Source organism: Argentina silus (genome assembly GCF_951799395.1).
Source record: "Argentina silus genome assembly, chromosome: X".
In the NCBI taxonomy this organism is placed as follows: domain Eukaryota; kingdom Metazoa; phylum Chordata; class Actinopteri; order Argentiniformes; family Argentinidae; genus Argentina; species Argentina silus.
The window spans coordinates 22833129-23120260 of NC_139653.1; the positions used below are offsets into that span (position 1 = coordinate 22833129).

Sequence of the window (287132 nt, forward strand, 5' to 3'; positions counted from 1 at the left end):
TTTTTTTTACTCCAAAAACTCTCATCCAGTTAACCAACCAACTCTTCCACTCTCAACCAACCAATTCTCTACCCACTCCACTGAGCTACCCCAGGCTCATCCTATCTATCTATCTATCTATCTATCTATCTATCTATCTATCTATCCTTTTGTCATCTATCTATCTTTCCATCTATCTAACTCTCTCATCTTTATGAAGTCCATTATTCTGGGGCAATACTATTTCATCAGGATAATTAGGTAAGATAGATAATACTCTACCTATGATATGGTGATGATTGACTATATGTTTGTTAAGATAATTTGCATATTGTTTGTTTTTCTGGATCTGTATTTACTTTAGATTTAAATGGTAAACGGAGTTTAACTTGTGCGCTTTTATTTTGAAGAAATCCTAATTTACATAATTTACATTCACGGGAAGTAGGTGGGCAGGGTTCCACTTTTCGAGCTCATGGAACGCTAACAAGCATCATACAACTTGGCACACTCTGCATTAGGTAGTTATGTAAAAATGTAATAGCGTCATACTCAAATCATTACAAATATGGGTTGTATAGCTAAATCGTTTTGTTATCATACCCTGATGATTATTCTTCCTCTTGTAAGTGAAACTTGTGCTCTAACAAGGGTTTTGACATGTTGACGTACTCATGCAGAAGACCGCGCCTCCCACTGTTGAACGAAGCAACAGAACCGGGTTAGATGCGTTCCTCTTGCAAAAGTGAATGAGACCATTTACTGCAAGATCATCGTCCAACCAACTTTTGTCTGATGTCAAAACATCTTGTCTGATGTCTTTGATCTATAGTCACGTGTAGAGTTATATCATGAGTTGAAATTTGCTCCATACCGAAGGTGGAGAGAGACTCTCTTAATTAGTACAACATTTCCCATGGTGCAAATCTTCCAAATATTTGGGTAATTCCGGGTTACATGTGCTCAGTTTCCCCGCCTTTTCAATACTCGTAGAACGCTGCATACACAACACCCTTGATGTTTTGGCATAATTTACCTGCTTTGTGTGCGATCTAATGTATTCTTATTTGATTTATTTGAAAGGTAACAGGTAATTACAGTATTAGTTAACCGATCAAGCCATGCTGCTTCCATCTGACATAGCGCGGCTCGTTTTAGGTAAGTCGCCGAGTCAGTGTCTGAGTAGCGACGGTCTGATGCTACTGCTGCTGTATAATCATAAACTAGCCATCCAGTTTATCATGATGGCAACTACTACTGAACCAATAGAGAGAGAACAGTTCTCTCTCTCTCTCGTTCTCTGGTTTCAACAAGGTTTCACCACAGAATAGCTAGCTAGCCACAATTGAACATGATATGACAGCTGAGCTAACGTTGTTTAATTCTTGGTTCTTCTATTGGTGTGACAGCTAATTCTCTAATCTAATTTTGCACTACTGACATTGTTTGCAGGATATCTGCAACAAGAGGGACTGTCTTCCACAACTCAGGCATTCATTCTTGAGAGTCCCGATTTGAAGGAGTATGCAGAGCACAGTACAGAGGATGGAACTATTCCTGCGTGTCTGTTTGTAAGTAGTGACAGTCAGGTAATGTTTTGACGTTGTAATGACATTACTACTAATCACTGCACAGTCTATGCACAGGTAATTTTAGCTCAGACCTCCTGTCACCATGGTAGAAAACTCAACATGGCCAAACCAGAGGGTGATTGGCTAAACACCATCATTGTAAATGAAGAAGCAGAAATGCAATTGCAATCTGGAGTGCCATGTTTGGAGTTTTCCACTGTGGCTTTGTGTAATGACGGGTATAATGTTAATCTGTATGGATATTAAGCAGCCTTTTTGATATTTCGTGGGGCCAGAGAAAATCTCAGCTGATGGAAAGTACTCAAAACTGGCATAAGTGATGCCGAAACAGGTAACAGGTACGAAACACTCATGTTGAATTAATTCGCAAGTTCTGGCAAGCCAATACCACGACCTTGGGTATTTCTTGGGGCCAGAGAGTACGTGGAGAGTGATGGAGAGTACGTGGATATTTTCAAAGCTTGGATAAGTAATACCAAAACAGGAAAGGGCACTCATGTTGAATTAAGTCACAAGCTCCGTGAAATTATACGGAGCGTCGCATCAGAGCTAAGGTGAATGAAACAGCATTCTCCATTTTCTGGTCAGTTAAACGTTGTATTATTTTCAGTAGCTATGTAAAACAATGCATTGAAAATGTTGTGTACTAATCATGTGCACTCCTTTTGTAGTCTCTCTTTGGAAAAAACCTGACAACCATTTTGAATGAGTATGTTGCTGTCAAAGCTAAAGGTGAGTGTAGCGTCTGGTTGTTTCACTGAATGAAAACAGAACTTTTGTGTACAACTGTACTATACACTTTCCTCCTTTTCCTTTATAGAAACTCGTCAAGAGACTCCGATACCTGCCATGATGACATCATTATGGAAAAAGTTAGACTTCACACTCAATCAAATCAAGTAAGTTATTATTAACCCTAACGCTGATCTAAGAATGGAATGAAATGATCACATGCATGTATGCATGATGGGGCTGTTTGTTGACAGTCATAGAATGATGTTTTCATTATAACGTCTTTCCTCAGGTCCATGCAGAACTCCCCATCTGTTATCCATAATCAGAGAGGTAAGTTTCTCATTTCAGTGTTCTTATGAGAAGTAATTTTAAGTTCAGAATTGATCTCGTCTTGGATGTATACTCATTTGTTGTTAATGTTGTGGCCAGTTTTCTTTCCAGTTATCAGGCAGAACACAAAATTCCATTCCATGGTTTTCACAAACTAATGTAATTTGCAGTACGCACAAGGAATGGGACGTTGAACCTGAGGCGACAGAGGGCCTTGTCAACTACGCAGTCCCCCAGCTCTGGGTTTTTGTCTTTATCAGCCCCCATGTCAGGCCATGCCGTCATCAGTCCCCTCCAACCCCCCCCAGGCATTCTGGGACACTCCACCCCAGTCTGCTACACCTCCCAGCAGACCAGACCCTCCCCCATCTGCAGTACTGCAGTACAGACCCAGATCCAAGATGGAGGCCGACTGCTCATCAATCTGAGCAGTAAGTAAACACAAACAGAAAGTATTTTATGCATATGATATTGCTATCACAGTCCATTTTACTAGCTTTTTTTCAAGTTTGGGAGAGAATGCTTAACAGTAATACCAAGTTGAAGAAAACCCAACATGTTTTCTACTACAGGAGACTCACCTTTGCAAATAATGGTTCCAGACAATAGGTTAACCCCAGGCCCTTTGTCTCCAGGGCGTCGGAAATGGTAAGATTGTTGTATTCTGTTCACTTTTTAGCCACAGTAGAACAAGCTCAAATTGTTGATTAAATACTAATTTTCTCAGTGACTCCCCCAGGAGGAGGGGTGGGGGTCCCAGTGGATCCATTGGGACTGGAAGAACCAACATGGCCGCTAGTAGCCTTACAGCAGAGCCCCAGAGTGAAGAGACAGCAACAGAAAATTTTCCTGTGAGTACTGTATGAATCCTCTGTTTTAATATCATGCGGCATTTGAATCATCCCTTAGCCATTTTGTTGTTTTGAACATCTTTTTTTGTGTCATCAGCAAATGGTAATACAAAATGCAAGAGAGAAGATTCTAAGTGACAGGTCATTACAAGAGAAGCTTGCTGACAACATCAACAAAATCCTGGCAAGGTAACAAAAATGGATCTTGTTTTAATTCAACACTTCTGAATTGTATTGTTGACATTCGTCAGTTGGGTTTCTTATTTTGATCTTTGGTATTTTTTTCTTTACTTGCAGTGATAGCAGTCCCCAGGCATCAAAAGCATCTTGCAGTACTGTGGAGCAGGACCCATCCATAGATGAAATTCTAGGACTGCAGGTAATGTGATGTTTTGACAGACTGACTGTATCTCAGTCTCCATTTGAATTCTGGCAACATTGTCTATCAATTAGTCTTTGTTAATTGTGATTATGTGTATAGTTAGTTGTGTATATGTACCTGTGCAGGGAGAGATCCATATGTCAGACGATGCCATCCATGACATTTTGGAGCAGACAGAGTCTGACCCTGCCTTTCAGGCTCTCTTCGACCTCTTTGATTATGGTAAACTTTTCTGTTTTTCTGAATGTTTTTCCTGATTTACTGTCTGAAGGATTTTGTTGAACATTTAACAACAGTAAATAATGCTCTAATTATTCCTTTAATCTCTTGATTTTATGGATGAAGGTAAAAACAAAACCAGCGAAGATGCTGTTCAAGGAGATGGGAACATAAGCAACTCCGTACAGAGTGAAGTGACTGAGACTAGATTTGTAGACAGCTCCTCTGAGACTGCAGAACCAGGTATGGACAAAAGCTCTGAGAATCTTTCTAAGAATGCCTATTAAAGGATCATATGCTAGGAACTTTTCAGAACTATCTTTTCATGAAGTTAAATCTATCCTATTTCACAGGAACTGGAGAAGATATAGGACCAATATCTAGGATGGGGAGGACAAGGTCCGGACAGGAGCCCAAGAGTAAGAAAACAAGGAAATCTGCACCTCCTGTTCCTAGCTCTTCAAAGGCAACACCTGGACCTAGCACCAGAGGGGCGAGAAGGGGAACCAGCACAACCAGACTCTCAGCTGGTAATGACAAACACGCTGCAACTTCTTCCTCTACTGAACAGGACTTGGAAAGGTGCAACTCAGGCTCAATCTTTAATGAGGATGGAGCAGGCATGGATATCGATGAACCTCTGAATACTCTTCCCCCTGAAAGTACAGCTCCCCTGGATGTATTTGAGCCAGTCAGACAAGAAAGCACTCCAACCTCAACTAACACTCATGTCTTAGCATGCAATACAGCTGTGTCTAGAACGTCTGAAACTAGAACTGCCTCTTATGGGAACAATTCACTGGAGCATAAGAACTCACAGGGATCGAGTGATGCACAAGCTGAGAGTGAATCACAAACTCCTAGAAACCTCCCTTCCAATCTTAGCTCTCCACCCTCTCTGTTCATTTCCACACCAGTCCTGGACCAATCAAACAAGGCTTCCACACAGAATGTTAACCTTCCTCATGGAAATATTGCACCTCCCAACAGTAAAGGTATCTCACAGCCTCAACCAGTGGTCATACCCTCAGTGGCTGTCCCTACAGCAGTCACAACCACACCTGCTGGCCCAACCTTTTTACCCAGTCCTTCAGGCAAGGAGGTGGACCCCAGTAAGATTGTGGCTCTGAAAATCATCATCAGCGACGAGCAGGAAGAGCCCTCCAGCGACTCTGCTTTGACCCAGGCGGTCTCCAGCATCACTGGGGACAGGATCCCCACCATCTTCCTCTCCTCCCCTGCCAAGTCACCTGCGAAGGCTCCAGCCCTCACTGGTGCTCCCTTGGCGCTGGATGAGACTGTGCAGGCAGTGAGCAGCTTACAGAGGACTGAGGTCCTTCAGCCAGAGGAAGCTAATCCTCTTAGTGGGAAAGCCGAGGTGGTGGCTGCGGTGGCAGGGACGTCATATGCTCGTCCCGGTGACTTGGCACAGCCTACCTACTACATACAGCTCCCTTTTGATTCAGCCAACCCCACCTATGGAGCCCCCACAAGCAGCTTCTTCCTAGTGACAGATCCAGGTGCCACAGATCCCCAGGGCACTAAGGTGGTGTTGTCCAGTGGCATTTCACAGGGACAGACTGTGACCCCCACCTCATACGCTCTGGCCACGCCACCCCGCTCTCACACCTACTCCTCTGGTAAGGGAGCAATATGAGTTTATTTCTTTCAATCCTTGTTTCATTACTATTTTAGTCACTCCTCTCATGTGTCATGGTGTTCTGCATAAACATGCATGATCCTTATCATTTATATTCTCACAGGATCAACAGTCTTCATATCTTCACCAGTTCAGCCCATTCTGCAAAGCATGATGGTCCCTGTATCTGTTGTTGGGCAAAACAATGCAGGAATGTATCCAATGGTTCCTAATCAGGTAAATATAGATTGTATTGACATTTTTACAGTCATACACATTTGCATTAAATGCACTGTAAATCCCTTTTACATATCTCATGATTCTAACATTTTTCTCGCTTAGTTAATCACCATGCCTAACCCAGCTTCAGTAAAGCAGCCAGCACCGGTGAAATCACAAACTAAACTTGCACCTAAGGACACCACAGTTTCAGGTAAAGATTTGTTTTCGTCAAACGTTTGTTCCATGTCATGCTGTTATTCTGTTTGTTAATGTTAATATGTGTATTTCAGGCAAGACAGGAGCCTCTGGATCAAGTGCGATTATAAAGGTGTTCCACCAAGTATCCTCTGGAAGTAAAGGGCAGCAAAAGGCAACAGCAGCAGCAGCAGGCTCGAGCCCCAGTCATAGGAGGATGCTTTGCTTTGACGGCTCTGCTGATGAAACTACCACTCAGACCACAAAAACAGTCTCATCCCCTAAGGCTCCAGCAACAGGCACTCCTGTATCACCTCCTGTCAAGCATGTTGAGAAAGATAACCCTAAACAGGCTGTCGCAAAGCCTACTACTTTAAGTGCCAGCAGGCCAAAAAGGAGGATAGAGACAGTAAGGTGTACAGACAAAACCCAAACATCATGGACTGCAACAGAGACAGAAAATTCCTCCACTCCCCTACAGCAGAAAGAAGCTGCAAAAACTCACTCCAATAAGACCAACGATCAGACTGCCAGAGCTGACAGTGCAAGCACTAGTAAGGCAGATAGTTCACAGTCAGAGTCCTCAAGCAGGTCAGAGTCAAGGAGGAGATTGACATCAACAGAGAAGGGCAATGGTCTAGCGGGAAATAAGGATACCTCGAGCTCTAAGGCCTCCTCTTCAGATCACAGACTGAGATCAGGCAGCCGGAAGGACAAAGAGGACACAAGCAGACAAGAGCCTTCTGAGAATAGTCCTGCTAAGGTCCGTGAGGGACGGACAGAGAGGAAGAGTTCCTCTCAGGAGCCTCCTCATGTCACAGCCAATAAGGAGAATGAGCTGGAAGGGAGCAGACGAGAGCAGCAGCCTACCCTTCCAGCAGCACCAAGAGAGTTCAGCACAGCCCCTGTTACACCACCAACACCTGCCCCTCAGGTTAACACCAGCAAAATCCTCTCCAAGACCAGCCCGCTCACCAAGCAGGCAGCAGAGATGCTGCACGATATCCAGGGTTTCAATCCTCCCTCTACCCCTCCTAAGAAGCTGGGCATGGGCTGCCCAGAGTTGCCTCTGCCCAAGATGCCAGGGCCGAGCCGTCTCCAGGAGGAGTCTCTGGACTGTCCTAGAACCCCTGCACGTCAGAGACAGGGCAGAGATAGAGAAGGCACCCCTAGTAGGCACCTGGTGCCTCCCGCCACCCCGGACCTTCCCTCCTGCAGCCCAGCCAGTGAGGCGGGGAGCGAGAACAGCATCAACATGGCGGCTCACACACTGATGATTCTGTCCCGTGCTGCCATCGCCAGGACGGGTACCCCGTTGAAGGACAGCCTGCGCCAGGAGGGGGCAGGCACAGTGACACCTGCGGCGTCTAAAAGCAAGAAGCGCAAGCAGCCTGAACCTGTGACCAGCCCATCAGCAAAGAAAGAGCCCCAGCTCTCCAGTTCATCAGACAGTAAGAAGAAAGCTAAGGTGGGTGGAATGTAGAGACATTTCTATAGTCAGTGTGTACTAATGTCTTGAGAAAATCCAATAATACAATCCATAATTGAATGTATTAGATTATGTTTTGCAGTCAGTCAGGGCTGCGCAACGATTAGTCGACATAATAGATGATGTTGATTATGTAAATGTGTTTGCATATTTATAACCGATGGTTCCTCTAAAAAACTCAAGTGTCAAAAGTGTGGGAATACCTATAGCAGAAACTAAATAATAGGGTGTTTTGTTCACTATGCAAAGCCCAAATGGCATACCACAGCAGTACAAACTGTCATGCACAAACACTTGCTCTGACATGTTGAAAAGGCTGCATTCAATGACAGGGTATGATTGTGAAGTTTTTTAACTTTTTCAAGCCATTTTTTTCTCCCATGCATTTCTGCAATCTAGCTATGTAATGTAGCCACTGTAAGTTGGGAGGCCTTATGATACTGGTAAATAGTCAACAATAGCCATGTGTGCACAGTTTATCAAAATGCATCCTACATGTATCAAGTAATCTGTTCAATATCAATTTGATTCCTTTAGCATTTAGCTGGACATAGATACAATTACTGTCATGATAAATGCTTTGTCATATCAAAAAACGCAAAAGGTGGCAGCTGATGGGTGTTCTATTCTTATAAGACAATAAAGTACAATAAGTCAAATGGATAAAAAGAAGGAAGACATGGATAAGTGCGTGTACTCATCTTTCCCTGTATAATAATCATCCACACATTGCATGAATCAAGTTAATGTGTCATGAACTATGTCATGTTATCAATAGGTGAAATTTAAATATAACAAAGTTGTAGCCTCCATGTAAAATGATGGTTTATTTGTAAATTATTTGTTTAGACTAATCAATTAATCAATAAAATAATCTAAAGATGTATCGATAAGAAAATCGTTGTTAGTTGTAGCCTTACAGTCAGTAGATGTTTTGGCCTGCATTAAGTAAAAGGCCATGGCTGCTGTATGATGAGGCACTTTGAAGATATTTTTTTTTCTTCTCAGAAACAGAAGAAACAGCTGGATAACTTCCCTGATGACTTGGATGTGGACAAGTTCTTGTCCTCACTGCATTATGATGAGTGAAGGGTTTGGTTGTAATAACAGATGGACAATGAGACTGGGATCTCCAGAACACTATCTACCTACTCTCAAGGAATAGAACAAGCCATCTCTACTGTCACAGTGCCTATGATTAACCCATGATGCCTCACAGGAGTGAGGCATCTGTGGCCAAGTGGAGCAATGTCCTCAGCTCTTAGTTTTTAAATGTTCTGTCAGTGCTCATACATCCTTGGACCGAGCATTAATTATACATGTTTCATGCTGTATAGAAATGATTGCATTGCAAATTATTTAGACTAGAGCACGTTGAATCCATGCGAAGGACACTGATGTTAAGAAATGGTTCTCCATGCTCTGTTATCTTGTTGTATTGAATTTCTTCAATCTTTTCCTTGGTCAATGTTTGACTGTGTCTAAAGGATCCAGATAACACAATGTGATGTAGTTTTGTGTGTTATGCATTTGTTGTCTTTACTACTGATTTTAGATTAAACTAAAATGAAGAATCTCAGAATGTATAGGTAATCATGATTTTCTAATTCTAGAAAATCTGGTAAATATAATGGTTTCATGTTAATCTTAGTCTGTTTAATAACAATTATTTAATCCAGAAATGAGTGCATCAAGCAAGTGTATTGTTTGATAGTTCTTGCAGAAAACATCTGCCTGCTCAAAATCTGCTCACATGTTTTTGTTTGAGATCTCATAGTGTTTGACGTTCTGGTATCTAATTTAGTGTGTACAGAAATTCTTACAATAAAAATAATAGAACAATTAGATCTATAACTTCTGTATTAGTCAATGTAATCACGTCAGATCAGACGCTGTAAGAGCCCCCAGAAGGTTACAACCATAGAAATATAATGAGTAGAACGGACATGGTCCCTCAGACCATGGCAATGTGGCTAGTACACCAAAATATGGCTGACATGGAATTGGAATAGATAATTGCCATGGTAATCATAATTAATGCATGTGTATAACAGAGAAGAAAACATTCAGAGGTGGCGCCACAGCAACTAAGCATCATTTGACTGAATATTCCCATGCTGGTTGTTAAGATGTCAACTAAAACATCCAAATGGTATATTAAAAGATTCATTCAATGGTTGTTTTGAATGGGCATGTCCATTCTACCAAAAAGGATGAAACCAAGAGGTGGGGCTTTTAGCATTTTGGAGTAACGCTGCTAATGGCTAATATTAGAGTGTATTGTGTATGAGGAGATTAGGTTCTAAATAGAGGCCAAATTAATGAGAAATGCACTGCAAATGGTCCTCCAATTGACTTTTGTAAAGAAACAGCTTGACAACAACCTAATTTTCTTAATGATAACATATCATACTAACTAACATGACATACAGTGCGCTCCATAAGTATTGGAAAGAGGAAGCATGTTGTCTTCTCTTAGCTCTATATTCAAACAGTTTGGATTTGAAATAAAGCAATTACTATGAGGCCCAGTCAATCTTAAGATTTAAATCCAATTGAACATGCATTTCATTTCCTGATGATTTTAGGCAAAAAGACCTTAAAATAAACAACAACTATAGATGGCTGCAGTACAGGCCTGGCAGAGCATCACCAGAGAAGATACCCAGTGTCTGGTGGGGTCAGTGGGTCACAGACTTCAGGCAGTTATTGCATGCAAAGGATTGTGCACCAAATACTAAACATGAGTACTTTATTTGGACATTAAATTATTTTTTCCAATACTTTTGGAGCCCTGAAATAGGGGGAGTATGTTTAATAAATGTTGTACTTCCTAAATGGTGAACTCAATCTGAAAAAAAACATTGAATTAAACTTGAGAATCTCTACTTTGACACCATAGCAATTGTTTGATTTCAAATCCAAACTGTTGGAAGTATAAAGCTAAACGAAGACAAAATGCTTCCTTTTTCCAATACTTATGGAGGGCACAGTATATCAAGTTGTTTTAACCTTCTGTTGAGGAGAAATGTGAGTTTGAATGAATGGCGCACATGCCTACCAGTAGACAGTGAAGCAGCACGTAACGAATGGTCAAGGAGTGTAAAAACAGGGCTGCCAGTTAATAGGTTTTCATTAAAAACTTAATAGGGTGTGGAACGCTCAGATTTTCAGCTGGGGGGCAAGGACAGCCTTCTTTCATCCACAAACGTAAAACCTTCAATCAAACATCTTTCTATCATAATTTGCGACGTAATTTAATAGTTGTGTACCAGCCTGTGATAACTGACAAATCCACTATTGACAGTTGAAGTTAATTTTGTATACTTTTTGACCCGTCGTGTGTCAAACAGCAGAGATCGCTAAATCCACCAGAGGCGATGCTGTCGCGCAACATCGTATCGCCACCTTGTGGTTGATCATAGGTGGATGTGTGTGCTGCTGGAAGCATGTTAGTGCAATAAAGTTTGTTATGCAATCAAAGTTTTCATGTCTTTTTATCATGTAAATACATTGTTGATTTAATGTATTTGATCATGCATAATAGTAATTTATTTAAAAAATCAATAGCCCAGCCTATGTAGAAATGTACTACAAATAAAACAAAAATAGGGATGAAATGAGGCAGGCACGCAAATATATTACATTCTATCTCAATTGTCATTTGTAAGTAGTTATACAGAATTAACATTTATTATATATTATTTATATATAAAAATAATATATTATTATAATTATTATAAAATTAGTATGTTAATTACATATATATATATATATATATATATATATATATATATATATATATATATATATATATATATATATATATATATATATATATATATATATCATATATATCATATATATATATATATCATATATATTTTTATATATATATATATATATATATTTCATTTGAAATATCTACCAGATCAGTTTTTGATGCCACTAGGGGGCCGTGTCCACTGCACACGTTTTTCAATCCGCAGCACCTTTTTCCTGTTGTTTTCAATGGGAAGGATGCGTTTTGCGTGCTCCTCCACCAAAGCGGTTTCTGAAATTAATATACACTATTTTCGTAGGAAACAAACACTCTAAATGTAGTTGACCCTCCTCTTGCTAGCAGGCTACTCTGTTAGACTACCATATAAATGCCTCCGAATTTCGTGTTAGCATAATCGCTAATCATCGCTATCTACCATGTCAACTAAAGTACTGTATCGGGTAGCCTAGCAACAACAGTAAGGTATTTTTCCACTCCGCTGTGAAGGCCGCTGTTTCAGGTACAGAAGCGGCGCGCCTCGCTTTTTTGTAGGCAAATGCGCGTTTGGTGGACACGGTCCCTAAACCAGCTAACAGTCAGGGTTTGCAGTAAACATGAGGTAACGTTTCTCAGTATCTATAACTAGCCATTTATCGCTTGAAGCCTACCTACCAAGATGACATGGAAAGTGTATGAATTTCCCTACAGATCCACTGCATAAACGTTCAGCTCAATGGAATAGGTCGCTTTTTCAGCGCTGTGGAACCAGCTTTATTTTTTTTGCGCAGAGCTCCTGCACGCGCGGCCTTTTCAGTCGTGATGGCAGTGCGACACTGAAGCTTCGATACGTGCTTCAAACCCTGAACTACAATTCCATAGAACCACTGCTTCAAAGCTTGCTTTGCTGCGAAAAAAAATCACGTGACATATGACGTCCGAAGCAGCAACTGCTTCATTGCCTGAATGAATCACCTGACTGGTTCGCGGTCCAATCAGGTGATTCACTGGCACTGCCTCGTCTCGATTCTGACAGGTGACAGGTTGCGACAGTTTTGAATTTGACCGCCTCAACACTTTATAACCGCTCTAAACAATGCACAATTTGTGGGTTGTCGTAGTAGGTGCGTTGTTGATGTTGAGTTGTTGGTATTGCGTTTTGTATTCTCTGAATGTTCTTCTTGTAATCTTTGAGTGTTCCCCATCCCACATAATCACCCCCTGCCATAGTTACACAAGCACACCCAACCTATGCCATATTTTCCCCAGCACTCTCTCCTCAATAACACAATACACACATTCATCAATCTTTATTTGTAAATAGAATATGATATTCAGTCTTAGTGTGTGTGTGCATCAAAGAATTTTCAAAGCAAAGATACTTTAAATCCAAGGGTGATCAAAGCAAAGATGCTTCAGAACAATCTTTTCTACTAAAGTAAAGTAGTTTCTCCAACACTGCTCATTGAGGTGTGTGTGTGTGTGTGTGTGTGTGTGTGTGTGTGCGTGCGTGCATGTAATTAAAAGCCTCCTGTCCACCAACTAGCCTGCCTAATTTGACTGCAGCCTTGCACTTCGCCAGAGAGGTCACTGTAACTGAAGCTTCGAGTAATGAACCCATTTTCAAAACAATTGGCTCAAGTGCTTCACAAAAGCTTCATTTGCCCATCACTACTTTTCAGAGCTGAGCAGATTTGAAAAAGGTTAAACTTTTGATAAAAAGCTGCGTTCATCAATGTTACTTTTACACCAGCCGACCAATTAGGTTAAAAGAGGGGTGGGACAAATATACATTTCACAACAAGACGGTGGCTACTTAAGTTGAAAAAGTGTTCCACTACAGTTTCAGAAATAAATATACACTCTTTTTGTATGAAATACTCTCTAAATGTATTTTAGCCCCTCTTGCTAGCAAGCAACTATATTACTAGCATAGACATGCCTACAAGTTTGTGTTAGCATAATCGCTAGTCGTTGCTAGCTACCTTGCCTTACCTTGCTAAAGCAAGTGTTGGAGAAAAAGCTTGTGACATCCCATTTGATAGTCCACTCTCCGATTTCATCGGTGGGGGACAATAGTAATAATAGATTTTAATAATAATAATAATAAATTTATTTATAGAGCACCTTTCCGTACAGAGACTGCAGCTCAAAGTGCTGTACATAAAAATCAGAGAAACAATAGTACAATAGAAGAAAAGTAAAATAGGAAAACAATAAATAAACAGCAGTAGTCTATATATTAACATGATACAAGCAATGGTAATAGATAATTAAAGCACTATTCAAGTAATACCCAAGCAATACATATTTTATTAGTGCTTTTCATTTGATCGATATCAAAGTGCAAAGAACTGTGAAAATAAATAAACAGAAAAACAAACAATACACTGTAAACAACTTAGAAGACTACAGGAAGGCCTGTCTGAAGAGGTGAGTTTGTAGTCTGTTTTGAAGGAGGAAAGCGTTTGGGCTGTCTTGTGGTCGTCCAGAAGCTCATTCTAGAGGCGAGGGGAGGCATATACACTCACCGGCCACTTTATTAGGTACACCTGTTCAACTGTGAATGCAAATATCTAATCAGCCAATCACATGGCAGCAACTCAATGCATTTAGGCATGTAGACATGGTCAAGACGACCTGCTGAAGTTCAAACCGAGCATCAGAATGGGGAAGAAAGATGATTTAAGTGACTTTGAATGTGGCATGGTTGTTGGTGCCAGAGGGGCTGGTCTGAGTATTTCAGAAACTGCTGATCTACTGGGATTTTCACGCACAACCATCTCTAGGGTTTACAGAGAATGGTCAGAAAAAGAGAAAATATTCAGTGAGCGGCAGTTCTCTGGGCGAAAATGCCTTGTTGATGCCAGAAGTCAGAGGAGAATGGCCAGACTGGTTCGAGATGATAGAAAGGCAACAGTAACTCAAATAACCACTTGTTACAACCAAGGTATGCAGAAAACCAGCTCTGAACGCACAACACATCGAACCTTGCAGATGGGCTACAGCAGCAGAAGACCACACCGGGTGCCACTCCTGTCAGCTAAGAACAGGAAACTGAGGCTACAATTCGCACAGGCTCACCAAAATTGGACAATAGAAGATTGGAAAAACGTTGCCTGGTCTGATGAGTCTCGATTTCTGCTGCAACATTCAGATGGTAGGGTCAGAATTTGGCGTAAACAACATGAAAGCATGGATCCATGTCCGGTTCAGGCTGGTGGGGGTGGTGTAATGGTGTGGGGGATATTTTCTTGGCACACTTTGGGCCCCTTAATACCAATTGAGCATTGTTTAAACGCCACAGCCTACCTGAGTATTGTTGCTGACCATGTCCATCCCTTTATGACCACAGTGTACCCATCTTGATGGCTACTTTCAGCAGGATATGCGCCATATCACAAAGCTCACATCATCTCAAAATGGTTTCTTGAACATGACAAAGAGTACACTGTACTCCAATGGCCTCCACAGTCACCAGATCTCAATCCAATAGAGCACCTTTGGGATGTGGTGGAACAGGAGATTCGCATCATGGATGTGCAGCCAACAAATCAGCAGCAACTGCGTGATGCTATCATGTCAATATGGACCAAAATCTCTGAGGAATGTTTCCAGCACCTTGTTGAATCTATGCCACAAAGAATTAAGGCAGTTCTGAAGGCAAAAGGGGGTCCAACCCGGTACTAGCAAGGTGTACCTAATAAAGTGGCCGGTGAGTGTATATAGTTAATGTTAATGTCATTGTAGATAGTCGGTGATCAGCTTTCCAATATATGCATGGATTTACTGTTTAGGTTATAGCCTATGTGGAACTAGCCAGCTTTTGATAAGACTACAGACAATAACGGACTGTCCATCTGGACCGGTCGATCTGTGGGTTGCGGGACCGGTGAGCGACGCAGCCCAAGTAATCAGTCTTGCTTTTTACAGCTTTGAGTTGATTTCTCAAAATATTATTCCCATTAGCTGTATGCCTACTAGGGTGGTGTCCACCAAATGCGCTGATGTGTACAACAAAAAGCGAGGCGTGCCGCTTCTGTACATGAAACAGCGGCCTTCAAAGTGAAGTGGAAAATTATGTGACTGTTAGGCTACCTGATACAGTGCTTTAGTTGGCACGGTAACTAGCAACGATTACCAATTATGCTAACACAAACTTCGTAGCCATTTCTATGCTAGTAACAGAGTACAAAAAGAGTATATTTATTTCAGGAACTGTAGTGGAAAACTCCTCATTTTCCACTGAAGTAGCCACCATCTTTTTGTTTGTCATGCCCAGGGTTGACAGGTCTGGCTAAAATTCCAGCCCAATTGCCACTCAAAACCCATACGGCCTGTAAAGTAGACCTTTTTCTTCTTCTTCACAGTATGTGTCTATTAATGACAATATAAATGCAACTGTTCTCTGCATTTGTCCCTTTGTTATTTGTTCATCACACCAAATTATTTAATCTGAACTTCAGAAGTAATTGAAAGTGAGTAGTTAGGATGAAGGTTTTTTCATTGGTTATTTTTTATTGAAATGGTGTTACACGATGTTAAAGTTATCAGCCTAAACAGTTTGCTTTTTTTTTTTCATTCAAATAATTTAGGGACTGGGCGTGGTTAGGGAAGATTCAAGATTCAAGATTCAAAGTGTTTATTATCATATGCACAGTAGAAAACATGTTTCCCTGTACAATGAAATTCGTGCTTTGCTGTCCGCAGAATGCCAACCAATGTAAAATGTACAATACAAAAAAATATACAATATATACTAAACAAAATGTACAAGATAACAACATTTAAGGCAGCATGTGATAATAAAAAAGCAACAATAATAATAATAAAACAGTGCAAATGTAAGCAGTGCAATTATGCATGTGCAAACTGAAAATTTAACAGTCGGGTTCAGTTATATGAGGTAGTACAGTTATATGAGGTAGTCCATGATTATAATCTCCTATGCGTTGTTTAGGAGCCTGATGGCAGTGGGAAAGAAGGAGTTCTTTAGTCTGGTGGTCCTGCATTTAACACTTCTGTACCTCCGGCCTGAGGGTAGAAGTGTGAACAGTCCGTGCTGGGGGTGGGTGGGGTCCTAGAGGATGGAGGCGGCTCTCCTGTGGACTCTGCGGTGGTAGATGCTCTGCAGAGAGGGCAGTGGAGTCCTGGTGATTTTCTCAGCGGTCTTCACCACTCTCTGCAGGCGTCTGCGGTCCATAGCAGTAGTGCTGCCGTACCACACAGTGATACAGCTGGTTAGGATGCTCTCAACAATGCAGCTGCAGAAGTTGCTGAGGATCTTGGGCGACATGCCAAACTTCCTCAGCCTCCTCAGAAAGTACAGCCGCTGTTGGGCCTTCTTAACCAGCTGTGTGGTGTTAAGTGTCCAGGTGAGGTCCTCGCTGATGTGGACGCCCAGGTATTTGAAGCTGCTCACCCTCTCGACTTCGGGTTCCCGGATGTACAGTGGCCGATGAGGTCCCCTCTTCTTCCTCGTCCACTATCATCTCCTTTGTCTTGTCCGTATTGAGGGTGAGGTTGTTGTCCTCACACCATGGTACCAGACTGGCCACCTCCCTCCTGTAAGCCGCTTCGTCCCCGCCAGTGATGCATCCCATCACTGCGGTGTCGTCCGCAAACTTTAGGATGATGTTGTCCTTGTGGGAGGCGACACAGTCGTGGGTGAACAGGGTGTAGAGGATGGGGCTGAAGACGCATCCCTGTGGAGTGCCAACATTTGTAATAATGCTGGCTGAAGTCCTATTACCAATCCTGACAGACTGGGGCCTGCCAGTCAAAAAGTCTAGGAGCCAGTCACAGAGGGTGGGGTGCAGGCCAAGTGTGGACATTTTGTGGATGAGTCTGTGGGGGATGACTGTATTAAAAGCGGAGCTGTAGTCTACAAAGAGTGTCCTGATGTAGGAGTCTTTGTTTTCCAGGTGGGAGAGGGAATAATGGAGGACAGCAGCGATAGCGTCTGAGGTGGACCTGTTGGGCCGGTAGGCATACTGCAGGGGGTCTAGGGTGTCCGGTATGCTGCTCTTAATGTGTGCCAGTACCACTCTCTCAAAACACTTCATGATGATTGGAGTGAGTGCTACTGGCCTGTAATCATTCAGGCAGGCAGGTTGGCTCTTCTTGGGAAGGGGGACGATGGTTGTAGTCTTGAAGTAGGAGGGAACAGTGCTGTGACTGAGGGAAAGGTTGAAGATGGAGGTGAGAACATCAGCCAGCTCGTTGGCACATGCTCTGAGAGCCCGCCCAGGGATGTTGTCTGGTCCTGCTGCCTTGCGGGGTTGATCTTCCTCAGGGCTTTGTTTACCTAGCCTGATGAGATGGTTAGTGGAGGGGAGGGGGGTCGGGTGGTCCTGGTGTGTGTGTGCCTCCTCTCTGTGCTGTGGCTGGAGGTCTCAAAGCGGGTGTAGAAGATATTTAGGTCATCCGGCAGGCTGTCTGTGGAGCTGATGGTGTTGGTGGTGGTCCTGTAGTCTGTGATGTGCTGCAGGCCTTGCCACATCCGCCCGGAGTCAGCAGTAGAATAGAAGCCGTCCAGCTTCTCTCTGTACTGCCTCTTGGCCGCTGTAATGGCTTTTTTCAGTCCATACTTCGCAGCTTTGTAGTCTCATTGCCTGATCTAAATGCAAGAGAGCGAGCACGCAGCATGTGGCGTACCTGACTGTTTATCCAGGGCTTCTGGTTGGGAAACTTCCTGACTTGTATGGTGGGCACGATGTTGTCGACACAAGTGCTAATGTACCCAGTCACATACTCAGCATAGTCCTGTATGCTGACAGAAGAGTCCTCCAGCGTGGCTGCAGCTTTAAACACATCCCAGTCTGTCCGAGCAAAACAGTCCTGCAGGGTGCTCTCAGAACGAACGAGTCAAACAAGGAGGGAGAAGTTTGTAGCTAGTGCCGTAGTTTATTGTTCTTACTTGTGAGCTTCCCCCTCCACTCAGTCACTCATTCAGCAGCAGCCGGTCACAGAAAACGAGAAATTCCCTGGCGGCCGCTGTGCAATTTAGAAGTAGCCCAAAAAACCTGCACCCCGCGACCAATACATTTTCACCCGCAACCTTGTTTTCAAAGTAGCCCAATTTAGCGTGAAAACCGCGGACATGGCAACCCTGGTCCCGCCCCTCCGTCAATTTGATTAGTTTCTTGGTCCAAAGTGACATTGGCGCTCCATTACGAAAGTTGTACACAATTCAATATGAGAGCCCCCGCAGTGCTCTGCTAAAAACAGCTACCGTACCGCTTTAGTTGAGCGCACAAAACGCCTCCTTCCCCATTGAAAACAACTGCGAAAAGGCGCTGGCGGGTTGAAAAACACGTCCGTTGTGGCAAGACGCATCTTTCACGTCTCATCAAAATTGGGCCAATCTGTGTAATTTCGTAAATGTCCCATCTATATGGCAAGACCCATCACTCACCAAGGGGGCTTTGACCATTCAGTATTTGTTTTTCAATCCGCCACCGATTTCTTCCACTGACAAATAGAACGTTCGCAGAGCCTATTGTGACGCTTAATGATAATAACCTATAGCAACCTCTGCTAGCAGTTGGCGTAATATAATTCAGGATTTGAATATGAGGCCCAGTTCAAATTGGCCCCTATAATTAGCTAATTAGGTTAATTTTTCTTCCGCCACTCAACCCGTGAAGATAAAGAGAATAAAGTACGCACACTAATCGAACATAACTCAAAACTTACTGGGCATCGCGATACCTGTCTCATCTGTGATTTCACGCGCGCCTGTCTGGGCCACTATGTATCGGTCTCTTTTATGTCACAAAATGCTGTCCTTTCGCACACACACTTTATCTCCGACACCATTAGGACGAAATTTGGGTGAAGGACGCATCTTGCCATACAGATGAGGCGTTTACAAAATTACACTGACTGGCCCAATTTTGACGAAACTTGAGTGAATGATGCGTTTTGCCATAGAGATTGATTGAGTTTCGAGTTGACGTCGATTCATCTCGTGGCGGTGCGACTAAAGTGAATGTTCTTATCATTAAACAACGTTATAATAGGATGCAAAGAGGAGAGCACACCTTTTGGCCATTGACAAATAATACTATCAAATGCATGGGAATTAATCAAATAAGCACTCCGATAGCTCTTCAGCCTACCTTAAATCCATGGACTGCCATCAAATAAACGCAAAGCTGTGAGAAGCAATATTCAACATCATTTGTAGGAGACAACATGTTTACTGTAAACTTGTTTTCACATTGACTAGCTCGTCAAAACCCTTGAAAATTAGCACTTTATGTCTTGTGTTCATGCATTGTTTTATATCATAACAATCTACAGGGTTTACACTATCTAAATCATCAACAATGTCAGTTTAATTGTGGCTTTTTCCCCCAAAAACAAACGTCGGCGACATCCGACGGGTTTCTGTAGACCGCCACACGTGTATCACACACAAACACACATAATTTACGCCTATTACTTAGTGTAATATTAATTTCATAATTGTACGGATAAGAAGGCGTTGTCAGTACACCATTGTTATCTCATAGGAACTGAAGTTACTAGCGTATTGACACGTCAGCTGAAGCTATCGGACAAATTTCAAAGTTGCACACAGTTGCTTCCTCGTCCTCTGTCTGTGTTGCAAAAGCTCTCGATGTATCCAGGTGGAAGCAAAATAGGTAGCTATTACAGTGTTCTTTTCCTCCATTCTACACTCATGATTTTAAGTCAACGGAGGCTATTTAATTAACTGAACTGATTCATTAATCACTATGTGTCGTCTCATGACAACACAATGTTGGTAACATGCTAGCCATTTAGCATCCTCCTCTATGCAGTCCTGCTATGGACAGATAGTCGGAGACTTTGTCATGTATCGAATAAAAATGACCCCGCCAAGACACAGTTTGTAATAAAATCCTCCTTTCACTGACTCTAATGGTTCGTCGGGTGGTTGTACAGAGTGGTCAAATCTTTTAAAAATAGTTCTCTACAGTCTATTCTATGTGTCCTACACAGTGCAGATTGGGTACTTTGAGGTGTATGGCTGCAGTAAATAGCCAGAAACATTTGCAATCACATCACTCTAGATTCAAACTCACCTTATATGCATTCTGGAAGTGTTCCAGAGTAGAGTGGTACCAGAGCTGTATTGAAATCTTTGAAAAATATTTTTTGTATAGTCCATTATTCTGGGGCAATACCATTTCATAATAATAATTAGGATATAAGAACAATTACAAACCCTTCTGGGGCAATACTATACAAAATATTAAATTGTTATGAGTGATATATATTTATTAAGAAGATTAGCATATTTGTGGTTCCTTGACCCCTATTTACCATGTTTAAATGCAAAATAAAGTTTAACTTAGTGCTCTTATTTAGAAGAAATCCTTATTTACATAAATGTACATTGACCGGAGTTCCACTATTGGAGCTCAGAGAACACAGATAACCTCCCGACATACCATAAGAGTCAGTGAAAGAAGGAATTTTTATTACAATCTGTTTCTTGGCGGGGTCTTTTTTATTTTCATACATGACCAAGTCTCCTACTCTTATCTGTCCATAGAATAGGACTGCATAGATGTCTACATGGTGACCAAAAGGGTTAGGGTTAGGGCATTTTTTGGAACACTGCTGAATGTTTGTACACCTTTTAAGTGAAACACTCCAAACCAAGTTTAACATGTATAGACCAAATGATAAATCATGTAAAGCTTTCTAATAACTATTATACTTTTTAAACTATTCAAGTTTTTTTTAACTGCAAAAAGTCTCATTGGTTTTACATGGAGTTAAAAATGAAACTTAACTGAGATTGGAATTGGCCATTAAATCGCTTAGCAAACCAGGTGTAGATGAATAAATTCGTTTTATAAGCTTAATTACGCAAATGTTATTAAAATAACACTTGTTAACACTCAATACCTCATGATGCCTTTAGTCCTACAAATGCATTTTCAATTATTAAAACAGCCATATATGAAAGAAAGCTAATGTCACTATTGCTAGCGAAATATTAGCTAGCTCTGTCTTTCACAAATATAGTAACAAGATATGATGCCACCATTCAATTGAATCTAGAAATACAGCTAGTGTAACTAGCTAGACAGGAATACCAGCTACATTTTTGCAGTGGGACACTAAAAACACGCCATTTCAGCCATCTACGTTTTGCCCCGTGGCACTAAAAACACGTGATTTCGACCGATGCTGTAAAAATCTGCAATTTTCCGCCGATGCAGTCTAAACCGATTAGCTGGCCCGCACCTATTTTCGACCGGGGCTCTATTTCTGACCACTTTCGGAGGTGACGCACTTCCTTCACCTATGCCCGCGAAGATTTGAAGACCCCCCCCCCCCCAAAAAAAAAAAGTAAGTATATTATCTTTAAACATGTTAATGAGTCTAAATGCCACATTTTATGACCATACTTGCATGTTTAGGGTTATAAATACGGCCTCAATTCTTCATTGACCATTTTGACCAGGTCAAAATGTTCTACCTACATTAAAAAATGCTATATATATATATATATATATATATAGAAGCGATCTCAGACTGGCCGCATTGTACGTCAATCAAGTGGCGCACTCACACTGGCTCAATTGCCTCGTACCCTGCTGAAGCACAAATGTCCGTCGTAAAAAAAAATGTTTAATGTCACGCGATCGACCCGCACTACGCTCGCGATCGACCGGTCGATCGTAATCGACGTATTGGGCACCCCTGGCCTAGACACTACCACTTTCATCTTTTACGACGGTCACACCCAGAGCACTCTGTGCACACCAATTCAACAGTGCAATGTGTGGTCTTGCTCACTTTAAAATATTGTATTCAGCATTTTGATACTGCATACTTTTAACTATGAACATTCCATTGGGTTTAAATGAGCACTGTAAGCTTACTTTTCATTGTTCTTGGGAAGATATCTCAAAGGTTTCATGTATATATGTTAACATGTGCTGCACCTGCAAAAGGAGGAACAGCGCCCTCTTTCAACCGTAGTGGTCAGAAGGGGCCACTGCAGCCAGTGTCCCCCATAATGTCAGTCCTCTACGCCGTCTTTCCCCCAGAGGCACTCCGGTAGCAAAATCTATCATACCTCTTTACTGTTTTTCCCTATCTCTCACTTTCTTCAACAACTGAAGTATAGAAATTATATTTGCTGTTGCGTTAGGTAGCTATAACTTAAGGTTACTTAGTAGTTACTTATACAGTGGTAGATTGAAGACTCTACTCTCTCACTCCACTGAACTAACCCCAGGCTATTTGTAATTCTTAGAACCCCACTGCTCTTACACCATTGAACCTAGGAACACCAAACCAACTTCATAATATTCACAAAAGTCTTAATTAGGAAAGCTGAAAACATTTGATACTGTTCATATTGTACAACTCAACATGGGTTTCAGTGGTCACCAAAAGCTTATTTATCTTACTTAGAGATCTAAAAGATAGAACTGTCACTAAACTACCAATAATTTAAATAATATAAACTGATATTTCTTGTTATTATTTTATTCTATTCTCACTGCTACTCCTGCTACTCCATTACAGTTTTAATGCTAAAACATACCATTTCAACTTTATAATGTAAAGAAAGGTCTAATTGCAGTTGTTTGTATTCAGTTTTTTGATACTCATTATAATTAAAATATTACCACTTAAAAGTGTACATTTTAACAGAGTTCTATGGTGAACAAAAGTTGCAATATTTCGAACACTGCTGTTTGTACACCTTTTAAGCGACACTCCAAACCAACTTTAAAAAAATAAAATAAAAATAATATATATATATATATATACAGTGGGGGAAATAATTATTTGATCCCCTGCTGATTTTGTTAGTTTGCCCGATTACAAAGAAATGAGCGGTCTATAATTTTTATGGTACTTTTATTTTAACAAATAGAGACAGAATATCAACAAAGAAGTCCAGAAAAAACACATTATATAAAGTTATAAATTAATTTGCATTTGATCGAAGGAAATAAGTATTTGATCCCCTACAAACCAGCAAGAATTCTGGCTCATACAGACCGGTTATATGCCCATGAGGCACACAGATTAATCCTGTCACTTTAGGAAAAGTACTCCTAATCTCTGCTTGTTATGGGTATAAAAGACACCTGTCAATAGAATCAATCTCTTCCATTGCAACCTCTCCACCACCATGGGCAAGACCAAAGAACATTCAAAGGACATCAGGGTAAGAGTTGTAGACCTGCACAAGGCTGGAATGGGCTACAAGACCATCAGCAAGAAGCTTGGTGAGAAGGAGACAACTGTTGGTGCAATTATTAGAAAATGGAAGAAATACAAAATAACCATCAATCGCCCTCGGCCTGGAGCTCCATGCAAGATCTTGCCTCGTGGGGTAAGGATGATCATGAGAAGGGTGAGGGATCAGCCCAGAACTACACGGGAGGAGCTTGGTAATGATCTCAAGGCAGCTGGGACCACAGTCACCAAGAAAACCATTGGTAACACACTACACCGTAACGGATTGAAATCCTGCAGTGCCCGCAAGGTCCCCCTGCTCAAGAAGGCACATGTACAGGCCCATCTGAAGTTTGCCAATGAACACCTAAATGATTCAGAGAAGGCTTGGGAGAAGGTGATGTGGTCAGATAAGACCAAAATTAAACTCTTTGGCATAAATTCGACTCTTTGTGTTTGGAGGGAGAGAAATGCTGAATGCTACAATCCCAAGAACACCATCCCCACCGTCAAACACGGAGGTGGAAACATTATGCTTTGGGGTTGTTTCTCTGCTAAGGGTACAGGACGACTTCACTGCATTGAGGGGCCAATGGACGGGGCCATGTATCATAAGATATTGGACGAGAACCTCCTTCCCTCAGCCAGAGCACTGAGGATGGGTCGTGGATGGGTCTTCCAGCATGACAATGACCCAAAACATACAGCCAAGGCAACAAAGGAGTGGCTCAAGAAGAAGCACACTAAGGTCATGGAGTGGCCTAGCTAGTCTCCAGACCTTAATCCTATAGAAAATTTGTGGAGGGAGCTGAAGCTTCGAGTTGCCAAGCAAAAGCCGAACCCTAACCTTCAGGATTTGGAGAGGATCTGTAAAGAGGAGTGGACCAAAATCCCTCCTGAGATGTGTGCAAACCTGGTGACCAACTATAAGAAACGTCTGACTTCTGTGCTTGCCAGCAAGGGTTTCTCCACCAAGTACTAAGTCATGTTTTGCTTGGGGATCAAATACTTATTTCCTTCGATCAAATGCAAATGAATTTATAACTTTATATAATGTGTTTTTTCTGGACTTCTTTGTTGATATTCTGTCTCTATTTGTTAAAATAAAAGTACCATAAAAATTATAGACCGCTCATTTCTTTGTAATCGGGCAAACTAACAAAATCAGCAGGGGATCAAATAATTATTTCCCCCACTGTATATATATACACAGTGTGTGTGTGTGTGTGTGTGTGTGTGTGTACACATATATATATATATATATATATATATACACACACCTTGTAAAAAGCTGGCTGATACCTATTATACTTGTCCGATTGGTTTTACATGTAGTTAAAAGTAATAATAATATAACCCCAGATAGTCCCAGAAATGGACTTGCCGTGTCAGACATTAGCTGTTAGCTTGTATCCAGCCAACCAGCCAACCAACCATCCATCCGTCCAACCATCTGACCATCCATCCATCCATCCGTCCAACCATCTAACCATCCAACCAACCAAACCAGCTCACTTTCTTTCAACTACCCAGCAAATCTGTCTGTCGTCCAAACCATCTTTAAACTCTTTCCAAAATGAGACTTTGCAAGCCTGCAATGTTTTCTTTTTCTAGTTAGTGGGCTTGCTCCAGCAACTTTAAAGGTCTAACTCTCATTGCTATGACTTTTGGTTTTGATAGCTATTCAACTTTCTAAACTATACAAACTTGAAAGTGGTCTATGGAAACAAAAAAACCCACTGCTATTCACACCATTTTACCAACCACTCCAAATCATCAACCCTGATAAAAAAGCTTTCTGATACTTTATCTTTTTAACCTATTAAGTTTTTTGTAACGCCAAAACCCCTCAACCGGTTAACATGGTGGAATGTTGATTTAAGCCAACATTCTGAGAGTCACCATTGTTACTGCAACTGCTATGGAACTTTTAGAACGCTAGAATAAAAACAACAGGAGACCTGCAAAACACATTCTTAGATTGGTTACACAACAATGCACTCTCTTGGCTATCAGTTCTACCCGACTGAAATCACTCTCAACCACTTAACCAACCAACTCTACCACTCTCAACCACTCAATCATCCAACTTTCTACCCATTCATCCTATCTATCTATCTATCTATCTATGGCGTTCTAACATACAGTACTGTCTACAGTGCACTCCATATGTATTGGAAGGAGGAAGCATTTTTTTTCTCTATACACCAACAGTTTGGATTTGAAATCAAACAATTACTATGAGGTTAAAGAAGCTTTAATTAAATGTTTTATTTTTTCAGATTGGTTTCACCATTAAGAAATTACAACCCTTTTTACATCGGCAGACTATTTCAGGGAACCAGTAGTATTGGAAAATTGGCTTGACAGGTGCTTCTGCAGAAGACCAGCAAAACTACAGAGGCTACACTACAAGGTATAAACCACTAGTTAGCAACAGACATTGGATGCCCAGATTATAGTTTGCTAAATAGTACCTAAAAGAGCCAGTTCTGGAAAAAGGTGTTGTAGACAGATGAGACAAAGATTAACATGGCAAGTATAAAGTGATGGCAATAGTAAAGTGTGGTGAAAAAAAGGAACTGGCCAAAATCCCTGGCATACCACCTCTTCTGTGGAATATGGTGGAAGGGGAGTTATGGCTTGGGCGTGTATGGCTGCCATTGGAACTGGCTCAAATGTCTTTATTGATGATGTGGCTGCTGACAGAAGCAGAAGGATGAATTCTGAAGTGTACAGATCTTGTCTGCTGAAGTATGCGCAAATGCTTCCAATGACCCCAAACAAACTGCCATAGCAGTTTTTTCAGGGCCAAAAAGTTGAAAGTTCTAGAGTGGCCAAGTCAATCTCCAGATTTAAATCCAATTGTCATTTGCTGAAGATGCCCAGAGCATCACCAGAGAATATACCCAGAATCTGGTGGGGTCAATGGTCACAGACTTCAGGCAGTTCTTGCATGCAAAGGATTGTCAACCAAATACTAAACAAGAGTGCTTTATTTGGACATTATATGATTTTTTCCCCCAATACATTTGGAGCCCTGAAATAGGGGGAGTATGTTTAAAAAAATGTTAAATGGTGAAACCAATCAGAAAAACCCCCCATTGAATTCAAGCTGAGAATCTCTACTTTGTCCCCATAGTTTGTCCCCATTGTTTGATTCCAAATCCAAACTGTTGGAGTAAAGAGCTAAAAGAAGACAAAATTCTTCCTCTTTCCAATACTTATGGAGGGCACTGTATCTAACCTTCTATCTTTCCAACCTTATGTCTATCTAACCTTTCAACTACCTAGGAATCATCCGTTCTTCCTTTCACCAGTCACTACTGCTTCACCGACCGACAATCCATCCATCCATCCAACCAACCAACCAACCAACCAACCAAACCATCTTTAACGTTAACCGCTACCAAAATAAGACTCTCAATTTCTTTCAGCAAATCTATCTATCGTCCAAACTATCTTTAAACTTTTTTTTTCCTAACAAAATAAGACTTTCCAAGCCCACAAAGTTTCTTCTGGAACTTCTTTTTGTAGTTGTTAGTATTATTCTGCCTGCTACTCCTCCTACAGTTTTTATGTACACCAGTCCAACTTAACAACGTGCAGAGATGTCTAACTTGAGTTGTTTGTATTTAACTTTTTTAAACTCAACTTTTTAAAATATTCAGCTTTTTGCAACAAAAAAGCAGTGAGTTAGGCCAACATTCTGAGAGGCCCATAACTGCCATGAAACTTTCAGAACTCTTGAATAGAAACAGTCGGAGACCTACAGTACAGAACACATTCTTAGAATGATTACACTACAATACACTCTCTTGGCAAACAGTCCTACACCACTGACACCACTCTCAACCACTTCACCAACCAACTACCACTCTCAACCGCTTAACCAACCAACTCTCTACCCACTCCACTGAACTATCCATAGCTCATCCTATCTATCGATGTATCTGTCCATGCATGTGTCTGTGTAGACTGACTCAACTTAAAGAACTTCCATTCAGATGTTTGATACTATTTAACATTTTTGAGCTTTACTAAAATTTGCATGAAATCCTATTCATGCCTATACCGCTGCGTGCACAGCCTAAACCGCTTAAAGTATTATCTTCAAATCAACTTTTAAATGCCCAGACTTGTGTAACTCCAGTTGCTTGAACAAATGTTTTTCATGCCAATTATACTTTTTGAGCTGTACTCAAATTTGCCTGAAATCCTATTCGTTCCTATGGTCATTCGCTCTGAATTAGACATTTCAAAATGTATCCACGTTCATATTTTAAGCTTGACACATCAATTCAACTTCAAAATGTGTAGACTGACTCTACTTAAATAACTTCCGTTCTGAGTTTTGATACTATTTAGACTTTTTAAACATGCATGAATTAACATGGGATTATATGAGGACCATAGGGTCCATTTAGAATATTTTCTTTATCTATCTATCAGACTCAATAGTCCAAACCATCTTTTAACTTTATCAACTAACCTACAGTACCAAAATGAGACTTTGCAAGCCCACAATGTTTCTTCAGGAACTTCCTTTTCTAGTTCAGTATTGGTGCCTTTCCAGTACTTATTGGCCAAATAAACTATATTTTGACACATTGTTCTGGATCCCGGTTACTGGGAGAGGAAATGCTTGGCAGCCAAAAAAAATACTTTTTTTTTTAAAAGTATACAGGCACTGGCTTTAAAGAAGTGCCATCGCTCTATCCAACTGCCTTGGACAAATGTGATTGTTGTGAGTAGTGTACTGTTAGTAGACCCGATCTAAACATTATCGTTTTTTTTCTCATAGATTTTCTGAGGGCACAGCTGGTTTGAAGCCTGTTTCTCCACCATGGAGCTCTCTGACTCAGTCACACACAAGAACGGGCGGCAGAGGAAGCCTGCTGGCATGAGGGATGGAGAGAGGGCGTGCAACATGACCCCTGACATGGAGATGGAAGAGGAGCAGGAGAGGCTTCTCCTGGCAGACACGGAGGACAACGGACACCCAAAGGTGCGCCCTGGGATCAGAGGAGAACTAGGGAATGTTTCTCTGCTCCTCTTCCTCTATGTCCTCCAGGGAATCCCTTTAGGACTGGCTGGTAGCATCCCTCTGATTATGCAGAGTAAGAATGTGAGCTATAAAGACCAGGCCTTCTTTAGCTTCGTCTTCTGGCCCTTCAGTCTCAAGCTACTGTGGGCACCTTTGGTTGATGCACTCTACCTGAGCAGATTTGGTCGCAGGTAAGCAAATTATTTATCATATTTATCCACGTTGACTGATTAATGTTGCTCCTGTGTATTATGTTTAGTTTGATTAGCCTGGGGGTCCAGTCTGTTTCTGCTTAACTTCTTTGTGCCATTGCTTTGCTATGCCTTGGCTAGAGCAGAAAATTAGTTGGCCTACTACCACTTAACTGGCATACTACCCAGGGACTACTGTCTGAAGTTTTGGCTGATGTTGAATAAGCACTCTCCTCACTCCTCCTCCACCTCTCCTGTCCTCTCCTCTTCTTTAGGAAGTCGTGGCTGGTGCCCACCCAGTACTTGCTGGGCCTCTTCATGCTCTACCTCTCAGTTACTGTTGATACACTGTTGCTTAGTGAAGGGGGGCATGGCCCCGATGTGGTGACACTCACGGCAGTGTTCTTCATGCTGGCCTTTCTAGCGGCCACACAGGTAGATACATGGATGCACATGCACACACATACATACACACACTCTTTCCATGCTGGCCACACTGAGTTATGCTTTTAAAAAAATATATATATAATAATTCAAAGATATGACAGTACAAAACATCATTCCTCTTTTTTTCCCACCTCTGCACCCAGGACATTGCTGTGGACGGCTGGGCTCTAACGATGCTGTCACGGGAAAACGTGGGCTACGCGTCTACATGTAACTCTGTGGGCCAGACAGCAGGGTACTTCCTTGGCAATGTGCTTTTCCTGGCACTGGAGTCAGCTGACTTCTGCAACAAATACCTAAGGGTCGAGCATAAAGAGACAGGCATTGTCACGTTGTCAGGTATGGAGGGAGGGAGACCGATAAGACCCCTCTGATATGATTTATTTGTATTTTATTTAACCTTTATTTATACTGGGGAAACACACTGAGACCTTGACCTCTTTTGCAGGTGCACCCTGTCCACAATATTTACACAATAACAAAACTACACATAAAAAATACAACACAGTTCAATACAGAAATCAATACATCATATCAAACCACAATATATTAGGAGAAACAATCACATCTTTCACCAAGGAGGTCCTCAATTAACACCCTAAATTGCCCAAGCGGCACCAGAACATCCAACTGAATTTTTTTCTGTAGATTGTTCCAGCAGTTATGGCAGTGCACCGTAACTAAAAGCGGATTTACCCAATTCGGTGGAGACCCGGGGAACCTCAAGAGTTAACCAACTCTGAGAACGGGTTAGGTAATTTATGTTCTTGAATTTGAATAATTAGGTTAGGTAAGCCGGGAGTTTATGCAGTAGGGCTTTTTACACAAAATGAGAGCAACAGGATTTACGAGGTCGAGCCAGCCTTTTGATAAAGAATGCAATGATGACTATTAAAAATATCACCTATGATAAAGTGAAGGCCGCTATGGTAGATGACATCCAAAGGTTTAAGAGTAGTGGCTGCTGCACTTTGATAGATAATATCACCATAATCAAGCACTGGCATGAACGTTGATTGCACAATCAGCTTTCTGCTGTTCAGGAAAAGGCACAATCTATTCCTATAAAAGAAACCCACCTTAAATCTTAGCTTTTTAACAAGCTACTCTGTATGTTTTCTGAATACCAAGTCTTTGTCAAACCAAATGCCCAGGTATTTATAAGCGGGCACACGCTCAATGGGGGCACCACCCAAAGTACCTACAGTGCATTCAGAAAGTATTCAGACCCCTTCACTTTTTCCACATTTTGTTATGTTACAGCCGTATTCTAAAATGGATTAAATTATTTTTTTTCCTCTTCAGTCTACACACAATACCCCATAATGACGAAGCGAAAACACATTTTTAGAAATGTTTGCTAAGTTATTAAAAATAAAAAACTGATATCACATTTACGTAAGTATTCAGACCCTTTGCTATGACACTCGAAATTGAGCTCAGGTGCATCCTGTTTCCATTGATCATCCTTGAGATGTTTCTACGACTTGATTGGAGTCCACCTGTGGTAAATTGAATTGATTGGACATGATTTGGAACGGCACACACCTGTCTATATAAGGTCCCATGGTTGATGTCAGAGCAAAAACCAGGCCATGAAGTCGAAGGAATTGTCCGTAGACCTCCGAGACAGGATTGTGTCGAGGCACAGATCTGGGGAAGGGTACAAAAAAAATGTCTGCAGTATTGAAGGTCCCCAAGAACACAGTAGCCTCCATCATTCTTAAATGGAAGAAGTTTGGAACCACCAAGACTCTTCCTAGAGCTGGCCACCTAGCCAAACTGAGCTATAGGGGGAGAAGGGCCATCGTCAGGGAGGTGACCAAGAAACCAATGGTCACTCTGACAGAGCTCCGGAGTTCCTCTGTGGAGATGGAAGAACCTTCCAGAAGGACAACTATCTCTGCAGCACTCCACCAATCAGGCCTTTATGGTAGAGTGGCCAGATGGAAGCCACTCTTCAGTAAAAAGCACATGACAGCCCGCTTGGAGTTTGCCAAAAGGCACCTAAAGGACTCTCAGACCATGAGAAACAAGATTCTCTGGTCTGATGAAACCAAGATTGAACTCTTTGGCCTGAATGCCAAGGGTCACGTCTGGAGGAAACCAGGCACCGCTCATCACCTGGCCAATACCATCCCTACGGTGAAACATGGTGGTGGCAGCATCATGCTGTGGGGATGTTTTTCAGTGGCAGGGACTGGGAAACTAGTCAGAATCGAGGGAAAGCTGAACAGGGCAAAGTACAGAGAGATCCTTGATGAAAACCTGCTCCAGAGTGCTCATGACCTCAGGCTGGGGTGAAGGTTCACCTTCCAAAGGACACAGCCAAGACAACGCAGGAGTTGCTTCGGAAAAAGTCTCTGAATGTCCTTGAGTGGCCCAGCCAGAACCCGGACTTGAACCCGATCAAACATCTCTGGAGAGACCTGAAAATAGCTGTGCACCGACACTCCCCATCCAACCTGACAGAGCTTGAGAGGATCTACAGAGGAGAATGGGAGAAACTCCCCAAATACAGGTGTGCCAAGCTTGTAGCATCATACCCAAGAAGACTTGAGGCTGTAATCGCTGCCAAAGGTGCTTCAACAAAATACAGAGTAAAGGGTCTGAATACTTATGTAAATGTGATATTTCAGTTTTTTATTTTTAATAAATTAGCAAACATTTCTAAAAACCCGTTTTGGCTTTGTCATTATGGGTTATTGTGTGTAGATTGATGAGGGAAAACATTTATTTAATCCATTTTAGAATAAGTCTACAACATAACAAAATGTGGAAAAAGTGAAGGGGTCTCAATACTTTCCGAATGCACTATATGTATAAATCAGATGTGATTTGGTAAATAACATACAGTACCAGTCAAAAGTTTGGACACACCTTCTCATTCAATGGTTCTTCTTTATTTTCATTATTTTCTACATTGTAGATTAATATTGAAGACATCAAAACTATGAAGGAACACATATGGAATTATGTAGTAAACAAAAAAGTGTTAAACAGACAAGAATATGTTTTATATTTTGGATTCTTCAAAGTAGCCACCTTTTGCTTTGATGACAGCTTTGCACACTCTTGGCAAGGTGTGTCCAAACTTTTGACTGGTACTGTATATTTTGTCTTTCCAGCATTAAGCACCAAACTCAGCCCAACAAATGCTCTCTGCAGGACAGCGAATGCAGACTGTAGCTCAGAAAGAGCCTGGTCAATCGTGGGGGCAATAGCATATACAACAGTGTCATCGGCATATAGATGCAGGCTACAATTATTTACAGATAATCCAATATTGTTGATGTAAATGGTTGAAATGAAAATGAGTCGCAAGTAGTTGACTGTTGAAAAATGTTGTAGGATCACCAGCAGAATCCAAGATAGCACTTAGGATGTAGCTTGATTTAGCTTAATTGATGAGGTGTATCTATTTCTCAGTTGTCAATCTGCCAATCAGCTACAGAGTCCATTTTTCTAGCTTTGGTCCAGGCCTGGTTTCGCAACAAAAGATCTGAAAGTTCTGTGGAATATCAAGGATTAGATCTCTTCTTAATTCTAAGGCGTTTAAAGGGGGCATGTTTGTCTGCCAGAGATGTAAATATAGATGAGAAATGTTCTAGAGCCAAATCGGGGTCAGGTATGCAGCTGGAAATATTCAACCGATAAAGACATGTAAAAAAAAAAAAACCTTGCACACTAAAATGTTTAAAATATATTTTTGTAATGAAACGTAGAGCTTCTTACCAAAATTCTTCTTTATCCTTAAAAAAGTTTCTTTACCCTTTCATCTCTAATACAGGCTACCGGACAGTGATCGCTGATGTCATTAGCAAAAACACCAGTGGATATATATTTATAAGGCCTATTTGTTAGAATGATGTCTAGCAGGGTGGATTTTTCTGGATTCTTCAAATTAGGCCGTGTTGGTTTTGAGATTAACTGTGATAGGTGTAAACCATCGCACAGGTGTTTGATTTTATCAGAGGTTTAAGACAACCAGTCTAGATTAAAAATCACCTATTGTTACTACTTCAGAATGTAAATAGGAGGATAGAAGTACAACTAAGTTATCAAGGGTACTATGATGAGCTGATGGTGGGCGATACACTCACAGACAGTTTAGAGTTATTTCCAAAACACAAATTTAGGACTAAACATTCATATTGATTTGGTACAGTGGAGGACAGCAGAACAGATGCAGTAAAACCATTTTTGCCAAAAAAAAGCCTCCTCCTCTCCCTTCTCTGCCTGTCCTGAATATGGAATAGACATTTAAGGACACATCATTGTCAGGCGCTGACAAATTTATCCATGTTTCAGAGATCACAAAAATGTCTAGGTTTGCCTGTTGCGCCCATGTGTTGATGAAGTACATTTTATTTATTTCTACTTTTAAAATCGTCAGGTGTTTCTTGGGTGGGTAACTCCCCTAGCAAGGGTGCTGAGCTGTTGCTTAGGGGAGGGTGGGCAGGGAGAGAGGTGCTGACGAGACTAGCGTGGCTGGCCGGTCACTGGGCAGATGTGGGTGACTTTAGGGATGGGACAGTGGGTGATGAAACAGCTGTCGGCTGGATGGGAGGAGGGCTAGCCACTTCCGGGAGGACAGTGCAACTGGGGGACCGGGATGAAGCATCAGACTCACGAGTTGAGGATACTGCTGGGGCCAGGACTGCTGTTGTCTGGGTGGGAGAGGAATCTGGGGGGGCATCATGATAACTTGCTAACCATGTTTACATTGCTGTTGTCTCTGATTTTCTCCTGTGGTCCAGACTTCCTTTTATTCTGGGGCGTGGTGTTCCTTGTGTCCACTACGCTGGTGGCCATTATGAAGCGTGAGAACGGGCAAGGGCAGAGCAAGAGAAGAGTCCAGGAGGAAACTAAGGGCGTCATGGACACGTACAAACTGCTCTTCTCCATCATCAAGATGCCAACCGTGTTCACCTTCTGCAGCCTGTTGCTCACTGCTAAGGTACTTCATAGTTACTAAACCCACCCGTGTGTGTGTGTGTGTGTGTGTGTGTGTGTTTCCATGTTTAATGTGTGTCTGTGTGTGTGTGTAATCCAGATAGGTTTCTCTGCGGCGGATGCAGTAACGGGTCTGAAGTTGGTAGAGGCTGGTGTACCCAAGGAGCAGTTGGCACTGCTGGCAGTACCCATGGTTCCCCTACAGATTCTATTGCCACTTATCATCAGCAAATATACAGCAGGGCCAAGACCCCTAGACATTTTCTACAAGGCATTCCCCTTCAGGTACACACACACACACACGCATATCATATGCAATTTAAATCGGGTTGAAATGTGATACATTGTACCAGATCAGAAAATGCACATATGCATTTTGTTGCAGTTTGTAGTTTGTTGCATTAGAAGTGAAATTACATTTGTTGCAGATTTCAGATCAACGTGGGCGAGTTTGGTTGGCCTTTATCCATGTCTTAACCTCAACGTTTCAGCGCATATGTGCTGCACATTATGTTAATATGTCTATTGTGGTTCCAGGTTATTGATAGGTCTGGGGTATGCTCTGTTGGTGTGGTGGACCCCAAGTTTGAGACAAGAGGGGGGCTTCCCTGTTTACTACTATGCCATAGTACTGCTGAGCTATGCACTGCACCAGGTAAGACTGCTCTCTCTCCCTCTCACCATTTGTCTGTCCATGCTCACAACATTTTACTCAATATCATGTCTTTCCCCTCCTCACCCCACAGGTGACGCTGTACAGCATGTATGTGGCTTGTATGGCGTTCCATGCCAAGGTTAGTGACCCAGTGATCGGTGGCACCTACATGACCCTCCTAAACACAGTCACCAACCTGGGGGGCAACTGGCCATCAACACTGGCATTGTGGATGGTGGACCCACTGACATCCAAGGAGTGCCAGGGAGCTTCCCAGCAGAGCTGTGGATCATTGGAGGACGCAGTGGTGAGTAAGAGTGTGTGTGTGTGTGTGTGTGTGTGTGTGTGTGTGTGTGTGTGTGTGTGTGTGTGTGTGTGTTTGGAACGCCATACAGGCCAAGTACATGTGTGTGTGTGTGTGTGATGATGATGATTTACCTGAAAAGCTTTGCATGTTGTGATATACACTGCTTATATACACTTATATACACTGCTCAAAAAAATTAAGGGAACACTTAATCGTCACAGTGTAACACCAAGTCAGTTAAACTTCAGGGATATCAATCTGCCCATTTAGGAAGCACAAGTGTTTGTGAATCAATTTCACCTGCTTTGGTGCAAATGAAAGTGACAACAGGTGCACTGGAGAGGCAAAAGCAAGACAACCCCCAAAAAGATAATGGTTTTGCATTTGGTGGCCACAGACAATTGCTCTCTCCTTATCCTTCCTGACTGATTCTTTTCTAGTTGTGTGTTCTGCTAGTGTCCTTGTCACTACTGGTAGCATGAGGCGGTACCTGCAGCCCACTCAGGTTGCACAGGTAGTCCAGCTCCTCCAGGACGGCACATCCATACGTGCAGTCGCAAGAAGGTTTGCTGTGTCTCCCAGCACAGTCTCAAGAGCATGGAGGAGATACCAGGAGACCGGCCGTTACACGAGGAGAGCTGGACAGGGTTGTAGAAGGGCATCAACACCAACAGCAGGACCGGTATCTGCTCCTTTGTGCGAGAAGGAACAGGAGGAGCACTGCCAGAGCCCTACAAAATGACCTCCAGCAAGCTACTGGTGTGCATGTGTCTGACCAAACTGTCAGAAACAGACTCCATGAGGGCGGCATGAGGGCCCGACGTCCTCTAGTGGGACCTGTGCTCACTACCCAGCACCGTGCAGCTCGATTGGCATTCGCCATAGAACACCAGAATTGCCGTCCTGTTCTCTTCACACAAGAGCAGGTTCACACTGAGCACGTGACAGGCGTGAAAGAGTCTGGAGACGCCGTGGTGAATGTAATGCTGCCTGTAACATCATCCAGCATGACCGGTTTGGCGGTGGGTCAGTGATGGTCTGGGGAGGCATATCCTTGGAGGGTCGCACAGACCTCCATGTCATAGCCAACGGTACCCTGACTGCTGGTAGGTACCGGGATGAGATCCTCAGACCCATTGTCAGACCTTACGCTGGTGCAGTGGGCCCTGGGTTCCTCCTAGTGCAGGACAATGCCCGGCCTCATGTGGCCAGAGTGTGTAGGCAGTTCCTGGATGAAGAAGGCATTGATACCATTGAATGGCCCTCTCGTTCCCCTGACCTAAATGCAATTGAGCACCTATGGGACGTTATGTATCGGTGCATCTGACGCCACCAAGTACTGCCACAGACTGTCCAGGAGCTCACTGATGCCCTGATCCAGGTCTGGGAGGAGATCCCCCAGGACACCATCTGCCGACTAATCAGGAGCATGCCCAGACGTTGTCGGGAGTGCGTATAGGCATGCGGGGGCCATACACACTACTGAATCACATCATGAGTTGCCGTGATAAAATTCAAAAGTTGGATCAGCCTGTGATTTGAATTTTTTACTTTGATTTTCGGTGTGATTTTGAATCCATCCCTTAATGGGTTGATGATTTTGGTTTCCATTGACCGTTGTTACGTCATTTTGTTCTCAACAAATTATACAATGTACATCAGTAAAGATTTTCAACTTGAATAATTCGTTCATCAAGATCTGATGTGTCTCTTAAATGTTCCCGTAATTCTTTTGAGCAGTGTATTTATTGGAAAGTGGAAGCATGTTGTCTTCTTTTATCTTTATACTCCAACAGTTTGGATTTGAAATCAAACATTTACTATTGGGTCAAAGTAGAGATTCTCATTTTTAATTCAATCCTTTGCATGCAATAACTGCTTGAAGTCTGAGACCCACTGACCCCACCAGATGCTGGGTATATTCTCTGGTGATACTCTGCCAGGCCTGTACTGCAGCCATCTTCAGTTGTTATTTTTTAGGTCTGTCAAGAACTTTCCGCTTTTTGGTCCTGAAAAAAACCCTAGTTGCTATGGCAGTATGTTTGGGGTAATTGTCTTGAGAATGTATTTTGAAGTTTACAGAAACATTGTCTTCTGTTTCTGTACACTTCAGAATACATTCTGAACAAGTTAGCCAGTTCTTGTTGCAGTTATACATGTCCAAACCATAACACCCCCTCCACCATATTTCACATATGAGGTTGAAGGGTCAGGCAGAAGAGGTCAACTTGAGAGTTTGGTGGCCCCGCAGCCGTTGAATGTCAATAAAGGCCTAGACATAGAAGCGGGGTAATAGTGATTCTGAGCACTTGGCCCACAGTGATGGGTGAAGTCATGTGCAGATGTCCAGCATCAATTAGACAATAGTTTTACAACGATCTCTGTGCAACGCTAAATCTGATTTAACTTCTGAACCAGGTATAATTGTGAATGCACATGGGAATACTTTGAGAAATGATATCTGATATCTCTTCGTTATTGACCTCTTCAGAGAGTCCTTCAAGGTGGTATGCTGTAAATCTTGGGCAGATCCTTTTTTCTCCAAACTTTCCTTTTGCAATCACTCTGGTACATGATAATATTTGTCTTATCTGCCCACAAGACCATTTTCCAGACCTCTGAAAGGTGTAATGGTTCTATTGGTTTTTCGCAAACAGTAACCTGACCATCCTTTTTGAGGAAACTAGTGGTTTGCACCTTGCAGTGAAGCCTCTGTAGTTCGGTTGGTGATGTATTCTGCGGATGGTAGTTTCTGACACATTCACACATACCTTCTGGAGAGTGTTCTTGATCTGTCGGACAGTTATTTTGGGTTTTCTCTTAATTATGGTGAGCATTCTTCAGTCATCCATTGTAGAATCCTAAAGACCTCTTCACCCCCACTACCCCCCTGTACAAGTTTCTCTCCTATTAATAATAATTCTTCTAGCATTGTGACTGCCTATGGACCCTGGTCAGAGCATTGATTACTTTATCTTATGATGACTGATGGATAGATAATTCATTTACTCAAACAAATGTATTTGTTGTAAGTCGCTTTGGATAAAGGCGTCTGCTAAATGCCATAAATGTAAATAAATGTAGAAGTCTTCCATGGCCTATCAGCCCGTTTGCGATTGCTGAGCTCACCATTGCTTTCTTTCTTTTTAAGTGATGTTCCAAACTGTTGATTTTGGCTGTTTCTGATTGATCTTTCGGACATTTCAGCCTCATAATGGTCAGCTGGAGAGCTCTCTTATGCCTGCGCAAATCATGTGAAGGAACACACCTGACTAACCAAAAACACCTGTCAAGCCAATTTTCCAATACTTTTGGTGCCCTGAAATAGGACTATGTATAAAAAGGGTTGTAATTTCTAAATGGTGAAACCAATCTGAAAAAAGAGAACATTGAATTAAAGCTGAGAATCTCTGCTTTAACCTCAGTCATTGTTTGATTTCAAATCCAAACTGTTGAGAGTATAAAGCTAAAAGAAGACAAAATGCTTCCTCGTTCCAATACTTATGGAGCGCACTGTAAGTACATACAGTGCCATATTTGCCATATTTCTGCCCCTCCTCCTCTCTCTCCTCAGCACTGCTCTAAGGAGGGTGGTGTGTGCCTGACGTCATTGGATGGTTACTACGTGGAGTCAGTGGTTTGTGTGGTTATAGGCCTGGCCTGGTGGCTATTGTTAGGGAAGAGGATGAGACGACTACAAGACCAGAGCCCTGCAGCCTGGAGGTGCAGGATCAACCAATGACATCCCACAAAGTTCTCTGTATGTTTCACTCATCCCATTGTGCTCTGCCTTTGTGCAATGTATATCTCTGTTAGGCTCTTCCTTTGGGTTATTTTCTGTGGTCAGGCTACTACAGGACTATGGGCCTATAAAGGACTACTCCTCTTCCTTCTCTCTCTCTCTCTCTCTCTCTCGAAGGGTTAAATTCCTCATCCTCCCCTAAACAGCTGCATCTCAATACTGTAGTGGCTTCCTGTCCTCGTTTCCTTTATTTAATCTGCACTGAGGTGACAGAATTGGGTTGGTGGAGGAATATTTACAGTATTCAACATCCACCTTTTTTTTTTTTTTGTCGCCTATGCTATGTCTTTAGGTCGGTGGCGATGGAGTGGGAACAAGGAGAGGAAGACTCTTTAGTCTATTAAGATGCAGCCAACATCATCTCCTGACCGTGGCTTCTGTCTATCTAAAAGAGTCCCCTTTTAAACAAGAGAAAGAAACATTTTGCCTTGTTAAAATGTATACAGTAGACAATTATTCTAGAAAAAAGCTTCTCAAACATGCATTCTCTGCTACTGTACAATAACATGAAATATCTAATCAAGCTTTAGGTTTACTTTTACTTGTTATTTGTGCCTTTTTTCTGTTCAAAGGCTCTGACAATAAAGTTTTGTCAAGAAGGCATTCAACAACAGTCATAGAAAGCCAATTGCATGTACTTGTTACAGTGAAATCACAATACAGAGAATACATATTTTGACCATTGAACTGTAATGTGTAGGTTTGGTGGTCTAGATAACGTAGTCAGAAATCACAACTGTAATCTGATTCCATTGAGACTGTAGTGACTTATTTTCTGAATATAACAGTATTCCGGTTAACCAGCATTGAGAAGCCAGCGGTTCTGTTGAAGGGAAACGTGTCAAAATCTGAGACTAGTAACCCTAATGGTTTATGTTTTCATTGTGTGTTCTAAGGTCTTGATTTACTGTGTGTTTGTTGAAATTATGAGTTGTGCTTCAGCAAAAAACTGGACTGTTTTCTCTTTCTCGTTAATTTCTGCCCACCACAGGCCTGTTGTCAGGATGTGTTGCTCACTTCTTAATAGTTCAAGTAATTTAAGTCTGGGTTGGGGTATCATGAGCTGATGGTAAATCAGTGGTAATTTTGGAAAAGCCTTCATACTGTAACGGAAGCAGTTTGTGAGTATTGTTTATAATTAGTCATTGATTGATTTTATTTTTGTTTCACCTTACCATGTGTTTGACTTAACATGACCATATGACTTATACCTCTCCACCAGCAGTCACCAACAAATGGGTCTGTTTGTACATTTATGACCTGATTGATTTACCAAATTATTATTATTATTTTTTCTTAAATTATGTTTAGTACAGTATATGACTTCTTCAGCATGTACAGCAGTTTCCAAGATCACACATCAACTACAGTGGGGTTGTAGAGAACCTGTGCATTGCCCTGAAATCTGTTGCATTAAATTAAAATGTAACTATTCTTTTATGTGTCAGCCTTTAAGACATGGGGGTCATTTTTGGAAAAGCAAATGGCAAATAATTTTGCCTTTATGCTTACTTATGCACGCTTTAGCAATTGCATCATTATCCATAAACAATACATATGAATTCACTGCTGTTGTGATGTGGATAATACCTATTTCACACCTGTTTTAACAAGGATTGTGTTGGAATCCCAAATGAGGGGCCACATTGAACCATATGATAGGTCATAAATAGCCCCCTGGCTGCATGTTTAACATCCCTGATGATGATTCTAGTGCTACTAGACAACCTCAGACATTACAGGATGACTGCACTCTATGAGACTTGTAAATATGCTACGCTGATGTTCCGAGAATTTTTTTTATACAAATATTCCCAAGATGTAATGTTGAAGAGATTTAATACAAATCTTATATATGTAATAAAATGAATGTGCACAGATTGGTTTTAAACATGTCTTAGTGTTCTTGGGCCCATCTACATGCTGGTCATATACTTACTTTTTTTCTAGGAAGTAGACTGTCCTCAAAGCAGGAGTTCCACCAAGTGAAGCTTCATACATGAGCTTCAACAGCCTTGAGAACTGTCTTAAGGACTTGTGAGCTTTTACTCACAGTTGTAAATTATGGCAAGAACATGTTACATTCACTGACGTGGTAGAAGCTCTCACCCAGCACAATAGCAGCGTTGCAGTAATACAACTGAAGAACAAACAATTCATCCACCAGAAGTGATCACATTAACAAGCCAATCAATGAGTAATTCATGAGATTCAAAGTGAGCAAATGTAAAAAGTAAACATTTCTGGTTTTATTGAGGCTCTCATGTATTGATCCATCATTGATATAGTATCCCTTTAGTAAAATACTTAAGACATAAAGCTATGTTCAGAACTTATAGCTTCAGAGCTGTTTATTAAAGCTCTTCCTGATCATTTTAAAACAATTTTTAATTACAATAATTCCTATGGTTTCATTTGGAGCCAGGAAGCAATCTTCAAGAAATACTGGAAAATCTCCCAAGTCTTCAATGGAAGCCATTTTCTCACCAGCTTTCGATCATCTATCATGACACACTTTGGATGTTGTCTTATAGACTGAATTATGACTGGTCACATTTGATGCATTTTATATAATTTCCTTTTTTTCATGGTATGATGGTGTCATAAAAAAGGTCAACGATCCAAAGTGACGTTCAGTCCTGCTAGGAGTCAGGGTTCAGAGGTCAGGGGGACCTGAGGAAGTGGCCTAGTCTGTGGAGCTTTGAGCAGCGCACTGGAGTTGCAGCCTGATAGAGGCTGCAGGTAGTGAGTGATGGGTGTGTATGTGTGTTTGTAGATGTGAGATTAGTTTCATTGTCTCTAGCGTCCTTAAAAAGTAGAGAAATATCAACAAAGAAAGACAAAAAAAAAAAACTCCTCTAAGATAAGCGGCTGGTCATAGGTTCATACGTAGATGCTCGGGCCGTTTGGCCATGACCGGGTAAGCCTGCTGTTTGAACTGGGCCAGGTTGGCGCCCGCGGGCTGGCGTATTGGTAGGGGGGCAGAGGCCTCGCAGCTGGCCATCATGTCCATCTGTTCTGGGGTGGACACCTCCATGGCCTGCTCCTGGGGAGACTGGAGGGAGGCTCCGCCGGGCACCAGGGGGCCCCGGGGCCAGCAGTCACTAGCCGAGAACTTGATTGGGCTGGAGACGGGGGGAGAAATATAAGTAAAGGAGTGTGATAGAAGGGCAGATTTCTGGTTACAGTTTTAAGGGTAGAACATGGCAAGTGGTTGAAAACTTCTGAATACCTGACTGGTGTTCTTGGGCTCCCCAAAAACCGCCGAGGTGATCGGATTTTTGGCTCAAAAGCGAACCTTTCCTTGACGTTTTCCAGTACTGATGGAGCCACATATGTGAACCCCTACAGGAGCAATGGCAAAGGAGGACAAACACATCAAGGTCAATTCTGTCATGACAGTGTTCTTATAATGCACATATATGCATCTCTAATTTCTCACAAACTAGCAAGTGGTCTTACCAGGAAGGCTTGGTTAGCGCTTTCGCTGAGAGTAGAGTCATCTGGACTGTCTACTGGCGTCTGGCTCGTGAACTTCGAGTCAAACTGGCTCACGTCCTCAGCCGATTGCTATGGAGAGCAGAAATCAAGTATGTTATTATAAAACCCCTGTAAAGGGGATGTTTAAATGTGTTCTAAAAACAAGACAAGTGTCCCTCTGCTGCTTACCAGGAAAGGCTTGAATGGAGGCTCTACTTTCCTGGCCAGTAGGTCTTCCCAGTTAATGTGGCGGAAGAAGGGATGGGCCTATGGAAAGATAATGAGAAAACAATTACCAAAATGACAGTGCTTAAATTATTCCCTTCCACAATATTCTCTTTTTGAGCTGTTGTTTTATGATCATTGCATCTATAATCATCAAAGCTTCAAGTCACTATCTCTGTCTCACTCCCCCTACTGCTCTCACCTGCACCTCAGTGGCATCTCCTGCCACCGCTCCAAGTCGTGATGAGGCGTTCCTCTTCAGCAGCTGAAAAAAGAGGAGTCAGAGGAAAAGAGACATGTTGTCTGCAACAAGATAATCTTGGTCTAATGAAGCCACTGCCATAGTAGATGGAGGGAAGGTTGTAATCCTTATACTATGATGTACAAATGCAAATCCAAAAGACATTGACAAAGGAGAACAATGAACATGTACTAAATTAAAATGTTTTGTAGAAGAAGGCATGTGAGATTCAACAAGTGCAAAAGTGCAGAAATTAAGTCAATGTGATTTGGCTACATGCAGAACCAGTCAAAAACGCGCATTGCATAAAATAAAAGGTACAAACGTCAAAAACATAGGTACCCGTTTCAGGAGGTCTCTGGCTTCTTGTGTGAGGTAGGGTGGGAGGTTGAGCTTGCATTTTAAGATTTTGTCGATGGTCTTCTTTCTGTTCTCACCAGTGAAGGGTGGCTACATTAAGAGAAAGAACTCTCGTTACAAACATTTTCATCCATTCAATTTGTGTCATTACCACCTGTAATAAATTACTGTTATTAAGAGGCCATGAGAGGCTGCTTTCTGCACTGACCGCTCCTGTCAACATGTCATACATAAGTGCTCCCAGACTCCACCAGTCCACAGCTCTGTTATGGCCGCTTCTCATCAGGATCTCTGGAGCCCTGGCAAAACAACATCCAATATATTCAAAAGCATCATGTTTACATTTAACTGCTTTAAAGAGATGCTACGGGATCTTCACGGCTACATCTGTATTTTTTAAGCCTCCTGTTTTGGGCTCGATGTGTAGCTAGTCTGTATGTGTATAATACATTATATTCACCCATATATCATTCACCCATGCAACGCATAACTTTTCCTAAAGCAATTTCCTAAAGATATTTTCTCATGACAACTTTGAGGCATGGTAGAAACACCCATTTGAAACTCTTTAAAAAGCTTTTTTCCTTCCAGTGAAAATAAATACAATACTGTACTGCTTAGTATCTATTATATCTATTAGTAATTAGTTTCAATATTGTATGTGCACCTGGCATGTTTTACAGTGTGAGACTTACATGTACTCTATGGTACCACAGAAGGTATGGGTGACTGTACCATCATGGATAGATTCTTTACACAGCCCAAAGTCTGTCAGTTTTACATGACCTGGAAAAGACAACACACAATGATATTACTCAGCCAAACACATCACTTAATGTGAAACAACTGTTTGTGAATAACACTTTGGTGGCCACTTTCTTTCTTATGTCTGGGATACACCACATGTTTTGCCTGGTCTACGGGCTCTAAACATGGGAGAACCTCTCACACTTAACAATTCAGTCAAGCCAAATCGTACTAAACTGATAAACGATATGGTATGTACACCTAGCGACACTACCATGGTTGTATGACCATCACTGGTTGATTGGCTGTGGCAGCTACTTGGGGAAATATGCCTTGCATCTGGTCAAAGTACACTTGGCAAATTGACGCTGAATCTTATGTCAGAAAACTATCGGGACGCTGTAGAGCACAGAGGGAGCCTGTGAAAACTATAAATCGCAAACCGGGTATGTGCTTACACTTTGCGGGCTGCGGCGTTAAGTTTAACTCGAGTTTACTCCAATTTCCATCCCTTTGAAAAATCAGGAGTTCATCGGGAGCCTGTACATTGGGCAAAACAAATTTTGTGTCTGACTGGCTTTACATCGCTGATAATGGATCTAACATGAGGTTCACAAATGTTTACGTCGTTACATTTAAAAAAAATAGATCAGCCTCCATAAGAACACTGTCGCACTGTGATAATGCAAATAATTGCAATACTGTCACCAAAGCTCCAGCAGCATTACCATGGTTATTGAGCATGATGTTCTCAGGCTTGAGGTCTCTGTAGATGATGCCTTTCTGGTGCAGATGGCCCAGAGCCATGGAGATCTCTGCCAGGTAGAAGCTGTATATAAGAATGGTCAGTGTTATTGTCAACACTGAATATCAATGGGTTCTCTATGAATTTTGATGCATGCGTAAAATCATTTGTTCAGCCCCCAACTTTCTGGTCTGACTGCATTATAGTATTCCATTAACTTGACTCACCAGGCTGTGTCCTCCATAAAAATTCCCTCTCTTTCCAGCTGCATAAATAGTTCTCCACCTGCGAGTAATACACAATTGTGTTTTGCACAATACATCAGAGAAGACCCTCGCTCTGTATGGGTTAAAAAGTTCTAGTTGGTGGTTAAAACCGAGATGGGTGTTACTTGATGTGGGTGTTCCTTGATATCAGGAAATGCCCATTATGCTCGCCATTGGTCCGTCGTGGCCATTACTTTTCTTTTTTTTTTTTTACGAAGAAAGCAGTCAGAGTTGATTTTGACAATGCTTCCACTGAAGCACCCTCTATTACCTTTGATTTTTCTCAACACATTCAGTAAATGAACCACTTTTAGCAACCCAATTATTCATTTATTTGAAGTCGCTTTCATTGGATACATGTATGTGAGAGGCTGTTAGGTAATGTTGGATAGCTAATTGACAGTGACAGCTAACGTCACCGAAATACAAATAACAAGCTGATATGGCTAGCCTATAGCCGTACTGCTAGACAGGTTAAGGTGAGCCCGGGGTTGACAGTGTGTCAAAAGTGTTTGAGTATGTAGCAAACATTTCCCTATAATAATAGCTATACAGTATGTTTTGTACAAAATATGCCCGTTGTGACTTCACTCGCTCTCTCGTTCGTGCTGTCTCAATTCAATGGGCTTTATTGGCATGAACAAACAAATGTTTAAATTGTTTTTGATGCTTTGGCAATCATAAGATAAAGAGGTAAAAACAATCAGAAAGTAAAGTTAAGTGAATATAAAGTTAAAGCGAATATTAAAAGGCTAATAAGGGAAATAACACAAAACAAACATACACTGCAAAGTTTATGGTCCATAAGGGTGTGGCACAAAGTAAAAAATTTGGCTGCTAGATTTTTACATTTGGGTATTTCGCCCAATAGATAAGATTTTTCTGCATTTGTCTTTGAAAAATATATCTTATTTCATTATAATTTTGGCATGAGGTTAGGAAATGTGAGCATAGCCTGTCTTTGGGAAGCCAGTGTTGTCTACTACATGGCCAAAAGTATATGGACACCCAAACATCACACCCATATGTGCTTGTTGAACATCTCATTCCAAAACCATGGGCATTAATATGGAGTTGGTCTCCCCTATGCTGCTATAACAGCCTCCACTCTTCTGGAAAGGCTTTCCACTAGATTTTGGAACATGGCTGTGGGGATTCGCTCCCATTCAGCCACAAGAGCATTACTGAGGTCGGGCAATTATGTTGGGCAAGAAGGCCTGGCTCGTAGTCGGCGGTTCCAATTCATCCCAAAGGTGTTCGATGGAGTTGAGGTCAGGTCTCTGTGCAGGTCAGTCAAGTTATCATTGTGTATCATGTCATTATGGACCTCACTTTGTGCACGGGGGCACTGTCATGCTGAAACAGGAATGGGCCTTCCCCAAACTGTTGCCACAAAGTTGGCAGCATAGAATTCTCTAAAATGTGAATTTTATGCTGTAACATGAAGATTTCCCTTCACCGGGGGCCTAGCCCAAACCCTGAAAATCTGCCCCAGACCATTATTCCTCCTCTACCAAACTACAGTTGACACTATACATTCAGGCAGGTAGCGTTCTCCTGGCATCCGCCAAACCCAGATTCGTCCGTCAGACTGCCAGATAGTGAAGCGTGATTCATGACTCCAGAGAACGCGTTTCCACAAGTCTAATGGCGGTGTACTTTACACCACTCCAGCCGACGCTTGGCATTGCGCATGGTGATGTTAGGCTTGTGTGCAGCTGCTCAGCCATGGAAACCCATTTTATGAAGCTCCCGACAAACAGTTCTTGTGCTGATGTTGCTTCGAGAGGCAGTTTGGAATTCGGTAGCGAGTGTTGCAACTGAGGACAGTTTTTTTACACGCTTCGTGCTTCAGCACTCGGCGGTCCCGTTCTGTGAGCTTGTGTGGCCTACCACTTCGCGGCTGAGCTGTTGTTGCTCCTAGACGTTTCCACTTCACAATAACAGCACTTACAGTTGACCGGGGAAGCTCTAGCAGGACAGAAATTTTACAAACTGACTTGTTGGAAAGATGGCATCCTATGACAGTGCCATGTTGAAAGTTACTGAGCTCTTCAGTATGACCCATTCTACTGCCAATGTTTGTCGGTGGAGACTGCATGGCTGTATGCTTGATTTTATGCACCTGTTAGCAAAGGGTGTGGCTCAAAAGCCAAACCCACAAATCAGAAGGAGTGTCCACATACTTTTGGCTATGTAGTGTATGTTGAGTAGGACTAAGGCTGCAGCCCTGTCTCACCCCATGCCCCTGAAGGACAGAATCTGTTTGGTTGGTGCCCACTTACTGTTTGTATACATTGACTTTATAATATGTGTTTTCCTGAAGAACAAAGAAGACCTTTGTGTCAAATTGAGTCAAATGCTTTTTTGAAGTCAACAAAAACTGAAGTATCCAAAAGGTTCTGGTATTCTTTGACAGCTGATTCAAGGGATTGTAATCTCCTTCTCTCACTCTCTAGCTTTCTCTCTCACGGTCTCTCGCTAGCGCTTGCTCGCTCTCAAGTCACAGCTATGAATAACTTCCTCCTCTTTTCCTGATCTCTCTCTCTCTCTCTCTCTCTTCCTATTCCTCTTCCCTGCAGGTAAGCTTTCCATCAGAGTGTTTGATAGTAATCTGTTGGGGAAGAAATTATCATGAGGGGCTGTGGTAGCAGGCAAAAGTACACATTACTGAAGTGTCATCATGGTCTATTCAGGACAGCATTTCATTTGGGGGGGGGACAGCCGATTTGTAAATGGTGACGATGTATATATTGGAATCACTGAAACTGATTTTTTTCCATATTGTGTATGTTGTTAATATGCATGTTGTTTTTTGGGCTGTGTGGCTGGTAACAAGATCAAACCTCTTTCTTTCCCCCTCTCTTTCTCCCTCTCCAGGTAAGCCCCTCATTGCAGTGTCTGTCTGGCCTTCTGTTATCCTTCTGTTACCCACGCACTGCTGAGCATCACTGCCTGTCCTTCCATCATGAACGCTACTTCCCCAACCTAAGATGGACGAGACCTTAAATGAGAAAGCATTAACTAGAGTCTGGAGAACTCCCAAACACAACGTCTTTTACCATACAAGTGGTTTCCAATAATGATGGCTGTTGAGCACATGAATGTATTAACTTTGTTTTTCAGACAACATATGAGCCAAACATGCATGGTCAGAGGTGCAAGTCCTGGTCCCTGGAATCGTTCTAAAGTATGCACCAGACAGAGGCAGGGGTGGAGGACACCCATATTATAAATACATTTTATTTGACCTTGTAGCAATTATATTTATTTACTGCTGTGAGATAAATGTCTGTCTAACCCAAATTATATGCTGTTACTAAATAAATATTCAACCTGGATATTTTAGCTCTGAATGTATCTTTGTAGTTAACTCACCAATTGGCATCATAGCTAGATATTGTGATAAAGTGGTGTAAACTAGTAGACATGAGGATTGATTTATAGTGCACTTGCCATTTACCTGGAAATAGTCACACAGTCATATTATACCTTCAATACACTGAAACTAAGAACATAAGTAACATGTAGTTACTGTGACGTTTGTGGAAGTGTTTGCTGAAGCGAGGTAACCAGATTTCGTGCGAGTCGCGCAAATTGTTTGCGGTAAAACAGACATAAGTACATTGTTTTGTTTAATTGTGGGTGCCTGTTCAGGTCAGAAAGAATACAGCTATTTTCTGTACTTTGCAACCGCTGGCTGCAACAACAGGTGGCCAACCTGCACAGACTTTTAACCCAGGTGCGAAGATAGTGATACAAATGAGGGCAGCCCCTCTCACTCTCCAGTTTGAACCAAAGTCACTTGGATTCTGTGAAACTGCAGTGACCTAAATAATTATCATCCAAAACAAAGTATATGCTTTTCTCTAGAGCTTGCAAGACTGAGGCCATGAATTCAAAGATCTACACCTCAGATGGTTCCCAAATTGAGAGTCCCCTCATACAAATATCTTGGTATCTGGATTGATGATAAAATGTAGTTTAAAATACATATAGATGAATTAACAATAAAGCTGCTAGTTAAATTAGGCTTCTTCTATAGGAACAGGTCATGCTTTTCAATTGACAGTAGAAAGAAAATTATACAATCAACGTTCCTATCAGTCCTCGACTATGGAGACATTATTTATATGCATGTGACCTCCACATTTAAACAATTAGATTCAGTCTATCATTCAGCACTTAGTTTTATTACAGGTGATAAGTTTCATACTCATCACTCAATGTTTTCTTAAATTTCAGTAAATCTATAAAATACAGAAATACCTCATGTACATAAGTATTCAGACTCTTTGCAATGACACTCTTAAAATGAGCTAAAATGCAAAAATTTTATCAACAAATCACTCTTGAATTCAGTCCATCTTAATGCAAGGATAATAGTTCATGTAACTTTGGAATTAATATCTTTGTTTTTATAGGGTCTCTGATTTTCATAGGAATCCATTGCACACTGTGTAGATTAGGATGTCACTACCAACTCAGCAAATTTCATAATTTTCTCTTGATCCTGACAAACTCCCTAGTCACTGCCGGTGACAAACATACCCATAACTTGATGCAGCTACCACTATTCACACGAGAGATGGTGCAGAAACTGCATTGCATGTGCTGGATTTGCACCAAATTTAATGCTTTGTAGTAAAACCAAATAAAAACATTTCCAGCCATTCCTTTCTTTGCTGTATCACTTGAATTCATTGTTGCAAACACAATTATGGATATGAGGCTATAACACAACAAAAAAAAGGGGGAAAAAGTGAAGGGGTCTGAATACTTTCCGAAGGCACTGTATAAAGGAATTCTCCATAAACTCCCATACTATCCTTACATCCCTCATCACCTGGAGACCTAGCACTCATCAGACAAGAACTCAAGATTCGTTAGTCCTCCTCTGAATTGGGTAAAACTGCCTTTAGTCATTGTGCTCCCCGGGCATGGAATGACCTGCAGGATACTCTAAAACTAGCTGCTGTAGTATCATTGGGCCATTTTAGGAACCTGATTAAGGATTCCTCAGTGGAGAAGTGCTGTTGTTATTGTTTGTTGTCTGTAAAAAGAAATTTGTATTACTTGTGTAAATTACATCCTTTTAAAATCTTGATGTAAATAATAGTGGTGTATATATTTTGTAATCAGGGCACCCTTCAAAAAGAGACCTTAGTCTCAAAGGGACTAAGAGGGAATAAATCAATTTAAGGACATGGTAGGCACATGTGATTGTCACTCTTCTACATTTCCATGTATGTGTTGTGTTGAATATTCAAAACATAAAAAATACCTGGTTAGGGGACTGTAAAATTAAGGGTTACTGAAATGACATTAACTTAAAAACATATATTTTCCCAAGTGGTTGATGGGATTTTTTTCAAAGGTTGCCATTGCATAATCAAACTACATTACAATTTAAATGATGGTTCTAATAAATAGTTTTGCATCATAATCATCCATAAACAGCCAACCAAAAGACCATGTCTAAATCATTTCTTTAGCAAACAAATGTTTTATTTCGACATCGGAAATGTGGAAGTTTTGTCAATATAAACAGCTTGCTACAGTGCAGGAACTGACCAATGGCAGGCATCAATGGCCATCTCATGGTGTCAAGGAACGCCTATATAAAAAAAAACACCCTATTGGTAAAACCAATGAGTCCATATACACTGCTCAAAAAAATTAAGGGAACACTTAAGGGACACATCAGATCTTGATGAACGAATTATTCAAGTTGAAAATCTTTACTGATGTACATTGTATAATTTTTTGAGAACAAAATGATGTAACAACGGTCAATGGAAACCAAAATCATCAACCCATTGAGGGCTGGATTCAAAATCACACCGAAAATCAAAGTAAAAAATTCAAATCACAGGCTGATCCAACTTGTGTGAATTTTATCATGGCAACTCATGATGTGATTCAGTAGTGTGTATGGCCCCCGCGTGCCTGTACGCACTCCCGACAACGTCTGGGCATGCTCCTGATGAGTCGGCGGATGGTGTCCTGGGGGATCTCCTCCCAGACCTGGATCAGGGCATCAGTGAGCTCCTGGACAGTCTGTGGCGGTACTTGGTGGCGTCGGATGCACCGATACATAACGTCCCATAGGTGCTCAATTGGATTTAGGTCAGGGGAACGAGAGGGCCATTCAATGGTATCAATGCCTTCTTCATCCAGAAACTGCCTACACACTCTGGCCACATGAGGCCGGGCATTATCCTGCACTAGGAGGAACCCAGGGCCCACTGCACCAGCGTAAGGTCTGACAATGAGTCTGAGGATCTCATCCTGGTACCTAACAGCAGTCAGGGTACCGTTGGCTATGACATGGAGGTCTGTGCGACCCTCCAAGGATATGCCTCCCCAGACCATCACTGACCCACCGCCAAACCGGTCATGCTGGATGATGTTACAAGCAACATTACGTTCACCACGGTGTCTCCAGACTCTTTCACGCCTGTCACATGTGCTCAGTGTGAACCTGCTCTCATGTGTGAAGAGAACAGGACGCCAATTCTGGTGTTCTCTCGCGAATGCCAATCGAGCTGCACGGTGCTGGGCAGTGAGCACAGGTTAATTTAAACTTGCTCTATATTCTATTTTGGAGTGCCAACTACACTACCTTTTGCACAATTACATCAAATGGAAAACACTACACCAAAATGACACTTCCACCAATGTCTTCCTATATCTAACAACCTGGCAGAATGGTGCCAGGTCAACAACCTCTCACTCAACGTCAGTAAGACTAAAGAGTTGATTGTGGATATCAAGAAATTGGAGAAGGAACACCACCATTGACGGGGTTGAAGTGGAGAGGGTCAGAAGTTCCAGGGTCAGAGTGCACATCAACAACAACCTCAAATGGACCCAAAAGCTGCACTGCACAGGGCCGTATGGACCTGAAGAGGGTGGTGAAGACTGCACATTGCATTGTTGGGGCTGAGCTCCCACCCTCCAGGACCTATACACTAGGCACTGCCTGGGGAAGGCCTGGAAAATCATCAAAGACCCAAGTCATAGTCTGTTCACCTTGTTGCAGTCTAATAGGGGGGCTAGCATTCCAACTACCCACTTGGACTTCATCATTGACAATCATACTTGACTCATCACCATAATGCTGCTTATATTTATTCTTAACACTGCTGCCATTTTGTTGTGACATTGTCTTGATTCATTTTAGAATTGTATTCTGATATTGCTGAAAGGTTGCCAATGTTTTTATATTGTTATTTTGTATTGTTGATAGCTGCTCGTGAAGCAATAATTTCACTGCACAAGTCACAGCCTTGTAATGTGTATGTGACAATAACTTGACATTGACTATCTTAAGAATCCTTGAATCTTAAATACTATGTTGCATTCGCCTCTGTATCTGAAGATGCATAAGGTGGATGGGTAGACATTGATGGAAAAATAAAAAGGGAAAGGGGTGGAGACCCATTATGTGTTGATAACAGAAGCCAATTTCCTGAGACAACTGACTCAGGTGATTTGAATAATTTTGTTGTTGATACCATATGTTTTAACTACTTTGAATAAGACAAACATCTGCAGAAAGGAATACTAATGCATAAAGAGGCTGGGCTGACTCCAAAGCAACTCTTGGGCAACAGAGAGAGTTGTAGAAAGAATGGGTGGTCGTTTATCTTGTGGTGAATAGATCCTTTGGTGTAAGTGCCTGTGTGAGGACTGATTTACTGACCGCTTAGGTACTCCAGGATGAGGTACAGCTTGCCCCCTGTCTGAAAGGCGTAGATGAGATCTACGATGAAGGGATGCTTCACTTCCTCCAAGATGTTCCTCTCAGCCTTAGTGTGAGCAGTGTCCTTAGCGTTGCGAACAATCATAGCCTGCCAGTCCCCAAAACATGAATTAATGTTAGTCACGGTACCTCTAGTCTGCTATTTCAAAAGCCACATGATGATTTATTTATCCATCCAGAAAAACAAACCAAGAAACCACTGCCATTAATTCTGTGGCTGAACTGTTTCGAGTAATCCTGTTAGAAATTAAGCTACTGACTTTTCAATTCCTTGTGTATTTGTTGCTTTACTTGATAGATACATTGAACAGGTAAAATGGTATGCGTACATCAGAATTTATCAAGCAGAAGCACAGTACAGTATCTATTGTGCAAAATCAAATGGACTTATATAGCACTTAAACTGCCAAGACTGCAGCATACAGTATATGGCAAACTACCAGTTACTAGCAAGATCTTACCTAACCACAGGCTTCAAGGAAAGACAATATTTGCAGAGAGGCAACACAATAATGTTCACTTAAGTTTATGTGAAAAATTTAAAAACATTTTTGACCATCATGATTCAATACATATGTGAACAGGTGGTTATTGGACAGTCGTCTGTAGCCTAGGTCTGTGAATCAGCCTAACGGAGTGACACTAGTTAATATTGATTTGTTGTTGTCCTCATTATACACAGGTTGAAAAAAATGAAGCTACCTTCTTCAAAACCTTCATGGCAAATATCTTCCCTGAGGCTGCTCCTGCAACTTTTCGAACTTGAAAGACCTAAAAAAAAAGAAGAACTAGGTCACTATTATTGCCAAATAATAGCAAATGTGACTTTGGCATTAGGACAAAACTCCACTACAGTATCAAAACCCATTTGAGAGGGTGATAACTTATCATGGCTCTCAGGAGAACAGTACCTTTCCATAACCGCCTTTTCCCAGCACACGCAGGAGCTCAAAACATTCTGGCCTGATGTTCTCTGTTCCTTGGTTGACATTGTCCTCAGAAATCTCAATCTTCTCACAGTCGTCCATGTTGCTGGAAAAACACAAATCTCACAAAGTTATGTTGTTTCTTTAAAAACACAGGGTACAGTTACAGTGCCTGCTCAACAGAATTATTTCATCAGCAACATGATGCAATACAGAAACACTTACAATTCAAAGCCACTGCACTGGTCCATGAAATCGTTGATCTGAGCCTAGGACAGAAAATAAGTAAAAGCACATTGTAATCACAAATGTCTGCTTTGCAACTGAAATCACTGCAGAGACAAACAACTGCAGTGGGGAGGTTGCCAACAGCACCAGCTGTAGTTACATTAGATTCAGCAGTAATAGTCGATAATATCATGGAGTATTTAATTTTGGATGAAAAAAGGAGGATGTCAACAGAAATACATATTTTGATATCAAATAAACTAATAAGTGTTTCATGTGAAATTTATTTCAGGAAAGTGGATCTTGAGCAGTTGACTACTTTAATAACGGTGCCATGACCATGCAAGTTTACAGATGACAAAAGGCTCATGTTTACCAGATGTTTATGTAGGTGGCTAACTTTACACCCAAACAAACATGTTGTGATATTTAGTGTTGCCCAATCTTTGCCAAGGGAGTTCTTAACATGATGCAAGACATTTTGAAAGAGCACAAAAAATGTTATCTGAAATCATGGAAAAAGGTACTACCACTTTGCAAATAATTGTCAGAAACCAGGCTATCAAAAAATGGGTATAGACAAAACAGTCACAACCATCATGATAATTTCTTGTATGAATTGACATCTTTCTGGGGTGTCCAAACGGAATGATAAGTCTATGGTCCAAACAGGCATGTTGCTTCATACTGTAAAAATAAACTGTTGCACTCAAGCAACTAAAGCACGGTTGGCTCTGCGGTGCTGCCTGTCACCTCGAGCAAGCAAGGAAATCAACATTGCATAGTTGATATTCCTTACAAATATCTAACATTGTGCAAAGTCCATTATCTGCTGCATAACAATAACAACTTATTCGCAACAGCTTCGACTCAGCAGAAAACAAAGTGACAGCTCCTGATTGCTATCTAGTAACAGTGGCTAACATAGCTGGCTAATCATGCAGCTTGATAGTATCCGTTGTCATAAACGGGCCTGAATGGCCACTACTAACCAAGACAGGCCTAATAGCTGCTAGCTACTAGCTATCATGGCTATAAACAGTTGCCTAGAATACTCAACCACACCCGACACAGGGTTTAGTCTATCACCTCCTCGAGCTCATCATCGGAGACATTTTCCTCCGGCTGATCCAAGTCGATGTCAAACACACCAGCCATCGTTACTTTCGTTCGGGTTGCACGCTCAGCGAGAATAGCAAGCTTGCGATCTCCGCCTCATGGACAAACACACATCGCCGCCATAATAACCGGCTACTATACAAGGCATGCGCACGCTGAACCAACCACGAAGCAGCGACCTGCCCGGACGCTGTGTTGCAGGAAACAAAAACCGCCGAGTTTCAAAACTCCAAACAAGAAACTGTCATTATGACAGTTGTAAGAGGCCATCTTTAACTATATATATATATATCTAGCTTGTCATCCACATGAATTGCAAGTTAACTTGTCTTTTACGTGAACATAGCTAATTTTCAAGTAAATGTAGGTTGCAGCCCGTGAACAAAGTGCAATTTGCTAAACAGCTAGCTGTCTGCGATGTCCATCGTGACAGTACAACTTGGACAATGTGGAAACCAGATAGGTCAAGAATTGTTTGATGTGATATGCAACGACACAAATGATGTACAAATGGTCTACAGCGAAAGCAGTAGTGAGCGATTTTTCAATGAGACAACAAAAGGGGGTAAGCTACAATCAATGATGCTCGCAATGCAAACAATGACTAGGTAGTTAGATGTCTGGCATGAGGTAGCGGAGCTCCGCTGTTGACTAATATACAGTTTGACTGTTTGCAACATTCATGTATTCATCGGAGCTCCGGTTAGGCTCGAGGTAGGTTGCTTACATTAATATTTGATGTCTTCTTTGCACAGACCTCGTGGCACGGGCAGTGCTCATTGACATGGAACCCAAAGTCATCACGCAGAGTATGGCAAAAGCAGTCAAATCTGGGAAGTGGAAATATGGTGATTATTCACACTTCTGCCAGAAACAAGGATCTGGAAATAACTGGGCAAATGGGTAAGGATGACACTTTAAAGCCACGGTGTGTAAATAACAACGTGTGTATGTGTGCATGTGAAGAAGGAGCAGTGCTTAATTTTTTACACCCAAACACTTGCAAGCAACACAGGAGGACTAACCAGCCAAGCAAACAAACAACAATGACTCAGGTTCACAGCAACTTTTCATGCATGAGATGCGCAAGATAAAAACAAACAAACAGGTAACTGTGCGCTTCTCTTTGAACTCAGCCTTCCTATGACAGGACACCGCCACAAACATTTCTACACAAACTTCACGGTTCACATATCCAGGTGATCTGTCTTGTGGTCTCTGGATATTCCGTGGATTGTTCAGATTAGGCTAACACCGTGCAGGCAAGAATGTTAACTCCGTTAATGGTAACTCAGGGTTTGTTTGTTGAAATGATGGTACAGACTGCAAAATGAATCCCTGCATAATTGACAACGAAACAGTGTTGAGCGGAACCGAACCTCCGTTTCAATTAATGGTTGTATAACTTATTCCCATTCAGTGGTTAATAATGATGTAGGCCTATGTTAATGCAATGGCATGGTTTCTGATAATATATGAATTAATTTATGTTTGTCGCAGCAGATATACAGAATAAACGTCATAGTGAAAATATGTGATCCGACCTTAAAATTCATCCAAGTGCATATGCACTCAATGGCTTTAGCCGCACCGTCATGAATCGGTGTCACATCGAAACTCCTTAATACCGAGTTTCGAGGTGACGCCGATTCATGTCGTGACAGTGCAGCTAAATCGATGTTTTACATGTTTTGAAATGATGCCATTGCATTAAGTTATCATTCAACATACATCATGACTAACCATTAGATGGGAATAAGAGTTGTACAGCCATTGAAATGTACTGGTTTATTCCACTAAACACTGTTGCGTCGGAGCTAATTAAATTACTCCTGCTCAGTCAAGAAGCTCACTGGGAAACTGTAGCACAGTGCCAGATAACAACACTGGTTGTATTGTCTCTCGGTGCAGATACTGTGTCCATGCTCACAAAGAGGTAGTGGAGGACCTGGTGAGGAGAGAAGTGGAGCGTTGTGATCGGTTGGCAGGAATCATGGTCATGATGAGTGTGGCAGGAGGTACAGGGTCAGGAATGGGCACATATGTCACAGAATGTCTGCGTGATGCCTACCCAACCTCCTTCATCCTTAATCACCTGACCTGGCCCTATGGTGCTGGAGAGGTAAGGGTATTGCATACACATTCTCTGAATATTTTACATTTGCATCATCATTATCATAATGTGTTGGCTACTCTTACAATGATCAGTTGTAATATCTACATTTGTATATTTATTGTTTTACTTTCAAGGTGATCGTCCAGAACTACAACTCAGTGCTCACTCTGTCTCATCTCTACCAGTTCTCGGATGCTATTATGGTTCACGAAAATGACACAGTGCACAAGATTTGTGCCCAGCTCATGAACATCAAACATATCTCATTCAGTGACATTAATAAAGTCATTGCCCACCAGTTGGGGAGTGTTCTGCAGCCTGCACTAACTAGTGACTCCCATGGTGTCTACAACAGAAACCCTATGGGTGAGCAGCAACACTGTTGTACCACGCACACTCCTCCCGCACGCACACACACACACATTACCCCTGACCCATTCATACTTTAGTAGGCAGAGACACAAGCCTCTGTAAATCTTGCCTACTCTACCTTTGCATTTGTAATTCAGAGTGTATGTCTCTAGGTGAACTGATGAGCAGCCTGGTGTGTCATCCAGAGTATAAGCTGCTCAGCCTGTGCAACATCCCCCAGATGTCCAGCTCCTCCATGGCCTACAGCGTGTTCACCTGGGCTGGCCTGCTCAAGCACCTGCGCCAGATGCTCATTGCCAACACTAAGATGGAGGAAGGCAAGTGTGCTGAAAGCATTGATTCAGCCAAGAGGGATTTCTGTATTAGTCATTAACTGCAGGGGGGCATCGTTGGCTACTCGTGGACAACTACTATCTATAAAATGGTCAATGTCCTTATGAAAACTCTGTCAATTAGCCATGACCCAGTACTCTTCATCATGAACTCAATGTTCCAGGTTGAGATGCTAGGTGTTAATGTTTTGTTGTCTCTTCTCTCAGGCATTGACTGGCAGGTGCGAGTTCCCCCTCTCCAGCCTGGCGGGGTAGAGAGGATCAGGAGTCACAGAGGGCTGGGCTTCAACACCTCCCTGGCTAACCTGCTCATTCTGCGGGGGAAAGATGTATACAGTGCAGAGATAGGTGGGTAATCTGTGCATTAGGATTCTAACCACTAGGGGGCACTATAAACATGAATACAGAAGCTGTTTGTATTAAATACATCTTCATACCTCTACTAAGGGGGATTCTCCTGAATTGTTATATGTCCATAGGTGGATTCCAGGACCCATCGTTATATACCCCCTGGCTTCCTGCAGAGGAAGCTTTCAGCACGTGGAAAACCCCAGTTCCCTTCAACAAGTATCAGAAGGCTGCCACATTGGTCAGTAACAGCCAGGCTCTGCTGAGGCCCCTAGACAACATAGTGGGGAAAGCCTGGAACATGTTCGCTTCCAGGTAAGAGTCAATGTTAACATCATTGCAGTGTTTATTGCCAGTCATGATGCGGTTCCGTCTTCAAGAAATTAAAACGCTGCATGACATGTTAGATCCGCAGGGGTTTCCCAAAAGCTTCATTGCACTAAGATCATCTTAAGTCCATTGTAGTCAAGGCTATGAAGTTTTCGGTAAACTCATGTCTGACCTGCCTGAATTGCAGGTTATAGGGTTTCCAACATGTTTATGGTGTCTTTGCTTCCATAGAGCCTACATTCACCAGTATACAAGTTATGGGATTTCAGAGGAGGATTTCCTGGACAGCTTCACATGCCTTGAACAAGTAATCTCCAGCTACAGTCACCTTTGATCTGCATTGGACCAGTGAGAGAGTTGTTTGGCCACAACAGAGCCAATGAGAACCTTCTAGGAGCTAATGTTATGTAGGCATGTTGGGCAGAAGGAGTCCGGAGCATAAAAAATGCAATTGTCTCATTCGTTAGCTAAGAAATTTATGAATTAATATATTAAAACAATACTAAAAATGACTTGTTTCTGAATGCTTCAGTCTAAAATAGTATGAACAAAGTAAAAGTACAGATGTTTATTTTACAGTGAATGGTCTACAAAGACTTTAATTGATGACTGATTAATTTGCCACAAACAGAAAAGCCCAACAGACATGCACTATAGGAAAGAGGAAAGTTAATCATTTGAATTATCTACAAAAGATGTTGTGGGTCCAGTAGCACATACACAAATATTACAAACTGATTCAAAAGACATGGCTCTTCTGATGTCTATGCCCAGAACTTCAGACAGCTTACAGACTGTTGTCGCCATGGGATTCAAACAGCCAACACCAGTCTGATAAGCTAGCTGACAGGATGGGAGAAGGGTGATCAGAGCAGCAACAACCTGGACCAGACCTGTACAAAACACTCATGTACCCACACAGGACAAGAAGCATCTCATTCTCAAAGACAATAAGCCATGATGATGTGCAACTCACTACTTTCAAATTACAACACAGATGGAACATTGAGTAATAACTCCTGCATTGAAATTAATCTCAAATTGAAGTGTATGATGTTGAATAACTATTTGCACTTACCGGTCAGCAAATCGTCTAAGAAGACTTGCATGCATTCTTTCGTGGTGGTCTAACATGAACATGATTACAAGAACAGGAACAATTGCATGTATATAGTACAGATCTAGAATAAGAAAAATAAAGATGAAAAACTCAGACTTGGAAACAAGAAGAATGATTTAGGCAGTTTTATATATATTCTGATTCAGTCTAAATGTACAGAAAAAAATGACACTAAGTTAAGTGTAATGATAAGTTACAAATGATCTATTAATAGAAGAAATCTATTTTATTTTTCTTCTGTTTTGGTTCAAGTTAAGTTCTCCAGACCATTAGAAATACATGTGCATACTGTCAAAAAATATTTACAGGATGTGCAAACAATCAATCAATACCACGTTGATCCGACTTGATATTGCTATTTTCAACGACAAATCTGTGAAAAAACAATTGACAGATGGCCTATTTCTGATCAACAGGACAAAACAAGAGAAAATGTAACCCTGAAAACGTCCTTAGCATCGTATTACACATTAGTCTGACACAACCCATCCACACCATTATAAATTAAATACGAATTCAGTCTAGCCATTAAGAACTGTGTTCAGTGGAATTATAACCCTCCACCTTGCATAAGGCATTGCAGCCAGTAGAACTGCCAGCAAAGCGGTTGAAATCCAGTTGCTGCTTAACTTCTTACTCTCAGAAAAGGTACATAATCATATCATTAATCATCAGACACACGACATACAGATGATGGGCAGAACTACAAAACCTGAAGAGGGACAAACAGAACAAACAGCACATACTTCCGTAAGCACGCACAGAATAGTGCCCTTTTTTCTGCGTTACGCCTTCTTAAGAATGGAACAGGGTGAGGTGGTTTTAGTTTTGTGTGACACGACTGAGGGCCCCTTAGCACAGTTAGTTGGTCAGTCTTATCACTTGGTTTTCTCTTCAGAGAACCTTTGCTGCTGTAGTCGCTTGGAGTAGTTCTGAGCCATGGAGTTGACGATGGAGCAGACAAAGTAACATACCATGACCAGCACCACCTTTTCAAACACCCATGACAGCCAGTTCTCCCCCTGTAATTGTAATAATAGTATTTGTAATGTGTGTCTAACAATACAAAATCACCATTTATATTACTTTGACATGAATCACTACAATGGCACACACATGCATTCACCTTAAAAAAAGAAATCCTAAAAATGTATTCTTAAGTTGAACCACAAGAGCTGGCCTATATAGCCCATTACATCTGAAGGCAAAATTTGTGATGATAGAATTCCCATCTTAAGCCTGGCTGATAGGGGAGTGCTCTTACCGCAGGGGTTCCCTCTCCAGCCCCATGGTGTAGTTTGCTCCTCTGGGCCTCCAGGTACTCACTGAAGGGCTTCTGTAGGGAGGGTCCTACCCTGGGCAAAGTCCTGAGACGACAGCAGGAGAGTGCCATCCACAGGCAGGAGAGGGAGAGAGAGGTAGAGACAGCATTATATCTCGTACTTACCAACCATAGAGAAGCATTCCTTGACATGGTGAAAAGTGAGGCTTATAGAGGGAACCCTTTTTTTCCAGTATAAGGATTTAAGGGTGCAGTCCATTGTTCAGAATGTAGTGAGAGTTCCATTTCCTATAAGTTTCTACTGAGGCAGTGTATCTGGTCATGAGCAGGGAGCTGAGCACACATCAGAGTGAAGTGAGGCAATGCTCTCTTCAACTCTCTTATTTATCCCCCAGGTCCCTATAGGAATCAGTCTGAGCCCATTCACCAGGAAGTGACTCGGTATGGTGTCATCTCAGCCATACGGGTGGAAACACATCAAACTAGGCGTGGTCATCAATACAACTGTCCTTATATGGGAGAGAGAGAAAAGCATTAGCTCACTGTGTGGCCAATGGTGAATCCATCATTGCCCTTTATACATCATCATCTCAGCCTACCCTATGTCATCAAGTTACACTTTGAGAGAGCTGAGTCCACTGACTATAAGGAACTGTTACTAGCAGTGCTTGAGTAAATTGGGAATCATACTATTCAGTATTTATCCATGACATTATCTCCAAATTATTCATATAATTTCATCAACTTATCATTTTTATTAGTGCACTGTATTATTCCAAGTAATTTGTAATAATAATAATAAAACAAATACCAAACATTTTACTAATAAAGAAAACTATTACTGATCTTAAACAAAGGGATATGGGGGAGCTCATTCCTAGGCTAGCTTACAGTGACTCACCCAGCCGCTGAGCCACATACACACTGGTGCAATCACAATCTAACACATCATAGCCAGTCACAGTCAGCAGAGTAATGCACTCACTGCAATAGTACCAAAGGTTTGTTCTCATGTAAGTCATGTTATATCATGACCAGATACACTGCCTCAGTAGAAACTTGTAGGAAATGGTACTCACTACATTCTGAACAATGGACTAAATAAGAGAACACTTTACATTGGCCATGAGGTGAGGACCTACAGGAGATTCTCATCAGTTGAACTTGCTGTGGGTTGTAAGAACTAGCTTAATAGTCAAGCAGTACAGCTGGAGATGGCAGTTATGTTTGATGTATGATTGATCAATATGGTGTTATGGTTGTTTTTTTTCTTTTATGCATCCTACAGTTCTTTTGTTCGCAGCTGCTGTAGGGGAGATTCTAGGCCAGTCAGAGCTGTACTGTCAGTGAGTCAGAGCAGAACACATTCCATCTAAAGGACCCCACACGGCTGACCACCAATGTGGGAGACTGGCTTGCATGTAAGGGAAATACCCTTAATGGGGAAGGTACACACACACACACACACACACACACACACACACACACACACACACACACACACACACACACACACACACACACACACACACACACACACACACACACACACACACACACACACACACACACACACACACACACACACACACCTAACTTATACTGTTGATGTTATACTGTTATCACGGCATTCGTTCAGAATGGGAACAATCATTCATCTGATAAAATTGTATGAAATGTAACCACAGAAATCACAGATGAAGAATGCTGCTGACTATGTCTTTATCCATACACACACCCACATCAACACTGGTCATTATAAGAGATGGTTGTTAACACACACACACACATACACAAGCACACGCATGAGGATGTCTTAGTATAAGGGTTTATGTCTGGATCTATGTCAGAGGTTCCTAGTTCCCTGTCGGTCAAACACACACCCACACACACACACACACATACTCACCCGATCAGAAACACCATCTGCTCCACTATGTGCTTGCTGAAGGTCATGATAACAAACAATTTCTGTGGGAAGACAGGGGATTCAAATGAAATCAACAGTGTGATTATTGATGCCCCCTGCTTGAGTCCTACTTAGTCTCAGACAGTAGGTGAGACAGACATTGAGAACCTGAGCCAGCATCTGCACCATGGTAGGGGTTACAGGTCTGCTTTGAACACCATGACACATGCCCCCCCCCCAGGCCAACTGCGGACAAAAAATTAGAGAGAAAGGAAAAGCACAAAGCTTCCCGCGGTCCTGCTCCATCCCTAGCCTGAGGGCTTTGTCAGAATTGGTGAGATCATTGGCTGGTACTGTACCACACAGATGGATTGGTCTAGTTTAGACAACTCAGCTCCTAGCCTCCTACCACCACTCAAAGAGACACACAGTCTCTCACTGTCTGGGGCCTGATTACTCACTGTGGCAGGCAGACTCAACAATGTAGACGATAGTTAAGAGTTTGATCTGGTTTACAAAAATCCATGACTCCCATTAAAGTGCTCTATACTCTTTCCTTTCATCTGGTGGTTCTTATAGTCTTCAAAAGGAATTCGAAGACTAAATGTGTTCCTAGCACAAACATTAAGAAACCATAACCCTGTGGAATGAAGGCACATAAATTAATAAGTCAGTTGATGGGCCCAGATTCAGAAACCCATAATTTAGGTTATTTTATTGGTTTCAGCAACCCTTGGCTTGTATCAGTATTGTTGGCCAATTTGTGCCAAAATGCCTTTGTTAAGCAATGTTTGAAGGTGACACTGACATAAGCATTATACAATATACTGTAGGCGAACTATCCCTTTAATACCTGAATATGGTTGGCTTGTTAGCACAACTCATGTTGGTCATCAGTAAACTATAATATTCACCTGTATGTGCATCTTGATGATTGCTTTCCCAATAAGTGTTGCTCCAAAGAAGGTCCAAAACGGCACCAGGAAGTGACCACATGTTATGCCAGCGAGGTCAAACAGAGGGTTAGGGATCTGAAAGACAAGTTGGTACAATGTGAAAACAGACGAGGAAATGGAAAAGTTGGAAAAAGATGGATTCTATCCACATTACCACAACTAAAGAGTGCTAATCACAATCAACTGGCAGCAATAACATGTTGTTTGGGGACTTACTGAGGCACAGGCTAGAATCCCAAAGAATCCCACTTTCTGGACCATGTTCTGGACACCCACTTTAGCCCTTGAGACAAAGTCCTGAAAACATAATTCAACAGGCTATCATCCACCAGTTAATATTCCAATTTTGCCAGAAAGCACAGCACAAAATCATTTGAAAACAAGAACTAGAACTATAGGCTACTTTGGGCAGCCCTGGTGAAAACCCCTTGGCATTTATTTTTATTTAACCTTTATTTATCCAGGTTAGTCTCCTTGAGATTGAAATCTATTTTCGAAGTGTGAAAATGTTGCACTCCTTTGATCCAACATACTACAGTGGAGGTGGAATGTGTGTGGTTTTATGGTGAAGATCACATAAGGAGTTCATGAAATAAGTACTCAGAAATAAGCTTCTGTGATCAATGGATTTGTCTGAGATATGTGACACATTCAATTCCAACCTTAACTGACCTGGTTGTAAACTAAACTCAAAAGCATCTGACTGTGACACATGACATATCGTACAGATAATAGCGGACAACTAGAAAGGGAATTTTCAGTAAAACTCAATGTGTTTCCTCAGCTGGCTAAAAATATGGTATTGGAAGTATGGTACATAGAATTATCTCACTATGAGACAACAAGTAAGATCAATAAGCTGTTGGTGACCATTAAAACCCATGTTGAGTTGTACAATATGAACAGTATCAAAATTATTTCTTCAAGGTTCTTAATTTAGAGTTTACTGAATATTATGAATTTGGTTTGGTTTTCCTGTAGCTTCAACAGTGTAAGAGCAGTGGGGTTCTAAGAATTGCAAAGTGGGTAGAGTGAGAGTCTTCAATTAATTTACTATAAAATTAAAGCGACAGAGTGGCTAGAGGCTGGGATGACCACACAACTTACTCTCATAGCTCTCTGTCCCTTGAACATGTGATGGACGTTCTTGCATAGGTGTGAAACAGCTGTCCTGTCACTTGATGAACAGCTTCAACATTGACTTAGAGTGAAGTTAGCGATAAGTTAGCATTGACTTGTAGTGATATTTCTAGATTAACTTGAATGGTGGCTTCCTATCTAGTTAGTCTAAAAAAAAAAACAATTTGCTAATTAGCAGATTTTTCGTTGGATTGGTGTGAATAGTTTGAAAGGTGTAAGAGCAGCAGTGGTTCCAAAATGTCATCTTTTGGGTTCCATAGACCTCCATGTTAAAATTTGCACTTTCAAGTTTGAATAGTTTAACAAGTATAATGAGTTTGATTCATTAAGTTCACTTAAAAGCTGTAGCATGTGGAAGAATTTCAATAACTAGAATAAAATACTTTCCAGCAGAAACTTGGGGCTTATTATTATTAGAAGTGGGAAAAGTTTAAAAGATAGTCAACTGTGGACGATAGATGGATAGATTAGCTGAGATAGGATGGGTAGTAGAAAGACCTTCTACTAAGTAGGAGGGCCGGTGGATAAAAGATGGTAAGACGGTAGGATAGCCAGATAGAGAGAAGGTTAGGTATAGATAGATAGATAGATAGAGGGACTATGGATAAAAGTGTTGTCATAGCTAAATAGTGAAGCCAAAATGTACAAATACCATAAAATAAAAGCTGAGAATCTCTACTTTAACCTCATTGTAATTGTTTGATTTTGGATTTAAGGCTCTAGATGGTAGGAAATGGCTGTTACAGGTGTTTAAAGAAAAGAAAGAAAATGTGCTCCAGCTTCCAGAGAGCCCCTCCTCAACTTAACCAATCAACTCAGCTAAGAGAAGTATGTGCATTTATATTTTTCAGAAGAAAGCACTACTCATAAATGCACTTCTGCAATTAAAATACTGTTCTTTCAGTCCACACTTGTATTACTTCATTTGAGAAATATTTTTAAAATGTTACAGTAGACTTTTTTAAAACTAAGGTAAAACCATAATAAAAAATAAATAAAACCATGGTTATTCGGCATTTGAGTATGAAGGTTATCACACCGTCAAAATCTCATACCATGACACCCCTAGATGAGAGAAGGTTGGAAGATACAGTGCCTTCGGAAAGTATTCAGACCCCTTCACTTTTTCCACATTTTGTTGTTATAGACTCAATTTAAAATTGACTAAATTAAAAGAATTTGCCATCAATTCACACACAATACCCCAGAATGACAAAGCGAAAACACATTCTTTTTTTAAATTTCAGTAAATTCATTAAGATTGAATTACAGAAATACCTCATGTACATAAGTATTCAGACCCTTTGCTATGACACTCTTAAAACTAGCTAAAATGCAAAAATGTCATCAACAATTCACTCACTAAGTTGAATTGAGTCCATCTTAATGCAAGGATAATAGTTCATGTAATTTTGGAATTAATATATTTGTTTTTATAGGGTCTCTGATTTGCATAGGAATCAATTACACACTGTGTAGATTAGGATGTCACTACTAACTCAGCAAATTTCATAACTTTCTCTTGATTCTGACAAACTCCCCAGTCCCTATCAGTGACAAACATACCCATAACTTGATGCAGCTACCAGTATTCTTCACGGGAGAGATGTATGTGCATGTGCTGGATTTGCACCAAAGTTAATGCTTTGTAGAAAAACCAAATAAACACATTTCCAGCCACTTTCTTTGTTGTATCACTTGAATTCATTGTTGCAAACACAATTATGGATATAAGAGAGATTATTTTCCATTAAGGGATTATTTATGGCCACTTGGTTATAGACCAATTTTGACTGAGTGACTGAGATGATGTTGTCCCATCGACTGTGCTTTTTCCTCTCCACCATTCAACTTTGTAAGTCATTTTTGTAAGTCACCTCAGGCCTCAGGGTGGCATTCCTGAGCAGTTTTGTTCCTCTCAATTTGCTCAGTTTGTAATGACAACCTGATCCACACAGTGTGTAATTGATTCCTATGCAAATTAGAGACCCTATAAAGACAAAGATATTAATTCCAGAATTCCATTAAGATGGACTCAATTCATCTTATTGAGTGATTTGTTGATTACATTTTTGCATTTTAGCTAATTTTAAGAGTGTCATAGCAAAGGGCCTGAACACTTGAGGTATTTCTGTATTTCAATTTTAATACATTTACTGACATTTCTAAAAACCTGTTTTCGCTTCGTCATTATGGGGTATTGTATGTGGATTGATGGCAAATTACTTTAATTTAATCCATTTTAAATTGAGTCTATAACACACATTCTAAGAGTTCTGCTGGTCTCATGCAGTAACAAAGGAGCTCACAGAATGTTGGCCGAAATCAACATTCAACATTCAATGTTAACTGGGTGAGAGTTTTTGGAGTTACAAAATCTTAATAGTTTAAAAAGTTGGTATCAGAGACCTTTCATGTGGGTTTATCATTTTTGGCACAATTTACAGTAGCGGTTGTCCAAAGTTGGAATAGTTTAAAAAGTATAATGAATTTTAAAAATATAAATGTAAGCAATACAAGTAATAATAATAAGCATAATAATGCTTCGCAAACACACTAAATATGCTCATGTAAGATTTTTGGAAGACTTTCCAAAATCAGTGAAGTGAGAGGAGGAGATTTTGAGCTAGACAATTTAGATGAGTGATTCTTGAGCTGAATCAGCATCTGTTCTAAGGGGTGTAGTCATGTGAACAGGCTCCTGTCCTTCAAATGAGAGGATCATGAAAAGAGAGAAGGCCGCTGGAATGATTAAAGGGGAGCTTGTTTTATGGTGACTCACTCAGTACCAGGGAACTTACTGGAAGTAGAGGGAGGGACTTTCACAGAAGTCATGTGACCAGTCAAAGCCAATCACAGACCAGATAGAAAGGTGTGTTATGATGGACAGCTGAGTGGACTTACTTCACAGTAAGGTAGGGAGTGGGAGACTCCAGAGGCTTGGGTAAAGTGGACCCTAATGGGAGAGATGTGACATGAGGACGGAGCGGACCCTCTCACCTGAGCCGTCTCCGTCTGCTCCAGCATTTCTTCAAATTCCTCGTAGTCCTCATCGTCTGGGTCTGCCCCAGAGAGCCTGGCTGCTCTGGCCATGAAGTAGGGGGGCAGCTCCCCGATGGCTGTGCCTGCACCCTGGGGAGACACACATATACATACATACACACAGTGAGTCAGCACTGATTCACACCAGTATCAAGCACTGTACTGCTTCACTGCTAGAAGATGATGTTGGTCACAAGGTTACAAAGCCAGCTAGGGATCATCAATGTTGTGGCCTGTCCTGCTACAAAATAATTTAGAATAAATGATTTTTTTTTATAAGAAACATCTCATCGCCCTAGTTCTGTAGAATTCACCTTATCCTCAAGTCTTTTGATGTTGATATAAAAATGTTTGCCAATGAAGTCAGACTGATGGTTACTCACCCACATACAGGCCTCCAGGCGAACCTTTGAGACAATGGACCAGAGTGAGATGCTGCCCTCCACTCCTCCTCCCTCTGGACAGATGATCTGGTCTGGGTAGGGTGGCTCCGGGAAGTCTGTAGAGCCACACTCATACGCTGCCAGGGTCACTGATGCTATGTGTGGACCCTGAGGGAGAGATAGGATGGATGAATGTTAGTCATTTTGAGTGAACATAGCATGACAGAACACACACACACACACACACACACACACACACACCTAGCTGAGTCACCTAAGGCCCCCTGACAGCCAGATATGCAGCTCCATTTATCAGAAACTAGGCTTTGCCACATGGCCTCATTAACAGTGAGGGCACCAGAAACCACAGCATACAAACTCTATTATACAGCCTCATGTTGACATAGCACAGTGACAGGAGATGGACAGCAAGCAATTAGTCAGTGTTGATACCTATAGCTCTCCTGGAGAGTGGGCGGACATTATGCAGAATTTTATTTTCACAATATGGGTTCACAAGTTCTCAACCCCTGCTTTTCCTTCCATTACAAACCTACATGCATTTCATCAGAAGAAATGATAACAAGACAACACATTTCATTACTTTGTCATTAAGGTCCTGCTCGACTCTACCTCAGTTACCTTGTTTGTTCAGCAACATGTCTCCCATCAATGAATAACCATAAAATCATGATCATATCACCACCCCAACAAAATGGAGGAATTATCTCACCCCCTTACTATGGGGCTATCTAATTCTCCAGGTCTGAGGTAAATCCATAATCGCGCCAAATCTTCAGAGGGAGATGTGGTTTCTGGCCCCCCCATCATATAGGACAGCATTTCCAGCATGCTAACATCTCTCTTGAGTAAGTTGTGTATGAAACAGTATGCACATTAACTTAACAGTTTTAGCAGAGAGCACATCTCACCATCACACAAGGGAAATGATACAAAGTAATCTAATGTTTGAGGTAAGTCATACATCCAGCGCAGTGGTCCTATGACTACAGCTAGGGGCCTACATCTTATGAGTGAGGTTGACCTGTTGGTTATCTCTAATCAAATATACATGCATTATGTAAATATTCAAGTGAAGATTATAATTGTACAAGACACAAGGCATCCACCACCAAAACCATAACAGTAGCACAAGGGCTACAACTGTATAGTGTTAGCCTATATAAGTGTTACATAAAAGGAAATTATTAGTATTATTCTTGCAAATTTGAGGGAGGAAGGTTCTCTTATTCTAGAGAAGACGAAAGTATGGAAATAACCTCCCTCACATTGAGTGGGGAGATGTGGGGCAGAGGAATGAGGTCACACTCACAAGGGAGATGACACGTCATGAGGTCAATACCACCACTAGTAGCAGATGCTGTAGCTACAGCCCTGTCTCTATCAGTAGGTTTGGGTATTGTTAAGTTAGGCTACTAGTTTACAAAAGGAAAAGAGTGGCTGCTCAAGAGAAGCAAAATTGATGTCGATGATTGCAAAACGTTCCCATTTGTTTTTTTTGCTGCTGACTCAGCACATCTGTTCTAAAGAACAAAGGCCACACTGACATAATCACTTCCTTGCCTTCCCCACTGCTCAATACTACATTTTCACCACAGCCAGCCAAGATGTAGGTCCTATGTCACCAAAACCATACAGTAAGGAGAATGATTTAACTACAGTCACTCAGTGATCACTCACCAAACATAAGTGTAAGGCAATGCATCTATGGACCACCGGGCAGATGGAATGATTTGAAAAAGTGAGACTGGGGAGCATCATGACACCAACTGGACACCCCGTGAATAGGTATAAAGCGGCACTTGGTTGTCACAGACCTTAAACCCTGAGGTAAGTCAGACATGTTTCTCTTCCTGAAAGAGGACAAGCAGTCAAGCTGTGAACTCTTACCACCTGCCATTATTTTGAACAAGCATACAAGATCCCAAACCAGAAGCACTAACATGTTTATCAAAAACATCACATAACAGAGAGCCAAACACACTGCACCAGCTAACACCCTCATGAAAACAACCTATTTTACAAATGCCATGGCCTCTGAAGACTTATTCATTGCACCCTAGAATTAGACTCAGATGACAGGAGATTGATGGGAGATCCAGTGGGCGAGGGAGGGAGGGCATTCACCAGGTACAGCAGGAAGGTGTGTAGGCCAGTCCCAAGGCCCACTGAAGACAGGATGCCTAAGCCTACCCAGTAGGCACACCAAAGAAACCTCTTCTCCAAGTACTGCACATACTGCAGAGAAAAAACAGATAAAGAGGAGAGGAGGGGAGCAGAGAGACTTTAAGCCTATTGTTTTATATTGATAAAGACAGCTGTGGAAAGTCCTATGTACACAATAACATGAACCTAATTTCACATCTCTGGGTCATGTTCAGTAGGCACAATGGAGCAAAATGTTTAGCAAGGGGGGGTTATTTGACTAATAAGAACACAGTTTTACATTTTCAATTGTAAAACGTTGTTACCTTTTGCTTCATTGTGAACACTGAACACAGCCTATTATGTGTGCTATGCTAGCTTTAAGACAGTGTGATTTCTCAACAGTCTCCAAAAATGCCCTTTCCTCTCGAATCAAGTGACTTATCTATTCTTTCAACATCCTCAGAAGTAGAGGGTTAGTGTTGAACATTAACACCAGGCAATCACATAAATTACAGGAGGTGATGATGGCCTTTCTCTCCTCACCTTCTGATGCGTGCCCTCAGTAGAGTAGGCAATGGAGAAGAGTGAACATAACACCAAGACCAAGAACACTGAACTTCTTAGTCGCCACAATCTGGAATGAGGAAACAGAGGGTTCAAAACTAAATATTGTTGCAGACCATTGAATAAAACCAATTAGTTGCTAGTTTTACTGTGAAGTTGTCAAATATAAGTGTAGCTACATAGCACTGGAAAGTTGTAGTTGCATACTTTAACGTCCACTCCTTTAGTGTGATGAGGGTTTCCAGGAGGAAGTAGTGTAGAGTGACAATAGGCCTCCTCCATATCACCAGTGAAAGGCGCTCCTCCCTGTCCTTCTGCCTCCTCTCACTGGCTGAGACCTCTAGAGACACAGGAACACATCAAAAAAGAAAACAGCATAAAGACAGGGAAACAAAGTAAACAACCAACCATATTGGTGGAAATGGCTCGTGATTTAGAAAACAGCACTACAGTATATACACAAAATTCTAAAATATTCTATTCAGAGACTTCCTGAGAAGCAGAAAGACAATTCAGACCTTATCAAGAAAGGGAGAACATTAAACTCCAGAGATAGGACAATGTATACAGAAACATAATCCATGCCCTAGTTCCTTTTGACATGGGTATGTTTTGTTAACTATGCAAGTTAAGCAGCAAGGTTAATGGGTGAAATGTCAAAACAAACCTGCAGAACTTCCATTCTGTTTTTCTTTTGTTCCTACTCGCTTCTGTGGCTGTTCACAGCTTGCTCCATTCGTTGCCATCTCATTCAATAATCTCGACCAGGTGACCTGAAGGCAACATATACTATTTTCAAAATCGGTAGCTAACGTTAGCTTGTTAGCATATATATGCTGGCTGGCTAACTTGCAATTGTCACACGCTGCCAACACACTTTTTTTTATGACATTCATAATGATTAACATGATATATAGACACATATGAACATGTACATTTACACAATTACATCTGTTTTTTGTTTTCCTTATTTTTCCATTCGAATTTATTTCACATTTACTTTTTCAAATATTGATCGAGTTCCTTTTAAACCAGGTAGCTAGTTCGCTGTAGCTGACGGGTCTGAAGAATAGACAAGCATTGAATGAGAGCTAATTGTTAGTGTTGGTATGGTAGCGAGGCTAAGTGCTAAGCAGCTAATGTTTGGGCAAAAGGTAGTTATACATTCAACAAGGGGTGACCTTACTTGTAACGAGACGAAAAACACTTAACGGTCAAAACGTTGTTTTCTCTAAAATAATTAATTAAATAAAAAAGATTAAGAGGCAGATAAACGTAACTGGCTGATGACCTAAATATTTGAATGAACTGACTGCTGTCAAACCTTCCTGTTTTTTCTTGACCCGGAAGTGAAAAGATGTTTCACCGGACGTCATATTCGTTATGCATTAATGCTTATATAATCTAAGACAAGTTGAATAACTAGTTGGATTTCCCTTGCTACGTTTTGCTATCTCTCTAGTCTAGTCATATTTGTAATTGATTGTATGGTGTAAAAATAGCTAATTAGAGCTAGTTAGACAGCCAGGTTTATCAGCTGGCTCAACCTAGGCAAGATGAAGGTAACATGTCAGACGGTAACATTATCTTTTAAGAAAATAAAACAGACATGAAGCACAGGCTGAATTATCGTCAAAGAGTTGAAAGCGAGATTAAACATTTTCGTTTGTTGGCAATGTCAATTCTTGCACATTTTTAAAACAATTTTAAACAGTTTCCTAGTCGATCAGGCAAACGAGGGCATTACAAAATAGTAAACCAATCCAAAACTCGTGTGACCTTGAGTCTGCCAATCACATTATTCCCAATTGAGAGACAATGAATGGTACTATTCGTAGTACATGTAGAACTAGAACCTTGAGTGCAATTTCGTCACTGATGTCTCCTGTGTGTGTATTGCACCTGTAACACATCCTAATGAGACAAAATAGAGGGGAAAGAGTAGGTGATAAGGAGCTTGCCCCACCAGTTCCCGTCATATTATTGCATGTCTTAAAAATGTCTTAATCTAAAAAATGATTATTGTTATTATAATATTACACTGGATTTGGATTTGGATATGGCTTTGAGCGGTATGTCCAAAATGTCATGTTTATTTGTACATAGCCTACATATTAAGTACCTGTCATCTGTTTCTCTTCAGATGTGGACCATCTGTCTCATTCATTCAATGATAGTTGTGTAAGGACAATAACATCATACCTATAGGTATGTCAATGTTTGGTGAAGGAGGATGCCAGAAACACGTCACAGGTTAGAATCCTTCCTGTACTGGTCTCTTCTTGTGCACGTCTCCTATCCTAACTTTTATATTTCACTCCTGTGGCAGTGCCCCGCAAGATTCCTAGCTTGATGTCACCCTCTAATAGACAACACATCCCCATGTGTGATTACCAGTATGAGGATTTGGGATAGGCCCGGACGGCTACAAGTCAAATGCATAGAACCATCATCAAACTTTAGCGTTACCTAGTTTCAGCATCAGTCCCTAGAGAATCTTTAACATACAGTATGTAATAGTCAACTTATCTTGAAATATGATAAAATAATATATGCCATGCGAACTTGCGATGCATTTAAATAAGTTGCTACCTAACTTTACCTGAAGTGTAGTTGCTTTCCAGCTGGAAGGCTTCAGCAAAACGTCCATTCACGTTGAAAGAATAAACCCTCAGAAGTAAATATATCTACTGTTGGGAAATCAGCACAGCCTAACTTTTTTTCCCCCTGCGTAGACTCGGGAAACCAATGATCTTAATAAACTGACAAATACCGTACAAGTTTATGGAAGTTTATGGAACGCAACGCAAAGGCTAACAACAAAACAAGGCATGATGTCAACGTTACGTGATTGGCTGCAAAGATTTTCGATTGGAAATAGCTAACTGCTAAAGCCATGAATTTGTGGATCAGTTTTGCATGTACAAGCGTAATGTTAGTGCTAAAATTCTGTCAACAAATGTATCCAGATCCACAGACTGTGATCCGAAAATGCAGATTCAACAGTTCTAACTCTTCTTTTTATAACTTTGAAAAGATGTTTGCCACTGCTTTACACATTTTAGAGCATTTACTCACAAATCATTTAGCATTTATTCAAATTATTTTTTACAAATACAATTCAAGAGGTGTTTGTTTGTGGACAGTGAATTACAAATACAAATCAAAAGGTGTTTGTTTGTGGATAGTGAATTCTATTTGTGCTTTGTGTTTTTTGTTTACGGTCATGGTACACATTTGTGAATTTATTTACAATAATATTAGTAGTAATCGATCTCCATAACAGAGCTCCCTCAAGGTGCCTCTATTATTGTACAGTTGTTATGGTGCCACAGTTCTATACTGCTAGGATGTTCATCTAACTCCTCACCTGCAATGCTATGCCGTATTGCTTTCATTTGGTTAATACAATTCTCTACCCTCTCACCTGGCTTCCCCTGATGCGGCTGCCTAGGGTCTTAAGCGTAACCAGTCCGCAGGAGGAAGGAAACTGCCGTAGTGGCAGCGAAAATGATGGAACGCCACGACCACCACCAGGAGCTCACGGCCAGCTTGAAGTCAGTGGCATGGACCAGAAGGTCGTCAAAGTAGACCGCGCACTGCTTCCGTTGCAGAGGCCAAAGGATATCACGTGAAACTGCCAGAGTCCTTGGCCAATGGTGAAAGCTATCTTGGGTCTGGCCTCCTACCCTTTGCCCCGCATTGACGACGCCCTGGACCAAATTGCAGGGTCACAGTAGTTCAGCTCACTTGACCTACGGAGCGGCTACTGGCAAGTGGAGCTGGCACCATGGGCTGTTGGATGGCTCTATCACCCCTGCCGCAGCCATCTCCAGTATCATCTGCTCTGCAGCTTCACGCTTGGCAAGCGCTAACCGGTAGGGTTGCAGTCTAATGGGCGGGGCGGGGTGCCAGTGTCAATTGTGTGCTGCACCAGGTTGGTCTGGGTGCACTCCTCATCGCGTGCAGCGAAAATATCTGTGAACTGTTGGAGCAGGTCTCACAGCTGTTGGCTTTGCTGAGAGTCCAGCCCTTCACTGCTCTACTGATATAGATCCTGGACAGCGATGACAGTGTCTGATGAAGATGTCTGAGGAATGGTTGCCTCGATGGAGGTCAACGTCGTTGTAGGTGGGCCAGGCGGTGCTGTTGTCACTTCGGGTGGCGATGGTGGTGACAGTGGCGGTGGAGATGGTGGCGGTGTGGTGACTGGTGGAGACAGCCGGACATGGGTACGTCCCACCTTCCTCCCTTGACAGCACTGGAGGGCCAGGGTCTCCGTGCCAAGGTGGATGGCGTTCCTTGACACATCGACCAGAGCCCCCCAGTGAGTCAGCAGGTCCAGCCCGATAATGCAGGGGTCTTGGATGTCGGCCAACCAAAACTCGTGAGTGGTTGTGGTGTTCCTTGCCTCCACCGACAGCAGTCGGTTCCTCAGCATGCCAGCTAGTTCCCCGGTCACAGTTCTGATTTTACAGGCGGTGGGTGTCCACCCTGTCTCTGGCAGAACCCCTGGACGCACAATGGAGATGGTGGACCCTGTGTCCATGAGGGCCCAGCAAGGATGTCCCTTGAAAGAGCAGAGGAGGTAGAGTGCGCGGCCCCTCTCTGCCAATCTGGTGAAAGTTCTTAATGGGGGATATGGTTGGTTGGCTGGGTGGCAGTCTCCCCATAGTGCACAACCCCACGCTGGAACTGTCAGGCCCGCTCTTCGCAGAAGACGCCCAATGTAGTCTTCAATCGCACGGAGCTCTACTTACTACAGTACTACAGTACTTAACATAAGTCTGAACACAATGCATGCTGGGAAACAGGAAGGCACAATACTAACTGTGTAGCCCTGCCACTACAATACGTTATTATGAATATGTGCACAAACTAGAGATGCCAACACATTTTGTAGGCCTTCTAGAAATCATTTAGAAAAAATAAGTTTAGCGATACCTGCATCTTGTATTGCCTATAAACCCTCTATTAAGTTTCAGAAACTTAACTAAAAGCAAGGAGAATCTGTTTTGGTATGTATGTCCTAGCTTTGAGACCACTATCTGCTAACTATGAATTTCCACAGCATATAGGAGAGGCACTGAGAGATCGGTTTGTGAGTGGACTGTGCTCATAAGCTATGCAGTGCAAATTGCTAGCAGAGAAGGATTTAACTTTCAGCCAGGCATGATTGCATCATCAATGGAGTTGGCATCAAAGAACACACTGGAGTTTGCAGGAAAGGCAAAGGAGCAACAAACAGTAAATCATGCAAAAACATTACCTAGGAGAGGAAAAGGGCAGCTCAAGAGAAATACAGATACTAAGAGACAATATCAGAAAAATTACACAAAGATAATGTAGATCAGAAATGCTACAAAACATTCTGCTTGTGAATGCAGATTCAAGATTGAATCTTGTTCTAAAGTTGGACACAGAGCCTGTGCATGTAGGAACCACAGAACAGCTGCAATAACAGGATAAAGGAGGATAATTCTGGGCTTTTCGGAGTGTATACAGTGTACACTACTTCCAATGGAAAAAAGGGCATTACAGTCAATGTCACTTTGGATGGAAAAAATGTAGACATGCAGTTAGACACTAGTCACTAGTGTCTGAGGTGTGTTAACAGAACGCTCTGTCTCAGCTGCCATTGACAAAACACAGCTATGGTTGACTACGTATTCTGGTATTCTTGATACATTTGGACTTGAGTGGTGAAGTCTGTCTCCTAAGTCTTAAATTAATCTGGTTTAACTCAGTGTGTTGCTGTTGTTAGTTGTAGTTATCCTACCTGAAGCCCAGGGAGCTAGTTTCTGTTGAGAATGGACTGTGCTTGAAGCCAATTGCTGTCAATTGCCAGTGGGAGGGGCTGAATACTTTGCTAACTACTTAAGTGGCTGGCAGCACCTCAATACAACAAAGTACATTTGGACTTCAGTGGGGAACACTGTCTCTAGACTATCTGGTCATTAACTGATTGTTAGGTGGGAAGGGCTGCAACCCTGCTAGCTCATCAGCAATTACAGAACATATACTTCTATCCTGACTGTCAAAGAGCAACAGCCTCTGCGACAGCCTCCTGACACAAAGACGCCTGACACAAAGACAAAGGAGTCAATCTGTGGAGTCCATGGAGGAAGGCCTGAGAGAAGAGCCAGACTAATAAGTATTTTTTCCGCTACTCTTGAGTGTATTTAGCGATACCTGCATCTTGTATTGCCTATAAACCCTCTATCTCTATACTTGTAACTACCATCATTTTGTATCCTCCTCCCTTCCCCTGAAATCCCCCCCCCCCCCCAGTCAGACTCTACCCACACTGTATCCACTCGTCGCAACCTGCGTACCCTCTCCCTCACCGCTCTCTCTTCCTCTGTCTTATCTTCCCTACCCTCGGTTGAATCCTTCTCCCTTCTATCTACTGATGCAGCCTCCTCCACCCTCCTGTCCACCCTTTCCTCATCCTTTGACTCTCTCTCTCATCCTTTGACTCTCTCTGTCCTCTCTGTCAAGGCCAGCATGATCCTCCCCACACGCTCCTTGGCTGTCTGAAACCCTGCACTGTTGTAGAATAGGGCTCCAGGCAGCTGAGAGCAAATGGAGTAAAACTGGGCTCCCTGATGACCTAAAACCTTATCTCTCCCTCTCCTCCTCAACTACACTTCCTCTGCATCAGCTGCTAAAGCTTCTTACTACCATTCCAAAATTCAGTCCTCTGCCTCTGATCCAAGGAAACTGTTCTCCACATTTTCCTCACTCCTCAACCCACCTCCTCCCCTTCCTTGCTCCTGCCTGTCTGACTTTGTCACCTACTTTGAAAAGAAGGTTGATGACATTAGCAGCCCTTTCTCTCAACCTCTCGCCAACACTGCTAGTACTCCTCCCAAACCCACTGCGCTATGCTAGGTCTCTGGTTTATCAGCTCTTTCCCCCCCTCTCCCCTGATGATATACTAAAACTTGTCCATCCAAGCGGCCAACGACCTGCCCTCTCGATCCTATCCCCTCACCCTTTCTCCAATCCATTTCCAAAGACCTTCTTCTGTTCCTTCCGTATCTAAAACTCTTGAACGTGTCTCTAATCAACTGTTTCACTATTTCCTTCAGAACAACCTCCTTGACCCTCACCAATCCGCCTTTAAGGCTGGGCACTCTACTGAGACTGCTCTCCTTGCTGTCACGGAGACCCTCCACTTTGCTCGAGCTTCCTCCCTCTCCTGTGTTCTCATTCTTCTGGACCTGTCCACTGCATTTGACACAGTAAACCACCAGATCTGTCTCTCCACCCTCTCAGAACTGGGCATCTCTGTGATAAATCCATATTTAAAATGTGTAGACTGACCCTACTTAAATAACTTTCATGAAGATTCTTGATACTATTTAGACTTTTTAAACTGTAAGACTTTTTAACATCACATTAATTAACATGGCTTTATATGAAGACCATTGCTTTCCTGTGATGCATTTTGAAATGCATCTCCACTTTCATGTTTTGAGCTTTCATGTTATTGACACCTCAATTCAACTTTAAAATGTGTAGACTGACCCCACTTAAATAACTTCTATACATACGTTAATACTATTTTGACATTTAAAATTGCATGAATTTACATTGGTTCCAATGAAGAGCATACTTGCTATTGTCATTCTCAAAATGCTACTCCTCTTTCATCTTTTAAGCTTGATAGTCCAATCCAAGTTTAAATTGTATCCACTGCTACTGTATATTAAGATTTCCCAAGTTCCTGAAGAAACTAATGGCTCATGCGACTCGGTTCACATTGGGAGTGTATGTCATATTAGTGTACCATGTTTTCATGAGAGCACACCACCACAGTTATGTTATCCACCAATTGTTGGTTATGTAGAAACATTTTATAGGTGTTAAAATGTTTACAAACAGAAACTTAGTTTGATTCACACAGGACTTTTTCTACATACTTTTCTTACCACAATGTTTGGGACCAATCACCTCATATAAAGCAAACCTTTCAAAACCTCTTTGACCACCACAGTCCTACTGACTCACTCAAACTAAGACAAAAGGTGCCTTGTTTAAAAAAAGCCTCTATCACAGGACCATCTGTAAATGCCATGTAATGCATCCAGTGTGTGGGGGTGAACCTGGTGTTCTCCATTTTGTGTCTATAATGAGTGACTGCATGCTCCACTATGCCACCACTATAAGGGCCATGTGAAACTGGTTAATGCTTTAAATGACATGTGACCAGGCACACTGGGTTGAACCATGTGACAGAAGTCTGGCCATGTCAGCGCATACTGCCTACTACTGCCTCATACTACTGTTTACTAAAAGTATCTACTACATACCAACCATACTACATACTATTTAGACTGTTTAGTCAAATGTATGCAGTAAGTGACACATTTCAACATATTACACCTCATTCATACTGAGAAATTGTCATCTGTAGCTCCATCATGTTGTTCATAGTAATTGGTTCAGTTTCACTACTTTCTGCCTCCCTTACCTGTGCCATTGAATTGTGGGACTAACATCAGAAAGGACTTCCCGAAAAGTGAATTCATACTACATGGAAGCAAATCTCGTATGACACCCTGGTATTTTATACATACTCAATTTCGTTAAATGTTGCAAACTGCAAAACTTTCTTATCTTGCATACTGAAAACGGCTACTATATAGGTCGTAGTGTGAGCATTCTAACATGGCATGAGAGGGTTTGGAAGTTGATGTGCAAATTACAGGTTGTGAGAAGAAAAAGTTACATTATGAAGTGGTATTACATGATAATTTTATAGTAATAATAACTATTAAGTTAGGCTTGATTCGGATGTAGTGCAACACTGCCACAATGTACAATGTGGTATCAAGTAGGTAGTAATTATATAGAGCTTATTGTAACATGTAAGAGAGCCCACCTCTCATACTACCTACCATAGTCACATTGTCCATAATATTCTCCACAAGATGGCAGTCTTACGGTTTAAGACTGTACCCTTATCTAGTGTTACCTATTTCTTCATTGTTTATACAATATAGTTAGAGGGAGTTGTGTCATCAGTTAACGTGTGTGTGTGTGTGTGTGTGTGTGAGAGAGAGAGAGAGAGAGAGAGAGAGAGAGTGAGTGAGTGAGTGAACAGGAGTTTTCTCCACTGTATTTTATAAATGGGAGAGAGGGTCCAGTAGAAACCACCCAATAATCTGTATTTCATCCATTGGTAAAACCTTTGAGTGATATGTCATCCAGTCATAAAACATGTCTCTCTATTCTGTAACAAACATGACTGATAATAAGCTGTAGGTTACAAGCATTGAGTATGCTCCATGTGATACGGAAAGAGTAACATGCAACCCATTGGATCATTTAGTTTCAGTGCAGTTGGAACTTTCTCTCTCTGCTGTGAGATTTCCACGGGTGTTGCATAACCAAACAGAGTTGGAGCACCGTCAGGCTTCAAATTAAACTGGGTTTTCTTAAAACACAAATAACATGCCATGATTGGTAATAACGTCTAGTATTACTACATAATTTAAACCCTGATCAAATCGACATAAAAGTCCTTTGCAGTGATACAAAGTGGGTGGAAGGTGGGCACTCAAACCTAACCCATATTCAGGACATGCCAGAGGGTGGATTTCCCATGGTAGCTCCTGTTACACTTGACCCAGAGAGAGATCCAAAATTACCTCCTCTCCCCTCTTTTAATTGGCAGGAGAGAGAGAGAGAGAGAGCTCATCTAAGACTTTTTTATGTGGTTGTCTAGCTAACATACATCAGCCCTCAATTTTGCTTTTGGATTGCATTTTTGATTTACCTTTTTATTTTGTTCCCCCTGCCATCAAACCTCTTCCTCGCTGTGCGCAATAGCCTGGGAACGAGGTTACCTATGAGAAGATAATAGATGTCAGTTGTGGGGCCCCATAGTAAACAAATGGAGGTGCCACATTCAGTAAACATATGTGGTCAAAATGACACATGCATAATAGAAACACTCCTGAAGGCTAGGGTTCTTCTGACACTGACTCCGGCTTGGTGAACCTCAGATATAGTCGACTGAATACATTTATTTTCAGATAATTCTTATATTTGTTTCTTATTAAGGAAAAAGTAATGTACAGTACAAGTAATGTATACAGCACAGGTAATCTTAATTATTATGGGGACGCCCCTCAATTTAGGCTGGGTTGCTCATAGGAGTGCAGAGCACAAAGGAAACCTTGTAATTCTACTTGTGTGCTTGCTGTTGAGTGGATAGTACTGTTTAGTACTTTTTAGGTTTTGCTTCTGCTTATTTTACTCATTCCCGTAAAAAGTGAAATATACTCTTTAATTATGATTAAATATGCCTCCTGCATACATGTCTAAGTACAACAAGTTTTGTGCCTCTTCATAACCAAAGAAATAAGGAATTACTGTATTGTTTATGTTGACAGATGTTGTAAACATCTTTTTACAACATTTTTTTTACAAAAAAAGTAATGCTGCTTTCAGGGACTGTAACTAATTGGGCACAACAGATAAGTCATAGAAATCTAGTGCTATTATAGAAACCTAGTGCTATTATAGAAACCTAGTGCTATGTCAAATGCACTTTTTTCATTGATTATATTTTGTTGGTGACCCTCACTGCTACATCAATTAATTGTTTTCATAATAGGCTACAACCAGGAAGGTGTCGCCGCCAAACCCGGATAACATCAATCAGATAATGTGAGTTCTAACTGGGGCCACTGGACAAACTGTATTATCTTGGGGGCATCCCATCTCTTTCTACTTAACAAACTTTTTGGTGGAGGTTCGTCAAACTCCTCCCTTGAAAACATTGGCGATTCAGTTCCCACGCATTAGAGTAGTCGGATGTTGCAGCAGCTAGTCTACAGCAGAGGGACACATTTGCGACAGTGGTCGGTGCGCCAACTTCGTTCCATCACACAGCTAGCTACTAGCCTATAGTCCCCTCTGCTGCGCACGAGATCTGGAAGACGAACGAGGAGAAGGGAAGAGCTCATTCCGCCACAGTCATCCATGGCTCTGTGCAACGGAGATACCAAGGTCAGTATGCAGCCCACAATGGCCTACTTAACATTCGCAAAGTTAGCAACATATTCAGAATCTGTCGTTCTGTGTCGATTGTACTCCGATGGTAAATTAGTGTAGAGGCTCAGGCTCGAGGTCGGGACGTTGGGCACTGGCAATCCGTGGTTAACTACGGCCTGTGTGGCTAGCTAGTAGCTATGTTTGTGTGTGTGTACGTGTGTGTTTAGCATAGCGTGCTCCGCCGCTGGTGATGCCTGTTGCAATGTCTCGTATTTGCCAAACATCCACCGACAATGTCATTAGCTGAGTTTGCTACACTGGCACTGTTCTTGGCTGGCTAGCTAGCTACACATTTTGCTCGGCGCACATCCTAAGCCGGGATAGATGGCTAGATGGGTCGTAGCTGATCCAACCGCGTGGATTTCTAGTATTTCAAGCTGCATCGTGGCTCGTAGCTGCCGCGTTGTCGTCACAGCTGGATAGGGTAGCATCGAACTTTCTTTTCAGCAACAGTGTGCGTGAAATTGTGTTTAGCATTCACTTCATTCAGTGTTGCTGGTCATTGTGCAGATAAATTGATTGGCGAGCTATCTATGCAGATCAGAGTGTTTGTGCTGCATAGCATGGGCTAATGATAATTTCCATGAAGTAGCAGCTCGACCACGGACCAGACAACTCAAATGTACTTTTCCCTTATCTGCCAGACAGCCTGAACATCGTCACGCCGAACAAGCAAGGCGTGTTTGTAAATTTCCAGCTCATGATGTCTGCAGTTTTGTGCTTCTTCAGTCGGCGAGTCAGTGAGCAAATGCTTGTTTTTTTAATTGACGGAAGTACCAAGTTTCAGTAACCACGTGGGGGCATGCTGCTCCCTCTACTACTGCATAATTGCAGTATTTCTATTGAAAATCGAAAATTACATGCATGTGACATTAACATTTCGCTTAGACTCCTACATTGAGACGACGTCCATTACGGATATATTTTGCATATTGTTACAGGGCAACAATGGATATGGAAATATTAAAGCTCTAGGTCCTTTATTTTGGAACAACAGGGACATATTGGACCGCACTCAAAACGGACAGATGCTGTTTCATACCGCTCCAGACAGCCAGTTTGACAGGTGCCACAGGCACTTTTGATTTAAGCCTATGAAACGGACCCATTTAACTTTTTTATGAACAAAGAAAAGCCTGTGTTGGCTTCCATTTCATTCAATGAAATGATTCGAGAACATAATTAGGTGTGGTACCACCAATCTTGCAATTGCTTTTCTTGCTCCAAACTACAGATCTAGGATAAGATTACCGTAATTTTATGAAAAACATCTGACCCTGAGTGAGTGGGTGGGGGGGCGTTGACTGTATTTTTTTTTTAATTTGATTTTTAATATATTTTAATATAAATTGGAATCAGGCCAGGGCCTCTCTAGCACCTGTGTGTGACAGTTAGGCGTACTCTCCCTCATGTGATTCTACTAGTAAGGAACTGAATGAGTAGGTAACGTCTCATGCGTGCCCCCTTCTCAGTACTGGAGCTCACATGTCCTAAATTATGTTAAGTGCTTAATGAATCCCATTCCTCATGATAAGGTTTGAGGTAGAGGAATCTAATCACTCACAATTGCTATGGTTTGTCATTTGAGGCCTGCTTACGTGTGTGTCTGTGTGTGGTCTTCAGCTGGAGATCAGCACTGAACCGCAGAATGGTTCATGTGAGGGAGCAGTGGTGATTCTGGACGCTGGGGCTCAGTACGGCAAGGTGATTGACAGACGAATCAGAGAGCTCTTCGTCCGCTCAGAGATCCTCCCGCTAGAGACGCCAGCATTCGCCATTAGAGAACAGGGATTCAGGTGAGTTGATACAACATGATGATGCTATAACACACTAACAGTTGTGGTCATGGGGCAGTGGTTTTTGACAGAACCAACTGAGTGGCCAGGTCTGAAAATAAACCTTATCCTCCCTCTCATATCTCCTTTTCCTCAATGTTTCAGATCTGATGGAACCTGACAGGTGGAAGCAATATGGTGGAAGCCCATATAAGGCCAGGTATAGCCTAGCTATCATCATATTGCTTACACCTGGCTGTCCTTTGCTTGTAGGTCTGCTAACATTGGAGGGTTAGTGTCTGTCTAAGCCTGTGTATGAAGAATTCACCCCACCAAGCTAATGTCAGGGGAAACTGCTCTACTCAAGAAACCTATCAGAGCAGCAACATTTCCATTATTCCCACCCTCTCCTATCTTTTTGTTCTCTGTGAAGTCTGTTCAGCCTTCAGCCAGGAAATGGGTTCACCAGTGTCTAGACTGAGCTTGGTCTTTTTACTGTATTTGACCTTGAGAGGAGGGAGTCTGAGTTCACAAAGTGTTCTACACTACTCAAGTAAGGTCCCTCTTTGTCAGGAGTGTGAGTGAGGCGTTTTGGAGACAGTTTTCTTTTTCCATTACAGTTTGATTAATCATCACCTCTACCCTTACAAATACACACACTCCCTCCTATGGATTCTTTGGAGCTGTGAAGTGTTCTCCAGCATCTCTCCATGGCTCATACACACTTTCTCTTGAACATCCCTTTTGTGTGCCCCAGGGCAATCATCATCTCGGGTGGGCCTAACTCGGTGTATGCCGAGGATGCCCCTTGGTTTGACCCTGCCATATTCACCATTGGAAAGCCTGTCCTAGGGATCTGCTATGGCATGCAGGTAAAACACATACGCACACACTCTCAGTAACACTCCAAGGTTGCTATGTTTAACCATGATGGCATATTAATATTACTGTTTGTCTGTTTTGTCCTGTCTGCAGATGATGAATAAAGTTTTTGGTGGAACAGTACACAGGAAGAGTGTGAGGGAGGATGGGGTGTTCAACATTGGACTGGACAACTCCTGTTCCCTCTTCAGGTGGATTTGTCTATTGAACACGGGGGGGGGGGGGGGGGGTGGAACAATGCAGAAACAAGAACAAGTGTTTCTCATTGGTTTGTCCTAAAGCCATGTTGTGTATGTGAAATTCCACAAGTCGCATACTTTCCCTCGTCACCCAAACAATCCAGAAAATAAGAAACACACATGCACACTTTCACCACAGGCAATCCAAAAAAGATGTCTACAGTTTTCCACCTCTCAGACACACAGATAGATACACACACCCTTTAACCCCTGTGTATATTCCTGCTCTCAGAGGTCTTCAGAAGGAGGAGCTGGTGTTGTTGACTCATGGGGACAGCGTGGACAAAGTGGCCGATGGCTTCAAGGTGGTGGCGCAGTCAGGAAGCATTATTGCAGGTAAGTTGGGGCAGAGGGACCCTGGGCTGGGGATGAATATATAGTAAGATTACTCAACCCCTAAACATCTGTAGGAATTCACTTTTTCACTCAAAATAAATAATGTGAGACTGACACCAGTGTTCTCATAAATTGGGAATAATCAAATGAATAATTTATTATCGTTCATTCAATACTCAATTCAGTTCTAGTAAAATACAATCAACAAAAAGAAAAACTTGCAAGGAGAGAGCAACAACATACCCCAGGTGAAATAGAATAGTTGTGTACTGGAAGCCACAGCTCCCAAACTCTCTGATGAAAACTTGAACATTAATTTGTTATATACTGAAAAGACCTTGTAAAACATGTGCGTGGAGAGGACAGACAACTAGTCCTGTGACACTTGTATCTCACCCCGAGGCCATCGTTATCTCATGTTCTCGACCTAGATCACACAAGGCTCTACTACTTAATGACGCATTACACAGCCAGTATTAGTTGTTCCTGAGCACCCCCCCCCTAACTGTTTAAACCTTCTGTTACATACATTTTAAGACACAGTTGGTCGCAACAAAGTGTAAGAAATAATATCAATGTAAGTTCAATAAGAGGTCAAGTCAGACATCTCTTCACAGGACCAATTCCTGTGATTCAGATTCCTTCACATCTTAATGACTAGTGTTATGAAAACTATCTGACCATGTATCAGTGGTTAGAGCTCTGAGCTCTCCATCCCTCACCACTGCCCCCTGCTGTTCCCCCAGGTATTGCTAACGAGCAGAAGAAGCTTTACGGCACTCAATTTCACCCGGAAGTGGATCTGACTGAGCGGGGCATGGAGATGTTAAGTAATTTCCTGTTTGAGATCGCCGGCTGCACAAGTAACTTCACGATGCAGAACCGCCAACAGGACTGTATTTCTGAGATTCAACAGAAGGTGGCCAAGTCCAAAGTGCTGGTGAGCAAGCCGTATGTGTGTGAGCCAAACACTTAGATCCAGAACATACAGAGTCAGAGAGGTGTAAGGATCAGGGAGTTAAACTGAGCAATTAAAACACTCAAATTAAACCATACTCGCTAGTGAAACAAGGTGACTGTCTCCCTCTGCTCTCATAAAGTGGGTTCCTTCTCAAGGGAGAAACTGAGATTCAGACACAGGGAGAACTAGGTTTTATGATCAGACATGCTTTGCCCTACACCCTACTCTAATTCATACATTTTTATTTTGCAGTATATTGTGTGGATACATAGCTTTGTAGTAGGTTATAGCAACAACTCACTCAGAGATATGAAGATGATATTATCTGTAAAGAGACTGCTGACTAATATGACACCCTGATCACCATCAATGGCAACAACAGCACCGTTCACCAATAAAACCCTTGATTGCTGTTGATTGACATGCGTGTCCAATGGTGTTTGCTAGGTGCTGCTGAGTGGTGGGGTGGACTCCACAGTGTGCACGGCCCTGCTGAACAAAGCCTTGAACCAGGATCAGGTGATTGCAGTGCACATTGACAACGGCTTCATGAGGAAGAGGGAGAGCCAGAGTGTGGAGGAGGCCCTCACCAAACTGGGCATCAACCTCAAAGGTCAGGGGTCAAGGCTCAGATAGCCATATGTTGATTCAGGAAAAGTACAGTGTGAGAAGCAATGGTATCTTTTAAATCCTTCCCTCTTTTTCTCAACCCACTTCCTAATCTCTTTCTTTTCCCATCTCTTTCCCTCCAGTGGTGAACGCAGCGCACACCTTCTACAATGGCACGACGACCCTTCCCATCTCGGACGAGGACCGGACACCACGGAAACGCATTAGCAAGACCCTCAATATGACCACCAACCCTGAGGAGAAGAGGAAGATCATTGGAGACACCTTTGTAAAGGTGCGTCGGTCTATTTGTTTATCTAGACCGGTCTACCTGTGCAGCCACCATTACTGTTGTGATTGACTTCCTGCTGTGTGTGATTGGCAACTGCAGGTGGCCAATGAGGTGATAGGAGAGATGAACCTGAAGCCTGAGGAGGTGTTTCTAGCCCAGGGTACCCTGAGGCCAGACCTCATAGAGAGTGCCTCTTCTATTGCCAGCGGCAAAGCAGAGCTCATCAAAACACACCACAACGACACCGAACTTATACGCAAGCTACGAGACGAGGTATGTCAGGCCTGCACTTGAGCTCTAAATATGCCCTCAAATTTGAATTTGCAAGCATTTTTATCCCCAAGCATTTTTATCTCACCTGGAAACAGCCATTGTGTAGAAAAATGGTATAAGCCTCTGTCTCAAATGTCCACCAGGGAAAAGTAATCGAGCCACTGAAAGACTTCCATAAGGATGAGGTCAGAGCACTGGGGCGAGAGCTGGGCCTGCCAGAGGAGATTGTCTCTCGACATCCTTTCCCTGGTCAGTACCACAACACACACACACACATCATCCCACATGCTTGAGCAACACTGAAATACATGGACAACTTACCAGCTGCAATAGCCATGGTCAGGTGACGCTTCTCTCTGGCCTTTTCTGGAAGCGTGCTCCAGCATAATGTTCCCCCCTCTCCCTCCCTGTCTTTTGCAGGTCCTGGTCTGGCCATCAGGGTGATCTGTGCAGATGAGCCCTACATCTGTAAGGACTTTGCTGAAACCAACAACATACTCAAGATCATCACAGACTTCTCCGCGAGTGTCAAAAAGGTCAGAGGTCAATAGAGCTGTGCATGCTCCATTGAAAATATATAAATAACTGGATGAAGTGAACGACTGTCCAATGGGTTCCTATGAGAGATTGGATTGTCGCAGTGAAGCTAGGAATTGCAGTTAATGGGTGCTGCCATAGCGACATCTGATTGGTGCCACCAACCTTGGCACCAATGCAGGTGCGTTAAAAACAAAATGGTCCCAGGGAGAAGACTACATATAATGACCGAAATCGCAGTCCTAAACGGTCTTATTTGGCCGGATTCTATCATACAAAGTTTAACATGGGTTTCAATGGGGAAATATGCTTTTTGGCTCCAGGCACCTGCAGTTCTCCCCATGACCAGATGGTATAGCTGGCGTCAAAATCTCTAGGCAGGATTGCTCCCCTGGCGTGCAGGGAGGTGTTGGTCTTAGGACACTAGTAGGGTTACCAGAGTAAGGGTCAGTTAGTTCCACCACAACTTGAATAGGTTGAATAGGTCATGAGATATTTTGCATAGGAGTGCAATTCTATGCCTGCCTAGTAGAGTCGTGCATCGGGTTGGGTATCCGCGGTCCCTGTTATCCCTCTAAATAAACAATTTGCCGGTAAATGTTTGGCAGTATGAAAACCCGGGGGTTGAGTTGCAGTCTAAATCAAGCATGTCGCAGGTCGGGTTCGGTTTTAATGATTATGTTGCCTTGAAATTCATTGTTCATCATTGTAACACTCTTTTTCTCCCCAGCCCCATACGTTACTGCAGAGAGTGAAGTCATGTATATCAGATGAAGAGGAGGAGAAGCTCTTGCAGATCACCAGCCTTCATTCACTTAATGCCTTCCTGCTGCCAATCAAAACTGTTGGCGTCCAGGTAAACACAGCCTTAATGTTAGCCTTTATTCAGGAGAGGTTGGCCACATTTTTTTAAAAATCCTTCTTTTAGTATTGTGCCTCCCTATGGCCCCTGGTCTGAGCATTGATTACTTTATCTTATGATGACTGATGGATAGATGATTCACTTACTTAAACAAATGTATTTGTTGTAAGTCGCTTTGGATAAAGGTGTCTGCTAAATGCCGTAAATGTAACATTTACTGGACACTTCTGTTTCTCTCTGAATGACGGAAATGGGCCTGTTATGAGGCTAACATAACCTTTGGTATTGCTGATTGTAGGTCTACTCACTGTAGCACAGACAGAACACTATGTCCCTCATTCTCCCTGTTTGTTTCTCACTGTTTTATTCCAGTAGCTATGTGGTCTACCACACCCATCCTGATGCAGTCTGTACATCTGTCTGTCTCTCTCTCTCTCTCTCTCTCTCTCTCTCTCTCTCTCTCTCTCTCTCTCTCTCTGACAGTGTGTGGGATAGCTAATGTTAGACTGTGGTCTGGGTTCTGGCGTCAGGACTTGCATGGCCCTCCCTGCTATTCATTCACACAAAGAGCATTCTATCAAAATAACTAAATGTCTCTGCTACTACCAGGATTGAGTCAATGCCTCTTTGGATAACCTCAGCAGGCAGTGTTTCCCCTAACTTTACTTGTATCCACCTTGGAATTTAGGGGATCATTGGTTGATGTGAATGGGTTGTGGCTTTAGATTGTTTATTTGTTTGTAGAGTGCTGTTCTAGCAGTCTAGCACCCACCTGTTAAAACCAGACAGTGATGCTGTGATGGTAGGTGTGGCTCTCTCAAACTTCCTGCTTGAAGCCACAGAGAGCTAAATTAACCATAAAGCCTAGACCTGAAGGCTGGAGGGACATCAGACAGGAGGAGGGTAGACACACAAGGCACTTTTATTTCCTCTTTTGGGTGGGAGTAGAGGGAAATCACAGAATACGATGACCCAACAGGCAACAGCTCTAACATGTTCTCTGTTCCTACCTCTCTCTGCAGGGTGACTGCCGGTCATATAGTTATGTGTGTGGCATCACCAGTAAAGAGGCACCACACTGGGAATCCCTAATGTTCCTGGCCAGACTCATCCCTCGCATGTGCCACACCATTAACAGGTACCCCACACACACACGCATACACGCATATGCCACAACATCAACACACACTGACTTTTGTCCCTCTCTTCCTCCAGAGTTGTGTATGTATTCGGACCCCATGTGAAGGAGCCTCCAACAGACATCACCCCCACCTTCCTGACCACAGGTGTACTCAGCACCCTCCGACAGGCTGACTTTGTTGCCCACTCTATCCTCAGAGAATCTGGTAAGGGTGTGTTTGCGTTTGTGTATATTGGAAGCAATCTTTCAACAGGCAATATTCTATGACCCCTGTCCCTCCCTCTCCCCCTCCCTCCAGGCTACTCTGGTAAGATCAGTCAGATGCCGGTCATCCTGACCCCTCTGCACTTTGACCGTGACCCCCAGCAGAAGCAGCCATCCTGCCGGCGCTCCGTGGTCGTCAGGACCTTCATCACCAGTGACTTCATGACCGGGATACCTGCCACGCCTGGCAACCACATCCCAGAGGAGGTAAGGTGTAATGTAGCTGCTTCCCAGGATGAGATTAAGTGGATTTGATGGACATTATATCAGCAAATGAAAAGACAGATATAGGAAGTATACTGTATGTTCCAATCATCTACATATATATATATATATATATATATATATATATATATATATATATATATATATATATATATATATACACACACACACACACACACACATACCCCTCTCTCTCATACCTCAGGTGGTGCTGAAGATGGTGAATGAGATCAAGAAGATCCCAGGCATCTCCAGAGTGATGTTTGACCTGACCTCCAAACCACCAGGCACCACGGAGTGGGAGTAGAGAGAGAGAGAGCAAGCGAAAGAGAGAGAAGAGAGAGGGAGAGATAAAAGAGAGAGAGAGAGAGCAAGCGAAAGAGAGAGAAGAGAGGGAGAGAGAGGGAGAGAAAGAAAAAAAGAAAAAAAAAGAGGAGTAGAGGGGAGAGAGAGGCAGAGGGTGAGAGAGACAAACACACACTCCATCTCCTCCTTCCTCCCTTTCCCTCTCCTATACCTCCACACTCTCATGGCCTGCTCCCCTCCCTATTCACCCCTTCTCCTCCCCAATCCCCCCACGACACCCCTCTTTAGAACATTCCCGTGAAAGGCAGGCAGTACTGTGACCAGCACACACCTGAACCTGCTACTCTCCATCACTTTTTGGGGCTGTGGTTGTATTATTATTATTATTTTCTGGATACATGCGTGAATGCATTTTCTTTGACATATTTTGGGTGTGGGTGCTGCTTCCTGTTTTGAAGCCAGCTATTAAAGGTGAAAGGTCAAATGTTAGAAGGTTCAGGAAGTGGATTGAGTACACAGCGTGCCTCCGATTGCAGCATGAGACGAACAAAGCAAGAAAGCTAACAAACAAACGACATGGTGGAAAAGGAAGAACCGAAAACAAGCCAGTGGTTTAACGTGTCATCCATTGCTTTTTGCATTTTTTGTCTCACCTTTGTTTTTTATACTGCGGTAGTTCAGACTTTTCTTTGTCCCAGGGCAACTTTTACCCATCCGTTTCTGTTCCACCAGTATACTGTGCAAAGAGGCAGGGGCTGCCTGTCCAAAGTAATTCAGCAGAGAAATGTGACCAATTTAATACTTTTCAACTTTTTCTTTTTGCCAAATGTAGATAAGCTGTGGTTAGGGTTATTTGGGGTTTCAGCCCTTTTGACGATCCACACAAAGCAAAACATGATGGTCAATGCCTGCAGCGGTCAACAGAAAATGTAGTTAGTTAAAAGCTAGTTAATGATCACAGATGTGTAACTGTGCAGGAGGCCCCCAAAATGTGGGGTGTCCTTTTATTGTGCCTGTTCTCTTCCTGTCTCTTTTGTTTTGTTTTTTAATGTGAGCTGATCTGGACTCTCATCTCCTGAATAGGGGAATATACTTTTTTTTTTTTTCATGCTGCAATATGCTTTTTAAGAGAAATAAGAAGACAAGTGAACTGACTTAAGAATAAACATGAAATTACTAGTGTAGAGTTGATAACCATTGTTGTATGAATTTCCTATTTGTTGTCATCTTCATTATCATTTGGCAGTTCCTACATTGTGTAGGACCAACTATTGCACATACTATTTTTTTTTATGCATAAGCCATGGTGCTTTCCTGACATAGGGATAGTCATCCTGACATAGGGATAGTCATCCTGACATAGGGATAGTCATCCTGACATAGGGATAGTCATCCTGACATAGGGATAGTCATTCTCTCTAGTTCAAATATTCTGGAAATGATCTCCATCACAAATAATCCCCCTCTAGTATCAAAGGGCAATTTTAAGACTTTCATTGGTGGCCATCTTGACTGTTTAGACTACTTTAGAACTCCTGAAAGGCATTCCCAGACATTAATATGGATAACTACAAACATTCAATAATTCAGAACTGTCAGCTAGAATTCAGAATCCCCCCTACACACACACACGTCATTTTGCTGTGTGATTTAATCAATCTCATGCCTCTGTATTTATTGTCTGTGTACCTCTCATCCTCACAATCTTATTTCCTCTAATGACAAAAAATACCCAATGCAAAATGAATCTGTTCCTTAATTGCAACTACTGTTGTTAGTGTCTCCCTCTGTGTTGCCTTTTACCTGTGTATTTTATGATACATATGTCTACTTGGAAAACAATGGCTAAAAATTAATGTACATTTAATTTGTGGATTTTACTGCAATATTGAAATAAGATTAATTTGTGCTATTCTGTCATGTTATTTTCTGTTTCAATCATTTAAAAATGATTGATGCTCATTATCCTTAGTAACGTGCCTCAAAGCCACCGCATGCAGTTTCAACTATGAAATTTGTATAATGAAATGAGCTTCAATAAAGAAGTCCATGTTGAAATACTGCCCCCACTCTTTTCTGGAAACTATTTAAAGTATGTTCGACTAGATTGTTTGTGCCACTCACATTAATTACGTTAATTATTCAACTTCTCAAATATCTTTCTTTATCTTTACTCTACTGCAACGCACTATTGGCCGGTCTCCTCGCCTCCACCATCAGGCCTCTGCAGCTCATCCAGAACGCTGCCACCCGTCTGGTGTTCAATCTCCCCAAATGCTCCCATGTCACTCCCCTCCTCCGCACCCTTCACCGGCTCCCGGTAGCAGCTCGCATCAGATTCAAGACCCTGGTGCTAGCCTACCGGGCGGCAAAGGGAACAGCCCCTCCCTACTTGCAAGCAATGGTCAGCCCCCAAACCCCTGCCCGATCACTCCGCTCTTCCACCTCTACGTGGATGCAGCAGCCGCATTACTCGGTCACGGCTTTTCACTGTCCTGGCGCCCCGCTGGTGGAACGAGCTTCCCACTGCTGTCATGACTGCGCAGCCACTACCAATCTTCCGCCGTAGATTGAAGACCATCTCTTCAGGCTACTATCTTAACGGTCCCTCCGAAAGACCTCCTCACCCCCACTACCCCCCAGTACAAGTTTCTCTCCTCTTAATAAAAAAAAAAAAAACACACAAAAACAAATTCGTTCTTCTAGCATTGTCACTGCCTATGGCCCCTGGTCCGAGCATTGATTACTTTATCTTATGATGACTGATGGATGGATGATTCACTTACTTAAACAAATGTATTTGTTGTAAATCGCTTTGGATAAAGGCGTCTGCTAAATGCCATACATGTAAATGTACTCTTTCAATCGTATCTTTATTTTGATCATTTAAAGATGCGTTACTGAACGTTGCTAATTCTTTACATCAAATTTTCACTTAAGCGTTGACTGTATGGTTTATGAGCACTCTATCTCTCACTGTAATTGTTTCTAAATATCCAGCCTACCACTGTCTATCCTGGAATGCGTGACTGAGACGCGCGCGCGCCAAATTGGAGAAATCTATTTGGCGCGCTTCCAGTCACAAGAATGACTGTCAGACATATCACGTGCATCTGGAAAAAAACACAAGTTCAGTGACCTCCATACACGCTATTTTTTTCATACATTAGAAAGCACATGTACATGAATCAACTCAGTCACAACCTAGAGAACTACCACTTAAGTCTCACATGTGAATTTATTTTTAGAGGCCTACTTTATGAAGAGATAGTCATTCTTGTCTTTTGATTTGTATTAAGAAACATGGCATGTGAAATTAAAACATGAATCCATCAACCACTGTAGTGTGAACAGAGGGTTAATTCGAGTAAGCATCTGTTACTAACTCTTTGCTAGTGATCCTGTCCCATGGGTGCCTCGATCTCTATGTCCGGGGTTCAGGTGTTCGACTCCGTTGATTAAGGGACAAGTGGCGACAAGCTCAGACTCAAAACAACACTACTGGCCCAGAGGACGCTGTAGAATTAGATACAGTATCTATGCTGTTATTGAGTGACATACGACGCCAACATCCCGTGATCACTCATGCGTAATGCCAGTGCAAGTCGCCACACGCAACTGCCAATTAACTCGAGGCCCGTGGCGCTTTGTGTTATGTCGTTAACCTGAATTCTGCTAATTAGAATATACTGACCGTATTCGGAGTGATGTGTATATTTAATGTTACCAAAGAGCTTTAATGATCTATATTTCGGTTCATTTCAGGGTGGGGGGATGGGGTAGGGAATCTATCATCTTTCCATAATCTAAATGTGAAATACTGTTTGACAGTTGTAGTTGACTCCTTCATTTCCCACACAGGCCAGACAAACACATTGGTCATAATTTGCACGTCCTCAAAACAGGGCCGAGTTTTGGTAGCCTGTAAACTGAGATGAGAGGCGAGGCTGCTGACCACTCTGAACTTTAGAGACAGGACTCTAAAGAACTAACAATCCATGTTATGGATGGTTACGTAGTTTGAAACATATTTCATAGCAACAAACAATGGGTAAATCAGTATATCTTGGGTGTATCTTATGATACGGTAAAATTTAGGCTACTAACCTCATTAGGCATTTATAAGTTACACAGTATTCTTCGAGAATCAATTGCTATATGGTGCAGACAGTTTTTCTTATGCAACGTTCTCCCGGGAATTGATGTAGGCACCTGTTACTGATACCTGTTCTTTCAGTGTCTGTCATCGTGAGCTCCAGTACTTTTGCTACACATTTAGGCTGTAACATGAATATTACAGGATTATATAATACAAATTGCTTGTTTTGGGTATTATGCGCATTACTAAACTTTTACGCGTCCGTTTTGGCGGAGTCTAGCTGCAAACTGAAGGCCAAATTTAACCTGAGCGGATACAAGAACGTGGAGAAGAAAAAGGTGATCGTAGGAGGGATGTTTCCCGTTCACCAGCGCATCGCCTCCTCCAACACTAACACCTCGTCGGTGCCCGTGTCCTCGGGATGTGAGGGGTGAGTTTGGAGCTTTTTGGTGATTTACGCGTAGCCTATTCGGAATCCTCAAATTATATATCTTTTTCAGATTTAGGTTTGTGTTATGCTTAATTAGTACAATTACTTCACTGAAGATTGCAAAGGATCTAAACATTTTGACATATCCTCTAATATACATCCTAGCCTAATTAGTGATCTCTGTCGTCCTCCCGTGGCAGTTAAATGTAACGACACAGATGACATTAGAGCAATGTTTACGTTTACATTTTACATTTAAGTCATTTAGCAAACTTACAATAAGTACATTTGTCTAAGGAAGTGAATCAACGATACAACAGTCATCGTAAGTAAAACCTTCGATAAGAACAAGTGGCATCGGCAGTCACAGTGCTAGAAAGTGCGAGAAAGGAATAATTATTATTATTACTATTTATTTAAGGAGGAGGATTTCCAACCAGGTCATAGGCCTACTAGTAGTCACCTTTGGCTCTCCTGCATCCTGCTACAAATACTTAATCTGCCTCATCTATTTTCATTAGCAATTTGACTATCCATGATATGATAACCTTTCAACCTCAAATGTTTTGACATTTTACTCAGTGTGAGAAACAACAGATTTGATCATGACAACCTACAGTATAAACATCACCATCATCTCTCCCTACTTATCATTCTGCTTCCAGGTTTAACTACCGGACATTCCGCTGGACTCAAACAATGCTCTTTGCCATCGAAGAGATAAACAAACGGACAGACCTCCTGCCCCATACAGAGCTGGGTTATGTGATCTATGACTCTTGTTTCACCATCTCCAAGGCGGTGGAGGGGACCCTCACCTACCTGACAGGGCAGGATGAGGCAGTCCCCAACTACCGCTGTGGCTCAGGGGCGCCCCTTGCCGCTCTGGTGGGGGCAGGAGGGTCAGATCTGTCCATCGCCACAGCCAGGATACTAGGGCTGTACCACTTCCCACAGGTAGAGCACTGTGTGTGTGTGTGTGTGTGTGTGTATGTGTGTGTATGTTTTTCTGTGTGTGTGTGTGTGTGTGTGTGTGTGTGTGTGTGTGTGTGTGTGTGTGTGTGTGTGTGTGTGTGTGTGAATGCTTGACAAAATCCCAAACATTAGACAATTTTGGACATCCCGCCAGAAAATGAATGGTTTTGACCGATTGGAACTTCACCGACAAGTGCTTAATATCGCATCTTCTTTTTTAAAGGGTATCTTTTGGATTGGGGCAGTTCCACTTTTGCATATTTGTTTAGTTTTTATTGGATAGAGACAGTAGAGAAAGACAGGGTATGGGCCAGATTCGAACCCATGCTGACATGGGCATATGTGTGCACTGTAGGCAGTGGGGCTAGACCACTGGACCACCCCAGGCATATTCTATATCACATATTCTTATTTCACCCATGTGTGCCGACAGCGGACCCAGAGAAGTCTCTTCTACCTCTCGTTGTAGAAATAAATCAAATGCTATATAATACATCGACTGTATTCAGCAAGAGCAAACTATGAATTTCTAATGATGAATCAGAACCAGCCAACTCCAAACGGTGAAAGCCCTCTTTAGCAGATATAGTTATATGGGTCAATGTGACGCAAATGTGTTCAGAGCCGGTAGTCACAATATTGGTGGCCTGAAAGAGGTGATCATAAACTTTTTTTTAATGCTGGTGTCTGGTGATTGAGACTGCGTATGCGATGGGCACAGTGGATGTCAGATCTGTCCATCACCACAGCACACATATTGGTCAAACTTCCTCCCAGCACCTATGTGCAGACTCTCTCCCCCTTCGTCATCCCCCTCTCCTCTACTCTACTCTCTATAGGTGGGTTACTCATCTTCGTGCTCTGTTTTGGAGAATAAGTTCCAGTTCCCTACGTTTCTGAGGACCATCCCCAGTGATGTTCACCAGTCGGAGGCCATGGCTCGCCTGGTGCTGCACTTCGGCTGGACCTGGGTGGGCACCATCGCAGCTGACGATGACTATGGGAAGTATGGCATCAAGGCCTTTAAGGAGCAGGTGGAGGAGGAAGGAGTCTGTATCTCCTTCTCAGAGACACTGCCCAAGGTGAGAGGTTTCTAGCCAGTCAAACGGGGTGACTGATTTTCAGAATTTTTAATTTTTGCATTCTCTCTATATCTCATCTCTTCATTGCTCTCATTCTTTTGCTCTTTTCATCCATATATCACAAAAATTACTTTTAATTATGCCATCAATCGTCTGTTCGGACATCTAAGAATTGGAGCAGCAGAGAAGCAATGGAGGGTTAGGAGCTGCGTGACTGCCAAGACACCACAGACTGGGACATTTTTAAGACTGCTTCCAACAGCCTGGACGAATACACAGAGTCTGTGACGTCATACATCAGCTTCTGTGAGGACAGATGTATTCCAACACACACCAGGGTGAGTTACAACAATGGCAAGCCCTGGTTCACAGCAAGACTCAAACAGCTTCATTTGGAGAAGGAGAGGGCTTTCAGGAATGGAGACAAAGAAAGGTTTAGACTGGCTAAGTACACGTTTGGCAAGGAGATTAAGGAGGCCAAACGACAGTACTCAAAGAAGCTAGAACAACAGTTTGCAGCCAACGACTCCTCGTCAGTCTGGAAAGGCCTTCGAGTGATCACAGACTGCAAAACCAAATCCCCCCACTCTATGGATGACTTTAGACTTGCAAACGACCTGAATAACTTCTACTGTAGATTCGACAGACAATGGAGCAGTCCTGACTCTGACCCACACAACCAACCCTCCCCCACAGCTATCACACCTCTTCTTCCCAGCCTGGACAGAGACACTACCCCCCCCCCCCCCCCCCCTACACAATGGACCCAGACAGCCCCCCCCCCCCCCCCCATCGCACCTCTCTCCATCCAGGAGAGAGACGTCAACAAACTGTTAAAGAAACAGAACCCCCGCAAGGCAGCTGGACCAGACGCTGTCTCCCCCTCCACACTGAAGCACTGTGCAGACCAGCTGTCTCCACGGACATCTTTAACACTTCACTGGTTGAATACATGGTACCAGCCTGCTTCAAAACATCCACCATCATCCCAGTTCCCAAAAAGCAGAGGATCACAGGCCTTAACGACTACAGACCAGTCGCCCTGACCTCTGTGGTAATGAAGACCTTTGAGCGCCTCGTGCTCACCCACCTGAAGGCCATCACCAACCCCCTCCTTGACCCACTGCAGTTTGCCTATAGATCCAACAGGTCTGTAGACGTCGCAGTCAACATGGGACTTCACTTCATCCTCCAGCACCTAGACTCCCCCGGCACCTACGCCAGGATCCTGTTTGTGGACTTCAGCTCTGCATTTAACACTATCGCCCCAGCTCTCCTACAGGACAAGCTGTCCCAGCTGAGCGGCCTGAGTCCACCTGCAGGTGGATCACTGACTTCCTGACAGACAGGAAGCAGCAGGTACGGCTAGGCAAGCTTGTCTCGGAGCCCCGGACCATCAGCACCCTAGCCCCACAAGGCTGTGTACTCTCTCCTCTACTCTTCTCCCTCTACACCAACAGCTGCACCTCTAGCCACCCTTCTGTCAAACTCCTGAAGTTTGCGGATGACACAACCCTCATTGGATTAATCTCCAATGGTGATGAGTCCGCCTACAGAGAGGAAGTTGACAGCCTGGCTTCTTGGTGCAGCCAGAACTACTTGGAGCTGAACGCCCTAAAAACTGTAGACATGGTAGTAGACTTCAGGAGATGCCCAGCCCCAACTGCCCCCCTCACCATGTGTGACTCCCCAGTTAACACTGTGGAGTCATTCAGATTCCTGGGGACAATAATTTCAAAGGACCTCAGGTGGGCGGAGAACATCACCTCCACCATCAAGAAGGCCCAGCAGACGATGTTCTTCCTGCGGCAGCTGAAGAAATTAAACATGCCGCAGAAAGTGATGGCCGAGTTCTACACAGCCATCATTGAGTCCATCCTCTGCTCATCAATCACCGTCTGGTTCGCTGCCTCCACTGCCAAGGACAAAGGCAGACTGCAGCGGATCATTCGGTCAGCCGAGAAGATCATCGGCTGCAACCTGCCATCTCTCCTGGACCTGTTCCACTCCAGGACCAGTAAGAGAGCAGGAAAGATCATCTCTGATCCTTCCCATCCTGGTCACAACCTCTTCCAGAGACTTCCATCCAGCAAAAGGTTCCGGTCAATCAAGACTAAAACCTTGCGCCACCTGAACAGTTTCTTCCCCATGGCAGTGGGGCTCACAAACAAGCCCCCTGCCTCTCACTGACTCTGCGACTTCCACCCCCCCCCACCCTGTCGCACTGACAGTGCAATTTATAATTATTTAACATTATTCTAATTTATAGTGTACATGCCCCACAACCATTTCACAGTTTCTAGCCTCATTGCCACTTAGTCTCACACAGCCTACAAGATTTATTGTTCTCCTGCTCTTTTTTGTAAATTTGTAAATTTGTTATTGCTATTTTGTTAATATTTTGCTATTTTGTAAATTTCTTGTCAATGTTTTCTATTTGTTTTTTATGTCCATGCACCAACCTCACCAAGTCAATTTCCTGTATGTGCAAATATACTTGGCCAAATAAAAGAATTCTCATTCTGATTCTGATTCTGTTCCACTCTCTTCCCCACAGGTGAGCTCTCCGGAGGACATCCAGCGTATCGTGGACACAGTGGTTGAGTCTACAGCTAAGATCATAGTAGTGTTTTCCTCTGACGTGGACCTGAGTCCCCTGGTCCATGAGCTGCTCCGTCACAATGTCACCAACCGCACGTGGGTGGCTAGTGAGGCCTGGGTCACCTCCGCTCTCATCAACCAACCTGAGGTGAGGGCTCACTCAGGGCTCATTAAGAGATCAAGGATGTCATAACTAAGTTATCAAAAGGTTTATATTAATGGCAGATGAGATCAGTGCTGATGTTGCATTGGGTGTTGATTGTGATGGGTTGTTTAATCTCTGCAGGTGAGCTCAGTGCTGGGCGGTACTCTGGGCTTTGGACTGCGGCGTGCTGAGATCCCTGGCCTCCAGCGCTATTTGCTGGACCTCGACCCCTATGCTGACCCGCTAACTGAGGAGTTCTGGGAGACAGTGTGTAACCACTAATAACACTAATCAGTTTGTGTAATAGAACTCCTCTGGTTTAGCTGTACTTCTGTTGACGCAATATGCCTGTTCATAGCTGTATAATAACCATACATGGTAAATAGTGGGCAAAGTCAGTGTTGTATGCTTGTGTGTTCTGTACAGGTGTTTAACTGCACACTGGACTACGGGCGGGCACTGAGGCAGGTGAGAGAGAGGGCGAGGGTAGCAGGGGGGCAAGGGGGCAATGCTACCCTCTCCAGGGTGATGAAAGGGGTGCCTGAGGGGCTGTGTACGGGACGAGAGGCTCTGGAGCAGCTCAACAATACTTACTCAGATGTGACCCAGCTACGCCTCACCTACAGGTAGACAATCCCTACTACTGAAGGTGTTGGCAATTATGTCACTGCCAGTGTGATGTAAACTGTTTTAGGTGATACTAAAGATGATGATGATGCTGATATGTGTCCTTAGTGTGTATAAAGCGGTGTACACTGTGGCCCATGCGCTGCATAACCTGGAACACTGTGAGCCTGGCCAGGGCCCCTTCAACAAGAACAGCTGTGCTGATATCACCAACTTTGAACCCTGGCAGGTCAGTCAGTCAGTCAGTGTGTGTGTGTGTGTGTGTGTGTGTGTGTGTGTGTGTGTGTGTGTTTATATATGTGTGTGTGTGTGTGTGTGTGTGTGTGTGTGTGTGTGTGTGTGTGTGTATATATGTGTGTCTACTACAGATGAGGTGGTCAAAATAGGTAAAAGAAAAAGAGAGAGGGTTCTATTACAATCTTCCCTGTGTTTAGCATAGTTGTTACACTGATGCATACTCTAAACTGGTATACTCCTGTTTCTCCTGTAGTTGATGTACTATCTGAAGAACGTGCAGTTTGACATCCCACAAACGGGCGAGTCCATATTCTTCACGAATGGTGATGTGGACGCCCTTTATGACATCCTTAACTGGCAGGTCAGAGGTGACGGGGATATGTCGTATGTCTTAATCGGCCACTATAACAGCACAGCACCCCCAGAGGCCAGGATGACCATCAACAATGGCTCCATCGTGTGGAACAATGATGACCTGGAGGTCAGTGAGAAACAGTGATTGTGTGTGTGTGTGTGTGTGTGTCTTTGAGTCTATGAGTGTGTGTTTGTCTCTATTCTCTGGTTATGATGGCTTGACTCCCTCCCTTCCCTCCCATCCCAGGTGCCACGCTCAGTGTGCAGTGAGAGTTGCCAGCCTGGCACCAGGAAGGGCATCCGTCAGGGCGAGCCCATCTGCTGCTTCGACTGCATCCCCTGTGCCGATGGAGAAATCAGCAACACCACAAGTAACAGCCATCAGTCATCTGGGGGATCATTTGTTTTTCAATGAATGTTTGTCAATAATAATCACAGGACAAAATAAGATATTCAACAGTAATAAAAGACACAAGAAATAAGCAAATGAAAAGGAACGGGGCAGGTATGCAAAGATATTCACTCTTTTGAATAAGTGAGCCATGGCTGATGCATAAGCAATAACTCCTTTACCATAGCAAATAAGGGCACATGTTTGTAAGAATATATTAGGTGAGAATAGCTGACCATTGATTTAAACTATAAGTAAACATAGTGATTAGGACCTGTGCAGTGAAATACCGTTATTAATAGCAATTTCTGTATGTTTACTCAATTCAAACTCTTAGCTCTTGTGAGTTGGTTTCAATTGACTTGTCTCAATCCATATTTGTTGTCTTTGATATCAAATAATTTGAGGAGGCATTTTTCCCTTCTTCTTCTACAAAATGTTTAGATGCAAGGGAGTGTATCCAGTGTAGTGAAGACTACTGGTCCAACGTGGCTCGTAACGCCTGTGTCCACAAGACCATTGAGTTCCTGGCCTTTAGCGAGCCTCTTGGGATAACTCTCATAGTAATATCGGCCTTTGGAGCACTGGTCACCTTGGCAGTAGGGGTAAGGCACTCCAACACACACGCATACACACACACATGTGGTGGAATTCTAAGTTAAAATACTTTGAAATAAAATGTCAAAGACTAGAGCTGATGGTTTATTTAGAGACTTTTATTACAAGTAACAAAAGTCTAGGTGGTTCGCAAAGCATCTCCCTTCTTTCTCCCAAATACATCATGTTTATACATGATAAATTTAGGTTCCATCCCCCATATGCAAATCATTTACACTTCCTAGCTGTTCGCCACCAATATAATTCACCCGGTTCTTATACCTCGTCACGGCCTGGTTTCCCCTCCCATTTCTAAAGATAGTTCTCGGGTTGCTACAATATTGGTGGTGAGCTCATCGTTATTATCACAAGAATATTAGTACTGTGGTTCTAGTGATTGGTATCGATGAACCTCCCTTCACCTACCGACCGCCCTGTTATCAGTGTCTCCATAAATCGTCACTCCCTCTATCCCTTATCCTGTTTTCTCATGGAGTATGTGTATCTGGTTTCCATAACTCACTTTTGGCTTCTTTGTCCTGTCCCACATGGAATATCCACAATTGGTTAACATTACATCACCCCCTGCACTGGTCAACACTAGTAAGAGTTAAACCATAAGAGATGGTTGTTAACACACACAAATAAACAAGCACACGGATGAGGATGTCTTAGTATAAGGGTTTATGTCTGAATCCATGTGAGAGGTTCCTAGTTCCCTGTCGGTCAAACACACACACACACACACACACACACACACACACACACACACACACACACACACACACACACACACACACGGCTTGTATGTGCATTTACTTGTATGTGCATCAGCTAGACCCACATATGGGCAATATGTGTCCATATCATTTTGTCCAAAAGTAGTGTACTTCATGGGGAATTAGGGTGTCACTTGAGATTTGCATTGTTCTAGGTTGTATTCCTGGCCCACATTGGCACTCCCCTGGTGCGGGCCAATGATGCAGTGCTGAGTTTCTCCCTGCTCTTCTCCCTGGTGGTAACCTTCCTGTGCTCCATCGTCTTCCTGGGAGAGCCCCAGCACTGGAGCTGTATGACCAGCCAAGTGGCCCTCGCCCTGGGATTTGCCCTCTGTCTCTCTTCCATCATGGGTGAGGAGGGCCAATTAAATACTAGCTCTCTTTGTCTTTAACTTTCTCTTTATGTCTGTGTTTCTCTCTGTCTCTCTCTCAATCACTGTCACCCTTAACAACCATCTCTTATAATGACCAGTGTTGATGTTGTGTTGCTCTAGGTAAGGCAGCAGTTCTCATGCTGAGAGCCAGGGCTCTGAAAGCAGCCAGGACCAAGGCCAAGTTAGCAGCGAAAGCTGCAGCACAAGCCGCCGCTGCCGCCGCCGCCGCCGCCGAGGCCAGCCCTGATGTCATCGTAACCAGTGGCAACAACAACCACAGCATAGCAAACAACCCTGATACGGATACCCTCCATCCCGCCCACCAGAGGGTGCTAGCTGCCATAGCAACGCTAACACAGGCAAAGATCTTATCGTACCATAGCCTATTAGTGAAGACCCAGTACAATACTATTTATACTATTATAAAAAAGCCTATACTGTGTATTGATACCCTGTATACAAGAGCTGGTAGCATTTAGTTTGAAGCACCAGCCCTCTAATGAAATAGTTGCATAGTTTAATAAATATGTACATCACCTTGCAGATGCACAGTGAAATAAGGCACTGTAGACCATGATTTTTTGTGAATGTGTGAGAGCTACAGGGGGTCTCGTGCCCTAACCAACAAGTAATGTCTCTTGGTTCTCCAGGTGGTAGCATGTACAGTTTGGCTCATCATCCTCCCACCGCACCCCGTCAAGAACACGGCAGCACAGAACATCAAGATCATCCTGGAGTGTGACGAGGGTTCCATAGTCTTCATCTGCTGCATCTTCGCCTATGACATCTTATTGGCGCTGCTGGCATTTGTCTTCGCCTTCATGGCCCGCAAACTGGAGGACCACTTCAGGTAGCTAACCAACCTAGCAATTAGCTGGCTGATTCTTGGGCTAGCAGCACATAGGCTTACTGTAAACTTTCACTTAAAACACACTTGTTTGGGTTTAACATGTTGTTTGTTTGTGATTCCAGTGAGGCAAAGTGCATGACGTTTGGCATGCTGGTTTTCTTCATCGTCTGGATCTCGTTCGTCCCCGCCTACCTTAGCACGCGTGGCAAGTTCATGGTGGCAGTCCAGATCTTCGCCATCCTGGCGTCCAGCTTTGGTCTGCTGGCATGCATCTTCCTGCCCAAGTGCTACATCCTGCTGGTGAAGCCTGAACAGAACACACAGGAGATGATGCGGCCACGTTCCAAACCGTGTGATGGGCCTGGCACTGGCACCTCTGCCTCGCTGACCACCACGGCCACTGAGAGTAATGCTACGACAGTGTCAACAGTGACACTTGATGAATAAGTTTGGGAAGGGACACACACACACACACACACACACACACACACACACACACACACACACACACACACACACACACACACACACACACACACACACACTTAAGGACTCACATATTTTATCCTTGTCTACTATGTACCAATGGGAATAACCATGAGTTCTCAGGGAGTAGTTACAACTAAGAATCCTCATCCTCAGCTACAAGGCATATAGAGGTCTACAGGTTTTACAAGGAACTTAGAAAGAAAATGTAAAATTCTATCTTTTCTTATTTTAGTATGTTAAAATGAGTATTTTAATATTTAGTATTTTAGTATGTTAAAATAATAATGAAGCATCTTCACAATAGACATTTTCAAAATTGCTGTTGTGGTGTAGCATGGTAGTAGGAAATATGTATTTGCAAGTTAAGATGTGAGATGTCTCAGAAATAGTGGAATAAAATACATATTATAAAACGTATAAAAACATATTATGTGCTTCAAAATGTTGGCAAAAAACTTTATCTCTGTACTGTGAATTTATTTAATTTTGATTAGCTTAAATATCATCTATGTATAGGCTTTAATCTAATGTAAACTAATCTGTACTGTGAATGTTTGTATACAAAGTAATATGTATAGGCCTAGGGTAACCACTGTAAATGTCTTTATGGGAAATAAAGATTTGTTTACATTCATTCATGTCCATTATTATTACATTGATTTCCTTCAAACTTCAAACATGCGCGTGGCTGCACATGTTTTCTTGTGTTTGTCTGTGTTTGTGTGATTCCTTCACAAACACATGGGCGATTCTTAGACTACGGGCACTTTCATGTCCTTTGATCATATTTTATAAAAAAAATAAAAATTGGGAATATTCACACTTTCATAGTTATCTTTACAATGAAAGTACTTTAGGAACTTTTTACCGGCAGTCTATGATGATTTTTTCACCTTTTTCAACATCGTTATAGATGTTTTGTGCCTGTCCCACACCCAGACTTCTGATCTTCAATAATGAAAATGAAGTGTAAAAAAATGATTTATCTATTTTTTTTTTAAATGTGACTGAAGAAAGTATCAGTAAAATAATCAAAACATAATTGGGGTATTTAAGGTCAAACAACTATTTATGTGATTTTATATACAAAATGTAGTTGTCCCACAGTATTGCCATCATTTCCACCACAACACTGTAATGTCCCTTTAAAAAGTTTGTGTGAAAGATGGTTTGGGTAGTTTCTATGGAGATGAACAGTGACATCACAGCACATGTCTGATATGGAGGATATTTTGGATTTCTTCACCAACTTTTGAAGAAAACTCAAGGTAAATATTGCTTGAAATGAAAATATTTTTTATTGTATGTCATTTCCAAACATGACGTAACATCAATTGAGTTTGTAAATAAATAGATTTTCTAACGTACATAGATGTATTTTGCATGCATGAAATGCTAGGTACCAATTCATAGCTAATCTGTGATGCTAGCTTGGATTTTTTTACAAAACACTGTAAGATTGTCATTTCCACCTCCGTCATTTCCAACACATTACCTTCTTGGGTGGAAATGACAAAGGTGAGGTGGAAATTACATTTATGCTTACAAGGTGCAATTCATAGATTGTGAGGCTACATATGTGTAATTTATTTATTAAAATGTACAATGTTAATGTTTTATTCAAATGCATATTTGTTGAAATGCATTTTCATCTATTTTTAAGATGCCGCGGACCTCTACTGCAGAAAGGTCTCAGGCCTATAGGGACAGAATAAAAGAGGACCCTGTCAAATATGAAGAGCGACTGAAAAGAGACAGGGAGAGATACCTGAGGAAAAAAGAAAGAGGGGCTGACCCAGAAATGACCCAGTCATTTCCACCACCTCATACCTTTTTTTTTTAAATAGGTATGAGGTGGTGATTAGAACAAAATTCTAATCACTCATTAAAAACTTCTGCATAGTTTATGGGATAATGTTCCACTTAATGTAATAACACAAGTAGTTATTTCCTGAAATGTATCTAACCAATCCAATATTATATTTCAGGTTGTGGTTGATGTAAGCTTTGTGTTTGGTCCTCATCTCAATTAATTTACCTAATCCACAAATGTATGGTAATTGCAATATAGGAATAAACTGGTAAAACTATGTGTGAAAGTGGTCTTACACTGTTGTGAAATTATGTATATCATACTTTTTTTAAATAATAATCAAATGTTTACGTGATGGAAATTACATTTGTTCAATGCGGGTCGGACAATATGTAAAAAAACACCAATTTGTCTTGTAATGTTCAAGTGCGTTCTCTTATGGATCATGAAACTAGAATAGTTATATTAACCTGTTAGACTGTGACAATTTAGATTTGAACACTTTTTTTCCCCTCAAGTTCACAAGGCCAAAAGTGCCTGTAGTTGAACAATCGCCCACAACAGTGGACTGAAACACCACTGAGTTTGCCCTCCAGTCCAATTTGCCTCTCAGTGTGTGTGTGTGTGTGTGTGTGTGTGTGTGTGTGTGTGTGTGTGTGTGTGTACTGTGTTTGGGCTGGTGTTTGTACCTATGGGGGACCTAGAAGTTGTAGGTGCAACTTTTGAACAGCAAGGGGAGATACTGTCTCACACTTGATGCCATCTGTGCTTAGTCTACTCTTTCAGGTCAACATCTTTAGTTCTTTGTTTCTTATAAATCAGGCATTTAATCATAGATCTGAAAGAACTAGATATCTGAAACTAAACTTTAGAAACAAAATTTGCACCTGATTAATATTTTGACAAAGGTTGTTACATAATAGAAACAGACCCTTAGAGGCAGTAGAGGAATGAGATGAGTCAGTCACATGCAAGAGCTCCTCATTTTGATCAACATATTCTCCTGGTCAGCTGAGAAATTGGTATGTGTGTGTGTGCAAGCGTGCGTGCGTGTGTGTGTGTGTGTGTGTGTTTGTGTTTGTGTGTGTGTGTGTACACTGGTGACTCGTGGGCTGGCTGCCTTTATCCCAATAGATCCCCCAGGTTTTTCCAGTGTTCCTCTCCAAATTTAAAGGGAAAACCTGTCACACTCCCCTCATACACACTTCCCACACACATTCCTCAGATGTAGCTCTCTCTTAGACCCTAGTCCATTATGTAAAGCACATCTTTTGATCATACCTAGTAAATAGATATGGTATGCATTGTAATCAAGTGTCACTATATAATTCACAGAGAACTAATGAAATAGGATCTGAACACAACGGTTAGTAGCTATATGGAGATGTTGATACATACAATAACAAAGGGGTTGCAACCCTGGAGGCTACATTGAAAGATCAGCAAGATCATTGGCCAATGGTTGAATTAAATCTTTTGTGCTCTACAATAACTGTTTCAAGAAAACATTATGAGGAGTGTGTGTGTGTGTGTGTGTGTGTGTGTGTGTGTGTGTGTGTGTGTGTGTGTGTGTGTGTGTGTGTACGCTTGAAAGTGAATGTGTGCTTTCCAGGGATCCCTCTGTCTCATCAGACCAGAGTGTGACACTCTGAGATGTGACACCTTGCTGTCTGGCTGGATATAGAGTATCGCAGTCTGTGTGTGTGTGTGTGTGTGTGTGTGTGTAACTGGTCTCTATCCTTTTCAATACAGTGACGTCTGATGCTTTCCTCCTCCTCTCCCATCTCTATCTCTCCTTTCTCACCCATTTACGATTCCTCTACTCTTCTTTCTCTCTGTCTGTCCTTTGGCTTTCTGGCTTTCTCAGTAGCCATCATTGGACTTGTATTTCCTGTTTAACCTCCCTTATTCAGGTTTCTTATCTCTGTACCATCTCTGCCTCCTTCCTCACTTAATGTCGCTCTGCGTCTTCCTCTTCCTCTTCCTTCCCTAACTCTACTCCGGCCACCCCTCTTTCCCCATTCTATATTTTCCATCCACTAGTGCATGTGATGTGATATATGCTATCACAGGCCCTTGCATTTGGTGAGAGATAGGACACCCCTGGCTGTATATTGGCTGTGTGGAGCTATGGCTAGATGAAACAGTCCTGTTTAGTGATTTACTATGCTGTAACAGTGATATGAGGGCATCAGAAGGGGAATATTCTCAATTTACTCTGTGATGGAATATCTACTTGGTGTGTGTGTGTGTGTGTGTGTGTGTGTGTGTGTGTGTGTGTGTGTGTGTGTGTGAGTGTGTGCAACCCAGCTTTGATTGGATTTCTCTGCTGGGATGAAAGCAAATGGAAATGGAATAAATGTAAAAGGTTACTGTCCCAAGATCCATCATGTCATAGCCATTTTTTATCCTCAATCCATTTTTTATCCTCAAGGTCCAGGCTATGGCATCTCAAATTCTTGTCTGTCTGTCTGTCTGTAAGTCAGCATCTCCTCTATTAGTTTGTCTCTTTCTCTTTCATATATATATATATTTTTTGTTATACTTCATTCAAGATACATTTATGCATGTGTGAATTCAGATTCAATTAACAATAATTTTTCATTTTTGATAACATAACAGTTCACATAGCACAGTCCCACTCCCAGTCCACATGTGCGCACCCACACACATACACACCAATTTCTAGTTATTTGTTTCAAGGCATTGATTCTTAGAATCGTCGCTAGATATTATCTGCTTCAATTTGACATCTACAGGCATTACCCCTAAAAATAAGTCTGGGTGCAATGGGCTTTGAATGTTCAGTACCTGAGATGTTATATTTGTGATAACATTCCAAAACAATTTTTTTCTCCAGAGGGTGTAATGGCGCCCAAATAATTATTCTCTTTGGTCACAGAAGGTGATCGCACCAAGAGAAAAGCCCTCCATGTGCTCAATGGGGACAAAGCACTGTAAAACAGAGACAACCAGTGTCATCGTAAAAAGTTTATGAATAAATGTCTTGCACATTCAAAGGCTTCTCCATCACTCTCCTTTTATAGAGGGGCACTACATCATTCGTGGGGGACAACATGTTTACTGTACACTTGTTTGTATATCCTCATAGATCTTTATTATGTATTTGATCATCGAATGAGGTTCTTTTATTGTGGGATCTTTGTCCTATTGTTTCAAAATGTAGTTGTCTTTTTCTCTTTCTGATCTGACTCTGTCTGCCTGCCTGCCTGCCTGCCTGCCTGCCTGCCTGCCTGCCTGCCTGCCTGCCTGCCTGCCTGCCTGCCTGTCTGCCTGCCTGCCTGTCTGTCTGTAAGTTTGTTTATCTAAAGCTTTAGTGTTACTCTCTTGGCCAAAGCTGAGCTCATTTTGTTTAGGCGTCAGGTGACTTTGTGAGTGTGTGTGTGTGTGTATGTGTGTGCGTGTGCTTGTGCGTGTGGGTGTTCATCAAGGTGGTGTTTTTTTTTCACCAGTCTGATTTGGAAAATTCTCATCAAAGAGGTGCTTGTTGGAACCTTTTTGCCTATCTCATTCCACTCAATGGCCCTGTTTGAAGTTCTCTGTGACTGAGTCATGTCACATTATCACAACAGGAGGCTGAACCACAGTTGCCGTGGCCAGTATGGAGCTATAAGCAGCAGCTTGTGGCCTCTCATGTGGACCCAGGGAACTGACATAGAGAACCAGCTGGGAAAAACAAGTCCATCTGCGCTCTTCCAAACCTGTCCCACAGCTGGAGCATGTGATAGAAATATTATTGATAAAAATGTTTTTAGACAGCATACTGCTGTATTGCTTATAACAATGTTGTAACAATGTACTAGGCCTGCCCTTATGATGAGGTGAGCTGTGGAAATTTACTGAGTATTGTTGCTGGCCAAAACAGGGGTTGAAGGTTGGAAGCAGCCGGTGGGAAACAGTCCATGAGACACCTGTTATTGACACAGTGGGCACCAAACCGCCAACATCCCAATCTTTGTCCTTGATTGTGTTCTTTAAGGAGGAAGGTTGCTGAGCTGAGTCTCAGAGATCTCACTGAACTTCTGTTTGGAGTGTCTCTCCGCTTGCAAGTGTAATAAACGTATATTGTGGCTTTAACAAGACCCTTAGCTCTTGAATCTCACATTTACTGAATACTACATATACTACAGTGGGGAATTTCTATGACAACTTGGGGGCGCGTCCGGGATCCCTAACCTGAGTGTTCCACCTCTCTACCGACAGGTCAAACTTTGACAAACTGCCAGAGTCCTGGAGCCTAAATCCTCCCCCTGAGGGTTAGCACCCGCCAGGGGTAGAGTGAAGGGCGCCTGAAAGGAGAAAGGAAATGGGACTACTCAGTAAGGGGATCCTGAGGAAATTTTTTATTCGGAAAGGTGAGACCACAATATTTGTTATCAAAATCTCCTGTGTTGGGAATGGAGTTAAAATCTGGATAGTGTATTCTCTCTAAAGGGTCGACGGGCTTATTAATAATTGGTTGGTCCACGTTAATCGAGAATAGAACGATTGGTTGGTCCATGTTACTCACGATTGGTAGGTCCACGTTACGATTGGTAGGTCCATGTTAATTGAGACAACCAGATTAAGGTAAAGAACTTACAAAGACACCACAGAGTGTCCGTCTGTCCATTTGGAAGGGTGTGCAAAAATAATGTCTGAAAAATATGGCAAATGGACATGTGAACAATTGTCGATGTGGGAAATGTTAGGTTTTCCAGTAAATGGGAGTTTCAGCATAAGACAGGTTGATGCGCTAAGGAATAAGCTCAATGAATATGAGTTAGGTATGATAAAGAAATTACAGAAAGGAAAGCGTAAAGTAGATTGGAAGGCATATGGTATGTGGAAAGAGAGAGAGACAGGAGAGACAGGCCCAGCAGATGAAGGAACAGGCAGACAACGTAGGGACAAATAACCAGTGTCCTGCAGTTGTGTTAAAACAGGTTGATGCCGACCTGGACTGTCCCTCTGGCCGACCCCGAAGAATGGCGGAACACCAGAGACCACCCCCATATTGTGCTGCTGCACCGAGGGCTCTGCGTGCAACCTGGCCCGACTAACCGATTTGGCATCTCCACCAACCCATTCCTAGGGTATCCAGACCTGACTGGCCTGACTGCACCCAAGACTCCACTGATGGCTTTGAGGCGGAGGAATGCCAATCCAGACCTGCTCGTGAACAGCCTCTCAGCTGCTAAATGTCATCCACTACTCGACCCGGGCCAAGCTCCGGCCCCACAAGGAGCTAATGATGGTCCATGGGAACAACAATGCAAACTGAGGATGATAGCAAGATTACTACTGAATATACAGAAACACGTAAAAAAGAACTGTGTCGTTTACGAGGCCGGGTGGATGGGAGACGTCTGGCCTTACACAAAATATGCAGAGAAATTCATAAGGGGCTAAAAGGTTAAAAAGAAGACGGGCAGGAGGCTCCAGATGGCCCAACTGGCCCACTACAGCGGTCAGACAGACAGAGGACGAAGACAAGGGAGAAGGGTTGACAGAAAAGGATGTTTTCGTTGCCGATCAAAAGAACATTGGATAAGAGATTGTCCTGAGCCAGAAGAGGGTGATGATGCCCCATGAGGAATTACAGTCAGCAATCCAAAAGAAGGGTGCCGAGGTGGGAACCAACAGGAGGGGTACTGACGGTCAGAGGAGACGGGATGGGAGGCATTGACTGGTGACATCAAAACAAAACAAAACACACACAATGTTTAGAAATTCAGGCTGTTAGAGAAAATTCAAGTAAAGAAAATGACCAATATAATAAAAATCTATCTGTATATGATAATGATGGCATCCAATATCAGAAACACTCATTTATACTGTCTAATTGTTGCCCTGTGAATTTGTTAGGTAGAGATCTAATATGTAGCTTAGGATTAGCCTTATGGTGTTCAGAAAAAGGAATCAAAATAGAAAAGTGTGCTATGCAGAATATAATTTTAGGCAGAGGCCAGCTAAAATATTATTATGCATGGGATCTGATTAATATACTTTAGTATTACTACTTTACTACTTTATACTACTTTAGTATTCCTGTGCACAAAGATATTATACACATGCTGTACCTCTTAGGGATAACTCTAATACAATGTGTTGATGACCTTTTAATTTGCTCGCCTGATAAAATGTGAGAGAGACACAGTGACTCTCTTGAAGTACTTTGCAGAACAACAGAAACTACAGTTTGCAAAAGAGAAAGATTGGTACGCTTTTTGAATCATATATAAAAACAGGAATCATATAATAAATATCCTGTTAAAATTCAACATCACTAAATGCAACTGCAACAAAAATTATTTTAACATAATAACATTGTGCATGACATGAAATAACTATTTAGTACTACTGTTACCCCAGCAAGCTACATTACTACCTCCTGTTTTTTTGTGTTTTTGGTGGGAATTGTGGGTAATTGTGTATTCACATTATCTCACTAACCAATGTACCTCTCTTGGTTTGTGTTTAATTTTAACTGTATTACACCTGTGCTCATGTTCATGCATTTGTTTTGTTGGGGTGGTTGTTTCTGGCACCCATTGGTGTGAAGTGTGTGCAAGTCTATCGGTGCAAGGCCATTCACCTTTGATGTACCTTGACGTGTTTTACTTTGAGATATGTTGTGGGCTGTCAATGTGAAATTGCTTGGACTCATCCTGAAGCTAGGCTACTACTTCTCCTAGTTAACAATAACATATCTACAAAATAGAACCAACAACCATCTCTAGACATAAAAAAAGGTTATATATATATAAATTTTATTTAAAACCATTAAGAGAACCCAGATTTTTCTCTTTCATAAGAACCATGTAAAATGTTTTTATATAGCACTTTTAGGGGTGCCTTATATGTATCAACGCATGGATATCGAACTGTTAGTTCTAAGAGTGTAGGGTGTCTGTTCGTATAGTGTGTCTCTCTTATCCACAGTAGCAGGGGTCAGTCTTTGCTTCTCTCTCCATTATGCCAAAGTCACGTGAAGGGCAACTGGGGTCAGCTATCTGGCCTCATCTTTCTTTCTCTCTCTAACACACATATGCACGCACACACACACACACACACACACACACACACACACACACACACACACACACACCAGTAGTAGCTGGTGCCGTTCAAGATTAGCAATTTATTTTTAATGAGTATAGCCTTATTTCTATTACTATTAGCATATTGGATGACTGCATTCATATTCCATTCACCCAGCTCTATGTAAGGTTGATAGGTTTAGGATAATACATATCCTTTTCCCTTCACCTGGGAACTTCATTGCAAAACCAGGCACAAAAACCTTTCCAATAATTGCTACAACATACACCATTATGATACCATATTAATGATAGGTAAGAAACTGAACTAACACACGTAACCTACAATTCCAATCATTATTTACAATCATGGAAACAGCAAGCAGTTACACCGGCGGCCCCGGTGGCAATACATTAATAAAAACTGAAAGCTTACCTTGAATCGGAAAAGTTTGAAGTTGGATAGCCAAGCCAGTTAGCTATCATAAAAAGCCTTTCTCTGTGACTGAGTCAGGTTGTTGAGTAGGCTATGTTAGCTGCATTAGCTAAGTAAGTGAAAAGTAAACTAAGAAGCTCTGATATAAGTTAAAACAACATTTTATACCTTTTATACACAGTGGGGAGCCTATAAACTTCAAACCCCCCAACAGCAGAACCATCCAACACCACTAAGACTATATGTCCGACCAATCACCGGTACCTGCTTAGCAGGGTGACCCACCCGGTGTCCCCCTGTGCAGGTACAATGCTTGACTACCTGGATCAGACGGGGGTCATTCTAGCAGTATGTGAAACTAAAACTGTGTGATCTAACACCGGTACCTGCATCGCAGGGTGACCCTCCATGTGTCCCTCCACACTGGGTGCAGGGACAATGCTTGACCACCTGGATCAGACTGGGGGGGCGACCTCTCCGCTGTCCTTCTCATTGTATTGTAGGACAGGGTCTAATCACGCTTTAGAAACGCATTTTCCTTCTAATCTCTAATCTCGTCAACATCCATATGATGTACAAAGCAGAACTAGGTTATCTGGTACATGGGAATATTCTACCTTGTGAACTATGTGTTACAGTGAATCCATCACTGCTTCCTGCACATGTTTCAGGATTGGCCAGGGGATGTCAAGAAACCACCTCATGGTTCTGTGCTAGAACACAGAGCACATCTGCAACCCACCATGGATGATTATCAAGATCTGACTGGTCATTCTACTTTACTATGCAATCAGTACCCAGCCACCACCTGCTAGAATAACTGTTTATCACATACTTCTACATACAACTGTACCGCTATTTATTGCACCATTGGCATACACTCTAAATAACATTACTCAGGGATTTTTGAGCTTTAACAATTTCTTTGGAATTCAATCTAATGTAACGTTCATAAACCTCTGAGGACCATCGACCCATCTTCATCAAGGTGGCAGTTGATATGTCAGTGGTTGAAGCTGCTGAGGTCACCGTGCCAATGCGGAAGGAGTGCGGTATGTATACACCTGGGGACAGTCCGCATTGTTGGCCAGGAACCAGAGACATGCAGTGAACCATCCTCGGGTCATGGGTTTTCCCTCCTCCATTACGAACAGCGGACCATGCAAATATCGAGACATAGAAGAAAGAGGACAAAAAGCAGTATTAGTTTGAGAGATAGAAATGGAAGTTCCTCTGCTGTTTCTATCGGACTTAGAGTGTTTGAGAGTGATTATGAACAAATGATTATCCATTTTCAAATCAGCGAGATCGTAGACCGGATTGAAAATGGCACTATGAGTAGTGTACTCACCACACCCAAGAAACCCATAAAAAGCTGTAAGAAACACTGATTCCAGTAAAACATCCACACAGCCACTGAAACACATCTGCATCTGAGAAAACACACCCGTTTGTGCAGAGTTAAAGGAAGACGTTTATCATTGCCTGGCATTTTCTTTAATCCGTTGAGGAGAAGACGTATTGAGGAATTCCCAAGCAGGCTACAGACAGGTGGATTAATGCACTGAATGTGAAACTGAATGCCTGCTATAGAAGAAGTTTCTTCTTTCCAAGATTCAAAGCAGTGAACTATGAAAGCACATACCACAGATAGATCAACATGCATGACACCAACCGAAAATGCAGCACAGAAAGAAGTGTTATAAGAAACATGCAGAATCGTAAACTTTTACTGTTGATGTGGCCAGCCCCATTCACATGTACAGAGCTGCCTTGGAATAATCGGGACTGCATTTAATCTAGAACCATGTGCAGATAAGGAGGGCAAGGTGTGCCGGCTGGCAAAGCGTCCGGGCACATAGCTGGGAACTCTTGCAATTTGAACCGGGACAGAGAATCAGCAATTTTATTTGTAAACCAGGTATGTAAGCAGTCCTAGGCACAAAATTCCCCATTACACAAACCCAGGTAAGTCGTCTCATTAAACTATTGATTATGGGAACGGAAGAGTGGCCCTTATTGATTATGTGAACCACAGCTTTTTTGTCACAATACACAAGAATCTGCTTCCTAGTCCATTGATCACCTCACATGATGCATAGTGCCACTACAGTATATAATTTGAAAAGCGCTATTGATTGTAGAGATAAAGTCTCCTTGGGCCAAGCTTCAGAAAACCATTGATTAAAAAAAAAAAATCGTCCAGTAAATGCAACACAAAAGGCAGCCGACAATTATTAAGGAAACATAAAGCGGGTATCAAAAATGCAAGGGCTGCTGCGACACCCGAAGGTCAATCTGGCCAAGAAAAACATTTTTGAATCCCATAACACTGAACAAATGCCACTGAGAGGGATGAAGAGGCATACCCTTAAAAGCATCAACTATTTCAGCATTCGTAAGCCAAGCACCCACACCTGCTGTTTTAATCATCCAAATAGTGTGGTCAGTGGTAGCATAACAGAGGGAAAATTGCTCAGGGGGAATCAGGCTATTGATGCTTGGAATGTGGCTATAGAAATGGGGCACAGAAAGATCAAATATGAAACTCCTTCGTCGGCCCCCTCCACTGGTGAATTGGGGGGAAAGCCTTCAATTACTCTGATAGATCAGACTTGGCGAACCCCAACCAGGTAAAGAAAAGAAAATGCCCAAATAGTACTCGCATAGCCAATGCCCAAAAACGTATTCTCATGCCAGTGCGAACGACTGCTCAGCTATGGTAGAGTCTAAGCATAACATAGCTTATAGCCTGTCCCATGAACATGTGACATGATCCGCATAACGTGAAATAAGCTGTCCGTCCCTGAAAGCCAGCTGCTCCCCTCCTTGAAGTGTCTTGCCTGAACCTTCATGAACTTAAATGATGGGTCTTTTGTGAACGAGCCGTGAATTAGCTCTTTTTAGTGAATTTTGGGAACCGAGTCGCAAATCTGAAGAACCGTTACAATTCCCTTGCAGCAGGAGGGCACAATGTAGCAAGATTGCTTGGGAATTGTCGGTAATTGTAATTGTGAATTTTCTATATTGCATTATCTCACTAACTAATATATCTGTGATGTGATGGAATTAAATATGTGTTGGATGGAATTAAATATGTGTTTTGGTGGGGTTGCTGGTCCGGCACCTGCGGATCACAAATCTTTGCATTTTTAAACATTTGCAATTTTCCAAACAGGAAGAATTGCCTTAAAAAACAGCAAATGTCATACATTTGTTGTCATTGATTACGATATAGTATATTGCTGAAAAGACAAGGGAGTATAGACTTTTTGTCTGAGTGTCTGAGAGAGTATAGCCCTAACTTTTAATACTATCTGGTGGCCAATTGTTGTAATTACACCGGCGTAAGTTCTCAGAAGAATAGTGGAAATCTCTAAACACAGAAATTCTGCTCCTCTGAAAAAGACTTGTACGTGGTGAAAAGGGTGAGTTTCTGAAATTTAATGGATTCAAAATGCTCAGATATGAAGAGATGCCAGAGTACATTTTCTAAGAGGTTTTGGTGTTGTCCCTGGCACTTCTGTTGTAGTTGCCACGCAGTGAACACCAGGTCCACAGTGCTCCTGTTCTTCTGCACTGAGACTCAGGCAGCAGGTCTTCAATCATGTTCTGAACCAGTCTGAGGAGCATAACCGTGGCTAGGTCTTTGTCAGCAACAGCCAGTAGTGATATACCGATTGCACAATGCACGACTGTTGCCACAGATGGACTGATTGCCACAGATGGACTGATTGCCCTTGCCTTTATAGATGGTAACTATGTTGACGTCCCTCCACTGCTGGGGGTTTCATCTGTGATAAAGCGAAGGGCGCTATGGTAAATGGCATCCAAAGGTTTAAGAGTAGTGGCTGCTTCATTTTGGTAGATGATATCACCATAATCAAGCACTGGCATGAAGATTGATTGTTCAATCTGCTTTCTGCTGTTCAGTGAAAGGCAAGATCTATTCCTATAATCTATTCTTATAATCTAGGCATCTGGCATTTAAATATAGTAGTCCAAGACAATTTCTCTTTTTAAAATCGTCTGGTGTTTCTCGGGTGGGTAACTCCCCTGAGGCGTGGGCCAATTTGCTAGCCTGTGGGGGGTGGGGGGTCATGAGGGGCGAACTGTTGTGTAGGGGAAGGTGGGCAGGGAGAGAGGTGCTGGCAAGACTGACATGGCTGGCCACTCACTGGAGGCCTCTGAGCAAATGTGGGTGACTTAGGTGGTGAGGCAGGGATGGTGGAACAGCTGTCGGTTGGATGGGAGGATGGGTAGCCACTTCTGGGAGGACAGTGCAGCTAGGGGGCCGGGGTCAAGCATCAGACTCCTGGGGAGGCTTAGTGGCACCGGTAGGAGTTGAGGATGCTGCTGGGGCCAGGACCGCCATTGTCCGGGTGGGAGAGGAATCTGAGAGGGCATCAGGGGCTGATGGAGCTGGAGCATCATGGTCAAGAAGGTCAAAGCAGTTTGACAGCTCCATCAGGTCGTCCCCAATGGGGGAAACCTGGGGAGTGACACCCTCGGCCACCTGCCTGGTTTTCTTCTTGTTAACTGCGACCACAGGTTTGGGGACCGTTCTAGTAATGGGAAGGCACCTGGACTGAAAAGCTCCCCTACAGCAAGGGCCGAGCTGTAGGATGTATGCTGTCTCAGCACGTCCCGGAGAGCAATAATACAATCGTCTCTCACTTTAACCTTCTCTGTGAGGTGGAAGATGTCTGCCTGTAATTCAATGAGCCGGTTACATCCTTCACACACGAAAGGTTCCTCTGACTCTAAACAGGAGTCTCCCTTCATAGATACTAAAAACATTAAGCCACATTTTAAAGTAACCATGTCTTCTGAATTACAATGTATGAGCGAGAGGGGCGGCTCCTCTGCCGAAGCTTCCTCAATGTCCGCTGAAGGGGAATTAAAACAAGGCATGTTCCAACATTAAGTTGTGCCCAGATATCCAGTACAGTAATATACAGAAGTAAAGAGTAGCAAAATAGAAATGTCCGTGTAGGAACAAAAAGACCACCAAGAATCACACCGTTTATAATACCATCACAGAAGGTACACGCAGCAAGCCAGAGCCCGACTACAGACTTGAAACCAGCAGCACTAGGACCCACAGTTAGAAAACAACAATGTCTTGCCAGCAGAACAAACAGCAACGAGAGAGCGGAGACTTAAGGCCGATTCATGCTTCATCGACAACAACGCAACCAGGGGTGTGTGTAGGTTTGTGAAGGTTGCACAACTGTTGCAGAGGAGGTTGCACAGGGCTCCTCTCACGATTCCTCGACAAGCAACTGGCCGCGTAGATGTTGCACACCATTCATTGGTTGGTTAGTGAATGGACGCGCTAAATGGTAAGTTCCATTAACGGTAATGGAACAGCACACAAATCAGACCTCAACTTAATAAATGACTGCACCTCTGCATCGTCTCCTTTTACACAAATATCTCAAATATTTTATTACACAAACACAACAACACAACAGTTTAAACAATAACCCCTCTACACCCAGCACATAAAGTTAAAGCTTGTAGGCTATATTTGCAAGCAGACAGCGAGGGAACCAGGCGTCCTGCACTCCTAATTTCCCCTCCTTACTTATTTTTGGGTTAATAATTCCTGCCTCACTTCTAATATGCTTCAAAATACCCTCATTGGTGTGAAAAAATGCTCTCTCTATATCTCATATAAACTTCTCTACTGTACCCTTAAGCCTGAGCCTTCTGCTTTAGCCCTGCATTTTTTAACACCCACTCTCTATATATTTGTTCTAAAACATCAATTATAAGGACCCGTCCCACTAGAAACTGCACTGTATTTTTCGAGACTTGCGCACTGAATCAGATGCAACCTGAATCTCTTTTTTGCGATTTCACATTTGCCTCTCCCAGCACGTTCATCTATTTAGTGAGTTTCCTCACACTTGTATAAGATATGCTCTACGTGGGATCGAACCACGAGGATTTACGAGCTCTAGACGCCTTTCTTACGTCCGTATCGTCCAAGTCTCCTGCCTTGGATTCAACTCATACAGTTTTATGATCCATCTGTCTCACCTTTTTAGGGGGCAAATGTTTAAACGAATATTAAACAAACCCAAGGCTTATCTTCTGCCTCCTTTAGAAAACAAAAAACAAAAACAACCCCGGGTCTCTCCAAGGCTGCTTACTGCAGTAAGACTTTATCAATGCATGCACGTTAGTTCTCCTCTGAATAACCCTCCATTCCAGTTCTTATGCTTACCAAGCCTGAACAGGGATTCAGAGCAATTCACCTACACAGAATTATACTAAAAATAAGCAAAAATGCTTACCTATCAGTGGCCACTTTTTCTGTGCAGGAGAACCAGCTCCAATCTCCCGCCCTTTTTGGCTTTGGCAGCAGACTCTATCCAATATCACGTCGGGGTCACCAAATTTTTGTGGTAGAGTGGAAGCGGACAAATGAGGAGAGTTATTCAAAGAGTTATACAGTTTTATTAATGCAGATAATAATATTTGCACAAACAAACTGGGGTCTCTGCAGAGGTTTCTCCAAAGAATAATGATCATGTCTGCCCTTTATATACCTGAAAGAAATGCAGAAATGCAATCATTTCTTTTGGCATAAACATGTGTACAATATCCACTCTTTGGCCCAAAACCCATTGGCTTATAAGAATTGTATCAGAACATCATTGTTTCAACATCCTTGTGACCTTAGCAAAAACATCATCATTATGACTTTGAGTTTTTCTCACCCCTGTCCCAATAACAATGTCTGGATCCTATTAGCTATTATTAGAAAGTGTCTAAGCTATTTCTTAGAAAGGCTATCACTGAACTTTCTGTCACATCATTCTGGGATTTTCCACCACACTTCCCTCCTCTATTATCCTGCCTGTTTTACATTTTAGCATTGTTAGAATTTCGAAATTACAAATACACTTCAAAGACTACATCTTACCCCAAGTAACTAGAACGCTGATTTCCCCCAAGCGCAAATCTGTCTCTCCTCACTGATGATAATACCATCGAAACTCACATCGGAACCGTGAAAAAAACCAAAAACAACATTGAGCCAAACAAGAACAGCAAGGCGGGAAGTTTTGTTTTATGCAGGTCCGGCCTGGAAGTGTCTCACTAATAGGCTACTATTTGGGAGGACATAGGGAGATAAGGTCACGGATACCCTTCTCCCAACTTTGGCCAGGCCCAACCCCAAATTCTGTTTGTCATAAACATACTGTACTGCTCGCACAATACTCAACCCAAAACCGGCTGGTAGCCTATAAATTCTCCGAAATTGTAGCAGACCCAAACTTTGCTGATGAAGTATTGGAGCAGAAGGACCTGGAGAAGGACACGTGGATGAACAAACACGGATTCCACTGCGTAATGGCGCATAGGCTGAGGGTACCGTGGTGTCCAATATTATCAACAAATAACTTTGGCATGTATGTACGCGTCTATTCCTGGTCATTATTGCTTCACATTATTTCTGTTTGTATATTGTTGTATATATCCCTTTGACTATTTGCAGCATGTAAAGAGCTGCGTGTAGAGGATGGTCACATACCGCTCTCCTCTTCCCCCTGTTCTGTGTGGAGAGCGGCAGACATGGGACAGATTCGTTCCATCATTGCTAAAATGTGTTCTCTCCCACAACTCTGAAGCATTTTTGCTTGGTGAAAGAATAGTAGGGCAACATTATATCACTGTTTCCTAATCCAGTGTTTCTCAACAGGGGTGCCGCGGCACCCTTGGGTGCCGTCTGGCATCCTTAGGGGTGCCGCAGAAACGTGGCTGACACTAGGCTAATATAGTGAAATTGAAATAAATGAATGCATCATTTTGGAATCTTTCTTTTAGCTGTATCATACAGTTAAGTAAATCGAGGCACACATCAGAGAAAATAGTTCGGATTAATTTTCTAGTAGCCTACCGACGCTGCAATCAGTGTTTGGAAAGTAGGCTGCATGACGTAGGCAAATACTTTTATTTACAGCGCGCGATATCGGATGAGTTGTCATAGCGTTGTGCAGCGGTTAATTAGCCAGCAGCATGGACAAGTTTTTGAAAAGAAAAGCTCCACAGTCTGATATATGTGAATCTGAGCCCTCAACATCGTCATCGTGTGGTCAGTCAGTGAAGGAGGTAGGCACCTCCAGCAAGATGAAGAAACGACAGTATGATGACAATTACCTCACGTTTGGATTCATCTTCACTGGAGAGCTGTCATGTCCTCTCCCCCTGTGCCTGTTATGTGGTATGAAATAGTCCAACCAAGCAATGGTACCCAGCAAGTTGAAAAGACATCTGACAACCAATCACCCATCACATGCCAACCAAAGTAGGGAATACTTTGTTCGTTTGAAAAGCGAACACAGCCGACAGGAGCAGGTGATGTTCAAGTGTGCGAAAGTCTCAAACAATGCACTGGAGGCTAGCTATCTGGTAGCCGAAATAATAGCTAAGGCTAAAAAGCCTCACACCATTGCCAAATCAGTAATAATGCCAGCCTGCACGGCTATTGTAAACAAAATGATAGGCCCACAAGCAGCTAAAGCGATCGCAAAGGTACCACTTTCGAACTCTACCATTGGAAGGCGTATAAATGACATGTCGGCAGACATAGAGGACGTGGTCTTAGAGAAAATAAGGCTATGTGGGAAATTCTCTCTGCAAGTTGATGAATCAACAGACGTGAGTGGCCACGCACAACTTTTGGGATTTGTGAGATTTATTGATGGAGGAGAAATTCGTGAGAATGTTTTATTTTGCAAGTGTTTGCCGCACAAAACAACGGGAGAGGAAATATACCGTGTCACAACAGAGTACCTTGAACAGGGAGGTCTAAGTTGGAAAAATTGTATCAGTGTCTGCACCGATGGCGCTGCTGCGATGACCGGCAATGTCAAAGGTTTCATCAGCAGGATCAGAGCGCAAAACCAGAATGTTCGCACAACGCATTGTTTCCTTCACGGGGAGGCACTGGTTGCCAAGACTTTACCGAAATATCTTTCAGATGTACTGGACAGGGCAGTGGACATAGTTAATTTCATAAAGGCGCGACCGTTAAAGTCCTGTCTTTTTTCCATTCTATGCGTGGAAATGGGAGCCGAGCATCAGAGCTTGTTGCTGCACACGGATGTCCGCTGGCTCTCACGCGGAAAGTGCTTGGACCGACTGTACGAGTTAAGAGAAGAAGTCAGAGTGTTTCTAGCGGGAGAGAATTCTGCATATAAAGAGTTCATTGCAGATGCGCAATGGTGCGCGAAACTCGCATACCTGGCCGATATATTTAAGCACCTCAATGAACTTAATTCTAAAATGGAAAATCTACTAAGCTCATCAGACAATTTGCGTGGCTTCAAGTCTAAACTAACTCTCTGGCGCTCTTGTGTGAAACAGGGGAGAGTTTAGATGTTTCCCCTGTACAGTGCACATCCAAACAGCAAAAAACTTTCTGGCCTTATCTCTCAGCATCTGCAAACCCTTGACGAGAGATTTAATAAGTATTTTCCAGCTGATACCTTTGCTGGTTTTGACTGGGTCCGTGACCCTTGGAATTCGTGCGCTTTGGAGAGCACAGCCACCTGCCAATGCAGGCACAGGAGCAACTGGCAGAGATGAAAGAAGATCGTACATTAAGGATGACATTTCAAGATATGACATTGGATACATTTTGGATATCATTGGAAAAGGAATACCCGATAGTGTCAAGTAGTGTCGTTGACATACTGTTACCCTTTTCCACGACATATGTGTGTGAACTGAGCTTTTCGAGCTTAACCTGCATCAAGAACAATAGCGGACGTATGAGCGCGGCTTTGGAATTATTCAAACAGCGCCCGCTCTAACACGATCAAAGAGAATACGCGGGAGAGGTCCACTGATTGAGGCGAAAAAAGACAACGTTCCCAGACGAATAAAAACGAAATAAAAATGAAATATCCCAGTGTTCCTAACAAAACAAAGAACCCAAAACCATTTCAATGGAAACATCGGACTTTACCTCGGAACGCGGACGCATGAGCGCGGCTTTGGAATTATTCAAAACAGCGCCTGCTCTAACACGATCAAAGAGAATACGCGGTAGAATAAAAATGAGAATAAAAATGAGTTCCTCACAAAACAAGGAACCCAAAACCATTTCAATGGAAACGATCGGACTTTACCTTGGAACGTAGCGGACGTATGAGCGCGGCTTTGGAATTATTCAAAATAGCGCCCGCTCTAACACGATCAAAGAGAATACGCGGTAGAGGTCCACTGTTTGAGGCGAAAAAAGACAGGGTTCCAATAGGAATAAAAACGAAATAAAAATGAAATATCCCAGTGTTCCTAACAAAACAAAGAACCCAAAACATTTCAATGGAAACGATCGGACTTTACCGTGGAACGTAGCGGACGTATGAGCGCGGCTTTGGAATTATTCAAAACAGCGCCCGCTCTAACACGATCAAAGAGAATACGCGGGAGAGGTCCGCTGTTTGAGGCGAAAAAAGACAACGTTCCCAGACGAATAAAAACGAAATAAAAATGAAATATCCCAGTGTTCCTAACAAAACAAAGAACCCATAACCATTTCAATGGAAACGATCGGACTTTACCGTGGAACGTAGCGGACGTATACAGAGAGCGCCTGAGAGCTGTGGACCAGGAGCTACGTGTGTGTCTGTCATCCATTCCTGCGAGAATAGTGTGTGTGTGTGTGTGTGTGTGTGTGTGTATGCGTGTGTATGCGTGCGTGTAAGAGTAGTAGGCTACATGCGTCATGCATTTGTTGTTCGTCAGAGACAGTGTGTATTCTAATGATAATCAACATTAAAAAATAAATATATATATATATTGGGGTGCCTTGAGATTTTTCATTCATGCAAAGGGTGCCGCGACTGAAAAAAGGTTGAGAAACACTGTCCTAATCAATAGATTTCCTCTTACTCTATTGAAAATGCATTTTGACAACGTAAACATATAGTTCTTTGCCAATGCCTTTCACAAAATCATTAGGTTGTCTTCATAGGAATTGACTGTGCTGTAACAAAATCACCTTAGCTAATTGTTAAAATATGGAACAAATGAAGCAGACGATATTATAACAAAGCCTTGTGGGCACAGCGGTGGCTCTGCTCTGATCTTACAGGCTAGCAACACACTACAAACTTCGATTTGAGGTGGGTGTTACCTGTTTCCAAAAAAGGATGGAAGGGGCGGGCAGCGAACTCACTTGGATGACGCAAGTCTTCAAAAGAACATATCTCAGATTTTAAGGATTTTGACTTTGGGTCTATTTTTTTTTCTCCAAAATTGTATATTTCTGACCAAAATGTTATTTTATGTTATGTATTATAAAATGTTATTTAAATGAGAGTTAATATTACTGTAAGGATAACCAGTGCTGCTGTTCACAGTTAGCTTGTAATATCACCAAATCGTTTTTAAACTGACTTCTGCCGGAGAGCTGCAGGCTATGTAGGAGTTTTCCTACATATGCGCCATGCAGAACACAACGCAGACTTGTGTAGCTGCAATAGTGCGCACCGCTTCCCATTGAAACCATGGACTTCCGCCGGACCTCAACCGCATTACACAGTTTATGTGCACACAGTGTGAGTATGAATTGCGTTCAGGATGCCACACATGTAGGAAACATCTTACTGTACTACTGTATGCGCAGCGGCACTCCAACGGAAGTCTGGTTAAAATCTGCTTTGTGACATTCTAATTTAACTGTCAACACTATAGCAGTAGTGGTTAGCCTAACAACAACTTAAGCTTTTATTCAAACCGTATTTTGGAGTTTTAGATCAGCACCCAGTCAATTGTTTGAATGACGAAGTGCAATACAGCGTCAAACCTCCCAGCTTGAACTATGATGAGCTCTCACAGTTAAGTAAATCGAGGCACACATCAGAGAAAATAGTTCGGATTAATTTTCTAGTAGCCTACCGACGCTGCAATCAGTGTTTGGAAAGTAGGCTGCATGACGTAGGCAAATACTTTTATTTACAGCGCGCGATATCGGATGAGTTGTCATAGCGTTGTGCAGCGGTTAATTAGCCAGCAGCATGGACAAGTTTTTGAAAAGAAAAGCTCCACAGTCTGATATATGTGAATCTGAGCCCTCAACATCGTCATCGTGTGGTCAGTCAGTGAAGGAGGTAGGCACCTCCAGCAAGATGAAGAAACGACAGTATGATGACAATTACCTCACGTTTGGATTCATCTTCACTGGAGAGCTGTCATGTCCTCTCCCCCTGTGCCTGTTATGTGGTATGAAATAGTCCAACCAAGCAATGGTACCCAGCAAGTTGAAAAGACATCTGACAACCAATCACCCATCACATGCCAACCAAAGTAGGGAATACTTTGTTCGTTTGAAAAGCGAACACAGCCGACAGGAGCAGGTGATGTTCAAGTGTGCGAAAGTCTCAAACAATGCACTGGAGGCTAGCTATCTGGTAGCCGAAATAATAGCTAAGGCTAAAAAGCCTCACACCATTGCCAAATCAGTAATAATGCCAGCCTGCACGGCTATTGTAAACAAAATGATAGGCCCACAAGCAGCTAAAGCGATCGCAAAGGTACCACTTTCGAACTCTACCATTGGAAGGCGTATAAATGACATGTCGGCAGACATAGAGGACGTGGTCTTAGAGAAAATAAGGCTATGTGGGAAATTCTCTCTGCAAGTTGATGAATCAACAGACGTGAGTGGCCACGCACAACTTTTGGGATTTGTGAGATTTATTGATGGAGGAGAAATTCGTGAGAATGTTTTATTTTGCAAGTGTTTGCCGCACAAAACAACGGGAGAGGAAATATACCGTGTCACAACAGAGTACCTTGAACAGGGAGGTCTAAGTTGGAAAAATTGTATCAGTGTCTGCACCGATGGCGCTGCTGCGATGACCGGCAATGTCAAAGGTTTCATCAGCAGGATCAGAGCGCAAAACCAGAATGTTCGCACAACGCATTGTTTCCTTCACGGGGAGGCACTGGTTGCCAAGACTTTACCGAAATATCTTTCAGATGTACTGGACAGGGCAGTGGACATAGTTAATTTCATAAAGGCGCGACCGTTAAAGTCCTGTCTTTTTTCCATTCTATGCGTGGAAATGGGAGCCGAGCATCAGAGCTTGTTGCTGCACACGGATGTCCGCTGGCTCTCACGCGGAAAGTGCTTGGACCGACTGTACGAGTTAAGAGAAGAAGTCAGAGTGTTTCTAGCGGGAGAGAATTCTGCATATAAAGAGTTCATTGCAGATGCGCAATGGTGCGCGAAACTCGCATACCTGGCCGATATATTTAAGCACCTCAATGAACTTAATTCTAAAATGGAAAATCTACTAAGCTCATCAGACAATTTGCGTGGCTTCAAGTCTAAACTAACTCTCTGGCGCTCTTGTGTGAAACAGGGGAGAGTTTAGATGTTTCCCCTGTACAGTGCACATCCAAACAGCAAAAAACTTTCTGGCCTTATCTCTCAGCATCTGCAAACCCTTGACGAGAGATTTAATAAGTATTTTCCAGCTGATACCTTTGCTGGTTTTGACTGGGTCCGTGACCCTTGGAATTCGTGCGCTTTGGAGAGCACAGCCACCTGCCAATGCAGGCACAGGAGCAACTGGCAGAGATGAAAGAAGATCGTACATTAAGGATGACATTTCAAGATATGACATTGGATACATTTTGGATATCATTGGAAAAGGAATACCCGATAGTGTCAAGTAGTGTCGTTGACATACTGTTACCCTTTTCCACGACATATGTGTGTGAACTGAGCTTTTCGAGCTTAACCTGCATCAAGAACAATAGCGGACGTATGAGCGCGGCTTTGGAATTATTCAAACAGCGCCCGCTCTAACACGATCAAAGAGAATACGCGGGAGAGGTCCACTGATTGAGGCGAAAAAAGACAACGTTCCCAGACGAATAAAAACGAAATAAAAATGAAATATCCCAGTGTTCCTAACAAAACAAAGAACCCAAAACCATTTCAATGGAAACATCGGACTTTACCTCGGAACGCGGACGCATGAGCGCGGCTTTGGAATTATTCAAAACAGCGCCTGCTCTAACACGATCAAAGAGAATACGCGGTAGAGGTCCACTGTTTGAGGCGAAAAAAAACAGGGTTCCCAGAGGAATAAAAACGAAATAAAAATGAAATATCCCAGTGTTCCTAACAAAACAAAGAACCCAAAACATTTCAATGGAAACGATCGGACTTTACCGTGGAACGTAGCGGACGTATGAGCGCGGCTTTGGAATTATTCAAAACAGCGCCCGCTCTAACACGATCAAAGAGAATACGCGGGAGAGGTCCACTGTTTGAGGCGAAAAAAGACAGGGTTCCCAGCAGAAAAATGAATAAAAATGAGTTCCTCACAAAACAAGGAACCCAAAACCATTTCAATGGAAACGATCGGACTTTACCTTGGAACGTAGCGGACGTATGAGCGCGGCTTTGGAATTATTCAAAATAGCGCCCGCTCTAACACGATCAAAGAGAATACGCGGTAGAGGTCCACTGTTTGAGGCGAAAAAAGACAGGGTTCCAATAGGAATAAAAACGAAATAAAAATGAAATATCCCAGTGTTCCTAACAAAACAAAGAACCCAAAACATTTCAATGGAAACGATCGGACTTTACCGTGGAACGTAGCGGACGTATGAGCGCGGCTTTGGAATTATTCAAAACAGCGCCCGCTCTAACACGATCAAAGAGAATACGCGGGAGAGGTCCGCTGTTTGAGGCGAAAAAAGACAACGTTCCCAGACGAATAAAAACGAAATAAAAATGAAATATCCCAGTGTTCCTAACAAAACAAAGAACCCATAACCATTTCAATGGAAACGATCGGACTTTACCGTGGAACGTAGCGGACGTATACAGAGAGCGCCTGAGAGCTGTGGACCAGGAGCTACGTGTGTGTCTGTCATCCATTCCTGCGAGAATAGTGTGTGTGTGTGTGTGTGTGTGTGTGTGTATGCGTGTGTATGCGTGCGTGTAAGAGTAGTAGGCTACATGCGTCATGCATTTGTTGTTCGTCAGAGACAGTGTGTATTCTAATGATAATCAACATTAAAAAATAAATATATATATATATTGGGGTGCCTTGAGATTTTTCATTCATGCAAAGGGTGCCGCGACTGAAAAAAGGTTGAGAAACACTGTCCTAATCAATAGATTTCCTCTTACTCTATTGAAAATGCATTTTGACAACGTAAACATATAGTTCTTTGCCAATGCCTTTCACAAAATCATTAGGTTGTCTTCATAGGAATTGACTGTGCTGTAACAAAATCACCTTAGCTAATTGTTAAAATATGGAACAAATGAAGCAGACGATATTATAACAAAGCCTTGTGGGCACAGCGGTGGCTCTGCTCTGATCTTACAGGCTAGCAACACACTACAAACTTCGATTTGAGGTGGGTGTTACCTGTTTCCAAAAAAGGATGGAAGGGGCGGGCAGCGAACTCACTTGGATGACGCAAGTCTTCAAAAGAACATATCTCAGATTTTAAGGATTTTGACTTTGGGTCTATTTTTTTTTCTCCAAAATTGTATATTTCTGACCAAAATGTTATTTTATGTTATGTATTATAAAATGTTATTTAAATGAGAGTTAATATTACTGTAAGGATAACCAGTGCTGCTGTTCACAGTTAGCTTGTAATATCACCAAATCGTTTTTAAACTGACTTCTGCCGGAGAGCTGCAGGCTATGTAGGAGTTTTCCTACATATGCGCCATGCAGAACACAACGCAGACTTGTGTAGCTGCAATAGTGCGCACCGCTTCCCATTGAAACCATGGACTTCCGCCGGACCTCAACCGCATTACACAGTTTATGTGCACACAGTGTGAGTATGAATTGCGTTCAGGATGCCACACATGTAGGAAACATCTTACTGTACTACTGTATGCGCAGCGGCACTCCAACGGAAGTCTGGTTAAAATCTGCTTTGTGACATTCTAATTTAACTGTCAACACTATAGCAGTAGTGGTTAGCCTAACAACAACTTAAGCTTTTATTCAAACCGTATTTTGGAGTTTTAGATCAGCACCCAGTCAATTGTTTGAATGACGAAGTGCAATACAGCGTCAAACCTCCCAGCTTGAACTATGATGAGCTCTCATTCACCACACCATGCTAGCAGGGGGAAAACAATAAATCATTTTTGCCGGATCACAGTGATTTTGTCGCAGTCTTTGTGCACATGCTGAAGCCGGTATTTTACATTTACATTTATGGCATTTAGCAGACGCCTTTATCCAAAGCGACTTACAACAGTACACTTGTTTAAGTAAGTGAATCATCTATCCAACAGTCATCATAAGACAAAGTAATCAATGCTCACACCAGGGGCCATTGGCAGTCGTAATGCCAGTAGGCAATTTAAAAAATATATATTTTATTAGCAGGAGAGAACTTGTACAGGGGGGTAGCAGGGGAGAGGAGGTCTCGGGGTTAGGGTTAGTATATGGGGGGTAATGAGGGTGAAGCGGTCTTTAGGAGGGACTGTTAAGATGTAGGTTGAAGAGATGGGTTTTCATTCTACGGCGGAAGATCGGAAGTGACTCTGCAATCCTGACTGTTGTGGGAAGCTCATTCCACCAGTGGGGTGCCAGGACAGTGAAAAGCCGTGACCGAGTAGCACGGCCACTGCATCCACGTAGAGGCGGCGGTGCCAGGCGGGCAGCCGAGGTGGACGAGCGGAGTGATCTTGCAGGGGTTTGGGAGCTAACCATTGCTTGCAAGTAGGGAGGGGCTGTTCCCTTTGACGCCCGGTAGTCAAGCTTCCATCGAGATGGATTGGAGAAAGGGGGAGGGGATAGGATTGAGGGGGCAGGTGGTTACCCGCTTGGATGTGACCAGCTTTAGAACATCCTCAGGGGAGAGGGGGGAGAAATCTGATAAACCAGAGACTGGGTGTTGCGCAGTGGGTTTGGGAGGAGAGTTAGCATTGTTGGTGAGAGGTAGAGGGAAGGAGCTGCTAATGTCATCAACCTTCTTTTCAAAGTAGGTGACAAAGTCATCGGTAGACAGAGAGGAGGGAGGAGGGGGAGGAGGAGGGTTGAGGAGTGAGGAAAATGTGGAAAAAAGTTTCCTTGGGTCAGAGACAGAGGATTGAATTTTGGAATGGTAGTATAAGGCTTTAACAGCTGATGCAGATGAGGTGTAGTTGAGGAGGAGAGAGAGATATGGGTCTAGATCATCAGGAAGGCCAGATTTTCTCAATTTCCTCTCAGCTGCCCAGAGCCCTATTCTACAAGCTTGCAGGGTTTCAGACAGCCAGGGAGTGCGTGGAGTGGATGGTGCCGGCCTTGAGATCTGTGGACAGAGAGAGTCGAAGGATGACGAAAGAGAGGACAGGAGGGTGGAGGAAGCTGCATCAGTGGATAGAAGAGAGAAGGATTCAACAGAGGGTAGGGCAGATAAGACAGAGGAAGAAAGAATGATGAGTGAGAGGGTGCGCAGGCCGCGTCGAGAGGACACAGTGTGGGGAGAGACTGGTTGGGAGGGTGAGCATTTGAGAGGGAGGGAGAAGGATACAAAATGATGGTCCGAAACCGGAAGAGGGGTAACAGTGAGGTTTGAGGTATGGGAGGATCTTGTGAAGACAAGGTCAAGCTGATTGCCCACCTTATGAGTGGGAGGAGAGTGGGACAGGGTAAGGCCGAAGGAGGATAGAAGATCAAGCGCTCCAGACGAGTGAAGCTTCTCCGACTGGATGTTGAAGTCTCCCAGTAGTGTGAGCGGTGTGCCGTCCTCAGGGAAGGAGCTGAGAAGGACATCCATCTCATCTAAGAAGTGTCCAAGCTGACCTGGAGGACGATAGATAACAATGTGAAGTTTGACAGGGGAGGTGATAGAAACAGCATGGAATTCAAAGGAGGATATGGACAGGTGTGACAGGGGAAGGACATTATATGACCACTTAGGCGAGATGAGGAGTCCTGTTCCTCCTCCTCGACCAGAGAGTCTAGGGGAATGAGAAAAGGAGTAGGCATCAGAGAGGGCTGCCGGGGTAGCTGTGTTATCCGGTTTAATCCATGTCTCTGTGAGAGCAAGGAAGTGGAGAGACATGAAGCAGGCATAGGCTGAGATAGCCTCTGCTTTCTGGACCGCCGACTGGCAGTTCCAAAGTCCTCCTGTGACAGTGAGGTCATGGTCAGTTGAGCATGGTGGGTAGATTAGATTGGAAGGGTTGCGAGTGGTGTAGCGTCGATGTGTCCTCCTAATGGAGGAAATAACAGGAATGGGGAGAAAGCACATTGTGATTTTTTGCCAGTGTAGAGGGAGAGGGTTAGTGGGAAAAGTATACACAATACACTCAGGGTAATAAAGAAATGATCAAGATAGATTAAAAATACTTAGTAGTATGTCCTTCCTCTCAGGCCTTTCTCGATGGAGTCCACAGATAGACTCCCGTGTCTTGAGTCTTCGTGTCAGGAGGCTGTCGCTCTGCACTCGTTACGAAATAAATGCAGATTCTGTGATTGCTGATGACTAGCAGGGTGGCATCCCCTCCCACCTGACGATCAGTTAACGACCAGACAGGTTTCACCACTCACTCAATCCCAAATGTATTAGTCGTGGTCCAGGGTGAGCAGGAGTTAAATTGTGTTTAGGCCCTCCCACTGGAGATTGACAGCACTTCACAGCTAATTGACTTCAAACAGATGGCTTCCAATAGAAACTACTTAAGGCAGGATAGCCAAACAAACAACTCTTAATAGCACTGACTAGAAACAAGATTAAACTGACTTATCAGGCTGGAGAACAGGCTTCAGGCAGGATAGCCACTGGAAAAACAAACAACTCCTAATAGCACTGACTAGAAACAAGATTAAACTGACTTACTCAGGCTGGAGAACAGGCTTCAGGCAGGATAGCCACTGGAAAAACAAACAACTCCTAATAGCACTGACTAGAAACAAGATTAAACTGACTTACTCAGGCTGGAGAACAGGCTTCAGGCAGGATAGCCACTGGAAAAACAAACAACTCCTAATAGCACTGACTAGAAACAAGATTAAACTGACTTACTCGGTAACTACTATCATGTGCAGGCACACATATCCTATAACTGACTGGCATTCATGAATATGCATGTCATCTACATATACCCTAACCCTGCTCTCTGTAGAAACAGTGATTGAATGAGCATGTTGGTTAAGTCCTTCTGCTCACCTTAATGTACAAGGCTTTTTTGTGCATCACTGTTTTGTGTCCCTCTAAACAACGTAATCTCATTATAATTTGTATGATATTGTTTGTAAAGTAATGTCCCAGAATCTGTAAAGATGTTCACATGCCACCTCCCTCATTAGACATTGTTACGTCTCATCTTGTTCGTTAGTTTGTTTGTCTTTGTTTCATGTTATTAAATTTTTGTTCCCTGTTTATTTTTGTGTCTCTCACCTTATCTCTTGTTCCAGACACTTCACTACCTGCCCTTGTGTGTCTCCCGCCTGTGTGATCGTCTACCCCGCCCTGAATGGATTCACCTATTCCTCATCATCATTCTCTGTGTATTTAGTCTGTCTGTTTCCCCTGTCTTGTTGCCAGTTCGTTTTTGTGCCTTAGTGTCAAAACGTCCCAGCGATTTTCTTAGTGATTTCTTGTCTACCTGTTTTTTTTTATCTTTGTTAGTTTTTCCGAGTTTGTCTTTTGCCTATTCTCTGTTGGATTATCCGCCTCCTATTTGACTGACTACCCGTGTACCATAGCCTGCCTTGCCTACCCCTTTTTGGATATCTGCCTCCCTACTGTGTACCAAACTTTTTTCTGGAATTAAAGGATTATTATATTGGATTAAGCTTTTGTCCCGAGTCGTGTGATTGAGCCCTTTGCCTTAGTCTACCGCCATTACAGAGATTAAGTTTAAGTGGTTAGGGTTAGAGCTAGATTTAGGTTTTACCTTTGAGTGTTTAGGGTTAGGCATTAACTTCAAGTGGTTAGGGTATGGGTAAGTTGTCAGGGGAAGGTATTAGAAAACATTTGCATTAAGCATCAAGAATGAGTTAATAAAAACATTAAAAGCACTTTTGTATACATTCACCCAAAGCCAACTCAAACTATCAACGTCCCTTGTTGCAAGTCTTGGTGGCTGTTGCTCTGTGTGTGTGTGTGTGTGTGTGTGTGTGTGTGTGTGTGTGTGTGTTCAAGCTGTTACGTGTGAAAGTAACAGACATGCCTCTCCCACAATAAAAAGTGGTCTTGTGACATAAAGAATGGTGTAAAGACAGAGGCTCTGGTGCTGTACAGTATGCGTGTAAATATAGACGTTTTACAGCTTGAAGAAATGTCTGTTTGTGGCACTCATGGCCACTTACAACCTGTGTGTGTGTGTGTGGTAGACACCCTGGCATGTCAGGCTCCTTCCTCCCTGGCTAGTGACGAGACGAGGAAACCAGGATCCAGTTTCAGTCTGTGGACAGGAGGAGGCTATAAGAGACCTGAGAGGAGATGAGAGTCGACAGACAGAGAGAGACAAAGAAAGGGAGAGAAATAGAGAAAACATCAGAGAGAGACATGTGAAAGATAAAGTCAAAAAGACACAAAGACAGTTAGAGTCTGACTGATAGGCGAAGAGACTACCCCTGAAGCTGAGGCGAACACTTAGACAGAGAGCTTTGCAAGACATTTGAAAGCGGCAGTACCACATCCTTACCCTCTTAAGTTTACCTTTCCCCCTCCCCTCTCTGTTTCTGGGGGCTGTGCGAAGTCATGCTAGCGGCCCGGAGCAGCATGGCTACAGTGGGGGGGCAGGGAGGGGCAGGCGGGAACAACGGCCCCCCCTCCCACCGGAAACACTCAGTCGCATCTATGAGTGGGACACGATCCCTCCGCAACTCCCAGGATGTCGGCCGGGACAGGCACAGTTCCACACCAGGCCAGCAGGGGCCCCAGGCGCCTCAGAGACGCAGAACAGTGTTAATCAGAGAGATGGAGACCACCTGGTACCTCAGGAACTGTGGACTGGGCAAGGAGGACACAGTGGCACACACAACAGGAATGTCCTATAGGTGAGTGAAAGAGTGTGTGTGTGTGATTCAGGTGTGTGTGTGATTCGGGTGTGTGTGTGTGTGTGTGTGTGTGTGTGTGTGTGTGGGGGGGGGGGGTTGGTAGGTTCATGCAGCAGTAAGCTCATATGCTGCTCTGGTTTATCATAATTTGCTTAAGATCACCCTTTTGACACACACACACACACACATGCACACAGTGAAAGCCAAAAGCTTTAATCCACATCCATCTCGGCCATGTGGTAATCTCAGTGTTATCACTTGTCTCAGAGTGTGTGTGTTTGTGTGTGTGTGTGTTTGTATCTGTCTGTCTGTGTGTTTGTAATATATGTAATTATTAGAGTTGAATATCAGTTTACTCACTTTAAACACTTTCTCTTAAAGTTCTGCCAATTCTGCTGTTTGTTCCTCATGTAGAGCTCATGCTATAAACCATGCTCATGGTGGTGATATCTGGTTGACTGGCATATGTCCTGCTATGTTAGGCTCTGTGTTGACATCTCCCTAACTCCATGGTGACAAAACATATGGGGGAGAGAGAAGAATGACAAATAAATAATGTCAAAGAGAGAGAGAGAGAGAGAGAGAGAGACACCCCGTCTCTCTCCCATCTCCTCTTCCTCCCTTTCACTCTCCTATACCTCTACACTCCCATGGCATGCCCCACTCCCTAATCCCCCCCCAATCCCCCCACCACATCCCTCTTTAGAACATTCCTGTGAAAGGCAGGCAGTACTGTGACCAGCACACACCTGAACCTGCTACTCTGCTACCCCCTCCATCACTTTTTGGGGCAGGTTGTATTATTTGGGGCTGGTTATATTATTGTTATTATTGATAATATGATGACTATTCATATTTTTTTCTGGATGCAGTAAATGCGTGACAATGCATTTCTTTAAAATATTTTGTGTGTAAGTGCTGCTTCTGTTTGGAAGCCAGCTGTAATCCTCTATGAGGATGCAGTGGTCGCTCAGTTCAGTCACAGCTTTTCACTGTCTTGGCGCCCCAGTGGTGGAATGAGCTTCCTACTGCTGTCAGGACTGCAGAGTCACTATCTATCTTCTGTCGTAGACTGAAGACTCATCTATTCAGGCTACATCTTGACTGTCCCTCCTAAGACCTCTTCACCCCCCACTACCCCTGTGTACAATTCCACTACTGTTAATATAATAATAAAAAAAAAAAAGAATCTTAAGAAAAAGAATATAAGAATCTTTCCTTTTTCTAGCATTGGGACTGCCAATGGCACCTGGTCCTAGCATAGATTTTTGCTTATGATGACTGATGTATAGATGATTCACTTACTTTAGACAAATGTACTTTGGATGTGTGCTTTGAATTAAAGCATCTGCTAAATGTCAAAAATGTAAATGTAAAAAAAATGTAGGTGACAGGTGAGTGATTGTGACAGGGGAGACACTGAAAGAAAGGTGTTGGTCAAAATACTCCATATTCTGAGTGCATCAGTCCATATCTGAAGTTTATTTTTTATGCCAATATATATCATGTGTCTCTCTCTTGCTCTCTCTCTCCCCTCTCATTCCTCATTTCACTTTACATCTCTGCTTCAGCACAATGAAACTCTTGAAGGACATGGGGATTCTCCACCCCTCCCCCTCCCCCTCCCCTCTCTCCCTCTCTCCCCAATCCCACTGAGTCCCATTCTCATCATTCAAGCCTAAAGCTCCTAATCACTGGGACTGCAGTTCTGCCTCTCCTCCTCCCTGCTCTCCACTGGGATATCAGCTTTCCAATCACTAATGGTTAAAGACAAAGGAGAGAAAAGACAAGGTTGAGTAAGCACAAGGAGTAGCATGTGGCAAGACTTTACATTGATTTGCCTTTACACCATGCAGTTACTCTAACAGTACAATGGTAATGTATATTACTAACCCTAACGCGCCCTCGAAGTGATTTGCATGCGTGAAATAAATTATTTTTCTGTTCAACTGGTTGTTCAATTCCTCTCCCACGCTATGATCTACTTGTATTCTATAGGTAAAATCAATTAAACTACCCTGTCCTTATTCCACAGTATTTTTTTTACCTGGCAACGTGATCAAAATCTGTGTAAAACACAAAAAAATTATTTCATTTATTGCACAAGGAATAAAGAACATTAAAGTATGACACAAGGCAAAACAAAGCAAGTGAGTTTGGGAAACACACAAGAGGCTTAGAAAAGAACCTCACTCCTTATATAAACAGGTGTGTGCACCTGAACTTCGAGTGGAAAACAATTAATTTAATCAATTTTAAAATAAGGCTGTAATATAACAAAATGTGGAAAAGGTCAAGGGATCTGAATACTTTCCGAATTCACTGTACCTGTAGGCTACTGTACCCTACATAAACACATAGGTGGAGAAAATATGATAGTTCTAAGAGACTAAGAGCAAAATTATGGCTTTAGTAAAATAAATGTAATAAGCCTATGTTTTGAAATATGGGTGTGATGAAGGTGCACACTGTGCTGGCTTCTATTCACATGTAATCACTTTGATCATGCAAATAACTGCTATAGTCTGTCTGCCTATGTTGTTGATATTTCCATTATGGTTGAAATGCGTAAGCCATTCACAAATGTAAGGTACATTTTCATAAACACGCCAGACACATGCATACACACGATCCATGTCTGATCCATTATCCACATCATTATACATTGACTGCCCACTTTTGGTATTGTTATCAATATCACTGGCCTTTATGCAGACACACATACTGTAGCCTACATACACACACAGGAGGATATATTATAAGATGCTCATTGAAAACAAGATCTAAATAGACTGAGAGAAAAACTGTGTTTTGACAAGCGGGTGTCCTTTCTTTGGAGGCTAGGTGCACGCTTGCTTCTATTCACATGTAATCGTGCATTGATCATGCGAATAACTATTATTGTCTTTCTGTCTATGTGTGCGAGCCATTATGGTTGAAATTGGTAAGTCATTCATAACTGTAAGGTAAATTTCAATTCACCATGATGAGAGTAAAAGCTATGGTGAGGGAGCACCTGCTTTTGGGGGCAGGTGTTAATTGCAGAATATGACTTGGAGATGTTGGCCTTCCCTGATTTTGAAAAGTCAGGGAAGGTGTCATTATTGGATACCATGGATGTCCATTTGATCCGACTAGTGTTAAACAATCAGTTTGGATGGATTAAGCTAATACACAATTTCACTGACCACTAGTGAAAGGTTTGGTGACTTTTGCAATACATTGCAATTGAGATAAAGGTTAAACTTACCCTTGCTTTAAACCACAGACCTGAGAACACAGCAATCATGTTTAAGCAGCTGATTACAAATTCTGTAAGTGCATCTCTGTTGGGTTTAGACGGCAGGACTATACTAAGCTAGCTGTCAGAGCAACAGCCCCCTATTTATTGTTATTGTACAATGTGGTTGTTGCTTTGGCAACACCTCTCTGTGCTCCTGAGTTCACATACACTTCATTTATTGGGTCATAAAATGGGATGCAGAGCATTCATACTTTGAGTGACAGATTGACAGGTGCAATAGCAAAGCAGCAGTGTGTGTGCGTGTGTGTGTGTGTGTGTGTGTGTGTGTGTGTGTGTGTGTGTGTGTGTGTGTGTGTGTGTGCGTGCGCATGTCTGAGCTGCTATGTAAGCAATGGAGGACCAATAAAACAATGTGGAGTAAATCAGTGTAACTTTTAGCCCTGCACATGACCTTCACTACTGAATCTCACACAACACAGTGAGAACGGTATATCTGCATTATTGTATGTATCTTGTAAGAGGCTATGGGGTTTCAAAGAAGTTGAGCTGAGTGAAGTTTGACTGAGTGGGTAAAATGTCTGCCTTTGATTAATCCCTTTTCCCAAAGTGTCTTAATTAGATGGGTTAAAGAGGTGTAATTATGAAACTGATTCTTAGCTGTATAGGATTGTAGTACTGTAGGTACTATGCCAGATGAATCATTACATTGTTACCACTTAGAGTGACCTGGAAACGCAGGGAGACAACCTCTAATACCTCTCAAACTGTGTCTCTGCCAATCTCCTTCTCCCTCTGAGCCCTATAGTGTGCACACACGCACACAAGTCAGAGGTGTCACAGTTAGAGTGAACCCTGACTACTCCACCTGACACAGGATTTAAAGTTCTCCAGCAAACAACTCAACACAGAAGACCAGGACAGGTAAGTATGCTCACAGGTAAGTTTTATAACAAAAATAATAGATTTACAACTGCATAAAATTCATAGGGTCCGTTCTCCACCTCCCACAGCAGACTGCACCACTCCCCGGACTACGTGGGCACAGAAGAGACTCCTGGCAGGTAGGTTACCCTCTCCCTTACTATAGAGTATGCAGAAGTGGCACACTACAACCTCCACACTGTGAAATATCCTGGGATGGCACTCCAAACAATTAAACTATGGGAAGACACTGCAAATAGTATGGTGAAGGGCATTAAACTCTGTGAGATACTGTGGTAAGGCACTGCAACTAGTCTGGTGAAAAGCACTATAAACCTCACTCTGGTGCTACACACAATAGGGGACCCATCCTTGGCCCTGCTCTACTCTGCCCACCCCTCTAAAGGGACACTCCACTGCTATGGGACAATTGGGGAGAGGGAAAGACAGACAAGTAAACATATAGTAGAGAAAAAAAGAAAGAAAAAAAGAAAAAGGAATGTCACTGTCTGGCTATCTCCATGAAGCCACACAGCCTGGAACACAACTCTACAACTGAACGGCACAGATAGACAGCAGGCGACCTGCTGGCATTAATGGCTTTCAATGGTTTGGCAGAATGGTTCAGAGAGAAACAGGAACACAGGATGTATCACATTACATTACCCTTACTCAGTGGAGCTAAAAGCTACCAGATGTGCGATGTACCAATGTCTCTCTCTGTCCTCTGCTCTCAGATTCTGCTATCTCCAATTGTCTCCATTGTCCTTCTTCAGGCGCCTCATGGCTCAGACACACCTGCCCCTCTGTGCTGGGTAACTGGGAGAGAAGATCTGCATCTTGTTTAGAGTGACCAAGGCGGTACTTCACCTTAAACTGGAAGTTGGTCAGCTGGGCCACCCAGCGCTGCTCCACAGAGTTTTGCAGTATCGAGGTGGACCAGCGGGTTGTTGCCCGTGTAGACTGTGAACTACGCCCCCCACAGAGAGTCTTGAAACTTCTCCGTCACAGCCCAGAAAAGGGCGAGGAGCTCAAGTTTGAATGAACTGTAGTTCTTCGCAGAAGGAGAGCTCTTCCTAGCATAGGCAAGAACCCTCTCCTTATCACCTTGAACTTGCGATAGCACTGCCCCAAGGCCTCCCAAGCTGGCGTCAGTGGAGACAATGAACAGTTTGCTGAAATCTGCATACGCCAGGATTGGGGCGCTTAGCAGGGAGCCCTTAAGCTGGTCGAAGGCTTGTTGGCACGCCGGGGTCCAGGTCACTGGACGTCTTGTGGTGCTAGCCAGTAAGCCATAGAGAGGGGTAGCAATCCTAGAGAAAGAGGAAATAAAATGTTTATAATCAATCATCAAACCCAAGTGAATGCAGTCTATTCCCTGTCCTGGGGGTCGACTTCCACTTACCTGTACCCGCTGGCTAGGTTCGAGGGTTGAATACCAAGTGGCCTTTTTTAGGCAGGTGAGGGATTCCTCGATGCGGGGGAGGCGGTCAGGGCGTTGAGTCTGCGATAATCCACACAGAACCTCCAGGTCTCATCCTTCTTCTTTAACAGAACCACTGGCCCAGCCCAGGGACTCGTGCTGTCTTTGATGACTCCAGACTCTAGCATACCTGCCAATAGCTGTTTGAGCTTTGCGTACAGGCTGGGCAGGATTGGACGGTATCGTTCTCAACTAGGGGGGGCAGTACCTGTGGGAATATGGTGTAGGACAGCATCACTCTTACCAAAATCCTCCTCATGGGCAGAGAACACACTGGACCAGTGGCTCCAGACCCTTTACTGGTGGGATGTCTACTTGGGAGAGTCCATCAGGCTGCAACTGGATTGTCTGCATATCCACCTGAACTTTACCTGGTGTCTGGGCATGTAGGACCAGGTCTTGCTCCCCACAGATGTATAGGCTCAGAGTGTGGCCAGTGGGCATCGCCTTGGGAGCTCAAGGGGATAGAAATGTAAGTTCAGCAGTCGCAGATGTAGCCTTCCTCCCTGTACTCTCACAACAATGCGGGCAACCTGCCATTCAGTCCCCTTACCTGGACCTTCCACTAGGGCATAAGTGTCTCTGATGGAGCTCCCCCCAACAACTCTAGCCCACAGCAACTTCTCACTGCTGGCTGGGATTTCATTGCGGTCAATCGTCAGGCATGCAGTACCGGGTTCCCCCTCAGGCTTGTTGGTCTGCATGACTCTACTGCACACAGCAAAAGCCTTCTGCCACTTCTTCCTGGCAGCTGCACCCGTGGTGGTTAATCCCAGTGGCACTCTGGGTAACGCCTTAGAAGAGTTCCTTCCAACATTGGGCTATAACGTTCATCCCTAGGACCCCTTGGTCTGCCCCCAGACAGTCATCCTTGACTACCACTACCCCCTTCCCTGGGACTTGCACTCCTCCCACAACAATGTCCACAACAGTATAGCCAACATAGGGGATGTTTAGGCCATTGGCTGCCTTCAATGTGAGCCAGTGAGTTCTGAAGAGTCCTGCATGGGGAGGTGGCCTAGCCACTTTTGGAAGAAATGAAGATATTGTTACATGTGACCCCATACCTAACTTACATGGTATCTTTATCCCGCTTACCTCCACTTCTAGATGAGGGCAGTTTCCCACAACAGCAGAATTCTCAGGACTTTCCTACTGCCTGGTGCCTGCATCCCCGACTGCTCGGTCAGGGGTTCCTGTTTAAAGGGGCCTGTTCATCTCTCTAGGTAGGTCAGAAGTGTTAAATGTGGCCAGGCCGTCCACACTCCAAACAGATGGGCCTACCCTGCCGGTACCACTGGAATGGAGTTCTTCTGCCATTAGAAAAGGGAACATAGTGCCTGCAACTTGTCCCCTCGGCTCATCTCTTGTCTGCGGAGGGGCAGCTGAATGAGTCGCTTGTTGCCTGACCTCCCTTACCAGGGTCTCTGCCATAGTGCTTAGCTGCTCCTTCATCTCCTGCCATAATTCAGCAAGCATGTTCTCCTTCCATTGCTTCAGGTCTGCAGTGGTCAAGGGGGCTGGGTCGCCACCTGTAGGAGGCCATCCTGGCCAGTCACTCAGCTTCCCCACTTATCTGGGTGAACGTCATCCCTGGCTGTCGCCGCACGCACTTCTGGAGCTCCTGTTTCAGAGTGCCCTCTTTAAGACCTTTAATGAACTGGTTCCTGAGTGTTGATTCATCCTTGGCGGAACCATCCGGTTCTGATTGAAGCCATCGGCTAAACAGCTCCTGTGTATATAGGAGGTAGTCTCCCATAGGTAAATAAATAGTATGATGAATGGCACTAAACACTGTGAGACACTGGTATGGGACAATTGGGACAATCCCCACAAAAATAAAAAAGGAAGGTCTCTGTCTGGCTATCTCCAGGAAGCCACACAGCCTGTAACACGCCCAGTCTGGAACACTGCTTTGCGATGTCACGGCCCCGCCTCTGGAACTGAATGAGACAGATAGACGGCAGGTGACCTGCAGGCAATAATGGCTTTCAATGATTTTGGCAAAATGGTTCAGAGAGAAAAATGTAGGGGAAAACACACAGGAAGTTTCACATCCCTTACTCAGTGGAGCAAAAACCTCCCAGATGCGCGAAGTACCAATGTATCTGTCCTCTGCTCTCAGATTCCACACAGCTCTACTTGTCACCTGCGTGGCGTCCACTTCCTCATTCATTTCCCCTGGTAGCCTCCTCGTACTGCAGACATCAGTTCAGCGCGAGCACGACAAACACAGACAGACAACAAGGAAAAATAGAGAAGCCTATGGTTCCTGCACCAACTCATCTGATTCAACTCAGGACCTCAATTAGCTGCTTTAGGTGGCTTAAACAAAAGCCTGCAAACACTGTAGTAGCTACAGCATTACAGAGGGATAGTTCTAATAGGAGCAGTGTTGTGACCACTGATATAGACAGTCAGTGAAAAATAAAGAAGGCAGTATATAGGCCACTCCACTGTTCTTAACAAGCACAGTCCCACAGGCCTATATTGATCACTAGTCAAATGATTACTGCAGGCCCAGATAAATCTATGGAGAATCTTACATAGGTGGGGGGAGGGGAAAGAGAGGGGGAGGAGGGAGAGTGGGAAGGAGAGGGGTGACTGGGGAGAGAAAGAGAGTGGGAGATACAGTTTTCGAGTTTTCGAGAGAGAAGCGGAGAAAAAGGGGATAGAGGATAAGAGGGAGATAGACAGTGAGAAATACTGTAGGGGGAGGAGAAAGTAAGGAAAGTAAGAAAGATAAAATTGTTTCAGAGTACGGGGGAGAGATAGCTTGGGTGTGAAGAAACAGTGAGATGTTTCTTGAGAGAAGGGGATTAGGAGAGAAATGGGGGAGGAAGAGGACAGAAGTTGGCAAGCACATATTGCGAGAAATTAGGAGAGAGAGAGAGGGGGAGTGAACTGTCTCTCTGGTATTTTGACTAGAGAGTGGTGTGCTCTGTGCCTCTCCCTGGCCTCTCATGGGGCATGAGGGCAGATTCCAGAGCTTAATGGTGTCCCCAGAGTGTGCTTCTCCCTCTCCGCCCCCCCCCCCCCCCCCCCCCTCTCTGGGTATTCTTGTCAGTGACTCACCTGCAGACACACTCAGTGGTACAGTAAGTGACTGCTCTCAACATGGGAGCCCAGGACAGGAAAGAGAGACAGAGAAAAAAAAGAGAAAACATGTTTCTTTGTGGTGGAATTGTTGATGCTTTCATCAGATTCATGATTATGAATGCTGACACTGATGCCAAACACCAAATGATATATTCTCAGTATTATTTAAATCAAAATAGTGTTTTGTGATATCCTGTAAGTGATGCTGGTTAAGAAATACAGAAGAGCAGAATAGAATCAAACAATCAAGGATTTTTTTGTAGCAGGAAGCTAAAAATAAGGTGTTTTCATTATCTATCTATCTATCTATGATTTAATTTGTTTAAAAGCCATGGTACATTCTTATTCATGGTTCATGTTGATGGTTTGAAAATTATTTAACGGACAGAACACAGTGTGTCTTAACTGATGGTGTTAAATCAGGTTTTCTGGACATAACAAAGGGTCACAAGGATCAATTTTTGGTCCGGTTCTTTTTACATCACAATATTGGATTATCTGTAAATAATTGTAAGATGCATCTATATACCGATGACACTGCTGTATATACTATTGCCCCCATGATTGACCAGGGTGGGCTTCTTTTATAGGAATAGATTGTGCCTTTCCCTGAACAGCAGAAAGCAAATTGTGCAATCAACTTTCATGCCAGTACTTGATTATGGTGACATCATCTACCAAAATCTAGCAGCCACTACTCTTAAACCTTTGGATGCCATCTACCATAATGCCCTTCGCTTTATCACAGGTGATAGTTTTAATACTCATCATTGCATACTTTATAAAAAGGTTGGCTGGACCTCGTTAAAATCCTGTAGATCTCTTCATTACTCCCTTTTTGTGTATAAAGCCCTATTGCATAAACCCCCGGTTTACCTAGCCTCATTATTAAAATTCAAGAACATAAATGACCTAACCCTTTCTCAGAGTAGGTTAACTCTTGAGGTTCCCCAAGTCTCCACCGAATTGGGTAAATCCGCTTTTAGTTATGGTGAACCTCACCGCTGGAACAATCTACAGAAATTATTTCAGTTGGATGTTCTGGTGCCGCTTGGGCAATTTAGGGTGATGTATTGATTTCTGTATTGAACTATGTTGTATTTTATTATTGTGTAAATATTGTGGACAAATGCACCTACAAAAGAGGCCTTGGTCTCAGTGTGTTTCCCCTGTGTAATTAAAGATGAAATAAATAAATAAAAATAAACAAATAAATATTCTATTCTATTCTGTGAATAGTTAGTGTTTAATCAGTCAAGCTACAGTACAGTATGGTTGCTGGAATAAGGAATGATGTTTTGCTTGTTTGGAGGATGAAAATTAGTCAAGCCAATGGTAACGTTTTAGTATGTCAGTAGGCTTCTTCCGTCTCCACTCAGTGATATTTCACCCTAAATGTCAACACTGCTGAGCTCCTTTGGGATTGGGGTATGAAGTGTGAAAACTAATTTGGTCATTAAACTGTGTGAGTCTGTGTGTGTGTGTGTGTGTGTGTGTGTGTGTGTGTGTATGTGTATGTGTATGTGTATGTGTGTGTGTGTGTCTGTGTGTGTGTGTGTGTGTGTGTGTGTGAGAGAGAGAGAGAGTGTGGGAATGTGTCTGTGAATATCTTAAAATGCTCCATAAACACACCCCAGCATTACGTAAGCACAGCTGACATTCCTGCTGATGTACAGGATCAGTTTTTCCACTGATCTTCTTGACAATAGCCACAGCTGCCTCTGCCATCTTCTTTGTGTGTGTGTGTGTGTACACTGTATGTACAGTATGTATCTGTGTACAGTTGTGGTCAGAAGTTTACATACACTTGTAAAGAACATGTATGTCATGGCAGTCTTGAGTTTCCAATCATTTCTACAACTCTTATTTTTCTGTGATGGATTGATTGGATGGGTCAAAAATATACATACAGCACCTTGAATTATCAATTTTGGTGATGTAGAAAGTTGTGTCAATCAAATTTGCTTTGTGGCATGGCCTCTTAACTTCTTATGAGTGATTATGATTGACTACAGCTGATGACTTATTTCAGCCCATTTAAATAGGGCTCGTTTGATACACTCATTACACTCAGCCAAAAACGCTACAATGGAAAAGTCTAAGGAGCTCAGCACAGATCTGAAAAAGCGCATCATTGACTTGAACAAGTCAGGAAAGTAACTTGGAGCCATTTCAAAGCAGCTACAGGTCCCAAGATCAACTGTGCAAACAATTATTTGTAAGTATAAAATGCATGGCACAGTTGTGTCACTGCCACGATCAGGAAGAAAACGCAAGCTATCACCTGCTGCTGAGAGAAAATTGGTCAGGATGGTCAAGAGTCAACCAAGAACCACCAAAAAGCAGGTCTGCCATGAATTAGAAGCTGCTGGAAAACAGGTGTCAGTGTCCACAGTCAAGCGTGTTTTACATCGCCATGGGCTGAGAGGCTGCCGTGCAAGAAGGAAGCCGTTGCCCCAGAAGCGGCACCTTAAGGCTCGACTGAAGTTTGCTGCTGATCACATGGACAAAGAAAAGGCCTTCTGGAGGAAAGTTCTGTGGTCAGATGAAACAAAAATTGAGCTATTTGGCCACAATGACCAGAAATATGTTTGGAGGAGAGAAGGTGAGGCCTTTCACCCCAAGAACACCATACCTACCGTCAAGCATGGTGGTGGTAGTATTATGCTCTGGGCCTGTTTTGCTGCCAGTGGAACTGGTGCTTTACAGAAAGTAAATGGAATAATGAAGAAGGAGGATTACCTCCAAATTCTTCAGGAAAACCTAAAATTATCAGCCAGAAGGTTGGGTCATGGACGTAGTTGGGTGTTCCAACAGGACAATGACCCCAAACACACATCAAACGTGGTAAAGGAATGGCTAAATCAGGCTACAATTAAGGTCTTAGAATGGCCTTCACAAAGTCCTGACTTAAACCCCATCGAGAACATGTGGAGTGTGCTGAAGAAACAAGTCCGTGTCAGAAAGCCGACGAATTTAGTTGAACTGCACCGATTCTGTCAAGAGGAGTGGTCATAGATTCAACCAGAAGCTTGCCAGAAGCTTGTGGATGGCTACCAAAAGCGTCTAATTGAGGTGAAAATGGCCAAGGGACATTTAACCAAATATTAGCATTACTGTATGTATATTTTTGACCCAGCAGATTTTGTCACATTTTCAGAAGACCCATAATAAATTCATAAAAGAACCAAACTTCATGAATGTTTTTTGACAAAGAAGTATGTGCTTCAATCAATCCATCACAAAAAAATAAGAGTTGTAGAAATGATTGGAAACTCAAGACTGCCATGACATACATGTTCTTTACAAGTGTATGTAAACTTCTGACCACAACTGTATGTCAGTGCCGAGAAAGTCTTTTCGCACAGGTATGTAGAGCCAAACGGCGTCAGTACGTCCATCCCTTGGATAGCTGTGGATATTCTCTCTCGACTGAAATCCTGTGGATGTTGTCTTTAAGGTGCGGTCACTTGACAGTTCAACCAGTGCGTCCTCCATGACGGATGACAGATGACTTGCGGTCGTTACAGTGAATGGTAATCTTATCCAGTCATATTTATCCGGAGCTGCTCCTCTGGGAAAAACTTGTTAAAGTGTTCCAGGAGGGCTTGAAGGTGGGTAGTGATAGACTTCTTCACAGTGTTAACACTCAGATCATTTTCCTCCATGAATTCCTCCAGCTCAGGAAACATATCAATCCTGCCCATTTCAACTCGCGCAGTCCAGCGATCCACTTTTCTCTTGAATGCGCGGATTTGATCATTCAGCGACATGATGCTTGTGTTTTCACCTTGCAATGACATGTTAAGTCCGTTCAGTCTGTCAAATAGTGCAAGACAAATACGCCAGCCTTGTTAACCAGTCAAGGTCAGTCAGGTGGTCAGCTGGGACCCGTGCTCCATCAGAAATAAGCGCACCTCGTCCCGCAGTTCATACAGGCGGCTGAGAACATTTCCCCGCGAAAGCCACCTGACTTCTGTGTGGAACAGCAGGCCCTGATGCTCCGATCCCAGTTCGTTGCAGAGAATGGCGAACAGCCTGGTGTTGAGTGGATGTGATTTTATGTAGTTGACAATTTTTATCGCAGTCTCAAGAACACTTTTAAGCTCTGGGTCGAGCGTTTTACTCACAAGAGCTTCTCTGTGGATAGTCAAGTTTAGGTGGGGCGCCACTTGTAAGACTCTTGATTTTAGTCCTTTCTTTTTCCCCAGCATTGCTGCAGCACCGTCTGTACACACCGATGCACTCATCCCAAGACAGTCCCTCTTCTTTTAGTTTGTTGTCAAGTTTTGTGAAAATGTCCTCGCCTGTGCACTGCAAAACAGCATGTCCTCGTTAAGTTTTCCATCAAAACTGTATCTGACGAAAACAAGCAGCTGGGCAGAGTTTGATACATCTGTGGATTCATCTAACTGCAAAGCATATTTCCCTTTCTTCACTCAGCTGTGAACCTGTCCGCGTGGCAAACGGAGAACCCCGGAGGGACAATCGCCTGGTCCGGCGTGTTTTCCGTAAGCCAGGTTTCGGTCAAACAAATGATGTTACAGTCTCTTGGCAATCCTTGCTCTTAGCTCGCAGAGCTTGTTGTCTAGTGATTGGACGTTCGCAAGTAGAATGCTGGGGAGCGGAGGTTTGTTTCCGCGGCGTCTCAGCTTCACCAGCACGCCAGCTCTGCGGCCTCTCGGACGCTGCCGCCGCCACCTTTCTTATAAACATTAGGCTAGGAACGGGTGCCCCCCCCCCTCATGTGCTTATAGTAGATCTTGTGTGGTTAGGTAGCTAGGACTTCCTTTTAATAAGTTATTTTCTTTGGCAACGTTCACAGTCACCTTGTTCCCTTGTGGCAATCGTTTCTTTGGACAATAAATATTCTTGCATTTTAGTCCTGGTTCATAGCATTTGTGTTGCAACGCACCTACATTCAGCATGCTTGCTGTATCATGTTAGGCCCTTATTTTACTCTAGACAGAAGAGTCATAACAATACTCTACTCTTATTCTTCCGTTTTGCTGCAATGTGATGTTGTGCAGTAGCTAAAGGTTCTGTTAAAGCAGCATGACATAATCGTGACCAGGTTATCACAGAGTTCACATTAATGTCTAATTTTCATGTGCAGAGGTAACAACACGTAGACTCAAGTCATCGACATTAGGTATCGTACCATGTGTAAACTGCTCACGATTTCTTGTAATTGATGCATGGTCATAGCATATTGGGTGTTCTTAATGGAATCTACGATGCAGTATGATCGAGTGTCTGTCACACAGGGATCAGCAAATCATTATTAATCATTAAATATCTTTTGGAGTCAGATATAATGTAATGTTAACTTGTCTTAGTGGGTCACGTGACCACTAGGATGTAGTGTCCGCTTTATCATGTCCATAACCGTCTTTAAAAGTTTACTGGGGAATAAATGTAATTGTCTTAATTCTTATCCCGTTCAGTCACTCACTGCAATGTAAGTCACTTTGGATAAAAGCATCAGCTAAATGGCATATATATTAACTAAATATTCAGTTATGGTTAGAGTGTTGTCAGGGTAAGGCATTAGCAAACAGCAGAAACAACAAAAAAAGTGATGTTGGGATTTCAAGTTGGGGTTACCACTGTTACCACCCCACCAACCTCCTAATGAGGTGTTCTGTCTTTCATATTGAACTGCCAGGTTCTGCCTTTCGTATTGAATTGCCAGTATAAATGGTCCCTTTCACATCCGCTCGGTCGCATTTGTAGCTTTTCATACAACCTGGGTCGTAAGATTTAATATGAATTTGGTGTTCTGAATTCATACTAATTAAGTGTGAGATCCTGTTGCAACGGGTGTTACTGTATCTTACATTGTTGTGTAAGTTTAAGGGTGTGTGTGTGTATGTGTGTGCGCACATGTGTTTGTGTCTGTGTGGTTCCTCATTCTGCTGAAAACCGAGGGTATGGGAGAGTAGCATTCCTCATTCCAGCAATTCACTGGGGGACGAGACATGATGTCATAGTTAGACCCCCAGAGATGGCAGAGGTTACAATAGGGGCTACTAACCTTGTTCCACTGTGTGTGTGTGTGTGTGTGTGTGTGTGTGTGTGTGTGTGTGTGTGTGCGTGCTTGAGAGAGAGACAGAAGAGCTAGGAAAGTGGGAGAATGAGTGTGGGTGAGCAAGGGAGAGAGGGAGTAAAAGAGAGATCAAAGACTGAGAGAGAAAAGTAGAGTGGGACATACTGTAAAGGGTTGGGGAGAGAGGGAGGGAGATAAAGAGAGAGTGGGGAGAGGGAGGGTAAAATGTCCCAGATTCCCAAGCCATTTAATAGAGAGCAAAACCAAAGTGGGCTGATAGAGTGAGTGAGCAGTGAGAAAAGTGACAGCGTCTGTATGAGCGTATGTGTGTGCGTGTAATACAGCCTATAGTTTATTTGCTGGAGAAATAGCCTGTCTTTCAACGGAGGACTGCCTGACTGCTGACAAATCTCTTCAAATCTCTTCAATCAAGCTTCACCTGGACCTTGGAATAATAATTATAGTTTTATAATATAACTTAGTTGTTAGTGAAGTCACTCTTCATGTTTCTTCTAAGTAAGGATATTCAACTGTTAAATATTTCTCATGGATGTTTGAGAGAGCTGATTTTAAAAATGATTTAAATTGTTTTAAATCATTGTTTTGTGACCTTCCACGAACTTAGCACACACACAGACACTGCCCTCGGTCCATGCAGTGTGTTGGCTGAGGGCCTAACTGGATTTGGCTGCACGTACATGTGTGTAAGAAAAACACACAGAAGACGGGACAGACTAAAAGAGAGAAAAAAGAGAGAGAGTGCAAAGAAGTCAGAAAGATGTACCTGTACAAGGCGACTTGTTCGGATATCCCTAACCCCAAACAGAAGGCGACTCCCAAGCAGAGTGACAGAGGCCAGGGCCAGGCGAGGTTCTATCAACAGGGCTCAGCAGAAACCAGACCCTATCCCCCTCTGATGTTGTGGGGTGGACTGAGACCCAATACCCCTCTAGAGCTTAAACAGATGGAAGAGTTTCTGAATGTTCATTCGCTATCGATACATGACACTGTCAGAAACCAGACAGGCATGGCTTACAGGTAATACATACCTAGGTGTTTGTGTGTGTGCGTTTGTGTGTGTGTATATTTGCATGCAAGCGTGTGTGTGTGTGCGTGTGTTCAGGAGTTCCTGAACACGACTTTGTTTGAGTGTACATCAGCTTGGCCTACAGGTAACCATGAAAACAATTATTCTGCTTTGTTAGCCCATGGTTTGGGTTTCAGTAAGACGACCTGCATCGACACTTGTGGCTTGAATCCTTCTCTTTCCTCCTTCTCGTAGCGTTGTCTTTCCCAGCCACACACGCCCACTATACTTGCAGAGCGCAGGTTCACTGCACCCCGCCCCCCGTGAGCAAGGCTTTACAATAATCTAACCTGGACGAGGCAAAAGCATGAATAAGTTTCTCTGCATCATGTAAAGAAAGGAAGTGATGGATCTTATGAAGATCATGAGATGGTCTTGATGTGGTGCATATCTAGTGTGAGATTAGAGTCAATCATTCACCTAGATTTCTTCCAGGTTGAGGGTCAGATCAGTAAGTGTAGTTCTTTGGTTTTTAGGGCCTAAAATCTGCATTTCACTTTTTAGTTAAGAAGGAGGAAGTTTGTTGCCATTCATGTCACACACACACCACTCTAGTGGGGATACTTCCCTGGTTTCACAGAAATATATAGTTGGGTTTCATCTGCATAGCAATGATAGTTAACAAGAGGTAACATGTTACCCTAAAGTGGTCAGAGGATTTATCATTAGTGTGAACAAACTGAAATCTGGTGGTCAGATAAGATCTGAGCCATTGGAGCATTTTCCCACAGAACCAAACAAGTCTGTGTAATAAAGCAAAGAGGAGGTAAATAAAAACTTTAACAAGGACTGTTTCTGTGCTATGATGTGGCCTGAATTCAGACTGGAGGCTTTCATAGATATTATTTGCTTTCAGAAAAGAGGTGAGTTGTTGGGCTCAGCTTTCTCAAGTATTTTGACAGGGAGGGAAGATTGGATATAGGTCTGTAGTTCTTCAGGGTTTCAGGGTCAAGATTTGTCTTTTTCAAGAGGGGCTTGATGACAGCAACTTTAAATGGGTCTGGTACAAGAACTATTAACTATATTCAACATGGGGACCCTTAATATTGCTAGATGATCATGATCCTTCACTAATGCATGCACAAACAACAATAGCTACCATCGGATTACTTTCAACTTTTGGAAAATGTTTTAGTCAATTATTTAGATCACTAGTGAGCTCACCCATAATGTGAGAAATTGTAATTGCTATAAGCTAATTTATAGTATGGTTTCTGTCAGCCGAGAGTTAGCTTAATTAGCCTGCTTGTAAGATCTCTTTCCCCAGAGCTAGGAATAACATAGCCTGAGCCTACATTTTCTGATTTGGATGAGAACTGTGTCATGCTGTTGCTACTAATGCTCACATTGAGGACATACAGTTGTAAAGACATAGGCCTATCATTTGTGCAAAATGTTTATGTGAAATAAATGTGGTCAGCTCACTGTTGATTGTTGCGTCGATCATAAATAGGTGTTCTAATCAAGTGTTCGATCACACCATTGAGACTGTAAACCTATGCTATCAGACTATGTGAGTGTGAGGGGTGTTCTATCACTATGTGTGTAGGTGAGGAATAAGCGGGTAACGTTTCATCTAATCCAGATGTGCCTTTTGCAATTAGGTATCTGGTTTCAATCTTTTCCATGAAGTATGTCATGAATTTATCACACGTAAACTGGGTGGGTGCATTTTTACATAAGGTAGATTGGCATTTGGCCTTTTATTTAAGAAATAAGAAGACCTTGCTGCTTGACAAGACTGTCTTTCCAGGCTAAGTGAAAAACCTCCAGTTTGGTGGAATGCCATTTCCACTCAAGCTGTCTAGAAGCCTGCTCAAGGGTTTGTGTGTTTTGGTTGTACAAGGCAAGTTTCTCTTTAGAGGAGCAACCAAGTCGACACTACTCCTTAGGGTAGAGTTAAAATCCTCTGGCAACAAATGAGCTGTGTTCAGGTCTGGAGACTCAGAATGGAATTGGAAGAAAGGTGGAAGGTTATCACAGAACTTGTTGTGTTGACAGTTTCTCTGATGTTGGAGTTATGTAACACCTGCTAGTGCTGGACTATTGATTCCTGTCCCATGTAATTATCTGATTATTGATTGGCATACCCACATCATTCCCAGCTGGGTGTTGGTGGCATAGTTGTAAAAGATCTGCGGCTATCTGGCGTTGACATACAATCTGTCAATGCCATATAATATTTACTAATAAATAACAGCTGAAAGAGGTCTGTCAAGTTTGTCTTCTGTAACACTTGTAAGCTGTGTCTAACACTTGGAAGTGGGTGTGGTTCCCGCTGGGACCATATATACTGAAAAATGTATGCACTCACTGCAATGTAAGTCACTTTGGATAAAAGTGTCAGCTAAATGGCATATATAGTGTTTGAATGATCTGTGGGATATTGTTCACCTCCTGGCTAAAACAGAGTCTTGTTGCTCAGTGTTCCCTTTTCACTCACAAGACACGTTTAGTTCTTCCCCATGCTGAGCACAGGATAATGGTGATGTAGAATGTCCTTCCTCCTGTTTTTGGTCAGTTGTGTCTGGTTCTGTTGTCTCTGATGTGTTGGCTTGGTAAAGGGAACTCATATGGATTTTGTAGGAAACCACTTTTTCACTCGAAATAAAGAATGTGAGACAGACACCAGTGTTACATTTGGGATAAATCAAATGAATAATTTATTATCATTCATTCAATACTCAATTAATGTTCAAGTAAGAATCAAATACAACATCAGTAATCAACAGAAAGAAACAATTGCAAGGAGAGAGCAACAACATACCCCAGGTGTAATAGAATAGTTGTTTACTGGAAGCCACAGCTCACAAAGACTCTCTGATGAAAACTTGAACATTCATTTGTAATATCCTGAAAAGACCTGTGTCAAGAGGACAGACAACTAATTCACGGAATTAGTCCTGTGACACACCCCAGAGCCATTGTTGTCTAAAATCCCCACCTATCTTATGTTCTCAAAACATAAGACAGACATCTATTCACAGGACCAATTGCTGTGATTCAGATTCCTTCAACTTAATGTACTGATGCCTCTGAAACCTCATAACATATAGGATAGGAACACAGTAATATTGGAAGGGAATTGGAGGGGTTGAGCATGTGATGTGTGTGTGTAGGGAAGCTTGGATATATCTCAGTCCATTTGACTGATTAAATCATCATCTTACGAGACTTATCTAAACTGTCTAGGGTCAGGATTAGAGCAAGGGTTAGGACTATGGTAATTTACACTCTGCCTCTGTGATCTGTCAGGGGGGTGGGGGAGGGGGCATTCTGTAGCACAATAAGTGCAACAACAACAACAACACACACACACACACACACACACACACACACAATGATTGGCTAATTTAGTAGAGCATGAAGGTTAGAGAGGGACTGACCTCATAGTTGTTCTCTCTCTCTCTCTCTCTCTCTCTCTCTCTTTCTGAAAAAGAGAAAGGCCTGCAGTTCTTATTAAGGAACTGTGCACAAGCATTTCTCTCCTCTTGCTTCTCTGTCTTCTGCCATTTTTCGCATGCTCTGGATGAGCTCAGCTCAGAACAGGAAGCTCCTATGCTTCTCATCACTCGTAAAGCGGAGCAAATGTGAAATCACTGCATCTGGCTTCGCAGGACTACATGACAGTAGATTGTCTGTGTATAAGTATATGTTTGCACACACTTCTTTCAGAGTTCCCAGATAAGTCAGACCCATCAACAAATACCAGAGCACATTGTGTTTCATATGATTACAGTACTCATCATACCATTTATCTTTCTGGTTTGAGAAAATATCCTCATTTATAACAACGACCGGGAGAAGTTGCAGTGGAACGGAGTGGGGTTGAATGACCCAATAGAATAGAACACCAATGACCGCTAGTCACCACTATAGTACGAACCCTGATTTGCTGTCTGTGCCAGAGGACACATTTAGAACTGCAGACATTTGGATTTCTGGATGTCTGTCTATGTAAGGAGAGGTGGTACACTCACACTGTTGGATTTATGTCCGTACTGAACATTTTCCTCAGAGAGAGAGGGGGGGGGGGGGGGGGGGGGGGCGTGGAGACATTGAGAGATCATTATTATCTTTGTACTACCAACTACTGTTCATCCCAATGTTTATTTGGTATGTAACATCAGCAGAAGTATTTCAAAGCCTGTTGAATTTAATTTGGAGTTTTGTTTGTCTTCTATCATCATATCTTCAACATCAATCTACACACTATACAAGATTTCTAGGACTTTTCGGCTACACATTTTTATTAACGTAGGTGACTGCTAAACAATGGGGTAGAACCAATCATGTAGGCCTAGATTGCAGATGCTATGCATTGGCCAGTGAGAGGCTGTGAAGCCACCACACCACCATCTTTGCACAGTACACCCCTTTCAGGGTTTTGAGCAATGGGAGTGATAGGCAAAAATCGATCTCCATCCATTAAAGTGACTCCACCTACAGCAATGCCAGTGTGCAGCATATCGCTGTAGCCAGCTCCCCCTCAAGGGATGTGGGAAGACATTTCATAAGTAAACACTGAAATTATTGTGCAGACAAATGACTTTTTAGTCTATTTTGAGAGCTGACAGCTACTGGCAGTTAGTCTCGCTCGGCCAGACGTGTTGTCTCCCACAAATTGCATATGCTCCCGGCATACTGTACCGTCTGGAGGCTTATTGCCTTCAAACAGAGTAGACGGATGGGGAGGGACATGCACACGCAGAAAATCAGCCTGACGTTATTCGTCTTCCGACTCTATCATCATCATCTCCCAGACACAAAATTAGTCTCAAAATGTCAGCTGTCAGCATTAGCTATATTTTCTTCGATTTATAGAGAGTGCACTTTCCACCTTTATTCTGAGCCTTATAGATTGTCAGTTACAATAAGAAGGATTGGTAGGGAAGTCTGGCTCTGAATTATTAATAACAAAGCATTCTGTAATATTAATAATCTGATCTAATTAACACTAAGCTGTGTACATACACTGATGCCTCTGGACACATCTTCAGTGATGTTCCTGGGTTTTTCGGGTCTTTCAACATCATACTCCCTCCTCCAGGTGACCCAGCTGGGGCTGATCAGACCCCAGCTTGTGTCCAGATGGCTAGCTACTTATGACTCCATGGCTCTCCTCTTTTGAGCCACAGCTATCTTGACGCCCTCTCTGCCGCATTGGTGGTACTGCGGATGGCTCTCCTCTTCCTCTCTCCCTCAATGCCCAAATATCTGAAGGCTCTGGCTAAAGAACGGGCTGTGAATCCCCTGCATCGAACCTCCACTGGGAGACACCTCGCTCTCCATCCAGCCTGCTGACAGTTGCTGACCAGTCCTGCGTACTTGGAGAGCATCCTTTCAAAGGCCTCTTCCAAGTGATCTTCCCATGGGACTGTCAGCTCCAGCAGCACAGCTTGCTTGGTGGCCTCAGACACAAGGACAATGTCTGGTCGCAGGGTGGTGGCTGCAATATGGTTGAGGAACTTCAGCTGCCGTTCGAGGTCCACCAACAGCTGCCAGTCCTTTGCAGAGATCAGGATGCCTTCAGATGGTATTTTGGTGGGTTTAGGCTGCTCCCCAGCTCTGACAAAGGCGATGGCCTGCTTGGAGGGTCGGGACTGCTTCGCCCACTCAACTCTTCGGCAGGGAAGTCTGGCTCTGTATCATTAATAACAAAGCATTCAGTAATATTAATAATCTAATCTAATTTACACTACAGTATGTGCAAAGAATCATTGAATTTGGGTTGAATAGAGCAAGAAAGGTCAAGTGAGAATAAATCATATGAGGCTTTAATAACATTGTAAATGAATACAAAAGAGGTGAGCAGTTGTTGACGGTAGCACACTTCCAGTCCAGTGTGTGGTTGGAATCCTTGTGATTATGGTAACACCACTGTGCTCGTTCAGAAGTTGTCTCTTACCAAAGTGAGGAGGCACTGTCCTTGACATGCAAATGTCCCTTGGAAAACACATTTCAGCAAAAAAAGCCATAATGTCACAGACAAAACACACACAGGATCAATCAGTAGAAGAACATAATGATCTGATAAGATTGGTGATGTATTGAATGATCTGATAAGATTTGTTCCTTACAACAACTCAAGGTCAAATTGAAATACTATCAAGTTATTAGGATGGATATAAAAGGGAAGCAGAGGAAACAGATTCTTCTAAAAACCATGTAAGATGCATAATGAAAGTTTGCATTTTAATAATAGCAAATGTAACTTTCCTATAGGAAAGAAGAACATGTCACTGCATGTTAAAATGTACTACCCTCTTCTTGAGAGAAAGAGATTACTTTGCAAACAAAAATAAAGGAAAAGTTTGTAACATGTCCCCAGGAACAATTCCCTAGGCTTAATTATGCATTGTAACCTTATTGAAAGAAGATTCCAAATCAAAAAAAGATTATGAATGAAAAGTGCAAACAAATTGTTTTAAACATATGTCGAGAAGGTTTGAGATAAACAACATAGATATGTGCTGTGTAAAGTACAATGAAGACTTAAAGTAAATCAGAATTCAGAAAACTCTAATCTGTGTAGGGCAAAGAATTAACAACCGCCAAATGCGGGTAGATTTTGGCATTGAAACTTAATGGAGGTAATTTTCAATGCATCAATCTTTTTTTTCTTTTTTTATCTTTGCCTTAATGTTGGTTTGAAAAAAGTACATTTTATGCCCTGAATGTGTGTAACTCATGACATAAATCATGTGTTTAGTTACATAAATATATATACTTGCTCAATTGATTTGCAATGTTCACTGCATACAGGGTCAGTGAGACTACAAATTGTGCTGCAGAAATTTAGTTCTGGCTTCAAACAGGCAGGCTTTGCAAATGCTATGTGGAGTTTAACATAAAGCCCATAATCCTCTGTAAAGCATGGTCAAATAAAGCTGCAGTGACAAGGGTCACCACTGGTCTGTCTGAAGAGACAGATGCAAAGCTGCAACAGAACTGAATGTTTGTGCAGGTACAAACATAGTAAATAACTCAAGGATGAGTAAACATTATGAATACAATAGCTCGCATAATAGATCACCTTGTAACAGGTGAGAAAATCTGTAATATGTACAGTATAACAATCTAGAAAAAGAATATGCCAAAAGTGCTCATAAGCCACTTGAAAAGTATCAGAGAAACCCTCAAGAAGATGATAAGGTAGTGTCTACACACATACCAATACACCTACACCTGTAGATTAACAAATGCACTCTGCACATTTAATAAACTGACAGTAATTTCTTATCTGTGTTACATCAGAGGCCATTTATCTGGCTTTAAGTAACATCATCAGGAAAGCATGACACTGAAACATATGGCATCCGCGTATGGGTTATAAATATTAACTGTAAAGAAAAACATGTTGCCAAAAAACAGTGCCAGAGCAGAAAATGCGAAATGACACGAACTGCGCTCTTTGCTTTGTGAGCGTGCTGTGTCCATATACAGTACTGTCAGTTGCACATTTCAGCATACTGCAACTGAGAAACATTATATCCAAATTGAAACAACAACTCATAAGCTATTAACAAAATTAGTAAACACACTATAACACACTGTAAACATATCCATCATGACTCCACTGACTTGCTATCTTGGTAGGGATGGGCATGATTAATCGACGATCGATTAATTGATCATTAGAATTTCGTCGATGACATTATTTTTTTAGTCGATGAAACTAGGCTTCGCGTCGTGCCAAACAACTCCCCTTACCTGTTGTAAAATCAGCGAAACCCGCGGCCTCTTGGGGCTTATTGCTTAATTTTACCACACGGGGGCAATATTTGAAAAAAACGCCACAGGCCTACTCAGTTACCTGCGAGTTTCCGTGTATTTCAAAAGTAATCATGAAGAGGTCACGGCGAAGTGTGATGTGGGACCATTTTGTTTTAAAAAATGATTTAGTTAACTGCAAACACTGCGAAGCTGTGTATAAGTATAACTCGGCCACGACTCAAATGATGTACCACTTGAACAACGCGCATCCGACCCTGGTTAGTGGCGGTGCATCCTCCTCTCAGTCTCAACCTAGCATCAATGGAATAAGGTTCCCCAGGCTTGCCAAGTTAGCACGGAGGTACCTGTGCATCACGGCAACGTCGGTCCCCTCAGAGCGGGTGTTTTCGGCGGCTGGACTGACGGTCACCAGGCTGCGGTCGCGTCTGACCCATCATCTTTCTCAACAAAAATCAGTAGACTGGTGCTGAAGTTGTATGTGAGTTACTGGTTATTTTTTATGAAGCTTTGTTAATAAGCCTAATTCATTGTTGGGTAGGCTAATCTCCCTCTTTCTCGACTTGGTGCCTTTTTTGATAGTTTTGAGTTACATTTGGCAAAACCTGTCCGACCTAAGTATTATATATTTTTGGTTAAGTTATTGTTTAACATGATTGTTTTTTAAAAATATTATTATTATTATTTTGGGAAAAAACGAGGGTCAGTTGTGTTTATAAGCACCGGCTTAGCTGCAGGCTCCGCTGCTAGAGCACAGCAGCGCGTATCTTCAATTGAACGGATCCGGTTTAACTGCCACAAGAGTTGTTCATCTTGTAAGTTTAACTGCCACATGAGTTGTTCATCTTGTAATAAAGATCTCAATGAGGAAAACACGCTGTGTTTTTGTATTTTCATTGCATTTTGAATATAGCCTATAAATAGTGAATTTTAATATAAAAATATTAATGATTAATCGAAAATCGATCGTTAATTCTCCCGACGATCGACTAAGACAATTTAGTCGAATGCCCATCCCTAATTGAGACAGAGATGAGAGAAGTGTGTGAAACTCAGCATGTGTTTTATGACAGTCTTCCCCATGGTGCACTCATGGGAAAGCGTAAAACTTGCCAGGAAGCTCACTACATCAGCCCAACTCCCGTAATAGGGTCAGTGGCTAGGAATTGACACATACTGTAGCAATACATTATACTACATCGGCAGCAGATAAAACTGAGGCCACATTGCAAGGTGCAAACCACTACTTAATTTGGACATAAATCTGTCCCATCACTTTTGGTGGCCTAAAATAGGGGGACTATGTCTAAAAAGTGTTTAAATTAAAAAAAAAAACTCTGAATGGTGAAACCAATATGTGCACAAATACCATCAGATCTTTACTTTAAACTCATACTTGTTCACCAGTTTAAGATGGTAACCAGCAAGACCAGCATACTTCTTGCGAATTACCAGCTTACGTTGTGTTTTTGACTCACTCATGACAGTATCTTATGCTGGTCTTTCTGTCTTAGGTTGTATTTTTGACACTTTGATGGTCTAACTTGAGTTGCATACATTTATATTCTTCAAACTCATTATACTGTTTAAACTACACAAACTTGAAAGTGCAGATTTTAACATGGAGGTCTGTGGAAACCAGAAAATTAAATGTTTTGACCAGAGCTGCTCTTACACCTTTTAAGCTATTCACACCAATCCAACTACATGCAGAACACTCCAAATTATGAACACTCTTAAATAATTCTAATACGTGTTATACTTTTTAAACTATTCAACTTTTTGTTGATTCCAAACCTCTCATTAGTTAACATGGCTTTGAAACTTGGAAAACTGGAATTTAGAAACTTACAGGAAGTTAATGACCTACATTGCCTAGAAATTAGTTTTAGATTTAAGTAATTTGTTTTATAAGATTAATTATGCAAATGTTGTCAAAATAACATTTGTAAATTTAAAACCTCATGTTGTCTATAGCTACAGTTCCTACAATTGCGTTTTAACTTACAAAAATGACCATTTAGAACAGGGGTCTCAAACTCAACTTGTACCTCCGCTGGAGGTAGAGTCTGGGTGAGGCTGGGCCGCATCAAGTATTCCACAAAAAAAGGGTTTTAAGTATTCAAAAAAAACCTGCCGTGAAGAGAAAGATTGGCGACGAGCACAGACAATTTCAGGAAAAATTCGCTAATTCGCGTTGGCTAACGAGCCTGAGCTATGGTAGCCCATAAGTGATAAAAAAAAATAGAAAACGTTGCCCAGGGCAACGACTCGGCAAAAAGGTGCGTGTGAGAAAAACGCGCGGGCCGCACTAACACTAAACTTTGATGTCAAGTAGGGGGCCTACTTTGAGACCCCTGATTTAGAAGATACCTAATATCTGTCTTGCTGTCTTGCTACCTAGCAAGTTTCTTATGTCTGTAGCTAGCTCTGTCAAAAGTACAACTATTGTTCTTCCTCATCTTGTAATAATTTGTGGGCTTGCTTCAGCTTGCTTGCATCTATCTATCTATCTATCTATCTATCTATCTATCTATCTATCTATCTATCTATCCTACTGTATGATCTGCTCTCATCTATCTAGTTATCCATCTGTCTGTCCTACTACTGTATTTCACTTTGCCATCTACTCAGCCATCATCTTTTGTTGCTATTGCCAGTCACTACCACTTTGTCAATATAACTCATACATATTAAACTCTTAATCTTATTGATCTATCAAACCCTCCCCTCTTCTATCTATACATCAGTTAATTCATCAATCTATCTAAACCTTATCTCATCTATCTGCCAATATTCTACCCTCTGACCATCTTTTATCCATTGGGTTAGGGTCCATCCTACTATCTCACTTTCTTTCAACTACCCAGCAAATCTAACTATCTGTCATCCAAACCATCTTTAATGTATATAACCATCTTATTGTAGTTTTTCAGATTTTTCTTTGCACTCAAGCCATTCAAAAGTTGTTTCTCTCTCTGTGTGTGTGTGTGTGTGTGTGTGTATGTGTGTGTGTGTGTGTTTGTGTGTGTGTTTGTGTCAGGTATGCACAGCCCAGTGATCGCGCTTAATCAGAACTCAATGAAGCCGTGGCGAGAACCTTAAAAGGTTCAGGTGATTCACCTGACACACATATACAGTCACACACACCTACCTAAACGCAGCAAACGCTCATCCTTTATTCATCTTGGAAAACAGGTAAATTTTTAACAAAGGAGCAGCAGGTGTCCCCAGTAAATACTTAATTGGTGTGTGTGTGTGTGTGTGTGTGTGTGAGAATGTGAATTGGAGCCTTGAGTTGGTGAGAGACTGTCATTTCACTTTTATAAACAGTATACAGTAAGGCTCTGCACTTCTCTGGAGGCTGTGATTCTATGGAGGCTGGAGGCTTTATCTATGATAAACTTTACAGTATGTTACATTTACATTTATGGCATTTAGCAGACACATCCAAAGCAAATACATTTAAATACGTTTAAGTAAGTGAATCATCTATCCATCAGTCATCATAAGATAAAATAATCAATGCTCAGACCAGGGGCCATTGGCCCTCCCAGTCTCTCTCTCCACAATGCTAGATTATTTTATTTTTTTTAACAGGAGAAAAACGTGTACATGGGGGTAGTGGGGGTGAAGAGGTCTCTAGAGTTAGGGTTAGGCTTAGTACAGGGGGGTAGAGAGGGTGAAGAGGTCTTTAGGAGGGACTGTTAAGATGTAGCCTGAAGAGATGGGTTTTCAATCTACGGCGGAAGATTGGTAGTGACTCTGCAGTCATGACAGCAGTGGGAAGCTCATTCCACCAGCGGGGCGCCAGGACAGTGAAAAGCTGTGACCGAGTAGTGCGGCTGCTGCATCCACATAGAGGCGGCGGTGCCAGGCGGCCAGCCGAGGTGGACGAGCGGAGTGATTGTGCAGGGGTTTGGGGACTGACCATTGCTTGCAAGTAGGGAGGGGTTGTTCCCTTTGCCGCCCGGTAGGTGAGCACCAGGGTCTTGAATCTGATGTATTTCACATTCTGTCTGAAACTCAGAGACTGAAAACATCAACCGAAGGGTTGTCTGGGTGCGACTGGTGTTAAAAGTGTAAAGATGAAATGGAGAAGCGCCCGATACGAGCTTGAACCAGAAAGGGCATGCACTACCTCCAGTGCCATGAAGGGCCAGACCTCTTGGCAGAGACTGTAGGGTGCTCTTAAACAGGCAAGCTACAGTAGTGATGGAAAGTCACTCAGGGACAAGGAGAGAAGGGTAGGTCAGGGAGGGCTGTACAAGGCTACTCTTGGTTCATGACTGATTCATCAATAGAAGTGATATTGGTTTCTTCAACTTATATCAGTCGTGTTTTGGATAAAGGCATCTGCTAAATGCCATAAATGTAAATGTCAATGTAAATGTTGTCCCTTAATTACACAAGCATGTGTACTGTTGTAGTACAGTAATAATCAGCTATTGTATTATGTATGTGACATTCATCAATAACACACACACACACTCTGTTTGCTCTTTCTCATTTTTCCTCTGTCCTAGCTCTCCCTCTTTAACTCCTTTCCACTCCTGTGCTAAGTTGTGTCTCTTCCCCTTCTCTCTTTCAGCCTCTCTCTAATGCCCTCTCTCTCTCTCTCATTCTCTCTCTCTGTCCCTCCCAGTCTCTCTCTCCACCCTCCAGTGTTTCAGCTGTATTATTAATGAGTGTCTCTAAGCGGCTAGTTAAGAGGTCTCCTCCCTTAGTGTCTCTCAGAGAGGTCAGTCAAGTAAAGCTTTCTGGAGAGCTAAGACAGGCTGCCTCTACAGCCCAATCAAGGGCCAACAATTGAAGGAGTGAGTTTATGTGGAAGAGATATGTCCTTTGATGTAAAAATGTAACTTCTATCCTGTCACAGAGACTCCAGTGCCAGTTTTAAAAACACTGATTTTATTGAACGACGTTCTTAATCAAAGTTGATGCTACAGCCAACACTATGTAGCCTATATGTTTTCAGAGCACTACTCTTTAGTTTGAAATGTCTCAACTCAACTTGTGTTACTTTGCTTTCTAATGTTTTCTATCTATCAGCCTGTGAAGTGTTTCTCACACAATTCGACCGACAGTCTATAATAGGATCATTAACTCACTCCATCTCAAATTTACCCAATTTAATTAACAGTCTCTGCAGAGCCTGGATGCCTAACATAGAGACCCACTGGGTTAAGTTACATGATTCTGCTGTAATGATTTGGGGCATGTTGAGTGGGTGAGTGCAGTTCCTTATACTCAGGACCTGATTATACCACTAGGAGGAGCCCTAGTCTTGCTGTCAGTTACACTCTGGATAGATAAGCTTCCATGATGGGAGGATGGATGGATGAGTGTGTCTGTCTGTCTGTCTCTGTATGTGTGTGTGTGTGTGTGTGTGTGTGTGTGTGTGTGTGTGTGTGTGTGTGAAATAAATTATTGGTCTTATATGGGCCTGCAGTATTCATGCAATGAGTCAGGCTGAGGGTTAGTGCACAGAACTCCCAATCCACAATTTAACAGGGGGCAATATCCACCTTACTGCTCTTTACAGAGACTGCAACACCCAGTCCTCTATTTTTCCTGTTCTAGCTCTCCATCTATTGCTCTCTCTTTTTTCCCAACCATTTTAAAAATGTCTGTGATGTTTCTCACTTTATATCCTTCTCTCTTATTTGCTTCCTCACACCTTCCCTCCCCCCTCCTCTCTTTCTCCTCCCCCTCTCTCAATCCTGTTCTCTCTGCCTGCAGTTGGTTTTATCTGTCCGCATCAACACTGTCATCCTAAATAAAGCCACCTTTAGTTTAATGTCATAATCTATCTCTGTTTTATAGTAACGGGAGACAGTGGATTTACAGGAAAAGCTTGTGTGTGTGTAAGAGAGATTGTCAGTATGTGTGTGTGTTATGGCAAATGTGTCTCCAACGGGTGTAACGGAATAGGGCTGGTGCTTCTATATGTTTGTAGGGTTGTGTGTGTGTGTGTGTGTGTGTGTGTGTGTGTGTGTGTGTGTGTGTGTGTGTGTGTGTGTGTGTGTGTGTGTGTGTGTGTGTGTGTGCTTATCAGGCAAAGCTAGAGTATAGCATAATCTTTTGTTAATTTAACCGGTTCTCCCTCTAGGCATGTTTAGAATGGATAATCTGTGTGGAGAAAAGTGGGAGATAACAATGATAGCATCATAATAGTAGCTTAAGCCCCAAACACACACAAGAGCACAAACTCCACACAACACTGTCATACTGTATACATACACAGAGACAAACATACTCACACAGTGGAATCATTTGCACCTCATGGCAGTAGCAGATAAACTGTGAATTTGTAGTTTGTGTTTTTTTGGTGTTTGTTTGCATTTGTATGTATGTGTGTGTGTATGTGTGTGTGTGTGTGTGTGTTTGTGTGTGCCTGTGTGTGTGTGCATGTCAGTAATGGAGTTTAGGTGCAGTGGCCCGTGGCAAGAGATTGCATGAACACCTTTTAGTGTGCAATTTCACGCTTGGACATATCGCACACACCCATCCACACACACACATACTCAGGCCAGGCCATACAGGTGGACACAGAACATACTGCTTGTGAAATCATAAGCAATTAAGAATTCATCTAGAATTGAAAGGACAACAATGTTAACAGGTCAACAAGATTTGCAAGGAAGGGTAGTATAATATTTTTTCAGATAAGCCAACTATGTGAGTGTGTGTATTAGTGCATGTGACAGAATACATTTTTGTATTGTTTTTGTTACGACATGCACAACTTGCACGCATGCACGAATGCACATAGAACACATAGAAACAGGATATCCCAGGTTGTTGCTATAAATGAGAGGCTACTGTATATGACAGAGAGAGAGAATACTTTTGGGACATCACGCCTTCCATCCCCAGTAATTAAAAAGCAATTAGAGCACGAAATTAGAGCAGTGATCCAGATATTAGACTGGGCACAGGTGTTCACGAATTCAATTAAGAAAACGCTTAACACACACTCACGGACACAGGTATTCGCAGACACACACATACACACTAAGCAAGGAGTAAAGTTTAGTAAGAGTAACAAGGGGTTTGTTTCTGCTGAGTCTGGTTTGTTTTGGCGGAGTCATCTGTGTAGTATTTAAAACTATTGTTGGAGCTATGTAGTTTGTTCTTATCCGTCAATACAGTATAGGGGTGAAAGTACTGTATTTCTTACTCCAGGAATGAGCTTGACCAAACCACCCACTTTCAGTAGCTTGTTTGGTTTCTGTCCTGGTACAGTCTGAGCACGCAACTAACTAACTGACTTTACTGTGTGTAATGGCAATAAAGGAACATAATTAGTATGAGAGGTTTTACATTCTTCAATTATCTTGGAAAGGTTTTCTATTGCTGTCCAATAGAGTTGACTGTATCAGTGCTACTGTACCTTCACAGAGACACACAGTTGCCACTGCAGGTTCATACTCAGTAGAGCATAGGTGGTAGGGGGTCACTGTATTCTAGTATTAATGGTGCTGCAGGGAAAAGGAGTTTGTGTGTGTGTGTGTGTGTGTGTGTGTGTGTGTGTGTGTGTGCGCGTGTTGCAGAAAAAACAGTTAATCTTTTTTAACGATGTCGGGAAACAAGGTCCCTGCAGGGAGAGATGACATGAGGAAGTGCCAAAAGAAGGTTGCACAGAACAATTGGGAACACAATGGCTGTGTGTGTGTGTGTTAGAGAGAGGGAGAGAAAGAGAGAGAGAGAGAGTGAGTCTTATATGAAAGCTGTATCCACACAGACCACAGTAGTACAGCCGGCAGTCTCTATTCTTGGACATGTTTTCATTGCTGCTTTCCCCCACACAAACGCCTCCATCGCGTTTCCATAGCAATGCTGTTACTGAGATCAAGGTTGTTTCTTTGTGAACAATCCAAAGCTCTGTCTCTTCATTGTCAAGTGCCCATATTTAGAGAGACTCAAATAGGCTTACATGATGTCTATCAAGGCTCATAACATCCGTACCATAATACTTTATACTTATGTAATACTTGAAATGCTATAAACCATCAGATGTACATGGTTTATGTACCCAGGTCCCTGTATTTGTAGAAATCATCCCAGTGAAATGATCAAAGTAAACCTGTCCTTAGCAGCAGTGCATCCTTACGGCAGAACTGTTGTGGAAGCTCATGATTACATGAGTAGACACCACGTTTGTCTACTCCAGCTGTCTATGCAACCAATGAGTCCAAAGGGTATTCCTTATTATGGCCTTGGCATGACTTTTGGCTGCTTGCCACTGTGTGTGTGTTTGTGTGTTTGTGTGTGTGTGTGTGTGTGTGTGTGTGTGTGTGTGTGTGTGTGTGTGTGTGTGTGTGTCTGTCTGTCTGTGTATTTTTGTGTTTGTTATATAATAAGTCTGTCAATATGTTTTATGTGTCAGGTATATGACATGAGGGAGAATGATTGCATTTTGTTATATTGTTTGGTTAATAACATGAAGCTTGACCTTGTGCACATTTGGTAAGCAGTTGCAAGATGGCTCTAGTATGTCGCGGATGATTGAAGTGTGCACGATTGCTGAATCGTTTTTCTGTAATATTCTGGCTTGTTGTGATTTGTGCCTGTTCTGTCTGTCTGGGCCATCATTTTTCTGGGAGGATGCCAAGATTGGATTTGTTTTGCAATGTACAGTATAATAATCATAATCATAATCATACATACAATGTAGACTATATAGGCTAGTGTTTTTCATGAAAAATAAGTGTTAACGGTACAATTGATTGCATCAACTGTACATGTGTTGTTTGCCTTATCAAGGGCGGAAGCATGATTTGTGAAATGTACATCAATTTACTTTAGACATACTGCAATAACACTCCTTTGTATCTGCAACTTCCATGGAACTTTCAGGACTCTTAAATAAAAACAGCATGAAATCTGCAGAACTCATTCTTAGAATGATTACAATGCACTCTCTTGTTTGGTTCTACCCAATAAAACCACCTGACACTCTTTACACTTGATCGGACTGTTTCCGACATTGTTTCTGGCAACACACAGGGCTATACATTTGATCGTATGGCTATAATAGGAATGGATTATTTTCCACCCCAGACACAGTTAATTGTGGTAACTGCATGATAGCCCATTACAGAACAATAAAACAAATAAAGGTAAAATAAAAAAATACAACTACAGCTTTTATTTGTGTACATATTGGTTTCACCATTAATAAATGACAACACTTTTTATACAGTGCAAAGTACTTTCAGGCACCAAAAGTAATGGGACAATTGGTTTGACTGGGGTTTCTGGTTAGTCAGGTGTGTTCCGTCACATAATTTGAGCAGCCATAATCTAGCGTAGCCATACCTTCAAATTGTGTTGTTCTCACACCTCCTTTGGAGGTCTGGAGAATTTTGGATTAGCCGATCTGGCTTGGACTGAACCTGGGCAGAGTGATGGGAGAATGTGCTTGCAATTTCATTGGATGTTACATTCCAAGAACCCTCCCCCATATGCCGTAGATATTCCGAACTAGGAAAGCCTGGTCTCAACGAGGTTAGTGCAGGCATAAGAGAGCTGTTAATGTCTAGTATTGATTCTAGGTTTTGCGATTGCCTTTGGAGTCTGCTATGGATGTCTTTCAACATGAGGACCAAAGAGATGTCAAGAAAAGCCAAGGAAGCCATTTTATGTTAAAAATCTGAAACAGCTAAAACATTAGGCTTGTAAAATTCTACAGTTTGGAACATCATTAAAAATAAAAGAAAACACTGGTGAGCCCAGCAATCACAAACAACCTGGTAGGCCAAGGAAGACGTCTACAGTGGATGACCGAATAATGCTCACCATAATTAAGAAAAACACCATAATTAAGAAAAACACCACAACAACTGTCTCACAGGTCAGGAATGCTCTCCAGCAGGTAGAATGTGTCTTTTGGACCACCGCTACTCTTATACCTTTCAAACTATTCACATCAATCCAACTGTAAAATGTGCCAACAACTCCAAATTATAAACCCTGATAAAAGCCCTCTGATACCTCTTATACTTTTTAAACTATTAAGCTTTTTGTAACTCCAAAAACTGTAATCCGATTAACAAGGTGGAATATTGATTTAAGCCAACATTCTGTGAGCTCCTTTGTAACTGCAACTTCCATGGAACTTTCAGGACTCTTAAATAAAAACAGCATGAAATCTGCAGAACTCATTCTTAGAATGATTACAATGCACTCAATAAAACCACCTTACACTCTTTCTCTCTCTATCTATCTTACCATAATGATCCTCTAACCTTCTCTCATCTCTCTACTACCAAGCCATCTTCCTTTCATCTATCTGTCTATTAATCTATGGATCTATATATATCTATATATCTATATCTATATCTATATCTATATATATAACCTTCTCTCATCTATCTATCTATCTATCTATCTATCTATCTATCTATCTATCTATCTATATCTATCTATATATATATCTATATATCTATATCTATATATATATCTATATCTATATATCTATATATATATATATCTATATATATATATATATATCTCATCGATATATATCTCATCGATCTGCCTATATGCTACCCTCTGACCATCTTTTATCCATTAGTCCATCCTAGTATCTCTACCACCAAACTACCAAGCAAATCTTATCTATCATCCAAATCTTTAAACTATTTCTACAACCAAAATAAGACTGTGCAAACCCGCAAAGCTTCTTCTGGAACTTCTTTGTCTAGTTATTATTATTATTCAAATTATTCCACATACTACTCCTCCTACGACCTTTAGCTTGCATAAGAGAACTTGGAGTTGTAACTCAAAAAACTCTCATCCGGTTAACATGGTGGAATGTCGATTTAAGCCAATATTTTGTGAGCTCATTTGTTACTGCAACTGCCATGGAAATTCCAGGACTCAGCATGAGAAAAAACAGCATGAGACCTGCAGAACTCATTCTTAGAATGACTACACAATCTCACTCGCATTCTCTTGGCATTCAGTACTGTAGGCCGTATTTAGGATGGCAGTTCCATGTGAAGGTTTAGCAAGGAAATGTGGCTATATTTTGTTAATGGCAAAGCATATCTAATATTAATAACCTGACTCCAAGTAATGTAATTATCACTATATGCAAAAAGTTTTTGAGTTTGTGCTGAATTTGTGCAAGAATGGTCAAATAGAATGACTCAAATGAGGCTTTAATAATACTGTATACTTATACAATTATTACAAGGCAAATACTTCATAGAACAATGTTACATTCTTCCCTCAATGGTAAATGATAGATAAAGAGAGAGGTAAAGGTAGAGAGAGACAGAGAGATAGAGAGATGACCACAGGTCACTCTTACAATATCATCACAGCTCAGACGAGAACCTCACACCAGAACACAGAGAGTGATTCTGACCCTAAACATTCTGCTTTATACCCTGACTTCCAACAACAGTATTTGAATTAGGCGCTGTTTGCAAGGGAACCAATCAGAATTGATCTTATCAATTCTATTCTGATGACACCACAATCTTTTTTTTAAATATATTTTTAGGGCATTTCTGCTTTATTGGGATAGAGACAGTAGAGACTGACAGGAAGGATGGATGACAGGCAGGATATGTCGATGGCCGGAATCAAACCAGGGACCTTGCGATTATATGGTATGCACCTTAGTGTGCTACGCCACTGAGTGCCCCCGACACCACAATTTTGACACCTTCCAGAGAACATCACAGAGAGATCACAGCCAACAGTCCCATTGGGGGAAGGGAAAACCACCTTACACCCTCTCTCTCGATCTATCTATCGAACCTTCTCTCATCTACAGTGCTCTCCATAAGTATTGAAAAGAGGAAGCATTTTGTCTTCTTTTAGCTCTATAAATTCCAACAGTTTGGATTTGAAATCAAACAATTACTATGGGGTCAAAATAGAGATTCTCAGCTTTAATTCAATGGTTTTTTCTTTCAGATTGATTTCACCATTTAGAAAGTACAACATTTTTAAACATACTCCCCCTATTTCAGGGCTCCAAAGGTATTGGAAAAAATCATGTAACAAAGCACACATGTTTAGTATTTGGTTGACTTTTGCATGCAATAACTGCCTGAAGTCAATGGGTATATTATCTGGTGATGCTCTGCCAGGCCATCCGGTTTCTGTTGCTAACTAGTGGTTTACACCTTGCAGTGTAGCCTCTGTAGTTCTGCTGGTGAAGTCTTCTGTGGATGGTAGTCTCTGACACATTCATGCCTACCTCCTGGAGAGTGTTCCTGATCTGTGGGGCAGTCGTTTGGGTTTTTTTCTTAATTATGGTGAGCATTTGTCAGTCATTCACTGTAGAAGTCTTCCTTGGCTTACCAGGCCGTTTGGATTGCTGAACTCACCAGTGTTTTTCTTCTTTTGGATGATGTTCCAAACTGTCTATGGTCTTAGGTTTTGGATATGTTGATGATACTTTCTTTCTGATCTCTCAGTCCAATAACGGCTTCCTTGACTTGCAGTGACAACTCTTTGGTATTTATGTTGACAGACACCAATAGCAGACTCCAAAGGAAAACGTAACACTTTTTATGCATAGTCCCCCTATTTCAGGGTACCCAAAAGTGATGGGACGTTTGGCTGGACAGGTGTTAAGGTGGTAAACTATTGATTTTTGTAGGTTTAAGGTTTTGGCTATGTTTCTAATTAATTTGAACTGATATTTCAGCCTCATAATGGCTTCCCTGACATTCATTGACATAGCAGACTCGAAAGGCAAACGCAAAGCCTAGAATCAATACTAGACATTGAGAGCTCTCTTATGACTGTACAATGATGTGATGGAACACCAGAAACACCTGTAAAGCCAATTGTCCCATCACTTTTGTGTACCCTGAAATAGAGGGACTATACATAAAAATGGTTGTCATTTCTGAATGGTGAAACCAATATGTACTGTACACAAATACTATCAAATAAAAGCTGAGAATACCTACTTTATCCTCATGGTAATTGTTTGATTTCAAACCATGTGGACTTTTGGAGTGTAGAACCAAAAGAAGATGCTTGCTTCACTGTCCCATTACGTACGCAGGGCATTGTATATTGTTGTGAGATAACATTGACACCATTTTGGTATATAAAATTAATATATTTGTAGTGCTTTGCAACTTGGGAAACATAAAAATTATTAATATCAAACTTTTCTTTTAGTATTGTGAATGTGGAGGATGAAAATGTTGACGGTGGGCTCAACGGGTGGGAGTTACGGGTTAATTCATGAAATTCACCAGCCAGTGACTGACTGGGATGAAAAATCTCGTGTCTAAAACGCGTCTCACAGACATCCAAGAGGGGGAGGGTACAGGCAATCAAGATGAGTTTGTCTCTGTGGGGGTAGAGTAGAGACACTCAAAAGTGTGAAGTTCTGGCTTGAGAGAGGTTCTGGTAGAGAGAGGATTGATTGACTATATGTGACTATCTAGGCCTTAATGCAGTTTTCTCCTGCAGTGACATGAGAATGACATGAGGGCTACATCACTCCTGTAGGCAGTACTGAATGGCTGCCATTGGTCATTGCCATCTTTACCATTGGTCATATGACCTTATTACATCACAGAGGGATGTGAATGGCTCTCTGGAACATTCTGATTGATTCGATTTGATCGCAAAGGGCTGCTGACGCTATACTTGTACATGTTGAAAGGGAATGAATGTTGAAATCACATGATCATTTTAGACACCTAAAATCATGAATGCCAATTGAAAAAACAACAACAATTCACTGTTTAGCCTGTCTCCAGTGTATTAGGTCTGTTGCCAGTAAATTACTAGTGTCTTTCAAAGCATATCGATACCCTTATTGAACAATAGAATGAAAATCAGAAGTAACATTCTGAAAATGCACGCCTAAAAGGTTCTTCCCTCGCTGTGGATTGTCAAATGAACTGATATACCCTTGGATAGGTGCTTCTGGGTATGTGACAGTGACAGCCCTATGAGGTCACCCTTTTTGATTGACAGACAAATCACAGTTCTGACAGTGGGGAAATTAAATGATCTTTTTATGGATTTGTATGGATTTTATGGATGGATATGGACACACAAAGACCCACTCGCTCCTTTTGCCTGACCCAAGGGTGAAGAGAGGTTGTGGTGACCTCTTTAATTATGTTGAGGACCGCTGAGTGCATTTGAGGGTGTGTCATGGCGCCAAGGGGAGGGATGGCTTCAGGGATGGACAGGCTGAGAAATGAGACTGTGTGTGATTGGAACAGACGTTGCCATTGAGGGATATTTGCGTTTGTGTGTGTGTGTGTGTGTGTGTGTGTGTGTGTGTGTGTGTGTATGTGTGTGTGTGGACAGCATGGTAGCAATAGACCATTTCTTCCCAGCATATTCAAATTTACCCTGGTAGAGTGCAGCTGTCCTTATAGATAACTTGTTTGGTGTGTACACTGCTGCCTGGTCAGATAATGTTGACCAGAGGGATGGTTTGACAGAGTGGTGTGGTGATGCGGGTACAGTATATTACATCACTGTACACTGTGTCTGGTACATTCAGCGGACAGGGGCACCCAACAAAAACACAAGTTGACACACACTTTCACACAGGCACACATAATGTTAGGAAACAGGTATAGGTATATAGTAGCCACCTGCCACAGTGACAGGCATCCCATTAGGACACGCATGTGGCGTGTAATATGTAGCATGTGAGCTTTGCTGACACAGCACATGACACAGCAGGGACTAGATGCACACGCGCACACACACACACACACACACACACACACACACACACACACACACACACTAGCCCAAAACAAGCCTGAATTCTACAAGAACGACTTTGTCTTTATCCATGCGCACAACAGCAAAATTCAGCACTGCAGATCAGGCTAAGGAAAGAGGAGGCCAATCGCTGAGTAGAGTGGAGAGGGAGACTCAGCATATTAGTTATATGCCGCTGTGCATCTAACACTCACTATAGCAAAGGGAGAGAAAGCCGCTGCAAGTTATCACACACAGTCACGCAAGATGATATCTAAACAAAATTAAACACAGCTCTGTTGTGGCAAACCCGTGCCTGGCCCGGCCCAAATCAATTGTCAGAAAATTAGGCCCGGCCCAGCTGAAATTTAAAACCCGAACAAACACACATGGACCTGGGACACAAAGTGCCAGGGTGCATATGCCTGAATCTCAGTGATAAAAGTGTGACATCACTAGTTGCCCTTAAGGCAGCTGTTTGTGTGGGAAACAAAAAAAAAACACAACGAAAGGAAAACAAACTGAAGAAAAAATTAATATACCCACATCATAAAACCAATATAGACACATACAACTTATATGAATATACAGTATAAACAAATTAAATATTCCCAGTATACCATGGGAGGAAAGAGGAGAATGCTGGGAAGGGCAGAGGGGGTGGTTGACTTATGACCTGTTCACTTCCCTTTTTAACAAGGTCATAATGATTGCCTCTCAGATGTCATCTAGTAGCCTGGGTCTGAATACTCACAGATCAATGCATGTCATCCAAACAAAATACTTTAAATACATTTACAGACCCTCTGTTTTCTTGCTCTTGTATAAACTTCCTGTTATACCAGCCTATCTCAGATTCAGCCTAGCTGTCACGGGCACTCTTTCTCTCATCTACTAATGTAATTTCTTGTTAACTTTATGACCTGGTCATAGTTTTATGCCTGACTCAATACACAGAGAGACATGACTCTGTGTTCCTGACAGCAGCCCAAAGAAACTCTTGTAAAATCAAGGTGCTTGTATTGATTGCTGTTGATTTGCGACCATTTGGTTTCGTTCTGGGGTCAAATTTGGGCTGCTCTGATTGTGTGTGTGAGAGAGAGAGATTGTGTGTGTGTGTGTGTGTGTGTGTGGTTGATTTAGACTTGTATTCACTGGTATTGGGGCTGTTCAGACTGGTATTGATTAGGCGACCCTTGTTCTAGTGCAGAGTTGTAATGGATGGTGTGGAAGACTGACAGGGTGATTAGACTAGTTTAGAGTAGATTAGAGTTTACAGTCTTGTAGGTGTGGAGAAGGATTGATGTGTCTGCTAGTGTTGGGCTGTGAAGGAAGCAACTTTCAATTTTCACGAGTGTGTTACAGACACCAGTGTTACAATCATTTAAAATTAATAATTTATTATCATTCATATAATATCCAAATAAGAATTAAGTAAGAATCAAATACAACATCAATAACCAAAAAACTTACAAGGAGAGAGCAACAACATAACCTTGGTGAAAATAATAGTTGTTTTACTGGAAGCCTCTGCTTCTAAAGACTCTCTAACCAACAACTCGAACATTCCTTTCTGATATCGTGGCAGATAATATCTCAACCTGGCGCCACCGTTGTTTTAAATGAACCATATCTTATGTTTCCAAACATATATCTCCCATATATTATGTTCCTCACATGGAGCCGGTCCCTGAGTATTACCAGAGGGAGAAAATTTGATAGACGTTGACCCATTTGTTACATACATTTTTAGACATGGTTGGTCAAACAAAGTTAAGTACTGGCATGACTGGAAGTACATGAGTTCAAGAAGGACATCCATAAACAGGACCAATTCCTGAGTTTCAGATTCCTTCAGTTGATACTCTATATTAGCAAATATTGTGATATTTGTATCTTACAGACACAGACAATAGTGTAAAAGTGCCTAAAATATGTTCATAACTACAGTTCAGTCAAGACACTTATGTCGTTTTAATAAGTTTAATGAAAATGGTAATAAATTAGGTTTGGTGTAAATGGATGGCTCCGCTCTGATATAGGTCCCCGCTTGAAATTAAACAAACATTAAATACAAATAATATACATAACGGGGAGCCCATAACTTCAAACCCTCTGTAGGTAGGTAAAACACAGAGCAAACCTGCAGGTGGAAGCTGAGCTGGTGGGTGGGATGCCCAAAACGTACTCGCATAGCCAGCTACATAACTCGTCTCTTAAAGCCTGTCCTATGAACATGTGACATGTTTTGCATAACGTGAGATCAGTTGTCCATCTCTGACGGCCAGGTGCCCTCTTCCTTAAAGTGCTTTGCCTGAACCTTTGTAAACTTCAATATAAGTGCAATTTACTCATAACTTGTATTAATAATTTGGAATCAGTTTTTAGTTGAACTACACTAAAGCTACTTGCTATTTTGTTTTCTTTTGGAAAAATGTAGTGAGTGTAGTGGCAGTAGCTTACGACAGTGCTATATGGCAACAGTAGTTAACTACACTTCTAGGATTGAATTTAGTTTAACTACCACCAAGCTTTCCTTCTTTCTTATATTTTCTCTCATTTTGCATTCAGGGGAAGGATCATAGAGATAGAACAAATGGCTGCCAAATTGCTCCATTCCAGTGCATGAGGTGTCTATGACATCAGCCTATCTATGGGAAAGATGAGGTAGAACAGAGGCGGCGATGTGTATAGTAGGCTGGGAGGGAGGGAGGGAGAAAGATGGAGGGATGGTGGGAGGAGAGAGCTAGAGAGTTTTGCTCGAGAAGGGTGATGGAAGTGAAGTGAATGATTGCACAGATTACACAGTAAAACCGGGAATTTGCTACTAGCCAAATTCTCAGAACGACATCTACATCAACTGTAAACAGGGTAATCTACGGTGAATTTGGTGCCATGAATGAACTTGATGTTGAATTAAGTCGCAAGCTCCGGCAAGCCAATAGCAAGACACCCCGTTTCATTAAATGATATGGGGTGTGTCATCAGAGCTAGGCAATGAATTAGGAGGTGCCGTGTTTAGCTGGCACTGTCCGTTTATAAAACATCTAGTCTGCCAGTAGTTTGGGTATGCCTAAAAAGGTAGTCACTATTTTATTAATTCTGGTGTGTGGCAATGCATATAAGAAATATACCTTTTGTATAATAGAAATTGTTTCTAGATGGATTCGGTCCAAATTAGTGTTTTTGTGGTTTAGTTGTGCCTAAAAGGTTTGTGATTATCAGCTAGCATAGTCAGTTTGACACTACATGCTTTCACATGTTTGGACAAACGTGGTGAAGGGGGTGAACTTAGTTGCGTCCAGTCAGCTAGCTACAGCCCCACTACCCTGTGATCTATGATCGCAAAGAATAATGGATATTATGCCTTTTATTCGTGATGGGAACAGATCTACTGTTGCCAAGCCGTAGTTCCAGATCCAAATCTCTTGGATGTGCAATAAACCCAAGCACGGTGGTCAGACTAAGTGAGAGTTTTGCTTCCACAAGGCATGACCACGTCCATTCTGGCAGGTACCGGTTCCATGTTTACTGCAGGAGTAAACAGAGACACAGTGGTTATTAAGGGAGTTGGAATGCAACAACAGAAATTGCCCTACAGAGAAAAAACGTGCCCACACACCAGAGTAGTACCACAATGAAGCTGCAGAAATTTTTTGGAAGATAGCTAGAATTCAAATTGTCTGAGAACAACTGGTAGCATTGCTATATTTTCCTAGCTCTGTCTGCACAAAGCCTAGGAGTTAGCAATGGTCAGACTACCTGCGTGCTCAAGCCGTAATGACAACAAACGCACTAGCTAGCCAACGTCCCAGTGGTTAGCTGAAGTTCACACTAGGGTCCTAGGTTTGTTACACAAGGTAACTAGCTAGGAATTACGTCAAACTAGTAAATGCTTGGTAATCCTGGGACGACGAACACAAGCCAACCTTCCTGCGAACAGGGCGTTAATATTTCTCACACAAAGCAAGAACAAAATGTGCTTGTCAAATCTGGCTCAGCTGTCCGGAGACAACAAGTTACTTAGTTAGTCGACCGTCCAATTGCTAGCCATAGCCTACATGAGGGACCTAACAAGTTATAATAATAACTGAGGAATTATCGTCAATTTAGCAGGGGTTCAATAATTCCAAAGAATTGCAAGCACACAAGCTAGCCATAAACCTTCTTTTGTTAGCCTACTAGCTCAGAGAGTTAATAGGTCAAGACGAAAACGGTCAAACTTGACGGGTGATTCAACAGGGGTCTTTAGCGAAAGGTACACAATAGTGCGTTTCCCATAGTGAAGCGTAGAGCAGAGTAAACTGAAAGAGACCCCAGATTGCCCCTTTAAGGATAGTCCCAAGCCTATTTCAAGAGTGGACTGTATTTGTGTGTTGTAAATTGTGTTTTTTACGGCAATCACTACTACTTTCACACATCACATATTACATGGCCCTCTCAATCATTCAGTCATTACCCCAACCACACACAACATTTTCCACACAGCACTTTTCAACAACATATTTGAGACTACACTACAAAATATTTGTTTATCATCGATTTGTCTTGGTACCAGAAAGTTGTAGATTGGGAAACATATTCCCAAAACATTGAGGTGCAATGATGTGGAAAGTTTAAGAATATACTGTACACACAGCGGCTTACACATAATTGTTCACTTTCCCTTTCTTATCCCCCCCCCCACACACACACAAATTTACTAAATCACTGCCTGCTGTCAGTCTGCTCAGTCAGCACAGTTCAGATTTACAGTGTTCCCTTGTGACAGAGCCACTAGAGAGAAAACACTGTGTGTGTGTGTGTGTGTGTGTGTGTGTGTGTGTGTGTGTGTGTGTGTGGTGTAGTGTACGCGTGTTTCATTCATTCGTTCACTCCCTTGCTAATCTACTCTTCCTTTCTTTCTTTCCCCACTCTCCCTTGATTTGTATTTGTAATCCATTATTTTAATACCTGCAAAATGATTTATAAATATGGCCTAAGATTTGTGAATAAATGCTTTTACATTCGCAAAGCGTTAGGGTTAGTGACAATGAGTGAATAAAAAACAGTTATGAATAAAAGCATTGCTTTGTGTAGGTATCCAACTGTTGAATCTGCCTTTCTGGATCAAATTACATCTGTGGATTTGGTTTAATTCATTTACAGAATTGTTACTAACATTTGTGTGTTTAAAGATAAATAATCCACAAATGAATCTCAGTTGGCTATTTCTATTCAACTATAAAATGTTGCGGAAGCTGTAGGCTGGAGTTATGCAAAACATCATTTTGCGTCATTATGGTTTATAAACCATAGATTTCTACTATGGTTTACACTTAGAGAGCAAGTGTCTTTTGACACAAGTCGCAAAGACGTCATGAACATTCCATTGTTGCCCGACATCAATTTTGGTAGTTGTCGTCGTTTGTGAAAAGTAAAATCAGAATGACAGCTATGCAACACGTAGATGCCAAGTGGAGTCCATGGGATGACCCTAAAACCCTAACCATTTATCTAGCCATGCAACACAGTGTATTGTGCAATATCCCAGGCATGAATTAAGGTGCTTTTACTTGCTCTATTACAACCTAAACATCTCTGTTTATCTACTAAAAATAGTTGATCAAAGAGAGTATTCTTCTAGCTGGAATTTTAACAAAGGAATTTTTTTACATGAATTTTATCAAGTTTGGCATTTAAAATTATTAATTCCCATTGCTAGCTCTACAGCATTGCTAGCAAAGTGGCTAGCTTGTCAGTTGAAATGATGATCATTGACAGATGTTTGACTTAGCAAAGCTTTATTCAGTACAATACAATTAGTCCACACACTGACATTTTCACAGGTAACACCTTAACAGGTGAAATAAACACAGGAACATGTCTAAACTTGCATTTTGTTACAGAATGGTAAAGAATTTTAGAACTAACTGCACCTTCTCCGACTGTGTCACAGTCAGGTAACCATAACAACGGAAACAATGACAGGGTTGAGCAATGATTTTAAAGTTGAATGGAGCTAGCCAACTGATATTCATTTGAAAATAATTTCTCCGTGAACATGCAGAATGTTAGTGCCAAAATTCGGTAAACAAATTAAAACAAATCCAGAGTAGTAATTTGATCCGCAAATGCAGATTCGACAATTCTAACGCTTAAGTGTTGTATTGAAATGATTGGATACCTACAGTACACAAAAGTATGATTTTATTTGTAACTTTAGAAAGGTGTTTGTCACTGCTTTCATTTTTATTCACACATTGTGACATTTGTGTGTGAATGTAAGAGCATTTATTCACACATCTAGCCATATTTACAAATCATTTTGCAAATTATATTCAAATAATGGTTTACAAATACAAATCAAGAAGTGTTTGTGTGGGGATAGTAAAATGTTTTTGTGCTTTGTGGTTTTTTTGTTCACAGATCATGGTACACATTTGTGAGTTGTAGTCTATTTATTTACAATAATATTGGCATTAATCTATCTCCATATTCCCCCTCTCTAGAAATGTTGGAATTGTTCCTCTCACTATTTATTTATGTAAATAGTGCTCTATCGACATAAATGCTGCTGTAGTTGTATTGTGTTCATTCATTGTGTGTGTGTGTGTGTGTTACACTACATCAATGATTTGCCCCGTACCATTCAGCAGTGCTACTAAACAAGAGGGAGAGGGGAGAGAGAGCCAGAGCAAGAGAGAAAACGCTCTTAAGAGAGTGGGAGAGATCACTAAAGGGACTAGTGAGAGAGAGAAAGCTGTGCTGCATGTCTCTCGTTTGAGAGAGAGAAAGGGAAAAGAGAGCTGTGAGAGGATGTGCAAAAGAAACCTTCTGAGAACGAGAGAGAGAGAGAGAGAGAGAGAGAGAGAAAGCTGCACTGCATGTCTGTTGTTTGCCTTGAGGAGTACCGGAGGAGATGGAGCTGTCCTGCTGAGAACGGCAGAACAAAGGAGGAGTGGGACAACAAAATAACGGAGATAAAGAGAATACAAGAGAGAGAGAATAAAGAGGGGAATCTGGAGCAGCAGCGCATTAGTGACACACATTAACATCAGCAGGATATAGCAAGGGAACGTGAAAGATGCTCAGAGAGAAAAAAGAGAAAAGAAGAGAACAAGAGAGTGGAGTGGTGTGAAAAGTGCAGATCTCAGGAGGATGACAGAGCACCCTGCCCAGTCCTGAGAGTGACTCCCCCCTCTTCCTCCCCTCTCCTCACCCCTTCTTTGACCCCATCCACTCTCCTACCTTACCCTTCTGTCTCTCTTACTCTGCCGTGAGACCGGGAGTGCAGAGCCTTGACCAGATTTCAGCATTCTGATTCTAACACTCCCCAGATCGCTCTCATATATTCCATACTCTCACAAAGGGGAAAGGAAAGGACACAAAACACAGGCGGAAGTTTGGATCTCTCTGTGACACTACAGAGTTTATCTCATTTTCTTGCCTTGAAGACTGACCCTCGGATCTGCATCTTTTCAGAGGAAAAGGAAATAGCATCAAGAACATAGATGACATTTTCAACTAAAGCCCTCAAGTCTACATTGAATAACAGAGCACAGAGGATAGCAAAAGAAAAAGATTTCTAAACAGAGGAAAGGAATGTTAACAGATAACAACATTCTAACAGAAAAAAGGCACGAGAAAAATCTTTCCAGTTCACTCTCTCAGATCACTCTCCAGTTCACTCTTTCTCCGTCAAATATCTCTGTCTCTTCTTCAAATATCTCAGACTCCTCTTCTTCCTCCATCTATCCATCTGTCTGTCTTGGGCTCTCCCTCTTCCCAGCCCAACCATGCAAGTTTCTATAGCCTGTACGGACCACAACCTGAAGCGTGGCAATGGAGACCACAGCAAGAGTGCCACCAGCCCTAATGTGGTCAATGCTGCCCGGGCTAAGTTCCGCACCGTGGCTATCATCGCACGGAGCTTTGGTGCCTTTGCACCCCGACACCACATCTCCCTGAAAGAGTCCACAGGGAAACTCACTGGGATGAAATACAGGTGTGTGTGTGTGTGTGTGTGTGTGTGTGTGTGTGTGTGTGTGTGTGTGTGTGTGTGTGTGTGTGTGTGTGTGTGTGTGTGTGTGTGTGTGTGTGTGTGTGTGTGTTCTAACTGCCATGCTAAATGCAGTCGAATACAGATGTTTCTGAAGTTTACATGTGTGTGTTTCTGTGTATGAAAGTGTTTTCTTGGTCTTTTAAATATCTTATTTAATGTATTCCTTTCTCCATTAGTCCTTCTGCCTTTTTCTCTTTTATCTCTCTTCTTTTTCACCGTCAAACTCTCCATCCATCCCTCTCTCTCCTTATCTTTCTTTCCTTAGCTTTCACACTCTCTCATCTTCTTTCTCTCACTTCCTTTATCTTTCTTACCATCGAAGTCTCTCGACTTGCCTTCTTCTGACTATCTCTTAATCTCACTTTCTCTCTGTCTGTCTATTCGATCTCTCTTATACAGTGCCCTGCGTAAGTAATGGGACAGTGAAACATTTGTTCTTCTTTTGGCTCTATACTCCAAAAGTTTGAAATCAATCAATTACTATGAGGTTAAAGTAGATATTATCAGTTTTTATTTGAGGATGTTTGTGTACATATTGGTTTCACCATTTAAAAATGACAACACTTTTTATACATAGTCCCCCCTACTGTATTTCAGAGCACCAAAAGTAATGGGACAGATTCATATAATGTCCAAATTAACCATTCATGTTTGTATTTGGTTGACACTCCTGCCTGAAGTCTGCGACCCGTTGATCCCACCAGATGCTGGGTATCTTCTATGAAATCTTCAATTGGATTTAAATATAAAGATTGAGTTGGCCAGTCAAGAGCATTCCACTTTTTGGCCCCGAAAAAGTACCTAGTTGCAGTATGTTTTGGGTCATTTACTGTATGATGTAGCGCCATCCAATGAATATCTAACACATGTATTTGCTTGAACTCAAGCAGACAAAATGTTACTGTACACTTCAGAATGCTTTCTGCAGCTGCCGGCAGCAGATACATCATCAATTAAGACTAGTTAACCAGTTCTAGTGGCAGTTATACATGCCCAAACCATAACACCCCCTCCACCATGTGCCACAGATAAGGTATATGCTGTAAATCTTGGGCAGATCCTTTTTGTTCCAACTTTCCACTTGTAATCACTATATATATATATATATATATATATATATATATATATATATATATATGATCACTCTATCATTATGTAATCCTAACATTAATTGTGTGTGTTAATGTAAGGATTACATAATGATAGTGTGATATGTATCAGGTAGCCGAGCATGTAAGATGCATTATAGTACAAACATGTGGCATGTACAATAAGCGTGTAACATTGTGTATGTTCTGCAAGCATATAGCATGTATTAGGAGCATCAGCTGTGTATAGTACATGTACTTCTAATGCAACATCAGGGTGCATACACACACGTATGCCAGCCACACTTTATTCGTATGAATTCATACAAAAAGCAGGACACCAAATTAATTTGAAAGCTACAAATGTGACTGATCAGACGTGAAATGACAATTTACATTGGCAGTTATATACAAAAGGCAGAACACTTCATAAGGAGGTTGGTGGGGTGGTGGAGCCATGAGCACCCTGATTTGCAACCTGAATGTTGCTGGTTGAAATCGTGTTTTTTTTTTTTTATTGGTGCTAATTCTTGTTTCTTATGCTAATGTTTGCTATTGCCTTCCCCTGACAACTTACTCTAACCTTATGCTTTTCATACTAACTGGGTTATAAGATTTCATATGATGTATGAATTCATAGGAACTAAGCATGAGGTCCTGTTATCTCTGCTGTCATTATACTCCTCTGCAATGATGGACATCCTGTGTGTATGGATCATGATACACTCTCTTAGGCTGACTACCATGGGAGTAGGGCCAGGGGACAGGCTCAATTTGGCTGGCAGTGACACACATGCACTCAGGCACACAGTTTATTCTGAGAGCCCTAATGTCTCTTGCAGTAGTCGATGAGAGGACTGTTCTCATGGTGCATTATAGGCCGTAGCTGCTGTCAGGCTGTCATTAAAAGGCAAGCATTAAAAGTGCAGGAGGCAGCGGGCAGATAAGGGCCTTACAATAGGAGTAGATGGATGCATGCTTGGGTTTCTGCAGTACACTCTAAAGTTGTAGTTGTGTCTGTGTAGATCACTCTGTGCTGCTTTGTCTTCTACTAATCACTGGAAGCCAGCTCTTCCTAGCCAGGCCACCAGGGACCTGGCAACCATCTGCTCTGCCACTGCACCATGGGAGAATGGAAGAGATGACAGTTGGTGGCATTAGAGAAACTGATACCCTGATCCTGGGTAGAGTCAGAATAATCTATGTTACAAAACCACCAAGGCACTCCTTACGTTACAGTTAAAGATTGGAGTGAAGATATGGTGGAGTGTGACAAAAAACATGTTGTAGCCTGGCTTATGTGGCTTTTTTTCTTGGGTGCAGCCCCAGGCTTTGGCGGCAAGAGAGTATGCTGAAACTCAAACACACACACACACACACACACACACACACACACATACACACACACACATGTTTTATAGTTTTGGGGATTGATTGACAGAGTGTGAGGTAATGGTGTGTTGTAGCTCTGTATCATTGACCACAGCTCCATCCTGTTATGGGCCTTGTTTCCCAAAACCTACGTTCAGAGAGACCATGTTAGTGGTTACTAATGTTTCACTTGAAAACACTCGTAAATTAACGAGCACCTCAGACCACTCGTACAACAGCAACGTCCACATCTGCCTGTCCATCCATAGCTGTCACTCTCCTGCATGAAGTCAACACATGCATTGTCTCTAGACCTAAGTTGCTATCATTTCATCAGAGATCATATATGATTATTCTGATTTATTCACACTATGACAGATCATCAGTCTATGAAATAAATGGGATTGGAGAGGCACTTTCCCATCTTATATGTTGGTTTGTGGCCCATCTCTCCCTCTCTGCCTGTTGTCTGTCAGTGTCCTTGCCATGATTATGATAGCACCAAACAAAATCTTAACACATGCAACAAACATTCATGACCCACAATCACTGTTATGAAGTGAAATAGACATTAAGCTGCCAACACTCACATTTCCCAGCTTGATTGCTAGGGTTGTGTGTGGGCAACTGCCAAGAACCTTACTTACAGTTCTCTGTCCTCTTTTTTCCCCCTCTTCTTGTTTGGTGACACATCCATTGCTGCTGCTGCAACAGCTACCCTATGATGAAGACTAAGACAGTGTTTTTCACACAGCCAGAACTACCCAACTAAGGTAGCGAGTGTTAGAGATAAAACTTGGAGTCACTGCAGCTAACTGGCTACTAACCAGGAGAAAGCTTATATCTTTTCACATTAGTTTTAACATATCAAAGTTTATTAGTGGGCTTGCTGCAAGTCCAACTATTGTTCTTCGACATACTTATTATTATTAGTGGACCAACTATTGTTATTCCTATATACTTATTAGTGGGCTTGCTTCAGGTTTGACATACTTATTATTATTATACCAATTCTACTCATGTTGCTATGACTTTTGGTTTTGATACCGATTCAACTTTTTAAACTATACAAACTTAAAAGTGCACTTTTTAACATTGAGGTCTATGGGAACCAAAAGATGACATCTTTTAACCAGCGCTGCTCTTACACCATTTAACATATTCACATCAATCAAACTGAAATGTACGGAATACTCCAAAATATGAACCCTGATGAAAAGCTTTCTGATACATATGAAACTTTTTAAACTATTAAGCTTTTTGTAACTCCAAAAACTCTCATCCAGTTAACATGTTGTAATGTTGATTTAGGCCAACATTCTGAGAGTCACCAGTGTTACTGCAACTGCTATGGAACTTTCAGAACTCTTGAATAAAAACATTCTTTGAATGATTACACAACAATGCACTCTCTTGGCTACCAGTTCTACCCCACTGAAACCACTCTCAACCACTTAATCAACCAATTCTATCACTCTCAACCACTTAACTAACCAAGTCTACCACTCTCACTCAACCAACCACTCTACTGAAGGCTCATCCTATCTATCTATCTATCTATCTATCTATCTATCTATCTATCTATCTATCTATCTATCTATCTATCTAACCTTCTCTCATCTATATATCTAATCTTCTCTCATATATCTATCTTTAGATCTATCTATCTACAGCAACTATCTATCATCTATCAATTCATCCATCCCACCAACCAACAAACTAACCATTTATCCATCCATCCAACCCACCAATCAAACCATCTGTAACTTTAGAAGTTCTTGAACTTCTTTTTCTAGTTATTATTCCAATTCTTCTCTGTGCTACTCCTCCTACACAACCTTTTTTTTTTCAAACCAACTTTACAACATGCAGAGAGGTCTACCTCACGTTGCTATGACTTTTGGTTTTGATACCTATTAAACATCTTGAATGTGGTCATTTAAAAATGTATATCTTTTCTCTAATCTATCTGCCTATATGCTACCCTCTGACCATGTTTTATCCATTGGTCTATCCTATTATCTCACTTTCTTTCAACTACCCATCTAATCTATCTATTTGTCGTCCACAGTTAATCATCTTAAAACGTTTCTACTCCCAAAATAAGGACTTTTCAAGCCCACAAACTTCCTAGTTATTATTATTATTACATTTGTCCACAAGTTAGGCGTGAATGTGTCAGACACTACCATCCGCAGAATATGTCAACAGTTGTACAACAGAGGCTTCACTGCAAGGTGCAAACCACTAGTTATCCTAAAAAAAGATGGTTAGGTTACAGTTTGCTAAAAAGTACCTAAAAAGCCTGCAGAGGTCTGGAAAATGGTCTTGTGATAGATAAGACGAATATTATAATGTACCAGAGTGATTGCTGACCAAGACTTACGGCATACCACCTTATCTGTGAAACATGCTGGAGGGGGTGCTCTGGTTTGGGCATGTATAGCTGCCACAAGAACTGGCTAACTTGTCCTAATTGATGATGTTACTGCTGATAGCAGCAGCAGAATGCATTCTAAAGTGTACAGAAACATCTTGTCTGCTCAAGTACAAGCAAATGCCTCCAAATTCATTGGATGGTGCTTCATCAGACAGTAAGACAATGACCCCAAACATACTGCCATAGCAACTAGGGAGTTTTTCAGGACCAAAAGAGGAAAGTTCTTGACTGGCCAAGTCAATCTTCAGATTTAAATCCAATTGAACATGCATTTCATTTTCTGATGATAAGATTTTAGGCAAGAGACCTCAAAACAACTGAAGAAGGCTGCGGCCTGTTCATTTGCATTCCTTTCTATTAGATCTATTAGATCTGTTATTACGCTACAGTTTAATTTTTTTGTTTCAAAGATTTCTCAGAGCAGAGACAGTTTAAAAAGTGCAAGAGGGGGTTCCCCAAGGTACAAGGTAGCTTTATAAAAGGTAGCTTTATAAAAATCCAATATAATTTTCAACCACATAAGCAGATATCAAAACTAATTGCTATCTGAACATTATGGCATATTTCCACAACCTTTGTTCCTCTTGAGTCTCAATGCTTTGATTTAAATTTTGGTGAGGGAAGATGTAACATATGGGTATGTTACATCTGTATGCATATGGGTCCACATCTGGCTTACTAGTGCCACAACTAGTGGGGAAAAACAAAATCTTTAAAGTCATTCAGACTGTCAGATTCCTGAGCTTCTCGATGCAGGTTACACAAGCCAGTCACCAATAATAGGCAGCATTGCTCAAGCCCCCTATGCCTAATAAGTCACGGTTGGGATAGGCTTGCACCTACACTTGCACATATTCCCTGGTGCACAGCAATAAAAACATGACACCTCAAACCCTACAGGCACACAAGTGACCTGCTGGTGGGTCATGTCTCTCGCGCGCACAGTCCCGGTTCAGGAGCACGTGGGCTCCCTGTCACTCCATTCGGGGCAATGTGCTCAGTCTCCCCCTGGGTCCACCGCACGGTGTCACAGGGCTACAGGCTGCAGTTTGTGGGTTCACCTGCTGCCTTCCTGAGCCAAATCCTTCAGGAGGAAATATCCTCTCTGTTGGCCAAGGGCACGAAGTGGTTGCCGTGGCAAAATCCCAACTGGGGTTTTACAGCCAGTACTTTGTGGTTCCAAAGAAAGGTGGGGGGGCACGCCCCACACTGGACCTATGGCGCCTCAACTGCCACCTGCAGTTTTGCATACTTATGCACAAGGCCCTGTTGGAAGCCATTCGCCCGGGTGTCTGGTACATAATGGTCAACCTCAAAGATGCGTATTTCCACATCAGGGTTTCTCAGGCACACAGATGGTTTCTGAGATTCGCATATCTTTTGAGTACCTGACTCTATCATTTGGTCTGTCCCTGGCCCCAAGGACATTCACAAAGTTTATTGAAGCCACCATTGCTCCCCTTCTGGGGAGAGGCATTTGGATTCTCACATATAGCGACGATTGCCTCGTTGGTGCGGACTGCGATGCACAGGCAGCAGAGCACACAGCAATACTGCTATCACATCTGCTTGACCTAGGCTTACAGATGAATTGTGCCAAAACCTTGCTCATTCCCAGCCAAACAGTGACCTTCTTAGGTCATGGAGTCGTTCAGAGCTACATACACGGCATTGAACGGGTGTCTGTAGGTGTTCTGCCAAGCTACGTGGGTTTCGTACCATACATGCCTGAGGCTCTTGGGTCTAATGGCTTCATCAATCTTGGTCATTCAGCTTGGCCTCCTTCACATGTGATGGTGGGTGTCTTCACTCCATCTGGATCCATCTCACCACCATCACCATCAGGTTTCTGGCAGCACTAGTGTGGTGGAGAGACCTGTCCCCCCGATTCCGGGGCTCACCCATGGGAAGAGTCCTCAAGCGACAGCTTGTGACGACAGACGTGTCACTTTAGGGATGGGTTGTGTTCCATGATGAACGCTCGGTCAACAGTGTTTCGTCAGGTTGTTTTCTAACAGCCCACATAAACGTGCTCAAGCTATACTGTGTTTCTAGACCTCAAGCACTTTCTCCCGTTCCGGCAGGGACATCACTTCTTGATCAAAATGAACAATACGTCGACAGTGGCATACGTCAATCACCAATGAGGAACGTGCGCTCTTCAACTCCTGACAGTGGCACTCAAGTGCCAGAAAAGCTGAACACAGGAGCAGACTTACTGTCACTGGGAGGACCCCATCCAGGGGAATGGCAACTACACCCGCAGGTCATCCAAGAGGTTTGGAGACGCTAAGGCATGGAAACCATAGATCTGTTCATATCATGAGAAAACGTGCAATGTTCATAATCACAGATCACCATGCTCCACTACGCATAGACGCTCTCGTCCACCAGTGGCCACACACACGCCTGTATGGCTTCCCTCCAGTGGGCCTAATCCCTCCCAACCTCCACAGAGTGAGAATGAACGGTTCGTCCCTACACCTGATATTCCCGAATGGGCCCGGGAAACCTTGGAGGTCCCGTTGCACAGGGACTCATTGTCAGGGCCAATTATTCCACCGCATCCCAAACTGATTGATCTATGGATTTGGCCCATGAATTGTCCAACCTAGTCTCGGAAGGCCAGCCTCTGAACCTGGTTGCCATGATTCAGAGCCCATCCACCAGAGGTCTTTATGACCTAAATTGGAGGCTATTTGAGGTGTCCCCTTTCAGAGCCCTATCTCTGCGATCCTTCTTGCAGGACCTGCTCGACGTGGATGCGGAATAAATATCCCTCCAGTCTGTTTCTGCATGGAACTTCAAATGAATCAATTCCAGTGAAATTGTTGTTTTATGTTGAGAGCTCTGTCAAATCTTAATCTTCCGAGTTAGGGCTTTTCCTTTACCTCCAAATATAAACAAGGACTGTATTTCAGTATATCAGCGCTTTTTTTCAAACATCTACCTCTATTGTATTGCATGTACAGTTAATATCAATGTGTCTATTACATTATCATACTATGAAGCTGAGTGAATATGTTTTAAGCGTCCAAAAAGCATTGAAACCTATAATTTCAGGCACTTTGCATGGGGTTTACGCACATGGATCCTGAGGTTACTGCTAGCGCAGCCGCTCAACGTCTACGCTTCACACACACATAGCAGGTAACATTGACTACAATAGCAGTTTATTAACTGTGTCATCCTCGTCTCATGGACATGGATTTCATGCCTGTGGTGTAATAGACCTCTAAGGTTACATTACGCCCTAACGCAGCATTCATTCCCAAAGTAATCTCCATGGCATACCGCAGCAATGCTGCAGTACTGCTCCCTTTCCATTCCCCACACCTTTTCCTCCCTAAACACCCTCTGCCCAGTGCGCGCGTTGCACGTTTACATAGACAGGACAGCATCATTTAGGGTTTGTGATCAGTTATTCATCTGCTTTGCGAACCCTAGAAAGGGTAGGGCGCTGTCTACACAGCGCCTCTCCAATTTGATTGTGGGGGCTATTGTTGAGGCTTAAAATTCTGAGATTTCAGCCCCCTGTGGGGATCCGGGCACACTCCACCTGTGGGTTGGCAGTGTCCTGGGCCCTGTTCAAGGGTGTCTCTGTTTCAGAGATATGTGCTTCTGTGTGCTAGCAAGTTAACGCAAAAGAAGCAGAAGCCTTTCCAGATTACAGCCTCCGTTAAGATTTTATAGTTGAATAGAGATAGCCAACTGAGATTCATTTGTGGATAATTTCTCTATAAACATGCAGAATGGTGGTGCCAAAATTCGGTAAACAAATGAAAACAAATCCACAGACATAATTTGATCCGCAAATGCAGATTCAACAGTTCTAATGCTAAAGCGTTGTATTGAAATTATTGTATTACTACTCAAAGCAATGTTTTTATTCATATCTTTGGAAAGATGTTTGTCACTCCTTGCAAGTTATTTCACACATCATGACATTTGTTTGAACATGTAAGAGCATTTATTCACAAATCTTTAGCCATATTTATTCAAATAATGGTTTACAAATACAAATCAAGAGGTGATTGTGTGTGGATAGTAAATTACATTTGTGCATAGTGTTTTTTGTTTACGTATCATGGTACATATTTGGGAGTTGTACTATTGTATTTATTTACACTAATAGTGGCATTAATCTATCTCCACACAGACAGGCCATATCACGCTTTTGCGCCACCAATGTTTATAACGTAATTATAAAATGCTTCCAGATTCCAGTGTAATTTAGAAATTCTAACAACGCTAACATGTAAACCACAATCATTGAGGGAAAGTCAGGGAAGGAGGATGTGGATTTCACAGTGGCCACACAAGTTATTTCAATTATAACATTTTATTCTTTATGTGAAAACACGTAGTGGCGCTTGTAGTGTTTAACTGCCACACAGCTTGTCTCCACTGCTAGCAAGTTCTTTGGCACACAAATTGTTAATTCAGCCCAGAGCAGGCAACATGACCAGAATTCAGCCAGCATCCTCTGCTGTTAACATGTAAACTTAAACTGCTACACAGCCTACATGTTAACTTAGAGGTACTGTAGACTCTAGGATATGACATTCAAAAACAGAAATGCAACAGACAGAGAATAGTGAGAAAAAGTGGCCAAAAGGCAACGCTTGCTAGCTACAGGTCGGACGGGGACCATGGATGTGGATCTACCAAAGACATTTCAGAGAAGGGAGGCCAAGATTACACTGTTAAATGCGATTAGCGCATGCACTCTGCCATCTGTCGGAGGGCAGTGAATTGAGTGGATGTTCTCATTTGCTCTTGTTCACTACAATGTATTTGATGAAAGTTGCTCTGTTTTCACAGGTGTGATATCATATCCCAGAGTCTACCTTTAAGCTGCCACACAGCCTATCTTCACTGCTGCCAAATGCTTTGGCACACACATCGCTAATTCGGCCCAGAGCAGTGAGTCAACGCGACCAGAATTCAGCCAGCTTCCGCAGAGTCAGCATAGTGCAGTGATGTGTGACAGCGGCTACGCTAGTGGGCGTGTGTGGGTATCTGTGTGTGTGTGTGTGTTCTTGAGTTTAGAGTGACAGGTTGTTCAGTGAATGGGAACAATCTGTAAAAGATATTAAAAAACTGTGTTAATGAAAATGTCAATTTGTTTGCATTCCATGCAGCCACTCAACAGGCAAACAGCGGCCTTTAACGCATACACGCATACACACACACAAGGTTCATTTGACACAACTTGTTACTGATCTTATGACTAGCTTTACAAAGTTAAGCCAACTTACCCCTCTAAACTCCACAAGTTGTCCTAACAGGCCAGTGAGTGTCTCAGCAATATTGACTTACTGATGTTGTGTTTGTTTGGGGTTACTGTAAACTTCCCCTGAAATCCTGAGCTAGTTCTTTACCACAGTAACTTCACTTGAGAGACATGATTCTCTTGATCCCCTATAGAAAGCTTTTTAAAGCAGGGGTGAACTGGGAGTGATATGTTTTGGCACTGTATCATCATCATACTGTATATATTTATTTATCTGTTTATTTGTATTCTTTATTACTGAGCCTGAGGTGGCTGGAGCAGGCTTTAGTCTCTCTATTGCAGCAATGGGAGACACATTAGCAGGCGTTTCGCTTCCTTTGGGGGATAGAGAGAGTGAGAGAGAGAGAAAGATGTTCTTGCAAAGCAATGAATGATAATATATCAGACAGCAAATCCCTGACCGTAGGCCTTTCACTGTGAGGCAGGAAACGAAACGATTGTCTACACTCTCTGGCAGTTGGTGTTTTTAACTTGTGCTTTTTTATTCTTGCAGTGTCTTCGGGTATCTTGAAAATTTAATTTATTATCTTTATTGCTGTGCGGTTTTCTCAGCAGTTGACAGCAATGGATAGTTTATATGTAGAGTATTTGTGGTTGTGTGTACTTCTCTTGTTTCTGGTCTGAAGTGGTTTCTTCCTATTCCTGCTTTTTAGAAATGCCAGGATGCCACTCTCAGGCTTGTCTCATGGGTCAAGGTTCTCTGTCCAAGATTCTCTGTCCTCATCAGGTCTTGGCTCTTTGATTCGCTGTCCAGTTCTCCTCTAGTGGTCTGTGCAAAGTGGGCTGCTGGTGGACTGTGTACACTTTCCTAGAAATCTGTCACTCGATATCATGATGATACCACCCTTGCCATCTCTACCATCTCTCAAGTACCCTATGTACTACTGAATTCTCAACTGCATGTATTTACAGTACTAGTCTGTCAAAGTCTAATCATACATGTTGATAGAATGCAGTGTAACATCTGACTCTTTGACTGAGGAGGGTTTTACAGGCTCAGATAATGCAGTTGTTTGATTTACAGAGAATATGGTATCTTAAAATTGTATATTTATTTGGTTTGAATGCTCTTACAGTGCCCCCCCTCCCGCCACACACACACACACACACACACACACACACACACACACACACACACACACACACACACACACACACACACACACACAGACACACACACACACACACACACACATTTTCAGTCTCGCCCTCCCTCCCTCCCTCCTTCTGTCTCTCCCTCTCCTTCTCCCTCTCTCATGTCAAGTGAAGCAAATTAGCATATAACTGCTGACTAGCAACCATTTTTCTGAACTCCAAACAGGATTCAAAGCATCAGCCTCTCTCTCTTTCTCTGTGCATATGATTAAACTCAACTGTCACTCACAGACATGCAGTATAGGCAGCCCACTGATGAATAGAGTGTGATTACATTTGATTACTGTCAAAATGAGATGGGGGGGAGTATACAGAATCACTGAGCAAAGTTATTGATTTGGAGTAAACAAGAACCACAGCTTCTCCTCTCCCATCCCTGATCCTATGTGATAAAATTGTGTGTGTGCCTGTGTGTGTGTGTGTGTGTGTGTGTGTGTGTGTGTGTGTGTGTGCGCGTGTGTGTGCCTGTGTGTGCGTGTGTGTTTCTCTTCACTCGTTCTTGTCTGTATCTGATATGATTATTATTATTATGCTTTCTTGGGGGAAACTAAACACAGTGGAACCCATGAGACCTCATATCTGGCATACTGTACTGTACTATGAAACTGATAGACTAAAGGGACTGAGCATTCCTTCCACACACATAGATTATTGTGCTCAGAGATGTTTTTTTTATCTTTCTCTCAGAAATAGTGAAAGCAAAGTGGGAATAAGTGTTATCCTGTCTGACACTTGTGCTACGTTTGATCTGTGTTCTAGGAATGTGCTAATTGTGCCGCTAGTCTGGTGGCATGTTCTGTACACATGTTCTGTACACATGTTCTGTACACATGTTCTGTACACATGTTCTGTGAAATCCCAGAGTGAATCTGCTGCATTCTTATCTTATCTCAAATCAGTTTATGTCACTGTATCTATCTTTCTATCTATCTATCTATCTATCTATCTATCTATCTATCTCTCTCTCTCTCTCTCTGTCTGTCTGTCTGTCTGTCTATCCATCTATCCTTCCAGACATCCACCCATCTATTCATTTTGTGCACAATATTAGAATAGGTACAATAGCAAGGCTTTGTTCCTCATGTTGACTTTATTTGTTCTCCTTCATAACAGAAGCACTACAGTTGGAGGAGTTACAATTCACTTACTGTCTCCATGGAAATGTGAATTACTGTACATGAGAGATTTAAAACAGACATCCTGGTGTGGAAGAGAGCTGGCTTGGCAGTGTGTGTATGTGTGTGTGCGTGTGCATGTCCGTGTGTGTGACTGTCTGTCTATCTGTAATCAGAGGGACTTAGAGTTCTGTGTGCTGTTATTACAGTGCATACACTGTTGATAGGTACATGTTAGGTGCTAACATCACAGATAATGCAGGAGCTAGGTTTGTAAATATGCTTCTGTTTCAGATACCATAATCAATATGTATTATTCATAATCAGGAGAGAAATCTTTGTCTGTCAGCAGTAGATATAATAACATCATGCTGCTGGCAATATACTTAGCTGAATGATGAGCGTGATTTTAGATGTCTGAAAGGAATCTATTAATATTAGACATTAACAATGTTGTCTGAGCTATAATAACAGGAAACATGGCTTCTGACATGTCTCTCTGACTCTAACCTCTCTAAGGCACCTTTAAAATTCACAGTGTAGCCTCCTGACTCATAATTACACTTAATTGATTTATTGGGACACAGTGATAATGTTAATTAGAAGAGTAAATATGTCTATACACACACACACACACACACACACACACACACACACACACACACGCACACACACACGCTCGCACACACACACACACACACACACACACACACACACACACACACACACACACACACACACACACACATACACATACCCATTCACTTTTACACCTTTGGATCGATAGCTGTACTATAAGCCCTAAAGGAGCAGGGCGTACATTTTCTGGAAATCTGCCACCTCTGGCCATAGTGGCAAAATTCAGTTAGAAGTTCCAAACACAACATCCTCCCTAATAATAACTTAACTCCCAAAAATGGACTTGCAATGTCTGACATTGGCATTCAAATGGTCCACTCCACTAGAGCAGTAACAACATGTTCATATGCAAACTGAGTATTGAGTAGGTTTGAGGAAAGCGTGGACAAAACAGTGTTTGTAAATGATATATTTCTTTCAAGGGATCTCATTCTCTGTTTGCTACAGATTAAACATAGTCATTACAACCATTAGGAAGCTTTTAGAAAGCTTGAATGTTACATACTGGACCTTGAAGGAGGCAGTAGATTAGTAGATGAGGACATTAAGGGTTTTAGTAAGAAGGCCTTTCTCACCTCAGAGAGACAGAGGCATTGTTGGATTTACCTACACAATTACTTTAACCGGTAAGAAGTAATTTACATTATTTTAGTTTGTTCAGACCAGATTTGTTAATTGGAATTCCCTAAAAATATTTCTCCAACTGGTAATCAGCAATTAGTTTTCTGTAAATCAAATAACTAAGTTTGTCCAATTACACAAGAGCATGACTCAAAACATATTGTAGTCGTTTTCACCAGTTGCAGGGATGAAGGAAGACATGATGCAGATTTTTCCTCTCTTTACATGTCTTGCACTAAAGAAAACTGCAGGACTGGCAGAGCACACACTTCCTTAATTGCACTGCTAACAGCAAATACCATATAAACGGTGGAGCAGGATAGACACAATCAACACATCAAAAAGAGGCACAAATCATGGCCAGCAACATTAATAATAAGTCTGCATGAGCATGCCCCAACCAAGTTACCTCAAACCGTTATAAGTTAACATCACAAAATATATTTCAATTGAATGAATTCAAAAGAAGAGGTTGAACCAACAAAGCATTATTTTCAATCATACCAATCAATAAATACACCTCAAATCAATCACAGGCTCTTAATTATAGCTACAGTCCAAGCCAACTAATGCTTCCTCAACCTGCTGTTTTATGGACCCACTTTCTCTTACACGTGTTCTGTGTATTCTGTCTTCTTGCATATGTGTACAGTGTGTTGATGTGCTGGTTGACAGTGAGCAGATTGCAGCTCTTTTTTAAAGAGGCAATCTGGGATTGGTACATCCATTTTTGGACTGTTGAACTAAGCTCATGAGGCATTTATAAATTATATTCTTTAAGAATCAATTGCAATATATCATTGATTTAACCATAAGAACCCAAAATATAAGCTTGTTTTACAACATTGTTTATAAACAATGTAACTGCTTCAAAACATGATTAAAACCATTGTTTTAAGCCCTTGCATCCGGAGCTCCGTCTATGATTTGAGAGCAGTTACATTTCTCCAGCCTCTTCCCTCAGCTGTTTACCAAAACAAGTGGTGTCTGCTTTGATGTTGTTTGAATCCTAGATTGCCCCTTTAATTAATGTGTGGATTATAAAATGAGATTACAACAAATTAACCTGATAATGCTTAGCAGTGCACCTTTACATTGCATGTACCCCTTTATAAGCACTTTTACAGTCCTAATTCACTCCATTGAATGCCCAGGAAAGGAAATCAGAACAGATCACACACACACACACACACACACACACACACACACACACACACACACACACACACACACACACACACACACACACACACACAGGCACCTGGCTCCACTACCCCTCATTTAAAGGTTAGGCAGCGAATTTCTTTTTAATCGCACCACACAGGATAGAACACAGGATGCTGAATCTGTAAAAAGTATACTTTTCCCTGGATACTCACTGTAATGATGAACTCTTGTAACAGGCTGTATTGTTACTCTATTATTTATTAATGATATTGTTTTTCTTTGATAGTGCGTGCGCACGCACGCACGCACGCACGCACAGACACACACACACACACACACACACACCCCTACACCTGAAGCATTCTATTGCACCTGTCTCTCTCCAGCAGCTCTTGGTTTTGTTACAGCTTGACTTCTCTCCTGAGTGTGTGTTATGTATGTCTCAGTGTGTGGCACCAGAGCCAACATTTGGCCTTGTAATGAGAGACCCTCCAGGCTACAGCGATACAATGCCATAACAGTGAAGGCTTCCAGAAGGTTCTTCTATAAGGAGTTTTATCTTGCTGAAAGGGCTTCCGCAAGTGGTAGTTTGTGAGATGAAAGAGTAAAGTACACAAAACTGTCTCATATTTCCCTCCCGTATATTTCTTTCTATTTGCTTCAACGCTTCTTCTTCTGCTTCCTTATGATTCTTATCTTTCCAACTTGGTTGTGATGGATCACATAATCTGAAATGTAAATAAATACATATAAATTGTTTGAGGTGGTTGTTGTTAAAGGAGTCTTATTTAATGTTTCTTTACCCATAATTATTTTAGAGACTTTGTCTGTACATTTCTGTCCTAGAGTAGTTTTATGGGGACATGCATTGAAGTGTGTGTGTGTGTGTGTGTGTGTGTGTGTGTGTGTGTGTGTGTGTGTGTGTGTGTGTGTGTGTGTGTGTGTGTGTGTGTGTGTGTGTGTGTGTGTGTGTGTGTGTGTGTGTGTGTGTAAAAGAGGGTCCATTAAACTAATTCAGAGAAAATCCATAAAACCACTTCTAACCTCCACGTAGGATTTATTTAAGGGTCCCCTCCCTCCTTTTCTCCTGAACACAAACTAGTAGCCAGGGATTCTGCAAGCATGGTTTTTACCTCCCTTGAGTGAATCTAAATTAATGTGTGTGCTCGTACAGTACATGCATGCACAGTATACTTGCATGCATGAACAGTATTATAATGTTGCCTCTAACATTTTCTTTTGCACCGTCTTACAGTACATTGCTTATGGGTATTGTGAGATGTTTACACATGATTTATGTAAAGTCAAGGAGTATAATTCATCACAGAATTATTTACTTATCCTTACCAAATCTGACAATGTTTAGTCCTGAACCATCCTGGAGATGTAATAGTGGCTTTTTTTCTCCACAAGCAGCAGCAGCCTTCAAAGATCACCGCGTGCACATTATTCTCCAGAGCTCTAGAGCTTACACTCATGTGAGCAACACTCCAGTCCTCGATTTCGTTTGTGTCAGTAATTGGGCAACAAGTCCAAACATCAGGCGGAACTTGTACAAATCAGTCTCTGATGGATTAAAGCCAGAATACACTGTGGACCCTCAAGAGCAGAGTTGTGCATTCAGTATACAGTATCTACATATCTTACAGTATACCGTTTTCTACCACCAGTAGGAGATTGTACAAGAATAAACCACATATTTTTCTGTATAGGACCAATGTGCAGAGAATAACTTCAATCAGCTGAATATTTGATGAGGAGTTTAGAGATTAATTTGTTTGGTTTAACTCTCTTTCTCTCTCTGAGAGAAAATCACAGATTAAACACATCTTTACATACAGTACAATGTGAAGATCTCCCAAAGTAGTTTACAGCTGTCACCTAGTTTTTTAACCATGGCCCTTGAAATCCTGATGTCCTTGTCAACACATTCCTCATTTAAACATGCCCACCCTGCAGGTTTACAGATTTTATTTGTTGTTATGTATCCACTACTTACCCCTTCTCTGTGTTCACCGATGTGTGGTTAGTGCTCTGAGCTGGTTTGGGTAAATCAATGAGTAGACAACATTGATAATTAATTCACGTGAGTACTCTTCTATCCTGTGTACTTCCGGAGAAAACCTCTGACCATATAAAAGGTACAAACATGTAGAACTGATGAAATGTCACACCTTAACCATTTATTAATGAGTTATCAACATTTATTAATGAGTTATCAATATTTGTAACTGATGAAATGTGACCTTAAGGTAAAGTGTAACACCATTTACCATTTATGAATGAGTTACTAACATTAATTATTGAGTTACAAACATTTGTAACTAAGCATAATTATTGTGCACCTACAGTATAACATCTAAATTAAGGCACTCCAAGTAAAGTAGCTTTACCTTTCATAAGCAATTATGAACAGTAATGCATGTTTATAGGGGACATCAAGTAAAGTGATCCAGCCTTGCATGGTTCACAATAAGTAGTCAAATGAATAATTCACATCAGTTGTTTATTCATGCTTGTCTATACTACAGTAATGACAGAGATGGCATTAACTTTTAACAAAACATAACCCAATAAGAAACTGCAGTCTACTGGCCTGCTGCGGAATGAAATAGATAAGTTAATAAACAGTTTGAAAGGTGCGTTTCACATTGGAACCAATTTACAGGCTTGCTACAGGTGATACTGGCTAACTAGCTATTACCTTGCCTCATTTGGCATTGATTCTAGCTAGCTAGTGAGTAACACCAGTGGTCCCACACAGCTTATAGTAAACTGTGTACTATCGGTACTTAAACTACAAGTTGTTTCACGCTTACGACAAAGCCACACTGATGTGGAGCTAGCTAGGTAGCTGTATGTTAGCCAGTCATGACAGTATCAAAACTAGCTAGCTACCTTTGAAGTAAGCTACTAGCACTATGTGATTTACATCTTTCTATTTTTCTTCCAGGCAGCAGCTGGCCATAGCCTACTGATCATCTGTAAATGTTATATATCATTTGATAGTTTTCACCAAATATTGATTAAATATAGCAACACAAGAGAGCTGTCAAACCCACTTCCTGGTCAAGCACCAAGTGAATATCGATCAGTCTCAACTAATGACTTACAACTGTTTGTAAAAAGTTTAGAATTTAATAATATTGTGATATATATAATTATAAGTGATTTATTAATTAATTATAAACCATTTATAAACCCTTTACACTTTTATAATGTAAAGTGTTACCTGTGCGTCTGTTTGTCTGCTGTAACTTAGCGTATTGGAGCCATGCCCTAGTAAAGTCACCAGACATTTTCAGCCGATTGCTGAGTAATAGACCCCACAGTCGACCGTTACAAATGAGCTCTGTGTTTTCGAACGCACAAACCACAACAAGCAGGTCTCCATGGAAAAGTTCAAAAGGCGGTGGTTTGGAATTCAGAAGTTCTATTCCGGTTCTCTCTCTCTCTCTCTCTCTCTCTCTCTCTCTCTCTCTCTCTCTCTCTGCTTTTAATGATGGTGGCCAAAAAACGAAGTCAGCAAATCCTGCTGTTACGGCTGTGCTCTCAATCTGTCTGTCTTCTCAACACATTCCAGTCCCTGCCAGCATCCCTAATAACAACGTAGTTGTGTGTGTGTGTGTGTGTGTGTGTGTGTGTGATTGTGCTGTTGTTTAGTGTTGTTGTTGTTTGTCAGGGGATTACTCAGAGCTGAACAGACAGATAAACAACATAGCCAACTTGCACACATTACCTACTTAGCAAAGCAATATAGACTTACACACAAAGAAACAATTAATTGTACACATATTGTCTATACAGTGGGCTGATAGAAACCAACTAAATCACATACAGCACACAGAGAAGCAAAATGACACAGATACAAAACAATAATAGAGCAGTGTACACATGGTGATAAGTACCATATTGTGTATACAAATATAGTTCTATATTCACTTGGTGCTTGGTCAAGATCCAGTTATAAATGCACCAATAAATGCTTTGAAAGCTAACCCTGATGTGAAATCATGCAACATTATTTGCAATGGTTGCATAGTTGGGAAATTGTATTTGCTATTTTTTTTTACACCGGATTTGTGTAATTATAGGTGTAATTACTCTTAATTAATGTACCTCTATCCTACATTTACCATCATGAGATATAGTAGAAACAGAGACCCACTTATTGATAAATCCCTGGTAATGCAAGACCTCATTTGACAACAGCATGACTAGCAAACCAGTTTTCGCTTCATTGCTTTTCAATTGGAGCACTACAAAATGTGCCCAAATATGACAATAGGACAGTGCAGGTTCTCCAAGCCTCTCTGGGTACAGTTTTATAATAATTGAAAACATTTAGAAAATTCATTTATTAAAAACAACAATAATATTTCATGAAAATTGTCTAATAACTGTAATAATTTAAAATATTTCTATAGTCCAATGAGTGCCCTATGTTGTCCAAATGGTACAATGGTAGAATGAAAGAGACATGCTGTAATGCACAGGTAACACCGTACTAAGGATCATCTGAAGCAATGATGGTCAAGGTCAGTAGGATTCGATTTAATGGCTGCTACTGGGACACAATGTACAGGTCACTCTATGTTACAGCATATAGGTTATCTGCTTACAGTTCAGCATGACTAGCATTTAAACCTTTTACAGGGCAGTCTTATTTTTAAGAGAAAAATAACTGAAAGACTTTCGGAAAACATAGTGAACCCGGAAGTGTGCTTGACAACAGAACTGTACGCGCCTCTCTCATGTTGCTATCTTTACTCAGTATTTAGTCAAAACGATCAAATGATATAGAACTAATTAAAACTTTCTGGGTTTGCAAAGATAGTAACATTTGTTCCCGAAAGTAACTTGTAATGACTTGACTTCCATCGCCTGCGGCTCTATGACTGCCACACAGCAGTCCCATGTGTTATTGCAAAGAGTAGGGCTTGCAAATAAGTGTTTATATGTACTGTCATAAACTCTCCTGTATCCCAGTAGGCTACATACAATAATATGACAATACAACTCCCCTCCACAGACTTCAGGTAGTTATTGCATGCAAAGGATTGTCGACCAAATATAAAAAATGACTGCTTATTTTTTGACATTTTATGAATCTGTCCCATTACTTTTGGTGCTTTAAAATAGGGGAATTATTTATAACTATTTACTATTAATTTCTAAATGGTGAAACCAATATGTACACAAATACCATCAAATAAAAGCTGAGAATCTCTACTTTAACCTCATAGTAATACACTGGTAAAATGGAACGTCAGCCAAACAAACGTTCAGTGCTGCAAAACTAACCTGAAAATGGTAATATTTGGCTGTCAAACTTGATCCCACCGTATTAAAATTGGCTAGTGTTCATGATTCCTTTCTTTCCCTATCATGGAAATGGAGACAGTGTGAAAAACTGGGCAGGTTAGATTTATTTTCAAAACTCAATTTTTTGCGATAATAATAATAATTTTTAGCGAGTAGCCACATTAGCCACGTTACTTGTACCAGTACACATATCTCAAATATCAAATAAAAATATGTTATCATGCAAAAAAATAGCTAAAATAGCTACAGTATATTTACAAGTCTTCTATGGAGCTTCCAATACAAACTTGCTATGTTTGTCCCTAGACAGCTTTGTTGTCATGGTTTACTTTGATTATGATGCAATCACTTTACCAACGTATTGTTTGATTTAAAATCTTAGTATAGAGCCAAACAAAGAAGGGAACTGTATATCTGCAGTCTGACTAAACTCAAAAGGTTCTACACCAAAGTTAACAAAGGCAGTCTCATTGTCCTACTGTGCCACCCTCCATCTTTACACCAGTCAAATGCAGGGTAGGAGAGAGAGACATCCCTCAGGCACCTGGCCATCCACCAGACTGTTCTGTTGAGAATTTAGAGAGCCACTGGCCGGAAGTGTGTAGGGGGTATGTCCAGACCTGCATCATAACCTGCACATGCAAATATTGACGTTCAATCACTTTTCCTATTCTACATATAATAAGACATAATTCTCATAGCTATTGAAAGAAAAGGAAGAATTCGTAACATTATAAGACCTAATTGTCATAGTGATGATACCGAAGAAAGAATGCTTTGGTAGGTTGTAATTTGGAGGTGCTGTAGGCTGTATAACCAAGACTTTAATCTAATCTGCTAATTCTTGTTGCTAGTGTTTGCTAATACCTTCCCCTGATAACTTACACTTACCCTAACCACTTCAAAGCTATTCCTAACCCTAACCCTAACCACTCACTGTTAATGTCCAACCCTAACCTGATGGACGGTCAGGTTAAGCAGATGTATAGAAATTCAGCAAGAGATGGGTGTTTGGGTTGATGGATAGATGGAGAAGGGGAAAAGGTAAAAGACAGGTGAAAGGCAGGCAATATAATAGGGTAGATAATGAGGTTAGATGGATAGAAAGTGATATAAGGGTGAGATTGGAGAGGCTAGGAGAAGTCATGTGGAAACGATGCAGGCTCAGGGTCAGAGGAGAGAGATAATGGACAAAAAGGGGATGTGATTTATCAAAACTTTTTAAATATTTTTACATTTTTGACATTTAGCCGACACTTTTATCCAAAGCGTTTTATCCAAAGTACATTTGTCTAAAGTAAGGCAGTAGAATTCTGGATGAGAAGCAGAGGTCTGATGGTAGAGGCGGGGAGCCAGACCAAGAGTGTGTTGCAATAGTCAAGGCGGGAGATCACAAGTGCCTGGACCAAGAGTTGTGCTGCTTCTCCCATGAGGAATGGACGTATCCTTCAGATGTTGTAGAGGAAGAATCTACAGGAGCGTGCTGTCGCTGTGATGTTTGCCACACAGGACAAGTGGTTGTCAAGGATCACCCCAAGATTCTTGGTTGTCTGGGAGGAGGTCACAGTGGAGTTCTTGACTGTGATGGAGAAGTCTTGGAGAGGGCAGGCTTTCCCCGGGAGGAAGAGCAGCTCAGTCTTGTTAAGGTTGAGCTTGAGGTGATGGGCTGACATCCAAGCAGAAATGTCTGCAAGACACGCAGAGACACGTGTTGCCACCTGTGTGTCAGAGGGGGGGAAAGAGAATGAGTTGACTTTCATCAACATAGCAGTGGTAAGAGAAACCATTTGAGGAAATTACAGAGCCAAGAAATTTGGTATAAAGGGAGAATAGTAAGGGCCCTAGGACTGAGCCCTGGGGGACCCCAGTGGTGAGGGCGCATGAAGAGGACAGCGACCCTCTCCACATCACCTGGTAAGAGTGATCGGCCAGGTAGGATGCAAACCAGGAGAGTGCAGAGCCAGAGATGACCAGCTCTGAGACGGTGGAGAGAAGGATATGGTGGTTTACTGTGTTGAATGCAGCAGACAGGTCCAGAAGAATGAGAATAGAGGAGAAGGAGGAAGCTCGAGCAGAGTGGAAGGTCTCCGTGAGAGTAAGGAGAGCAGTCTCAGTAGAGTGCCCAGCCTTAAAGCCGGATTGGTGAGGGTCAAGGAGGTTGTTCTGATAGTGAGACAGTTGGTTAGAGACAGCACGTTCAAGGGTTTTAGATAAGAAGGAGAGAAGAGATACCGGTCTGTAGTTATGGACAGCAGACAGATCAAGAGTTGGTTTCTTGAGAATAGGCTTGTCTTAAAGACAGCTGGGACAGATCCTGTGGATAGAGAGGAATTGATTATGGTGGTAAGGAACGGAAGGAGGTTTTTGGAGATGGATTGGAGAAAGGGTGAGGGGATAGGATGGCAGGTGGCTGCCCGCTTGAATGTGACAAGTTTTAGTAGATCATCAGGGGAGAGGGTGGAAAGAGCTGATAAACCAGAGACCGAGGGTAGCACAGTGGGTTTGAGAGGAGTGGTAGCAGTAGCAGAGTGGTAGCAGTGTTGGTGAGAGGTTGATTGAAGGAGTTGCTAATGTAATCTTCTTTTCAAAATAGGTGACAAAGTCATCTGCAGACAGAGAGGAGGGAGGGGGGGTAGGTGGAGGAGTGAGTAAAAGAACAGTTGTGGAGAACAGTTTCCTTGGGTCAGAGACAGAGGATGGAATTTTGGAATCGTAGTAGGAAGCTTTAGCAGCTGATGCAGAGGGGGTGTAGTTGAGGAGGAGAGAGAAATAAGGTTTTAGGTCATCAGGGAGGCTGGATTTATTCCATTTCCTCTCAGCTGCCCAGAGCCCTAATCTACAAGTTTGCAGGGTTTCAGACAGCCAAGTAGTGCGTGGAGAGAATTGTGTTGGCCTTGTGGTCAGTGGACAGAGAGAGTCAAAGGATGAGGAAAGAGTGGAGGGTGGAGGAGGCTGCATCAGTAGAAAGAAGGAAGAAGGATTCAACAGAGGGTAGGGAGGATAAGACAGAGGAAGAGAGAGAGGTGAAGGAGAGGGTTTGCAGGTTGCTATGAGTGGATACAATTTGGGTAGAGTCTGACTGGGAGGGGGTGGATTGGAGGGGAAGGGAGTAGGATACAAAATGATGGCCAGAAACTGGAAGAGGGGTAACAAGGTAAGGTTGGAGGTATGAGAAGGTCTGGTGAAGACAAGGTCAAGCTGATTGCCCGCCTTATGAGTCAGAGCAGAGTGGGAAAGGGTAAGGTTGAACGAGGAGAGAAGGTTAAGTCAGACGACAGACATTTTTCTGACTGGATTTTGAAGTCACCCAGTAGTGTGGGTGATGTGCCGTCCTCAGGGAAGAAGCTGAGAAGGACATCCATCTCTTCCAAGAAGTCACCAAGCTGACCTGGGGGATGATAGATAACAACAATGTGAAGTTTGACAGGGAAGGTGACAGAAACAGCATGGAACTCAAAAATGGATATGGACAGGTGTGACAGGGGAAGGACATTATGTGACCACATAGGTGAGACGAGGATAGCTGTGTTTTCCGGTTTAATCCATGTCTCGGTGAGAGCCAGGAAGTGGAGGGACATGAAGCAGGCATAGGCTGAGATAGCCTCTGCATTCTGGACCTCTGACTGGCAGTTCCAAAGTCCTCTCGTGACAGCGAGGTCATGGCCAGTTGAGCATGGTGGGTAGACTAGATTAGATGCTTTGCACATTATGGTAATTACAGTGATAGAGTTAGAGGGTTTGTAGGCAATATACGATTCAGGTAGCACGAAATACAATAAAGAGTAGCGAAAACAAATACTTAGTAGTCTGGCCCTTCTCTCAGTCCTTCCTCGATGGACTCCCACAGATAGACTCCCGCATCTTCATGTCAAGAAGCTGTCGCTCTTAGACAGTCAGGAAAGAAGTACAGATTCTGTAATTGCTGATGACCTAGGAGAGTTGCAGCCCCTCCCTCCTAACAACCAGTTAACGACCAGCCTATTTAAGTAGTTATAAAAGTTGCAGGCCCTCCCACTAGTGCTTAACAGCGATTGGCTTCAAATACAGTCTATTCTCAACAGAAACTAGCACCCTAAGCTTCTGGCAGGATAACTACAGCAACACACTGAGTCTAAACCAGATTAATTTAATTTACTAGTATAGAGACAGAGAGACAGAGCACTAAGTCAAAATGTACTTTGTACAACTGAAAGAACGGAATGGCAAGATGATAAGAATGACAGAGAGAGATAGGGTGAGACAGAGGGAAAGGGGGTTGACAGGGGACATAGCTGAGAGACAGACAGGTGAAAGGCAGATGAGAGATGGAGGCGAAGAAAGTCTTTCCTCATCTGGATAAATCATCAGCCATTGAGCCCAACTGTCCAGTGACATTTTGAGTGTGGTCTTCACAATGATAGATATAACCTTGTCTTGGATGACACTTTGGTCTAGAGCAAGGGTAACAAGGCTCATTTTTCATGATAATTAAAAAAAATGTAATCTTTATTATCATCACTGGGTCATCAATTACAGATGCTCACACTTCAGTTGTCCTATCACTCCTTCTGTTCTGTTGTCTTTCTCTCTGTTCTCTCTCACTCTCTCTCTGTCTTCTCTTTCTCTTTCTTTCTTTCTTTCTTTCTTTCTTTCTTTCTCTCATGTCATTAATTCCCCTTTCCTATCTACCCAGGTGGCCATAGTGTGAAATGTGCGTCTTGCTCACTTTCAACTTAAATGAAAAAGAAACACACATAAACACACGGAAGCATGCACACACACTCGCACACACAAACACACGCACACACACACACACACACACACACACACACCACCGCCAGAGAGCAGAATGAGAGCTTCATACGACTAATTAAAGAGAGAGAAATTAATTAACAGGCTATAGAGTCTAAATTATGGTAGCGGAGAAGCTAACCTCTCCTACTGTTCCATAGTGCAGTAATTAGTCGTACATGGGATTATACATGGGACTATTTGTACATACGACCCCACTGTGACAAAACATATTACATTTGTTCCAGAATGTTTAGGGTTTGAATGAGAGTTTTCAATGAGGTTTTGAAGGCATGGATTTTAGAATAGAATAGAATGATTGGCATGTGTAATCTAGTTAATTTTTATGAGTTTTATCTTAATCAGGCTAAATCAACCAGATCCGGCCTATGAACTTAGACTGGCCCTTCGATATATTTTAAACATCTGCAAAAGAATCCCCCCCAAAAATACGGTATCAATATCACCAAGGTCCCAGTTTATAGCCTATCAGTGTTTGCTTGCCAGACGATCAACATACCTGTGTGAATGTTATTAAATCAAACACACGTTCCCTCCTGCCAAATGAACACCTTCATCATTGCCTGAGAAGTGGAATTTTTCTCATTAGAAGGGAAAGAAATCACTGTGTGTACTGTATTCATATTCAGTGATATCCACTATCCAAGTGAGACAAGTGAGGAAAGGAAAGAACATTATGAACATATGTAGGCCTACTAATGGGCACTCCAGTATAAGAGAATTGATTATTATTAATTAAAGGTATTTGTCCGTTGTTTTACCAGTGTATACAGTACATGGGATGAATAATTGCATGCATGTGGAAAATGTCTGCCCCCCTGCAAATAATATTCTGTCCCCCTTAAGAATATACTGTAGTTGAAAAGCCCTGTCTTACAGTAACTGACATGAGGTTACGGTTAGAGCTACAGTAGGGCCATGTTTGGGGTTGGTGTTAGGGGTAAGGTTAGGACTGGGATAAGGTTAGGACTGGGGTAAGGTTAGGACTGGGATAAGGTTAGGACTGGGGTAAGGTTAGGACTGGGGTAAGGTTAGGACTGGGATAAGGTTAGGACTGGGGTAAGGGTTAGGACTGGGGTAAGGGTTAGGTCTGGGGTAAGGTTAGGACTGGGGTAAGGTTAGGACTGGGGTAAGGGTTAGGTCTGGGTTTAGGGTTAGGGCTAGGGAGAAAGAGGGAGAGAAAGGGGTAAGGGAAGAGAGGGAGGGAGGGAGGAAAAGCAGATACTGCAGTCCCCAGGAAGTGATGTTGTCACTGAAGGAACATTGCGCCCCTTGGTTACTGTTGCCCATGGAAACAGTGATTAACACTGTAACCTACTTAATATGGATGTTTATAATGGATGTTTGCATAACACTGGGGGGGGGGGGGGGGGGGGATTTATCTATACTGTATTTCAATAAGCTTTGAATACGCATGGGGATAGGGGTTTTTGAATGTGTGTTTGAATGAGGCAGTCAATATCTCTTTCTCTCCATCTCTCTAATGCCGCCCACATTTCTCAATCACTTTAAAATTCTCTCCATCTCTCACTCACTCTCTCCATTTCTTCTTTTCTCTCCATCTCTACTATTCTCCCCATCACATCATATCCACCGATGTGGGAGTTCATTTTTTACCGGCGAAGATGCCGCCATATATGATCTTCTGTTAATGCGTTTTTGTGTGTAAGGCTCTTCCAGGTGATCTATCTCTGTGCTCTGGCTCTGGCCCAGCCTCTGTTTGGCCCTGAAATAGAGCACACCTGTATCATCATCACTCATTGCCACAGCTAGCCAACTAGGACATCATCATCAATCACTTGTGTATACTCCCTGACTCAGTGTATTCTCACTCCTGCTCTAAATTCGAAAGAACACAGATGGCAGGCCATGGTTCTTAAGTTTCATAGTTATGTATGCCATGATGGAATTCCCAGTGTATCTTCCTTCATAAAATAGAATATACAGCAGAGAGTTCTCAAAGTTACACACTTCTACTCACTTGCACTGTATAGAGAGAGTATAACTTCAGTACAGTAGAAACACCACATTCTTTACTTGCGAGAAAGCAGTGCTTTTGATGACAGGCAATGCCTTTGTCCTTATTTTGTGCTGCAGTGCTAGTGACTGGAGAGGTCACAGTTGGGGTAATCATCTCTGGATTGATTTAGTGAAGTTGCATTGAGGTTGAATGGTTATTGTCATCTATTAGGAAAGCAGTGATTGAAGGATATGCCACGTAAATGTCAGTAATGAATCACTTGAGTGATCATGACAGGTGATTGATGAGTGACACATACTACTGTACATAGGGGACTAGCCCAAAGGCAAACTAAGCAACTGCCACCTTACTCAAAAATCTTCAGAATCTGAATTATGTTTTTGCAAAGTTAGGCACTGATTTTTTTGAGCCTCACATCTGGTTGTAATTCTAAATCTTCTAGTTTATTTTCAATTCAATAGACAGAGAGAGAGAGAGTGTGTGCATGTGTGTGTGTGTCTGTGTGTGTGTGTGTGTGTGTGTGTGTGTGTGTGTGTGTGTGTGCGTCTGCATGCATGCTTGTTCATTTCCATGTGCTCATGTGTCACTCACATATTATTATGTCAGTCCAGTGGCCGCAGTTTGTGAGATAGGAACTGAGACCTGATTAGTCATGGCAGGGCTGCACCACCTTCAGAGTGGCAATTGTGGTGGGATTATTCTGTGTGTGTGTGTGTGTGTGTGTGTGTGTGTGTGTGTGTATTACTTTGTTTCATCCGTTTGTAATGTCACAGCACATCAGAAACACTCACCATCACACAGTGTTACGCAACATGACATAACTCTACATACACTTATAGTGCACACTCTCACACACATACACATACACACACACACACACACACACACACACACACACACACACACACACACACACACACACACACATTGTGTTACATCTGATGAGGTGCAAACTGATTGAACAGATACAAACACCAGATGGCCTTCAATACCTTCAGACAGCAGAGACAGATATACAGCACTCTCTGTCCTGCCTCTCTTACCATATAGGCTCTAATCAGACTCTGCTGATACCACTATCATTAGCCTCTCTCTCTTTGTTACAACGCTCTCTATTTTCTCTTGAAACTCATGTTTTGCTCTTTCTGGTACACAGTATTATTATCACTCTCTATTTACTGTATCATTATCATTCTCTCCCTCTCACCCGCTCTCTCTATCTCTCTCTCTCTTGGTATGTTAGATTAAATTGTTATTTGATGTTATTATGTACACACAAATAAACACACACACACACACACACACATGGGATTGCCAGAAAGGCTGCAAGCGGATTCCAATTTACTGTTGCAGTGAAATCAGGGAGACAGATATGCTGTCAAAGTGTCAGATCGTTGTGGCAGGACTAGAACCACCCTGTAAAAATAAAGACCTGTTTTTGTTATTCTCTTGACTGTTAGCTATGTTGACATCACACTCACTATCAGTTTCCCTCTCCTACTACAGGTAACTCCTGTGTTTACAGTATCTCTGCTTTGTGATTTTTTATTTATTTGTTTTATTCCACTTTCCTGGTCGAAAACCATTGAGTAACTGCTCCTCTTCTTTCTCCATCCAGGAACCTGGGGAAGTCAGGGCTCAGAGTATCATGCTTGGGACTGGGTAAGTCAGTTCCTAACCCCTCTAACTCTACTGCTGCTGGGGATACATGTTTGTGCATGTCTCTCGTGTGGGAGACCCAGGTTCAAATCATGCCTCAGTCAGAAGTGCTTTTTTTCACTATTTTTCTACTCATGTGAATTGATAGAAAACAAAGCAAGTCTTTGGGGACTATTCATAAATGTTTACAGCCTTATCTGTGCAGAGTGATCTTGTGTAGTGCAGTACTGATACCACAATATCTAGCATCTGGAGAGAAATGTAGAACAGTCAAGTCAGCGCTTATATTAACATATGCAAATACCCAAAGGGGCTGTCTGTGTGTGTGCATGTGTGTGTGTGTGCGTGTCTCACAGCATCTATCCTAGTTTTATTTGATACAGACGTCTGCTGAGTGTGAGGTGCCTGTTGTTTCTCAGTAAAAAACCCTCTTATATATGAATGGTTGTGGTGTTGTCCTCCACCCACGACTGCTATAGATCTATAAATCACCTCTAACCAAGGGCCTTTACTGGTTTGTATTAGGATCCAAGATTGTATTGTTTACTTTTGTGTTTTTCTCTGTTGTCATGGCATCTATTCTTGATTTAAACCCCTGCTCTACAGTTAACCCCCTGTGGCACATTCACACCCTCTTTACCTCTATCACCATCTCCTCTCTCTCTCTTCTCCAGTGCCCTGTGGCACATTCACATCCTCTTTACCCCACGCCCCCCTCTCTCCTCCAGTGCTGATGGGCTGCCTCTCTCACATGATGGAGGGCCCTTGCAGATGGAGGGCCCTTGTTACATAACATAATACATAATACATACATAATAACTGAATTTACAATTGTGCAAATTATACAGAGAGAGGGTCGGTCAGTGTGTGTGTGTGTGTGTGTGTGTGTGTGTGTGTGTGTGTGTGTGTGTGTGTGTGCATGTGTGTATGTGCGTGCATGTGTTTGTGTGCCCACAGCAAATACAGTGGTGGCTATGCAACAGACAGTCTACAACCATTGCAGAGTGAGAGAGAGATAACCCCTCTTGCAAAAGGAGTCAATAAGTGTTTTTTTCTAGGTTCACATTAGCATGGGATAACTAATGAGTCTGTTTCTCAGTCGTGTCTCAGTCTGGCTAGTTCATAGGCAAATAGGTTTATTCAGTACTGTACAGTAGAGGTCTTCACAGGTCCAAAGGGTTGGACCTGTTCCAAATAGGACCCATGGCTCTCTTGCCTGAATCCGATATGCATAAATTAATTTCTTAAACACAGAGGCCTGATCTGGATTTAAGGAAAACCAGACCCATTCCAAACAGACCTGTGGACAATTAGATCTGTACCTGTACAGACCCTACCAGGGCCAGACCCGATCCCACCAGATCCGAATGGAAAGAGAGAGAAAGATGTGGCAGCAGCATGTACCGACAATAAATTATGCTTGCCTGATAAATGAGAGTATACGACTGCTAGCTAATTGCAATGCTCACATGAAACAGGAGCAGTGGATGGGTCCTCATGGGTCTATACAGGCAAGTTCATTTTCATTACACATACCAGAGACCCGTGACCTTCATTACAGACCGGACCCGGATTTGAGAGACATGTTTAAATGTTGTCCTAGGTCGGATCTCGGGTATTCGGGTTTGGGTGGAACTGTGAGGACCTTTTCTGTACAGCACATTAAATAAGAACCCAGAACGGGCCATAGGGCAGGAGCATAACTCCTGTTTCTGTAGCATGAGGCAGCTTGTACAAGTACCCCCCTGGACAGGACACAGTAGGTACAGTACAGTAACATAGATGTACTGGTAGGGAGGGTAGAGATGGAGGCAGGAATGAGAAGGTATGGAGGGGGAGGGAGGGGGGAAGTAAAGGCAGGGGATGGCTGGCTGGGTAAGCTAAAGTGACTGAGGGTGGATGTCTGAGTCTAACTGTCCAGGTGGTGTAGGTACCGATAAGGTCAGTCTAATGCCACCTGGCTGCCTCCCACTGTGGCCTGAGCCTTTGTGACATAAACTGAGCTGACCAGGGACACCAGGAGGGAGGTGAGGGCCGAGAGGGGAGAAGGGGAAGACACCAAACAGTTTGTCACTGAGGGAACAATGCTAAAATATGTTATGTACAGCAGATTGGATGAATTCATATTTCAATGTAACATAGATAGGTTTAGGCTATTTACTGCATATCCAGCCAGGCATGATACTCAAATTTGCCCACCCATCATAAGGTTACCACAACCTAGCCTAAAAATGAAAATTTATAACACACGTTCATAGGATGAGGATCTACAGTACAGTGCCTTCCATAAGTATTGGAAAGAGGAAGCTCTATACTCCAACAGTTTGGATTTGAAATCAAATAATTACTAAGGGGTCGAGAAGTAGAGATTCAGCTTTAATTAAATGTTGTTGTTTTTTCAAATTGGGTTAACCATTTCGAAAGCACAGCATTTTTTAAACATACTTCCTCTATTTTAGGGCTCCAAAAGTATTGGAATAAATAATATAATGTCCAAATAAAGTACTCATGTTTAGTATTTGATCGACAATCCTTTGCATGCAATAACTGTCTGAAGTCTCTGACCCACTGACCCCACCAGACATTGACCGGAAACTCCCTAGTTGCTATGACAGTATATTTGGGGTCATTATCTTACTGTATGATGAAGCGTAGTTCAATGAATTTTGAGTTAATTGCTTGTACTCGAGCAGACAAGATGTTTCTGTACACTTCAGAATACATTCTGCAGCTGCTGTCAGCAGTAACATCATCAATTAAGACAAGTTAGCCATTTCTTGTGGCAGCTATACATGCCCAAACCATAGCACCTCCTCCGCCATGTTTCACAGATGAGGTGGTATGCTGTACATCTGGGGCAGATCCTTTTTTCTCCAAACTTTCCTCTTGCAGTCACTCTGGTACATAACAAGACCGTTTTCTAGATCTCTGCAGGCTTTTTATGTACTTGTTAGCAAACTGTATAAACTATCCTTTTTGAGGATAACTAGTGGTTTGCATCTTGCAGTGAAGCCTCTGTAGTTCGGCTGGTGAAGTATTCTGCGGATGGTAGTCTCACATTCACGCCTACCTCTTGGAGAGTGTTCCTGATCTGTGGGACAGATTATTATAAAATGTTTTATTATAGTGAACATACGTCAGTCATCCACTATAGAAGTCTTTCTTGGCCTATCAGCCCGTTCGCGATTGCTGAGCTCGCTAGTGCTTTCTTTCTTTTTTAATGTTATAAACTGTTGATTTTGGTAAGTCTAAGGTTTTGGCTATGTTTCTGATAGATTTTTCTGATATTTCAGCCTCATAATGGCTTCCTTGACTTTCATTAACTTCTCTTTGGTCCTCGTGTTGACAGATGCCAATAGCTGAATCCAAAGGCAAATGCAAAGCCTAGAATCAATACTAGAATCAATACTAGACATTGACAGCTCTCTTATCCCTGCACAAATGATGTGATGGAACACACCTGAATAACCAGAAACACCTGTCAAGCCAATTTTCCAATAGATTTGGTACCCTGAAATAGGGGGACTATGTATAAAAAGGGTTGTAATTTCTAAATGGTGAAACCAATCTGAAAAAAAACAAAACATTGAATTAAAGCTGAGAATATCTGCTTTAACCTCATAGTAATTGTTTGATTTCAATTAGTAATTAATTAAATTATTAATCCGTATTGGAAAGAGGACACATTTACTCTTCTTTTATTCCAACACTTTGGATTTGAAATCCAACAATTAAACTGTTGGAATAAAAAAAAAGAAAATGTGTCCTCTTTCCAATACTTATGGAAAGCACTGTATTATATAGCATTTGATTCCATTATACCCGCTCCTCAGCCTACAATCTACTAGCCTCAGCCTACAACCTACCAGCCTCAGCCTACAACCTACCAGCCTCAGCCTACAACCTACCAGCCTCTGCCGGTTACTATTGCCTGATTCCATTATACCCGCCCCTCAGCCTACAACCTACCAGCCTCAGCCTAAAACCTACCAGCCTCAGCCTACAACCTACCAGCCTCAGCCTACAACCTACCAGCCTCTGCCGGTTACTATTGCCTGTTCTGTGCATGCACGTGCTCAGAGGAACAAAGGGGGAGTAAATTATCTGCATTAGCTAAGTAAGTGAAAAGTAAACTAAGAAAAAAATATACAATGGAATAGCTCCCTCTTACTCTCTCTCTTCACCTTCATTTTTTAAGATATTATTTTCTTCTAAATTGTTCAACTTTCTCTCCCTTTGAGAGTCAGTTAATCACTACACATACAGTGGGGGAAATAATTATTTGATCCCCTGCTGATTTTGTTAGTTTGCCCGATTACAAAGAAATGAGCGTTCTGGATGAGCTGCAGAGGCTTGATGGTGGAGGCGGGGAGACCGGCCAAGAGTGCATTGCAGTAGTCAATGCGAGAGATCACAAGTGTTTGGACCAAAAGTTGTGCTGCTTCTCTGGTGAGGAATGGACGTATCCTTCTGATCTTGTAGAGGTAGAATCTACAGGAGCGTGCTGTTGCTGTGATGTTCACCACACAGGATAAGTGATTGTCAAGGATCACCCCAAGGTTCTTGGCTGTATGGGAGGAGGTCCAGTAGAGTTCTCTACTGTGATGAAGAAGTCTTGGAGAGGGCTGGCTTTCCCTGGGAGGAAGAGCAGCTCAGTCTTGTTAAGGTTGAGTTTGAGGTGGTGGGCTGACATCCAAGCAGAAATGTCTGCAAGACACGCAGAGACACATGTTGCCACCTGTGAGTCAGAAGGGGGGAAAGAGAGAAAGAGTTGAGTGTCATCTGCGTAGCTGTGGTAGGAGAAACCATGTGAGGAAATTATAGAGCCAAGAGATTTGGTATAGAGGGAGAACAGTAAAGGCCCTAGGACAGAGCCTTGGGGGACCCCAGTGGTGAGGGCTCATGGAGAGGACAGTGATCCTCTCGACGTCACCTGGTAAGAGCGATCGGCCAGGTAGGATGCAAACCAGGAGAGTGCAGAGCCAGAGATGTCAAATTCTGAGAGGGTTGAGAGAAGGATCGGGTGGTTTACTATGTTGATGCAGCGGACAGGTCCAGAAGAATGAGAACAGAGGAGAGGGATCAAGCTCGAGCAGAGTGGAGGAACTCCGTGACAGCAAGGAGAGCAGTCTCAATAGAGTGACCAGCCTTAAAGCTGGATTGGTGAGGGTCAGGGAGGTTGTTCTGAAGGAGGCAGTGAGACAGTTGGATAGAGACAGCACGTTCAGGGGTTTTAAATAAGAAGGAGAGAAGGGATACCAGTCTGTAGTTATGGACAGCAGACGGGTCAAGAGTTGGTTTCTTGAGAATAGGCTTGACACTGGCTGTCTTGAAAGCAGCTGGGACAGATCCTGTGGATAGATCAGGGGAGAGGGGGAGAAAATCAGATAAACCAGAGACCGGGTGTAACGCAGTGGGTTTGGGAGGAGAGGTAGCAATGTTGGTGAGAGGTAGAGGGAAAGAGTTGTCATCAACCTTCTTTTCAAAGTAGGTGACAAAGTCATCCGCAGACAGGGAGGAGGGAGGAGAGGGAGGAGGTGGGTGGAGAAGTGAGGAAAATGTGGAGAACAGTTTCCTTGGGTCAGAGGCAGAGGATTGAATTTTGGAATGGTAGTAAGAAGCTTTAGCAGCTGATGCAGATGAGATGTAGTTGAGGAGGAGAGAGAGATAAGGTTTTAGGTCATCAGGGAGGCCAGTTCTTCTCCATTTCCTCTCAGCTGCCCAGAGCCCTATTCTACAAGCTTGCAGGGTTTCAGACAGCCAGGGAGCGCGTGGAGAGGATCGTGCCGGCCTTGAGGTCTGTGGACAGAAAGAGTCGAAGGATGAGGAAAGATTGGACAGGAGGATGGAGGCTGCATCAGTGGAGAGAAGGGATAAGGATTCAACAGAAGGTAGGGAGGATAAGCGGTGAGAGAGCGGTGAGAGAGTGTTTATTGTTTGTCAATGTCAATAACTGTATGGAGATGTGCTGGATAGGCTACATACAGTGCCTTTGGAAAGTATTCAGACCCTTTCACCTTTTCCACATTTTGTTGTGTTATAGACTCAATTTAAAATAGATTAAATAAAACATTTTTACCATCAATCCACACACAATACCCCAGAATGACAAAGCGAAAAACAGGTTTTTAGAAATTTCAGTAAATTTATTAAAATTGAAATACAGAAATACCTCATGTACATTAGTATTCAGAACCTTTGCTATGACACTCTTAAAATGAGCTAAAATGTAAAAATGTCATCAACAAATCACTCAATAAGTTGATTTGAGTCCATCTTAATGCAAGGATAATAGTTCATGTAATTTTGTAATTAATATATTTGTTTTTATAGCGTCTCTGATTTGCATAGGAATCAAATACACACTGTGTGGATCAGGTTGTCATTACAAACTGAGCAAACAGAGAGGAAGAAAACTGCTCAAGAATGTGACCCTGAGGCCTGGGGAGACTTACAAAAATCGACAAAGTTGAATGGTGGAGAGGAAAAAGCACAGTCGCGGGGACATCATCTCAGTCACTCTACAAAATTGGTCTATAACCAAGTGGCCAAAAATAATCCCTTGATTGGAAAATAATCTATCTCATATCCATAATTGTGTTTGCAACAATGAATTCAAGTGATACAGCAAAGAAAGTGACTGGAAATGTATTGATTTGGTTTTACTATAAAGCAGTAAGTTTGGTGCAAATCTATCTTGTGTGAATAGTGGTAGCTGCATCAAGTTATGGGTATGTTTGTCACTGGCAGGGACTGGGGAGTTTGTCAGGATCAAGAGAAAATTATGAAATTTGCTGAGTTGGTAGTGACATCCTAATCTACACAGTGTGTAATTGATTCCTATGCAAATCAGAGACCCTATAAAAACAAATATATTAATTACAAAATTACATGAACTATTATCCTTGCATTAAGATGGACTCAATTCAACTTATTGAGTGATTTGTTGATGACATTTTTGCATTTTAGATAATTTTAGTGAAATTTCAAAAAACCAGTTTTTCGCTTTGTCAATCTGGGGCATTGTGTGTGGATTGATGACAAATTCTTTTAATTTAAGTCATTTTAAATTGAGTCTATAAGACAACAAAATGTGGAAAAAGTGAAGGGGTCTGAAAACTTTACAAAAGCACTGTATATACATGTATGAAAATAGATATCCATGCGGTATATGATTATTTGTGAAAGAGTGTGTGTGTGTGTGTGTGTGTGTGTGTGTGTGTGTGTGTGGTTGTGTAGAATCTCTTGATAATTAATTGAGAGGAGCAACAAACATAGTCTGAGTAAAAGAGTTATTGATCAGCATAATGTGACTCATCAGCACTTTCTGAATAACCCCCTCGCCTTTCACCTCCCCATCCGCTTCCACTCCTCCTCCTCTCACAGCATACCTTCTTTTCCTTTCTCCTGCCACACTGCTTTTGATCCTTTTCCTCTCTACAAGTCCTTTAACATCACCTACCAACCCCATCCCCATTTCCCTTGTTTCTTCTACAGCCTCTCCAGTGTGTTTAAATCAGTGTACGGCTGGCAGTAGTAGGTCTTTCAGCAGACAGGCAGAGGATTGACGCTAATTCATTGAGCGTAGCACTGAGGTCAGGTGAGGGGCAGCAATGAATTCTGGAATCAGACAGCAGACAGCCTGGAAATGTGTCATCAACATGGCCATCCTCATCACTTGTTGGCCTACAGGAAAAGGGGCCAACCTTGTTACACTCTGTGGCTCTCCTGAATCACTTTTGGAGACAACTACAATAGTGGTCCTATGTCATACTGCACATGTGTTTAGTCTCTGGGTTGTATGATTTGATCAAAATTGTATCTTCTTGTCTTTAGTGTTGATTTGAATGACAAATGATACACATTCATAATTTTTTTTATCAGTTATTAGGCCTATGTTGTAATTTTGTGATGAAGAATTAGATGAGTGTATAAGATTTCAGATGTATGTACATGAATCCATGCTCCTTCAATTCCCTTGTTGGTAAATACATGTATTTGCTGTAAATCTGAATTCCCATATGGCTAACATGAGGTATTTGATAATGATCTAGAGATCTGATGGATGCATTGAGGAGAATGAGCGATGGGTAATAGGGGTAGAAAATTGAGAAAATTAGGACAGAGAAATACTGATGCAATGTCGATTAAACCTGCAAACCAAGTCCTTCTGTGCCGTCCATTAAGGCTGAGCCTTTGACTCATCTGTCAAAGAGAGAGTGCAGCTCACAGGCACGACTATTTGTGGTTAGCACTCTGGCAGGGACTACTTAGCTACATTTACAGGTTGTATTGACTTAAACAACAACAACACACACACACACACATATATACACAGGTACACACACGTACGCACACACCTACACACACACATCTGTTCATAGTCATCTGTGTACAAACTACTGTGCAAAGACCAATTTTTGCAAATGTTGCTTTTTGGTGATGTAATTGATTAATGTGTGAGATTAATGTAGTTGGTTAATGTGTGACATTATGGTGTGGATTATAATCTCACTACATTCCAATTCTGCATCCATATGTTAACCCTGTTGGGGTTTGCCATTAGGGTAGTAATGATGAGTTACTTTTGATTCAGATCATATCAGTTAGGTTTAAGGTATAGGTTACATGTACCTTGTGTCTGAGCTACAGTATATAGTAAGCCTTTCCTGTCGATTGAGGGACGTACATCATAAAAGTTGAAGTTGAAGATGCCCTCTTCTTTAATTGCATTTATCCTAGAGCAGGTTTCAGTTGTATCTCACATATCGTTGCAACCCTCCTGCACCTTCAGCCAGGTATGCTGCCTTCACTTCCCTCAGATCTCTACCTTCTAGCTGCCAGGACAGCAGCTGCAGTAATATTGTCTTCAGTTATACACTATATACATATGCAATGTGAGGATAAATGTGTCCTCTTCTGATCCCCTTGCATACATCTTGCTGGATCTCCATCTCTCTTTCTCTCTCTTTCTCTCTCTCACTCTCTCTCTCTCTCTCTCTCGCCCTGTCTCATTCTCTCTCCCTCTCCCTCTCCTTTAGGTACATGGGTGACATTTGGTGGACAGATCTCAGATGAGGTAAAACAAACATCTCCATGATCTCCAGATGAAAACCCTGCAGTCAGGTTCTTTAGTTACTTTGTACAGTGGCTCTCCTTTAGTTTGTGGTTTTCATAAAAGTATATTCTGACAGAGCTCTGGGTTGGAATAGATGCAGGTGAAGTGTGTTGGATCTTGCCTTGGCTCTGCTCCACTTCCATGTTGCTGTCTCTGAAGTTCTACAAAGGAATGTGTACAGTCAGTGCTCAGGGTAAATCTCTCCTTTGCTCCAGTACAGTGTAGAGAATAGTAATGTAGTGTGAAGGGACTGGTAGGGCAGCCTGCAGCCGGTGTATTGCAGTCTATACAGGGTTGGAGGGGAAGAGAGGGACATAGAGTTGAGGGTCATCTAATCAGGGTCAGGCCCTAGACCAAACCATACAAGCTAACTGTCACCCAACCACATGCTATGGGGCTGAAATGTCCCTATCACCTAAATTGTCTCTATCACAATATCACTGCTTAAAGGACTATGCTGTACACCAACACACACACACACACACACACACACACACACACACACACACACACACACACACACACACACTGTGTGTTGCTCTCCCCCAACATACACACAGCTGCCCCACCCTGAGGTTGCACACTCACATACTGTACAGGCACACACACACACACACACACACACACACAGCTGGCCCTGCCTTGGGTCCCATCCATCGTACATGCCTTGAAGTGAGAATACAGTGTCCCTGCCACCTCCCCCCCTACTCCCCACCCCAACACATAAACACAAGTATACACCCAAGGCCACATCCACTGTTGTTCTCATGATCTCTAGCCCACACCCCTCTGCCCTTGTAAATGTCCCCTTCTCTTTTGCCTTGAGTGCCCCCAACAAACATAGCAGTATACACAACTGAGTCCCCCCCCCCCCCCCCCCCCCACACACACACACACTCATACCAATCATGTGATGACTCAGTTCTGTGTCACCACCAGGGAGGGCAGACCCTCCCTGGTGGTGTGTTTAGCATGCATATACAACTATGTTAGTGTGTGTGTGTGTGTGTGTGTGGTGACTCAGACCCCTGCACTCTCCTCTCACTACTAATTAGCTCTAACCACTACAGGATAAGGCTCTACATTAGGTGGTCTGACAGGAGGGGAGTGGCAAACGAATGACAAACACATTTTGATTAATGGTTTATTTTGTCACCGGCACACCAGCAGACAGGACAGAAAGTAGGGAGAGGGAGTGACATCGCAGTGTAATATAGAGTTGTTTTGAGTGGTGTAAGAGGTGTGTTATAGCACACTTTAGGCCCTATTTGACTAATTTCCACCTAAAAAACATACCCAAACTAAACTGCTGATAACATTAGAAATATTATGATCAGATGCAAAATAGGATAGGTAACACCTTGAAGTTTCTGTGGATATGTCCAGATCATAGTTCAGAATAATATACTATACATGACGAATGACGAAGGAGACAAAGTGCAAATCAATCAATCCAACTGTAGAAAATTCTGGATGACTATCAAACACAAACAACTATATACAATAAAGCACAGTAATATGAACAATAATCACCTTTACACCTCCTGATTGAAAATCACACACCCCCCCACTCATTGGCTACAAGCCTTTCTGGTTATCCACAGCCTATAGCGTCATCGTGTGCCTTCAACACAGAGAACATAGTATCCAGCACCCTTTCAATGTAGTGACCCTGTTGTGCATTTAGAGTGCTCACACACTCACTCTTTGTCTGATCACAGCAAACTATGCTAGCTATGTTTATAACAATCTATTAAATAACTACATACCATACATATGATGTCTGATCAAACACAGAGACCTGTATGCTGTATTCAGAGCGTCTGGAGACGGGAGTGTCCATCTTCTTTTACTTTGCGACTTGAAACACTGCCCATATATCAAAGGTGATGTCACCGAAACAAAGATATGATAGCATCTTTGGAAAGCCAAGATCTGTACCTTTCCTGTGATATATGGCATTCTCCTATGCAGTTTACTGTGTTATGACTAACTGATCAGACATCTAAACATATCAAATGAAAGCAGAGATCGGGCCCGTAATTGGGCCCATGCAGCTTAAGAGGTTAATAACCTTGTGAATATTGGCTGGTTCAGTCAGGACACTTGCATAATTTTAATAAGTTTAACTTTTAAACCATAAACTTTTCAAACCCCAACAACAGAATCATCCAAGACCAAATGCAACAAAGTAACCTATGTGTGAGGTTGTGTGGTGTAGGAGCCAGATGCAGAGAGGAGACCAGATGACGGAATGCATTTGAAAGGCAAAGGCCACTTTACTTATAATCCACAGGGTAGACAGGAATTCACTTTTGAAAATAGTGAACACTAGGTCTCAACCTAAGAAACCAGGACGCTAGAGAACCATTACAAAGACAAGACTTGGAGGACCATTAGAGAACTAACCTCTGACGAGAGTCAAGCTACGACACTGAGTACAGAAAACACACAACTTAAATAGAAAGGTCTTAATTAAATAATAATATGTACCTGTGTGCCTATCAGTTCATGAAGTAGTTCAGATGGAACCATGACACTACAGTAGGCAGAAGTTTAGAAAGTCCCCACTGGTGTGACGATGTCGCAGGAGTTCCACGACGGCACCCGTGAGTTGTATTTCAGGTCATTCACAGCTTAACTTTAAGGTCGTGATAAGAGCTATGAAAGATGTTTGAAAAGAGAATGGTTGTTGCGCCATATGCGTCTGCACTGTGCGCTGCGTTTTGGGTCAGAGCCTCGGTAGGCTAAAAAAGGTTGGTCTAGCTTGTATAGCTTAGCTTTATCTTCAATTTTGCCTGTATTGGGTATCCGATGAATTTATTCAGCCCAAGACACCAGCACTCACGACAAAAAAAATCACTGACAGGTTTGTGTGGTGATCATTTCCTTATTTACTGTCATATTTACACGTTTTAAAATACTGATGACAAATCATGTTTTCCGATTCGTGCATACATTTCATTGGACACGTGATGTGTGTAAAATACTTTTTTTAAGGTTGTACTCATCATAATAAGATAGCTGGCGTAGACATTCGCAATTGCTTGCTTGATCGTTTCAGATTAACAATCAAAGCAAAGCAGTTGAGGTATAGTTACAAGGGGAGGGGGAGGGAGAGAGAGCTAGCTCACACAGTCACAATCAAGCAAGCGATTGTAAATGTTCACATCAGCTTGCAACTGCAACTAGCAAACAGACCTGTATAATTACAACAGAGGTCTGAGCTAAACAAATCTCACTTTTGGCACATCTCGATTCACAGACTTCAGTCAAGGTTACGGCTGATGTATGATTGATGGGGAGGCTAATCTTTTCCATTACAATGAGTGTAAGAGAACGGGAGGAGGATACAGCAGAGCGTGTCCAAAACCAGGGGTGCATTTTTTTTGTATGCCTGTGCGCTCCTCCAAAATAGGCAATGGCATTATGATAAATAATGTATGCACAAAACAAGATTACATTACAATATTTTATTTCTTCTATGTTTTAACAAAAATTGAGATTAACCTACTGGTGATAGTTGTTCTGTAGTTGTCTATGACAATTGTAGCAAACAGACCTGTGTCAACAAATTTCACTTTTGGCGCATCTCTATTCGCAGACTTCAGTCAAAAACCTAAAATCCAGTGTGACTGGAGTGAGATGTGTTTTTGTAATTGTTTTATTGTTGAAACTACAAGTTCCCAAGCCAGTCAGGACTTGAACATTTAATCTTAGGATATACTGTATGATTGATGGGGAGGGTAATCTTTTTCTTGATTGTTTCCGATTAACAAACAAAGGCGTGACAATTTATCCAGCATGTTCTCCCCACGGTTATTGTTGGCTGGTGCAGTTCAAGATTTCCTTATGAGCATGCCATTAATTCTATTACAGCTTATTGGATGACTGTCATTCATACTCTGTCATTCACCCAGCACCAGCACACACAGTTCACTTTCATAGTAGCCACATACTGCATGACTTTGCTTGTTGTATTATTCATTCCGAGAAATAAACTTCCTACAGTACGTCCCTTCCCCCAAGTATTTGAGCAGAGTGGGAGTTTGTAAGTGTTAATGTTAGTGTTAAAGTGTTAAACGCTCTTTGCTTTGTGAGCGCGCTGTGGGGGGGGGGGTGGGGGACAGAATCGGGATAAATAGTCAAAATGCAAGGTGGTGAGCAGTAACATAGGCGCCCGCTACTATAGATTGTAGTGCATGATTGGATTAGTTGGTTAGTTACTGGCAAATATATTCAACGCTTATCAGAGCTCTTTATAGGCCTTAGGTGTAATAAACCTGAGATCCAATCATTTCATGCTTTTCTCTCACACCTTCACCCCCTCGCAACATTTTAGGCAGCACCCCCCTCACTGTACCCCCCTCACATCTTTTCCTGTCCTTGATACTATATATTAGCTTCAAAACATGGTGTACTTAGAGGCTACAGTAAAACTGCCCTGTTTGGCTCTCATGAAGGTGTATCTTCTCATGTGAGATCATCAACTGTTCCCGATGCGATTACAATTCATAATGTATCACATTAAGTGTGAGCTCACTAGTGATCAAAATAATTGACTAAAACACTTTCCAGGAGTTAGAAAAATAATATGATGGTGGTTACGCAATGACACAAATGTAAATAAACATGGATATTTCTTTATTTAATCTTTCACAACTATTACCACCTTGTAGTGGCATTTGGCAGCACTTCACACCGTGAATTTCCTGCAGTGGTGGGACTTAGGCGTACACCGCTGAAATGTCAGTGTGCACCTATCAAACCCCTGCCAACTGTGTGTGTATCAGAAAACCATCCCGGTGTCTCCCTGCACCTTCTTCACTGCAAGGCCGAATTAACTTGTGCATCCTGGATCAGACAGAGATCATTCTAGCATTATGTGAAACTAAAACTGTGTGTCCACATTCTTACCTGGTACCTGATTAGCAGGGTGACCCACCTGGTGACCCACCTGGTGACCCCTGTCACCTTCTTCAGTGCAGGGACAAATGGCTTTACCAACTGGATCAGATAGCATTATGTGAATCTGAAACTATGTGTCCACGTTCTTACCCGGTACCTGCTTAGCAGGGTGACCCACCCGGTGTTCCCCCGCACCTTCTTCACTTCACCACCTGGATCAGACGGGGGTCATTCTAGCATTATGTGACCTCAACTATTCACAACTATATTACCCATGTATCGCCGCAACCTCTCCGCTGTCCTTCTAATCAGTATTATAGGGCAGGGTCTTCAAAATGCTTTACAGCCCTTTAGAGATGGCATTTTGCTTCTTGACTCTAAGCTCATCAGCACCCATACAATGTTTGCGAAACAGATACTACCTACATTATCTGGTACATGGGAATATCCTACCTTGTGAACTATGTGTTTACAGTGAATACATCAACACTTTCCTGCACATGTTTCAGGATTGACCAGTAGATGTCAAAAAACCACCTCATGGTTCTGTGCTAGTTTCAAGTTCACAGAGCACGTCTGCGACCCACAATGGATGATTATTGAGATCTGCCTGATCATTCTACTTTTACTATGCAATCAGTACCCAGCCACCACCTGCTATGAGTAACTGTTTCATCACATACTTTTCTCTTATATTCAACAGTGGTACCACTGTTTATTGCAACCATTACCATCACGTTTCTATATCATGCATTACTCAGCCCTTTTGGGCTTTACAATTTCTTTAGAATTCAATCTAATAACTTCTGTATGCCGATGCGGTCTGTAAAGCAATTGCTGCACTCATCTCGATGTTAAACATAATATGTACTTAGCGTTTGTGCTTGACACTGTCTTTTGATTCCATCCACTTGATGTTCTTATGATGAGAGGATGTGTGTGTGTGCGTGTGTGTGAGTGTGTGTGTGTGTGCGTGCCTGGAAGAGTATGTGTGCCTGCTTGTGTATGTGTGCCATCTTCATCAAGATAGCTGTTGATGGCTCGAAAGTTGATGCCGCTGAGGTGGCAGCGCCGATGCAGAAGGAGTGAAGTGTGTATGTTCCCGGATTTAGCCCACATGGTGCAGGAGCCAGAGATGTGCATAAACGGGCATCTGGTCATAGGTTTTCCCTCCTCGATGATGAACATCGGTTTGTAGGCATTGTCCGTGGTATACATTGCAAATAGCAGGGCATGGAAGAGACTATTACTTGAGAATTACATAGGAGGTGTATGAGAGTGAGTAAACAAAACTCATCCATTTCCAAATCAGAGAGTGTGAGAATCATAAGGATAGAAGAATAATCAGTAGCAGTGTATTCGCCACGCCTTAGAAACCCATGCAACCGTGAGAAAAACCTAGAAACCTCCTCAGCGACTGAATCTACCTAGTGACTTAAAATGCCGTCTTTTTAGGGGACACAAGCTGTTCAAGTAGAAGACTTTATCATTGCTAAATTGGGTTTCCTTAATCCCTTGAGAGACTAATAAAGGACTCCAGAACAATTAATTTGCAGGATCATGCCCGCAACTGACAGACCCTGCCATCTGCAGCCTTGGGCACAAGGGATGTGACACCTTCAGTCTAGGATCTAACTGTAGCTGAAAGGGGGAAAGGCATTGACATGCCATCCTCCAGGTAGCTTGAGCAGAATAAATTTGCACTATCCTCTGAACCATTGCTGCATCGCAACTCGAGTGCACGTCAACATGCAGGACTAGCCCATGTTGGGCGACACCCTGCATCCAACATAACAGTGCAATGATAGCGAGTGCACTCCTCGTTAATGGAGCTAGCTCCGAAGTTACCACTAAACTGCGCCCAGTGTACAGTATCTAGAGGTTTAATCCATGGACACCGTATATGCGGTGAGAAGAGCTATGAAGGATGTTTGAAAAGAGAATGTTTTGCTTTATCAGCTTGCCTGATCAAATAGATTGGCATAGTCAAGTTTATTATGGCAGCTAATGAATTACAGAGATGATGAGTGGATATGGTTTAAATATCAGGTTATTTTAACGAGGATCTACTCTCATACCGTCATACCGTCATCACGTATTCTCTCACAGGGCAGAGAAGCGGGGGAAATGTTTTAGATTTAATTATATTTCATGACGGGGTGCTGCCTAAAATGCTGTGAGGGGGGTGATGATGTCTTTGGATTAACCTTAATTTAGAAATAATGTCTTCATGGACACTTCACAAGATGTCAGACATGGAATATATGTGCCAGCGTGTCCGCGAAATTGCATATTGTTTCTCAGTTGATTCCGTGCATTTCAGCTATATGGACATAAATATTGTTACGTAAAATATATAACGTGAACTCAGAGCGGTGCCAGAGTTGAATGTTCAAATGTTTTAAAAAAAATAGTTTTTATAGCAGCTCATGAATTGCAGATCACGCATTCTCTCGCAGAGAAACGGGGAAATATCCAGCATGTCTAACATGAATAAGCGCGAGTCGGCTTTAATAATGTAACAGAATGAGTGGGATTGAGACTGGATAGAAAAGTAGGGATAATTGAAGGGGGAGAGTGTGCTGGATAAATTGTCTCGCCTTTGTTTGTTAATCGGAAACGATCAAGAAAATATTTTTTTTTAAAAGGTGGCTCTAATCATCCGCCCTGCTCTCTCCATCCTCTCTGGCGAGAGAGTCAGAGTCAGATATTTTTGGTGACGAAACGGACACTATTGAGAGGCCATGTTGGTAAAAATGACAACCATTATTGACAACTCATTTGGCCACGCCTTTTTGATATATACCTGATGTTCTCAAAATGCAAATGAATACAAATGCGATTTACACAAATCATCAATATACGCTACAAGGTCCATCCGACTGCAGCCATGTATTTTCTCTGAAATATGTAGAGGGGAAAGGCGGCTGGATGACTGTCATTCATATTCCATTAACCAGCTCAATGTAACATGGATAGGTGACAGTGACACATTCAATAACATCCTGCACAACGTCCTGCATCCCCCTCCCGTTCTCTCACAAGAGAACAAGAAAAGGTTACCCTCAAGAAAAGATGACCCTACCCTATCAACAGGTGGGAGGGGACGGACTGGGTCAACAAAACGGCCCTGGACTTAGACAACAAAACGGCCCTGGACTTACAGGCAGGGGAGTGGACGCGAAGCCCGCAGATCATAATCTTGTTTTGTGCACACTTTTTTATTTATTTATCATAATGCCATTGCCTATTTTGGAGGTGCCGTCAATTTTCTATGAACGGAATTCGTTAAATGAAGAACTGTACTGTTCTAGGGGAGTGCGATTATTCAAATAGTTTTTTTCTCCAATGGCTAGATAAATTGTCACGCTTTTGTTTGTTAATGGGAAAAGATTTCGAATGCCAAATACGCTACAATCCGCCCACCTCCCCCCACTTCTATTGCATTGTATTTGAGCAGATTGCGCAGGCCTAATACAGTACGTGTTAATATTTAGTGTTTGTAATTACAAGTACATGAGGGCTAGAATAACAGTCATATACAGTTGTTCTAAATTAAGATTTATCCAAGGACAGTACGGGCAGTAAAACTGTGAAAATATAGTTACAAATTGCCAAAAAGCGAGGTGTTTACCTTACTCCATCTCGCATTACGTTGCTCTGTCTCACTACTGTATATGCATCACTTTGTGTGGTGGTGCGCGTTAACATACAGTAGGCTCTTGCTAGATTTTACCGGCATGTAAAGACATGATTGATTCATGAAAGCTGTCATGTTTAACAGTTGATGAGCAACGCTGGGTAGAGGGGGGGACAGACATTTTCTGATAACATGCTCTGGACAAATAGCCAAAATGCGATGACAAATATATGCAACCCTCTCATGATCAGAGCTGTTTATTTGTTTTATTCTCGTCATTGCACATAACATGTAAACAATTTTGACTGATTCATGAAAGTTTTCATTTCAATCATCTGAAATACTGTAGGTTCAGTGCCAGAGCTGAGAATTAATGTCACAAACTGCCCTCTTCGGTTTGTGAGCGCGCTGTGTCCATATACAGTAGCCTACTGCGGAAATGCGTAGAATCAACTGAGAAACATTATATCCAAATGAAAACAACAACTCATAAGCTACTCTTTGCATAATTAATCAGGCGGCAATGTTTGTAAACACACTGTAAACATATCCACCAAGCTCAATGATGCCTCATGGTGGTCGTTTTGACGAGGTGAATGACCTGGAAAAAAACTCTAATCAGCGGCATCACGTGGCCTTGCGACGTTGTCGCAGTGGTGGCTCGGCTCTTAACTTTGACCAACTGTAGCAAACCGAAGCCCATAGTTACACTATTGAAGCTAGAAACACCAGACACACGTACTTCTGACTCTAGAAAAGACCCCAACATTTTTGAAACACTGAACTGATACAGCACACCCACATGAGCTAAAGAACATAATGAAAGCCCTTATAGCTATTCGCTACGTACTTTCCAACCGGTACACACTGCTGTGCCTACCGTTACATGTAAACACGCAGAACTCAATCTGCAAGAAGGCAAGAGAAAACAAATATTTAACTTCCCTGTTCACCGGTGCGATCGCGATATTTACACAATAACATAACAACACATAAAAAAATACAACAGAGTTCAATGCAATAGATCATATAAAACCACAATATTAGGAGAAACAATCACATCTTTCATCAAGGACGTCCTCAATTAACACCCTAAATTGCCCAAGCGGCACCAGAACATCCAACTGAATCTTTTTCTGTATATTGTTCCAGAAGTTAGGTGCACCATAACTAAAAGCGGATTTACCTAATTTGGTGAAGACCCAGGGAACCTCAACAGTTAATCAATTCTGAGAACGGGTTAGGTCATTTATGTCCTTGAATTTTTACAATGAAATTAGGTAAGCCGGGAGTTTATGCAGTAAGGCTTTATATGCAAAAAGGGAGTAATGAAGAGATCTACAGGATTTTAAAGAGGTCCAAACAACCTTTTGATAAAGAATGCAATGATGAGTATTAAAACTATCACCTGTGATAAAGCGAAGGGCGCTATGGTAGATGGCAACCAAAGGTTTAAGAGTAGTGGCTGCTGCAGAAGCCCACCTTAAATGTTTGCTTTTTAACAAGCTCCTCTGTATGTTTTCTGAACATCAAGTCTCAAATGCCCAGGTATATATAAGTGGGGGCACCACCCAAAGTACATATGCATAAGTCAGATACATTTTTCTGTGATTTGGTAAATAACATATATTTTGTCTTTCCACCAACCTCAGCACAACAAATCCTCTCTGCAGGACAGTGAATGCAGCCTGTAGCTCAGAAGAGACTGGTCAGTCGTGGGGGGCTATAGCATATACACCAGTGTCATCGGCACCAGTGTCACCGGCACCTCCTCCGGATGAATTCCAAGGTCCTGGCGGCCCCTGGGTGACCTGTGAGGGAGGATGCATGCGCCTAGAGGAGCAGCCATGCGCGGCTCCCGCCCCAGGGCCACCCTGACCACCCGCTCTATGTCCCAGGACACAGGGGCGAGGATGAGCGCCTCCGGAATGATGGGGTCGGGGGTCTCCACCTCGCCTGACGGGAGTTCGCTTGGCCCCCCGGATATACTCCAGATTCTTGTGGTCCGTCCACACTTCAAACGGCTGGACGGCGCCCTCCAGCCAGTGCCTCCACTCCTCCAGCTTAACCACCAGCAGCTCAGGGTTGCCCACGTCATAGTTCCGCTCTGCTGGGGACAGCCGACGGAAGAAGAAGGCACAGGGATGGACCTTCCCGTCTGTAAGGCACCGCTGGGAGAGCACCGCCCCCACTGCAGTGTCGGAGGCATCCACCTCCACCACGAAGGGCCGGGCAGGATCCGGATGCCCAAGGACCGGGCGGAGGTGAAGCGCCGCTTGAGTGTGGCGAAGGCATTCTCTGCCTCGGGGGACCAAGCGAATTGAGGGCGGCTGGACTGGGTGAGGACGGTCAAGGGAGCGGCCAGGGCACTAAACCTCCGGATGAACCGCCTATAAAAATTGGCGAACCCCAGGAAACGTTGCAGCTGTTTCAAGGAGGAGGGTTGGGGCCAGTCCAACACTGCCTTGACTTTGGCAGGGTCCATGCACAACTCCCCCCTGGAAACGTTGAATCCCAGGAAGGAGACTGTCTCCTGGTGAAAAACGCACTTCTCCGCCATCAACTTTATGTCAAGGCGGAGAAGTGCGTTTTTAAGGATATCGTCCAGGTAGACAAAGACAGACAGGTCCAGGAGATCCCGAAGGACGTCGTTGACCAACGCCTGGAAGAGCGCCGGAGTGTTGGCCAATCCGAAGGGCATGACCCGGTACTCATGGTGGCCCCTCGGTGTGTTGAACGCCGTCTTCCACTCATCCCCCTCCCGGATCCTCACCAGGATGTATGCGTTACGTAGGTCCAGCTTGGTGAAGACCCGGGCCTGCTGCAGGGATTCAAAGGCCGATGTCATCAGGGGAGTGGGTAGTGATCTTTCACGGTGACGGCATTCAGGCACCGGTAATTGATGCAGGGCCGCCGTCCTCCGTCCTTCTTGGCCACGAAGAAGAACCCTGCACCCGCCGGGGACGTGGAAGGTCGGATATGTCCCGCGGCGAGCGCCTCCTCAATGTACTCCTTCATGGCCAATGTCTTTGGTCGGGACAGGGAGAACAAGCGACCCTTAGGAGGCATGGAACCTGGCAGGAGGTCGATAGCGCAGTCGTAGGACCTGTGGGGTGGCAGGCTCTTGGCCCGTGACTTACTAAAGACCTCCGCCAGGTCCCAATACTCCAGGGGAACACCGGTCAGATCGGGAACAGGGGAGGTAGGTGGCAGTGGGTGGGGAATGGGAGTAAGGGGACTGGATGGACAAGCATGGATGGTCGATCCTACCCCCAGAACAACCTGCCCGGTAGCCCAGTTAATCCGGGGGTTGCTGGAAGCCAGCCAGGGGTGACCCAGGACGAGGGGGCAGTCAGGAGTCTCAATGATGAAGAAATGAGCCTCCTCCCAAGGAGCCCCCTCGACCTGGAGGCGCACAGGGATAGTGCACTGGGTAATCAGGCCATCTCCCAGGGGCCGACTGTCCAGAGCCCGGACCGGAATGGGCTCCGCTAGCTGGATGAGTGGGACTCCCCATCCAGCCGCCAGGCTCGTGTCCATCAAGTTCCCCGCTGCTCCAGAGTCGACCAGGGCGAGGACCCTCTGTGGGTCGGAGCCCCACTGCACTGCAATCCGGAGAAAGGTCCGGGAATTTCCAGGAATGGAGGGTGGATCCCGTCCCGCCAGCACCCCCCCAGATACTAGTGGGACCCTCCGTTTTCCCGATTTCTCCGGGCAGGCAGCGCAGCGGTGACCCGACCGGTCGCAGTACAGGCAGCGCCCCTCGCTCAGGCGGCGCTGTCTCTCCGCCTTCGAGAAGTGCGCTGCCCCCAACTGCATGGGCTCCTCCTGAGGGTCCTCCACAGGGAGACGGGGAAAGGGTTCTGGGTAGGGAGGCACACGGGGAGGCGCGCCGCGTGTCAACCGCCGCTGCCTTGATTTCTCCCGGCGACGGTTGTCTACGCGTATAGAGGTCACTGAGGTAGTCCAATTGCTCAGGGAGCTCTCGGAAGGCGAGATCGTCCTTCATCACCTCCGAGAGACCCTGGGCATAGAGGACGACCAGCGCGCTCTCCACCCAACCTGCCTCCCTCGCCAGGGTCCTGAACTCCACGGTGTAGTCCGCCACGGAGCGCTCACCCTGCCGACAGGCCGTGAGACGACGGCCGGCCTCATGCCCCGACGCCGCCCGGGAGGTGTCGAAAATCTTGCGTATCTCCCGGGTGAACAGAGTGACGTCAGAGCATGCCGGCGTCTGACGCTCCCACTCGGCTGTAGCCCAAGAGAGAGCCCGGCCCGTCAACAGGGTGATGATGTATGCCACTCTGGAGCACTCCGTGGAAAAGGATGAGGGCTGCAGACTGAACACCAGGGAACATTGGGTGAGAAATTCTCTGCAGCCCTCCGGACGTCCGTCGTAGCGTTCAGGCGGTGGTAGGCACGGCTCCCGTACTGTGGTCTGGGGAGCTGGAGCAGGTGGTGTCGGGGTAGGTACAGCGGTGGTCTCCCGAGCCTCCGACATGGAGCGAACCATGATAGTTAAGCGTTGGAGGCTCTCGGCCACTTGCTGCATCCCCTGCTCATGCTGGGTCAGTATTTTTTGCTGGGTCGTGAATTCTTCCCGCAGCCTGAGTATCTCCGCTGGGTCCATGATGGTCAGAGATTCTGTTAGGGGGTGATAGTGCGGTGGACCCAAGTGCGGAGAGATACTCAGATGACAGCGTGAAGTATAATTCAAAGGGGGTTTTAATCATAAAACTGGGGAACGGCTTACAAACAAACACTGGGAAAAAAAGGGTAAACAAAGGTGGAGAAAACCAGCTCTTATTAACAAAAGTACACACTTAACAATAAGTGGAATAACTAGAACATGCGGGACAGACGGGCAGACAGGGTACTCACGGACAGACAGGGAGAATCTCTGACAAGGACATGGGGAAACACACAGGCTATAAATAACAAACGAGGGACAGAACACAGGTGAAACCAATACTGGTAGGTTAGGAGGGCACTGGCCCCGTACCACCAGAGGAGGGCGCCAGAGTCACCAGACAGCAACCTCAGGCGTGACACGTGATATAACAGGGATGGTAGCTGGGATAGTTTTAGATTGTGGAATAATGGGGAAACACTGACTTCAGGTCATGTTTTACTCTCAGGGTAGCAGATTGACAGGTGTGTGTGTGTGCTTGTATGCGTGTGCATGCGTGTCTCAGTAGCAAGGTTAATGTTATGAGAGTGTTAAGGTTAGCTGTAATTTGATTTTAAGTCACAGTGAGAGTGCTTGTGTGCAATTAACTACATTACTGCATCCAAAAAGTGGATGCAATCTGTCTCTCCCGCACACTCTATTTCTCTCTTTGTCTTCCACTCTTTCCTACTCAGTTGTACCTTTCTCTTAGCTCTCTCATACTTTCTTTCTCCTTCCTCTCTTTCCTCCCCCTCTCCGCTACCCAGTGATGTGTTAGAGAGGTCAACTTTCCATTAAGAGAAGGGACAGTATTACAGGTGGTGACAGCTGCAGTTATCACCTACAATAGGTACTTTTGAGAATGTGAGAAAGAGAGCAAGTTCTCATCTCTCTGTTTTCTGCTCTCTTCACTCCATATCCCTCTCTTCCCTTGTCACCCTTCATCCATCCATCCGTCGAACAGTTTATCCTCCCTGCTCTATTTGCCATAATGGCCTTTAAAGCATGGACAATAACTAGACTAAACATGAGCCATTTTAAGTGTTTTCAGTTGTGGCACACACACACACACACACACACACACACACACAGCCACAGTGGGACATTCATACAAATTCACTCACAGCCCCATCGCAATAAAGCATGCCATAAAAGGAAATTGAATCTTGGAAGAATTCAGTTTGATGATTTATGTTCTCCAGTCTGGTAGTATGTGGATATAGTCTGCAGTCTGCACACACACACACACACACACGCACGCACACACACACACACGCACGCACACACACACACACACACACACACACACACACACACACACACACACAGACTTTGAGACTTGAAATGGAATATCTGAGGTCAAGTGGGAGAACTAGCACATCTATATTAACTCAAGTAAAAGGGGAAGAGAGTGGAACTGAAAAGATTCTGGGGCTCCCTTATTTCACACTGCACTCAACTACTGTAACAAACAGGAATCAAACACTCAGGACAAGCAAACAGATGGAGTGTTCAGAGACAGCAACATGGCGACTAGATCTGAAGTCAGCCAAACTCCCAGCGCAACATCATATTTGAATCTAGATTGTTTATTGGTTGTTAACGCTATGTTGCCTGAGTTTGAGGATGTGATGATGAGGGTGACTAATCCTTGAACTCTGACCTGTGGTTGCCCAGGTGGCTGAGCAGCTGATGACCATCGCGTATGAGAGTGGAGTCAACCTGTTCGACACAGCGGAAGTCTATGCAGCTGGAAAGTGAGTCCAACTAATCCTTTTCACTTCCGCTTTTAAACGTATGGTCACCAGCCTGGGTGGTCCTGGAGGAGCACGGTGGGTTTGCTCCAGCCCAGCTGTTACCCACCTGATACAGATAGTCAGAATTCTAGATGGCGCTGACGAGTATGGTTTCTGTTCAACAAGCTCATCCTCAACTTTGTATTTTGCTTAGTGTTTCAGTGTTAATTTTCTTTTCTTTTGTACATACTCATTTTTCAAGCATTTGTTATGACCGCCAAGCGCTTTTGGACATAACAGCAACTCTCAACTCTGTTGTGTTCTCCTGGCCAATGTCGTCGCCCCCCCCCCCCCGCTGATTCCGCTGACTTGGTCTTCCGGGTCACCTCAGACAACGACATTGATGCATTCACAGACTCTTTTCCCAAGCTGAAACTGTGGGTAAACGGTGACATCCGTGCAAAAAGCATGGACCACCTCATTTAACTCTGGGACATGGAAGAGTGTAAGAAAACCAGATACAATCTCCGGAAATCCATCAGAGATGCAAAAAGGCAGTACAGGGACAAAGTGGAATCGCATTACCGTGGCTCGGTCGCCCAACGCATGTGAAGTGGTCTCCAATCTATTACAGACTATAAGGGAAAATCCAGCTGTGTTATGCACACCAATGCCTCTCTTCCGGACAAGCTCAACACCCTCAACACCAAGCCTGCTACGAGGGCTCCTGCAGCTCATGATAATTAAGACTTTTAAGAGGGTGAATACTCACAAAGCAGCCAGCCCAGACGGCATTCCAGGCTGTATCCTCAGAGCTTCTGCTGACAAGCTGGCAGCTTTCTTTATGGACATATTCACCTTTCTCTGTCCCAGTCTGTAGTCCCCACCTGTTTTAAGGTGACCTCCATTGTTCCTGTGCCCAAATAAGGTAACCTGCCTAAATGACTATATCGCCCTGTAGCATCTGTCAAGGCCCACATCAACTCCACATTACCTGACACACTGGATCCGCTCCAATTTGCATACCGACCAAACAGATCCACAGATGACATAATTGCCATCCCACTGCACACTGCTTTTTCTCACTTGAACAACAGTAAGTATTCACCGCCTGGAGTTTTTCCATATTTTGACTTTAAAATAGATTACATTATGAGTATATGTCATAACACATGGACTTGAGTGTATCATTGCTTTTATACAATGGGTTACTAGCTTTAAAAAGCAAGATTAATTAAGTGCAATTTAAGGCGTTCTTTAGTTATTAAATATACTTATTGAAAGTGTACTTGGAACTATTTCCTCTCATTTGTATTTAAGTGTACTGACAAAAGTATACTTTATATAAATGTCCTATTAATTTTAATGAAGTCTACTTTCATTTAATTTCCTCCCATATGTATTTCAGTACATTTCCAAAAAGTACATAGGAATTTAATGTTCTGTTATTTTCAATCCAATATACCACTTGAAAGTATTTTTTTTATTTAACATTTATTTAACCAGACAGTTGACAGAACATCTGATGGTGGTTTAAGCAGTTTTTTTCAGCAGGGTTGGAATGTCATCTGAAAATCTACAATGCAAATGGTGACAACAATGCAATTAATTTAATACATTTATTTCACTTCATACGTATGTCACGTTCAACTTTACATATATCTTGGTTGTCTTGGTTGGCCATGAGTACTTTACTGCCTTATTAGTACTTTACTGTGCCTTATTGCCTATTGTGTTTGTTATTATTCTCTTTTATTCCTATCCTTTTATTTACACTACACTGTTGAGAGGTTTCAAGAATTTCATTGTACTGTTTACATCTGTATCCTGTGCATATGATAAATAAACTTTGATTTGATCAACTTGTTTTAGACTTTAATCCAGACCATGATGTGTTAAATCAAGTTGGGCTGCATTGCCTTTCAGTGTTAGCGGGTGATTGTGCGGTGGACCCAAATGCGGAGAGATACTCAGACGACAGCGTAAAGTATATTTCAAAGGGGGTTTTAATCATAAAACTGGGGAACGGCATACAAACAAAGACTGGGACAAAAGGGTAAAACAAGGGTGGAGAAAACCAGCTCCATAAACAAAAGTACACACTTAATAAGTGGAATAACTTGAACAACGGGGTAGGCGGAACCGACGGGCAGACAGGGTACTTACAGACAGACAGGGAGAATCTCTGACAAAGACATGGGGAACACACAGGCTAGATATAGCGAACAGGGGACAGAACACACAGGTGAAACAATTCAGGGTAGATTGGGAGGCCACTGGCCCCGTATCGCCAGAGGAGGGCGCCAGAGTCACCAGACAGCAACCTCAGGCGTGACATTTCAGGGGGTGATGAAGATTAAGAAGTGTAGAGAAGTGTTTCCGTGTCTCCACTGTGTTTGCCATTTAATGTAGATATTGTTAGACTCTTGCTCAAAACAATGAACAAAGCCCCTTAGTGTGAAGCTTATACAAGGCTTATGAACTGACTCTGTGAGGAAGTGTCACAGGTGTTCTCATCAATTTGATCTTGCATACCACAAGGACTTGAGATGTTGTCTTGCTTTGTCTTCCAGGGCTGAGATCATCCTGGGAAACATCATCAAGAAGAAGTGTTGGAGGTACTTTTCACTTTTACAGTACCTGTGTATGTGTGTGTGTGTGTGTGTGTGTGTGTGTGTGTGTGTGTGTGTGTGTGTGTGTGTGTCTGTATGTGTGTGTCAGTGTGCGTGCGTGTGTGCGTGCGTGCGTGCATGCGTGCGTGTGATATGTAAGTGTGTGCATGGTCGTGCATTTCTGTGTGTTTGTTTGTGTATGTGTGATATGTTTGATCCGCAGCACGTGTAGGGCATCTTTAGGACCTGAAATTGAGATTGGGGTAGTGGGCAGGGGAGTTAGGATGGTTATGTGTGTGTGTGTGTGTGTGTCTGTGTGTGTCTGTGTGTGTGTGTGTGTGTGTGTGTGTGTGTGTGTGTGTCTGTGTGTGTGTGTGTGTCTGTGTGTGTGTGTGTGTGTGTGTGTATGCCTGCTTGTCTAGAGTAAGTACATGCATGTGTATGGTTCTCCAGGTTTGTCCCTGTCTCTCTGATTTTTCCAACTTAGTTATAATGTCACAAAAATGTTACAATGTTTTGTCACTGAAGTGTGTTTACCCTCTATTGCTTAATTGTTACATTAATATGTAAGTTAAGCATTGAAAGCTGAAGCTAAATACTGCCATGTACTAAGTACAAAGTACTAAGTACTAGTCATGCCTGGCAGTACACGGTGCATTGTGTGCATGCGTGCGTGTGTGCGTGCATGCGTGTGTAACAACTGGATGGTATAATTACAGACAGACAATGGCTACAGATTGTACTGTGATAATTTCACTCTTATCTCTCGCTCTCAGGCGATCCAGTTTGGTCATCACTACAAAGCTCTATTGGGGAGGAAAGTAAGTGTGTAATCATGACTTTTCATAGACAGCTTCACCCTTAAGACATTTTTCATCTCATACATATTCATCCTGTCATCTTTCTAATTTTTGAGGGGGAATGCAGTTATACACACACTTACATTAAACATAGCCAGGTAGAGACAGACACTGACTCTTGTATCACACATCCAGTGAACAAACACATATTCTTGCACTCATTCTTGCATACATACACATATTCACACAACCATTGCCTAAGAACTAATACATCAAAACACATACCTGCATAATCACATATCAAAAAATGCATACAAACAAACTCACACACAAACAGCTTGGAGAATATTGACTTGCAGCAATATTAGAGTAATGGGTTTACTTTATTTTTTGTTTGTCCCAACAGAGCAGAGACGGAGAGAGGACTCTCTAGGAAGCACATCATTGAAGGTAAGGCCATGCACAAACACGCATGCACACACGCACACATACACACACACACACACACACACACACACACACACACACACACACACACACACACACACACGCACTCAATTAAAGGATAAATCAATGCAGAGAAGAAGAGCCTCATATTAGCCCAGTGGGACCCAGTCAGAGTCATAACAGAGAAGAGGGGGTCATAACACACACAGATACAATACAATACAACCACTGAGCTGTGATGAATGTCCCTGCAAGGATAATATATCTTAACAACTTCTTGCCCAGCGGTGACCTGTTCTGCTCCCTAGTTATGAAGTCGATAGTTTGCTCGCCTTTCTCTCAGGTCTGAAGGGCTCTCTTCAGAGGATGCAGCTGGAATATGTGGACGTGGTCTTTGCCAACCGCCCTGACTCCAACACGCCCATGGAGGGTGAGTCAGCCTATCTGCATTTAGCATGGGGGACGGAGTGACCAATCGAACATATCTGGAATGTAAATGGGTTGCCTAGAATCAAAGATATGACTTTAACCTGCCTCATGGGTTGGAGATGACAATGTCAGGTGGTTGGGGGGATGGGAGGGAGGGTTATGTTATGCTTGGTTGTTTTAAATAATGAAGAAGAAATATCAGTGGAGACGGCATACTTCTGCTTGACATGTTTGACAACCAAGGCCATGAATGATGGATACTGAAGGAGATTGGTGTTAGTGACAGAAGTCAGGATCAGGATGTGCTGTCACCTTAGTCCTCCACAATTGAACACTATCTCTCACTTATAACGACATAGCACTTACACACATATTTATGCTCACATAGCAAAAAAGAGAAGGGGAGAGAGAGAGAGAGAGAGAGAGAGAGAGAGAGAGAGAGAGAGAGATGAAAACAGATCAGCAGTCTCTCTTTGTGTGATGAGAGTTTAAATATGAATCCTCCAGGTCTTGAAGCCTGACAGAGTTTGTTTTTCATGATGTTGTTTTTGCCAAGTGCATTCTGACCTGAGGCTCACTCTGTGAAACACATCTGACAAGGAACACAATCTCACAATCTTCCCTCTTGATTTTTATCTTTTTTCTCTCCCACGCCCGTCTCCCTGCCATTTCTCTCTTTCTCTCCATAAACCCATACACCCTCCACTATGTCTTTATCTCTTCCCTTCCTACTTCATCTACATTTTCCTGTCCAACTCCTTCCCGCTACTCCCTCACTGTGTCATTCCTCCCTCCTCCCACCTGTTTTGTTTTCTTTGTAGCACCATGGTGTGATAGAACATTCTGCTGGGGCTCTTAGTTCTGTTCCTCACTCCCTACTTCCTGTCAGTGGAGCACAGAGAAAAAGAGAGAGAGAAGGGGGGCGGGGTAGGAGACAGAAAGAGAAAGAAAGAGAGAGAGAGAGTTATTTAGTTGTCTGTATGTTCTGTTCCCTGTTAGGCAGGCTGGTATTTACCATGGTCTTTGTGTCTCACAGGAACCTTGAGATGTTTGTTAATTACTGCTTACGAGATGTTATACACTATGGCTCTGTGTAGAGCAAAGACAAAGGGAGAACTATGCTTTGTCTTTGCTGACTTATTCCTGCAATAGAACATTTAAAAAATCATGTAGTGTGTAAAACCAGCCTTGTGTCCTGATAGGTATCATCTCCAGTGGGCTGAGCAGGGGTGAGCTAATTGCTTCAGTAACAATGCAGTTCTATGAAGCCAATCTGAGTGTTGTAGATTGTTAGCCTGTACTGATCATTGGGGAGTCATTAGTGATCTCTGAAGTGCTATTAGCAGGTGAGAGAAATGCTCTGAGGATGAGGGGTCTTCAGTGCTTCAGAAAGCTTCAGGTAGCCTACAGGGAGAAAGGTTGTTTAGGATTTGCTACGTGGGACTGTGGAATGAGACACAGATCAGTTGTTCTGTGAGTCTGTTGTGATTTGAGATGTGTTTCTGTTTATTTCTCTTTCACTGTCCATGTATTCTCTCTAAAGCTCTACACAACATCCATCACACCCACATATTACTTTGTCTTACTTTTCATTTTATTAATTTGTTTCTCTAATTTTTCTGTTTAGCCTTCTGTTTCAACATGTGTCTCTATTCTGTTACTCCTGTTTCCTTCTCCCAGTCACATGGACTACACTTGGAATGGCTGGGGTTGACTGATGAACTAATTGCTGAATAATTTGATTGATGAACTGAGCCTTGTGTCCTCAGAGATTGTGAGAGCTATGACGTATGTGATCAACCAGGGGATGTCAATGTACTGGGGAACCTCACGATGGACCGCCATGGAGATCATGGTGAGTGGGAGACCAGGATAGCCAGCTTACTGTTACAACCCTCAAAACACCTTTATTCAACTCTCCTAAAACTCACAAACAACAATACAGTAATTAAATACTATAAACAAACACAGCGTTGATTTAACTCTTAAGCACAACCATCAAACAATCCTTATAAATCCTTAGGCAAGAGTAGAGAGTGAGGGAGAGAGAGAGAGACAGAGAGAGAGAGAGCAGAATTATGGGTGATTTAGGCTTGCTAAAGTGTCTCTACTTTTTCATTGTCAACATCTCCTCCTTTTCTTTCTGTTTAGATTCTCTCCCTGTAATGGTGCACCCCCTCCCTCCTCACCACATTGATGTGTATGTTATGTGTGTGATCAGGGTGCATTTGAGGAGTTGGTTTTGTAGCACATCAGCTCAGATGAAAGCACTGTAATTTAGATAACACCAATAATGTAGGGGTATAAATAGGTTATCGCTGAGTGCATGACAGGGGGAACAGTTCTCACACACACACACACACACACACACACACACATACGTCTCGGGGTGCATAGCAGGAGAACAGAACGGAAGAGAGACACTGAAACAAGCTATGTAATCTTTACCTAGAATGATCGCAGCAGTGTATCCTTCCCCCTCCCACATTCACTCACTATTCTTTCACTGACGTATTTCACAGCAGGACGCCTGCAGGCAATACGAGACTGCTTATGCTAATGTTTAAAAGAGAAACGAAAGCTGTGCATGTATTCCTTATGGCACTTCTTTTGTGGAAAGAAGTATGTAAATATAGATAGGCAAAGTACATGTGGTAATAGATCGGAGGTAGGAGAGTCGTGGTATGGAATATTGATTTTTGATTACACACATTTTGATTATTCCCTTCCCTCCCATTCCCCCTCTCTCTGTGTCTCTCCACCTTTTCCTATCTCCCCCCCTCTCTTCCTCTCTCCTTCTACCACATTGTACCCCCATCCCCCTGTCTCTATGTAGGAGGCATACTCTGTGGCCAGGCAGTTCAACCTGATTCCACCAGTGTGTGAGCAGGCTGAATATCATCTCTTTCAGAGAGAGAAGGTGGAAGTGCAGCTGCCAGAACTCTACCACAAAATAGGCAGGTGACCCCCCCTCCCTCCCTCATGTCTGCTGTGTTTAAATCTAGGGATTTCATTGTCCACTGATTGACAATGTCATCAATTTTATACTAACATCACTCCCTCTCTCTCTCTCTCCCTCTCTCTCTCTCGTTATATTATCTCTCATCTAACTTGACTATTAACTCTCCCTCCTGGTCTCCATGGTGACAGGCGTGGGGGCAATGACATGGTCTCCACTGGCATGTGGCATCATCACTGGGAAATACGAGAACGGCATCCCAGAATCTTCCAGGGCCTCCATGAAGGTATAGCACCTCAAGTGGACGAGCCACACCATGGGTCGTCACAGTGTCAACGACCTATCCTGGAGTAACACTCCTCCCCTTGGTCCTCTCTCTAACTCTCTCTAACTCTCTCTCTCTCTCTCTCTCTCTCTCTCTCTCTAACTCTCTCTAACTCTCTCTCTCTCTCTCTCTCTCTCTCTCTCTCTCTCTCTCTCTCTCTCTCTCTCTCTCTACCCCCCTTTCTGCAGTCATACCAGTGGCTAAAGGAGAAGATAGTGAGTGAGGATGGGAGGAAGCAGCAGGCTAAGCTAAAGGAGCTGATGCACATCGCTGAGAAGCTGGGCTGCACTCTTCCTCAACTGGCCGTGGGTAAGACACACACACTCACAAACATAGGCAGACACACACATACACACACAAAAACACAACTGGCTAAGGATGAGAAAGGATTGCAATAAGCGGGCATTGTTTTTACTTGTTTTCTATGGGATGGGATTGCAGCAAGCTTCACTATTTTTTTTAAATGAGCACCAAAGTTAAACATTGTTTTAAAAAAAGGGTGCTTCTTACAAGGCTTTTTTGCAGTCAGGGAAAGAGAATGAGAGGAGGATCCTACTGTTCCGGTGGTGATGGTAGTGCACCACCAAGTGGACACTAATTGCAATTACAACTGTTGTTGGTTAAGTTTCATTACAATGAGAGTTTCATTACAATGAAACTTAAGGCCTGGTCTAAAGTCTTGGGGGTGGGACCATTGTATCTGTGGTCCAATCCTCTCTCTCATGCCCTAGCCTGGTGTTTGAGGAATGAGGGGGTGAGCTCAGTCCTGCTGGGAACCTCCAGCCCAGAGCAGCTCACAGAGAACCTGGGTGCCATACAGGTGAGCACACACGCACACACGCACACGCACACACGCACACACACACACACACACACACACACACACACACACACACACACACACACACACACACACACACACACAGCCATACACTCATGCTCATACTCTATCTGTTATTTCCACAGGTCCTACCAAAAATGACGTCTCACGTGGTGTCAGACATTGATCACATACTGGGGAACAGACCTTATAGCAAGAAGGACTACCGCTCATAGACATCAAGAGGACTCAGAGTGAAGGAAAATGCTACTGGATCTAACCTGGATCCAGATCCACTAATCTCCTCGGCTCTCAGCCTCCTTGGGCTCCCAGCTCCAGTCCTATTCAGCTCAGCCCCACCTTTACCCACACCAGCTAAGCTCAGTCAAGCTCCATCCTGCCCAGCTTAACAGCCCAGTTTAGCTTTACCTCCTGATAGACTGTCAGATTTCTGAGCTTAGTAACTGCAGATCCCCTTCTCTGATGTGCCTCGACCCTCTCTCTCTAAAAGCACATTATATACATAAGAACACCAGGAGGATATGACACACCATGAGAGTAAGCTTCTAAGACTGCACTTCTTTAACTAAATCCTCTCCAGCCAATCAACTGTAAGTGACCCCTGCTTAACCTTGTGAAGCAGACAATGCAGAGAGTTTCAGTGGGATGGAGTCTGTGGGTCAGTGTGTGAGTGAAGCATGTCGCTCCCTTCTGGTCATATGTAGGAACTTCAGCCTTTTTTCAATAGATTCTAGGAAAGAAACACCTACATGGATAGGCTATTTTACTTTATTTGTATCCAGTATGGAGGCACCTGCCTTTCCTTTTTCCTGTGACTTGAACCTGCATCATCGATTGGTGATGTGAATCTGGAATAGTACGATCAGATCTGTTACATACCCTCAGACCAAGGTTACCTGCTAGTATTGCTTTTATTCATTTATTCTATAATGGTAGTGATAAGTTATTTTGTCTTTTGGGGGATTTTTTGTTTTTCAGGGGTGTATAGGCCCATATAACTAAAGGGTTGTAACATGAGCAAAACATACCTCAAGCCCCTTTTATTTGCAAATAAGGTATACATTATCTATACTGTAAATAGTGTTTAGTTGTATTTCCTCAGCTGCTCAATGCATCTATAGCTGTGTCTGGTCCTGAACTCGTCCTGGGTTTTGCTGGTGGTACCAATCGCTGCAGTATTTGTTTTACAGTAAAAATCAAGAAGTGGATAACAAAATGGCCATGCATTTGGAATAACATTACAAATATGGGTAGATTTTAGTGTTCTTTGACGATGGGAAGGCATTCTATGGAATCACTAATCATAGCTGTGAACATCTCACAGAACATTGTCATTATTGTGTAAGTGTAATCAGGTGTAGACATCAACCCTGCAGAGTGCCTTGACTTAAACCTTGCTAACAGGACATAGGCTGCATTTCATTCTAGAAAGTTGCCTTTGGCCCTTGTTGTCTCCCCTTCTTAAAAGGTGAAAGTAACATGGCAGATTATCTGGAACCAGTGCTTACAACTTCAAGGGGAATGAAAGAGAGCAGAGGGGAGGAGACAAGTTTCTAGAATTAAATAAGAACCTGGTTTCTTGTCCTGTGGCAATGGTCTAGACTCTAGATCCATTTTGCTCACTGGCCCCTACCCCTAAACTAGCCCCCACCACCCCATTAAGCTCCTTATGAGATGTTCTGCCATTCGTATTGAACAGCCAGTTTCTGCCTTTTGTATTGAACTGCCAGTATAAATGCCAGTGGTCGCTTTCACATCCACTAGGTCGCATTCGTAGCTTCTCATACGACCTGGGTTATATGAATTCATATGAATTTGGTGTTCTTCTTTTTGTATGAATTCATATGAATTAAATGTGATCCTGTTTAATCTTTACCTTTGGATACTCACAAATACGAAAGGACTGGATGCATTTAGGCAATTGCTTCCACCTATTCTGGTCCCTAGATCTGAGAACATTCAAAGGGAAGGGAAGAAGGGGCAGAAATATGGGCTACAGTATATGGGCTATGTTACCTGAGCTCTCCCAGTTCTTCAGACAGTGTAAACTAGTGTACTGTATTAATAAAGCAACAAGACTATACACAAGTGTTGTTTTCTACTGTATGTAAATCTGTCAAGTGGTAAAATGTTAATCTCAGATTTATTTACAGACAGTTTCAACCAGAGACGTCAATGTCTCTGTATCCTCATTCATCTCCATTCCTGCTATGAGAAGATTTCTCTGTATATATTGATTTAATAAATGCATTATGCCTGTTGAAAGCATGTGGATGTTTGATTATTTGATTGAGGCATTTGCCTTTTCATGCATTGGTGGTGGGTGGTGCATAACAATCCTAGTTAGACATCACTGCATCTTGTCACCTCCATTTTCGATTGGAAAGTTGGCATAACATTATATCTGGGGGGACTACATAAATGCTTTACTTTGTAGATATTCATAATAGATATTCATGAAAATACCCTCAAATGAAAGCTGACATTCTGTACGTTGTCCTCAAAACTGACCAAATTAATATGGTCTCGGTAGATCTATACAGTATATCTATCTCTATGGGTGTATTGACTCTGCATACTGGACAGGCATGACTATAGATGCAGTGATACCATAACTGGGAGATAAGTAATCGGACAGTGGAGCATTTTCTCTTCTTTTGGCTCTATACTCCAAAGGTTTGGATTTTAAGTCAAACAATTACTGTGAGGTTAGGTAGAGATTCTCAGCTTTTATTTGATGGTATTTGTATACCATATTCGTTTGTATAATGGGACAATTGGCTTGACAGGTGTTTCTGGTAAGGCATGTGTGTTTTGTCACATCATTTGTGCAGGCATAAGAGAGCTGTCAATGTCTAGTATTGATTCTAGGCTTTGCGTTTGCCTTTGGAGTCTGCTATTGGTGTCTGTCAACATAAGGACCAACGCAGTGTCAATGAAAGTAAAGGAAGCCATATCCTTAGGCTTGCCAAAATCAACAGTTTGGAACATCATTAAAAAGAAAAAAAGCACTGGTGACCTCAGCAATCCCAAACAGACTTTGACAGTGAATGACCGAAAAATGCTCACCATAATGAAGACAAAACACAAAACAACTGTCCCGCTGATCAGAAACACTCTCCTGGACTTAGGTGTGAATGTGTCAGAGACTACCATCTGCAGAATACTTCACCAGCCGAACTACAACTAAAGATGCTTCACTGCAATGTGCAAACCACTAGTTATCCTAAAAAAGGATGGTCACTTACTGTTTGCTAAAACACATCTAAAATGCCTGCAGAGGTCTGTAAAAAGGTCTTGTGGACAGATAAGATGAATATTATCATGTACCAGAGTGAATGCAAGTGGAAAGTTTGGAGAAAAAAGGATCTGGACCTCATCTGTGAAACATGGAGGAGGGGGAATGTATAGCTGCCACTAGAACTGTCTTAACTTGTCTTAATTGCAAACTTCAGGCAGTTATTGCATGCAAAGGATTGTTGATAAAATACTAAACACAAGTACTTAATTTGGACATTTGATAAATCCCATCACTTTTGGGTACACTGAAACAGGGGGACTATGCATAAAAAGTATTGTAATTTCTGAATGGTGCAACCAATATGTACACAAACACATGCATAGGCTAATCTTTTGTGGCTAATAAAAATGATAACTGTAGACACAAAAAAGTCACATACACAGAATGACATGGACACAGGCAGCATGTCTATATCTGGCCACTTTAATTGATACAGAAAGAAAAGGACAGACAGACAGACCTGGAGTGATCTCTAGACATTTGATCATGAATTTTATGAAGGCTCAGAACTTAAATGGTTGTGATGTGAATTGTATTACATTCTCCCACAACCCTTGCCTTACATTTATAACAAAACAATATCCCCTTGCTTCACCCATTTCTCAATCTCTCTCTGTCAATTGGTTATTTCCTCCTTTACTTGGATCCAGTGGAGAGCAGGGCGATGAGTCCAGATGAGGCACTGATGGACAGAATGTAGTTACTGGAGGAAAATGTGTTAAGGAGAAAGGTACAAGGTTTTCATACAAATTTACTTTAGGTTAAGATCTACATGGGCATTAAAGGCCAATTAGATATCAACACATGATTTATGCAGACCTCAATTTAGGATAATCACAATTATGTATGAGGTCTGGAATGCTTCTGGTTTGCAGATTATGTGGACAAGAGAAATAATTCCTCCATACAATACGTCATTCAACACAGAAACTGTGAAATTGGAGGGTATGTATACGGTGATTGGCTTGCCATAAGAGACAAGAGACAATTAATACTATCGGTTGATATGTTTCCTCTACAAGTGGCACAACTGAAGAAAAAGGGGTTGTTAGGGCGTGACTTCTCACCAAACACAACTAGTTATAATCATGATCATGATTAAAGGATACACAGTAGGGTTGAAGTTCTTGAGCAGGAAGAATGAGGCGATGATGACGAGGACCAGGAACAGGGTGTTGTTGTAGAAGATTGAGAAGGTAGTGGCCTCATAGTCTGCTACCTCGTTCTTCTTCCATAGGATCCTTACATGAGAGGGAGGATACGGGGATTAAAAACCAGAGATACAACCACTCAGAGGCATTCCTATACTTACAATGCATGTATATCACCTCTTAAGAATCACAGTTTTCCTTATGTGACCTGTATTTTATTACTTTTCCTGTCTATGGTCCATTCTATGGTAATCATGTCCCTGTAATTGCCTTGTGTACAATTAAAGTTGAGTTAAAAAAAAAAGTGATTTCACCACCAAACAAGACCTAATAATACACCTCATCAGTTTCATGTAATCTTCTGATAACCTATCAAACACTCAGACAATGCTAGCTGCCCAAACCCAGAGATTAACAGCCAAAGCACACCTCTCGTCCTTCTCCTTACGGGACATCTTGCGGTTGTCTGCCTCAGACAGCTTCCTGGTCACCTCCTTAGAGACAGCGTCCTCACGCTTTTGGGCAACTCTGTGAGATGAAGAGAAAACACACTTAGTGTTATTTATGTACCTATATGGAAGACTGATTTACTAATGGAGGCTGTCATTCAAACCTTTAGCTGGCTGGACATGTTGCAAATTTGAATATAAAAGCAATATTTGAAAGGCATATGGGGGGATTTTAGTTCAACATGAACTGTGTGTCTGTCTGTCTGTCTGTCTGTCTGCAATTAGAGGGACTTAGTTCTTTGTGATGTTATTACAGTGTACGGCCAAATGGGGGGGGGGGGGGGGGGCTATAGTTCAACATGAATTCTGTGTGTGTGTGTGTGTGTGTACTGAACTCACTTGTGTTTGAGGACAAATTTTACATTCTTGTAGGCGAAAGCAACCAGGTAGGTGCTGACTAGAGTCATGACTCCATACAGAACCGCTGACTGGACCAGGTCCATGTGCCAGATCCTCCAGAACAACCCTGAACCACAACAAAACCAGAACCAGTCAAGAACTGTACACCCTGATAAAAGTTATCTATACAGTATACATCAGATCTGGATGAGCAGGATAGCTATAACGGAAACAGCAAAGCAGGTAAAAGATAATATTAGCTAAAACAGATCAAGCAATTTAGCTAGCTAACAAATAGTCCACTACTTATGCCCCGTAGTTTTCTAGCTAAAGTGGCAATCAATCAGGAGTTTGACAAGAATATAGCTAGCTAACTGTGTTACACAAAAATGTCACAAAGAAATTCCCTTGTGTGGCGCAAGCAGACGGGTGTATATTTCATTTAATTCGCATTGGGGATCTCTAGACAGGCGTTAGCTAGCTAGCTAGCTAGGTAGCAGGTTAACAGTATAGCTTCTAGGGGAAAAGATATTACTGCCTTTCCACTGATCAATGTTAGCTACATTTGTCTAACTTAGTACTTACATATGGGAATCGCAGACACGATGAGTGCATTGCCGTAGAAAAGCGCGGTGGATTTGGCTGACAGGTTTCTGCTGAAGTCCTGAAGGAGTAGATCTTCCTCGGATTGTTGCTTGCTGCTCGCTTTGGGTGCCATGGTTCGTATCTTACCGGCCGTCTAGCCACTAGCTCTACACTGAAAGAAGACTGACACGTATGAGCATAGTGAGTTTAAAAGCGCTAACGACGCGTCAGCACAAAAACGGAAACAGCTCCTATAGCGGAAGAGGCATATTCTTATTCTATGGTGGTTTACTCAATTAGTAATAACATATTTAGTCCACTAGAGAGCGATATCTACCTACAAGTAAGTCATACTCGCATACTCTGTAGCTTTAATATGAGAACACTTTTTGGTATTGTAAGAGAGCGAGAGAGGTCAGTAAAGAGAGGGTTAGGGTTTTAAGGAGAGAGGAGATAGGGTTCTGTCCAGTCATCTGTCCAACTCCATCATGCATGCATCCATTCACCCACCCATCCACCCACACACACACATACACACAAACACACACACACACTCACAAAAATGAGAGTTGATAGAAAGTTTGTACAAGAAGTTACCACTGAATGCTGCTATTTCAAGTTTTATTTCCCTTTTATGTTTTTTTTTGTTCTTTTCTTCGTTTTTTGTCTGTTTCTTTTGTACACACTTAATTGAACAAATAAGACTGACACTCACTCCGCGGTGGTGGACTCCTCTTATTCACAGTCTTGTATATTTTTGTATATGTAATTGTATTTTTGAAAATATATATATATAAAAGAGTCTAAAATGTCACAAGGCACATGTGTGTGTGTGTGTGTGTGTGTGTGTGTGTGTGTGTGTGTGTGTGTGTGTGTGTGTGTGTGTGTGTGAGAGAGAGAGAGAGAGAGAGAGAGAGAGAGAGAGAGAGAGAGAGAGAGAGAGATATTGTGAGTCATCCACAGCCATCACAAGATTTGGAGCCTGCTCAGTCACAGCTCTTCTCTGTTTTGCTGAAGCAAGTCCAATAGTAAGTATGAGTAACAACAATAGTTGGACTTGCTGAAGAAAGCCCACTGATAATAATAAGAATAGTTAGACTTGCTGAAGCAAATAGTTGGACTTGCTGAAGAAAGCCCACAAATAATAAGAACAATAGTTGGACTTGCTGAAGCAAAACTATTGTATACTCCAGCCAAGTATTCCAAATAGGAACACAGGAATTGTTATAGCTGGCAACCTTCAACACCACAGCTTCAAGTGTGTGTGTGTGTGCGTGCGTGCGTGCGTGCGTGCGTCTGGCGTGCATGCATATGTGTCTGTGGACATATTTGGCCAATAGGCAGAGACATGAGGGCTAAACTTCTGCCAACTCTGCTCTCAGACTAAGAGAAATAAAATAGAAGATGTTGACATTTTGGCAGGGGAGGGTTACCACTCTATCTACATCTAGAAGGTCACTGTGTGTTTTGGAGCATTAAGTCTGTCTGTGTGTGTGTGTGTGTGTGTGTGTGTGTGTGTGTGTGTGTGTGTGTGTGTGTGTGTGTGTGTGTGTGTGTGTGTGTTGTCTGAACATCAAGTTTGTGTGGGAAGAGCACAGGAGATGGATAAACAAATGTGATGTTACAACTGCGCAGAGCAGTTTCAGCACAGCAAGAAATCCCACACTCAACCACAACAGGGGCACAAAACACTCCTAAGAGAAAGGGAGATATACTACCTTGGGTAAGATCTATATATGCCATTCAGCTGACGCTTTATCCAAAGCGACTTACATTGCAGTGAGTGCATACATTTCAGTATATATGGTCCCAGCAGGAATCAAACCCACAACCTAAGCGTTGTTAGCGCCATGCGCTACCCACTGAGCCACAGAGGACCACGAGATCTATGTTTAGGAAAAACAAAACACTTATTGGGGCATGATATTGTGAAGTGTGTATTGTATAATGTGTTTTGTTTGACTGTGTATGCTTGAAGGACCAATCTGACATTGTTTTTTCTGGTCCGACACGGAGGTCGCAAGACTGAAAAGTTTGGGAACCCCTGCTCTATATAGGCCATATGTCTAGAAAGCACCATCTGGGATGCATGGAACGTCAGAGGACACAGTTGGAAAACATATGTGAGATAGTAGGAATTCCACTTCAATGTACAGTGTCTCTGACCTGGTGAATATACAGTATACAGTAGGGCTAATTAAGGGAGGGGTGGTGAAGGTATAATGAAGCTTGGGTGCCTGTCTGTTTCTATGCTAACTTACCAAACAAGAGACAAAAAGAGAGAGAGAGAGAGAGAGAGAGAGAGAGAGAGAGAGAGAGAGAGAGAGAGAGAGAGAGAGAGAGAGAGAGAGAGAGTAGAATGTTTGGTCCTGAAAAGGTCAAGTCACTATACACAGACTGGTCTAATGGTATAATGCATACATGTTTATGTATAAAATTAGGATTCTTTGTAATACTGAGAGTCAAACGACCAAAGAAAAAATAGTCTGATTGATTCATCTCCATTGTCTGGAACTGTCAGAGAGCTGAAATAACAACATAGAGAGGTACGATGGTTTGCTATCTATCTATCTATCTATCTATCTATCTATCTATCTATCTATAGTGCCCAGCGTAAGTAATGGGACCGTGTAGCATTTCTTCTTCTTTTGGCTCTACACTTTGGATTTTAAATTAAACAATTATTATGAGGTTAAAGTAAATACTCAGCTTGTATTTGATGGTATTTCTGTACATATTGGTTTCACCATTCAGAAATTACAACACTATTTTTGTATAGTTCAACCATTTCAGGGTACCAAAAGTAATGGGACAATACGTTGGAACATCACTGGACACCCAAACAAATGTTCAGCACTTCAAAACTGTCATGAAAATTGTAATATTTGGCTGCTAAGTGTATTCCAACCATAATATATTTGAATACTCTTCATTCTTTTGCTTTCCCATATCATCACAGAAACAGAGACAGTGTGTAAAATTGCACAGGTTAGAAGATTTATTTTCAAAAATCGGTTTTCAGCTGTATTAGCAACTGGTCAGGTTAGCCATTATTTGTACTACCACGCATGTCTCGAATAAAACATATTTTTACAGTATCCTGTAGAGCTTTCTGTGCAAGCTTAGTATGTTTGTCTCTAGATATTTTCGTTGTCATGGCATTCTTTGATTGTAATGCAATCTCTTTACCAGCGTATTGGCTTGACTGGTGTTTCTGGTTCGTCAGGTGTGTTCCATCACATCATTTGTGCATTCATAAGAGAGCTCTCAATGTCGGGTTTTAATTCTAAGCTTTGCATTTGCCTTTAGAGTCTGCTATTGGTGTCTGACAACATGAGTACCAAAGAGACATTAAAGAAAGTCAGGGAAGCCATTATGAGGCTGAACTATCCGAAAAAATCAATCAGAAACATAGCCAAATCCTTAAACCTACCAAAATCAACAGTTTGGAACATCATTCAAAGTAAAGAAAGCACCGGTGAGCTCAGAAATCGCAAATGAAGGGAAGTCAAGGTGGATGACTGCATAATGCTCACCATGATTAAGAACACCCCCAAAACAACTGTCCTACAGATCAGGAACACTCTCCAGGAGGTAAGCGAGGATGTGTCAGTGACTACCATCTGCAGAAGTTTTCACCAGCAGAACTACAGAGGCTACAGTGCAAGGTGCAAACCACTAGTTATCCTCAAGAGGTATGGTCAGGTTACAGCTTGCTAAAAAGTACGTAAAAGGCCTGCAGAGATCTGGAAAAGGGTCTTTTGGACAGATACGTTTAGAATATTATCAATGGTGATGGCAAGAGTAAAGTGTGGAACATTTTTTTATTTGCCCAATATTTACAGCATTCATAGCATCTGTGAAATATGGTGGAAGGGGTGTTATGACTTTGGCATGTATGGCATCTAGTGAAACTGGTTCAGTTGTCTTCATTAATGATGTAACTGCTGATGGCAGCAGCTGGATGAAATCTAAAGTGTACTGAAACCTCTTGTCAGCCCAAGTACAAGCAAATGCTGTTGACTGGCCAAGTCAATCCTCAGATTTAAATCCTGTTGAACATGCATTTTCTGAAGAGAAGACTTAAGGCAAAACGTCCTCAGAACAAACAACAACTGAAGATGGCTGAAGTACAGGCCTGGCAGAGCATCACCAGAGAAGATACCCAGCCTTTGGTGGGGTCAATGGGTCGCAGACTTCAGACAGTTATTGCATGGAAATACTAAACATGAGTGCTTGGACATTTGATTAATCTGTCCCATCTCATTTGGTGGCCTAAAATAGGGGGACTTTGTCCAAAAAGTGTTGTAATGTCTTCATGGTGATAGCAAAAAACCACTTAAATAAAAGCTGAGAATCTGTACCTTCATCTCATCGTAATTGTTTGATTTAAAATATTTGGAGGCAAAAGAAGAAAAATGCTTCAGTGTCCCATTAGTTATGTAGGGCACTGTACAGTATATATCTGTCAATCTTACTATTCCCATGACACACGACAGAGAGAGAGAGAGAGAGAGAGAGAGAGAGAGAGAGAGAGAGAGAGAGAGAGAGAGAGGTGTGTTAAAGGCACAGGAAGATGCATAGTTTATTGGCAATGAGGCAAATCATATTGTATAATTGTAGCTCTTAGCCATGCTATCAATACAAGGGCTCATTCATCTTTCCAAACATGACAGGGTAGGGATGATTCTCAGGCTGTAGCTTGATAAAGGTAATCTGTTTCTGGTTCCTGGTATTTTGATATGTATTGTTTAGATATTTTACAGCTGACTACTGTATATTTGATAATAAGTACAGAAAAGTGTACCCGGCCCTGCCTGTGTGTGTCCTGCTCTCGAGAGGTATGTCTAGAACAGTATGTGGCTATAGTCTGAAGGTATAGTTTTGCATATAGCATATCAAAAACGTCACAAAATTTGAACAACAAAATAAGCAGTGCCTAGGCATAAACAAGCAAGAGAGCTACTCCCAGTGAGCCAGCATAAGATCAGAAAGACTCCTTGCACACAATGATCTGACCCCTTGACATGCTCTCTGCATATGCAACTGTATATGTGTATGTTAGTGTGACTGTTTGTGCTTGTTATATCTATGTATGCATGTATATGTGTGCCATGAGGGATTATCAGTGGTGTATGCCAAGGATAGAATTATAATCAACAGAATTATAGGAATTATAATCAAAAGTATCTTTACATGCATGTGTGTGTGCGTGCATGTGTGTGTGCGTGCATGTGCGTGTGTGTGTGTGTGTGTGTGTGTGTGTGTGTGTGTGTGTGATAGTGCCTGTGAGTGTGTGTGTGTGTGAGTGTGTGTTCCACTGTTGGCCAATGTCATGTGAGGAGGGATCTTGTTAGAAGGTGTGATTGTGTGATGTAGGAAGAGTGGAACGTAGCGCATGTGTAACACGTGTGTGTGTGTGTGTGTGTGTGTGTGTGTGTGTGTGTGTGTGTGTGTGTGTGTGTGTGTGTGTGCGAGATGTGAAAGCTTTTCAAGTCACCTCTGCCCTCCGTTATTGTTGTTTCAAACTGCAGGCTTCACACACATACAAACCCACACTGTACACACGCATGCAAGCACACACGCGCACATACGACACACACACACACACACACACACACACACACACTCACACACACACATATGCACGCACACACACACACACACACACACACACACACACACACACACACATTGTAATGCACGGGATGGAATCAGGAATGGTATCAAACACGTGTTGGTATCATACATGGCCTCACACACACCTCCACACCCGTGTTAACACAAAGGCGCTAGTGTGGAAAGTAGGGATCCAAGGCTCCTCACTATGTTTCTCTTCTCTGCAAGACGAAGCTCTCCCCAGTCATGTTGAAAAGACAGCTGTCAGTCCCACAGCCCCCAGCTCCACACAACCCTGCCACTTCACCACAGAGAGAGAGAGAGAGAGAGAGAGAGAGAGAGAGAGAGAGAGAGAGAGAGAGAGAGAGAGAGAGAAGAGAGAGAGTAGAATGTTTGGCCCTGAAAAGGTCAAGTCACTATACACAGACTGGTCTAATGGTATAATGCATACATGAGAGAGCAAGAGAAAGAGCTTCCTGCACAGTATGATAGAGAGTAGGTTAGACAGCTGCGAGGATTGACGTGTATGACACATGTTGTGCATGTGTGTGCGTTTGTTGTCATGTCATGGAGAGTCATAAGACAACCATTCAGAGAGAAATGATTGAGGGATATAGAGTGATACTGCATGTGGGAGCAGGAAAGAGAGGGTATAGACTCTTAAAGTCTCCTTTTCTCAATATAAATCTATTAGGAGGATGGAATTCCAGAGCCATTCCCGGACATTCCTGGCATGACAACTGGGCTGGTGAAATCCGGCACTGCAGACCTAGCCTCAGACAGAGAGGAAAATAACATGGTACTACTCAACTTGAGGAAACCACAATTTACACACTCAAACAATCTCTTTCTCTCTCGCTCGCTCTCTCTCACACACACACAAACAGACACACAGACACAGACACAGACACACACACACACACACACACACGCACACACACTACAGCTGTGCTCCAGATGGGTCAACAGTCTCATAATTGTCGGGGCATGCGATCTCTCACGTCAGAGCTAAGTGTTGCACAGCAGTAGTGAACAGCACATTTTTCCATATTACCACCTCCTCACAAGTGGCATCCCACAATGTGTGTGTGTGTGTGTGTGTGTGTGTGTGTGTGTGTGTGTGTGTGTGTGTGTGTGTGTGTGTGTGTGTGTGTGTGTGTGTGTGTGTGTGTGTGTGTGTGTCTGTCTGTCTGTGTGTGTGTGTGTGTGTGTGAGTAATATGCGGCTGACTAACATATTTGATCTTACCACAAAACACCAGTAGATGGGGCTGTTGTTTGATACTCTGTGATACGCTTGTAAATTACCAAAAGCCTATACTTCTGTTACAGTACTGAAGTAACAGTTGAGTGATTCAACTTTTATTCATTAAGTGAATGTGACTAAGCAATTAAATTGAATGTTGTCTTAATATCAGCCCTGTCAAATGCACATCCAGCACAAAATCAACCCAATCAACCCAATACCTTGATAGTTAGAGAGGGAGCGCAGTCTTTGGTTTTAACTCTGTATCCCGCTCACCCATTTATCATAGCTCATCTTCTACAGACATATGACCATGATATTACATAACTGCTGAGGTTACCTTACAAGTACAAACACATACTGTAATGAGCCACTCCTCAACATCAATAGTGCGTGTGTGTGTGCGTGTGTGTATGTGTGTGTGTGTGTGTGTGTGTGTGTGTGTGTGTGTGTGTGTGTGTGTGTGTGTGTTTGTGTGTGTGTGTGTGTGTGTGTGTGTGTGTGTGTCAGTCAAAGCATATAGAACAGACAGACATGGAGAGGGGAAATAACAGATGAGCACTCTGTCCTCCTGGCAACAAACTGTTTGCTGTCAACATTAGTGAGTATGTGTGTGTGTGTGTGTGTGTGTGTGTGTGTGTGTGTGTGTGTGTGTGTGTGTGTGTGTGTGTGTGTGTGTGTGTGTGTGTGTGTGTGTGTGTGTGTGTGTGTGTGTGTGTGTTTTAATGAGCAATCCTTTTGGGGATAAAACAAGCACCTTTCCCCACCAATCATCCTGTTTTTCCTCACTGTACTCATCATAATAGGAGTCTGTTTTCCATCCAGGAAACAGAGGAGAGTTGTCATTCTTTCTTTGTCCTATCCCTTCCCTCCCCCAACCTTTTTGTCACTCTCCACGTCTGACTGTACCTGTTGATTAAACCCCTTCATGATGACATGAGATGTAAGAGCAACCTGACACATTTATGTTTTTAACAAACATTTGAGGCATTAAAACTTTCATTATGCTTATGAAACATGTTATTTTATAATATTAATTTAGTTATTTTTTTATTTAATTCATACTTTTGGCATTCCACAGTGCTGAGTGAGTGGGACGGGACTGCTGTGTCACAGGGCCTGGGAGAGAAAGGAAAGCTGAGTGGAACTCGTGTATCATAAATACACACACACACACAAACACACACACACACACATACACACACACACACACACACACACACACACACACACACACAAACACACACACACACACACACACACTGAGTGCTGGGGACAACTTAGAGAGGTCCAGAAAGGAAAGCTAGGACTGTTGAGGAACGTTAAGCCTTATGACATGCTGATTGTAAAAGAAAACCTAAGGAAAGAGTCAAACACTCAGAAATAAAACAAGACAGTGATGGGGGGAAAAACACAAAAACACACATGCACACATGCACTCACACACGCTCACACATTCATACACGCACCCACACACACACAAAATCTACAGGAGTTTACAGTTGCCTACAGTATAATCTTCTGACACTCCAAATGGAGAAATGAAGTAATGGGTTTCCCAGATCCTATCCGCACACAAAGTAAATACACAGACAAACACACTACAGTTATACGGTATATAAACTGTAGTGTGGTGTGTGTTGGTCTGTGTTTGTATGTGTGTGTGTGTGTGTGTGTGTGTGTGTGTGTGTGTGTGTGTGTGTGTGTGTGTGTGTGTGTGTATGTGTGTGTGTGTGTGTGTGTGTGTGTGTGTGTGTGTATGCATAGATTTAAACGCAACTTCTTGGAACTTGCTTCAAAACAATCATCATGTGAGTTGATTTTAGTGTTCAGTCACTTTTCCTAAGTACTAACCAGTACTACTGCCATACTATATGGACTCCCCCATTGTTTCCTGTATTACGAACTACATGACCATCAGGCCACAGTTTGGGATGTGTGCAGGGATGTGTGTCGGACTGGGTGGTGAACAGCACTGGCGCCCCCCCTACTGAACATGTTCTACCAGTTAGTGGTGGCCAGCGCAGTGCTGTATGTGGTGGTATGCTGGGAGGGCAGCATCAAGGAAGGTGACACCAAGAGACTGAACAAGCTTATTAGGTAAGCTGGTTCTGTCCTCTGTGCCAGCCTGGACACTGTGGAGGAGATGGCCAATAGAAGGATAAGGACCAAACTCCTGGCCATCATGGACAATCCCTCCCATCCCCTACATGACACTGTGGCAGAGCAGAGAAGCTCTTTTAACAACAGACTACTACAACCACGTTGCACTAAGGAGCGCTATAGGAGATCTTTTCTGCCTGCCGCAATAAGACTGTATTGTTAAATCATACTGGACTGTTCCTACTGTATATAATGTTTCAGATGTCTATTTTATTCTATTGTTGTTTGGTTGTTTGTGATGTGAGCTGCTGTAACGGCTTAATATCCCCTCGGGGATCAATAAAGTACCTATTTATCTATCTACTAGGATTAGGACTTGGATTCATGTAAGGTATTTTAGATGGCTTTTCAGATTGAGTGGTATTCTATGGGAAAATACCATAACAGGATATTCCTGTTACATATCTGGAGAGACTTTACAAACTTTCTGAGGCTATCAACAGCAGTTGGGTAAGAGAGAATACACCAGAGAAGCAATCCTGCCCAGAGATTTTAAAGCTGGCTATACCATGTTGCCATGGGGAAAACTGCAGGGCACTGCAATGGCTGGTGCCAAAATGCATGTCTACCTGTGGAAACAAATGTTAAACTTTGTATTCCATCTGGCCAAATAATTCTGTTTTGGACTGTGATTTTTAAATCGAACAATTAGAATAAGGTAAAAGATTTACTGCGCCAATCGCATCTTTCATAGGAATCCATTAAGCGGTCAGTAGTTCACTTCATCCAGTTATTTATCAGTATATTATCAATGGAATACACATGGAGAAGTAAAAAAAAAGAAAGAACAAAAAAAGGAAAAATCCTCCTTTAAGGTAGCACGAGTAGAAATTCGAGAGGGGGATCCCATCCCTAAGTCCCTAGTGAGAGAGAGAGAAAGAGAGAAAGGAGGGGTATAGACGGTGAATCCCTCCTTTAGGGCAGGTATCTGTGGCATTCTGCTCCTTCAGACCTGCTGGGCTGGTTTCTGTAGGGTCATTAAAATTCCATCTATCTCCTCCTCAGCTACAGCTAGAGCTCACAGCTACATGTTGGCTCATGTCCACATCCACCGTTTCCTTCTTTGTCTCAACGCTCTCACTCTTTCTCTCTCTCTCTGTCTTTCTGTCTCATATCCAGAGCAGTCTTCTGATCCCCTCCCTCAATCCAGTCTCTGACATTCAAATAAAAAGAATCCACAAACAGGAGTACAACCATTTTGCCAAATTAGTACAAAGAACTCTCTCACTCAAATGTGTCTCTCTGTCTCTCATTCTCTTTCTCTCTCTGTCACCCATGTCTCTTCCTATCACTATCTCTCACTCTCTCTCTCCTCCCCTCCTTCATGTCTTTTTTTCTTCTCCAGTGAGGCGTGTAGGCTGCTCTCCAGAGAGCGTCACCTTCATTCAAATCTCAGAGGCAGAAACAAACAAATAAACGACAAACCTGCCTGGACGCCCCACAACTCCATTTTACTAAATCTCTTTAAGAGCCTGCACTGGTAACCTGAAATCCCACACACAAAACACCCACAGCCAAGGTAATGGAAAGGGCTTTGGAGAGAAATAGGTCAATGTCTTTGGAAAGGTTTTTGAATGACATGCACACACACACACACACACAACCATTATACATAATCTCTCTCTCTCTCTGATCAGCATATTGTCAATGCACACTGTAGGTAGGGGTTACGCTCACATTCTAGACATCGCCTACTGTCTGCCGATGAAAAGAAAGTGAATGTATTTGATCACTTTTATTGTTAGGTATTTATGATGGTTATCCTCATGTCACTTGACTAGCTTACTCACACAAAGAAACTTCCCTCAGAAAAAGTGTTTGTGTGTGTGTGTGTGTGTGTGTGTGTGTGTGTGTGTGTGTGTGTGTGTGTGTTGCAGTGGTCCACACAGACTTCTAGTGTATATAGATCTAAGGAAGAAAGTGTAAAAGGTAAAGGGAACCTCCTATGAGGCTGGATTACTACAAGGTCATTCAAATATTACCTCAACCACTCATAGTCTCCACCCATAGTCTCACATTTGGTGCATTTAACAAACCTGCAATCAGTTTACCATCCCTAGACCCTGACCTTCACCATAAGGAGGAATAAAGCAGAACTGACCACAGATCAGATAAGATGAGTTCAACGGTACATCTCAGTCATCTCGCATGTCATACATTTACACCACTATGGATATGGAACTGAAGTTTGCAAGTTCGTTTGTATAGGGCCTATATAGACAAGTTAAAACACGAACAATAGGACATTGCACATGTTGGTTTGCGAGGAATGCGGGATCTGTGCAGGCCTTGATGTGTAACCAGGCAATTATTCACTTACGTCAGCCCCCCTTCATTAAACAGGTGAGGCAGACCCTGTAATTTATTTATTATGGGCTTTGTTGACATCGTTGACGGCATTATTTGTCTGGGCGGTAGTTTTACACACTTTGTTAATTGTTGCCCTGTTAACTGCATGGTTGATGACAGACAGCAAGGGTCTGTATTCATGAGAGCTTGTGAATGAATCTCTCTGAGCTTGTGACTGAATCTCTCATGAGAGCTTGTGAATGGACCCCCCCTCCCACACACACACACACACACACACACACACACACACACACACACACACATACACAAACACACACACACACACACACACACACGCACACACGCGCACACACACACACACACACACACACACACACACACACACACACACACACACACACACACACACACCTCTCTGTGAGTGTTACAGCCTGTGTGTGTGAGGGGATAAGCCATGGCGTGTGTGTAGTGTGGAATGACAAGGTTTGTATGTAAAAAGCTGTCACACGCATTAGAGGAAGGATTGCCCTTTCGACATGACCGACATGACATTTGTCATTTATGTTCACCAGGGGCATGTGTGCTGTGGGGCAAATGATCGACATGGTGCAGCCTAGGAAATCAATGGACACATGATAAACACACATAATAGAGTATTGGTTATGTGCATATTGTGTAAAAAGCCGATAGGCCTGTCTACATTACTGTACATATTGAATGTTGTGCTTTGCTTGGATGGGTAGGCCTAATATATGGGATTCATTCACAGCAAACACAATTTTTTCATAGATAGATAATGGATACATATCTATTTTCATGGATACATATTTATTTGAAAAGAAAGAAAGAATAAAATATAACTTTTGTCCATCCAAGGAAGAATGCGCGAGAGTACGTTTGCATAAGTGTTGCATCTATTCCCCGTAGAATTTGTTTTTAGCCTAACTTGCTTTTTAGTGTGATAGCTAAATTATTGCTTTTCTAGAATTGTTTGGCTATGTTGCCATCGGGGCTGATCTCTGGATCTTGGACTGTTTGACAGCTGTTTGTCACTCGCCCGATGTTGCTTGACAACTACGGCTGAGTATCCACAATCTGTTCTCCAGTACTGTCTCGGATGTCTCTCGGACTGATTGGATTAGATTGCATCAGATTGTATTTGATGTCTATGTTCAGTCTGTCCTGGCCTGGAGTGAGCTCTCCACCGTGCTACCGGATGATTGAAGCTAGCTAGCTAGCTGCCCATTTGAGCCAGCCTCCGTGGTGCCACTGCAGTGCTGTCAATCATCTGATGTCACGTTGGTTTTTACTATCAATACTGAAATTGCTCCTGTTACTCTGTCCACTGCTCTCCGGGGTCCTCTACTGTACCCTCACTGCACACGGTGACATGGTGAATTTCTGTTATTCCCTGTCAGACTTTTACCGTCTAGGCCTAAACTCTGTCAGCAATAAACCTCCCCCTGCCCGTCTATCCCACCGTGACCCGGGAATCATATTTCGGGCGAACTACTGCTACCGCAAACTACTACCAGGGACCAAGCAGCAATTAGTGAACCCCCAGCTGGTCACATCCCCTCCCTTTGGTCTAGCACTCACCACTGTTACAAACACAACCTTGGCATGGGCGCTAACCTAGGAAACCTCAAGCAGTTAGCTACTGCAAGCAGTGGGCTCTCCCCCTTCCCGCCTGCCCAAATGGCTAGGTTTGCTCTCCTCAACACCTCTTCTCTCAATAACAAGTCACACCTCTTCAACGACATTATCCTGGATAAAGAGCTGGATTTTTTTGTGAAAGGAACCCCAAAGCGCATTTTTCCACCATCAACAGACACCTCCAACCCTCTGACAATTCCCTCAATTGCTCCTCCTCCGACCCCCCCCCCCCTTACTCACCCCTTCATCTGGCATGATAATTTCTCCTATCCCACCCCATCACCCCTTTTCTGTTTTCTCCACAATGGACTCGGCTACATCACAAAGCCGGTTAGGACCTCCAAGCCGTCCACCTGCTCCCTGGAGCCCATAGTCAAGGCATGCCTGCCCTCCCTTTGTCTCCTCATGGTTAACATTGCATGGTTACCTCATCCCTCCGGACTGCCTCTGAGCTCAAAATGGCTGTCCTGACACCTACTGTATGCTGAAGAAGCAGAGCCTGGACCTGGACAACCTTAACAACTTCCGGCCCATCTCCAAACTCCCCTTCCTCAGTAAGATTCTGGAATGTGCGGTTGCTTCCCAGCTCCAGAGTCACATGTCACTCAACTAGCTCTACGAACCATTGCAGTCTGGGTTCAGGGCCAAACACAGCACAGAGACAGTGCTGGTCAAGGTGGTGAATGACCTGCTCAACATCCTCATCCTCCTAGAAATCTCAACATCCTCATTCTCCTAGCCTTTGACACCATCTCTCACTTCATCCTCCTTAAGCATCTGGAACAGTCCCTTGGCATCACCAGAACCCCCCTGGCCTGGTTCAAGTCCTATCTCTCAGACAGTTGGCAGTACGTGTCCCTCAGTAACTCCAGATCTGCCTCATCCCCAGTGAAACAAGGAGTCACCCAGGGCTCTGTTCTCGGTCCAGTACTCTTCACCATCTACCTCCACCCCCTTGGTCAGATCATCCATAAACAAGGCCTAAACTTCCACTCTTACACTAACGACATCCAGCTCTACCTATACACCAAACCCTCTCAGTTTACAGGTGACATGTCAGAGGTTCACTACATTCATACTGTCCAAACTTCAAGCCTAGCTGCCTGGGTCGATCGTTAATGCTCTGCGACATTCATGCAATTTATGTTGGTCCAAAAATCCAGCATATTACGTCACTATCTCACTTGCACGTTCCTTGGGTGGCTGAAGTTTTGTTTTGTATCCAAACATGTCAGCCACTATCATATTTATGAATAAGCCTAGCCTAGTTCTCAAATGTTTTTGCTTTTCTAATGGGATTGTCTCGCAATTACATTTTTGTAATTTAACATTAGATCACCTTCTGGTGTAACCCTAAACCCTGGAAATGTATAACCCCCCCAAAAATGTTAACCCTTAGATACCTGGACCCAGTTTTCCTTGCATGAAAATTAAACAGTAATTATGACTGCCCAAGGAGACCACAAATAACACATTTCTGAAAAAAGGTCAACACTCATATCAATAGTTATGCAATATTGCCTACATGCATGTCTTTATGGCTTTTCTAATACAAAAATCATTTAATTTTTTTTATCCGACCCCCTAACTCATTTACATTTCAAGTGACTAAACCTTCGCCAAAAATGAATATTTACTCTGCCACCTTTGGCTATCTCATGAGCATTTTGCATCCATTGAATTTCAGTAAATCACCCCTTTGACCATGTACAAGACTCTTTCGGAGCAGCCGAATTTCTGTGTTTACAGACTTGTGATTTCCGCTATTTTTCAGGGTTAACCCTGCCTATATGTAACTTCGGGCATTAAAGGGTTAAGTGGGAAGTTATGGCTTGTCAAAAGCCACACAAGACATGAAATTGAAAATGAGCACCACCACCCACAACTTCACCAATGCATTAACAAGGTTTTCCGCTTTGATACCTGCTATAGTGCTGTATGTTGGTCTACTGTACATGTACTTCAAACACTTCAAAGTGATAGGCTGCATAAGAATATGCAAGGCAGTGTTCCATTGAATAGTTCTGTTGTGTCCCACCTAAAACCAGTCCTAAAAGTCAAGGGTATTTTGTATATATTGGTTTCACCATTTAGAAATGACAACACTTTTTATACATAGTCCCCCTATTTCAGGGCACCAAAAGTAATGGGACATTTGGCTTGACAGGTGTTTCTGGTAAGTCAGGTGTATTCTGTCCCATCATTAGTGCAGGCGTATGAGAGCTGTCAATGTCTAGTATTGATTTTAGGTGTTGTGTTTGCCTTTGGAGTCTGCTACTGATGTCAACATGAGGACCAAAGAGGTGTTAATGAAAGTCAAGGAAGCCATTATTAGGCTGAAAAATCTGTCAAAAATATAGATAAAAATCTGTCAGAAACATAGCCCAAACGTTAGGCTTGCCACAATCAACAGTTTGGTACATCATTAAAAAGAAAAAAAGCACTGGTGAGCTCAGCAATCGCAATTGGGTTGGTAGGCCAAGGAAGACTGCTACAGTGGATGACCGAAGAATACTCACCATAATTAAGAAAAAAAACAAATGTCCCAAAATCAGGAAAACTCTCTAGGAGGTAGGCGTGAATGTGACTGTACCCAAAACCAAGGAATGGAATAAGTCTTATTACATTCCTCACCCAAAACATTACCACATAATAGTGATCAATGAGAGGAAAAGAACCCTGTGTTACATGGAATGAGTGCAATCTGTAGTGCATTGGACTATATTGTGTTGTCTGTCTTCTATTCATTGCTATCAGTGAATGTAGAGTTCCCCACCATGCTGTACTAAAAACAAATTCAACCAACCTAGGTTGTGTGGCAATAAAAGGAAATTGTATCTTGTAATGCAAAACATAAATCACTATCTTGGGAGAAAACATACTCTAAGAGTATGAATTAGGCTGTTTGAGAGAAGCTTTGAAACCTATGCCACCCATCCAGAGTGAGTATGTTGTTTGAGGTACAGTAGACTAATATACAGCACAATAGCGGGTATCGATGTGTGTTGGAAAACCTTGTTAGTGCATAAGTGAAGTTATGGGTGGTTGGTGCTCATTTTGAATATCATGTATTTTGCAGCTTTTGATAACTTCCTGCTTAAAACATAGTTTTTAGTCATGAATTACCTAAAACACTGGCCTTATCTTTATTTATAATAATATGAAGTATAGAAATATATAGGCCTAGGCTACCATTTTTTTTAGCAACCATGCGCCCTATAGTTTTGGTAATTCGGCAGGCCTATTGGAAATTGCTTAGGTGTTAAATAGAAATGTAATAGGTGTAAGCAAACAGCCACGAAACTGACAGTCAGCCAGTCAAGCAGTATCACAACAACTTCATTTCTGGGAAAACAACGATGAGGGTGTGTGACTCAACTCAACGCAAATACACTGCACTCCCTTCTCAACCTTTGGCTGCACCGACATCCCACAGCACAACTTCCTGGTATAAACCTCTCGACGACACACCAGTTTCGTTTTTTTTTCTCATGCTTCTCTCTCTCTCTCTTCTCCTTTGATGCCAAGTCCCGCCCATCGACCGGGCTAGGCGCGCCGTGAGTGGCTGGAAGATCCTAGCACAGCGCGTTCCCTACAACAGCTGCGAGCTGCCTCTCTCAGCCACAGGAGTTGGGGGAACTGAGCCCGGTGGACACTGGAGAGCAAGCGACAAACGGCCGCTTTGTCACGCACGCAGCACCCCAGCCCCGGAACAGAAGCCTAAACGCGGATTCCTCAGCTCCTAGGGACGAGATACACCGATGAACGGGTGGAGCTTTAGCTTGAAGAGATCAAGGTCACTGGAGGGGTGAAAGGGATTGTAAACAAGTAGGAATGTGTGTGGATTGGCCGTTTTGTATGCGAGATGGGCTATAGAAAAGCGCTATAATAAATCACCTAGCCAGCCAGCCAGCCGCGGCGCCCATGCAGTGCTCCTCGGAAAAAAACAGCTATACGGCCACCTGAGCATATTGTATTCGCATTACTACAAATGCATGTCTTTGTGCTAACTTATATAATCGGTGATATTGTTAGCGAAACGATTTTATGTCGTTAAAAACGGATGAATGCGGTAGATTGCTGAATCGCCTTTGTTGCTTCGCCGCAGTCCCCTTTCGGTGAGTGTGTGGATCGCTTTAACTCTGACCATACGTGCAAACTCGCTCGAGCAGCGAATTGTAACTGGCACGTAGACGGCAGACCTGTATCAGCCGCCGGTGATCAAAATACTCTCAAGAGAACGTTTTGTTACAGTTTGACAATGATTGTATCGCGCTGCAAAGGCATTGTAGTTCCAACATGGCGCGTCAGGGACAGAATAGAATAAAAGAAAACTGAGTCTAAATTTGGAGTTTTATCCCATCGTTTCTATTCAGTCTATTCCATTGCTCCTTTAGGGGGCAAGTCGAGGGTAAGACCCCGCTTACTTTCCGTTGCACTAGCTTTATCAGCATACAACACTTTGGGAAGGTAAACTTGTTTCTATTATGTATTTGATTGTTGCCTTTTATGATGACGGATCTTCTCGTGTCAAGAGGGTGACTAAGAAGTTAACTATGTCAAGAGACAAGCCCTAGACTTTCGAAACTTATGACCTGCGTATGGTAAAGGTTTTAGGTGTGTTAGCCAATGGTATCGGTGTTATGTTTTTCACTCTTTCTCCCACTCCATTTCTTTCAGGACCGTCGGGTTTTAGGAGTGCCCTGGTGACCATGGAGAAAACTTTGCATATCCTGCAGAAACCAGCAGACGCTACTGACAAGGTCCTGGACAATGGAACACCGGGGCTCGCACTAGATATGAGTATGAGAGACCGGGAATTCACGGAACAACCGATGGTTGGACTTACCGATAAAATCCCGTTAATGAAGCCCTATTTCAAAAAGAAACACGGACAAAGGAAATTGGATACGAAATGCCTCCGTGCGCTCGAGGACCCTATCCTGACCACATTGCTGAGCACTGACGCGCTTGTTACCGGGGATGGAGTGTTCGTTCCGCGGAGGTCCCCGGGCAACCTATGCACGGCGGTCGTGGTGAAGCAGGCTCGCATCGGACAGGTGCGTTTGAAAGACTCGGGAGCCACCGCTGTAACAGGGCTGATTACCAGCGACGTGGAAATGGCTGACGCTGCCGCCGAGCTAGAGGAAACCGAGAGGGTAGAGAGACCGAAGGTAACGGTGGACCTCCAGCACGTGACAATAGACCCTAATGAGCATCGCTTCCAGCTAAAGCTTCCCCCCCGGGCGCGTGACGTGGCGGTGGCGATAACACCCCCCACCCGGGACACCCCCCTAGTGCCCCCTCCACGCGAGAGGGGCAACAAGATGAGTGACCCCTTCGCCTCTGAAGCCTTGCGGGGGACGAATTGCCTCTCCATCAAAGACGACGGCTCTCTTCCCCTCCATCAGCCCGACAAAGGAGTGATATTTCAGGATAAAAGCGAAGAGGCCTCCTTGGATCTAGTCTTTGACCTCCTCACCCAGCTCCAGTATCACACACACCAGGCTGATGCGGTTTCGATCTGCGTGGATTTCTTGCAGGGGCTGTGTGTGTATGGGAGCGATTGCGCCCACCACCATACTGTGTTGCCGTACCACTGGCAGATCCGAAGGAGTGATACTCAGACCTGGCAGAGTGTGGCGGATGAGTCGCAGGACCAGTTGGAGAGGCTCTATTGCAATCCGGATAATGAGCAAGTCAGGCTCAAGTTTCAGTAAGTAATTTTAGTGTGATTAAAACTTCAGTGACTCCTCCTGTTTCGCATTTGTTTGACAGCAGACACTTTGAGCTTAGAATTGTTACTTTGCTATGTCAGAGACATGCATAATGCACTGATAGACTGTGTGTCTCTGTCTTCCTGTCTTTTTAGACCTACAATGTGTGTGTGTGTGTGTGTGTGTGTGTGTGTGTGTGTGTGTGTGTGTGTGTGTGTGTGTAAAATAATTAACTAATGAGTAGTTTTATTTCCCGTTTTGGGTATTTGGCTGAAGTTGTTATTATGTTCTTTCAATAGAGTGATGTATATGCTCCCAAACAACCATCTCATTGGCTCGCTCAGCTCAACTCAGGAAGTGCAACCGCGGCTCAAAGCTGTGAACTAGCATGACCTACTGCTGCCTGGTGCGGTCACTGACACACACGCACTGGCTCTCTCTCTGTTGCTCGCTCTCACGCTCTCCCTCGCCTGGCACGTTCACATGAATCCGTTGCACAGACAGGCTCAGTAGCTTGCTCACACGCACGCCTTTTCGCAGACACAGATAAACCATGCTCACACACGCAAGCACTTGGCAGGCGCTTACACAGGCATATAAAGCATGCTCTGGTTCAAGCTCCTGTATGCCCGCCCACCACTCACGCACATCTCACAAGTTTTTAGGACACTGAGGGGGTGTGTGATGTGTATGTTTGTGTGCGTTTTATTGTTGATTTAGGTTTGAACCGAAACAACATGCAAACCTGCCTTCACACAAGATATGCACCTGTGTGAACCCAAGTTCAGTCAGCAGCTATTTGAATATGCTACAAACTGATGTACTATCAGTTACACTGTTACAAACTAGTTACAAAGTTAAACACAGTTTTGGAATATTTACCACTTTTATTTTAACCTTTTTTTTTTTTTTTTTTTACTTCTTATATAAAACAGAATTAACTATGTAGTTTCCCTTCAACTGTACGTAAAGCCAAATCTTTGTTGGTCTGTTCCTCATTAGCCCACCACTGACATGTGCCTCATAGATATCCTAATAGCAATCTTAGATGTACTTCCCAGAATAGTCTCATGATGACAGATGATTCCAGAAAATAAATCTGAGAGCACAACTAGGATATTTATGAGATTTGTATACACACAGTCATTATTTTGGACCATATCAATGGTGGGTTGATGAGATATATATGTATATATATATAGAAAGAGAGAGAGTAAAATCCCGCTTTAATAACACAGGTTCACATGGATTAGGTTTATACAAGGTGGTGAAAAAAAAAAAGGCACATCTGGTTGGGTGCCAAATTAAAGCTAAGAGTCTATATTATTGGGAAATGAAATCAGAAATACATTTCTCAACCAGAAATTCCATATATTTGACTTCTTGTCTGGAAAAACATCAAACCTCACTAGTTTTCAAGTGTAGACCCCAGGCAACTAATATCAACAGTTATATTTAGTTTTGAGGAAATAATTTGGCTTCTGTAAGTTTAAGAATTATTGCCCAGTTTCCAGGTCATTCGGTTACCAAAAACCCACATAAGATATTTTCTAATTTCTCTGCCTCATGAGGAGCGAGGATAATGAAAGTTGACAAAAGTAAGAAGTATAGGTAGACCTACCAAATACTTGTAGTGTTTTTACTGATATCGATTTAATGAATTAATAAGTGATTAAAAGTGATCATTGTATTACCCTAATCTTTAACAGAATTACTGAAATTGAATTGGCTATATTTACTTTTTGTACAGGTTGTACAGAACCTAAAAGGGTTCTTCAGTCATCCCGGAAGAACCCTTTTATGTTCCACATAGAACCCTTTTGGATTCCATGTAGAACCCATTGGGTTCCATATAGAACCTTTTTCACAGAGGGTTCTACATGGAACCCAAAGGGGTTCCTCATGGAACTTAAAAATGTTTCTTCCACAGGGACAGCCGAAAAACAGTGGGAAGTCATACAGTAGTTGTTACAAACCACTGTATCAGCATCCTCACCAAGCACTGCATTAACATCCTCATCTCATGCTTTACAAAATGGAGACTTCATTGTTCTTAAGTACAGTGAAAGCAGGCAAAGCAAAGCCAGAAAATCACACAAATATGTAGCGCAAGTAACTGCCATTGAGAATGATCACATACATGTTGCATGCTTCTACAAAAAGGATAGCAATGTATTTGTCTCCATCATTAAAGAGCGCACTGACACAGTGCTTCGGGGTCTTCGATTCTTAGGATCCTTCCTACACCGGTTGCAGACAATAAAGATCATCTTGTTATCATTTTGCAGAAGCTATCTCTGAGGCAAACTAGGAGCAGATTGGGTGTCTGTGTGTCTGTACATGACGGGCCTACTTGTATTATATTTTTTCAAAATCAGTTTTTGGTGCCAAAAGTGTATACGTTGTATAATAGAATACATATAAGTTGACAACAGAATACATTATTACCTTATTGAGATATTGATATACAATAGACAATCTTTGTTTCCATATTTTAGTTACATCATCATACAGAATGACATTTAAATCCATAAATCATGCATTTCTGTGGTCCCATTTAGTAATTCTGACTCTGATTCTGTTACCAGATGTAAATCCACTTCACCTACTGTAGCTCAACAAACAAAATAGATTTTTTTTTTAAGATATCATATGATAGCTAACATCCCACTCTTTTCGCCGACATATTTAAATCTGAATTTGGAGCAGATATTTAAGTTTTGGGAAACGTGGTTACATAAAAAACCCAGGGACATTTTATGGTCATTCTCTTACCAAACTTAGAATATGCACAGTTCTAAAAGTAAATGTGTGTTGTTTTTTTTGTTGTTGTTTTTTTAATTTTCAGTTGGAATTGTTGGAAGTAGTCCTTGTGCATGGAGTTGTATGGTTTGTTAAACTTACTGTCAAGGATTTAATTATCAGTTTACAATCACCCACCTCACCTTTTACCCTTATCCTTGTGATAGGCATATCTTGCGTAATATGAGAGAGAGAGAGAGATCGATGCTTTTGTTGACCATGCAGGCGATAACAGGTATGCTCGTCATTAACTGACATGAAGAGTCACTGAGCACCAAGGGCAGAGCGACCTGACACAGAGCTATGTGTGTCAGAGTTTCTGTGCATGTGCCTTATGCGTGGCTCCCTTTGTACTAGTTTTTGCATCTGTGTGTGAGTGTGTTGTACGTGAGGAGATGACGTGTCAGGCAATGTGTGTGTGAGTGTGTGAGAGAAAGAGAAAGAAGATAACATGTCAGACAGCCCATGAAATGATTCACTGGGGCGAGGTCCCAGTCGCCTTGCCTTCTGTTACTCAGCGTCTACCTTTAACCCTCTCCTCTATTCATCATTCTTCCCCTCTCTCATGTGTCTTTGTGTGTAGATACAGAGATAGAATTAAGTTTGCGGTTTGTGCCTGCAGGCTTCCATACGCCTCTGAACTGAAGCAATATCCTCTCCTCCTCCCTCACCCTCCAGCACATCTCTCTCTCTCTCTCTCTCCAACAGTCCCTCCCTTCCTCTCTATTTCTACCTGCCTCTAACCCTTCTCCCTCTTGTGTGTGTGTGTGAGAGGACTGAGTGAGCTGAGTGTCCCTCTCTCATGCATTCTAATAATAATAATAATAATATTATATGCCATTTAGCTGACGCTTTTATCCAAAGCGACTTACATTTCAGCTGTGTTCCTTTTAGGAGCATTCTTGCACTGTAGAGGAACGTGACGTGTTGAACATAATAGGACATTTAGGAGCAACATGTCCTCACTGGTGTGTGTACGTGCATGCATTCAAATATACTGTTGGCCTAATGTGGTTACTTGTCTGTAACATTTGTCTAGTCTATTTCTACAGCTAAGAAACAGAACCAAAACAAGACAGGGAAGCAGGAGAAGCATTTACCTATTGAAAATGTATATGAGGAAGTTAGAAATACTGTGTGTGTGTGTGTGTGTGTAAGTGTTTATTTGTGTGTTTGTGTGTTTTTGTGTTCCTGTGAAGTCTGTAATCCCAAACTTCCAGATTGCTGTGTCCTGCATTTGTGTGTGTGTATGTGCGTGCTTGCTTGCGTGCGTGCGTGCGTGCGTGTGGGTGGGTGACCTGACCGATGCACCTGACATTAATGCATCAGGTTTGCTATTTATGTGTAGTTCCTCTTGCAGTGGTGACTGATTGGGTCAGAAGGATATCAAAGGGCTCTCTTACCATGACATTCTGACAGCCTTCACACGCCTTTCCTTTGTCTCTCTCTCTCACTCTCTCTTTACCTTCCCCCTCTCCTCTCTTTTACATTCCTCATTTAGCTTTTCTGATTCAGTATTCCTTACATCTATTTCTCTCTCTCTCTCTCCTACTGTATATCTACCTTCATACTCCTCCTTTACTCTCTCTCTTTCTCTCACACATCTTCTTTAGCATGCCTTTTAGTGTTCCCACCTTCCCCATCATTTGAAAGATTACAGTAAATAAATAGATAATTCATTCTCAATGTCTCTAATGCATTTTTGTAGGTATGCTAGACACTGAAACATAAATAATTTATTTCACAATGCCTCAAATGCAATATAAAAAGGGCTTAAATCCAGCATTTGTTTCTGCTATCGCCTTTTCACTGCTCTCTCGCCTGTCATCCTATTGCACCCATTGTCCTTTAAATGAACTAACAGTTATAACAGTGCTGTCCTGAAATAATGTGTGTCTGTCTGTCTGTCTGTCTGTGTGTGCGTGTGTGTGTCCAAGTTCCTCTGGAAGTACTGAGTGGCAACCGTGACAAAATGGGTGTGTTTTAAGGCTTTGTCTGGCTTTTGATTGGCTCCCATAATGAACCCACATACACTCTGTGCACTTCCGCACCGGCAGAATTTTATTTTTAGATTGGAGCTAACTGGCCCTGGAGGGAGGGAGAGGGAGAGATGAACGGAGGGTAGAAGCAAAGGGAGGAGGCAAGTAAGGAGGACAGTTGACTGGAGTCACTGAAGGCCTTAGTGGGGGAGGCAAGTGATGGAGGTGAAGAGGAGAGAAAGGAAGGGGATTCTTAGTGTAGGGGGAAACAGATTGGAACTTTGACTGTCATGTGGAACTTTTTGTGAGCATAATCTGTTGTGTAGCAATACTTGAATGAGATCAAGCCTGGCGTGGATGGGGACATGCCATTTGTTAGATGCTGTGGTGGTGGTGCAATTCTACCCCCACACACATACACACACAGTCCTGCCCTTCACTGTCCCAGAGGGCCTTGCTCTCTCCTTAATGTTCTGTGGCAGGCAGAGACAGTTCTGTACTGGGAGAGAACAGAGAGAGAGGAGAGGAAAGAACAACGTGAAGCCACAGAGAGAGGAGTGGAGAGAGTGTAGTCAAGACAGATAACAGAATAGAGAGGACAGAAAAGAACAAAGCAGAGAGAAAAGGGAGGGACAAGGACAAAGAGAGAGACAATAGGAAGAAAAGACGGGACAAAGAGAGTAGAGAACGGAGGAAAGTAAAAAGGACCGAAGACAAAGAGAGGAGAGGAAAGAATAGACTACTTTGAAAATTCCTGTTCCTGATCTCTATTCATTTAATTTTTTCTTCTGCTCTTTCTTTGTTCTTCATCCTCCTCTCCTGACACCTGTACACCTTTCCTCTTTAGTGTGTAGTCAAGGTGTGTTGCAGATGACTAGTTCCACCAGGTTCTCATTTTAGGACATATCTCTCCCAGCATCTATGCATCTACAGCCTTCTGAATAAATACAACTAAGGCTGAAACAATTAATAAAATAACTTGAATAATTTGGTTACAAAAAATCCATGATTAGAGTTGCTTTTTTTTTTTTTTTGCAGGTACATTTTTATACAGAGTGCAGAAACGTTTTTTTTTTTTTCAACCCAATTACTCGATTAATAGTCAGAATATTCTATTACCAAAATACTTGATAGTTGCAGCCCTAAACCCAACTTATGTTTCCGAATTGGCCCTTTCTTACAGACTGAAAATGACCTAGCTATAACCCACCAGACTCACTGTTTGCGAAACGGGGGATAGAGTTAGTATTTGGCTCAGGTCAGGGTGCTGTTTGTGCTGTGAGAGCAGTGTGAAACCCTGGTGTAGTGGATGGAGTTTGGTCTCAGTCCACTGTTTTTTTCCACATGCATGTGCATAAAATCGGATCCTTATTTGATTTCCCCACAGCGAACCTTCAGACTCTTAGTTAAGGGAAACATTAAACATAGTGTGTGAATGAAAGAGATGACTCTGCATTAATTAGTATTATTATCCTCCCCAGTGAAAACTGTGTGTGTGTGTGTATATATATATATGTATATGTCTGTGTGTGTGTACAGAAACCAGGTTGAGTTGCTGATTATTCTGATGAGGTGAAACCATGACTAGGCAGTTTTGTGGTAAAGGAAGTTATCTCTTCTCTTTGAGTTTCACTTCTCTTTGCTACCATGCCAATGTTAGTCAATGATGGGACAGATTCACACTCTACACCCCCCACCCCCCTTTCTCTTTTCTGCCACTCCTAAGCTGTGAGCTGGACAAACACCTCTCACACACTCACACTAACTAACCAAGTGTGTCACAGCCTGACTGGACACATCTGACCTTCGACCAATATCCCATTCGACTCCCAGCCATGATCAATCTGCCCATTAGCCCATTAACACAGCAAGCCTTTAGGCGTGTGTGTGTGTCTGTGTCTGTGTGTGTGTCTGTGTATCTGTGTCGTGGCATGTGTGCATGCATTGCCCACATGTGCATGTATATTTGTGTGTGAGGGTCTGACCCAGAAACAGTCTGGCCAGAGGCCTCAGGGAGGGTGGGACGAGGACAGGAGGCATGAGCTTACACACAGGGAGTGTGTGGGAGGATCATAATGAGGATTTCACCCAGACCACAGACATACAGAGGGGTTAGTGTTCATGACAGAAGGTTCTGGTTTTGGAAGACACACTAGCTGTCTTCCCTAAAAATTACCAACAACTAGCATCTGTTCTGATTGTGTAACTAATCAGAACAGATGATTAGTCTGTTCTGACTGGTCGTGTTCACATTTTCTAACACATTGTATGATGTATTGTTATCTAATGGTGCAGATTAAATTAAAGCAAAGGCCAATATATATCTTCTTTCCAGTTATGTTGTATTCTACATTGACTATGTTATGGTACATTGACGGTATTCAAAACCATTATCTGTGAGATCTCTCTGTTTTGTGTAAACGTTGCATGATGTAGTTAGCTATTACTCTGGAGAAACAGAGAAAAAGAGTATTGATTTGTGTTATATTGACTGTGTGTTTTGTTGTCTCTCTCAGGGGTCGTGTCTTTTCACTGGACTTTGTGGCCATGCGTGTAGGTGACCTGGAGTTTGACCATGTCAGGCGATTGACTACACCACCCAGCTCTATCACCCCTCCCACAAACACAACCCCCGCCCCTAACTGTCACACGGTGTGGAAATACTACTGCAGAGACAACTTCGGCTGGAGGGAATACTCAGAGGTGTGTGTATGTGTGTAGATAGATAGATAGGTACTTTATTGACCCCCAAAATAAGGTGATACAGCAGCTGACAACACAAACAACAACAACAAAAATAAAGTGACAATAGAATAAAATAGACATCTGAAACATTATATACAGTAAGAACAGTCCAGTATGATTTAACATTCCCCAGCCTGACTGATCACCCCGATCGAGCTAGCCGGAGGAGGAGTTGTACAGTGTTATTACAGCAGGCAGAAAAGATCTCCTATAGCGCTCCTTAGTGCAACATTGTTGTAATAATTTGTTGCTAAAGGAGCTTCTCTGCTCTGCCACAGTAGGGGATGGGAGGGATTGTCCATGATGGCCAAGAGTTTGGTCCTCATCCTCCTATTGGCCACCTTCTCCACAGTGTCTAGGGTGACACCAACGACAGATCCGGCTTTCCTGATAAGCTTGTTCAGCCTCTTGGTGTCACCTTCCTTGATGCTGCCCCCCTAGCATACCCCCAGCAGGCCACCACTGACTGGTAGAACATGTTCAGCAGAGTCCTGCACACACCAAAGGACCTGAGCCTCCTCAGGAGATAAAGCCGGCTCTGGCCCCTCTTGTACAGGACATCTGTGTTACCAGTCCAGTTTATTGTCCAGGTGCACCCCCAGGTGCTTGTAGCTCTGGACCACCTCCACATCCTCTCCCTGGATGGAAACAGGAGACAGGGGGGCCCTGGTCCTCCTAAAGTCCACCACCATCTCCTTTTTCTTGCTGATGTTGAGTAGCAGGTGATTCTGTTCACACCACTCAACAAAACTGTCCACCAGTCCTCTGTACTTGGTCTCCTGGCCTCCTGACACATCCCACAATAGCAGAATCGTCCGAGTACTTTTGCAGATGGCAAGTGTCTGTGTTGTGCCTGAAGTTCGAGGTATAGAGAGTGAAGAGGAAGGGAGCCAGAACTGTCCCCTGGGGGGCGCCAGTGCAGCTCACCACACAGTCCGACACACATCCCTGCAGCTGTACAAACTGTGGCCTGTTGGTCAGGTAGTTCGTAATCCAGGAAACAATGGGGGAGTTCACCTGCATCCTAAGCAGCTTATCCGCAAGTAGTAAGGGCTGTATGGTGTTAAATGCACTGGAGAAGTCAAAGAACATGACCCTCACAGTGCTGCCAGCCTTATCTAAATGGGAGTGAGCTCTGTGTAGCAGGTAGATGAAGGCATCATCCACACCAATGCCTAGTAGGTAAACTGAAAGGGGTCCAAGAGTGTCTTCACCAGAGGCCTCATGTGTGCTAGCACCAGTCTTTCCATGGTCTAAATGATGAGGGATGTCAAGGCTACCGGTCTATAGTCATTCAGAACACTGGGGTTCTGCCACAGTAGGGGATGGGAGGGATTGTCCATGATGGCCAAGAGTTTGGTCCAGTACCAGGCAAGATGTTTGCCACATTGATGAGACATTTTCCAGACTGAGACTCAGGTTAAATAGGTACTGGAGTACTCCACACAGCTGGTCCGTGAAGACTTTAAGCATCCTTGGGCTCACACTGTCAGGCCCCGCAGCCTTCCTGGTGCGGAGTTTCCCCAGCTCTCTCTTCACCTGAGCCGTACTGATGAAGACACTGGAGCAGGGGGTGTTGGGGGGGTCATTGGCTGTGGCAGTGATGATGGGGGTTGTGAAGTGAGGAAATGGTGAGGCTGGATGAGGAGGGGAATGGAGGGCAGGTGTGAATGGAGTCAGAGGGGCTGGAGAGGGAGAGGGAAGGGAGAGGGTACTGGATGGGACAAAGGGCTAGGTGAGAGGTGTGAATAGGTCCAGACAGGACAGGGGGAGGGGAGGGGGGCTGGTCCGGTAGTTGAGCAGGGCTGGAGGAGCTGGGGGGAGGAGAAGTCCTACGGCCAAAAGTTTGATGTCGGGCTACAGGCGATTTCCTTCACGTGAATATGGCCAGGATTGCACCGTCTGTTGTTGACAAATACAGCAACTCCTCCGCCTCGCTTTTTACTGCACTGACGGTGAATCCTGTCCGCCCGCACTGTCTGAAAGCCCTCAATGGTGGTGTTTGCGTCGGGAATAACCTTCTGCAGCCATGTCTCCGTAAAACACATGAGACTGCATTCACGGTATTCCCTCTGTCCTGTGTAGGATGAGTAAGGGGTGTACATGTATTATATTACATTGAAGATTTTGAGTTTTCAAGTTGAATATTTTGTTTTAATAACAGATCACTCTCTCCCTTCCACTCTCTCTCTCTCCTCTTCCCCCTACCCCCCACATTCTCTCTGTCTCCAGCCTGTGGTTCGTCTGATAGAGGAGGCAAGTGGCCGTGGTCTGAAGGAGGTTCGATTTATAACCCTTCAGAACCAGTACATCCTGAACATACGTGAGGGCTTCCAGCAGAACGCCATCTTTGGGTTCAGACGCCAGATCAAGAAACGGCCCCTGTTCCTCTCCTCTGTGGTCCTCACGCCACACCTGCAGTGAGTAGACTGTTAAACACACAATAATGCATGTACACACACACACACACACTTTCACAGCCACATTGGTTGTTAACACAATTCTTAAACATTGTCCATATTGTGCAGCACAACAATGCTGTATTCTCTACCCCTAGACTTAACCAAAACATACTGTTACTATAGTGGTACATAAGCACACAGATGCATACATCAAATAGCATCATAGACTGATGTGGTATAGATTGTACACTGTTTAGTTGCACAGTAAGTGCCAGTACACACACTGTAATGACACAGTGATACACTGTTCGGTTGAGTATTCTGTAAAAGTAGCAGTCTGAGTCGTGCAGTTCAGCAACACTGAGCTGACTAGAACACACTGGCATTCCTATCAGTCCTGTACTGCATTATGGAGCTAAACTGTGCCATTCTATCAAGAGCTGGAATGAACAGATGGAAAAGAAAAAGGAGAGAGAGAAAGAGACAGTGTGAGGGAAAGAATCAGGAGATGAAAGAGAGAATGAGAGCAGATGAAGAAGTAAAAGGAGAGAGAGGTCTAAATGAGCTCCAGACAGAGGGAGTGTGAAACGTGACTGTGGGGTGTTGAAACGCAAACTGGGGACTTTTTTTTTATCAGTTTGTTCTCTCCATCTACCACTGCTGCTCTGTGCATGTGCATGTGCGTGTGCGTGTGCGTGTGCGTGTGTGAGGAACACACTGTCCTGAGCACAGGAGTGGAGGTCATTAGTTTGATTAGCACTTTGTCTGGGAAGCTGCTCTTGGGCAAATTAATCCTTCACGCACACACTCGCCAGTTCAGCTTGCCTCTAAAGCATACAGCCTAACACACAATCTATCCTCATGTATTCTAGTCCCCATCTTCTCTATGTCCCTCACTCCCTCCTCCCTCCTGGAGTAGCTTAGACATCTTACTCTTCCTCCCTCCTCTCTTTTGTTATCTATCCTTTTTCATTTTACACTCGTTGTCTCCCTCTGTTCCTGTGATCTTTTAAAACACATGGGGAATAAAGACATTGATTGCAAGGACAGATTTCAGCATGACTCAAACAGAGGAAGACAGAAGTGGGCAGATCCAGAAGAGATGAATGAGACTGAGACTCTCATGAAATAGAGAAAGAGACGAGATGAAAAACTGTCAAGCTGGGCAGAGAATCAAAACACACACACACACACACACACACACACACACACACACACACACACACACACACACACACACACCGGGAGAAGTTGAGAGAGATGAGGCCAATGACATTTTAGAGAGAGAGAGCGATGACATGACAGTAACTCTACTGTTACCGACTGATATACCAGACCATTGCTTTTCTCCCTGACAGTTTTGTGGTGTGTTTTGGCTTTGTATTTTGCAATTTGGTTGTTGTCCAATTTTCCATTTTCACCAAGCTGGTTGTTTTGTTCCTCACTGTTAGCATGTTGCTCTGCTTGTAGCAGAATGATGTCATCGCTGACAGGGATGGGATGTGATGTTTAATTGTGGATGTGGTGTAGTTTGGTTTATTGGTCATTCTGCAGCAATAGTATATCTCCAAAACACATATTTGATCAAAAGAACTAACTCAAATGTCAGCCTATTCGCCATGTTGTGCACTACTTTTGGCTCGAGTTATGTAAGGTTGTACACTACACTATATGGAGAGCAGGATGTCATTTGAGAAGTAGCCTAAATGTTGTTGCTGATGCAATATACAACATAATTCCATGATTCTGGAAGTAGTCCATAATCCCAAATGTTTCCATGATTCCAATGTCTTTTCTTGTTCTCCTCTCCTCTAGGACTCTGGGTGGCCTCTCCTTGTCTCTCCCCTCTTCCTCCTCCACCGTTGATCTCTCTGTATTGCTCCCTCTCTCTCCGACCTCCACCACCCCTCCCAGTGTGTTCCCGGAGACGTGGTTGCCAATGACAACCAGTCAGGACTTCCTGCAGGTTCCAGTATCCCGTGAAGACCGGAGCTACCGGACCGTCTACAGCCTGTTCCATAAGACCGTCTCCGAGACCAAGTTCCGCATCCTCAAAATCCTCCGTGTCCAGAACCCCTTCCTCTGGGAGAAGTACAAGAGGTGAGATAATGGTTCAGTTATTACACAGTTACTAAGCTATTATTACATAGTTACATGATTATTACTGTCTGAAGGGTTTTGGATAAGAGAATACATTTTCTTATATGGAAAGAAGAGCTATAGATACATAGAGAAAAGTAAGTATTTGGTTCCAACATGGCTGACCCCTGTGGGTATGGCTGAGAGTAGATATTTGATTGTTGAGTTCTTGTAGCTGCTGCACTAGCCTTGACACTGGCTGTTAGCACAATGTTGTTTTTCTTTTTTGAGAGCAGTGGGCTAACCACTAGGCTGGGCTAGCAGCTGTGACAGTTAACTCACGCTCTGGTTCCCACTGTGGTGTTTCACTTTGACTAAGGTGGAGCAGTGAGCACTGTGGATGGAATGTGGTATTCTGAAGGTGAGAGCTGAAGTGTGTGTGTGTGTGTGTGTGTGTGTGTGTGTGTGTGTGTGTGTGTGTGTGTGTGAGAGAGAGCGTGAGAGAGAGAGAAGGATGTGAAAGTGAGGAGCACGAGAATTAAGGCACAGGGACGCAGGAAGGATGTTGCTTTTACGTTTCTCACAGCTCATAGATTTGTAAAAAGGCTGTCGAGCAGAGAGCTGATGAGCCAGGGGATGGGCTAGTGATGAGTCATAGAGAGGACAGAGGAGGGGGGTGTGTGTGCATTTTGTATGCATGATGAGCACTACACATATCTGTATGTGTGCTGGTGATTGTCCTTTATTTTGTGTGTGTTTGTAGGAGTTTGTGTGAGTGTGTAGGAACTTGTGTGAGAGGAGGGTAAGTTCCCTCTACTGTGTGAATACGGGGACTCACAATATCTCATCCACAACAGTATGGAATAAGGACATGGAGAAAGAGAGGGGAGGGTGAGGGAGAGCTGGTGAGGGCGAGGGAGGTGACAATCCATGTCAGGTCAATAGATTAGATTAGATTCAACTTTATTGTCATTACACAGAGTACTAAGGCAACAAAATGCAGTTTGGCATCTAACCAGACAGTGCAAAAGACATGATATTGTAGACAGTGCATGGTATTACAGTATGAGGTATTACAGTGAGTATAAATAAATGAATATAATAAGTGAATATTCATGAGATGAATATCAATATGATATGTACAGTTGAACAAGGGCAATAGGTCTTGAGGTATGTTACATATATGTAACATATATAATTAGAGACCAATATAATAAATATGCTATGTGCAAACAAGTAGTAGTGCGAAAGCTAAATTGAAGTCCTGAGTGCAGCCAGTAGAGGTATGGGGGGAGGGTACACTGATGCTGGAAGTTAATGTTCCTCTTGTTGGGGGTGGAGGGGGGGTGGGGGTGGGGGGGGGGGGGGGCGCTGGGCCGCCGGGATTCTGAGTTCAGCAGAGTAACAGATGCAGGGAAGAAGCTGTTCCTGAGCCTGCTGGTGTGGGAACGGAGACTCCTGTACCGCCTCCTGGATGGGCAGAGAGCAAAAAGTCTGTGGCTGGGGTGAGAGGTGTCCATACTGACGTCTCGAGCCCTCCGCAGACAACACCTGCGCTGGAGGACCTCAATGGCAGGGAGTTGGGCACCGGTGAGGTACTGGGTGGTTTACACCACTCGTTGCAGGGCCTTCTGGTCAGAGACTGCCATACCACACTGTGATGCAGTTTGTCAGAATGCTCTCGATGGTGCACCAATAGAAGTTGACCAGGATCCTAGGAGACAGATGAGCTTTCTTCAGTCTCCTCAGGAAGTATAGACGCTGCTGCGCCATTTTGACCAGGGTGGAGGAGTTGAGGGTCCAAGAGAGGTCCTCAGAGATGTGCACCCAGGAACTTAAAGCTGGAGATACGCTCCACCTCCATGCCATTGATGTAGATGGAGGTGTGTCTGTAGCCCCCAGCTTTGCTGTAGTCCACAATGAGCTCCTTGGTCTTCTTGGTGTTGAGGGACAGGTTGTTGTTGGCACACCACACCGCCAGGTGCTGGACCTCCTCCCTGTAGGGCGACTCATCGCTGGTACTGATCAGGCCTACCACTGTGGTGTCGTTTGCGAACTTGATGATGGTGTTAGAGCCATGCACAGGCACGCAGTCGTGGGTGAAGAGTGAGTACAAGCTGCAGGGTCGTAGCGGGTCACCACAGGGTCAGTGCCTATCCGGCTGGAACGCATTTACTTCTGCACGATTGCCTGATCCGCTCAGATCAAACATTGTGTGTGTATGTGTGTGTGTGTGCACACGGTCTGTGATCTTTTCATTATGGCGTTGGGTGTTTGTGGGGGTTGTGTGTGCAGTCTGTAATACCTTAGTTACCTTACTACTCAATAGTAGCTCGTTCTAACTTAATTCTCCCCCCTTACAGGAAGAAGGAGTACATGTCCCGTCGTCTGTCTGAGATGGACCGGATGCTGAGTGAGAGACACCTGTTCCACGGGACCTCAGCCGACGTGGTGGAGGGAATCTGCAAGCACAACTTTGACCCACGCGTCTGTGGCAAACATGCCACCATGTTCGGACAGGGCTCCTACTTCGCCCGCAAATCTGTCTATTCCCACAACTTCTCCAAGCGCTCGCCTAAAGGAGTCCACTGCATGTTCCTGGCCAAGGTCCTCACTGGCAGGTCAGTAGCTCTACTATGTGCTTCTTTTTCTACTCTCTGGTTGGTTGTGTTGTGGGTTTGATTACTACATGGGCAATACTTACTGAATATACTGTATTATATGTGATAACTGTATTATGTTTACTCCGTGTATTTCAGCTGAGGATATTTATTGTGTAAACCACATCACATGTAAGCAGGTTAGCTGGTTGAAACAATGATGGGTCACCAGTTAGTTAAATATCCCATTTGGAAGCAGCAAACATCCAACAAACATTGACTCTCTGTTCCTGTATTGGCAGGTTTACAGTGGGGAACCCCTCCATGCGTCGGCCGCCACCCCTCAGCCCTCGCGACCCCTCCAGCGACCTCTATGACTCGTGTGTGGACAACTGGGTGGACCCTCAGATCTACGTCATCTTTAACGATGACCAGAGCTACCCCTACTTCATTATACAGTATGAGGAAGTACCGAGTACTGTAGCTATCTGAGACCAGACCAGTCCTGACCAGACAGAACCAAAACAGAGATATCCTTACTTGGTTAAACAGTAGGAGGATTTGCCCAGTACTGTGGCTATCTGAGACCTGAGCCTATCCTAGAGGAGCCAGGAACCAAAACTATGAGGCCAGCATCCTAAATGTTGCTACCATGTGTGTGTGCGTGCGTGCGTGCGTGTGTGTGTGTGTGTGCGCGCGTGCGTGTGTGTGTGCACACACGTTTACATGCATGAGTGTCTTTGTGTGCGTGAGTGGTTGCGTGTGTGTGTGTGTGCATGCATGCGCGTGCATGTGTGTGAATGTGTTCTATGGATATACCCAACCCCCATACCCTGGATACAGTAACCATGGTGACAGTATGCCCACTATTCCCAATACCCCTCATCGACAGTAGCTCCAGTTTGTGCACTGTGTTTGAATTTGTGGCATTGTGGGCAGATATTCTGTGACCTCTTAAACTGGACAGTGAACAGTTTCACTAGAACTCAAGGCTGTGCGAGTGGACATTTGCCTTGGTATTGGCCATTTTGGGTCTGAACAGCGGACAGCTTCACATGGAGCCAATGCTGTGCGAGAGGACATTTGACCTTACTGTCATTCATTGGAGGTCAGAACAGTTCACTGGCACCAATATTGTGGGAATGGACATATTTGTCTTGCCATCTGCCATTTTGCTTCCTCATGGGTACTGATCTGTAGACTGTGTCACTAAGACACAATGCTGAAAGCGAAAGCATGTTTCTGTTTAAAACCAAACCTTCCCAAGACCTCCATCTCTCTTAGACCATTCTTCCAGAGAGTTGACATGTTTGGTGTAAGAAACTGTACATACGTTCTATTTGTTTATATTTGAACTGTGTGCCTTTTGTTCATAAAAATGTTTATTTATGTTAATTAATGTAACATTGAGTAATTAAAGAAAGTAATTAAATGAATCATGGTACTGTCAAAGATGATTCATTTCAAGTGTATACATAAGCATAAGTAGTACCATTTGTCTTGTTTGGCTGAACTGAGAAAAGGAATATTTTTACTGCCCTGTCCATCCATCCACCCCCCCACCCCCCCTCTCTCTTACTTCCTCCATCCCCCAGTGTCTGAGCTCTGTGGTTAATAGACTGCAGTGCTCCAGAGCTGGCAGAGGGAGAACCCTTCTCCAGCCTGAAGGCAGCATTCTGGGGGAACAAAAGCAGGCCTCAGCCCCCATCTTCTGAATCACTTCCATCTCTTTCCTCTGACAAGGGACTCCCTCCTGTCTATGCCTTTATCTCATTCCCAATCACTCTTTCTCTTTCAGTTCTTGTCTTTTTCTTGCTTTGCTGTAACATTCTTTACTGCTTTCTCCCCCTCCCCCCTTTCTCCTTCATGCTTTGCTGAAGGATTTTCTCTTTCTTCATAACTGTCTACTATTGTCTCACAATCTCTCTCTCTCTCTCTTCCCCCTCCCTCCCTTGCACATTTTGCTCATTCTCTCTCCTCTGTCTCGGGTCACTGTGTCGTGTAAGGCTGTCATGCTGAGCTCTGCTCTTCAGAGCGGAGGGGGGGAGGAGAGAGGGGGAAGAGGGGAGGAGTTATTTTTCTCTCTCTTCGTGCCTGCTATGTAAGCTGCGTGCTTGTCTGCTCTCCTTGTGTGCATGCAAGGTTGTGCAGGTTGCCTTCTTTCCCCTCCTTCTCTTTTTTTTGTCAACTATTTCTTCTTCCTCTTCGTTTTCTCTCTCTTCCTCCTCTCCACCTTCTCTCTTCTCTCTGAACTTCAATTATTTTCCCCTCTCCTCTCAATCCCCCCAGTCCCCCCCTCTACCCTGTCTCCCAGTAAGTCATGCATCAGGAGCTGGCTGGGTTTGTTTGCCTGAATGCCCTCCAGGAATTACGGCTGGCACAGAAACACTCCTTTATGAATCGGTGGGCCTGAGCAAGGGAAGACAGAAGGAAAGGAATGGAGAGGAGAAACAGGGAGAAGAGGGGAGGGGGAGGGACAGATAGGAGGAGGCAGGGAGAGAATGAGAGGAGTGGAGAGAAACGGGAAGATTAAAGAAGGAAAGGATTATGACGAGGAACGATAATCGATTCAGAGCTGAAAGTGTGTGTGTGTATTTGTGTGCATGCCTGATACTATAAGAGCATGATGAATTATTGATCATCGTGACTGGTTTGGATCTTGGATCATTTAAGAGTCCTGGTTAGTCGCCATCTCTCTCTATCTCTCAAGGATATTAAATGCTGCAGATAGCACTGTGAGATATGAGCACCCACACCCTCACATGAGTCTGTAAGAAATGCTGGAAGACTGCATTAGAGCACAGGGTTCAGTAGGGCCGCAGCTGGTCACAAACACACACTGGGGGACTGCAGTAAAGCCGCAGCTAACGTCACACACAATAATCTGACTCCTTTGAATAATTCAGCGTTCCGTCGTTGCTCCAATGAATGGCATACTTCACCGATTCTCTCTGTTACACACACACACACACACACACACACACACACACACACACACACACACACTAAATGATGCTTGGCTTCAGCTCATTAAAACTTCCAGCCTCAATTATTCAGTGGGTCTGAAAGGGCTTTCCTTTTCATTTTTTGGATGGATAGAGGGATGGAGGTCTACAGATGGGAGGCAAGTTCAAATTTCCTTGGTTTGAAATGTATTGCCCATGTTGTCCCCAATGCCTTGTCTCTCTCTCTCTCCCTCATACATGCACATTCATACACACACACTTCCTGCATTAAACTCAGGTCCATAATGCAGCAATGATGCCCAGCTGCAACCAATGAACATTCCAGTTGCCGTTTTTTTCTCTCTCAATCATTTCAAATTTCTGCCTTAAGCCTTTAAACGTCCACCGGCCAAATATGGGCAGGTTTGTCTTGTGAACTTTTTACAACCTTATAAAGCTGCCTAGAGCTCGTGACCTTTGAGACCCCGCCCTGAGTGAGGGCTTTAGGCAGGACTCGGCACGGTGGGGGGGTAGCCAACTAGGCACGCTCAGAAGTCAACTCTGGGTGTGCTCTCCTCTCCATCATTGTCTCGCTCTCAATGTCTTTCTCTTTTTCTCTATTGGAAACTCAGGAACTCTTGGTTCTATTTCTGTATGGATATTCGCAGGTTGACATAAAGGGTAGTCTGCTTTGTTCTAGGGTCCATGAAGTTTGTTGAGGGCAGACAAATCCAATTGGTTTCTAAATAGTAAATTAGCAGAGTTTAATAGATACAGACCTTTCTAAAACATGGCGCAGGTTTGAAATTAGAATCTCATAAATACTACTTTGAGTTACAACCTGTAACGTTTTTAATCATTATTGTTAGTTAGTGGTCAGACGAATGTGACAATATCTCGAAGATACAACTGGTCTCCTGACTTGAAAAATGTAGCTAATCATAGCAAACTAGCTAGCTAGGCATTTAGCAAACTCTTAGCTCCTCATGTTGAATTCAGAAATGGAGCTAGCTAGTTAGGTGTCAAATAAACAAGAAAGTCAGCTAATGTTGAACTTTTATTTTATTTAAATGTTAAGTTGAATAAGCTATATGAAAAAGAAACAGGGATTGACACTTATGTTGCCCTGGGGACAGAAATGTAAAATGCTAACCTAAACAGCTAGCTGGCTAGCAGCCAAAAAAATTGGAACAAAATGTTTATGCTGGGGGCAGAAATTTTAGTTTGGGTCAAGATCACTTGAGGCCATAAGCTATTATATAGCTTATTCAACTTAACATTTCAATAAAGCAAATGTTAGCTGACTTACTTATATATTTGACAACTAACTAGCTAGCAATTTATATTTCTTAATTCAACATGAGTAGCTAAGAGGTGGCTAAATGCTTAGGTTAGCCTGTCTCTATCTTGCTATATTTTAAGTCTGGAGAGAATTTGTATCTTAGAGATATTGTCACGTGTCTGACTACTGTAACACAATAATGACTTAAAAATTAAACTTAACGTTACTCAACGTTTTATTTACAAGATTCTCATTTCAAACAAGTTGTGCATCTGATAAACTCCACCCACTGACTTTGTTAGAAACTTTTTTTTATCCAAAGCGACTTACAACAAGTGCATTTGTCTAAAGTAAATGAATCATCTATACATCAGTCATCATAAGACATTTCTTTTATTTATTTTTTTATAAATAAGTGTAATAGGCATACGTGTAAAGAAGGCAATCAGTGCGATAAAGTGAGCAATACAATACAGTAATAAATAGCAGCAGTGACGGTAGAAGTGTTAATGCATGTGAGTGAGTGTACAGTAGGTCACTGTTTAAAGTATGCATGTTGGCATGTTGGCATGGCAGCAGTGGACGACCTCAATGCTGCTACTACGGCAGATCGCAGTTATGAGGAAGTGCTGCCAGGTGGAGGCAAGAGCTGTGAAGGATGTTTGAAAAGATCCATTGATAGTCTATGTGTTATTGTGTAATTTACAAAAATGAACATTGATTCATTTAAATTAAAATTCAATTGTATGTGTTCTGCCCAAAACCATTTAGATTCTTTCTGCCCTTAGAACAAAGTTGACTACACTTTATGTCAACCTGCATCTATTCTCTGTCTATTCTTTTTTCCTCTCCCTCCCCTTGTCTTTCTCTCTCCAGGGGTCATGGTGCTTCTCTCTCTG

General features: G+C 42.7%; 10 protein-coding genes across 21 annotated transcripts; 7 read left to right on the forward strand and 3 right to left on the reverse strand.

The window, feature by feature from the left end:
* The first annotated feature begins 973 nt into the window (after window positions 1-973).
* On the forward strand, window positions 974-11083 carry npat (nuclear protein, ataxia-telangiectasia locus). Of its 3 annotated transcripts, none has more exons than XM_083694872.1 (17): window positions 974-1137; window positions 1432-1550; window positions 2243-2303; window positions 2392-2470; window positions 2596-2636; window positions 2807-3067; window positions 3209-3284; window positions 3364-3487; window positions 3585-3676; window positions 3785-3866; window positions 3995-4091; window positions 4215-4331; window positions 4442-5728; window positions 5852-5964; window positions 6070-6160; window positions 6240-7612; window positions 8642-11083. In XM_083694872.1, the coding sequence occupies exons 1-17, from the start codon at window positions 1101-1103 to the stop codon at window positions 8720-8722; spliced, it is 4131 nt and encodes a 1376-aa protein (XP_083550998.1). In that variant the 5' UTR covers window positions 974-1100; the 3' UTR covers window positions 8723-11083. The 3 variants fall into 3 exon arrangements, with proteins under 3 accessions (XP_083550998.1, XP_083550999.1, XP_083551000.1); XM_083694873.1 differs by having other exon boundaries at window positions 8648-11083; XM_083694874.1 differs by having other exon boundaries at window positions 3376-3487.
* Window positions 11084-19975: 8892 nt separating this feature from the next.
* slc33a1 (solute carrier family 33 member 1) lies at window positions 19976-40154 on the forward strand. The gene is made up of 10 exons (XM_083695882.1): window positions 19976-20044; window positions 28402-28835; window positions 29111-29270; window positions 29426-29621; window positions 34043-34242; window positions 34339-34523; window positions 34776-34893; window positions 34985-35200; window positions 38775-38960; window positions 39295-40154. Exons 2-9 carry the CDS (start codon window positions 28444-28446, stop codon window positions 38940-38942), a joined length of 1635 nt encoding a protein of 544 aa, XP_083552008.1. The 5' UTR covers window positions 19976-20044; window positions 28402-28443; the 3' UTR covers window positions 38943-38960; window positions 39295-40154.
* Window positions 40155-40303: 149 nt separating this feature from the next.
* LOC310823136 (ribosomal protein S6 kinase beta-1-like) lies at window positions 40304-55222 on the reverse strand. Its single transcript, XM_083695883.1, has 15 exons — window positions 55078-55222; window positions 53986-54029; window positions 53746-53866; window positions 53537-53605; window positions 52775-52922; window positions 45028-45085; window positions 44784-44884; window positions 44004-44094; window positions 43517-43607; window positions 43291-43398; window positions 42910-42972; window positions 42672-42749; window positions 42465-42572; window positions 42235-42347; window positions 40304-42127 (listed from the first exon to the last, which is right to left on the reverse strand). The coding sequence occupies exons 1-15, from the start codon at window positions 55144-55146 to the stop codon at window positions 41878-41880; spliced, it is 1512 nt and encodes a 503-aa protein (XP_083552009.1). The 5' UTR covers window positions 55147-55222; the 3' UTR covers window positions 40304-41877.
* A 235-nt stretch (window positions 55223-55457) lies between these two features.
* On the forward strand, window positions 55458-59347 carry tubd1 (tubulin, delta 1). The gene is made up of 8 exons (XM_083694806.1): window positions 55458-55672; window positions 55863-56010; window positions 57019-57229; window positions 57358-57589; window positions 57748-57918; window positions 58135-58275; window positions 58407-58590; window positions 58837-59347. The coding sequence occupies exons 1-8, from the start codon at window positions 55525-55527 to the stop codon at window positions 58937-58939; spliced, it is 1338 nt and encodes a 445-aa protein (XP_083550932.1). The 5' UTR covers window positions 55458-55524; the 3' UTR covers window positions 58940-59347.
* Window positions 59348-59835: 488 nt separating this feature from the next.
* LOC310823030 (vacuole membrane protein 1-like) lies at window positions 59836-73874 on the reverse strand. 5 transcript variants are annotated; one of them, XM_083695691.1, is made up of 12 exons: window positions 73773-73874; window positions 71838-71943; window positions 71378-71510; window positions 71150-71240; window positions 70586-70696; window positions 68438-68605; window positions 68013-68144; window positions 64089-64169; window positions 63831-63947; window positions 62917-62978; window positions 60990-61092; window positions 59836-60747 (listed from the first exon to the last, which is right to left on the reverse strand). In XM_083695691.1, the coding sequence occupies exons 1-12, from the start codon at window positions 73818-73820 to the stop codon at window positions 60604-60606; spliced, it is 1296 nt and encodes a 431-aa protein (XP_083551817.1). In that variant the 5' UTR covers window positions 73821-73874; the 3' UTR covers window positions 59836-60603. The 5 variants fall into 5 exon arrangements, 3 of the variants coding, with proteins under 3 accessions (XP_083551817.1, XP_083551818.1, XP_083551819.1); XM_083695692.1 differs by lacking the exon at window positions 73773-73874 and adding an exon at window positions 72357-72487; XR_014554913.1 differs by having other exon boundaries at window positions 60701-60747; window positions 60990-61511.
* Window positions 73875-81796: 7922 nt separating this feature from the next.
* On the forward strand, window positions 81797-93000 carry gmps (guanine monophosphate synthase). Of its 2 annotated transcripts, XM_083695665.1 has the most exons (17): window positions 81797-82195; window positions 83864-84036; window positions 84773-84887; window positions 84991-85088; window positions 85369-85472; window positions 86219-86412; window positions 86881-87046; window positions 87186-87337; window positions 87434-87607; window positions 87751-87856; window positions 88028-88143; window positions 88875-89000; window positions 90029-90144; window positions 90222-90352; window positions 90446-90618; window positions 90842-90951; window positions 90992-93000. In XM_083695665.1, the coding sequence occupies exons 1-16, from the start codon at window positions 82169-82171 to the stop codon at window positions 90941-90943; spliced, it is 2073 nt and encodes a 690-aa protein (XP_083551791.1). In that variant the 5' UTR covers window positions 81797-82168; the 3' UTR covers window positions 90944-90951; window positions 90992-93000. The 2 variants fall into 2 exon arrangements, with proteins under 2 accessions (XP_083551791.1, XP_083551790.1); XM_083695664.1 differs by having other exon boundaries at window positions 90842-93000.
* A 2229-nt stretch (window positions 93001-95229) lies between these two features.
* vmn2r1 (vomeronasal 2, receptor 1) lies at window positions 95230-104930 on the forward strand (the record flags this gene model as incomplete). The annotated part of the gene is made up of 14 exons (XM_083694636.1): window positions 95230-95471; window positions 96137-96428; window positions 97286-97528; window positions 100086-100277; window positions 100416-100541; window positions 100701-100900; window positions 101010-101130; window positions 101392-101619; window positions 101740-101863; window positions 102328-102488; window positions 103415-103610; window positions 103754-103992; window positions 104284-104483; window positions 104606-104930. The coding sequence occupies 14 exons, from the start codon at window positions 95230-95232 to the stop codon at window positions 104928-104930; spliced, it is 2889 nt and encodes a 962-aa protein (XP_083550762.1).
* Window positions 104931-134988: 30058 nt separating this feature from the next.
* kcnab1a (potassium voltage-gated channel subfamily A regulatory beta subunit 1a) lies at window positions 134989-243130 on the forward strand (the record flags this gene model as incomplete). 4 transcript variants are annotated; one of them, XM_083695671.1, is made up of 14 exons in its annotated part: window positions 134989-135287; window positions 210280-210323; window positions 219362-219399; window positions 234333-234412; window positions 236965-237009; window positions 237780-237824; window positions 238210-238253; window positions 238594-238680; window positions 240449-240534; window positions 241516-241636; window positions 241830-241924; window positions 242152-242272; window positions 242695-242783; window positions 242930-243130. In XM_083695671.1, 14 exons carry the CDS (start codon window positions 134989-134991, stop codon window positions 243017-243019), a joined length of 1284 nt encoding a protein of 427 aa, XP_083551797.1. In that variant the 3' UTR covers window positions 243020-243130. The 4 variants fall into 4 exon arrangements, with proteins under 4 accessions (XP_083551797.1, XP_083551798.1, XP_083551799.1 ...); XM_083695672.1 differs by lacking the exon at window positions 134989-135287 and adding an exon at window positions 150862-151121; XM_083695673.1 differs by lacking the exon at window positions 134989-135287 and adding an exon at window positions 181407-181615.
* Window positions 243131-246507: 3377 nt separating this feature from the next.
* On the reverse strand, window positions 246508-248885 carry ssr3 (signal sequence receptor, gamma). The gene is made up of 5 exons (XM_083695954.1): window positions 248690-248885; window positions 248105-248231; window positions 247686-247784; window positions 247215-247346; window positions 246508-246808 (listed from the first exon to the last, which is right to left on the reverse strand). The coding sequence occupies exons 1-5, from the start codon at window positions 248820-248822 to the stop codon at window positions 246742-246744; spliced, it is 558 nt and encodes a 185-aa protein (XP_083552080.1). The 5' UTR covers window positions 248823-248885; the 3' UTR covers window positions 246508-246741.
* A 16436-nt stretch (window positions 248886-265321) lies between these two features.
* tiparp (TCDD-inducible poly(ADP-ribose) polymerase) lies at window positions 265322-283457 on the forward strand. Of its 2 annotated transcripts, none has more exons than XM_083695101.1 (7): window positions 265322-265478; window positions 266363-267398; window positions 274697-274883; window positions 277158-277345; window positions 279143-279427; window positions 281770-282027; window positions 282309-283457. In XM_083695101.1, exons 2-7 carry the CDS (start codon window positions 266395-266397, stop codon window positions 282496-282498), a joined length of 2112 nt encoding a protein of 703 aa, XP_083551227.1. In that variant the 5' UTR covers window positions 265322-265478; window positions 266363-266394; the 3' UTR covers window positions 282499-283457. The 2 variants fall into 2 exon arrangements, with proteins under 2 accessions (XP_083551227.1, XP_083551228.1); XM_083695102.1 differs by lacking the exon at window positions 265322-265478 and adding an exon at window positions 265495-265800.
* Window positions 283458-287132: the final 3675 nt, after the last annotated feature.

Bases quoted from the DNA above. Each gene is read 5' to 3' on its own strand.
- npat (XM_083694872.1), top strand. From the start codon at position 1,101: ATGCTGCTTCCATCTGACATAGCGCGGCTCGTTTTAG. The intron at 3,867-3,994 runs GTAATGTGATGT...GTACCTGTGCAG, and splicing joins ATGAAATTCTAGGACTGCAG to GGAGAGATCCATATGTCAGA. The intron at 7,613-8,641 runs GTGGGTGGAATG...TTTTCTTCTCAG, and splicing joins ACAGTAAGAAGAAAGCTAAG to AAACAGAAGAAACAGCTGGA.
- slc33a1 (XM_083695882.1), top strand. From the start codon at position 28,444: ATGGAGCTCTCTGACTCAGTCACACACAAGAACGGGCGGCAGAGGAAG. The intron at 29,622-34,042 runs GTATGGAGGGAG...CCTGTGGTCCAG, and splicing joins AGGCATTGTCACGTTGTCAG to ACTTCCTTTTATTCTGGGGC. The intron at 34,894-34,984 runs GTAAGACTGCTC...CTCACCCCACAG, and splicing joins TGAGCTATGCACTGCACCAG to GTGACGCTGTACAGCATGTA.
- LOC310823136 (XM_083695883.1), bottom strand. From the start codon at position 55,146: ATGGCTGGTGTGTTTGACATCGACTTGGATCAGCCGGAGGAAAATGTC. The intron at 52,923-53,536 runs GTAGCTTCATTT...GGGGACTGGCAG, and splicing joins CCATGAAGGTTTTGAAGAAG to GCTATGATTGTTCGCAACGC. The intron at 42,573-42,671 runs GTAAGCAGCAGA...TGCTCTCCATAG, and splicing joins CTCCATTCAAGCCTTTCCTG to CAATCGGCTGAGGACGTGAG.
- tubd1 (XM_083694806.1), top strand. From the start codon at position 55,525: ATGTCCATCGTGACAGTACAACTTGGACAATGTGGAAACCAGATAGGT. The intron at 55,673-55,862 runs GTAAGCTACAAT...TTCTTTGCACAG, and splicing joins CAATGAGACAACAAAAGGGG to ACCTCGTGGCACGGGCAGTG. The intron at 58,276-58,406 runs GTGGGTAATCTG...ATATGTCCATAG, and splicing joins TGTATACAGTGCAGAGATAG to GTGGATTCCAGGACCCATCG.
- LOC310823030 (XM_083695691.1), bottom strand. From the start codon at position 73,820: ATGGACGTTTTGCTGAAGCCTTCCAGCTGGAAAGCAACTACACTTCAG. The intron at 71,944-73,772 runs GTAAAGTTAGGT...TGTTGCCTTCAG, and splicing joins GGAAAGCAACTACACTTCAG to GTCACCTGGTCGAGATTATT. The intron at 63,948-64,088 runs GTAAGTCCCCAA...CTTGTCTTTCAG, and splicing joins GGATTCTAGCCTGTGCCTCA to ATCCCTAACCCTCTGTTTGA.
- gmps (XM_083695664.1), top strand. From the start codon at position 82,169: ATGGCTCTGTGCAACGGAGATACCAAG. The intron at 85,473-86,218 runs GTAAGTTGGGGC...CTGTTCCCCCAG, and splicing joins GTCAGGAAGCATTATTGCAG to GTATTGCTAACGAGCAGAAG. The intron at 88,144-88,874 runs GTCAGAGGTCAA...TTTTCTCCCCAG, and splicing joins TCTCCGCGAGTGTCAAAAAG to CCCCATACGTTACTGCAGAG.
- ssr3 (XM_083695954.1), bottom strand. From the start codon at position 248,822: ATGGCACCCAAAGCGAGCAGCAAGCAACAATCCGAGGAAGATCTACTC. The intron at 247,785-248,104 runs GTGAGTTCAGTA...TTCATCTCACAG, and splicing joins AAATTTGTCCTCAAACACAA to AGTTGCCCAAAAGCGTGAGG. The intron at 247,347-247,685 runs GTGTGCTTTGGC...CTCTCATGTAAG, and splicing joins CGTAAGGAGAAGGACGAGAG to GATCCTATGGAAGAAGAACG.
- tiparp (XM_083695101.1), top strand. From the start codon at position 266,395: ATGGAGAAAACTTTGCATATCCTGCAGAAACCAGCAGACGCTACTGAC. The intron at 279,428-281,769 runs GTGAGATAATGG...CCCCCCTTACAG, and splicing joins CTCTGGGAGAAGTACAAGAG to GAAGAAGGAGTACATGTCCC. The intron at 282,028-282,308 runs GTCAGTAGCTCT...CTGTATTGGCAG, and splicing joins GCCAAGGTCCTCACTGGCAG to GTTTACAGTGGGGAACCCCT.